This window comes from Lycorma delicatula, chromosome 6 (assembly GCF_047948215.1).
Source record: "Lycorma delicatula isolate Av1 chromosome 6, ASM4794821v1, whole genome shotgun sequence".
NCBI classification, from domain to species: domain Eukaryota; kingdom Metazoa; phylum Arthropoda; class Insecta; order Hemiptera; family Fulgoridae; genus Lycorma; species Lycorma delicatula.
In genome coordinates, this window is record NC_134460.1 from 92,929,916 (window position 1) to 93,173,708 (window position 243,793).

Consider the following 243,793-nt stretch of genomic DNA (forward strand, 5'->3'; position numbering starts at 1 on the left):
TAAGCGCCTACACACACATTCGGTCTCCGCAAGCAAACATAATCCATACCAAACCACTACACGCACATCACAAATACCAAAAGGAGGAAAACATCCAGGAACATAGCACACCTAACAGGCACTTTTTTTTAAAGACTTACCACACACATTTATATATTCATACAATCAAGTCAACACAAGACAATCACACAACAATCATGAAGACATGACCACAAGACATAAATTATCCACGAAAACACACTCAACAGTTAATTACGCGTCTCGGCCTTTCATCCGGAAGTCCCGGGTTCGAATCCAGGTCAGGCATGGCGTTTTCACACATGCTACAAATCATTCATCTCATCCGCTGGTGGATGCCTAACGGTGGATCCGGAGGTTAGAAAAACAAATTGGTAAACCGGAGGACGTGTCAAGATCTGAGAGAGTGAAGACGTCTTGTTTGAGCTCCGTTTTTGTCATAATTGTGCTTTCGTTTCCGTTTTTTGTTGTTTATTTACGTTGTTAGTTGTATTATTGGTTGTTTTTACTATTTGTTCGTGTTCTTGTCAGTTTTTTAGGGTTTTTTGTGTTGGATAGTAACGTTTTGGTTAGCTTTCATACGGGCTAATCCCGACGTTAATTACCAATTTATTGTTTGTGACTGTTTTTATTTAATATAATTTAAACGTTTTCCTTGTGTTTTCTGATTACTTGTTAATTTAATTATTTTCCGTGTTTTTGTCTAATTTTTGTGTAGCCTACGGTTGCTAAGGTATATTTATCTTAGTTATCCAGCTGATTTATATTTCTATTACTTGTTTATGTTTGACTTGAAGCAGTTCCTAAGTCGAACAACTCTGTTGATATTGACTTAGAAAAAATCGTTTATTTATTTTTCCGGTCAGCTGTTTGATACGGGGAATCATGGTAAAACATTCCCTTGAACGTGAACGATCTGGGGGTATGCCCTCTCCAACGGAAGAGGAATTTACTCCTGTGGAAAGGCGGTAGTCTAGTAGGACGCCAGGTGTTCGCGTCGTCCGTGAGATCCTTTCCGGGGACAGTGGTACTGATAGTGCGTCAAGCTGCGACTGTAAATCACATCGCCGGTCGGTAGCTCGGCAATTAGAGACTGCCAGACGGAACTCTGTACAGGTGGACGTATCCGAGCGTCGTCAGCAGCGGGCTGAGGCTCGGTATATGGAGTTGAGTGATATTGATTTTAGTGGAAGTAAAATTGACTCCACCTCCAACGCTGGCATATTTTTTTGAGAGAATTGGGTTTCATCAGCGGGAAAATCATCAAAACGCAGATTGCGACTCTCCCCTCCTGACGGTGGGGGAGCAGAAGAAGCCTCGTTCGGTTGGGAAGTCTGGTCAGGATGTTGGAGGTTCGGCTCAGACAGGGAAGCCGGGTTCGTTGGCGAGGAAGGAGGAATATTTCTCTTACAATCTACGTTGTCTTCTTAAACATGTCTGTGACCTGAGTGAGATAGTGCGTACTCTCATTAACACAAAGAAGGAAATCAAAGACTGTTCCTTCGAAATTGATAGTCTTGTGTTTATGGTTGAAAAGTTTTGGAACGTCCTTGAGGAACTACCCTTGCAGGGCACGCGGACGCCAGTGGAGGTTGTGACGGTTGCCACCCAAACGCCGGTGGTGATGGAATCGAAGGCCGTTCAGGCGGAGAACAGTGGCTCGACTTTGGGGTCACGACTTCGCATGGACGTACGGCAAGCACTGGACAAGGAGGTGGATGATGGAGATCTTCCTCTGTTGATTCTTCATCGATGGCCCAAGGGGCACTTGTAGCTACTGAAGTTCTTGAGAACGTTGCTGATGCTGATGGACTGGCCTGGGTAGTGAAGTTGGCCCAGGGTGCGAAATCTTGAGCTGATTCAAAGATATTCGAGGAGATGCTGCTGGACGGGGCCGACAATCCGGTCTGGCTCGCTGCGAGCGGCCAGGTAGTCGCTGGTAGTACTCGGGCCAAGTACCTGGCTTGTCGGGCGGTACCAGTGGGTGAAATGCACATCGTGATAGCATTTGATTCTTCCGACGGCGAGGAGCGGTTGTTTCACGTATCGTGGAGTCCGCCAAGTTTGCGTTGCCCGCAAATCCTACCATTTGTTTTTATAAGCCTCAAGGGAAGATGGGGCAATACATTCATAAGGTGGCTGAATACTTGGTCCGGCGGAGTTCCATTAACCTTAGTATGCATTATGATGGGTCTTCGTTGGGGGTTAAGGGGAGTCGACCACAGGTGAAGAAATCAGTGGAGCATCAACCGCGACTGTGGTGGTGAGGGCGGTGGCACAATCAGACGCGGATCTTCTCCGAACGGTTCGAGACACTGTATCGAGGATGAGGTGAACATCTTTTCGGCGCGCAAGGTCAGGAGAGGACCTTCACATATGAGTCCAAGACACAGCAAATGTGGCTACCATGTTCTGACAACAAATATTGGACAAGGTTGAAGGCACCATGGTCATATGGGGAAACAAAATGGCAACGGTGGCGGTCCCTCCTCTCCTGGCGACAGAATTACTGAAGGTTGGCCGAATTAGAGTCGGATGGGTGTCCTGTCGGGTGTCCAGGAGGTCCGACGAAGAACGTTGCTATCGATGTTTGGGTACAGGGCACCGGGCGAGGACCTGCGATGGTCCTGACGGAAGGGGTGGTCTCCGTAAGGACTGTCCAACAAGGCTAAATATTTGCACTGCAATACCCGTGGGCACGCTCTTGGAGGCCGTGGCTGCAGGGCCGGCGCTCGGAAATTAATCCTGTCGTCTTCACTCTTGAGATGAATTTAGGGTTGGAACAGCCTCGTCCAGGAGGGGTGGGCCGCTTAGGTATACCAGGCCGCTTAGGTGTCCCATCCTCTATGATTGGACGGGGACTCCACTGTGGCTTCGGAATGTGGTGGTAAAGTAAGACCGTAGACCCGATGGGGGATCCCTCCGGAGGTTCGTCACTAGAGGCAAGGCGTAAAGACCGGAGTCTTGGCGGGGGAAGGTCCCCCTTGGGGTCCCCTCATTAGAGACATGGCATATCACCAAAAGACCGAGTCCCGGCTGCCTGGGGGAAATAAGTCTCAACGAGGCAGTTTGAGGCGAAGGCGTCCCCTGGAGCTGTGTTAAGGCTTAATTTTGTGTCCAGCTCCGGGGGGGGGGGGGGATAAGAAATGACGCATTCAAAAAAAATAAACTTTGTAAACTAAAGTTACACTAACATTTTTGAAACTTAACGTTAAATTAAATAAGTGAAACACGGGCCAGAACTGGATCTCTAATAATTAATGAGAAGCTTTTTTAAAATAAAAAAAATATATATAGTGCCACAAATCTTTTTTTTTTTTTTATTTTGACGTACAATAACTTAAAAAAAAACAGTAAATAAATACAATTTTGGAAAAATTTGTAGAAAGTTTAATTATGAAAAAAACATTTATATAAATAACGTCAACTGAACATGGAAAAATTCAAGAAATTTTACTAAAAACTAAACAGACCTAAATGTGGCAGAAAAATATTGTAAATATTTTCCACTCTAAAACAAAGCGCTTCCGGACCCTTTTTTAAACGAACGGTTTATTTATTTTTATTTGCACTGAGATTATTTTCCTTATTTTATAAGATACTACAAAATCATAATTAGATTATTCATAATTAGCAAATTATAAATTTAATATTAATTTAAAAGGTAAACGAACAACTTCATTTCAAAAACCATCATAAAAGGTAGATGGTGTTAGAGAAACGATTGAAATTTGACGGACACATTAGTCTGTAAGCAAATAGGAGCAATTTTTTTTTTTCATCAGGGACCAAAACATTCGATTTTTTTTTTAAATCATAAATTCCATAAAAAATCTTGTATAATTTGTTTCAGGGCTTTACATAAATTCACCTTTTGACTATATTATTCTTCTAAACTCCAAATGTTTGTTTACAAGTTACACTTGTAAACAAAAATTAAAAAAACACTGACTTTTGTATAATTTAAAAAATATTATAATTAAATTCAAAAAGTCAGTGGTGTATGTAAACAAGTCATTCTTCATTTCCATCTTTTTCCCCTTCATTTATCATCTCCGTCTTCTATTTTATCTAAATTAATGTTTGAAATAATAATGCTAAGTGTATTTTTATTAATTGTATTAATTTATTTTTGTTTCATTTCATCTTAAACTGAATTAAAAAAGGTTTGTTCGGAATTCATTTCGAAGGTTACATTGAAAGTTAATATTTATCAAAATTAAAATATATAAAAAAGAATAAATTACCTGATTTTATGAATATAAAACTTTATGTGTTTTTACTTTCCGATTTTTTATTTTTTTATTTAATTTTATAGAAAAATTAGTAATAAAAATAATTTTATTCATCTCTTATTTCAAATTATTTTTTCTCGCTGAATTAAAAAATTAACGAGGGAACCTTTGAATAGATATTTTTTAAATCTGATCAAAAAGAAGGTAAATTTTCATGAAATAACAGTCTTAGTAGTATAAAGTAACCGAGCCAACAAATTTTCAAGAAATACAAAAGATCAACAGGTGTGTCAGAGAACAGATTATGTGTTTTGTAATGAAACCAACGATAAATATCAGTACACAGTCTGGTGATTAATATAGGAAACGTAAAACATTATCTCAAGCTAAACAAAAAATGTTACCCGATTGTCCAATGAAAAATTTAAGAATATATACAATTTCTCTTAAAAATAATTTATTTCTTTTAGGACTATAAAACCTAACACCTTTAAAAATTTGTATCGCTCCCATAAACTATAAATTTAAGGAAATAGTAATAACACAATAATCATATTATTTTTATTATTATTATTAATGTTATTGTTATTATTATTACTATTATAAATAAGTTAGAATTTATCCCTACTAAGCAGAAACTTTGTAAATAATCTATTGTTTTTCTACATATTTTAACTCGTGTGAGACTTCTAAACTACGAGAGGTCTAGTCGATGTCGCTTTCTTTTAAAGTAATGATGTTCACTGTACATCCAGTTCCAGTGGTGAAATGAATGGGTGATTTTTAAATATTTAAAAATCATTTTTAAATCATTACAAGATGTCGCTTGTTAAACTGCATTTCGGTCATCTCATATTTAATGTTAAATCTCGCTCTCAATGAATGATTACCTTTGACAGAGATTTTGCGTTCAATCAATACATTAGATTACTATCATTTGTACTCAAATAAAGTAAAATGAAGTTAAATTCTTCATTTAGCCCAAATTTTTTTCAAAAAATTGAAAAAAATTTGGGCTAAATGAAGAATTTAAGAAACTAATTCACTCCTCACTTTTCCTTGTAACTCTGATATTTGAAATTTTATAGAAAAGTGTGTAAAATTTTCTTTGAATTATATGTACGATTGTTATCACTTACCAGTATATCGTTGGAGAAATTAGAATTATATACTTCTATTTATCAGAAGAAATAAATTGAATATGGTTTTTCTCAGAAAATAGAAGTTACAACTAGATCATATTATATCACAGATGCTCACAATTCATAATAACTGGAACAGATATTATTGGTAACATCAATTTACCTCTTTATCAAAAAGCAACATGGTTGTAGTATAAACTATCTCCGTTGTAAGTTACTGTTGAGAGTTGCTATCATTTTTGAAAGTAATTGTGGCAGGTTGCCTAAAACCGCTATTGTTATGGCGGTTATACCTAACAACTTACAAACGAAATTAAATTATTTTATTTTAAAAAGCTTTTTTAAATAAATAACATGACTGTTGGTTTCAACTCACAGTAAATACATAATGAAGTTAACAAAAATGGACAACTAAATAGTACATGGGAAATAAATTAGAATATAAAAAAGGGTTGAATAATTAATTATAAAATACCATAACTGTACATCTTTTATATCTTGGAGTTAATTCACTTTGGATCAAGTATACTAAAACGAATTAACTATTTTTTTTTTTAATATTAAAGTCATAATGATACATATAAAAAGAATTTTTTTTTCTTTCGAGATCTCGTATTGTTTCTTTTTTTATACATTTCGTATTAAAAATATCATGTTTTTTCTAGGTTATAATGATTTTAATTAACTTGTAAATATGAGTTTTCAATTACAAAGATAATAATACAAAAGAATAGGGGTCACACAGACTTATTAGTTACGTTATGAATCGCGCAAAAAAAGTTACAGTTTTCTCCCATACCATATATAAAACAGGAAAACTGATTTTGTTTATATTTTTAAACTCAATACCTTTTTTTACTTTTTCAAATTCCTTTTCCATTTTTCATCTTTCGAAACACTTTTTTTATAAAACTTAAGGAGATTATTTATGCGTTATTATTTCTCAGTATCTTATTGACAATCAGTATATTTTTTTTTATCATGAAGTAAAACATATATTATAGTATAAAATTGAATTCAATTCTTATTTAATTCTTTCAGTTTGATTTTCTTCTCAATGTAGATTAATTAGCGTTGTTAGATATTGTGACTGTTGAATATTAGCATTCTTTAAAAATATCTATGATCGTATGTAGATATATTTTATCTTATTATAATCATGTTATTTAAGGTTGAATATTAGATTTATTTGGGAGGTGGATTACCCCGTATCAGATTCTCTAACTGCATTGGTTGTACTGTAATCAAAGCATCAAGCCGTCACCAATACCACTTCTAATGCAACATTATCAAACAATCAGTCATTGCCTTCTCATTCCCTAGAATCTACGAATTATTCTCACCATTTTAAAGTCCGTGCGTTTGATTTGTCATCACATTATGCTCAACTTAGCTGTTACGATTGGCCACGTATTAATAAAAGAATAATATTATTTTAAGATTTGAAATTTTTTAACGACATACTGAACAAAATTTTGGAATAAAACGTTTTTTTTCTTTAAAAAAAAGAAGACTTACAAAAAACGTTTTCAGTCGTTTTCAGTGATTGACACTGTTAATAATTGATATTATTGCTTGGGGTCTTTTTGAATTAGGCAAATATGTATTTAGAACTTGGTCGAAAAGGGTGTATGATATGAACTGCGTCTCTGTTCATTTATTATATCGCCATAGTGAAGAAAATTATAACAGGAATAATATATTACATCTTAGGTAAGTTTATAAACAAAGCCATTTATACGCGATTTATGTACACATATAAGCCATATATATATATATATATATAATCATATGAAAAATATAGAAGTAACCGAAAAGAATTCGGCTAACACAATTACTTAAATATTGGTAAAGCAAATTTAAAACCCTCTTGGAGTTTGAATCGGTTTTTAAAGATAATAATTTTCAGTTTGCAATTTAAATAATTAAATATGTAAACTGATTTTTATGAATTGCAATCAGTATTAAATTTTCTGGCTTCAAAAACGTTTATACAGACACGTCTGATCTTGACGTTGCTGCCAATTCCTCCGAGAAGTTAGTGGTACACATTATGAAATAAAAATTATTAACTTAACGGTATATAGCCGTTAAGAAGAAAATGGATAATGGTCCCTATTCAAAGAAAGGAGCTAAGTGATTGATATTTAATAATCAGCCATTATCAAGATTAAAGAAGAGCAAACATATGCAGTAGGCTGTATTATAAATTCCTACATATGATGTCTAGACTTATATCGAAGTTTACATTAATCTGACTATATAGCGTGCAAGATGTTAAATATTTGGTTTGATTCCCTTGTCCTTCACAAGATATATATTTCATTTTTTTAAATCGATTTTTTTAATTAAAAAATTTCAATTGAAAAAAGAGTTAAAGGTTTTCATGTTTACGCTTTTCACAAAATCGAATTCGCCTGTTATCAAATATTATCAACAAAGCGTTGTTATACCTTTAACTGGCTAAATTTAAGGGGAATCACTTATTTGAAATGATCCATAAATCTAGAATGAGATGAAAAAATTAAGAAATACGTACGTATATCATAATAAATATAACACTAATTTCTATTTTCATTCTATTATTTGTGCTTGTCTTAATATATATATATATATGTTTAAAATTATAGATTTTCTTTTTTTTGGCTGATGAATTAATTCACCATCGAATCTTATAAAGAAGCTTGTTTGAACATGGGAATGTGAAAATTCAAACTCTTTTAGAGTATGAAAGTTGCCATTCCTGACCGGAATTCGAACCTGGGACCTCCAGATGAAAGGCCGAGACGCTACCACTCTGCCGCGGAGATCGGAAGATTTACTGTTTACTTATTTACTATTTAAAATTGTTTCCTAATAATTTCATGAGTTTCTCACGGCATGAATCATGAATATCAGATAACGTAATAGGTTTAGGCGTAGAAATCACTGTAAAAGTACATTTTGAAGAAAACGGATGGTTAGATCTAAAAAGTAAGCATTTGATAGTGGAGAGGGATTTTTAAATGAAAAAGTAACAGTTGGTAGTAAATTATTTATTACTAGAAATATATTTGTAATAATCGATGAACGCAGAAAATATCAAAAGATCACAAAGGTGGAAAATTTTATCGATGTTTAAATGAAATTATTAAAATCGAAAAATATAGAAAAAAGAAAATTCATTGAAGGATAAATGTAGTAATACAGAAAATAAAATAATTAAAATCTATACAGATGTTGTATATAGGAAAATAAGTTAACATTCTGGAATAATGAAGTGATGACGTAATAATATCAGAAGTTTAGATAGAAGAATAATAATTAGAAGAAAAAAATTAAACTAATTAACGGTAGGAATATTCATACAAATTTATAGAAGAGACTATACATTTAATTAACTATAATTTCAGATGAAACTATACAGTATAATATGAATTAGATAGAGATACGAAAGATTCAAACAATAATAAAGCAGAACGAATTGATGATGAAGCATTAAGTTACTAAAAAAAAAAAAATAGTAACTTAAAAATCATCAAATTAAAAAAAATGTAATTTTACGTAACTATTGAAAGCAAGACCAGATGAATATGTGATTCCGCACTGTAAGTTTAATGTCTGATGTTTCCAAATTAATAACTAGAAAGATTTATAGAAGAGAATGAGAGGTATACCGATGGAGGACCAATTAAATTTTTAAAAATCATGATGTAAGCGAAGAAATTCTATTTCTCACATTAATTTAAAAAGCAGGTTGAAGATAAAGAAAGCAACATATGTAGCAATCGCGGATCTTGTAAAAGCTTTGAAGATTAGGATAACATTTTAAGAAAAAAATTATTAAAATATAGAAAAAAAAGAAGAAATTATTTATACTGTATACTAAAATCATATGGTTATAATGATAGAAAAAAAGGAAAGATAAATAGGAAGACTGCTGAAAGAGTTTTTCTGCAGAGAAAAAGAACTGTGACAAAATCCCATTCATTTTTAATTTGTGCTTGAAAGAAGTAATAAAAGAACTAAAGGAAAAGATTGAAACAGAAGAACAAAACATTTATTCTTTTTATTTTTTTTTTACAGTCGCAAAACATATTTTTAAAATTCGTTAATATTGTTATTTTCGTTAAAATTCGAAATGAGTTACATGAGATAATGAATGACATGAGAATGATATTATCCCATTTCTAGAGTAGAAGTTCAATAAGAAAGTAAGTGAGAGTAAAACGAGAATAATAAAATATGATGTAAAGAAGGAGAGAAATGCGTTAATATGGTGTTAAATATAAAGAAAAGAAATTAAAAGTCACCACGGAACTATTTGGTAATAAAATTACAAAAAATGATTGAATTAAAAGATATATCAAAAGAAGAAGCCTTAAGGAGATTGGTGGATTGTGCAGAAATATCAAAATTATCGATTTTCGGATTTTAGCCATTAAATGTGTTCTAATGGTGTATGAATCACATCTCTGTGACAACCAGAAAACGCTTCATGAATTTTTTTATAGAATTATGTTCGTGTTTTTTGAAAGATTATTTTTCTATGAAACTTGCTGTTTTGAATTTTGTTTTGTTTTTTAATTCTTAATTGATAATTTACGGTTCACACTTTCAAACTGAAAAATTAGAAGGTCTGGAGCATATAAAAAAAACGGATGGGAACAAGGCTCTAAAAAAAAAAATGAACCAAGATATGTGATGCTTGTGGTTGGTAAAGGCATTAGAGGACGCGGTCGTCTAACAACTGAGGCTATTGAAAAAATACAAACATATTATTATTATAGCCTTGCCATTAGACGAAATACTTCGTCTGGAAGATAAGAAAAAAGCAGTGTAGGCTACATACTTCCATCTTGGAAGCACCAACGAAAACCCAGCAAGCAGGGATGATTCATGATAAAATAACACCGTGAATCAGCTTGTTTGGCCCGTTACACTTTTTTGGTGTAAGAAAAAGCTGTAACGGGCAAAAATGTTTTGACCACAGTCAGTACTTTCATCTTCCTTCCGTTGCAATAACAGAAATAAAATTCATTTTTTGAGGATTTAGCTAACCCAGTTTTTCTTGAAAAATATTTACATGGTGGTTCCCAATTATGAGCGAATCTCTCAATAATTTTATATGGTCGTGAATACCCAGAAAAACATTTTTAATCCTTGGTACACTTGAACTTGGAATACATAAAGCTATATCTTGATTTCAATAAAGGGAATATAAACAAGATGCTAAATCATAAGAAAGATAGGTATTACTCCAGGAAATAATTGCACTGAAGCAATGCAAAAACTACATAAATTTCGAATCAGGAAACCGGAAAAAGCAGTCGGAGAAATTGAAAAAATCGCCGGCAGATGAAAAGATTAGCTCAAATAAGAGTGGAAATTATGAAGAAGATAACCCAGACAACCCCTCATATGGAACTGGGTTTTATTAATTTGTAAAGAAATCGCTAATTTTTATGATTTTCCAAAAATTATATTTTTTTGCACAAGTTTCATTTTTCAGGAACCGTAAAAGATAGCTGATGATTTTTTTTTAATTTTACATCTCGATGGATCAAATATTTTGATGAGTTCATATTTATGATATAGTGAATAACTTTTGAAATATTTCAATTTAAGTGTGAAAATGTTTGTCCGCTTAAGTTGAAAAAGAAAAAATGTAAATAAAACCAGGGATATATGTTTTTACAAACTGTAGCTAAAAGTACAGATAAAAATTAAAAAAAAAAAAAAAATTGGATCTGGCTGTGAGAACAATTCTTTGAGAACAATTTACCTTAATTAAAAAACATTATAAGTATAGGATAACCGATTCCCCTTAAAGAAAGTCAACAAATTTTTTATGCAGAGATGAAATTTATTGGTATCAAACAGAAATTAAATAGAAATCCTTTAAAATATTTATATGGAGCACTTTATAGCAGTAAAATATGATCAACGAAGAAAATTATTAAAATTATGTTATTACAGGAGACTGTTGAAAATTAGTTTGGTTTTTAATACAAATTGAAGAGATTTTAAGAAAACCAGACAAGAGAGAAAACTATAGCAGTAATTTTATAAAAATAAGGACAAATCTGGTGGACCAAATTTTAAGTCGTCCAAGGATTATAAGACAAAAAGTGTAAAATAAATAAAACAGAGATTTAAAAATTCGTAATAAAGGTTATATATTGAGGCTATCAATTCTGTTGGAACAAAATTGAAAAAATGATGAAATAAACCAATCAAAACTCTATAAGCCAATATAATAAAAAAAAAACAAAAAAAAAAACGTATTGTATATATGTGAGTTCACTACACTTAAACGTGTTTAATTAAGTTTAAAAATGTGTGAGAATACTATTTTGAAATCTAGTGTTTATTTTATTTGTTTGTCAAACGAACTACCGGTAATTATTCTATAAATAATGTTAGGTTAAAAAGTTGATATACTCATAGTAGGCAGAATTTTACATTTAAAAAAATGATAATAAAACAAGAAGGATTATATAAATTATAATCATTAATTTTCAATTTTTATTCTTTTCCTATTACATTTTTTCTTTTTTCTTTTGGATAGGAGAAGAAGAAGATTTGATGGGAGGCGTTAACAACAAAAATAAAAAGTAAAGTTTACGATGCCGTAGGGTTTGTACGTATCTATGTTAACCACCGACTGATCTTAAATAAAACAACTAATAAAACTTATATCATATGACTTCGTTAAAAATTCTACCACAATGAAAAAATGTTAGGATAGGTTAGTTAACAACGCTACACAACACTAGATAGTAGTAATACTATTATAAACGATAACTCCAATTAATTAATTTATCTTTACTTATTAATTTTATTATCAATTTTTATTTTTTATATTCTGTACACACTTTTTTTCCTTATTACTATTATTATCTACACCAGTTTTTAATTTATTCATTAAAATCGTTCCTTAACCGGAATTCTTTGATCATTTATTTAATCACGCTCTACTAGCAAAAAAAAGATTCTAATTAGATTTATTTAAAATATTACCTATTTCATGTGAAATTAATACAACGTTAAATAGTTAACTTCTTATTAAAAATATATATTTACATTTCTTAATTACCCGATTTTCTGACGTAATTAGTGAACGTAATAAGATAAATTATCGGAAACAACGTTCATTAATTGTAATTAAAAAAAAGGGGAAAAAATACATACCTATATGTGCCAAAACTTTATACATTACGTAAATACTACTTGTAGTTTCGTTATTACTTTATATATATACATATATATATATATATTTATATATATTATATATGATTCTTGCTTATTCGGCATCATTTAAAAATTGTTTGATCTTCTACTAGTCATTCAATTTTTTTATATTTCTGTAACATATAGCGATAATAATTCTTTTAAAAATGAAGTTCATCTCTGATACAATCTCCCCCTCCTTTCTGCCGATTCCCAGATAAACTTTTAAGATTCTGATGGGTCTCGTTTCCTTTTAAAACATTTATAATTGTTATTATTTTCCGGTCTCTTTTTTTACGTGAACTGATCCTTCAGCAATATTTTTAAATCGATCTTTCTCCTCCCTTCGGAGGTCGATGGCATATATCGTGATTATTATATCTTTCCAATTCTGAACTTTTCTGATAATTCTATTGTCTTTCACTCATCTCATTCCTTCTTCATTTTTTTACAATGTGTTCATTTAATTTTCTCCAATCTACCTTAAATGTCTACAGTTTTTCTTTTTCTTGATATCCATGTTTCTCATCCATCCAGTACACCTCACCAGACCCTTTTTTAGTTCGAACTCAATCTTTCTTCTTATAGTGATATCTGTTTATTTTTATTAAATACTTTCTTAGACGTTGCTGTATTAGGTACATTTCATAAGAAAGCTACCTATTGTAATTGGTAACATGATTCGACTTTCGGAAAATATCGACATACCTTCGCTTTTCACATCCCCCAGACTCCAAATTCTTTTTATAAGACAGAAAGCGTAAAATAAAACTAAGTTTTAAATAAATAAAACAGAGATTTAAAAATTTGTAATGAAGGTTATATATTGAGGCTATCAATTTTGTTGGAACAAAATTGAAAAAAATGAAGAAATAAACCAATCAAAACTCTATAAACCAGGATAATAATAAATAAAAAAAAAAAAAAACAAAAAACAACGTATTGTATGTATGTAAGTTCACTACACTTAAACGTATTTAATTGTGTTTTCAAATCGATTCAAACGTTTATACGTTCATTTATATATATATGTATGATATAATATTTCACTTTCTTGTGGACACGTTAACTGTCGTAATTTTGCGCCAATCACTTTCAAATAGTTCCCTAAAAATAACTCGAAAATCTCGATCAGTTCGTTAACGGAGAATATCGTACCATGGGGGTGGAAATGGGGTGGCTTTTTCGAAAAAAAAATATTGCTACACCTTTCAAGTACAATATCGAATTCGTTTAAAGTTTCTACTCTTCTTTGGATAAGGGTCTAAAACTTTTGTAAGTAAATTTTTTTGAATCACCAACCATTGGCCCAAGGGGTGGAAAAAATGGTGTTTCGAAGATAAAAAATTCATACCTCCCTTAATAGACATAGTATCGAATCGTTTTAAGATGGTCGTTAGTCCCTCTAAACATTACCTAAAACGTTTGTCTGAAACAATTTTTGATACAACCAGCCCTTACGGCAAGGGATGTTGCTGGAATTGTAAGAAGATGGGGCTTGTCGTATTCTAAACATGTGACAGTTTTTCACATGCAATCATTGTCGTAAATTTGAAGTTTTTCTTAACTTTAAGGTAGAAATTTTTTTTATCTCCTACTTAGCATCGGTGAAATCTACCTTCGCCTTCCGGCGTGCCGAAAGGGATTTTTTATTTCATTTTCAATTCTGTATTCTTCTATAATCGTGGTACCTAAGTAAGACTGTACTGTTTTATTTAAAAATTTCTACCTTTTTTGTGGAAAAATTTACTCCTTAATTTTCAATTTGTTCGCATTTCGTTTCTTTTCCAACATTCATTTTCATACTACAGATTTTATAGTAAATTCTAATTTTGAAATCATCAATTAAATATCCTGTGTTTCATTTCCTAAAAACACCCACGCCATCTGCGAATCTTATGTAATTAATTTATTCTATTTTCTTCTACAAATAATCTTTTTTCTTATTTTGGAGCATTTTTTATCATATTTTCAACTTTAAAAAAACACGTTTTTTTCAAAACGTTGGTGACAAGGAGCACCTAACTCACTACTCTTTCTAATTCAAGCACTTTAGGTTAACCATCCTTTATTTTCATAGCCATTTTTCTGATTCAGCTAGAATTCTTTAATTAATATCTTGTCCTTCCAAATTACTCTTCGGCTTCTTAATATTTCATTAATTTATCACATTTGACATGGTCAAATGTTTTTTCTATACTAAAAAGCTTTGTATCCACTATATAACAAAAACATATTTAAAAAAGATCATGCTGTACAACTTGTTTGTAGAAGTCGTTTTAAAAGTTTCTTTAAAACTACGACTTTACAAATTGTAAGTTGTTGTAATCTTGATCATTACTGAGTATAGCCTTGAATGGGCAAGACGTGATTCCAACAGCAGCCCTTTTCATGATCTTATCCAGGTGAAAATTCTGAGTTCGAATGTTACTAAAATCAAGAAAACAAAGATTGAAAAAATCCCGATTTCGATTTGTCTCAAGAGCCTCTGCTCTTGATTTGGTCATCCCTTTCTTCAACTTTCTTAGGAATTGAAAAATAATTTTCCTTACTTACTTCCACTTCTTAGCCATCTACTCGTATCCCTAACTCACCTCCAAATAACTTTTTATTTCGATCATTTGAAATTTTCTTGATTCCCAGAAAATTGTTTTTTTTCTGAACAGTTCAATAAGTCGCTCAGTTTTTCCTGTTATAAACTCCATGAAAATATACAAAACTGAGAAAGGTAAAAAGAAATAAAGAAACAAACTAAATGTAAATTTTTTTTTTCCATTTTCGAACTAGTTTTATAACTTTTTGTAAAACATATTTTGTTGAATAGTGTGGACATGGCTTAAAACATAAAAATCTCCCTTTACTTCTTTCTTTATGACTGTAATCAATAGTTCTTATTAGCCCAAACGCATACTCTATTTTTAAATTAAAAACTTCTTTTTAAACATTACATCTTTCTACATTTTCAACGAGTAACATTAAATTTTTTTCTTTCTACATTTTCAGTAAGTACTTACACGCCTCCTCATATATAAAATTTAAAAGTTATTACCCGCTGTAAAATATATAACAATTATTAAAAATACGGTTCAAAGCTAATCTTATTTTGGAAATCTTCAATTAGCTTACTGATATATACTGAATATAATTAACAGTGTATAATTCATTATAATCAGTAGAACTTTGTGTTGGATTGACTCAAAGAATTCACTTAAAAAGTGTGGTATTTAGAGGCCCGCCCGAATTAATTAATATATTTATTTGCGCACGATTTTATTTATTTATTTATTTTTATTTTTTTAAGAAACTTTCATTGAAAAATAGGATAACCACTTACATAATCAGAATAAGAATATACATATAAATAATGTGTGTTATTTCTTAAAGTAAAAAAAATTAAAAAAATAAACAATAAATTAGGATCAAATTGAGAACTTGTTTTTTAAAAATTATATTTAAAGTCATTTTTAATTTTTTTTTAACAAACAATACATTATCATTAAAATTACAATACTGTGTGTTTTTTTTTTTTTTTTTTTTGTTATGAAATGAAATAAATATAGTTATTTAAAAAGACATTTTATTATTAAATAAATAAAATAAGAAAATAAAGAATAAAAATGATGATGTAACTTAAATCAAATATTGTGGGATGTCTTATTTTTGTGAAACATTTTATAACTTAATTTAAATTCTTCAGCTTTTTATGTAAAATGATTACAGTTATTTTATTTTTCATCGAATAAATAAATAAGTCGCTCAGTTTATCCTGTTTAAACTCCATGAAAATATATAAAACTAAGAAATGTAAAAAAAAAGAAAAGAAACAAACTAGATGTAAACGTAGTAATTACGTTAATAATTTTGTGAAAATAAAATCTTTAAAAAAAAATAAAAAAGAAAGCAGATGAATATTACGGAATTCTTTTCGTTTTCGTTAATTTTGGATTGATTTTTATATAGATCCAGTAAAATAATTTGTAATCCAAAATTATTCTATTTTCGTCATTTATAAAATGATTATTGTGAATATATTAATCCACCATTTATTACTGTATTTATCTACAACGCAAAATAAAGTATAGTGCCAAGTTTTTTTTAGCATATTCCGTATAGAATCCCGTATAAATGTCAGTAAAGACATGGTAAGTTAGGTTAGTAAAATCTGTGGTAGTAGGAAAACCAGTTGGTGAATTTAATAACTGTTGCCTGTAATAATAATGACAAATTGCATTATTTTTAAACTAGATATTTTTAAATAAAAATTCACGTTTATTATTCGAATTGATTAGTCCGTATAATAAAATATAACTTTTCTTTTCATCTAGAAAATTTTCACTATTTTTTTGAAACCGATTCTCCATAAAACTCTTGGAAATTCAACTAAAAATATGTTTATAATTTATAAATAAAAATAAAAATAACAAAAAAATTCTTATGAGAACTCTACTAACTACGAAACAAGTAATTTAGTAGGTTTTTTTTTACTAGATTTACGAGGATTTTCATTAGATTTTTAAAAAATCTTCTTTTGGTCAAGCATAGCTTACTTCTCTACTTCTTCAGAATTTACATACTTTTTACTGCATAACAATAGTTGTCATACAGTTAAATAGATTTTTAGAGAAGTGTGTAGGATTTTTCTTTTAACGTTTGAAGCAAAGGCTTTTATTAGAACAGAAAATTGAGTTTTCTGCTACCATATTGGAAAACCATATATTACCAAAACTCATACCAGTACCATACATTAACAAACTCATTAAATTTTAGTTTTTTTGTCAATATTTCCATTCCTTTTTTTTTTCCTTTTTAGTAAAAATGAGGTTAAATGATGTCTTCTATAAGTAGTTCTTAAAATATTTTTTTGTAGAATATTTTGTATAATAAAAATTGTATAATAAACCAAAATGTCTATGCTGTAATTATATACACTCTATTCCAAGAAATTCCTTCTTAACCTTACAGGCTTATTTCTTGTTAAAATAATGTAAAAAAATATAAAAGCTATTTTTTGTTACTCTTTATTTACAATCGGTTTCCCAATTGATGATATGATTATTATTATAATATTTTGTTTTACTTTGGGATGAAACAGTAACAACCAAATATATTCCTCAAGATTAAACAACAAACAAATTTGACAATAGATAATACATAAGTAACTGATAACAAATTGAGTTGAAGTTACATAAGTAAGTTAAAAAGAGTCCAATTAGTGAATAACACAAATAAGGAATAATAACAGTAATAAATGAAAAACACATTAAGTATACTCATTCCGAGACACTCATTCCTTACTGTAAGGATCGATAACACCTCAAATAGTTGCCTCATAAGCAGCGCCTTTGTCTATTTCTCAAAGAATACGAACATCAATTCAGTCGATTAGTCGTGTTCGGTTAGAAAGATACGAGAAGTAAACACAATAGTTAAATGAAACGAACCACAGATAACCAGAAGAAAATAAGTTAAAATAAATAAAAATTCAATAAGACAAATAGGCATCTGATGACTAACTAGCCATCACTGAGACTAACCTTGCTAATAACAAAAAACTGTTCAAGCGAAATGTATCATTTCATCACCAATATCCGTCGCCTAGGTCCAACACAAGGAGCCTTTTGAGTCGTCTGATACCGCCGCCACTATCCAGTAAATTAAAGTAAGATGATTAGTCTACCAATTCAATCGGAATATATATTGCGATCTCAAACGCACAATCTCATCACGGACAAACGGACACCCAGATTCCCGTGAATTTCACTAGTCTTCACAAAGCCCAGCTCTTCGGGGGGGTGGGGGGGTGATCAGAACTCAGGTCACCCTGGAACTTAGAGGTCAAGGGGAAAATTGGCCATTCATATGCGGCGAGTTAATGTAGCGAGAGCCGCATTTTCGAACCGTGTGGGTGTACTTTGATTCCGTTGCTTTGTTCAACCGGCATCAGCAGCTTATGTAAGGGAAAAGACTCCTACCTCGTAGCTGTAGGAAGCTACCCGAGAGTTATGGGTGGCCACTAGCCAATTAAGGCTCCAAGCGCTTTAATATTGTTGGAAAAGTACTTGCTGGCATTCAGCGACCTGGGCGTGGCAGCAAATTGCTGTCTTGACGATGTAAATTAAATTTATTAAGTGTTATATATATTTTAGTAGTTGACGGAGTGCGCCTGCCCATTTTAGTATTATATGACAAGTGAGCTGTGGGACACGACGCTTAGAGGTGTGTGACACCACGCTGTGAGGTGTGTGACACCACGCTTAGTTCGCTCACGCAATTAGGTTAGCTCTAGGAGGTAGATAGGACACTGGTCGCTAAATTGATTCGAGGTTCAGTAGCCGTTTGTGGCACAGGCATTGGGTCTTATGCTTTAGAGCGACCGAATGGGGTAATGGCAGGAGAAATGCCATGCAAACCAACAGCTTTCACGAACCACAGCGCCTGCGCTATATTCCTTGCTGTGAAACCGCAAAATGGCAACGACATTACTGTAACTAGAAGTGCCCCATAATTTAATTCCTTAGGTCCAAACTGAGTTTAAGAACGCGTTGCACAGTAATATCTTGTGAACAGACAGAGCTGAACCCTTGCTTAGAAGCCAGAACATCCTCTTGATCTTAATGTTAGTTTGCTTTCGTTTCCCCCTTACATGACCTGTCTCCGTCAAACGGTGATCTAGATGTAAAACCAGTTACCAAACGCTATTAGAGTGTGGAATATCGATATTGTCGAGGTGAACACGTGGAATGTTCTCCCTCCTCATCGCAAACGTAAAGTGGATGGACTTAGCCGGATTACCTTTATTTTTCATCTACAGTCCTTTCATGCTGTTGACGTCCAACGCCGATTGAAGTTTTTCCGAGGCCACAGTAAGAACATTGTCAATCGCCAGTATGGCCGTATCGTCCGCAAAGGATGCAATGGTAACATACTCCGGGTTGGGAAGGTCCGATATGAACACCAGGTATAGAACTAGTCTCAAAACTAGCTCTGTGGAACATCCAAATTGGTGTCATAAAAACCAGAGTCTCCTGATTACACTTAACTTGCGAGAACCGACCATCCAAGAAGCTACATAGGACTAAATAAATAGTAAGGATGGGATAACCATGACTCTTGTACAAGAGACCGTATAAACGTGAACCGGAAATGGTTTATTTTAAACCTAGAGAAAATTTCGGGTATTTTATTATCGCACCGCCACTTTTTTTGATGCAGCTTTTTTTATGCAACAAAGTATTAAACATATTATTACAATATATTAGACAAAAAATACGTCTGTTAGCGAGCGTAGCTTATTTGTTTAGATTATGTTGACTCCGTGTTCTGACGAATAATCCATATATCAGCATAACCTAACCAAACATAACCTACGCTCGCTAACCTCGCCTAATTAACGTTAAATATGCACATTATACGATTTTAACATTAATTTGACGAGGTCAGCGAGGGAATCGAGCGTAGGTTATGTTGATATACGTATAATTCGTTAGTACGAGCTCAACATAATCTAAAGTGTTTTGTAATCTCTATTTGTTATTAAAAAATGAAAATAAAAAATTTATTTAAGGTTTTTCCGCCTTAAAAAATCGTTACTATTCATTTTCTCATGAAATCTGAAGAAGTTCCAACAGAAAAAGTGGCGGTGCGATAACAAAGAAGTAATAACAAAGTAGAAATTTTTGGGGCAAAAATTATGAAACAAAATTGGTAGTTTATGATCTGAAAAGCTCTATTTTTTCTGTTTAGCCTCCGTAACCATTATCTCATTTTTTTGGTCATAGAATGTATAATACAAATATTTATATTATTTAATTTTGTGTATCCTGGAAGAGTTTTATCAATATGTTAAATAAACCTGCAAAATCGATATGTGTTATTTATCGGTTCCTTGTTAAATGCAATATACCTAGAAACTCTAAACAATAGACTAAAACACAAGTCATTCTCGAAAACTGGATACATACTCTCAGAAATAAAATAAAACCAAGGATTAATAGAAAAATGAGGAATGGAATGAACGTATCCAATTGATTTCTTCACTGAGCCTAATACACAGTCCCACGTTAATATGCCACGCTCTCGAAAATGTAAATGATATTCAGTCCTATGTGTCGCTAACTCTGTTTTCCACGGGGACTGGCTGAGGAGTAAACATAACAATCAGGGAAATCGGTTGGTTCTAATTAGCATCTCTTTTACGTAAGGTACTAGAATGAGTAGAACAGGTAGTATAAAGCAATAAATTAATATAAATTTTTTACTCTGTAGGAAAGAACTTAACAAAGTCAATTACGACTTACATAAATGAAAATTCCCACCAGCCCTGAGCGCACTACAATTACGAACTGTAACTCCCTTTGCATTTACCATATTTTTAGCTATATACAATATTTATACTTTTTTTTTCTATCGTAAGCATTTTTTCGATATTCAATGAAGGAGGTAGACTATTTAAACAAAAAAAAATTGTTCTCTGTTATAATTATTATTGATCAAACGAAATAACTGATACTTAACTGAAAAATTTAACGTTTAAATGAGTTAATACAAATTACGACTAACATTATAAATTGTTTCTTTATGTCTATAAATACTATCCTTCTTTAAAGTATAACAAATACCGGCTAAGTAGAGTGGGTTTTATCAGTTGGCACACCTCTGCATACTACACAATAAACTTCTAAATTATGCGTATCCTACTTTTTTTTCTTTTTTTATATTTTTAATTATAACAGTTTTATTCGGGTTAAATATTTTTATAATTAGCAACAGAGGAACTTAATTTAAATGTTATGAAATTCGATTTTATTGTAAACGATGAATAAATTATATTAAAATTATTATTTAAATATTCTTCAGTCGACATAAAAGAAGAAAACGTATTAAAGGCTATTTTACACCTGTAATATAAATATGGAGTACCAAACGTAAGATTTAATTTATGATAGGTTTTTTATCTGTAAAAAGAAAGTCTCATTTACCCTGCTGTAGAATATAGATGAAATAACCTGTAGACCGCAGAGAACGTCTATAAATTTATAGTAATCAGATTACACAATTATGCTAAATAATTATTTTTATAGAATAATTTTTAATAGATTCTTTTGCAAATGTATAATGTATATAACAGTTAAAATGGTATTTCAGAACTAAATAATATTAAAGAAAGAAGGATTGATTTATATACCGAAAATTAAATTAAAATGTCCTAAGTCACTAAATTAACACAAATTTTAAATTTATCTATTAAATTGAGAGTGATCAGATTTTACCATTTTTTTATTTAAGCTTTTGATATTTATATAAATAATATTCTCTGGTAGATAACTTATATCTCCGATTTATTTAATCCTATTTAATGTAAGATGGTAGTTTTCAACGGGATAATTTTCAAAGCAAACCAAATTCTACTTATTATGGAATTTCAGCGCAGAGAAAATAATTTGATTAAGGTCTTACTATTAAGTCTTACTATAAAAATGCAAAAGTGTTTGGCATATAGAAAAAAATTGACCCAAATTTAAAAAAAAAAAAACAAAACAAAACAGCAAAACAACCGTACTTCAGAATAACGAAAATCCTGACCCGCCTTGTGACGATTTCAGCCGCCACACCCTCCTCCGACTCTCGTCATACCCTCCCCACCAATTACAAAAAAAAACAAGTGTTGCGCAATTTTTGTCCTACAATTCTTTACTCAAAGTTCTCTTGATTTACTCAAAAATCAAGAAACAGATTCACAAATTTAGTAAGCCCTTAATGAAAACATACTCTATCTCTCTCTGCTCTGGTCTACTTTTGGGAGCGACGTCAATGCCTATACTCTCCCACACTGTACCACCACCAAAGATTTCTCCACTCATCCAAACAGCGAATATCTCTGCTAACCGGGGCTAAACCAATGCCTTGGCGATGTAAGTACCCAGGCGAGTCCCTATCCATCCGCGTTGCTATTTTATCTATACATCTATAACAGCATCAGATCCCCTCAGCCATCCACCGCGAGCTGAGAATCTAAGGGAGCCAGCAACTATGTTTCATTTCCTTTCGGTTATCCAATTAACTTTCAGATCAAAACCACAGTTGATTCTAGCAAACTCTGAACCTTGGTACGTTCAGCTTCGTATCTGGGGCAAACATATAAGAAATGACGCATATCATCATCAGTGATCCTACACTCCGGACACAAGCCTGAATTAATCAAACTAAATCCGGCCAACCTATCTCGAAAAGCATCATGTCTAGAAAAAAACTGTGCAATATGCCGATTGGGGGAAATCCACCTAACTACCTGCATACTTCTCACATCAGGAAAAATACCAATCGTGTAACGACCATCGGAAATTCAGTCCACCTGACCTGTTATAAATGAAAACCTTAGTCGTCTATTTCTTTTATGACAGAGGTAAGTTGGCCTACCTTCTTAGCATCATAATGAAATTGGCGCTCAGTCGCAAGGATTTCAATGGGCTTAATACCAGAAAAAACAAGGACCGCCTCTCGAGAGACAGTCCCAACGCACAAAAAAATAGTATGAATCGTAGGAAAGATTACAAATTGTTCTTCGTGTACCAATAAGATGATTATTTTCTTAAAATTGTTATTATAGCATCATTCTATAATTTAAGCTACTTCAAACAAAATTAGACTGCGTTCCGGAGACTAAAGAAAAAACTAAACTCAACTATAATAGTGGATATAAAATAGTGGATGTCTGTACACTAATTTGTGAAGAGAATAATTATAATTTAGGATTTGTAGGACTCACTGCTGAACGAATAAGAGAATATAGAATTAGATTATAAAACTGTTCGTCATATTGAAAGTACAGAAATCATCAGTGGCCCAATATTGTTTGAAAATGGGTCAAAAAGGTAAAATTTGTTAGAAAGAAAAGTATTAACACTTTTTTCTAATAAAAGGTGGTTACATATAATTTGAACTCTATTTATGATAGAGAAAATTCATTGTTAATAACGATAGAGAACCACTATTTTACAAAATTTTAGAATTATAAATTAATTAAAAATTGTTTTATTAATTTTTTCCACTATAATTAACGAATTTTTTTAATATTTTTTTTTGTTACATTCTCCTGTATAAAAATGGATTTTTTGTTCTATACGTCATGACAAAATTAGTATGCCAATTCTATCTTTCTTGTTCTTTTAGTGATTCTTTCGGCAGGCCTGTTTTGGTGTTAATATTTCGCCTAATTAACGGAACTTCTTGACTCTATTTATCTTGTATTTGATGATTTAGCATCTACCAGGTCTTTCTTAAAAATATATCAATTCTTTTTTTCATCAGAAAACAGAATTGAGTAGTTTCATCAGAAGGTACTCATTGAAATCTACTCATCAGAAACTACAGATCTCTTATCCAGAAAACTGGATAAGAGATCTATAGTCCAGTTTTCTCTGCTATTTCATGTAGTGTTTCTATTTGTATTTATTTATTTATTTTGGCTGTTGTTCCTGCGTCCTTTGGTAAGAGTACATTTTTTTCTTAAATTTTTTAAATTAGAAGAACTTTTACCACTGAATATTGAACTTGTTTGTCCTTTTCAGGATAAATTTTTATCTTACCCTACCTTATTAAAAGAGTTGGATTAGAGCAAAGTAGCTAGTTAGGATGTCCACCGGGTTGGTCTAGTGGTTAACGCGTCTTTCCAAATCAGCTGATTTGGAAGTCGAGAGTTACAGCGTTCAAGTCTTAATAAAGCCAAATATTTTTACAGGGATTTGAATACTAGATCGTGGATACCGGTGTTCTTTGGTGGTTGGGTTTCGATTAACCACACATCTCAGGAATGGTCGAACTGAGAATGTACAAGACTACACTTCATTTACACTCATACATATCATCCTCATTCAACCTCTGAAGAATTATCTAAACGGTAGTTACCGGAGGCTAAACAGGAAAAAGAAAGAAAGCTAGTTAGGATGTAGAGTTGAAATAGCTTAAATTGTATTTAAGCTAAATTTTCAAATTCAGCTTGGAGGTAAAACCATGTTTTATAATTATTTAGTTAACAGCTGGGTTTTTTTAACGCAGTTAGAAATACAATTTTTTAGTTTGGTGAGCTTTATTAATTTTTTTATTTTTACCTTTATTATTGTGTTTTTCCCCGCTTCTGCTCAACTCCCCTGTACCTATTAGTAATGATTGTTTAATTTGTGAAATGAGCTTCTCGTTTCGGATTTTTATTTTTTATATTTTGTTCTTTAATCTTTTGGATTTCATAAGTTTATTTTATTAAAACACGAAATTTTCTTTTCAAATGATTAGGAAACCCCTTTAATCATAGTCGGGCAACTTACTTATTTGGTATTTGATGTATTTTTTTTTCTTTTTATCGATATATATATATTTTTTATAAAATTCAATATCTTTGCAAATTTAGCGTTGAGGTCGTGGATTAATTAGTAAAATTTTCAAGTCTTCAAGTTTGTTTATACGTCCTGTTCCTAAGAGCTGATTTTCAACGGTTAAGCCTGTTGTTATTGATGATCAACAAATAAATAAAATAAAAATTTAATTACAGCACTGCTATTAAAAAAATGTTAACGGTAATAACGATTATATACATTCTCAGGAATGCACTTTGTTCGCGTTTATAGTAAATGTGATGAGCTTGCTGCCACATTTCTGATGTAAATAATAATTTTATTTATCATTACAAGTATTGAAATAATTTAAACTTAGTTTATACAACGAATCTTTTTTGAAACATCCAAAACGCCCTTCAGTATGAATTTCAACTACATGTTTAATTTAGCCCACCGGATTGGTCTAGTAGTTAACTTGTCGTCGCAAATGAATTGCTTAACAGCTGATTGTCTAAGTCGAAAATTCTGTGGTTTAAATCCTAGTAAAAGTTAATTGCTTTTATACCGATTTGAGTACGACAGTGAATATCGATACTGTGATAAGTTAAATTGGTGGTTCGGGGTTCAATTAACCACACGTCTCAGCAATGGTCGGCCTGAATCTGTACAAGACTACTCCTCATTTACATATCATCCTCATCTCATTGGGCCGTGGGGGGTTATTTATTGTTCACTAGTTGAACAGATTGCAACGTACACATTAGGAATATACAATAATATTTAATTTGTGTTGCACATTATAAAATAATAATTTATTCATCGTCAAGTAACCAAAAATATTACCCCAATTATAATCACCAATAATAATGAGAGACGAATTTTTTTAGCGTGTGAAAAAGTCTTGCTGATCGATATCTAAACCCAGGATCTTTTAGGAGCTAGACAAAAAGTCTAAAATTGATTTAGAATTCACAAAATTTTCATTAAATGTCCCTTATATATACAAATTTTTTTTATTGGATACACTCATGTAAAACATCTGAGTTATCAGCGTCATTTTTCAGAGTTGCTCTCTCTGAGAGTAATAATGTGCATTCTGCAGCTAGTCCATGTGGTAAACAAAATAATGAAGGTATCGTACAACAGGCTAAAATATCATCTGCTACATTTCAGAGGGTTTAGATGTTGAGATGCATTATATTCAGCTCACTAAAGACAATGAGGAAAACCACTTCATTCTTCATTTTCCTTGGTAAGAGTTATTCTTCGGAATGACTGTGCCACCTTTGGAAGTGACTTGATTTCGTGTCAGATCGCCTATAACCAATACGTTACGGCTCTATCTTACTTACACAATGTTTTAAGAATATTCATTGAAATTATGAAATTCATGCTTATCCTACTATAACTTTTTAGTTACCGTTTTGAAGGGAAAACTAAAAAGTATTTTCATTGAAGGTTGAACTACTACCAGAGCTGAATTTCAAACTTTTATTATTACAAATTCAGAAGATGTAGGAATATCGTGGAATAGAACTTTAATCTCATTTAACCCTCTTACGGATGATTTTTATGGGAAATCCTAAACTTGGAATATTTTTGAAACAATTCAAAAATTTGAAATAATCTCTGCGAGTCTTTTCCGAAAAAAACGAACAATTAAATAAATTGAAATTCTGATTGCAAAAATTGAAAATTAAAAAACACAACTAAACCTCAAAATGTGATGTTTTCAGTGCGTAGAAAAGTTTGCCTTTATCGGTAAATTTTTGATCAATATTTACTTCAAAAAGAAGCGAAGAAAAATTTAGAAATACATATTATGAATAAACTTTTTCTTAGAGAATTCATCTTAGAACAGAAACGAATAAGTTATACTTTAAAAACAGGAAGGTGTGTAATTATTGAAAAGGCATTGTTATTAAATAAATTGGAATTACTATATAAAACAATTTTAAACCTGAATTATAGAATTCAGTGTTGGTTGTACGATATAATTGTTTATATAAGTGTCCAATGTAACATAGAATACATGTATGATGTATGCGATTTATTTGCGTTCTTTTTTTTTAGTTATTTATTATTGGTTTTTTTTTCCTGTTATTCTTCCTTTATTTAGTGTTCATTAATGTAAGCATCATTCCGAGCTCCAACTTCTAGTTCAATAATTTTAGCTGGAAACATATTAAAGCTTAGAGTAATGGTTTAATTCCTTTTTTGGGTTTTATTTATTATTTTTTAATTTACTTGTTTTTTTTTTTAATTTGTAATTATTTTGTTTAATTAGACAGATTTAAGGGTTCTTGTTTATTCTTCAGCATACTATGTGAGATTGGTTATTTTGGTTTGATGACTATGACTAATTTAGGTTTAAATGGTTCTGTTTCTTTTATGGTTTTCTTGGGTTTTTCTTCTGGTTATTTAATTTAATTGGTATTTTTTATGATCGTTTAAGTAGAAGAAAGATTTTTTTTTACTGTTAAGGATTTATTTAAAATTATGTAACTGTTATTATTATTATTTTTGTTTTTTACTTCGTTTATGAAAATATCTTATCCTTCCAGATTGAGTTTATTTTCTGACATTTGTTTAGTGATGCAAACAGAGATGTAGGGAAATTTTTTTTATGCTTATTACAGAATTGTAATATTTTCTTTTACTAAATGTGGTTTGTTTTCTGGTGATTTATTTTTCGGTGATAGTTTGTTCATATAATCGTAAAACAAATATTTGCCTCCCATTTCAAACTTTTTCCTTTTTGAGTTAAAACAATCTGTATAAGGCATCGTTTTATTACAATAAGAGGTAAATTAATTGTTTTGCTTTAAAACTATTTCTCTGTCTTTTTTATGGGTGTGACGCATGTAAAGAACCTGAGATACCAGGTTTTTCTTTTTGCTGATAATAATGATGTTCGCTATACAACAAGCCCCTTTGGTGATTGCGCATAAAGGTGTCACGTATAGGCCTGAATGTTATCAGTATTTCGATGGGTTTGATGTTCTGATATCTTTACATATTTTTAGATAAATCCAAAGGAAACCACTCAGTTTACTCCGAGCTTTTCTTAGTAAGGCTGGTATGGATTGCTTATTCTCCTTATGAATATGGGAGTCACTTATGAATCACATCACCATAACATTATGGAACTTCTTTCTTTTTCTGTTTAGCCCCCGGAACTACCGTAAGGTATTCCTTCAGAGGATGATATGTATCCAGTAAATGAAATGTATTCTGTACAATCTCAGGTCAACCATTCCTGAGATGTGTGATTAATTAAAACATTATTGAACGTAACACGCGCGTGCACGGGTATGTATTATTTCAAATCTATGTTTTACAACTACTGTAAATCGTTCGTTATACAGGAGTCATATATAGAAATAAGATTTAGTTTAAAAAGGTTATGGAGAATACAAATAAATGGATGATGAACAGCTGAATTAAAGAACAAAAACAAAGTTATATTACAACTTTTCTCAATTACTTTCATGATGTTTTTGTTATCAGTCTTTCTGATTGAAATTTTAATGTTTTCAACAAAAATTAGATTAAAATATTTCTGATCATCTAATTTTCCAAAATAAGTTTAGTCTAATAAATTATTCATAATTATGTCATATCCGCAATAAATGCGCTTGCGAAAAGAAAAAAAATTAAACATGAGATTGTATTAACGCCAATTGCTAGGAAACGAAATATTGGATTGAAAATCAGCTGAACTAAATTAAATTCGTTTGGAAAAATTAGTGAAGGATAGTTTCCGTATCAACTTAATAAAAAAAGCATGACTTGATTAACAGCTGGAAACTGTATTAAGTGACGATTCCTGGTGCGTTACGATAAATAATAGAACCATTATATTATATACGAGTATATCAACCGTCAAATCACAATATTATGAAGAAATTTATATTACATAACTGTCAAAAAATAATCTTGAAACAACTAATTTTAGAAAATTAGAGATTTTTTTTTTAGTTTTATTTTTGAATCGATTTTTGAAGCGTAGATAGAAATTCCAGATCTGACCAGTTTTTTTAAATTTATGTGGGATTTAAAAAGCAACAATCGACGGAAATTAGGATGACGCATTGCGATAAAATGAGAGTGATAATATATCTCGATAAATGAATAATAAATAGAACCAATAGTAAACTAATTGTTCAGTAAATGAAAACTTTGATTGTAACTTGAACATAGTTATTTAAAAGGTTCAACGAAACAATCCATTTACAATAACTGACTGAAATGTAACATTATTATTTTTCTGAGTACAATAAAGGTACAAATAAAGGTTACAAGTACAATAAAGGTTTACAAATAGTTGTCAGTTTTTATTTTTATCCATTTTTCGAAGAAAAGTACGGTATTAATTTTGGTCAAATGGTGGGAGTAGAGATAAAAATGAATTTTTTTCGTTTTGAGGAGTACGAAACTACCATTAACTGAAATTGGGAGTTTCCTTACATATATATATAGGTCTATGTATAAAAATTTGTGGTTCAAAAATCTCCAAAACTAATAGATCAGTTTCATTGAAATTTAGATATATTGTAATAATGTATCTGTAATTGTGCATGTGAAAATTTGATGAAGATTAGTTGAGTCGTTCTTAAGTTATGCTCAAATTAAATTCGAAAAAATTTGTGCGAAGAAAATTATAAGCGTGGTTCGTTATGATGTTGCAAGTTAAAACCCTGACGTTTCTTTATCTGTGGTATCTATTGTTAGCGATATTAAACCAAATTAAAGAGATATTAAAACCAAATTAAATTAACGAAAATTTAATTTGCGCAGAACTGGACGAGGTTTTTTAAAATTGTTATTGTATTATTGTTTTCCTTTTTGACCGTAGAAATCCAGTTAAATATTTTTAAACAGTTTTCCTCAATCTGCTTTAAAAATAGAGATACGTATATTATTTCGGAACGTCCACTACATGGGTATATGTGGAAGTTATTTACTTAGTGTAGTGTACAGTACTTACAAGAATTTTTCTTTGGAGTAACTTGAATTATTTGGAAGGAAATATTTTTCATTATTTTCCTTTTCCAGTTAAATTAATTTAATTAACTCATAAATTATACTATTAAATTATGATAAAAAAAACAAGCATAACTGTTTTTATTAAACCGAAATATTTGCGAGAATAACGGTACAGTATTAAAATTTTAATCGTACTTTCAGTAAATTTGTAATGTAAAAAATGTTATGTTATTCATACATTAATATATGAGAATATGTATTAAAAATAAATAGGTTTCTATTTAAATGTAGTTAATAAAATAAAAAAATATTAATTGTAATGAGATTTTGGTGAATATTTACTTGCAATTAACAAAATGATTAATGAAATGGGTATTGATTTGTAAACCGTAATCTGTATACTAGTATAAAATGAGGCACCCTAAGGACAGACCACAGATTGTCCTGTTCACAATGACCTTCACAGTCACAGCCGATGGACGTATTTGATCCCGGTCCGTACGTTATTTATGGCTGGAGTGAATACTTCAAGGTTGACCAGAGCTCGTGCTCGTGTACCCGCGTAGATACGTCGTTTGTAGCACACCTGGACTGGACTAGCAAGCCTCTTGTTTCTTTAACTTCCAAAATCACTGCTACTGTTGTATGTTTATAGCTACTAGTTAAATAGCAGTTTACAAATTATAAAATTCTTTAACGTACGTAATAAACCACTTTTCTCTTATATAGTTCAACTATAAAAATAAAAATAAAATAAGGAATAGAAAATAATAATTATTTTACGAATAAATTACAAACACATATAACAAGCATTCAATACAGAGACCGATAAAGTCCTCAGTGGAATTATTTTTAATATTATTTATTACTAATTTAAGATTTTCGAAACTAAATCTTTTACTATTTATCTGTATACTAGAAGTTTCTAAATAAAATACCGTTTATTAATTTCATAATTATTATAATATAATATACAGAAAATTATAAATCATTGCGGTAAAAAATATAATTTTACTTCTCGAGAGTAGAATATTTGAATAGTCATTATACATTATACCTTGGTCAAATTTTATGGAGAATAAAACCATATATTTTTCTACATTCGACTTACGACCCATTTTTTAAACTAAAATAAACAGAATATTAAAAATTGGATTCCAAAGAATTAATAAATAATAAAACAGACCACAAAAACCGAAAAAAAATTGATAAAAACGGCTATAAAAATTTCATTCGGCAAGATAAAGTGGAATATATTCATATACATATTTACACAGCACTAACTGTCTTTTAACTTTATATGTCGAGTAAAAAATTTCAATCGGATTAAATAATGGATCAGTAATTCCAAGTATGGTAGATAAACTTTTAATTTTATGATTTACGAACTTTCATTTCTCATTCTTGATTAACTTTTTCCATAGTGCAAAGAAAAATCCTGTAAAGTTTTCATTAGAATACTCATCATCATCTAAAGACATCCCGACCACGGAGCGTATGGGCAAAAATACTTAGTCGAAATCCTGATTTATGAACAAATTATCATAAAACTTCTACGTTAAATATTATGAACAAATCCATACTAATAAGGATGGATTTAATATCTTAAAAATTCTTCGATTTATAGAAAACGTCCTGTTTCTAAAGAACCTGAAAAATAATTTTTTGGATATGTCAAAATGGTCTTAAATACTCCAGCTCTAAATATATTATCTGCAATTTTCTGTTTAATATCATGTTTCCTAATCAAAGAAATTGGTAAGCTTATTCATCAACATTTTCGATAAATAATTTGATTAGAAGGTAAATCGAAACGTATGCTCAGAGTAAATTCACTAATCATTATTATAATTTATCTTGACATTTCCCATTGTTCTGTAACAGTTTAATTATATATAAATCGCCGATCTCTATTTATTTTTTTTCAGAATTTCCATCTTTTATTTTCCCTATTTATGAAAAAATCTGAAAAATTTTGAAACATATTATAACATTTTCCATTATTGTGAAAAAAATTATTTCTTAATTTGATACTAATTTACAGTACTAGAATTAACAATAAATAAAAACAATATTTAATCGAATTGAACGTGAAATGGAGGACATGAAAACTGACACAAAATTACATCATCAATTTTCTCCCATAATTGGGCTATTTGTTAACCGATTTAAAAAAATAAAATGTCATATTCTTCAAAATAAAAGGCTTAATATTTTAGCAAAAACATAAATTTTGCTAAAACTATTATTTACGGAGATATAACGGATTGAAAAATAAACATGGCATTTTGTAATTTAGGAAGGTATTTAATTCCTGATTTTTTTGCTAATTTTAAAACTTTATTACCATGACTCTTACCAAATATTAATGTAATTCGTCTACCCGAACTTGAGATATAAATTTTTATATAAAAATAACAAAATGGCGGACAGAGGGAGAACAAAGGAGAAATTGCCATTTTTCCTAAGGATATTTTTTGTTTAGAAATGTAGAATCCGAAAAAGTATAGCCAGCCCACCATTTTAGAAACACTCTGTATATTCGTGCCATCTCTCTTTGTTTTGGTAGAATCTTCTTAGTTCTCTTAATGCTTGTTTGTAGCTATTACACGATTCCATAATTTTTATTCTTCTTTTATTAGATGTGCTCTGCCGATGTCCAATATTCGATAAAACTTTATCCATTTCATAATTTAACTCAAAAAATTATCTATTCCTTTGTTTTAAAGAAATAATTTTAAGTATTTATTTATTTTTACTTTTTTTTTACAATACCAACCGTTGTTTTTCATAATCGCATTAAGATTCAACGTTTCTATTTGTAAGTTGCAAATGGTATTAGAATATATTAGTGTTTTCAAGTTAGTTATGGTAATATTTTGCAATTTCATTCCTCTTCTAACTTCAGTAGACACTCCTTCAAATTCAAATACAGAATCAGTAAGTACGAGTGTATACAGACATGAATGCAGTGATACGCATACGAAATTGTATTTTATATAACAAAAAAAACTCCTAAATTTTTTTTTATATAGTATTTAATTAATGCACACGTGCAAGAACGCTTACATATAGAAGATGCACACACGCACACACATATACACTAACACATAGATATGCACACATAGAGAGAGAGAGTGAGAGAGAAAGAATAAAGGGTTCTTACTAGAAGTAATTGATTCCACGTCTTAGCAGCGTGGCTCATTTGTCCCTGACCTTGAAATAAGTTCATTGTCAGATCTTCAATACAATAAATTCGAGAAACGTAAATACAATCGGTAGTTACTTGGTAATGATAGTAATAATATAAATAGTAACATTACCTGTGATTCCAATCCTGTTATTCAAGAAATAGCAAAATAAAAATCATTATTATTACTACATTATCATCTTTTATTCAGTGTAAGCTATTACAATACTCATTTATTATAATAAAAATCTTATTCACATTTCATTTTTTTAACATTTTAATTTAAATGTATTACTTAAAAATACTGCCGACACATAAATAAGAACAACACGTTTAATATATAAATAATTATTCGATCATATTAATAAATCAAAGTAATTCATGAGTTTACTAGTCATGAGTTAACATTATATAATAACTTACAATCCTACCACACACACCAGTATAAATTTCTCATTAAATAAATTTATATATTTATTTACATCATTAAGAAATAATAGTTTGTATTAATTTTATTACTTTTTTCTAATTTATTTTTATTTTTTTTAAACTATATAACTGTAATAACATATAAAATCTCAACATATTATATTTTCAAATTGTCGTTAAGATTTACAGATGCTTTTCTTATTTGTTATCCGTCAATAAATTTTGAATTTAATTTAGTGGTGGTCACAAAAGATAAAAATGATAAATAATTTTTCTTAAGATATATATATTTAAACGGTCAACTTCTTGGGTAAATTGTCCTTTCTCACTACTCATCCTTTTCCTCACCCACTGATCACTTTTTCCAATTTTGAATTGTGTGAGTATGGATTAGATTTATAGCCTTAGTGTGATTTTTGAAAATTGTTTTCGTTCAACTGTGAACGTTGGATGCTGCAATAAGCTTAACGGTTAATTGGATAAACCTGGAAATCGAATCTTTTCGGATGTGCTATTAAAGCAAAATTTTTCTTTGAAACTTCATTTAGATTGTTTTTTAAACCTAAATAAGAGAAACTTCATTCAGATTGAAAGTTTGGGTACGGAAATGAATTTCCAATATCAAGAATGGAGGTTCAGTCTTTCCACTAATTTCAATTTTTTGATTGCAACATTCATTCTTTTTCAATCGATTTGTAGGAAAAAAGTTGCATATTTTATAAGTAAAAATGGAAGATATAACAGAAAAATTATAGAAATATTTTCTTTTTTTTTCTTTTCGTTCCGACCACTACGGATCACGTTTGCATATTTTTGACATCTTTTTCTTTTCCTAAAAGGTTTTTATATACTTTTGCGCTCTGCTGTCGCCTTTCTTCGGCCCATCTATTCAGGTTTACATCCTTCTTTCCTTCTTTTTCTTTCTCTCTGGAAACTTAGATTCTCAAGTCACTTTTCTACCGTGGTTTCACATATGAACATTTATACAGTACATATATAAAACTAGTATGTTATCGTTGCTGTTAGCGTAACTCATCTATCTCTTGCATATTTCCAATCAAAAGCTTATTCTACTATTATTACTTTATTTCCATTAAACCATGACGTTCTTTTTTTTTTCCTGTTTAGCCTTCGTAATTACCTTCCAGATAATACTTCAGAGGATGATATGTATGAGTGTAAATGAAGTGTAGTCTTGTACAGTCTCAGTTCGACCATTCCTGAAATGTGTGATTAACTGAAACCCAACCATCACAGAACACCGGTATCCACGATCTAGTATTCAAATCCGTATAAAAATAACTGACTTTACTAGAACTTGAACGCTGGAACTCTCTACTTCCAAATCAGCTGATTTGGGAAGAAGCGTTCACCACTAGACCTACCCGGTGGGTATGAAACCATGACGTTAACCAATTTTAACTTTACATAGATATGCCTACAATTATCCCTAACCAAAAAATTACAAAAGACATATTTCAAAAAATAGAATCATTCAGAAAGAAAAAATAGAATAATCGATATCAGTTGAAGGCAACTAGTAAAAATTTTGTGTTTATTTAGGCCTGGAAACTTGAGGTGACCGAAAATGTCAGAGACAAAAATTCGAATTTTACATTTGGTACAGTAACATGTTGAAATACAATGAGTAAACGGTAAAAGGAAAATTTGAAAAGGATCTGAGAATTATGATGCCAGTTTGGAAGTAATGGAGTATCTGAGGAAGAAAGGTAATTCCTTTATTAGGCATAATTAAGAAATTCCTTTTCTTCCTCAGATATTCCATTACTTCCAAACTAGCATCATAATTCTCAGATCCTTTTCAAATTTTCATTTTACTGTTTACTCATTGTATTTCAACATGTTACCGTACCAACTGTAAAGTTCGAATCTTTTGTCTCTGATATTTTCGGTCAACTCAAGTTTCTAGGCCTAAATGAACACACAATATTTTTACCAGTTGCCTTCAACTGAATAGACTGTTAGAGTGAATCTGTTTTTTTTTTAATAGCTTTTTATAGTTTTTTATTCAGATTTAGATTCTGAATAGTAAAAAACAAAATTTTGAATCAAAAAATCACAAAATAAATTTTGATTATTATTTGAATCACTAGGTTTTTATTGGCACAAAAATTCATTGGCACCAAAAATAATGAAGATGGTGATGCTTCAAGTAGATTCTACTATATAGAGAGACATATCATGTCTGCCATACTAGTTTGGTTTGTATATAAATGGAGATTTTCGGTTTGAATATGCACACGGAAGAACGTATGCGACGGGAAGCAATTTTTAATAACAAATAAACATTCAAAATAAGGCGTCATTCCGTAAATCAAATGGTATAGTGGTGTGCATTATTTGAGAGCCTGAGTATCTAATAAGAAAGAAGTATAATTGTTGGAAAGTAATTGATTTTTTTGTTTTGTTTTCTATGTTACAGGTACAAGTTGGAAATCCCTTTGACGCCCTAACTGGATCGATTCCTTTTTTCCTATCTCAACTAATTTTATGTCTGTATCTGGTTATCGGGCAAGGTTTTATCTATGAACAATCTTATGTGGTTTTAATAATACGTAATAATTTAAAATATCTTTCACGGAAATAGGCACTTGCAACGGCCAGCAGATTGGATACAATAACAGTAACTGGAGTACAGCTGTAACTGCCCCATACTGTACGCATCTCCTCCCCAACGAATTCCTCCCCTCGAGAAATCTTTATTGATAAAAATTTTCTCATAATGTTCCGGTATGAATAAATGGTACATTGATTTTATTTTAATAGAATTGTCCCTTATTTGAAATTTAGTTGATCGTATTCTTTTACTTACATCTTTTGTAAGGCAGCTTGATTAAAAATGTGGATTTAGTAAAATCCTTACACAGTTTTAAAACTTTTATTATCTTGGATAACATTCCTTATTTGAATTTGAGCGGTAAAATTAAGATCTGAATTAAAAAAGCAACTGATCAAGACCAAACATTTTTAATTTTAAACGTATTTCTACGTTAAGGCTACTATTTTTCTGGAAATCATATTTTTTTCTAATATTTATTTCAAGATTCACCCATTATAGTACATTAGGCTCAGTTAGTACAATACAGTAACATATATATATATATATATATATACGAGGTCTGTAAATAAAGTAATGAGACTAGTTTTTTTTGGCAGCAAAAGTGGCAGCACTGTAAAGTTACCAGTAAACATATGGTTATATTAGGTGATTTATATTAGGTATTAATATTTTTAGTTTATTGTTGCCACGTGAGATGTAAACAAACTTTTCAAGAAACGATTTTTTGTTGTACGTTATAAATGAGCAACGTTGTGCAATCAAGTTTTGTGTTAAACTCGGTGAGAATGCTACTGAAACTTTTTCAAAATTGAAAAGGGCATATGGAGATGACGCTGTCATGAGCCAAGTTTTTAGATGGTTTAAAGTATTTTCAGATGGCCGTGAATCAGTTGCAGGCTATCCACGGTCTGGAATATCGTTAATGTCAAAAAGTGACGACAGTGTTCAGCGAATCGAAGATTTGATACAGTCAACCGGCGATTAACTATCAAAATAATTGCAGAACAACTGAATTTGAATCGTACCCAGTCCATCAAACGAATTGGACATGAAAAAAGTTTGTGCAAAATTGTTCCCAAAAAGCCCCACTGTTAACAGAAAAACAACAGGGTAGAAGTGTGCCGCGATCTTCTAAGGCGAATTTAAACTGATCCTGATTTTCTAAAAAATGTTGTTACTGGTGATGAATCTTCGATATTTGAGTACGACCCAGAAACAAAACGGCAGAACAAGGAGTGCCACACTTCAAACTCACCAAGTCCCCCTAAAAAAAAAAAAAATTAGCAAATTAAAGCCACGCTAATTTGTTTCTTGGGTAGTAATGGCATTGCCCATAAGGATTTTTTGCCTACTGGACAGACTGTAAATCAATATTTCTACCGAGAAATTCTTGAAAGACAGCGCAAAAGAGTTGCCCGCGTGAGACCAGCTATCAAAGACAAATGGATGCTGCATCATGATAATGCATCTTGTCACACTGCATTCTCAATTAATGAGTTTTTGGCAAAGAAAAACATTCCTGTAGTTCCTCAACCACCTTATTCACCTGACTTGAGTCCCTGAGACGTTTTCCTGTTCCCGACGTTAAAAAACCACCTCAAAGGACACCATTTTGGAACAGTAGAAAACATTTAAAAAAATTTAACCGTCCATCTGAAGGATATCCCGGTTTCTGAGTTCCAACACTGCTAGGAAGAGTGGGAAAACCGTTTTAAGCATTGCTTCCCAAGGGAACTGTTTTGAAGGTGATAGAGTCCATGTATAATTGCATTGTAAATAAAAAGTTTTTCTGAACCACACTCGATACTTTATTTACATACCTCGTATATATAGTATAATATAGTTAGTGAATTAAGTTAAAATCAATTTCAGGTTGACCATTCCTGGAGATTGCCGTTAACTTAATCCCCAGGGAAAATCAATAATAGTCATAACAGTGATCAAATCTAATTAGGGATAAAACTGGATCATAGATTTTTTACTACGATATGAGGCTTAAAAATGGAAACGAAGTTAGAGTGTAAACTTTTAGAATATTAAATACACTTAATTCATATTCTAAAACTTTGATTTCTGTAGCGGAATGGTATCGTCTTTCATCCGAAAGATTCTGGGCTCGAACCCCGGTTAGGATGATATTTTTTATCTGCTAGAAATTCATCTTTCTCCCTAAAATAAAAATACCGTAACTATATTTGGGTTCAGCCATTAGTTAATTGATATATTAATCAATACGTACGATAAATAAATTTAAATTTATACCCAGTACATGAATTTTTAATTCAAAAATATTTCTTTTAACAAAATATAAAGAATTTTTTAAAAATTATTTTCAATTTTGAATCCCTTTTTTCTTTTATAAGACAATATCATTTTATTCTACCATGCTTTAGCTTTCTGGAATGTCAGAAACTACTCATTCTGGAATAGATACCAAGGAATAAAATTTTTTATGTAAACTACATGATAAAATTCCGTACATGCATTTTTTCACAATATAGAAAATTTATGATGCCCTATATTTTGATTTATATAATAAAGGTTATTATTTTAAACATTCGATCCGGTACTGTTACAGTATTAGAAAACAAGACACACCTGATTGGCAACAGCAAAATACAGGCTAGTATAAGATTACATAATCAGTATACCTAATACATAAATAAATAGTAAATAACATGTCACGAAATTTTTTTATATAAATAATTATAAAAGAATCGATAAATATTGCAAAAATAAAGAAAAAGATTAAAAAGTAAACCGTATAAATGTCGCATTAAGACAGAAATTGTTTTCTTACTATATTATTACATCAATAAGATATACTATACTTTGCACGGGCTGTTAAATATTTAATTATTTTAAATAAGATAAATTAATCTAGTCGAAAGGGGGATTTTCTTTGAATTTGCATATATTTCCACTGTAATTATCCTTCTAGAAAGCTCTCTTATTCTAAAGAAGTCAACTTCAGATTGCCAAAAATCCAAGCCACAAAAATTTTTTTTTTAAAGACAAATGTCATGCAGGAAAGATGAGTTAGATTTGTATCAAAGATAATACAATGATGCAATGGTGAAGATAAACCGTAAGAAATTATACATTTATAAAATAAGGGAGAAGAAATATTTGTCAGAATCATGGATAGATAATCTTTTTAATACGGAGAAATGGATAATTACAGGAGGGTTGTTCTCTTTTAAGTATTTTCTACAAGACCCTTTATTTTAGGTAGATTTCATAAGAAAGCTACTAATTGTAATGGGTACCATGATTGGACTTCCGGAAAATTTCGACATATCTTCGCGTTTCACATCCCCCAGACCCCAAAGCCACCGTCAGTTCAAAAGTTTATATATATATATATATTACCTTCTTGTGGACACGATAACTGCCGTAATTTTTCGTCAATCAGTTTCAAATTGATACATATAATATAACGACCCAAAATCTCAATCGAGTTTGTTAATGGATAAAATTGGACCACGGGGGTGTAAATGGTAGGGTTTTTTGAAAAAACAAAATAAAAATATAGCTATAACTTTCCTATTAAGTAAAATAGCGGATTCGTTTAAAGTTTCTACTATTCTTTGGATAAGGGCCTAGAACTTATGTAAGTAAAGTTTTTTGATATCACCAACCATTGACCCAGGGGATGGAAAAAATATGACCTAGGGGGTTCGAAGACAAAATATATCATACTTGCCTTAATAGGCACAGTATCGAATCGGTTTAAAGTAGTCGTTAGTTCTCTAAACATTACATAAAACTTTGTCTGAAAAACCTTTTGATATGACCAGCTCTTACGGCAAAGAATGACCAAAATGTTGCTGAATTGTAAGAAAATGGGGCTTGTCACTTGATAAACATGCAAAACTTTTTTCATATGCAACCATTTTCGTATTGAATAAATTTGAATTTTTTCTTACCTTTAAGGTGTAAATCTTTTTTATCCCCTACTTAGCACCGGTGAAATCTACCTCCGCCTTCCGGCTGCCGAAAGGGGTTTTTTATATTAAATAGAAACAAAGAGTGATTCAAAAGAAAAATAGTGGAATATCAAAATGTATTTAGAACAAAGAGATCTACCAGTCAGATATTTGCTCTTAGACTATGGAAAAATTATGAAATTTTTTTATAAATTATCAAAAAGCATTCTGTAAAGTAGACTGAGAAATTCTAATCAAAATGAATCAGAAACTGGAAATAGAAAGAAAATAAAACATGCAAATTAATGTATGTGACTAGTACGCTATCAAAGAGTAATGAAAATGGAGAATTAACTTAAGAATTCTCAATCATGATGAGATTACAGTAGAAAATGGAAATTTCACCGATTTATTTTGGAAAGAAGGGAATTCAAAAATAAATAAAAATTTAAACAAATAATTATTATAATAGTAATAAACACACACTCTCCCTATTTCACACAAGCTATGCAGAAGACAAACACAATCAAAAAAAGAAACAATGAACACCTGGGTATAAAAAACACTCCATGGAAAACAGAGATACCAAGTCACACAAGACTACATCAACAAAAACCATTCATACACCTAGTTACAGGAATGTCAGCTCTTTCCCGAAATAGAGAGTTTCCTACTTGCCATCCAAGACCATCCTAAAAATTACAAAATAATCAGCGACCCGTCACAAATGACACATGCAGAAGATGCCATCAACAAAAGGAAACAATGAAACACATCGCAGGTGGATGAAGAGATCTAGCTTCAACGGAATACAAAGCCAGACATAACAGCGGCTAAAGTAATAAATACACCAAGCACTAGACACAACAGACAAATTCATCGAAAACACAGATCCCTACTACAAATCACACCGATATTCATACTCGAAAATGCTAAATACAAACTATACCGGGAATTCGACATTCATACAGATAAAACAATCCCCGCCAACAAACCAGACATCACCTTCCAACCAAAAAAAGAAAAAACACCTGCCTAATCGACATTCCCATCCCCAATGACACAAACATCCACACCAATTACAGTGAAAATATATCCAAATATAACGATCTATCGATAGAAATAAAAAAGCTCTGGAAACAAGAAAAAAACCATTATCATCTCCCTCATTATGTCAGTCACGGGCCTCACACCTTACATATTCATACCACTTCTAATACAGTTAGGACTCAATACATATATACAGAGAAACTTCCAGATATCAGTCGTACTCAAAAAATGCTACATTGACCGATCTTTCTTTAATACAGAATCATAATAGTATTTGTACTGACTTGTTGTCAGTCAGTGCAGATTAAAAAAAAATAAATAATAACAATAATAATGAATGTAAAATTTTAATACCAGATACTTGGATATGCTAGTTAGTAAAGCATAAAGGGGTCAATTTGCCAAGATTCAGGAATCTATAAGAAATAGTTCTGGAAAAGTTAGACTAAACACCAACCAGGAAAAGCGTGAGTATTCATTAATTACAAGAAGTAGTACCAAAAGAATTGGACAAAATCCATTAAGTTTAAATGTTAGAATTTTTAAAAAGAAAAAAATCAATATTTGGAATCTCTCTTTTCAGAAACAGAGTACTTAATTTTTTCTTCTGAGAAGAATAAATTAAACCGGAATCTTGGTAGCGATCAGAGCAAAGTCTGTCCAAAACTAAGGTCTTAGATGAAACTCTATCAAGAAATATTAAACTGAAAGTGCACAATATTCTTAAAAACATAAAAAGTAATTTTGAAAGAATGGCAATTCGAATTGACGTGAAATTTTGCCAATTTGAAATTGACCCAAAAATCTGGAGGAAATTTCTGAAAGAATATTTGCAATGAATGTCCGTATTATCGACCAGTACTTCTGTTTGGCTGTGATACAAGGATCTAAAGGAACCAGCACGGGTGACCCAAGATAGTGAAAGAATAGAGATAGTTGATATCAATAGAGATAGTTAAATAGTAATAGAGATAGTAATTATTTATATAAGATGAAATTATTATAATGGCTGGATATCTATGCGAATGAATCAACCAGACTGATCAAAATCTATCGTCTAGTTAGTTTCCAAAAACCAAAAGTCTAGTAGACTAAGATAAAATTGTCTATCAGAAAAGATCTGACCTAGAATTATTAGGAAACAAAGTTATTCTAAAAAGACAACATTGTTCTTTAAGAGAATAACATCGTTATTCTAGATAGAGTCAACTTCAGACTGCCAAAAATCCAAGTCATTTAATTTTTTTTTTAAAGCAAAAAAAAATAATTTTATACAGAAAATTTATCCGACTCAATTTAATTTTTTAAATACACAACTAGATATCAATGCAAAATACTAATTAATACTTCTCAAAAAAATTTATGTTTTTTCTTTAATTTTTTAATTTCAGTTGTTAAATTTATAACGAAAAGAAATGTTTTAGGAATAGAAACAATTACCATTATTCTAGATCGTAGAATAGATAGTAGCCGTGATTGGGTACGACTGGGGTTTTTCTCTAAGGTGGGCGTTTCCTCCTTCGGGATGATAAGTATGCAATAATCATTCTTTTAATAATACAATATAAAAATAAAAATACTTATGATACCGTGGCCATCGTTTTATGCTATGAATTTAAGCAGTTCTAGCATGAACAAATGAAAGAGAAGATAAAACAATCTTCACTCATTGCAAATGAGAAGTGTTCTCTAAGAGAAATTATCTTTAATCTCGTATTAAAATCGGGCAAAAATTATAATTAAATAATATTGAGTGGAAAACAATGCACCTATGTTAAAAAGACAACATTTAATCATGAACCACATTAAAAAACTTGAAGGACCTGTCAGTTAGATATAATTATCTTTTTTCAACAAAAATAATAGGCAGAAAAAGTTGAAAATTTAGTTTAATTAAAGATTATTATCTAGAATGTGATTTTAGATGTTATCCATTCAACACAGAATACCAAAATGAAATTTTTTTAGACTGTTTCGAAAAAATCTGACTGTTCTCAAAAATAGAAAGCACAAATTCACTGTACTTATGAACCTATAAATATTAAATGTTTTCTATACATTTTTATTGCAAAAGAGTAAAATAATTTATTAAACCTAAGCCAAATAAGCAAAAAGAAAGTAACAAATAAATATTTATTTTTAAATTTGTTATCTTTTTAAATTTGTTAAAAGAAAATTACTTTTATCGAAACAGATTTTATAAAACTAAAGAAAAAAAATGGAAGCGAAATACTGAGACAGTAGAATATTTCTAATGATATTTATTATGTATTGAAACTATTAGATAACAAAAAGAAGAAGAGACTTTGTGTAACTTTTGTGAACAAGAGAAAAGTTAAGGAAAGCGATTTATTAGGAGACACTACGATAAGAAACTTTACCTTAGGACTGACTGCACAAATATACACACACATGCGCATATACGCACGTTGACATACAAGCCATCTTACACATATAATTCTCATTTTATAGCGGTTTCGAATTGATAATTTAAATTTCAGGTTTAAATCGGCCAGTTTCATTCTTTTTTATAATGTTATACCGTATATGAAATTGTTCTAATTCATTTTAATTTACAAGAATAAAAAGATGAAAAAAATTCAACAACAAAATCTGATTTAGTTTTGAGAAAAACAAAAAAATATACTTCAGTTTAACATTTTAAAACAAAAAATATATATATTAAAAAAAAAAGTAACAACATGGAATGTCAGACAAGTTTAATTAATTAGGACATCGTACTGTGTTGGAGGAGGGTTGCTTGCCCGGGCGCTGCACATGCACCCCCCCGGATCCCCCTCAACGCCCGTAAAAATCGATCAACTTGCAAGTCTGACTGGGGGTACTTTCTGTCTGGCTCTGCCCTGTCCCAGCTTCCCAGACCTCGCTAGCTAGAAAAGAGAACAATAGAAAGAGAAAGAGACATTTATAAATAGAGATAGTAAAGATTGGATGATGTATTTGGCAAATATGAGAGCTATTTCAAAATTCATGGAAATTTTGTAAATTGAACTCTGTAAACTTGTAATTTATCCGAAAATTATAATTTAATTCGTATTATTAAAAAATATAAACGATAATTATAAAAATTCTTTATATTTAATTGGTATGAATACAATGTGATAAGATTAAAAAATTAAAATTAAAAAATAGAAATAGCTAGGATGAAAATTTTATACGTTTTCTAAAACGGCAAATTCACCGGAATCTGAAGCAAAACTTTTAAGCCTATTTGAAATCTCCCGCCAAACTCCGGCCTACGCAGGCCCGAATTAGTTGAAAAGAGGTGGTAGAACCCCTTTTATCAAATACAGTTTTACTATACCGTTTCTACCCACATTATTTAACTGTTTAATACAACATAATTCATTTTTAACACGTTTGATTCTTTTATTTTACGTTAGTAATGTATTTAAGTTCTTTAATACATTAATTTAAATATTCATTATTTTTATCGTCTGTATAAATATTTGAAGTCTAATATTATTTAGAGCATTAATAAAATTATATAATTAATTAATCAAATACTCTGACGTAATTTATTTGTTAGAAAGATTTCAAAAATTAATAATGTTATATAAACTAATAATTCTTCGATTTTAGTTATGAAAATAGTTTTTAACGTAAATTTGACATCTTACGGCAAAATCTTTTTTTTATGAGACAAGACCTTACTTTTTTCTCTGTGAAAAATATAAATTAAAAAAAAATCATATGTTATTATTCCCTGTTAATTTTTCTGCACATAATTAATTTATTCCCTTTGAGAGGTCACTGTATATAATACATTATTTCTAGACTAAAAGGGTATATATATATATATTTTATTATCTGCTTCAGTTTTTCTTATGACTCTCACGAACGTAAAATACCTGAAGTATAAGAAACAGAATTGTATTCTTTAAGAGTAATGATGTTCACTATACACCCGTCTGGTGAATTGTGAAGAATTCACTGGCAATGTTAATATTACTTGTATTTCACTGAACAGGCGTTGTAATAAGAGTGTTCAAAAAATGATGGAACCTTATGAAAAATGAATAAGTTACAATAGTGGTTGAAAGTGACCTTCATTATACGATTCACGTAATTGAATACGACGTTGCATGCTCTTAAACATATGTTGTAACGTTTTTTTGAGGAATTTCAGCGACACATCATTCATTTTCGCTCTTCAATTCGGGAATGTTGAGAGGATGAGCTTTGTAAGCATCAACTTTAAGGTATCCCCACAACAAAAGTCAAGAGGGAATAAATCAGGTGACCGAGGTAGTAATAATCCCTTCAAAATCACTTGTCCATGAAGACACTGATCTAAGAAAGTCATAGTGTTGACTGTATGAGCCGTAACATCGTCCTGCTGAAACCGCGTGTAATCTAGCTGGTCTGCAGGTATAGTGTTTTCAAATTTTTTCACCAACTGTATGTATTGCTCACTATTCACGATACCGTGAAAGAATGTCATGAAAATTAGCCTACGTAAAATTTCACACCAAACACCTACTTTTTGTCTGTGCAGAGGAGAGTCGTGCACCTGATGTGAATTTTCCGTGCACCAAATGCATTCACGTATCCATCAAGGTGGAACCACACCTCATCAGACCAAAACCAATCATCGAGTTCTTTCCCATCTGGTATTACAAATGAAATGAACCACTGACAGAAAGCCACACTTTTTCCAGTGTCTGCAAGTAACAACTCGTGAACAACACGAATTCTGTTCGGATGTATCTTTAAAAACTTGCGCAATGCCGCGCGGGCACTACCAACGGAAAGACCAGACTGGCTAGATAGGCGTCCCACAGACTTCTTGGGATTAACAGAACGTGCAGCTTGCTCGTCAATCAACCTTTTTGTGGTGTTAGCACATTCGATCCACCACTTTGGCTACATTTGCCACATTCCCTGTCGCTTGAAACTTGTCATACAGACGCTTAATAGAGGGCTTGTTTGGTGCATCCACACCATCCTTTTTTGTAAAAGCATTCTGGGTCTAGGCATAACTCGCACATCTAATGTATTGGAAGACAATGGAAGACAATTGGAAGACAATTCTCTGCTTCATTGTGTAACCCATTTTTTCAATTTTCCTCAATTAAACCTACAAAAAAAGAAGGAAAAATTCTTCCATAAGGTTGCGTCACTTTTTGAACACCCTATTATATTCGGTTAATTGATGAAGGCAATTCATTGTTTTCGCATAATCTTAGCATATGACCTTTGGTATTTTTAAGACCTTTTATTTTTATGACCTTTGATATCTTTAACCATTTGGTTATGGTACCATAGTGTTCAGTTTTTGGTTTCAAAATCAAAGCTATTAAATCTTTGTTTTCAGTGACTGGTGTCAGTTGATGTTTTTTGTTTAGAACTGTTAATGTTTGTTTTGTGTTGCATAGGTTACACGAATTGTTTTTTTTTATCCTTATAATAGTTTAATGTTGCGGAGTGTAGTATGACGTTTCATCATCTTAATAAATTATTTTTTTGTGTTGTATAATAATTATACTCACCTACATGATTTTGTGGTCTGATTTAGATAACTATTCAATATATATTCAATTTATATCAACTCTTTTAATGTTACAATCTTTACAACCTATTGTTGTAATTAATAAAGAAAATTATGTTAAAAAAAGGAGAAATTCTTGGATTGCAATTGCTATTTGTGTATCAACTGAATTTTTCGTACTTTTGTATTTTGGTCATAACTTTTCACTAAGAAGAAGTTATAAATGGATATTAACAAGCTTATTTGCTATTTGTTTACTGTATTTGTAATTGAACCTACAATACTTTTGTTTTCCAGTATGATTCTTGGATATGTGCTTGGGGTGTCTCAAAAGGCGTCAACTATTCTGTTGCATAATGAACATAAGGTCGCACAGTGATAAATTTTTTGAACAACTAGATAAAATTCGATCTCAGCACTGTTATGGGCTTTTAGCTGTAAAGAAAGAAAGATTAATACGTGCAATAATGTACCCTAAATAATGTCAGAAATGGTCAGCAGTTGATGTGATTTTAATATTGATTTATTTATCGTTTTATTATTTTTCTCTTCATAATCTCAACCCAGTTCCAGACCCTCAGATGTTTTCAAAACACAGACATACAACAGTTACTGAATTTCTTAACATTTTTTTTTTTTTTTGTGTAAAATATTCGATTATTTTCTTTAATATAATGTACTATTTTTAATAATAATTCCAACAAACTAATGTAGGACAAAAAAAATTAACATACCTCACCCAATAAGTAACAATTATTATCAAAATATGGGAGCAGAATGTGAGGAAAATATAGTAATTACAATAAAAATAATTCCATCTACATCCATTATTATTACGATAAAACAAAAATTGTTATGCTTCAGTTGATGAAACCTTCCTAATATCCAATTTAAAAACAAAATTCTTGTTCTTTCTTGGTTCATAATTAGCATTTGCTTCACAACATACTACATTAATTAAAATTAAATTTTCTTCCTTTTATTTTTTTGCAATTGTAACAGGTGGAGACCGGACCCGCTTTTTAAGCTTAACTCAGTTCCCATCTCTGTAAAAACGGCCACCCCGAATAATTTTTGGCCACACAGTTGCAAATAATTTTTCAGTACAATTTTAATGTACTGAATAATGTTATGCTCCACACTTTTTTCCCTTACGTGGGTTAACTACTTAACTTACTCCCGAAAGTGATTTCTTACATATAAAGACCGGTAATACCCTTTTACAGAATTGTACATTAATAGTACTGAAAACTACTATGGAAAACGCATAATACGCAACTATAAAACAATAAAATTCACAAAAACATAAGCCCCGACCCGAATACTCGCCTAGATAATACATGAAGACATGATTAATAAAATACACAAAATACATAAATGCCAACGATGCAACATCACCTATATACATAAAAATCAATACACGTAATACATACAAAAACTAATCTCGCTCAACTACATATCTACATATGTACAATACTATGAACAATAATAATGAAATGCCCAACAATAAAATAAAAGCCCCGACCAAAAAAGAGCATTTCATCAACTACGACCCGTGCGAGGTATTCTTACTTGCCGTTCTCTGCCTCTCTTCCACGAACAATAGTTTCAACCATGACAGTTATACCCCGGCACGCTGCTTCCGAGGCAAGCATCTTAGGGACTACATTCCCGACCCTTAATTCCCCAACTTATCCACTACTGGGCGCCTTACATCATGCCACAGTCCACACCATAGCACTACATGTTCTGGGAAGTCAACGACCCCACAATACTGGCATAGGGGAGAAGCCCTCTCCCAATCCTATGAAGATATGCCCCAAAGCAGCCATGGCCACTCAAATACTGTGTCAGCTCATAAGACAGGTTTCCAAACTTCCTCCTCATCCAGACATTAATTTCTGGGATGACCGATCTGGTCCATTCACCTGTCCTCGACTTTCTCCATCTCTCCTGCCACTGGTTGATAAGCCATGTACGCGCGTCACCGACCGCTGTATCCCGCTTTCTCATAGCCCGCTCCTCCGCCATGAAACTCAAGAGTGGCATTCCGGCAATGACAAACACCGTCTTACTGGATACATCCTGTACGCACAAGCAATCCGCAAGGCAAGCATTCTCTGCATTCCACCTAGGAGCTCCCTGGCCCGCTTGGTGCCAAGGGCTCTAATCCATACGAGAGCTCCTTACAAATAGACAGATTTTCTTTCTTAATATACGAAAGGTTTACATTGTTTTGTGATTCTGGAGTAGCGGAATGTTTACACTGAAACACTTTCCACAAGATCACAGTAAATTTCTTTCACCATCATAAAGAAAATACATAAATACATCAGTTTATTCGTAACGTTATTAAAAAAATAATACATATATAATAAAAAAATGGGGTTAATGTAATATCAATATAGCTCATTATTATAGCGCAATACTATTTTTATAATAAATTTTTAAAATAAACATTTTTAATTTTTTTTAAATATACAGAGTGAGAGAGAGAGAGAGTGATCTAAAGAAGGGGGAAAAATATATTAAAATGTTATAATATTACAGACTATCAATTTTTGTATTTGTTCTTTAGAGATAAGAAGAGAACCAGCTTTACTCAACAGAAATCTCAGGCTGGTTTTGCAGCCGTCACCCAAGAAATAATGTCCCTGATCGGCCCATAGGAAATTCCACCATCACAAGGATAGACTTAATACAGTAGGATACTACTTTTTCCAATATTCTCTGCATAGATAGCAAGATCCGAATTACAATCTCAAACCAAAATTGAGAAAAAGTATAAAGAAAACGGACGTTAATGAGAAAGGATGATTTACACACACAGGAAACGAAACGCGAGAAAAATAACTCCATCTATACCCGTTCAGGTGGAAGTATCCATCTCCCCAATTATCCCACAGAATTTGTTACCATGGATACTCGTTTATTAGCGCACTTAATGAATTTACGTTAACCGGGTTAAGTATATGATAAAACAAAAATCACTTTACCAAAAAAAGCCTCCTTAGAATAGATACTGGTCGAATCTAATCTCTAACTATTTAGAAGGAATTCAGTGTGTCCAGTACTGTAGTGGAGAAGTGCATTTGTATTAGTATTGTTTTTCTAAAGTTTTCTTATAGTAATACCTGCTACCAACTAGATTAACCTAGTCAGTTAATCTACTGAAGTGTATAGCGGAGCAATTAAAGCAAGGTGTTTGCGGAGGGGAGAAGATGTACGGCTGTAAGTAGAGGAAAAACGTCTTGCTCGAACGGCTCTGCTATACTGCTATAAATGTTCATACATTAACGTTGACTAATTTTTATATTATGAGTAATATTAGTGCGGGTAGAACGTTACGTCTCTCCGTCCTCATCATTTCAAACTACTCGGAACTTTTACTCGGTGGTACATTTCCAAAAACATCCTCACTCATCCACAGAATTCTGCGACGTATTAGAATAAATAACTGAATTATAAACTGTACAGCCATACATTCGACTTAATAGTGAGAGATTATTAATTGTCTCTCACTTAGCAACCTCTGTACTTAGTAAATACATCAGAAATATTCTTACAAAATTTTTCAAATTAATTGTCTATGGAAATGAGATGATATAATGTGAAAACAATTTTTTGTGAATATGAATACAACTGTTTTTGAGCTGGGAACTTATTTTGTTCGCCTTATACAGATAATGAAAAAAAATCATTCAGATTAACTTAACATCCGCATCCACCGTTAGGCATTCTTCAGAGGATGAAGATAAATGATTTTTAGCTTGTGTGAAAATGCCATGCCTGACCGGGATTCGAACACGGGACCTCCGGATGAAAGGCCGAGACGCTACCACTCGCGCCATGGAGGCCGGCATCCATATTAACTTAAAGGATTCTATCAACTCTACCTTGTTGCAACCAATCAGAATGTCACAAACAGTAGTTCTATCAAATGCTCATTTTCTAAAATTTATTACATATATTCATAATTGACCATAGGCCCATTTAAATTGAATAGGCAAAAAAATCAGAAAAACTACGACTTCATTCCGTTATATTTCAAAGATTTTCAAAAAAAGTTTTAAAAAATCTTATAATTATTTTAAAACCACAAGATTATTATTTTATTTTATTAAATATTAATAGTTGTTTATAACTGATCAACTAATATATTTTTTTTTTTTGAAAAAGACTGAATTTAAAAACGTGTTTAGTTATATTTTATGATTAATACAGAGTGGACCAAAAAGTTACTTTACAGTAATAAATAAAAAAGTACAACTTTTTTTTTGGTTTTTAATATAATAAATTTATTTATTTATGATATTCTAAATTTCGTAGAATTCCTTTTTACCTAGACATGAAAAATAATATCACTTAAACAGTCATCATTTTATTATTACCAAATATGAGCTCTTTCAATCACATTTTTTTACTGATTAAATATATTTATTCTTCCTTTTATCATGTACCATTGCGGCTTTCCTCGTAAGTATACTTAAGTAAAGTAAGGAAAAGTTTTTTATCAATAGTTTAAATAAACGTTCATTGATGAACAACAATAGAGGAACAATATCTAATAGCATTTTTTTATTTTAAATTACGTAAATAATTTTTTTGTGAAAGTTTTTAATCGCAAGAGTCCTTAAATTTGTTTATCCCTTAATAAATTTAAAGGAGGGGCATACTTCTTTGATTGGTTTAATTTCTTAATATCTTTATCTTTCTTGAGGTAATTTTTACCTAATTAATACACAAAAGACATGTAGAGCATGTTATTTTTGGGGGCCGTCTGATTTGCATATTTCAATGGTTTACATGTTTTTAAGCTAAATTTAGGTTTCTATTTCGATTGTCTTAAACAACAACCGATGTTTGTATTTTTACTTTTATTTATTTTTAAGATGTTAAAATAACTCGTTTTAACATATTTTGTAATTACTTTTTTATTTATTAATAAAATAAAGGGTATTTTTCAAAGAAAATAAGTAAATTAATTATTTATATTACTTTTCCCTTGCAATCTACTTGAAGCATCAAAATGGGTATCTAGTTTTAGTCTTTAAGTAAAATTCTGTGAACGGTTTTTAATTCAGTAGGCAATTTGAAATGAGTCATAATTACTCGGAAGTAATCAAATTGTTAATCATTAAAAGATAGCTTACAATAAAAGTATTATAAACCGAAACACTAGGAAAAAAATTCTGTTGTGGACGTCACATGACTTCCTTATACACTTATTAAATTACATATACAGATATTTTTTTTAATGAAAAGTACATAAAATTTTATTTCATTAATAATTTCTGATATTTTTTTATTTTTTATTATTATTATTGAATTATTATTTATCGTAAAGATTTTTTACAGTCGGAAGTTAATAATTATTAATAAATCAAAATTTTTAATTTTAAAAAATAAGTTAAAAAAAATAAATGAAGTCTGATTCGAACCGATGTGTCTTCCCTTGTAAGATCCAAATATTTCATTAATTAGAATTTCATTTGGGTATAATTCTGGAACCAGTGAAAATAAGTACCACTTATGATATCATTGAAAATCTTTCAATGAGGGCTAATTATTGCAATTAAGAAAAAGCCTAAAAACCAATTTTTTTGGATTTTGGGCTTTTTTGGACACTTTTGGTTCAGTCGACTGTAATCAAAAGGGAAGGTACACCACTAGATGTTACAACATCAAAATTTCAACAAAAAAATGTAAATTCAAAATTTCAACATCCTACAGCTAGTCGTTTTTGAGTTATACAGATAAATACGTACGTACAGACGTCACGACGAAACTAGTCAAAATGGATTCAGGGATGGTCAAAATGGATATTTCCGTTGAAACTGAGATTTTTCGCGATTACAATATTCCATTTACTTCGTACAAGGAAGTATTCTGATCGAAAAATTTCGGTTTTCAGATTTCAACAGAAATATCCATTTTGACCATCCCTGAATCCATTTTGACTAGTTACGGCGTGACGCCTGTACGTACGTATGTATCTCGCATAACTATAAAAGGATTAGCCGTAGGATGTTGAAATTTTGGATTTAGGACTGTTGTAACATCTAGTTGTGCACCTTCCCTTTTGAATGCAATCGACTGAACAAAAACTCTCCAAAAAAGTCAAAAATCCCCAAATATTTGGATTTCGGACTTTTTCTTAACCTCATTGAGAGCTTTTTAATGACATACGTAAGTAGTACTTATTTTCATTGGTTCCAGAATTATAGCCAAATAAAATTCTAATTAATGAACTATTTGGATCTTACAAGGGGATGGCACATTGGTTCAAAACCGACTCGATCTCCTATTTTTAAATATTTAATATGTTGATTTATTAATAATTATTAGCCTCTGATTGTAAAGAGATTTTTACAATAAATAGTAATTCAATAATAATTAAAAAAATATGAAAAAATCAGAAGTTATTAATGAAATAAAATTTTATGTAGTTTTTATTTTTTTTAAATGTGTATATGTAACTTAATAGGCTTACAAGGTAGTCATATGGTGTCCACATCAGATTTTTGTTTCATGCAACAAAAGAAATCTAAAATTTTAAACGATATTATATTTCCTAACAATCATACTTTTTTTTAAATTTTTTAATACATGTAACCAATCCAAAGCTCAAACCTCTTTTTGGGATGAACTGTATTATGATATTTTGCAACAATACAATTCTTAAGCAATACTTGATAAAAAAAAATTCAAAGTTATTTGACTTATTTCTTGATATTCTAAGCTACCTGCCACCTCAAAATTAATATATATAAATAAATACTACGATCTGTTCTTAGCCTATGCGGGGCTACTACACGATTATATAAATCTTTTATTTATGGCTCGGTTACAATGTTTTCAGAAAAAATCTGGCAAAGTACTGAATGACTTTCCCGGCTCCGCCGACCAAGTATTATTGCCAAAATAAAATCTAAACATCAAAATTCCCAAATTTCGAATAAAAAAAGTTTTATTTTTAAGGTTTCCTTACACTGTGGAGAAATCTGTGAATAGTTTATTTATAAAGAAATGATCCCTAACAAAAAAAGAAGTAATTTAAAAGAGAATTGTTTAAAAGTATTGAAAAAAAACTGGTATTGACTTTCCTAACTACTAATAATAAAAATTAAAAGAGTTACAGCCAAATGACAAAAAATAGAAAATATATTTTTTTAGAGATGGGGAATAAATTTTAAGAAAACGTTTTCTAAACATGTTCATACATGGATTAAGCTTAACAAATTTGCTTGTCATTTTTTTTTCAAGGTCTAATACCTCTTTCAATAGAGGCTAAAATAATAAAGGCAGTTTTTAAAATTTTTTTCTGCATTTAGGTCGGAGTCTATAAATTAAAATAATTTTAGATATTCCTGATATCTCTATATATGACAACCCACCGGGTTAGTCTAGTAGTGCACGCATCATCGCAAATCAGCTGATTTCGAAGTCGAGAGTTCTAAGGCCTAAACGTATAGTATTCAAGCTTTATTATTTTTTTTTATTCGTCTATCTTAGCCTCATGGTCGCAAAGTTAAAGTAGTTTGGATGCAATCATTTTTTATCATAAAATATAAGTGTATCCCTTTAATTTTTTGTACTAGTATAGTAGGTATTTAATTTTAGTTTGAAATATCAGGAAAACATAGTTTTTACCTTTTTTTTTAATCAGCCATCGCCTTCTTAGACCGTCTGAATGTACTCAATTTTCTGTGGACTTTCTACCGCCTCCCCCTGAAGGCTGCAGCGCCCACAAGGTGAGCATTATCGCCCACTTTGAGAACGATCTAGACAAAGAAAATATATATACCTTGTATGTATATTTTTTCGTTTGTATATAAGCACGTGTGTAGCACTGCTTTTGGCCTAACAACTCAGGACTGACCGGTGACTGACAGGACCGATTTGGCTCAAATATTTCTATATATTGATCATATCCATTTTTTAAAAATTCGTTAAAAAGGTGAGGGATATGAAGAAATGCGTTCCTCGTAGGTTATTTATCTTCGCAGATTACGGGATATGTTCCACTTTATGAAAAACGGTATTTCATAGACAGATCATAAAAAATTTCCTACATCATTCTATTCCCTGTAAAATGGAGGATTTGTTAGTCTTCAAGCAATACGTATATTACAAGATCAAATAACAGTTAGCTTTAAACTTTCTGAGAACTTAAAGTTACAGTTGGGATTATCATAAGTTTTCTACTTTTTTAATAATTACTTCCCGTAATTTTTTCACAAGTTATTGGTAAAGACCTTTTGATTTCTTGATCTTTTTTTTTAACAGGATTGGAAAGGATTAAGCCCGATTTCACTCAAGAGCATTAAAGTCCTAGGTACCGCTTTTTGTACAGCCACCAGATAGCAAATCCACAGGATCTGTAGAACAAATTCAACTTCAACGAACTGCAAAAACACACACACACATATATATATATATATATATATATATATATATATATATATATAAGTAGGACTAATTAACTTAAGCACATCCTTACCCATCATTAATAGGAATTCAATGGATATCTAAAGATAAACACACTATCAGAGAGGACCCAAATGAGTACATCGGGCTTCCTGGAAGAAATGGGCATGCATACATTCTGAAGAATCGCTCAGAAAATCGGATTATCTTTTCTCATGATGGAAGCACAATATTACTATTCAATGATGCGTTGAAGGTAAAATCTATTTATTATTATTATTATTATTGTAATTGTTATAATTATTATTCTTATCTTCTTATCTTAATGAACTGGTTATTAGGTAAGAAATTGCAACTATCCCTATCTAAGAAGCTACTTATCTAATAACACCCCGAAGGCAACCGGTCCTCGCCGTTAAGCAAAACACAGTCACCTCGAAGTGTCGTGACAGCAGTCTTTGTCCGCCCTAGCTAGCCGCCTTCTGTGGCTTTCCCACCGGGATCTCCCCAACTTCACTAGGACACACCGACATTCCTCTTAATGTTGTATCTTAATGACTTGCCGATTCATTTGAGAACTATAAATGGCTTTTCTAGATTGATAATTGAATTTAGACATAACTTTCTGGCATAAGTCTAACCTTTCACTAAAATTTTTGTTCCATCTGTCAGAATACAGAGTTTTGATTCGTGTGAAATTAGTTTATATTTATGTTCATTTTAGACATTAAAATTGGAATAATTTTCTACGTAAAGAAAATATTTTTATAACATAAGAGAAACTTTATTCCAATAAGAAAGTATGCAAAAACAAAAAAAAACAAAAAAATATTATTATTTTTTTTTTTTTGTTACAATCTCAGACATCATTTTACAAGTATTTTATCGAGGAAAATGAAATTTTGAAAAAAATTCTAGACCCTTGGCAAGTATAATCGAACTCAAGACTGTTTGATCTAGAAATCGGCATACTATCTATCAAACCGGTAGGCCGATCAATAAATATATCTTCAGTTATACTTTGTTCAAAATTCAAATGAATCCTTCGAAGTGAGGCTAAGACTACCTTATGGGAAATCCTTAACCGTTCCCAAAATTGTTTATCATGTGAACGTATCCGACTGAAATTCAAAACTATCAGCCAAATTCCTGGCGAACGGTATGATTATTTCATAGTGCTTTACATGTTATAGGCTTTTTAAGATATTAATTAAAAGACTAAGCTGGCTGGGAAGTAACAGCAGTTAAAATATTTTACGCTATTGAGAGAACGTTCACTAGTCCATACACTGTGACTCAAATACGTACAAACAGATAAATTAATATTAAAATAGAACCGTAAAATCAGTATAAATTTCTAAAGAAAGGAAAATATTTTGGTTCTATGTATCAAAAGAGCTTACTAGACTTAGCTTAAAACTCTCGGTATAAGAAAATTATAAATATATGTACTTTATTATGTGCAAAAACCTTGAACCATTCGACGAAAGTGCGGGGGAACTGAGAGGCTACATCGTTTATTAATAACTTAAGTATAGAAATATAGCCGTTAGAAATCTCATTAGTTCTTACTTAAAATACTCGTACTTCCAAATAAACGTTTTCATCAACTATTTGATTTATATATTTCATAAATACTTAATTCTACAATTTTTATTAATTAATATAATTCAACTTTAGTCTATTCTTAATATAATTTAATCTTTCTAACTGTACCTTAACTGCTATAATTTTATATAATGATATAAATCCTAAGATATTGAGACATAAATCACTCCCGAAAACGAAATAGTTATTTTTCTACAATAATCAACCAAAAAGTAAAAAGATTTTGTAAGGGAGATCAAGTACAATAAATCACTGATAACTATTAGTTAACTAAATTTAAATTAATTATATTTTTAACTAAAATTAATCATAGTAACTTTTTTTAAAAAATTAAATAAATTAACAACTATACGAGGAATACATTTTTTTTTTATTAATGAATATATTTTGAAAGATTACTACAATATTAAGGAATAGAACTATGACATGTATTTATTTCTGAACGAAAGAGCTTTAGCTATTAAACATGAATATTAATCTTTTTATTTCAGTAAATCTTTACATCGTCGTCGATTACCCATATTATAATATTAACAGGAGTAATATATATATATGAAAAATTTCTAAATCTTGAGTTAAATAATTTTTTAATTTGTCTTTACATTTTAAGTAAAGTTTAAAGTAAATATGATTATTTAAGATAAATTATTATAGTTAATTTTGTTTCAGATGTTCGTCATTATCTATCAGTATTATCACTTTCCCGGCAAATATAGGTAGAATATTTATTTATTTATGTCAAAAATAGTGTATCGGATTTTTTGAAAATATTTACACTTTAGGGTCCAACCAGTTCATCTAAAAAAAATCTGATGTGGACAACACATGACTTCCTTTTACGCTTATTTAATTAATTTTTTTTAAAATTAAAAGTACATAAAATTTTATTTCATTATAAACTTCTAGTATTTTTTCATATTTTTTTTTGTTATTATTGAATTATAATTCATCGTAAAACTTTTTTTACAATGACAGTTTAATAATTATTAATAAATCAATATATTTAAATTTAAAAAAAAATAAAGTTAAAAAAAGGAGATAAAGTATGATTCGAACCGATGTGTCTTCCCCTAAGATCCAAATATTTCATTAATTAAAATTTCATTTGGCTATAACTCTGGAACCAATGAAAATAAGTACCACTTATGATATATCGTAGGAAAGCTCTCAGTGAGGGCTTATTACTGTAGTTAAGAAAAGGTCCGAAATCCAAATTTTGGATTTTGGGCTTTTTGGACATTTTTGGTTGTCGATTGCAGTCAAAAGGGGAGGTACACAACTAGTTGTTACAACAGTCCTAAATCCAAAATTTCAACATCCTACGGCTAATCGTTTTAGAGTTATGCGAAATACATACGTACGTAGGTATAAACGTCACGCCGAAACTGGTCAAAATGGATTCAGGGATGGTCAAAATATATATTTTCGTTGAAGTTTGAAAACTGAAATTTTTCTCGATCACAATACTTATTTTACTTCATACAAGGATGTAAGAAAAGTATGTATATATATATATATATATATATATATATATATATATATATATATATATATATATGTGCGTACGTACATATATTTACGTAAGTGTGTTTCACTGCTTTTGGTCTTATACCACATGATTGATCAAACCGATTTTCTTCAAATTTGGTTCAAATATTTCGATATATGGGTACTAATATTAGTTTTTTCAAAATTGGCTATGAGGAGAAATTGCGAATAAAGTTATTTCGATTTGCTTTAGAGGCATTTTAGAGAAAACATTATTAAAGCAAATTTGTTATCTACAATGCTTATATAAATAATCCAACTTTTTTTTTTCAGTGTCAACCCCTACATCTTAAAATTATAAAATACTTTTTTTTGTTCTTTTAATCCATCTGTCTTCGGTTTAAATACTTTCAAAAATATTTGGAAATTATACTTCACATATAGAGTTTTTTTTTCTATTAGCTTTCGTAATCACTGTTAGGTTTTACTTCAGAGGAGTGTAGTGTAGTCTTGTACAGTCTCAAGTTGACCATTCTTATCACCGGGTTGGTCTAGTAGTGAACTCGTCATCGCAAATGAGCTCATTTCGAAGTCAAGAGTTCTAACGTTCAAATCCTAGCAAAGGCAATTACTTTTATGTGGATATGATTACTAGATCGTGGATGCCGGTGTTCTTTTGTGGTTGGGTTCCAATTAACCACACATCTAAGGATTGGTCGAACTGAGACTATACAAGACTACACTTCATTTACATTCATACATATCATCTTCAATATATACTACAGATTTCAAAAACCATCAAATTAAAAAAAAAAAATCAATGATAATAATAGTTTTAAAAATGTGAAAGTTTTTCTTTGTGTTTGGTCAAGCGCATGGGAGAAACGAAATTTTTTCAGTAAACAGCATTAAAATCGTTGAAAGCTTAAGACTTTAATTTCATCTTTTTTGTATGTCTCTACGATACTATTGTAATTTTTTTGAAAGCAGTTTTATTAAAAGTACTTACAGAAATGATTAAATATGCGTTTTAATTGCTTTCATTTAAAATGTAAGTTTCAACTCAGAAATAGGATATGCCAAGTTTAAAAATAATAATTGTAATTGCTGTTTTTAAAAGCGCATCTTAAAAATAGCAATTGCAATTATTATTTTTAACAGATGGTAAGTTTAAAAATTTTGGGGAACGCGAGAAAATTTTTGATTTTCAATGTGAGCGGTGGGCGAAAACGTTTAATAATCAATAGTCTAGGTAAAATACTTGGATCCTAAAGCGTAAAGATTTGCAAGAAACCCGATAACCCATTATTATCATGGTCATCAAACTTTTCCATTTACTATACTTTTACAAAAAATAACTAGATATTTCCTTTTCAGTATCAATTTTTAATTTTAACGTTAACAGTTTCTCTCTTGTTTATCCTAACCACCATTTGTTATTAGGTTAGTACCTTGTCATTTAAAGAAGGATGCAGCTGTCTAAGGAATCGGACTAAGTAGACCAGCAACATGTATCGTGGAGATTTGGGTTATATTACGAATGGCATACAGAATTGAGTTATATTTTTAAGAATACGTTATCAGAAAAAAACCACATCTGTCGGTGTGCCTTTCGGCACACCGGAAGGCGGAGATAGATTTCACCGGTGCAAAGTAGGGAATAAAAAAGATTTCCACCTTAAAGTTAAGAAAAAATACAAATTTACTTAATACGACAATGTTTGCATATGAAAACAAGTTTCATATATTAAGTATACGACAAGCCCAATCTTCTTACAATTCCAGTAACATCCCTTGCTGTAAGAGTTGGTCATATCAAAAATTGTTTCAGACAAAGGTTTTAGGTAATGTTTAGAGGACTAATGACCAGTTTAAACCGATTCGATACTGTGCCTATTAAGAGAGGTATAATTTTTTTGTCTTCGAAACCCCATTTTTTCCACCCCTTGGGTCAGTGGTTGGTGATATCAGAAAACTTTACTGATATAAGTTTTAGGTCCTTACCCTAAGAATAATAGGAACTTTAAACGAATTCGATATTTTACTTAATAAGAAAGTTACAGCAATATTTTGTTTTTTTTTCAAAAAACTCCTATTTCCACCCCCATGATCCGATTTTGCCCATTAACGAACTCGACCGAGATTTTGGGTCATTATATTTTATCAAAATATCAATTTTAAACTGATTGCCGCAAAATTACGGCAGTTATTGGATCCACAAGAAAGTGAAATATATATAAATGTATGTATAAACTTTTGAACTGACGGTGGTTTTGCGGTCTGAAGGATGTGAAACGCGAAGATATGTCGAAATTTTCCGGAAGTCGAATCATGGTACCCATTACAATAGGTAGCTTTCTTATGAAATCTACGTAATAAGCACGCATTGGTAAATCATTCATTTTTCTCTTATATTTTTACAATGAAAATATTAACAGATTATCAATTATACTTATCAGAAAATTTAAACGGATTTGTTTACGTTTATATAATTATGTAAAAGAATACTAATACACCATAAAAATAAACAAAGCAATAACACTGTATCTATTAAAACTTTAGTGACTGTTAAAAGAGAAGAACAGGCAATACATGCGTGACGTAAATAAAAACTTGATGAAACAAATCGAATGTTATTTCATGATTGGATGAAATCTCTTTACTCCTCAATCATTCATGAATTGTTTCGTAATTGGTTCATAGAAAATTGACGAAGGAAGGATAAGTAGATAAATAAATACAATCTAATAGTCTATTATTGGTAACTGATGATTGGTGGTTTCACTCTAATGGAGTTGTAACAAACCAATCAATGGTCAATTTAAGTTAATGTAATGGCAGGAAAACAAGTATTACTGTGCAATGAAAAGACCTAACATTTATAAGTTTGTCTTCATACATTAAATAAGTGAAATAAATAGATTATACATGTATATATATATATATATATATATATATATATATATATATATATATATATATATATAGAGAGAGAGAGAGAGAGAGAGAGAGAGAGAGAGAGAGAAAGATAATAATGTTTAAATAATCAAAATCTTTAAAATTATAAGTAGACCCGTATATTGAAATTAATTTGATTTACATTCAAGGAAATTAATGAATGAATAACAATCACGATTGAAATATAAAAAAATGCTGAAGAGTATCTAAGATATTAATAAATAAGTACTTTCACTACATTTAAAGAGAAACGAGGTTTTCTGTATTTAAAAATACTTTTCCATTAACCGAGTTGTGCATAAAAACATTTAAATCAAATCAGACGGTAAAACCTTCACTAAGACAATAGAGAAGCACTTTACAACAGTAAAATATAGGCTGTGTGTTACGTTCTTTTATCTTCTGGATTTGTTAGATGCACAATATACATAATAACGGTTTATTACTACGCGTTTCGAATTTTAAATTCATTTTATAAATATAGCAACTTTTATTTTATTTTCTTTCCTTAACATTCTGATATTAACACAAAATATTACGTTAGATTTGATTTTTAAAATAAAATTGAATTCAATTGAATTTCATGATGAAACGTGATAAAATTTTTAAATTATTAAAAATTAAAAATAATTCAATTTTAATTAAATATATAATCATAATTAAATAATTCTTCTAAAGAGTTTTCTTAGCTAATTGTCAGTACCTTCTACAACATAGCGCTATTATTAGTGACGTCGTCTTAAAAAAAATTAAAATTAGGAAATCTCTATGTATAATCTAATAATACACTCCGTCTATGCTTTTTTTTTTTTATTTAATATGTTTTTGTCAAATATGTCTGTAAGTTTCATTTGATATAAATGTATTTGAGATTATATGCTGGAAGTTTGTATTACTGTAAATAATTTTTTTAATGTGGGTTCTGCCTTTATTAGGTGATTTAAAAGAAATTGATTTTTATTTATTTTGTATAACACCTGTATGTGTTCCTTGTAATCGTTGGTAAATGTGCGTCCAGTCTGTCCAATATAGTAATTAGGACTGCTCTAGTTTAAACTGTACTCCTGAGGTAATGTATATTTTTAATTTAATATTTATCTAGTGTATTTTTTTTCTTCTTTCCTGAAAATATTGGCATAATTTGTATGACTGTTGTCATACAAGTGATACGTAATTTCTATCACTAAGAAAGTTTTTCAATTGTTTTGTAGTATTTTATAAAACATGTCTGCAAGTAAGGGGGTAGCGTGGCTACTCTACTGTAGAAGGTGCTGATGGTTAATTCGAAAAATTTCGGAATATTATAACATAATTTTTAGATGCGTAATTTGGTATTTTTATCACTTTAAAATTTTATTTTGATTATTCATCTCCCCGGCGTTAACCGGAAATTCATAATCTTTGTTTTCATAAAGAAATTAGTCAATTAACAATTTTAATACAGATGGATTTAACGATTTTTTTAAATAAAAATATTGATTTTTTTTTTTTTTGCTAAAGTAATTAATAATAAAAATTAAGTATTTGTTTCGTAAAATTTTAGCGATTTTAAATTTTTTCAGTCCATGATTACTAAAACAATTTATAGATATATAGAAAAAATTTTTTTCCATATTTTTTTTTGTAAGAATATCTAAAGGGAAGAAATAAGTGCTAATCGTAAAAAAAACCTAATTTTTTTACCGTTTGATAAAAAGGCTAGATATTAATCGTTAATTTTTTTAGAAATGTTTAAATTTTAAATGTAATGTTTTTTTTTTTTTTAGAAAGACTAAAAAAGAATAACTAACTAGTTCAATTCAGATCATTGAGAAGAAAACGAATTAAGAACATTTAAAAATTAAGTACTTCATTAGAAGTCATTAATTTGACTAATTAACATATTTGTTTTAACTGTTTTCTTAACAGAATCTGAAGAAACAAAATACACTTAAAAAAATAAAGCTTGTTTTTTAAATTTGCAAGAAAGATAAAGATTATATATTTTCAATTTGGTTTTAAATTTAGGCTTTATGAAATTAATTAAGGAAATCAAATCAACTTAGTAGCAACTTATTTACTTAAATTTGGTACGACGTCATAAATCGAAATTTAAGAAATTAAATTAGAAAAAAGTAATTTTATACCTTTTGAAGTAGAATTTATTTATTTATTTTTTTATTTAAAATAAGCAAAATTATGTAATAAAAAGCACCGATATGAAAAGATTTATCTATAAAAAAAAAGATAAAAGTCCTGCAGTTTGATAAAAAAATAAGTAAAAGGAATCCAGTGAAGTGATGTAAAGTGACCAGACACTACTGTGCGTGAACTAAGCTTCTCTGGAATATAAAAATAAAAAATATTTTTTTACCTTAGATTTTCATGTGAAACAACAAATTTTGATGTGAAAATATTTTTAGTCCTCAACAATAATCTAATGTGTTAAACAATCTCTATTCGATATTCCCATGCACAAGCATCAAATTTACATGATGATTAATCTTCTAAAATAAATATGTATATAATATTAATAACAACAGGAATAATTGTTTCATAAATGTTGTTCTTTCTGGAAATCCAACTAAGACACCGCAAAACAGTAATAAAACCACAAGCTTTGTACACAGAAAAAACACTAACTCTAAACCTAAAGGAAAAATTAAATAACTGGGAAAAAAAAGAAAGAAAAATCCTCTGGCCAAGATTCAAAAACGACAAAAACTGATACAAAAAAAATACTAAAATCGAAAAAACTCTTCGACTCTATGAGAAAAAAAGAATCAACTTCTACAGCCACATGTTCTACTGAAATTACCAAATCAGACTGTCAACAGATTTTTGACTTCTTCATGAACAGAATAACCAAGACAAACTGATTGAAAAACACATTCTGATTGACACTCAAAAGGACATGAAAAAACTAAAAACAGACTAAAGATCAGAACGGTGTTGAAAAACGAAGACTTTGAAGAAAAGGTCTCATCCAAAAAAGGGGATCCAAGATGTTGAAAGAAAGGAGGAAAGCCACTACAGAAAGAATGAAATATTGAAAGAAGAGAAGAGAACAATACACACAGAATAATTTAATCAAACGAACTCTTAGGGGATCAATTCGAAAAAATCTAACGTGAAACCACATGACTTCCTTCTACGCCTATTAAATTACTTTACATTTTTTTTAAATGAAAAGTATATAAAATTTTATTTAATTGATAACTTCTGATATTTTTGTTTATTTATTTATTTTTTTAATTGTTATTATTGAATTATTATTTATTGTAAAACTTTTTTTACAATCAGAGGTTAATAATTATTAATAAATAAACATATTTAAATTAAAAAAAAAGAAGATCGAGTCGGATTTGAACCGATGTCCTTTCTCCTTTTAAGATCCAAATAGTTCGTTATTTAAAATTTTATTTGACTATAATTCTGGAACCAATGAAAATACGTATCATTTATGATATATCGTTGAATATCTCACAATTGAGATTATTACTGCAGTTAAGAAAAAGTCCAATAGCCAAATTGTTTTTGATTTTAGGCTTTTTTAGACACTTTTGGTTCAGTTGATTGCAGTCAAAAAGGAAGGTGTACAACTAGGTGTTACAACAGTCCTAAATTCAAAATTTCAACATCCTACGGATAATCGTTTTTGAGTTATGGGAGATACATACGTACGTACACACAGATGCCACGCCGAAACTAGTCAAAATAGATTCAGGGATGATCAAAATGGATACTTCCGTTGAAGTCTGAAAATCGAAAGTTTTTGCGATTACAATACTTCCTTTACTTCGTACAAGGAATTAAAAAACCAAAAAAACATATACGGTACCATAAGAGAAACCTCTCTACAGAATGCTAAAAAAATTAATAATCATTATCGAAATTTGAAGTTGATAGGGAGTAAAGCTTAAATAGAAAAACTTGTGGGATTCGAATTGAAATTTCTTCCTTTATTGAGATCGGTTATTAATAAATGATTAAATCAATATTTTTTAATCATATGTAAAAATAGTAAAAATAAATCTCTTTAATTTATGAATCAGCTGTGGAATAATTACAATATTTAAATTTATTTCAAATAATGCATATGAGCATATAACTCTTTTAAGTTATACGTGAGAAATAACGTTTAGTACTGCAGCTGCTTTGAATTTCATTCATTTGAAATTTAAAGTCAGATAACAATTTTCCGAGAATATCTTTGTTAAGACAAATAAGATATTTAAATATGAATTAAATGTGAACTAGTAATTTAAATTACACAATAGTATCTTTTCTTTTTCCATTCCTATATAAGATTGGGAGAATTTTTTTTTTAATTTTCAGAATAATACTAATTACCTAGTGACACAAGTAGAAGAAGTAATAAAATTAAGATCAAGATAGTAGGCCAGATTGGTCAGTAAATTTAAATCATTTTTACCTTCCAATCTGTTGATCAGCTTCCAAAACGTCGATGGAAAATGGATATTAAGGGACAAATGATTTAACAATAGCAGAATAATCACAAAATATATTTTTAATTTGTTAAGACTACATTTAGTTTATTCGAAGTATATCAAAAAATAATAAATAAATATATATGATTTGACAGAAATTTCTTTACTTAAAAAATAACCATTTTTTTAATAAAACATCTATTTTTATTTAATTTTAGTTCATTTAAAATTAGATTAAATATCAGGAAATAAGTAAAGGAACAAAATGAGATCATGTATTTTTTCGGCGATGTTATAAGAAAACTCACAATCTTTATGAATTTAAAAAATTGAAGTTTTATTTTTAGTGTAATTTAAAATGTTAATAATAGGACAAAAATTAATTAGCACTTTTAAAACCATAAATCTCTAACTTCATAATTATCACATAATTTTTTTTTTTAAATAAATCGTATAAGTCTCTTTCTTGCACCTTATACAACTTAAAATTATTTTTAAACAAATAAAACGATTCTTTATAATATGTTGAATTTGAAACAACATCTTACAAACCATATAATTAAACAATTTTTGGAATATTTCATGAAATAAAATTTTTGAAAAAAAATGCTAACTGCAAAAATTTACTTATTAATTGATTTAAATACATCGGCGTAGTATAGCCATGCCTATTCTAAAAAAATATATAGTCGATATAAATATATACTGCAATATTAGTTTATTATAAATACATAGTCACTTCCTATTCTTCTGAATGTTTATAGATAAGTTAAAATTAGAATCTCAGTACCGATTACGAGGAACTCTAGAATACTGTTCCTTAAATTGCTGAAAGAAACTATTTGAAGAAAGTGTTCAGTTATCGTATTTGGAAATGGTAGAATTCCTTCACTGATTTTTATTTCATTTTATATTCTTACCTCCATTTCTTGTAAACGTAATTTATAAATTTTAAGAAGAAAATTAATACTTTTAAAGTCAATACCTAGTTAATTTCAAATATTATTTTTCATATATACAAATAATAACTCAAAAATTATAAATAGTAACAAAACAGTCTAAATATTTCAACTCTGAAATTCAGACTGACGATAATGGTTTAGTCTATTCTTGTGAACTTATCCTTAGGCTTTTGACTGGAATTGCCTCTAACGAGACTTCATATTTTTTTATCAAAAATCGTTTTTATTGTTTATATACTGATAAAATATTAATTTTATAATATTTTGTAATTATTACTTCCTTGTACGAAGTAAAGGAAGGTTTTCAGATTTCAACAGAAATATCCATTTCTAGTTTCGGCGTGACGTCTGTATGTACATATGTATGTATGTATCTCGCATAACTCAAAAATGATTAGGCGTAGGATGTTGAAATTTTGGATTTAGGACTCTTGTAATACCTAGTTGTGCACCTCCCCTTTTGATTGCAATCGACTGGACCAAAAGTGTCAGAGTAACCCGAAATCTAAAAATTTGAATTTGGACTTTTTCTTAACTGCAGTAATAAGCTCTTATTGAGAGCTTTTCAACAATATATCATAAGTGGTACTTATTATCATTGGTTCCAGAGTTATAGGTAAATAAAACTTTAATTAATGAAATATTTGTATCTTGCAAGGGGAAGGCACATTTGCTCGAATCAGACTTCATCTCCTTTTTTTACTTTTTTTTTTAATTTAAATATATTTTTTTTATTAACAATTATTAACCTCTGATTGTAAAAAAAAAAATTATGGTAAATAATAATTCAATAATGACAATGAAAAAATGCAAAATATCTTAAGTTATTAATGATACAAAATTTTATGAATTTTTCATTTTAATAAAATGTGTATATGTAATTTAATAGGCGTACAAGAAGTCATATGGTGTCCACATCAGATTTTTAGGGTTACATATACAGTTCCGTCAGTAATGTAAACGTTAGTTATGTTCTTAATGGCGCCCGTTTTTAAAATGAAAGACCGTTATTCTCGCCTTTAAGAAGAAAGAACTCCTTAAATAACTTCGAGATCCTTTAAAAGAGTGTAATTTCAATATAATAATTTAAAATAAAAATTTTTTTTCGTATAATTTTAAAGCATTATTCATACTTTTTATCATGCTGTTCAGGAAGAAGAATTCAAAATTTGGAAGCTGTTTTTAACTAATAAGCTGTGCTGAAATTAAAATAAATAAGTTTTTAACCGTGAAAATTAAAAATTTATTGCATAAAAATAGAGAATTATTCGCTTATTGAGGAATTGAAATCCTTTTTCCACGATTAAAAATAAAATTATGCGATGATTTTTATTTTTCCAGTGAATCAGTGGAAAATAAAACTTAATAATAACACTTTATTTCGAATCGGATAAAAACATCAATCTTCTTATTATTTTCGAAATCTCCATATCCTTCTTTGTTTACAGATCTTTTTTTATAATAAATGATAAATCATTTAAAAGAAAAAAAATATGTATATATTATTAATTTTATAATAAAATTTATTTTGAACAGGGTGGAGTAGCCCTCATTGGCAGGGTAAAATGAGAATGAGTGAGAATTGAGAGATATATTAGAGAGAAAAGATACGAGAAAAAGACAGGGATGCATATTTTTATAATTTAAATGTGTTGAAAAAATGGATAGTGAGCAGCAAGATGAAGTGGTGGGAGGGCTCGCCGGCCGATATAAACAAAAAGTGCGCAGTGTTGCCGCTGTATCAGCGCCGCGCCAGTCCTAGACGCGATCTACTCCTCCCGTCTTCTCTGTCAGTCTCTTTCATTCTTTCGTTATTTCTTAATTCTTCTTTCTCTTTCTCTTTACGTCTGGTTCAGTTGGTTACTGTGTTTGTGAGGCACCCCCTCCGATTCTCCTCTTCGTGGCGCTCGCTTATATGTTCTCGCTAGCTCGGTTATAAGTACTGTACACATGCACGTTCAAAATTTGAATCGGTACGCGCATCTTTAACAGAGTTTCGCTTGCTATCTATTCCTTGATTTTTATATTCGTTAATATAATAATAAAGCTTAACAATTACTTAAAACGTTTTGGGTATCGCGTCTTAGGTCCTGAAGTTACTTGAAACGAGTAGATGAATGAAAAGTATCAGAGAGATCGTTTTAAAATTATGAAATTCGTTCACCCACGGATACATACATGTTTATAAATACTTAAATATATGGGAGTTATTCTTTATTAACCCTCAAAACTCGAACGAATATCTTCAGTTCCTTTGTTTTAATCTTTGTATCATTGTAAAAGTAAATTTATGAGCATACCTTCTTATTTTAGGATATATATAAATTGTTTAGATATTTCATGGCAAATCTTTAAAAATTAATGAAAAATGAGTACAATTCTCGTTTTAACAATGCGCGTTTACAAATTAATATTAACAGCACTTCCTTTTCGTTAATAATTTTGAAATCGTAGTTTGTAACCAATACCATCTGTATTTCCTTTTCAATTTGCAAAATTTCTCATCAACATTATTAGCCTTTTGTTAATTTCAGATCATTCTGTGCGATGTCGCGATAAACTAGCGATTTAAAACGATTAATATAGTATTCTTAACAAATAATGATAATCTAATAATTCATTGAATAGCATGACGAGATATAACATTTTTTTAAATTATTAACCATACACTTTCAAATTAATAGTGCTTGTTCTTAAAATGACCTTTCATAGTTAACTTTCTTCGCTGGATTTACCGACAGGGTGTTTTTAACGGTATCTCTCTTAAAAAAGTAGATTAGAAAATTCTGTAATTAAACAATAAATTGGACAAAAAATGTTTGTCCGACTCCAATGAGGAGGAATATGCTACCAAATCATTCCAAAAGAATCTTCAGAAAAAAGTTCCGTTAATTTAGAAGCGATTCATTTATAATTTTTAATCATTTTGAAGTTCTTTATTAAATAATGACTTCGCAGCAAAAATAAATAGCTGCAAAATATCGCTACCTGTGATTTTAGACAATTTGTTTGTCTGCAGGATGTAACGAAAAAACTTAAATATATATCGAATACACATAGTTATTGATTGTGGAAATTTACGTTTAAATTTTAGTAAATGTTTTATTAAATTTAAATGGATTTAATTTTTTTATAAGACCAAATTATAGAATTACGCTAGGATGAAAAATTCTGTTAGTGTGATTCTACTAATAATTTTTAAAAAATCGAATATAAAAATCACCACAAATATTTTTATGAATCTAACATTTAAATAAAAAATTAATTAATTTACAACAACAAAATCGAGATATAAATTAGGTTATTTGTAGGAACTTAGTTTATTTATATTACTTTAGATCCTTAAATATTTCTAGGGATAGAATGAAGGCGCCTCCAAATTCCCGCCAATGTATACTTCAACTTTCCGCTTTACTAACGGGTTTTCGTAAAGGCCCGTGTTGAACATTATACACAGCCCGATAACTACACAACTAAATATTAATTTTAAGCAGATTTAAGGAGAGCTATTTATAGGAATAGATAATTCAATATACTGTTTATATAATAACATCAAAGATGAAGAAAAAATATACATTTATAAAAATAAAAATATATACGAGTACAATTCAGTCACAGTTATCTAAACTTACTTTTTATTTATTTCTTAATCATAACTTCTAAATATCATGCAACTTTTCCTTTCTTTAATATTCCTTACTTCCCTTACAAACTAGTTTATTTTCGGTTTTTTCGTTTATGTTACTAAGATATTTACAAAATTTAAAGCCACACAATTCGGCTGTATATTATTACAAATTTTATATTATAGCATCAAGTTACTTTAGTTATTTTACTGATGTAATATTAAATAAATCAGGACCAAAACTTTGAATTATTAAGCTAAACGAATTATTTTTCAATGTAAGGAGAAATCTCCATATTTTATTTTTGATATATATGTATATACTTATGTACTGATATTTGCTTAAAACTGAAAAATTGTTAACCGATCTGTATAATAATTAATTTTACTGTATTTACTTAATATTATTTTACTATAATGCAAGTAAAACTTACCTCAAAAGTCACTTTTGAAGTAGATTTTAGAAGCATTATTTAATCTACATAACTTCATAACTAGTTATGAAGTAGTAAAGCTTAAATTTCCAGTATATTGTTTTTATTTCCTTGTACGAAAAGGGAGTATTGTAATCGCGAAATATTTCGATTTTCAGATTTCAACGGAAATCCATTTTAACCATCCCTGAATCCATTTTGACTAGATTTGGCGTGACGTCTGTACATATGTACGTTTGTATCTTGCATGACTCAAAAACGATTAGTCGTAGGATGTTGAAATTTTTAATTTAGGACTGTTGTAACATCTAGTTCTGGACCTCCCTTTTTGATTGCAATCGAATTGACCAAAAAAGCCCAAAAATTCAAAATTTGGATTTTGGACTTTTTCTTAACTTCAGCAATAAGCCCTCATTGAGAGCTTTTCAACGATATATCATAAGTGGTGCTTATTTTCATTTGTTCCAGAGTTATAGCCAAATGAAATTTTAATTAATGAAATATTTAGATCTTACAAGGGGAAGGCACATCGGTTCGAATCTGACTTCATTTTCTTCTTTTTTAATTTTTTTTTTAATTTAAATATACCGATTCATTACTAATTATTAACCTCTGATTGTAAAAAAAAATTACAGTAAATTCAATAATAACAAAAAAATATATGAAAAAAAAAATGTAATAAAAATATATATAATTTAATAGGCGTACAAGGAAGTCATATGGTGGTGTCCATATCAGTTTTTTTTTATATTGCTGTTGCATCTTATACAAAACTGAAGAAAAATCTCATTGTTTCAATTTGTGCCCATTATTTTTATTTTACCTGCTTTCTATGTAGGTATGAGATTTCTCATAAAGGACACAAAAAACTTCTTTTAATGAATCTTGCAGAATGAATTTATTTTAATCAGATACAACAGCTTGCATGATTAAAAGTTTAGGGTATGTATTCACTTAAAATATTTAATATTGGATTGCCACCTTTTTAAGAAAAAACCGACTTTAACTAACTCAGGATATACCAAATAAGTCTGGTTTTTTTTTATTCTCTGAATGAATTTTAGGTTCTTTTTGCTGAGCTTGCCAAAATTTTCAAGATTTCAAGCGGTAAAAATTAAAAGTAACTGCTAAATGAATTTTAACTACTTTCATAAAAAAATTGTTCTTTTTTTAATTTCTTCCTTCCCTCATACCTTTTATTTTCAGAGGTGGAGGAAATCGGCCCCTAAGCAGTGTCGGGCTCGCTAACAGGTTTCGCAGGGTGTTATTAATTGCATATGTATACTTGCGCACTACCGACTAAACCTCCACCCCTGGCAACCTCCTCACTGGAAGAGCTAGTAGAGCATTACTTCAGGCGGGTATTAACACCCCCACACACACAATTGGTCACCACAAGGAAAAATCAAAGCCATACCATCACAAAACACAGCACATAACAAAAGGATATCAAATACAGTTCCAACCAAGGACAAACACTTCCACAGGTACACAAGACCTCTTCGAACACACTTCTCTCATACCTATGATAATAGGTCTTTGTGATTACTCCCTGGAGATGTATGTTAATAAAAGATATTATGTAATAATTAAGTGAAATATTATGTATAAACTGTAATTATAAATTACCCTTTTTATGTATATTGATAACCAAAATTACGCTCCAAAAACCATTTACATAAGATCTTTACTTAAAATATATTGATTATAATTATTTACTTAACTTTTTTCAATAACCGTTAAAGGAGCTTTTTATTTGCAACCCATTTACGTATTTTTTTGTGTTGAATAATTTCCTAGATGCTGATAAGAACAGATTTTTCGGGTATATCCAACAAATGTGACTTTTAACTCAGACTTATGATCCCAATGATCTATTAAACAAAATCAATAAAATATTTCTTCAAAAATTTTAAATGTTTCGGAAAATCTTTTAAATATGTGCAATAAATATTCCTGAATTAGTTCTAACCCAATTAAAAAAAAAAAAATTAATAATCCATTATTGCTTTCCTATAATCAGTTAAGTAGAATAAAATTTTAACTAAAAGAAAAAATTAACTGCAAAAATTAAAACAAAATTAAGGAGAGAATATAAAAAAACAAAGGTTCAAATTTTATTTTTACTCCAACTACTACATTAGCATGATGTTTAACTACATTATATTTTGTAATATAATATGTGTACATGAATATCTGTTATATACATATTAAAATGCATAATTTAATATTTCGGACGGTGTTTTAATAATTTTGATATGTTTTATGCAGTTATTACAAACAGTGAACTTAATATTACACTGTGCTAACTGAATCTAATAATACTTTCCCAGCTATTATAAAATATAGTGTGACACAAGGAAGTGTACTCATTTTTGAATGAAGATTACACAGGTAATTACACACAACTTTATTACTATGGTTTAAATAGGTGTGAGAAGGAAAGACATTAATGTTACGTAGAAAAAATCACATCTGGAAAGTGATGTCCATCTTCCATAATCCAACTTTCAAGTCGAGAAGCGAAGCTATCACACTTGCGTTCCAATGTATTCTAAGTGATCTGCTGCATCTCTCTTTAAGTATAAAAAGTGTCTTCATTTTGCCTAATAAACGGGCTTTGTCAAAGAAAACTCCCTCCTTTATATACCCCTACAGAAAGAAGTCGCATCTACTGAGATTGGGAGATCGAGAAGGACAAAGCACGTCTCCGAACCTGGAAAACAAATGACCAGGAAACGATCCCCGTAGGATTAATGGAATATCTGACGATGTGAGCTGTAGTCCCGTCTTGTTAAAACCACACACTTATCTCAAGTTCAATATATATAGTTCTGATAGAAAAAACGTTTTTCTCCGTGCGTGTAGGAATTGGAATTCACTCTTATAGCTACACAAAAAATCTGATATGGACAACACATGACTTCCTTGTAAGCCTATTAAATTACATATACACATTTTTTTTTTTTTTTTAATGAAAAGTACATAAAATTTTATTTCATTAATAACTTCTGATATTTTTTCATAATTTTTTTTTTATTGTTATTATTGAATTATTATTTATCGTAAAAACACTTTTACAATCAGAAGTTAATAATTTTATTAATAAATCAATGTATTTAAATAAAAACAAAAAAGAGATTAAGTCTGATTCGAACCGATGTGTCTTCCCCCTTCTAAGATCCAAATATTTCATTAGGTTATAACTCTGGAACCAATGAAAATAAGTACGACTTATGATATATTGTTGAAAATCCCTCAATGAGGGCATAATAAAATGTCCAAAGTCCAATTTTTTTTTATTTTGAGCTTTTTTGGACACTTTTTGTTCAGTCGATTGCAATCAAAAGGGAAGTTGCATAACTAGATGTTACAACAGTCCTAAATCCAAAATTTCAGCATCCTACGGCTAATAGTTTTTGATTTATCCGAGATACATATGTACATATGTACAGATGTCACGCCCAAACTAGTAAAAATAGATTCAGGGATAACCAAAATGAATATTTCCGTTGAAATCTGAAAACCTAATTTTTTCGCGATCACAATAAGCTTTACTTCGTACAAGGAAGTAAAAATAGGAACCGATAACACTACTTGGATATCGTACACCACATTGTTGCACGGAGTGAATGCATAGATTGAAATAAACGTAAAATAAATTACATATATTTTACAACAAAAATATAAAGTTTGATGTTAAATTAACTCTGTAAATTCATTCAAAAATGAGTACATTTCTCTGTGTCACTCTGTGCAACTGAGGAAAAATATTGCAATCTGCAAAAAAATAATCAAAATTAACTTTTGTAATATTTTTTTTTTTTTTTTTGTTTTGCATCAAAAACTTCTCAGAAAATACACGTTTATAAAATAATGAATTTATTATATGTGTATGCTGTCGTCTACTTTTTAACATCATTCGAAAAAAAGAAGTTTTTACTTCGACCCGCATGATATTTTTTATTTATGTTCAAGAACTTCTCAGCACCAAATTCATTGACTTCGATGATTATTTTTTTCTTTTTAAGAGGAAGATACTTTGGTGGCCCAATAGTAAATTTCTTTAAGATAACATTAGTGAAAGATGTTTTTTAATGACAAATGATCACACACAAGATTTTGACGTTTGTTTTTTTTTTACGTTATCATTGTTATATGACTATCATATATAGCCTGATGATGTCATTGCAATACTGAAAATATTTGTACGCGAAAAAAAATTAATTGGAAAACTTGCGATAAAAATGATACTATTCTTACACAGACATCCTTAGCTCACGCTTAGTAGTAGTTACTTGATATTCTTTAACTGCATTCCTTTTCTTATTTCTATCAAGACTTATGTTTCTTGTCTTTCGCCTTTTTTTTCACTGAAAAAAAGGTGAAGGCCTTTTTGTCACCTTTCTTTCCACACGGATGGTCTTTGTAGGTCTATTCATCTTTTTTAAATAGAATTTAAAAATTCGAAGTAAAATAAACTTTATGAAATAAATTAAAAAATTATAATAATTAAATCCATTAAAAATTTGAACTAATACAGTATAATGTTCTAAACATCGATTTTTTAAGTTTGTACCAAATTAAGTGTAAGTAGTTTACTTCCTATTTGGTATTGATTCAAAAATAAACATTTTAAAGAAAAATTAAATTGAAATGAATCGATAGTTAACTTCAAAAGTATCTTTAACATTGTAGTTTGATTATAGAAATCGCTTTAATTACTAATTTTTTTAAATAATATTTTTTGTTTTATGAAGAATGATATAACCTACTACAATGAAATTATATGTGGTAGCTTGTAGTACATGTTAAAAACTTAATAGAATAATTTTTTTTTTATTTGGATAAGGAGGGATGAATTACTGATATAGAAGGATGTTGATACATTGTTCTAAATTATCTATATTGCTAAAGAAATTTGATATATCTTAATGAGAATGAATTTGAATAAAAAATTTTACGTTTTTTTAGCTTATTAAAAAATAAATTACGGCCACCCTTAAAAAATTGCAGTATTTTTTTTTTAATTTACTTTTTTTAATAAATTTTAAAATATTCATTTATCAGTTTTTCTTAGGGCTACGGACCACTATACGAAAATTACTTATATAATTACTAAATGGTTATAATTTTTTTAGGTTTGAGATAATTTTTAAATCATATCACATGGTAAGGAAAGTATTTTTTTTAATTATGCTTTTGTTTATCTAATCAACATTATTTTCATTTAAAGTTTTTTCGAAAACATTTAATAAATAAATCTTTATTCTAATCGGAACATTGTATACATTACGTCAATGTAAGATAAATTATAAATAAAAAAAAAACAAATTTTAAGATTAAAAAAAAGATATGATTAAAATCCTATTAATTATTTAAATATAAACACGTGAAATAAGGTACCTTTGCAATAAAAAAGAATGGTGCGTGGATTTCTTTGTTAGTTCGTTTGTTGTATGTGCTCACATTTGTATTTTAGCTACTATTGGCGCAGGGCGGACCAATGGTGGTGCGCCGGGAGCTGCGCACAGTGCACGAATGATTCATTCGTTCGAACGATTTATACTTTTCGAACGATAACATTCAAACGAATGATTCATTCGTTTGAACGAGTTTGTACTTCTTTATACGAACGATTTATCTAAAATTATATTTCTGCTTGGAGATAAAAAATAAAAATATTGTTGGTAGGAGGGGGGGGGGGGGGTTAGAACTGTGTTAAAAAATTACACCTCAAGAAACAGCTAAAAATGTTCAGGATTTTGAAGCTTTTTGTTGTTGTTAGTACGCTAAATTCATGAACGACGTTATTTAGTTCCAATTAGTAAAATCTTTTAACATAATCATGTGGAAGATCACGCGGTGGGACATAGGCTCGCTTTTTTCCTAGTATACATTAAATTTAAAATCTTTAACAAAATAATTCACAAGCGTTATTAAAAACTATTTTGAACACATATTTATATAACGTTGAACGGGATGCAGATAAATTCGTTTATTTTTTTAATTAGTATTGTTTAAAAATTCATGAACAGAGTAATATTTTTTCGGTAAAAGAAACTCTTTTAATTGTATTTAAATAAATTGATGAGAAATTTTTCAAATCGTCCAGCTATTATTTATTAAAGGTGGCAACCGAAGCATAATAATGCTCTTTATTGTAAACGGAAGTAGTGAGTTACATGAAAGCAGTTCCGTTGTCTAGTTTGATAAAGGTGAACATTTCTATTTTTTTTAAATAAGTGACCATTCTTTTAGGCAAAGATTGTACATTCATAAATTTAAACACAAGGATAAGTTAACATACTTAATTTTATAAATATCGGTGTAGATGTTTCATACTTATGGATTCCAGATAATGATCTAATTAACCATTTTTCTATCTGAAAAACTCGTTCTGATTGTATGAGGGAACCCTAAAAGATGATGTTATACTTTAGACGGAATGTACCTCCATATAATGAATATTTAATGATGATTACAAGCTTAGCGTTATACTAAGGCGTTTTAAAACAAAACTAAACTTCTAAACCAAAACTTGTTTTAAAACAAACAACGATTGTTCATCCCATAAAAACTAGTTACCTAATGAAACACCCAGAAATTTCATTTTTTGAGCTTAGAAATTATTGTTATTATTAATGGGAATTATATCCATGTGATCAGTAATGGACATCTATCTGAGAAACATAATGCAATGGGTTTATCCATATATAAATTTAGATGATTACAATCCATCCAATCAATTCGTTTTTGAGCTAAAATCGTACAATTTTTAATTCCTTTTAAAAAATTATCTTCTAATATAGAAATAGTTGTTCTGAGAAAATCTTTGCAATGAATGGCCTAAGATTTTGAGGCAAAACAATAAAAGTAATAACAATAGACTTATTAATTACCTAAACGTACAGTTGAGTTTATACAATTTTTTTTTTAATTTCATAAATTAATCTACATCTTTTTTGCTTTAAATAAGAAGCCGTAATGGTAAAAATGTTTTCCATAGATATTTTTTTTTCTTTTTGAAGGTTTTAGGGACATCGACTACTTTGGTCATTAGCCCCTTTCCACGCCAAAAAAAAATTAAAAATATTTCTTTCCTATCCCAATAAAAACACCGGCGACGTATACAGAAGACTAGTCTTGTCTAAAGAGAACATCTAATAAAAAGACTTGTTAAAGCTTTTGGAAATCCCAAGAAAAACACAAGATGACAAGGGTGTAAAGGCCCTTGCCATTTAAAAACTAACGCATTAAAAATCCTGGAATTTCGTTAAAAACATTAAAAAGGTTCTTTTACAATTTCATCTTCAGCGTAGTTAAGCAAATCCCTGCGCACAACTACTCCTTTGGAGGTATTTAGTGTAACATGCGATACAAACTCAACGTCAGTGACTCTATCTTCTTCGTTTTGAGTAACCGAGATAACTGTATGTCATTGACGGTCTCAATAAATAATCCCATTGCAGTTTTCCTTGTTTCTTTGACAGGTGTTTCTGCAGTTTCTGTGACCCTCGAGTGATCACAAAAGGACTGATCTTGGAATAATCTCCTTCAGTTTTCTTAATCACCAATATTTTGGCATCGCTTCATTACCTTTTGGTTGAAACTTCGTTCAATTTTTCTTCTCTACGTCACTAAACTCAACGTTCTTCCTCCTCCTCGTTTGTTCTCCAAGATGAGAATTTTTTATGTTGACCCTTTGCCACGGAAGTTGTAGAAGTTTCCATAAACCTATACTTCATAAGTCAATACGTCGCAAGGAGCGAGCGGAGAGACGTTTGGGCACGCCCTGGAACATTAATCCTGCCTGGGTTCCCCTAGTCAGCCGTCTCCCACAAATTGAATCCGGGCCGGTATACTGCCTGATCCACGATACCGACATTCCAGGGCTCACACGTATCAGTAAGGGCTCCGATATCCTTACCCATGGGACAATCCCTGCTAAGGGCCGAATTTACTGACTCATATTGGACGGCAGAGCAAGCTCACAGCAGCCCACCCTCAACCCAGCTCCACAACTGGGAAGAGGGATGAACACTCTCCGGTCAGGTCCCGGTCAGGCAAGGCATTTTCACGCACGCTACAAATCATTCATATCATTCTCTGAAGCAAACCCTAACGGTGGATGAGGAGGTTAAAAAAATTTTTTTTTAAAAGTTGGACCCACCGAGTTAGTCAAGTGGTGAACGCATCTTCGCAAATCAGCTGATTTTGAAGTCGAGAGTTCCAACGTTCAAATCCTAGTAACGGCAGATACTTTTATACGAATTGGAATACTAAATCGTGGATACCGGTGTTCTTTGGTGGTTGGGTTTCAATTAACCACACATTTCAGGAACGGTCAACCTGAGACTGTACGAGACTACCCTTCATTTACATTCATACATATCATCCTTTGAAGTAATACCTTATGGTGGTTCTGGAGGCTAAACAGAAAAAGAAAAAGGTTAAACAGTTGGGTTACGAGTTAGACGATAGCCCGAAATGAGTTATTAAATAATAATTTTAGCGTCAAATGTTTTCTACTTTAATTAATTTTCAGTTAATTAAAGTTTAAACGGAAGTTTTATATGAAATTTTCCAGAAAAACAATTCAGGTTTTGTAATTTCATTCGGTTTAAGTAATTTAACTTACGGCATGATTTTATTTCAGTTTTTTTATTACATTTTCATATCAATTTTTTTTTTTTATAAAATGAATATTTTTCTCTAATCTGAAGAACATAGTGAGGAGGTGCCCGGTTTTGGATGCCAAATAAACGCACGGTCAGCATCAAACGAAAGACAAGAATAACGACAACTATCAAGATATGAATCACCTGTTAAGCTTCCGATTAGGAAATAAGATCCCACCACTCTTTTTTTCGAGATCGCATACCAAACAAGAACCCCAAGTATGATTAAGGACTTAATGTACCATTCCTTTTCCATAACTACGCGAGGATTTTCATCGGACCGATAAACTTGAGTATAAGAAACTACTAGACTATTCAATTTAAAGTATGCTTTCTCAGGCCGCATCACGAGGCTAGCAAAATGAGGATTTGCTTCAAAATAAATAAAAAATTCCATATAATTCTATCTATCTTCATAATAATCTTCAAGAAGATTGAACATTTAAACTTAATACTTAAATTTCAAATTTTTTTTTTTTAATTTTTTGTAAACTTTTTTTCAGTATTTCTGGCCTGATGCAAGCCTTTCCAGCTGGTGTTTGAGTTTTTTTACTAATATTTCACAAACGTAGTTTTATCCTCTAAATTGTAACTAGTTTTAGGCCTACCTGATCATGGAACTTCTTCAGTATCTTTAAATTCTTTATTCAACTTAACGAGTTGGCGTGGAAAATTATGAAATCCCGTAAGGAATATTTCATGGACGAAAGCAGTGACATTATTTTTTCACCAATATTAAAACATAAATTTCTTTTTTTTCTTTTTTTTTTGTAAACTAAAGGCAGAAAAATGAACTAAAGAAAAACTAATAGCTACTACTAAAAACTACTATTACACTGTTAGTTGGATAAGCCAACATAAAAAAGGATGTCAGTATGCAAAAACTCATTATGAAGGAACATAAAAGCAAGAAACCTGAGTGAAATATAAAAAGAAAAAATTATATAGACTCCTACCGAGTGTGACCTAAATCCCTCTGGAATTCAGTATATATATTATCTGCTTACCCTAAATTTTTCTATTAATTTTCTCAAATTTTTTTGCAAAAATACTCGGAATATAAAAATAATATCGAACTATATATCATTACGCTGGGACAATCCATTATTTAGCAATCTGGCGAACATTTTTTTTTTTAAATCGTCTATAAGGCCAATGTGATTTTCCGTTCATCATTTTTCACTTAAATTATTCGGTGAAACCTTACAATGAAACCCCTGAGAAGCTTCCTATAAAAATGATTCTTTTATATAAAAACAAATCATTGAAATTGATCCATTTGTTGTAAAATAAAACTTAAATGTACATAAACGGATTGAATTGAGAACTTCCACCATTTTGTTGAAATCGGTTAAAAGTAGAAAATGGTTACCTTACGTTGAATCTCGTTTTGATTCTTGATAACTGGTTTAAACCAGACTTCCTTTCTAGATCATCTAACCATAGACTTAGAATCTGTACCTAAAATCATTTTTAATATTAAAATTAGCATATAAACTAATTATTACTTAAAAAAAAACAAATCTTTCTTGAAAAAAATGTTAAAAAGGATATATCCTCTCTAAAACCAGTAAGCTCATACGACAGCCACCCACTTATCTTAAAACGGATAATTATCTCTAATAATATTTTAAAGAAAAATTAAACGGCAGTTTATACAAGAGAAGTTTTTCTTAATTGGGTTATACCTACCTAAAATATAAGTCGATCTGTTTGATACGTTTTGTCACTAATTGAACATCGTATTGTAACACAGTTTAGATCTTTATTGGGGATACCTTTACAAAGGAGCAGAGGCATCCGCAAAAATGATGATTATAGTCAAACATCTCAAAATATAATAGAGTCTCATACAATTCACCGATTTAATGAGACTTTCAACAGAGTCTCCCCGTTTAAAAATGGCCAATTTTTCCTCCTGACCTTGAACTTTTAGTGATGGGGTTTTAGTCCCGCATTATACAAGGATAATCGAAAATAAAGTAATACCTCAACCGGACCAACTTTCCCCGGCATAAGGTTAATCAGCCGCTACACAAAACATTTTTAAATATTGAATAAAATCTCAATGGTTTTGACAAAGGTTAAGTAAATACTCCACCATGAACTGCAGAGCTTACTATCCCTCTAAATTCGATATTAATTCATACACAGACTTCCCATTATATGGAACGTTCCACTAAAGCTGATATATTTCCAAGGCAAAGACTTGAACCACAGTATAGAACATTTCAATGAAATTTGGATTACACTTTAACCGGCCGGTATTCCAGCAATCCTTTATAGCTCACCGAATACTGTCACTTCTTGTCTTTCACAATTTTTAATAAAAGCCCTATCTTTCCCATTAAATTCTTAAGCCTTTTTTTTCACTATTTGCCATTTTTTTCTTTTCGTTATTAAGTCTTTTCTATAACGGTAGTACCCATTCAAGATATAAGTATCTTGAGTTGTTTGACAGTAGAAAGAAATATTAACGTAAGAAACTGTTAGGAAGGATAATTAATTAAAATTTATAAATAATCAACTAACCGTATTGGATTAAAGAAAATGTTTAGATCAAAATATTTGTAAAGATTAGAAAGGATATTATCACAAATGATAAAGAACAAAAAAATGGACAAAGCTACAAATTTTCAACATTTTTATAAAAATATCTAATAAAAGGTTTTACGAATATTTTTGTAAAAGTGTAATTTTTAATTTAAAAAGATTATTTCATTAAGGAAATTACAATGGAATACATAGAAAATTTACTTTGGGATTAATATATAAATATTTTTTTTAGCCAACAAAAATACAAAATTTTTAAAAATAACCATACCTCTATATTGACAACATTCTTTGTCATTAAGCTATAATGGAAATTCAATCAAAAATTCTTTATATTTTGTAGGAAAAGTTATTTTCTAAACCCCATTCAAATCATCCATTTTTCGAGCTAAATTTAGACGCATATACCCAAACTATATGTAAAAGTCTGATTGACTTGAATTTAGGAAGGAAAAAATGGAATAAATAATTTTAGAAAATCAACAAGAAAAAATTTCAGAAATATATAATTTTTTAAAAATAAATTTATAGGAGAAACGCGAAATTATATAAAATAAGGGAGGCAAAAATTACGATATTTAAGACAAATAAAGAATGCATTAAGTCTTTTATTGAAAAAAATTACATTTCACTGAACAGAAAAGAATGGAGAGGTACATAAAATCAATCACATGATAATTAACAAAAATAATATAAAATATATTTATATGTAATATAAATGAAATGTAATATAAATTGAAATGAATGTAATATAAATGATTTATGTGTAATACAAACCTTTAATTTAATTTAATTTCATTTAAAAAAATGTTTAAAAAATCGTATAGTCGAGATCGGATAAACGAGGCTTATATTAATTAATATTAGGTTTGTTATCTTGGTTATAAAAACGAAGTAAATAAAGGGAAGAAATTTAATCAGGCGTTCACATCACACGTGTAACGAGTGCACTCTACACGTGGTTTGAACTTCAGAATAATAATAACATGTAATTTGTATACAGTGGAGGAAAACCTTTAACACTGAAATAAAAAGCAATAAAACGCACTTTAAAAACATCATTATTATTTTTATTTACCTGAGAAATATTTTTATGTAATTTTTTTAATTATGTTTTTAATAAAATAAAATCTGTGATTATGTGATGAAATAACTTATAAAAATGTTTTTTCCAGATCTTATTTTTAAAAGCATTAGGCTTACTGGTTATTTTATCATTTTATTCTATTTGTGTGTGTCTTGTGCAAAGACTTTCATATAAAAGCAAATCGTTGCTTGACTTATTTTTATCTGCCACTTAAAAAAATAATTATTACTAATTTAATTATGTTTAATGTCTTTCAAAGAAGAGAGAAATTATTATTTCGATAAAATGGAATTTTCTAGTGATAAATATTTAATAAAGTATCTATAGTATTGCATAAAATGGAAAGATGTATTGTTCTTAGTTTGGGAATCTGTCCAGCCAAAAACAGATGCCAAACTAAACTGGTTTCAGATTTATTAAAAAGAATCGGTTGTTAGATCATTTAAGTATCTTTGTAATTGTAAAAGATCTGATGCAGTTTATATATGGTTAGTGCTAAGCGAGTGGACCTTTTGAAAGAATTATACTGAAAGTTTGTTGGTTGAAAGCTATAGAGAGCAGTTTAACCTAAACTGAATTAAGATCTAATAATTTGGATTTCTATAAAAAAAAGTATTGCAAACATTTCAAAATAGAGTTTCTCAATATCAATATGTTCTGTTTAAGTTCAAACCGTTTCATTAGATATTATTCCTGAAAAAAAAGCTAAGACTTGTTATTAAATTGCTCATTTATAGAGTTCTACTACACCAATTTTAACAATTTTTGTGTTTTATTGTGTTTTAAATCTTGTTTTGAGAATATTTTTTTAGAAATTTTGAAGCGGCATTATACTCGGTAAACCTCTCTGCCTTATTTCTTAGCTCTTGGTGATATCGAATCGTCGACTAAGAAAAATCAACGTATCAAAATAGATGAAATTTGTCGCAGACTTTCTTTAAAAATGAATCAGCAATGACCCACGCTTTTCAGTCCATACTTGTAAAATTAAATGCCCTTCGTAAATTACCCTCATTTACTCCCCAAACCAATCAATCCCCATCATTTTGAACACGGTTTATACATCGCTAAGTCAATGGTTTTTAGTTTCTGTATTTAAAATTCGGCGCCAAATCAAAAACCTCTGGTTTGGTGCGAAGTTCAAAAAAAAAATTATAGAAGTAATTTTTTAAATTTTTGTGCGAATTTTTTCTGTTTTGTCTGTTTTTTTAAATTTCATTTAATTATTTTTATTAAAGTTGTTGCTAGACCTACAAAAAATGTTTGGAAGTAATGCAAAGGCGCGAAATCCGCGTTATGAAAATAAGAAATTAAATGCAGAGAACAGTGTAAAGGAATTGCTATACACTGTGAGTTAATCGTAGAATGCGGAAATATCATTACGTTTTTTCTTAAGTTTTCGTCAGAATTACGAATAATTAAATTTAAATATAAATAATTAAATAGAATAAATTTTATTTTCAAAAATTCTTTCTTAATTAGGATGGATTAGGAGACCAACTTTATGATATCGGCAAAATTTTTCTTCCTGTCCAGTAGCTACTCTAGCAGATCCCAGATCACCAGCTTTCAATCAGATTTTACAAAATATATACTGATTCTACAGTCTCCGAAAACCTCAGATCTGATCCAAACCCAAAATGCTGAATAAAAAATTTAAGACGAGATAAAAAAGTTAATTATCAAGTGGGAGATCTACGGATGGTGGATCTCTTATATTTTATCCCATATAACTTAAGGTTCCGTCTATTTAATAAATGGCCACCTCACTTCCAATTCATCAGATGGTCGGGACATTTTTAATTAAAGATGAGAAAAGTATATTAATGATCAATGAATTTACACTGGCAGTTTAAATAAAATCAAAAAAAGTTTCTTTTCTTCTATAATATAAAGAGGCACCGAAAAAGAGGTACAAAGTTCCCGAAATAATAACCTCATTTATCAAAAGAATTGTACAGAAGCATCCAATTTAACAATGAAAATTTCAGTTTGATTCTCCACGAGGGATGTAGATACTACTTTGGAGTAATCGAAGAATTATACAGGTTTATAAATAATTAACCCGCGGGGTTGGTATAGTTGTGAACGCGTCTTCCCAAATCAGCTGAATTGGAAGTCGAGAGTTCCAGTGTTCAAGACCTAGTAAAGGCAGTTACTTTTATACGGATTTGAATACTAGATCGTTGATACCTTTGGTGGTCGGGTTTCAATTAACCACACATCTCAGGAATGGTCGAACTGAGACTGTACAAGACTACACTTCATTTACACTCATATATATCATCCTCTGAAGTAATACCTGAACGGTAATTCCCGGAGGCTAAACAGGAAAAAAAATGTATAAATAATTAACATCATTATTTATAAGTTTACTTTAACTTTATGAATGTAATAATATTTAGGTTAAATTTAAAAGGAAAATGCTTTATACGAAATAAATTAATGAAATATTTAATTACTAAAATAAATTAATATTGGAATAGAGGAGCAAAATACGATCTAGTCATCTGGTTTCGACCCAACGATCCAAACAATATAATTATTTGTTATTGGTCGCATTTTTCCAGTCCTTTGCAACAGATTTTTCCAAAGATCTTATTCCGTTTATATCTTACTCTCAACCCTTCTTTTCCTTTTTACCCTCAAAAAACTGGTGAAAGAAATAAAATTTCTTCTACGATCGAAATAAATTTTTACAAAAAAGATGCCTTTCATATTTGTCGTCTATCGAAAAAATGAAACAGATTATTATTATTATTATTATAAATGACATAAATTTAAAATTAATTTTCAATTTCATCAATTTTAAAATTAATAAATTGGAACGCACTTGTTTTAAATCTGAATGTTGGAAAAATTTTTGGAATGTTAAAAAGATTTACGTATTCATCTATTGTGTAACATGATAGGATGACAATCGATAAGAAGTAGCTCTTACTTCAGATCATTATTCAACAATCTTTTGTTTTCAAAAAAAAAAAAAACACAGGAAAATGATTTCTTCGGTTACTTTGAAAATTGGATAAACTGAGCGAAAAGTAAATTAAAAATAATATTAAGTAAATAATATAAAATAAATATTTAATAATATTAAAATTTATTGAGTCCAGGAATTAAATTATATATAAAGAGATATACTAAACGGTTATTGAAATTAAAAAAAAGAAGAAATATATATATATATAGGACCATTTATCTTGCTTATAAAAAAAAAATCTAGAATTAGATGCGGATTTCTGTTATTTAACAATCATCATAACTAGATATAAAATAATGAAAATAAAGTTATCTAAAGATATAAAATTTTTATTTTTTAAAAATCTAGTTTTAGATTTTTATGTTTTATTAATAATTCTTGTATCCATTCAGTTTTATCGTAAACTCAAAATTATAATTCATCTGATTACAGACCATTCAACCGACAAAATTAAAAAATATATGTACTTCATATATCCAACATATACAATATACACCAATTATCAGAATAAAAATTGATAAAATTATAATTGCGTAAACACTGATATTAATGACGTAAATAAAAAATATAAACCACAAATTAATTAATAATACAATCAGTTGATTATTCATGTAAATTTTATAAATAACTGACCTTACTTAATATATTATAAGTAGCCTTGCAACTGAAGCGATAATTTATTGATGTGTCCATTACTTCGTCGACCTTTATATGGTGTATCAATGTATAATTAGTATTTTAAATTACAGTCACACCAATTTTTTGGGACGATGTATTTTATAAGAAATAAATGGTTAATCTTGAGAATAATATATTATAACTTTAATAATATAAATTAATGAATCAACAAACTTTAAAAAAAAATTAATAAATTTCCTCTCGTGCAATATGACTGAACTGATTAAAATAATGTGTACTGTACAATCAATATCCAATTATTAATTTTATGACTTATATCGATTAATTAAATATTTATACAGAAAATTTATCTTGCTTATAAATAGAATATATAATATTCTAACAGCTAACTACAACCACTTTTTCGTTCAAATTTGCTGTTTTCTTTTGTTTTTTTTTTATACCCGTTTACCTCTTTCGCAGGAAACTCTGCTTCTTCAGAACTTTTTTTGTATATACTTTTTTGAACTTTTTTTGTTTAAAACGTTAAGGAAATATATAAATATATGTAATTATCACATTTTATTAATTATAATTTATTATCAAGTAAAATTAGAATATGATAGGAAATAATTAGTTTGATGAAAAAAATACATTCAATTTATATCACGTAAAATTAGTAATTTATAAATAAAAAAATATTTTTAGATATATACTATATTATTACAGCAACAAAATTGTTAATTTTCGTTCAGTGATTAAGACGGTTCAGTTTTTTTAAAATTATTTTTATATTAAAACAAATTCCTTCTGTAGAAGTTCTGGGAAAGGGGTTCGTGGGATAATGAAAAGTGTTATTCTTTAATGAAAAGCGTTAATATTTATTTATACCTCTCATTGTAAAACATACATCTTTGAAACTCATTACAATTTATATAATTTTTTGGGGTAATTTTACTAGTAACATCATATTTTAATCTTCAAAATTTGCTTTCTTATTTTATTAAAGAAGCAATATCCCTATTCAAAACTTGAATCACTTGATATATTAAAAAAATCTTTTTATAATTTAAAAAGATTTATTTACATAAAATTCTAATACTTAAGGTTAGATTTTTTAAATTTTCTTTTTAAAATTGAAAAACCACTTAAAAGAAGTTTTCGATTAGGGGTTGCTACATCTAGAAGGGGGCTGAAATTTAATTAAAACTTGACTTTTATACATTTTTTAGTTTATAAAATATTAAATATTTATAAATAGCACTGCATTTCTACGAAAAGAAACGAAATTTTATGAAATAATTTATCATTTTACTTTATTATCTTGTAGAACTACTTCTTTTTTCATTATTCTAAAGGAGGCTAACCATTATAATAAAGTTCTCAGACCTTATCCAAAAAAATTAATTTTTGTGTTAATAAAATAGAATTTTTGTTTGTTTTTTTCTTAAAAAAGTATGTTGTCAGAGTGAGAATTATTGTCTATTCCCGTCACTGAGGTAACGGATAAAATAAGACTTCTTAATTTTATTATTTATTGAAATTACTAGAAATATTGTTTAATTTTTTTTTTCTTAATACATCTTGTGCCAGAAAATCTTACATTTATTTTAGACAAAAGGTTAATCTAATAAGAATCACAAGTAAATATCAAAATTATTATAATAATTTTTAAGAATAAATAGCAAGGTTATTAGATAAATAGAGTGAAATGATTCCCTTTATCTTCTTAATGGGTCGAATATACTGTTGCATATCAGAATATCAAATCCACCATAATTCAGATGATATGAGATCATAAAACTTATTATTTCACTCTTTTCAGAACAGGGATTGACTAAAAAATAAATATCATGCTTCCACAAAAAGTAACTCTGGTTACATTGCAGCCGTAAGATATACAACAGCAACCAATAATATAAAGGAACAAATTGTTATATTATTTTCTAATGCGAAATAATACATTCATTAGAAGAATTACGTGTAATAAGAACTCAACATTTCATAAATTTAAATGTATCTAAAACCAGTACTTATAGAAATGTACAGACAACTACAGAAGTCCTTTGAAATAATTTTTTTTTTCAGCAATTTGTAAAATTGTCTTTATACAAAAAATATTTGCGATAAACATTATATTTTTATTAGTACTATAAGAGGTTTTTCTTTTTTTTTTCTTTGTTGAGAAAATTAGGATGTAATTTTGTAAACAGCTGGTATTTCATATCATTCCATAGTTATTGCGATCAGCTTAACGTGGTTATAGTTGCTTAATTTTAATAATTTTATAGATAACCTAATTAAAATATAAACACTTTAAGAAGCTACAAAATGTTTAATATCCTAAGTCGTTATCAAAGATCTCCAGCATTTAGTAGATATCAGTGGATGAGAAAATTAATTGACAAACCGTACAAAAACTTTATTTTTATTTTAAATTTTTTATATACCTAATGAGCACAATCTTTACGTTAAAAAGTTTTAACTTTATTATGGTGTGTAACAAGAATGAGGCACATTACGCTTTAGCTACCTCATATTTAAGCCACTTTAAAGGCCGTTCACCCCGGATAAAAAGTTCTCTTTCAGGGATTATATGAAAATATTGCCTTTTCTTGCTCATAAGAAGGAGGTTACATCAATACTTTCTTAAAGAAACCTTGATTTTTTTTAACACAGGTTATATTTTTAAATGTAGATATATTATTTTAATTTCCTTAGTGATATTTTAAGGCTTATATTATCTCGGAGTAATAGTTATTTCAATGTGTCGAATTTTTAAATAATGTATTTTATATAATTTCAAAATAAGTATTTCTTTTAATTAAATATTATTCCTTATTATTAATCACAATCCATAAATTTTTTTTTATATTCCTAATGTGTACGTTGCAATATGTTCAAATAGTGAACAACAACCAACTCCCTTCCCTTCGGCCCAATGAGATGATATGTATGACATGTAAATGAGGTTAGTCTTGTACAGGCTCAGCCAGACCAATCCTGAGAAGTTTGGTTAATTGAACCCCAACCATCATAGTACACCGGTATCCATTGTTTAGTACTCAAATCCGTATAAAAGCATCTAACATTTACTAGAATTTGAACCTCAGAACTTTCGACTTCGAAAATCAGCAGTTAAACAACTGATTTGTGACGACGACTTAACTACTACACCAACCCGGTCTGCTAATCTATTAAATATTAAATAAATTTGTTAAATAGACAACTATTTAAAATCTATTCACATCTTTTAGTTTTCTATAAAAATAAGCAGCTATATAATTGTATAAATTTGGAGATGACTGGGAAACTTTGTAGACTTCTTAGTACAGATTTAAGTAGATAGACAAGTAATGTAGATATCTTAATTCTAAGTAATTAAAGCGATCAAAAAACTACAATTTTGAATTACAAGTTAAAAATAATCTCAAAAACTGAAGAAATATGTGAAACTTTGGTATAATAACTTTTATATCACTTCAACAATTCTATTCTTTCGACTCTGAGAATAAGAATTGAAATTTCATTCAAATCAGTTTGTTACCCACAACCTGTTATTACGGATAAAAGATTTATCACATTAATTATATATATATATATATATATATATATATATATATATATATATAACACACATTTCCACTATATTAGATCGACTTATGTAAGAAAATTTGTTTTAATTTAATAAAATAGTATTTTAGAAAGATCACATTATCTTATTCCTTGGCTGGGATAAGTTTATATTACTGTAATCAGTATTGGGTTATTTTTATCTTAATGTGCCGTTTCAATTATTGAAGATTACTTGTTACAATCCTATAAATTTGCGCTCTATTTTGAATCACTCTTAGGACAATAGCTTGTTCATATTTCTCCAATTCTGTAAATTCTTCAATCAGGCTTTTTATTCGATCCTCGCCTTATCACAATATTCTTTCTAAAATGAGCCTAAGAGATTCATATTTATCTACTCTATGAACCTTACCAAGTTTGGTAGCTTTTCTTGATAGCTATCAATTTTTTGTATATACTCGTGCATCTGAATATCTCTTCATTTATAAAATTATTTTCTTATGGAATATCATGTCATTTTATTCATGAAATCTTGAGATACATATCTAAAGATTTCATGAATAAAATGACCTTTAAAGGCCTTTAAAATGTGGACATTGATATGCATCAATGTCCACATTTTAAAGGCCTTGAAGCAGTTCACGGGCTTTAATTCTAGAGTTCACATTCTACATTGTAGAATATATTAAATTTTTAAAAAAAAAAGAAAGATGCATCTTACATCAAACGGAAGATTAAGATTTACAACAAATACATTTTTCTATTGAGTAACATTGTTCGAGACATTTATACACAAATCTTTTGTTTCATCGTTTTTTTCTAAATCTTTGGTAATACAGTTACCAAGAAATTTTATTTATACTCTACGCAGTAACTTAAGTTTATTAAATTTTTTTTAATGAAGTATCTATAAAAGTGAAATGTAGTATATAAAAACTTCAAGGAATTAATTAGCTTATTTAAAAAAAGGAAGCAATAAATAAGATTCTTATGACTGAATGTACCAAAAAAGAAGTGGACCTGAACTAGTTGAAAATTTATGTTGGTAATATTTTAAATAAAAAATGAATGATAATTTTTATAATAGATCTTTATATATTTTTTAATTTTATTTATAGTCCATCTTAGTCCAAGATAGTCCATCTTTAAAGTCATTAACGATTCATCAATATCTGTATGATGTACCGGTAAACGTATAGTCTTGAACAGACTCAGACCTACCATTCCTAAAACGTGAGGAAACGTTATTGTATTTTGTTATACGCTTAGTACGAGTGAACATATATAATCATGAAATTTTAATATCGTGACTCCTATGTAAATTTAATTTGATTGAATATGGTTTAATCTTACGTAGATTTGACCGATGCTGAAACTGAATTTTTATGAAAATTGGACAAAAGTCTGGATTACTTCCTTTTTAATTATGACTATTATTTCGAAGTAGTAGCATTTTGAGGAAACGTCTGGAATTTTTTGAAGATTATTAGTAATAATTAAAATCTTAAAAAAAATCTTCCCTACCTCCAAAGCAAACAAAAGATCAATTCAAAAGAATCAGAAATTAGGATGGGGACCCATGAATATCCACTTTATCGACCCAGATAAAACTTGGGGAAAGGGTTTAGTGGAATACTATTACCGTATACACCCATTTTCCACGCGCATCCATTTAAGACACGCAACAAGGTTTGGAAAATTGAAAAAATAGGAAAGAAATGTTGTTACTTTTTGCATTTTATTAATAAAATCACCATAGAAGACTGAACGTACAGCAGTATTTGTTATTTGCATAACGTCGGTAAATCAATGAATACTGTAAATATTTAATTAAAAGCATAGAAATTATAATAGGTATTACTCGTAATTACTCATGTAATTACTGATTTCATCAGTGCTAGAATTTTCGTCATCTGTAGGACTGGAATTATCTTCGTTATCGATTAACCAAACAATTATCGTCCTGACTTCCATCGAGAGCATTCAAAATTTAACATTTCTTGAACGATTTTTTAATCAAATCATCCGATATTTCTGACCAAACCGCAATAATTCACTCAAAAATATGTATCACGGACGGTTTCTTAATTTTACTTGATGATACAGTCTCGTGCTGGCCATCAAGTTTGTAGACTGTTTTTTATTTTTATTTTTCTCAAATTCATCAACGCTTCCAGACGCATTTAATCCCAGTCCTCTAGTACTAATTTATTATTATTCATTTCCACCTTTTCTTGTGTTCTTACGACAATATAAAGTCGAGATTTTTCATCTTTCAATAAATGTTTTCTTTTAAAAATTACATATGGGGTTTAATCTCTTCTGTCCGAAAGTATAATAATATTACTGAGGAACGTTGTTTGTCGTAACCGGCAATTCGTATCTGAACACCCTTTGTACTTACATTTCTTGTAACGAATGGAATTTCGGAAGACATCAGATCAAATTCTCAATTTTATCTAGGGAATAATTGTTTTTCGTAAATTTATGACATAACTTTGTCTGTTTATCTTCTGTGCTTCTGGTAGCCGTTGTGCTACCGTCGTCCTTATTCGATACATAAAACTATGTCGGCAAAGAAATAGGTGTTCCCAGTTAAGATTAGCTTTAAATTTATCCCTACCTTTATTTAATCCATCGGTGATTTCCAGGACTCTGATTCGAAATTTTTTTACAGAAATCACATATCCAAACCGAAGTTAATTCCATTTGAAATTTTTTCTTCTATTTCCGGATATTTCGCGTTTCTCGTGTTTATTGATTACGAAAAAATCGTTTTCTTTATTTCGCCACTCATGAATGCAGGATTTTGCTATATCAAATTTTCTGCCAGTAGCATGATTTCCGTACTACTTTGCGTAAGTAATATCTCATAACTTTTCTGCAACAGCAAAAGAACTCAGTGTTTTTTTCTCTCTTATTCTTTAGTTCTACTGAACACAAACCTTTTATGTACTGAACAGTTGTTGTCACAAAGAAAACTATCACAAAATGACTATAAAATGATCGATAAAAATCTTCTCGTATGAAATAGAACCTGTAAGAAAAATACAAAAGGCAGCTTCCGATAAGTCTGGCGCCACGTCAAAGATAAAAATTTAATTTTCTAATAACGGTAATTACTCATAGCCAAGTTTTCTTTGTTTTAATTAAATAATTTTATTTCACTGAATGTAGGTTCGTAGTTAAAACCCACCGAGTTGGTCTAGTGGTGAACCGGTCATCACAGATTAGCTGATTTCGAAATCGAGAGTTCTAAGGTTCAAATTCTAGTAAAGGCAATTACTTTTATACGAATTTGACTAATAGGTCGTCTTCTCTGGTGGTTTTTTTTCCGTAGGAGGAGGAAAAAGCGTTACCAGCCACCGCCAGGCCCGCTCTGATGGCAAGTGCGGAACTCTCACCCGCTAAAAAACCTCCCCCTCTAGTCACGCTGGGGACAGACCTAATCCACACGGTATGTACACAGCCCCTGCGCAACCACCCGGACGCTCTTTTCACCCAATTAGAATAACCAGAGCGACGTCCCCAGGAGATCATCGGCGAACGACGACTCCGAGGAGCCTCCGGCGCCCACCCCCTAAGGCTGGCCGCCCATAGCCGTCCGGCATCGGTCTTTCCGCTTCAGGACAACTGCAGTCTTCCAGTCTGCCAGCCCCTCTCCTCCACTGCCTAATTTCTAATTATGGCTGACATCGCAGTCGTCACTCTCGTCCAAGCATCTCTGTCAGCCAACATCACACTTATTACATTGTCTACGTTTACTGCGCCGTGACTCATCATGCAGTCATCAAGTCTGTCCACCTCGTGCGTGAAAACACAACGTGTTCTTTGGTGGTTGGGTTTTAATTAACCACACATCTCAGGCGTGGTTAACCTGAGACTGTACAAGAAGACTACACTTCATTTACTTACATTTATACATATCATCCTCTGAAGTAATACCTTGCGGTGGTTCCGGAGGCTAAACAGAAAAAGATAGATTCGTAATCAAAACAAAGCAATCTGTATTACAATTCTGTATGAATTGATTAATTAATATGTGTAAGTTTAATGATTACATCATCAACAATGTGAAAACTTAAAATCCATGTACTACGCGTAGGCTATTTTTGCAAACGTCATTTCAGACAAAATGATGCGCATGGTACATGGATATATTTTCGTAATAGCAATAATCTAGAAAATTTTTTTTTTATTTCTTACCCATTCCCTACTCTCAAACCAAACATTTAATCTAAATTTTTCAGAGCTTTCAATTTTTCAAAATTTTAAAGTAAAAAACATATAAAGAGTTGAATATCCGGACAGGGATATTATTATTTAATTCTATGACTATTTTTTGAAGAAATAATCTAGAATATGCGTTTATTATTATTATTTTCCATTAGTTTACGGGAAATCTGTGTATAGATAAGTGCAAAATATAATAATTTTGAAATTTATCGCTATCAAAAAAGTATATTTCAATTTCTATTCATATGCCAGGAAAGTACAAAAATATCTAAGTTTTTTTTTTAACTTTTACTACTTTTTTTAATTGTTACTACGTATTTACTATTATGCTAGCTATCCATAAAATTTTAACTAAATATTGTTACTTCTCCACCACGTAAAATTATTTAATTTAGGGATTTGGACAAAGGAGAGGAATATTTTCCATTTATTTATGACAAATATTTCGATATAACTGCGTTTTGATGAAATCTTTTCTGGTAACTTTTGAAAATTATTAGTAATAATGTAATTTAAAATTTTTTATTTATTTAATTATTATTTATTGTAATACTTTTTTACAATCAGAGGTTAATAATTATTAATAAATCAAACATATTTGAATTTAAAAAAAAAATTAAAATAAAAGGAGATCGAGTCGTATTTGAACCAATGTGCCATCTCCTTGTAAGATCCAAATAGTTCATATTTAAAATTTTATTTGGCTATAATTCTGGAACCAGCGAAAATAAGTACCACTGATGAATTATCGTTGAAAAGCTCTCAATAAGGGCTTATTACTGCAGTTAATAAAAAGTAAAAAATACAAATCTTTTGGATTTTGGGCTTTTTTGGACACGTTTGCTCCAGTCGATTGCAATCAAAAGGGCAGGTGCACAACTAGACGTTACAGCAGTCCTAAACCCAAAATTGCAACATCCTACAGCTAATCGTTTTTGAGTTATGGGAGATACATACGTACGTACGTACAGACGTCACGCCGAAACTAGTCAAAATGAATTCAGTGATATCGTAATGGATATTTCCGTTTAAAACTGAAAATCGAAATTTTTTGCGATCACAATACTTCCTTCACTTGGTACAAGGAAGTAAAAATCAATATCAAAATGATGGGTTTTTAAATTTTTCTTCAGATAAAAATGGTGAGGGAGAAGCAAATTAAAACTTTTCATTTTTTACACAGAATTCAATATTAGATAGTCTTTAAATAGAGTATTTTTAAAAATATTTTATAATAGATTGGGTTAAATGCAACAGTGCAAATTTTGCAAGCGACTTACCTGATTTTTTTTATATAAGGAATAATGCTGGCACTGTTAGTTATTTTTTTAACTAAAGGCCGTAATCACTTCAAATGGTTAACTCATTTACTTTGAAGTCAAGTCTCACTTACGTTATAATTCTGTACTAGTTAATACAGTTAGCATAAACTATTCTTCCGTATACACAACTCGGTCTTAAATTATTTAATACTTAAAAATAAATAAATAAAAAATAGATTTACGCTGTAATAAAATTAATTAAGCAGTATTACATGTTTATTAATGTAGCATATGTAACTAATTAGAAACAAATTAAATTCTGAATTAAATTAATAAGTAAATGTGTTGTGTGTTAATGCATGTGTGTGAGTTACATAATCGTTACAGTTGTTGCGGCTAATAAAATTCCAATAAATAATGTTACAATAAAATTACAACCATTTTAAATTTAAAAATAATAACAAAATATAATTTAAATTATAAATGTCGAAAACCTTAAACTAATAAAACTAAAATAATTTTCTATCAAACATTTTTTTTTTTTGCAATTGCTCAATAAAATGTATAAATGTACTTCTGACATACCAAGTACTAAAAGATGTATTCTAAATATTATATAAATTAACGAAATAAGTTTTAGAAATATTTATTTTAATTCAAGAAAATTGATTTTCAACTTTTAGGTTCCGCACAATGAAGAATCTATAATTATAAATGTGAAATTACCCTCCCCTAGTATCTAGCAATGGATTCTTGATTAAAGAAGAATAACCCGTAAATACTGTAACGGTATTTGTACATTATAACGATATAATATAAAAACCTAAATCTCGACCGTTATTAGAAACAAATGCTATCACTTCATAATACTCTACAGCAAAATTGTGCACTTCCTTCACTGTATTACATACTTATATGAACAAATTGTGTAATCATTCCTTCTCGCCCATCCGATCGACATTGTCAGCAATTTTAATGTAAATTTTTCATTTTGTCACAACCTCATCTCATTTAATTAAAACTATGTACATACCGAAAAAAAGTTTTAAAAACACATAATTTAGTGTAAAAAAAGTCTAGCTTTTTGGACAGTCAAAGTAGCATCGTTTTAATTGACCGCCATATTGAATCTGACAATCCAAGATTTGTTTAGAATATCCTAAAGCTCTGTTTAAATAATATGTTTAAAAACTTCTTTATTTTCCTGACATCATAGCTCTAGAGTTATGCTGTAAGAAGGAAAGTGTGGTAATCAGTCAAAAAATGGGGTATGGGTTTTTTGAATTTATCGATTTTTTATGACCCAGAAATCCTAAAAAAACAAAAAAATGGGGTAATATTCTTACCTATGTATGTAAGAGTTTGAAGCTTAATAACTTTTGTCTGTATTAATCTATTTTGATGAAATTTAGCACAGAGACTCGTGTATATGGGGCAATTTGTTGGTAAAAGTTTTGGTTTAATATCTCCAGAGGGTGGGGTAGATAGTTTTTTTGGAGTTAATTTTCTCAAAATTTTGCAAACGTAACCCCAACTTACATTAAGCACAGTACATGCGTGCATGTTTATCTTATCTTTAAAAAAATATTTCCCCCATATTTTCCCTCTTCCCCAAAAATCGACAAAGCTATTCTTTTATTTCTTGAATATACTTTAATCAAATTTTTTAATATCTTCCTAATGAATAATAGTGCAAGTGGTTCAAAAATATATATGGGAAGATACTGGGGTGGGGGAGTGATCAATGATTAAAAATATAGATTTTTTTGAATTTTTACAACTTTTTTTACTTTTTAGTTTTTTTAGTATAAACTAAAATAATAATAATAATAAAATTTTGACATTATTTACCCTGACCTGCAAACAAGAAACCTTAGGTAACTTTTTAGTGGTTGTAAATTTTTCAGTGGTTTTTTTTTAATTTCTTCTACTTAAAATAGTGAACATAGACAAATCTCAAAAAAAAATCTTGGGAGGTGATTTTGGGGATCAGAGAGTAGAAAAAAGTAAAAAGATATTAATTTTTTTTATTTTTTTTAACTTTTTTCATGTATAATTATTTTTTTACCGTATAAGGATAAATAAATAACCAATGCCAGAAAAGTATAACTTTGTTGACAGAAAATATTTTTTTCCATTGATTTATAAAAAAATAGTGCAATAAAGTCTAAATTCAACTTTTTCCATCAAGCCGAATCGTAAGATGTTAATTTTTTCAATTCTCGTAAAAGATAACATTTTTCTTTTGTTACGCATACGTAGTGTGCAACATGAACGGGTCGTCAAAAAAGGTTGCAGCAATAAAAAAAAATCATATCTCCCTGTGTAATTGAGATAATGTATTAATTGAAACTGCAAAATAATCGGGATATTATCAAGTTTTTTTAATTGTGACCGGCTGTGACCTTGAGCCGATGCGCACAACGGAACAACGCCTCTGCGCCACTGTCAGTCAGTGCAATGGCGACAGTTCAATAGTGCGTTTTATGATTAGAGGAGTATAAATCTGTTATAACTGTTCAACGGACTTTCCGGCGTGTTTATGGTAAGACGGTAGGAACAGCAGTTTAAGAAATCTGGCAACGTGGAAGTGAAAAAGTCTCCCGGACGGTCCGAAAAGTGTGACAAAGCAGTTGAGCGTTTGCGCCACATTAAACAAGATAGACCAAATTGAACAAGAAAGTAACGTTGCTGTATAGTTTCAACAAAATGGTGCGCCCCCACACTTTAGCCTAGGCGTTCGACGCGCTCTAAATGAAATATTCATTAATCGTTGGATCCGTAGGGCTGGTCCTGTGCTTTGACATCCGAGAAGCCCAGATTTGACATCCGTTGACTTTTTTTTTATTGGGACACGTTAAAAAAAAACATTGTCTACAATGAAAAAATCAGGAATGTACATTTAAGACAATGGATCACCGCTACTGTTGCCAAAGTTATGCCTGCGATGATCCAGCGAACCTGGGCAGAAGTCGATTGTCGGCTGAATGTTTGCAGAGCGACCAACGGAGCTCATGTTGGAGCATTCTAAGCTATGTAAAAAACCTTTTTTTACATAGCTTACAGGATGATATGTATGGTATGTAAAAGAGGTGTACAGACTCAGGCCGACCGTTCCTGAGGCGTGAGGTTAATTCAAACCCAACCATCAAAGTACACCGATATCCACTGTATAGTATTCAAGTCCGTATAAAAGTAACTTACCTTTTTTTAGGATTTGAACCGCAAAACCTGTTACTTCGAAAGTCTGCTGTTTAACAACTGAGCTGCGTCGAAGATTTTATCGCTAGACCAACCCGCTGGGTTTTAATATAAGTTAATTTAAATTTAATGTAAATCTAATATTAATTAATACTTTAGAAGTAATAAAATATTTTCATTACAGTGCAAATTACTGTAATATGTGGATAAGAAATTGTTTCAATTATTTTTTTTTAATTTAAGTGTTTTTGTAACGTCTTATGAAGAATGCAACTTTTAAATGGGGAAAACACTTTATAGAGGGGATATTTCTTAATGTTTTGTCTTAATATGGAAAAATCATATAAATAAAATCTTATAAAATTGTTTTAATGATCATTAAAATGATTTTAAATATGACTTTCGATTGAGGAATTGAAAAATATTACGTGAAGGTGATGGATTTGTATAAAATAATGGAATTTTAAGCTCAGTGAATTGACGACCGAAAAAAAATCATCAGCTTTATTAAGGTTTATCAGGTTTATTAAGGGAATAGACCAGTGAATAGATGGGTGGATCAGACGATTAGATTTTAGAGAATGAGTGTTGATGGACGGAAAAGAATTAGAGCGGCAAAAGAGGAATGGTGAGATGTATTGAAAGAAGCTAAGTCTCACCATTGACAGCAGGACTGTAGAAGAGGATTCTAAAAAATCTTGAAAGATTTTCAGCTTTAGTGCAGTACTTGATTCTCTCCTATATGCCTTTCCGTATATGTTAATAGTTCCGAAGGAAATGAATTTCGTCGATAAACTTTGCCGTGAAAATGAAGTCGTCAGATTCATTAATTACAGCCGTACATCTTAAAAATTCTATTCTAGTTTGCGTCTTTGTATGTATCTTAATTTTAAGAATAATATTTTTTTTAATCCATTAAAGACGTTTGCTTGAACTGAGTAATTTTTTTAAAATTTTACCGAGATTATTTGCAGTTAATATATGGAAACAATATATTTTTTAAGTTTTTTCGTATCAACTCATTTCTTTCGTTTTAGATTGTTTTAAAGTTGAGAGATCATTGACTATTCCTTAACTGGCCATGGGAAATTCAATAATTGGTTAAAGAAGAAAATACTTTTTGATAATACTTTACTTAAGTTATATTGCGGTGGGGAAGATTATGCCTGCCATATTATTTCGGTTTGCCAACAAATGGAAGATTTTCGAGAAAGAATGCGTTTGAATATACTCAAATTAGAATGATTAACACTTAAGACATAGTACAATGGTTGTGAAAAATTTCAAAATTTGGCGTGATTTCATATATCAAGTTTTGAAACGGTGAGTTATATGATGGTTATTATAGAATTATTCTAGTCTGATTTAGGGAGTACCTAATTAGAAAGATGCTCTGGAAGTAATTTAATTGTTAAAAATTAATTATTTGCTTTTTTTCTATTACTGAAAGAATCGTCACCAAAATTGAAGCCCTTACTGGACGGGTACTTCTTCTTTCTGTCTTAAGGCAATGAATTTTATGTATATATCTGGTCATAGACCGTAGAATCTACGATAAACAGCCTATGTGCTTTAACATTATAAAGAAACAAGAGGTTGTCGAGAAGAAAGGTAAGGTGTTATGTGGCTAATCGGGTTGATACGATATGAGTAACTAGCGTACAGCTGAAGTTGTCCCGAATTCTAGAAGCTTCCTTTTTCTGGTTACAGATGTTTCGGTTCATAAAGAGATAGAAAAAAGTATAAGTTTAAAATAACTACACAAATTATCAGCTGCTTTTAATAATTGTTTTTTTTATCCAAAATCATTTATTCACAAATTCACCTCATATTTTATGCTTGTTTACTTACATAGTTGTTTTAGGTTGAAATAATTATTACACGTAAATTCTGAATGTGGAAATGACCTCCAGAGTACCTACACTAATTTTTTCAAGATAAAAACTGGATCTATTCCCGTTTATTGATATAAAATTAAATATTGTGATTTTACTGAAATATGTACTCCGAAAAATATAGAAAATTAGGTAATGGACAAAATTTTCAATTAAAAGGTTCTGAGATGTGGCCTATGTTCACCACAAAATAGAATGAGTTTGATAAAGCAAAGCATCCTATTTCTGGAAGAACCATTCCATTATAAGAACTATAATGGAAGATATTTTTTGATAAATAAAGCAAATGACCGGTAAAGTCGGTTGTAGCAAATATGTTAAGATTAAAAGAATAAGGCAATCTTAGGAATGGAAAAATATTTGAAACCAGTCAAATGACTGATGAGAAAAAAATGAATAAGATATCTTTTTAAAATCATTTTTCGAATCTATCTGCTTTATTACTTAAATGAAAAATAGTATTTAATTTATTTATGTTGCAAACATTGCGTCCATAATTTACTATATATTCGATGTGCTTTTAATAATTTTGAACTAAGCAACAAATAAGGTGCTGTTTTTGTAAGAAATAAAAAATTTTTAGTAATTAGATCTGAATAAATTGTTTGTATGAAATGTTAAATGAAATTACTTGAATGATTTATTTATTTTTTAAAAAACATTACATTTATTTTTTTTTAAATAAATGTAAAATAAAAATAGTAATTAAGTAGAGCCTTTCCCAACTCTTATAGATTCACTGTTTATAAACTGTTGCAAATTAATTAATCACGAAAATATTAATTCAAAATTTACTCCAAAATAACCGTCATACAAATACGCTAATAAATATATCACATATTCAGAAGATATATAAGATATTTAGTGCGAAAAAATTATCTTTCTTATACAAAAGGTTTTTTTTAACATTTCAAAAACAGGTTGCTTATGTCAGAAAAAAACATAGACGTCATATAACATAATTTTCATGAGTTAAATGTATCATAAAGGTCAAAGTGTTAACAATTTGATAGTTCTTTCTAAGCCAGACTTACTGCAGTTACACGTAATAATAAAGATATAAATCTTTTTTTAATATTTAACATGTTTATACAATTAGTAGTTTGTTACTAATGTTTAGATAAATAATTATAATACTACACATAAATATAATAAAAAAAAGAATTGTGTAATTTTTTTTGAACTTATGAACTTTAAAATTATCAAACGGGACAATGCAACTTTACAATAGAATTATGAATTTTAATGGAAAAAAAATCGTCGTATGTAATTGTTATATAATTGTATTTTGTAATCAGACGCATTATATTTCTTATAACCTAAAAGATCAGTTCTTTTTTCTACCCAAAATCAGAATAATTTAAAAAACAAATATACTCGTAAAATCAAGTTTTATAATATTTTTAGAACTTAACAAAAGACTTTCACTAGTTTTATAAATATTATTAATTTGCAGGGTATTTCTCTTTAGTAACTAAAAACGTAGTTTGTCATAAAAATACAAAGACGTAAATTAAAATAGTTATATTTTTATGTAAATATTGTAGGTAGAGCAAACGTCCATAAATAAAAATGTGGAAATTAAGCAACTGACTATTTTCAGGAATAGAAATTCGCAATACAAAAAAAAATAAGTTTTTTAGTGTTTTTTCAGTGGTATTTTGTTATAAATTTTCCTTTCTTTGTGTTTGTTTAATAAAATTTAAAAAAAAATTGTTAATCTTACTTTTTATTTAGAAAATTACAATAAAATATAACAGTGCATTAGCTATGAAAGTTGTGAATACTTCTAGGCGGTAATGAGAACCAATTTATAAAGTTGTTCTGAACGTACTTTTACTACGGTCAAGTATAAACTTTCAAAACAATCATTGACAGGTATTAAAATTAGTAAATAGAAATAAAGTTAGAGAAATATTTTTAAGATTTGTTTTTAAATATTTGCTAAAATGGGAACAAAAAATTACCATTTATTATTATTTTTAACACGTTATTTTTTATAAAATTAATAGTTTTAATTGTTTAACTAATAACTGAATTCATAAAATGAATTAATAATTGTTAGGGGTAAAGAAATAAGGTGTAGCAATGTTTTGAAGTGCATTCTTTCCACGATTTCGGTTTGATATTGATTGGGTTTTTTTCCAGCGGAGAAGCGCGACTGTCTGGCAGTTTGGCAACGCTGCTCGGGAGCGAGTCTTGGGGACATGAGGTCGGCAGCTAGTCTCGGGCTAGGGGGCTAGGGAGCAAGGTATCCGCGGCATCCCGCCCGTTCAAACGTATCCGCGAGTCTTGTGTTCACACTATAATAATGTTGCCGGCCGATGAATCGACTCTGGCATCAGCTCGCGATTCATGTGCAGTGCTACTTCAAAGTGTGCGTGCTGCTGAAATAAGATAGGTCTATCTGTGTGTAGTGATAATATATATCTCTCTGGTAAGTTATTTTCGTTTTTACTTTTTAAAGAAATGTCCCCTCCCCCGTTTTACGGAATAGTCCATAGTGATCAAACTAAAGATAAACTTACTGCTGGATATCGCTCAGTATTATTCAGATTTATTGTATTATTTAGTGTTAATTTGTTGATCAGTTTACAGCCTATTCAAACAGTCAAGTTTGGCGGAAAACCTTGCCGGCTGCGTAACCTTGAAATTGAACCTGCATAGAATTGTATAGAATCAACTGATCAAGTTCAAGATCGAATTATTGGATTGTGTAATTGCTATATGTTATTTACAATAATAATTAAACATAGATAATATAAAAATATTTTTAATTGTGATGCTATTAGAGCAACCCGACGTTCTGGCGGCACATACATAACCTAACTAACTATTACTAACTTCGTCCAATTGGCAGTGAATAAAATTAGTATTTTTAACTTCGTTCTGAAGTGAACACTTTACGATGTTACAAGAACGTAATTATTATAAATAACTTAAAATTTTTGTGTTTATAGAATCATGACAAGCTCTAATTTTGTGTAAACAAAATTTAAGAAAGTTTATTTAGTTTCAAACTTGACGTTCTATGTTAGTTGTCTGATGAAGTGGAATATTTATTTGAAAGTGACACCAGTATTATGTAGGCATTAGCTCATTTATTAAAAAACGTCGGTGTTCGTAAAAGGTACGATAGATAATCGAAAACGATAAGCCAACTATACGTATTGGATTAAAATACAATTATCTTTTTTGAAATATTAAAATAGAATATTGATAATATTACATGTAGGCTAAATAAACAGTTTATTCATGCTAGGATTGTTTATTTACATGAGCACGAATTCCCTAACAAAAAAGAAAGGATTTTGGGTTCATTTTATAACGTAGAAGCTACTTAAAATCCCGTTTTTATATTCAAACAAATTAGTTTTTTATGTAAAATTGCATTAATACTACAAGTAGTGTGATTTTGGTTACGAAGTAACATTCTAACCTCCACTGGTTTTTGTACGATACCACAAATTAATTTATTCAAAATTATCGGTGATAGATCATTTTTTTTGTTGATATTTATGAATGAGCGATTAAAACGCTTGACTGTCACTTAAAGTGATTGTTCTCTTATTCACTTTAAGTTAGTGTAAATTTTAAGAAAAAATTGAAAACATTTCATTAGAACTTATTTTTCTGATTTCATTTTACAGATGTCTTTTTTAACTGTATATTCTGTATCCTATTTTGTGTTTATATTTCTCTAATTTGGATGCTTATATGTATATATGGGAAATTCATTTAAAATTTGAATTGTTTTATCAAACAAACAAAACTTGAAGATTTATAAAAACCATTACCAACCGACTTTATTACTGTATTTTACTTTTTGTATGATTTTGTTTACAGACTGTTAAGTATTTTAACTCCCTAGAACTTTAGCTAACCTAATCTAGGAATTACTTGATAAACACTACTGTCGTGTAGAATTTACACCCTGTATTATAATACAACATATTTTATGAAAAAAAGGTTTTGTTTAAAAAAATTCCATTTTTAAATATAACTTTTATATGATTTTGCTGGTTTATTGATTAATATTTTTCAATAATACCATATAAAATAAATTTCTTAAATTGAGATTATTCAATTTTAGAGATAAATCATTTATAATTTAATCATTCTTTATTTAAAATTTGTTTGTAACTTGTGAAATTATTTTATCAGTGTCAGTCAGTCTGAAAAATACAAACAAATTTAGAGCAATGGTAGTGATTTATGTTTTAGTGAAATATTTTGATATCTGTTTCCTTAGGATTGACAACTATTATGTTTCAGTTTTACGGGTTCAATTTGACTTACATAAGTCTAGGTAATTGCCTAATAACCTCTATACACTTATGAACATTTTTACCCATAAAAAATGAACTACTAATAAAGGTAATAAATAAATAAACCTTTATTAGTTAAAGAAGTTTATTAAATGTTTATATGTATATTTTTTACATACATACATAAAAAAATATAAATATAATGCATATGTAAAAAAATATGTATATTTTTACACATATTTTGTAAAATCTTAACAAAGAATTTTAATGGTATACCTATCAGATTTTTCTGGTTTAAAGTTTTTTCCATTTATAAATAACATTAATTTAAATTTACTCAGGTATGTAAAAATATAGACATTATAAATGAACTTAATTTTGTTTCTTTTATCTGAAAAAGATAACTCTCAGTTTTTAGAGTGATTGTAAGAGGAATTGTTGCAGTTAATAATTGTTATTTTTGTTAAGAATTATTAGCACAGTTTTGGTTTCATATTTGATGCCTATGATTTTCAATATTATGCCACAAATGTTTGTGTTTTTTTAATTGTTATAATACTGTATTTTGAGTTTCTTTAATTGCTGCCAAATGATTGACATTATGGACAGTGCAGCCATGGATTTAATTGTAATAGAATTACATGTTGGCATAATATAATATATTTTAGTCAGAATCGCATGCCTTATGATGGTTACAGGCTAATTTACATTTTTTTTATTTACTGGAAACTAAATTTGTTTTAATAGATATAAAAAAAATGTAATGCCAGATTTGAATAAATTCTTATTAGTTATTTACTTCTTAAGATGCTCAGGTTTTTATTTATCTATGTTTCTTATTTTTACTGATTTCTCGTGTAAAAAAATATGTGAATTTTATTTGCTATTGTACTTTTCATGAATTTAATATATACAATTATTTATGTCTTTCTTTGTATCACAACTTGCTCATAGCCTACCAGTAGAAGTGATACATTAAGTTTCCACTATTTTACATTACATTCTTTCTATTACAATGGATTTAATTTTTAATATTTGACACATTGGTAAAGGTATTTTTTCATATAACTTATAAAACTTTTCAACTGCATATAATTTTTTTAAACAAAAAATGACTGAAGATCTAGACATATGTTTTTTATCATGTTTCTTTCTTACAGTTAGTGTTGGATTGTTCAATCTAAACTTAATTCCAAACCTACATAATATATATATATATATATATATATATATATATATGTGCATGTATATTCCAGAGATTTATTAAATAAAATATATTAATTGTAATATATATATATATAAATAAAATTCTAATATCCCAAGTATTTTGACATAAAAATTATTTGAAAAAACTTAGGCTATAAATAAACATATTCTGGTTTTACAGAGAATTTTTTCAGGCCTAACCATACCATATTTTAAATAAGATTAAACAAAAAATAAGAAAAATAGATAGGCTTCAAACAAACTGTCCTAAAAGTTTTAAAATAATATTATTCTAATTCCTTAAATTTTGAGTTTTTGAAATAAGTAAATTAAGGTTATATATATTTTTTAATTTTGCACTGACTTGTAAAAGTTTAAAATTAAAGGATTGGAAAATTATTTTTTATTTTTTGAGACAATTTTTTAGGTAACCTTTTTTGTGACTGAAGACTGAAGGGGGTATTTCATAGTGTTTGTATTTAATAGTGTTTAATAGTGTTTGTTTCTTTGTTTGTATTTTCAACCTGATAACAAAATTGAATGTCCAGTTTTAATAAGAATAATATTATATCCACTTCAAGTAACAAATGTCATGTTACGATACAGTTTTTGGATTGTCTCCAAAAACTGGAATTTATTTCACGTCAGAAGTTATTTTTTTTATTTTTGATCAAAAGCAAACTGAAAACCTGAAGTATGATTTGCAGTTATGTCACATATAAAGATTTATTTGATGAGAATTAAGTCTTAAAGAAAAAATCCCACATTTTGAATTTGTGATATTGTAAACATGTGTTAATTTGCATCTACATACAGAATTTGATACTGTCTTATAATATAAAAGAATGAAGTATTTCAGTGAAGTTCCCCCAATATAAGGAAACAGTATTTTCACAATTGTAATATCTTATCAAAATTTAAAAAATGGCTTTACTTAAAATGTTAATTTTATTATTTTTTTTTTTTATAAAATGTGAAAGAAGAAAGCTGATGAAGAAAATAATAAATGTTCATATTAGGAGGCTACTATTCTCTACCTAACGATTTTCATCTCAGGCTCATCTACTTCTTACACTGCTGAAATCAATTCTTTCAAATTTCATTCAAGTTTTTTTGCCATTAAAAAATTGTTGTTTTTTGTTTCATCTCATGCAATGTTACTTCTTGAAGTTATGCTTATATGTAGAACATTTTATTATTTAGCATTAAGTTTGGTATTAATTGATAAAAATACTTAAGGATGAGACTTTAATTAAATTACTGTAAACAAAAGTATGTATTATTACTGGTATGAATTTTTTTTCAATTTTTATCAATACAAAACTTTTAATTCATGATGAGTATGTTCATTCTTCATTGTAAATAAATTATCCATTCAGATAATCAGTTCCATAGAAAACTGATGAATTATTTTGTACCCCAACTGGAGAATTACTTATGTTCATTCATAGTATTTTAGAAAATCATTGGCTACATAACTCTCATTTGAATGTTAGACTGGAAAATGTATGGGTTTTTTTTTTGTTCTAATTGTTACTGATTCCCAAGTAATTGTTAATCGTTATATTATCAATGATCGAATAACCTCTAATTTTATAAAAATTTCATAGGAAATATTGCTTTGTAAAAGAAATCCAATTGAAAAGGATAAGTTTCTAAACACAAATTTATGAGTGTGAATAATACTAAAAAGAAACATTATCTTTGGTGAAGAGAAGAAAATCTTTTAATATGTAGTAAAACATTATTTTACACATTTCTACAAAAAATACATGATGATGTACTTTTACTTTTATGATAATGGTAGAATTTTATCAGCTTCTTTCAAGATGTATGACATATGTAATGTGATAATATTTTTAAAAAAATTATTAAAAATCTTCAATTTGCTTTAAAAAGTTATGAAATTTGTTCTTCCAAAGGCCTATCAGAGTTTATTATCAGTAGCATACTGAGTGGAGTTTCTGATTGCGGTATTGTAAGGGAAACTTAAAGGAAACTCATCCTAAAAGTGATTAATAGAATCAAAAATACACTTATCAATAGGAAACATATAACACTAATAATGAATATCAACTAGCAGTCAAAAAAAAAAAACATCAAAATTTTCAAGAAAGAAGGTTATATCGTGTCTTTCAAAAAATCAAACAAAATACACAAGATCATAAAATAGACTAACAAAACACTGTTGACAAACAATGATCTAGAAATATGCAAATTAAAATACATCTATTATACATAGTATCTGGACGGACAGATTAAACACATATTTATCAACAAATGTAAGGAAGTATACAGACTGAAACACATAAAAATTAAAAAAATCACCTCATAGAAACAACATACTTTCAAAGACAATAAATCACTACTAAAATCTTTATGCACAGCATGTAAATATATTTGTACAGAATGAAATACAGTCTCATTACATTTGACAAAAATGGCATATATATATGTACTTTTTTTCAAAAATTACAATATGTAATTTAAACCACCAGCTATTTTGTAACTGAGTGATGTAATCAGCAGTACTTACCTTACAAAGTAAACAACAAGATTATGTATTTAATTTCCTAAACTTTTAAATACAGACTTATTAACAGAAGTGCTGCTGGAAACTACTCTGAGAAAGGTTTTTGAAAGAAGAAGTTTCATTAATTTAATATAGTTTAAGTATTGTTTACAGCATTTAAAATTGCTTTTACAATAATAATATTAATTCCAACATTTTATCTGAAAATTAATCATTTAATTACTTTTCTTCAAAAATGTTTCACTTTGTTTTATAAAACATTGATCCTGATACCTGAAAACTAACTAATTCTCATTCACTTTAGTCTTATGAAGTTTAACTTTTTATTTGTTGGCTTTTGTGTTCTATTCTGAACTTCATTTATTATCTAGGTAATAGATTCCATTTAATATGTATATTCATTCAGTATCCTAGATTAAAAAAGGAATTTAACAAGCATACCCCCAATTGAACAAGTAAGTAATTTATCGTCGATCAGTTGAGTTTGTAGCAAAAAATGAAGAAGTAGAATAAAAAGAATTTCTTTTATTTAAGTTGTAGTTTTTGGTTTAATATAACTATTTAAGTAGCATCAACTGTTTTCATTAGTTGCTTAGGAAATGCCAACAGCATACAATAAAATGCATCCAGTGTTCGACTTTTAATTCCAGTGATCTGCAGGAACCATATTGTTAAATATGGCTTAGGTTGTTAAAAATTATCTGTATGTACATCTTTCAATTTCCAGAATGCTTTACTGATACATTGCAGTTACAAAATGATAATTTATATGTATTATTGTCATTGTAAACAACTGTACACACAGTTTTGTTTTTTTGACAGCATTCCAGGTTTTCTTTTATTGTCTTAGTGTTATGGCTTGTCTACAGGATTTTTTTTTAATGTAATCCTGTTTCATTTTTACTTTTCTGACGTTACAAGATATAACAGACTGAAAGTCTATTAGTAAAAAATATACCCACCCTCTCCCTGGTTTTTAACATTTCTCAATGTTTTGAGGATCCTGTCCTCAAGAAACATTAAAATTTTGGATACAAAGTTTTGTGTGTTGGTGTTTGTCTTGCTTTATACTTAATAACAGTTCAACCTAAAGTAGTAAAATTTGATGGATTTGGTAGCTTGCATATCTAGATGGATTGATTCCCATAAAATTTTGGAGAAAAAATTGATGTGGAATTGGGAAGATATTAATGAGATGCCATCAAAAAACATACCAGTGTCATATCTAAATGATTAGTATATTGAATGGTAAAGTTATGGAAACAACAAAAAAGTGCTACATAAAACTTTATTAAAAACAAAAAATCTGACTACTGATATTGCACATTAGAATAATTATGAGAAACAAACAAAAAATAGTTAAACAAATTTTTCTTTTTTTTCTTGCAGTTATTTTTTTTAGGATACAGTAAGTTAGTCAGTGATCCAAAATTTGATATTATGTCTACATTTTATGTAGTAGTCTGGTGCTTGTGTAGGCTATATTAGATGGTGACTTAATGGCCTTCACTTTGTTAAGACTAACAGGCACCCAAATACAACATAAAATGTAGAAGTAATATTAATTTTCACATTGCTGACTTACTTATTGTATCCTGAAAAATGGTCTGTAAGAAGAAATAAAGATTGTTTAACTATTTTTTGGTCATTTTTCATAATTATTCTCAGTAGATGTGTACAATTAGCATTCGGGTGTTTTTGTTTTTTATTAATTATTTTATTATTGTGTAATAATTTTAAAAAAATAATCTTATTATGTTTTTTTTTTTGTTTACTTTACAGTTTAACTAGGTAATTTTTGTTAAATTAATTTTTTGGTAAATAATTAGAATAGAAAGGCTAGGATTTAAATTAAAAAATAATTTTTAATTTTAGTGTGTGAGAAGGGTTAAATTTTAAACTTTATACAAAAGAGTAATTCTATAACATAGTAGTCAGCTTAAAAATACTTTTTCTGGGACTTTCCTCTGGCCTTAGGTCAGAAATATTTTTATACTGGAATATATTTTTTTATCTAAATCTTGGAATTAATCTTTTTTATAATAATTTTGTAACACAAATTCATTACTAAAAATAGTTTTTTCTTGCTTTTCATACTTTGTTTGATAATATTTAAAATTTATATAATTGTTTAACTCCTCTGGTCATAAACTTAACTGATTTTTGAATACTAGTAAAAACATGTTATAGGGTTAATTCTTAGCCATTGTCAGCTCTGTAGAGCTGTCTAGGATTTGTATGATCATAATTGTTTAGCTCTTTTTTGTAGTGATAAATATTGAATGAATAAGTCACATGATATTCTACATATCTCCAGAATGATTAGGGTGGTTTTACGTAGTTGGAATTTTAGATAGCTATATCCCATACTAGTACTGTGATTGCTAAGTTACATTGAAGGTAAATTAGGATAACCTTTTTGTTGTTACTAAAAACCAACAACCAATTAATTGTAAGTACAATTTTGTATTAGTATTAAAATCTGTTTGGTATGTTAGCCTAAATTTGACCTTTCACACAGAAATGCAGGTACTCATCCATAACATGCAACATTTACATTAAATGAGTTTTTTTCATTTAATTTCACTATTGTTATGTAATTCTAATAGACATTTTCATTTACTACAATATATCTGTTCCTTTTTTTTTTTTTGCTTGTATCAGAATGTGGTTCTGTATTGTGTTCTATAATATAAACTGAAAAACATGGTAATATCATACGATTATCCTTTTAGTACATTCTTAATTATTATGTTCATGTCAACTGGATACATTCAAACTTTTATAAGAAAGCATATCTGTTTTAGAACTTAATTATAATATTTTTTTAAATTTTATTGTTGATTATTTACTTGAAGTAGACATTGTTCATTAACTTACTCACTAAATCTGGGAAGATTAAGTCTTTTGTATTTTACTGTCTCGTATTTAAACCAATTTGTAGTTCTGTTGTCAAAAATTTCAATGTTCTTATACAGCTAGTAAGTTTTCAGCTACAGTTACTACAGTAAGCGTTCTTATACAGCCTTTAAGTTTTTCTGTTATAATATTTCTTTTATGTAAATTATTTTAATTTAAATGTAATAATTGTTGGTATTTTTTTTTTTTTTTATCATTGATGACTGGAATGAGTACTGTTTTGTGTTTTATATTACTAACATTTTTTTATTTATTTGTATGCAAGCTATCCAAAAATTAAAAACATTTTCAGCTTAGTGCTCATGCAAGGAACCTCCTACCATCTATAATTACTCAGTTCATTGTGTATTAGCTCAGACTAAACAAAGTTTCCTAATTGTAACTATATTATTACTATTTTCCTGAATGTTTAAAATATGCAAAAGTTAGAAAATTCTAAATTGTTACAGTGATCCAATTATAAGAAAAATTTTCCCTTTAGAAACTTATTATTAAATAAGTAAAGTGTACAATGTTGGAAGTTCTGTCAAGAGTGAGAAAATTGTGAATTATGTTTAATGAAGAATGACTGAATGTTGATGATGAAAATTGTACTGAATAACTAACTCTTAATAGAAGTGGAACTGAAACAAAAATTTGACAATGAAATCAATAAAGGCAAACGGTTTTTAATTGATAAGTTATATATCTCATTTTGTTACATTTCAAAAGCTTTTCTATTTAAAATTGTGGGGAATACCTTAGATACAATTTTTTTTTTTCAGAAGGGTTGCTTAATTACTATGTAGAAAATAACAAAAAGAAAAACACCTAAAAAGATATTAGCTAATTGTATAAGGACATTGAAATCTATGACAGAACTAAAAATTGGTTTCTATTGGGACAGTACAATATAGAAATCTCACTCTTCCCTACGTTAGCCTATGTGGTCGGTTAATGAACAGTGCAGTCTTCAAGTGTGGTATGCGAGTGATCTTGACATTTATATATCAAAAAGGCATTAAATTCCTTAATCATATTTTTTACTAATGATAATGCACAGATATGTCATAAAACTACTGAAAGTTAACACTGATCCTGAACAGCACCATCCAGGAACCCTTTCGAAACTGATTAAAGTCAAGTGAACTGAGCACACAGAAAATAATATAGTAGTCATCCTCTGAGACCAGGTCTCTTAGTTGATTTCATATCATGTGGAACATCAGTAAATTTACACTTAGCGGGCTCTTTTGCGCAGTACAAAGCAGCATGGCTTTCAAGCAGAGTGTTACGATACTGTTCATATTCACCCAGCTGCAATAACTGAAGTGGCACTTAAAAAATTTGGATAGCAATTATTTTATCATCTATCCTATAGCCCTGATGGGCTTCAGTAACTTTATTTGTTTTGTTTTTTTAACTAAAAAAAATTTTTTGCAGCTGCCAATTTGGAGTTGATGAAAAAAAAGTTGAATGACTGACAATACTAGTGGAGATTTGTATAATCATGAATGAAAAAAACTTGCATTACAATATAAATATTTAAATGTAAATAATTTTTATAGAAAAATAATGAATTTTGTAGATCCATTTAGCTATTTAATTATTATGTGCTTTAGTTTTATTTCAATTGTACACTTCATTCTTGAATGATCCTCATACTAATGTTATCTTACAGAGGTTATAGTCTGTTTAGCAAACAGTTGCCTTGTATGTTGTGTTGAAAAACAAAATTTGATGTTCGTTTCATGAATTCATTAAAATATACCGTAATTATTTAAAAAGTTTGTTACCCTTTTTTATTAATATACAGGGAATTTACAAGCTCTTGAAATGTTTTGTTTATATAATTTTATACAACTGTTAAAAGTGTAAAACATAAATATTGATCTACATTTGTAAATTCATAAAGCAAAAACTATGTCAAAAATTCAATTTAAGATGGAAATTTAGTCAAAATGAAATCTACATCTACCTACAAACCATTAAGATAAAAATTGAACTTTGGAGAGTTGACTTATTAAATTATTAAACTCGACTCAAATAATACGCCCCTGTTTTAAAAAAAAATAGTACAGATCTTTCAAAACCAAATACAAAATTTTAGAACTTTGGAAATAAGAACTATGTACTGGTTTTACTTATGTAGATCTAAATAAACTATGCTTCATTACTTGGATACTGATTTATTCCAACCTCTTGAGAATTTGGAAGTAATGAAGTGAATCATTTGTAGTGGTCAGTTGGATTTGTATTAGTAATGTTTTACTAGAGCTGTCTTTGTAGTTGTAACTGCTCTAACCAGACTGAATAAGCTAGGCAACTGACTGAAATGCACAACACTGTGTATTTACAGACAAGATTAAATTTACTTTCTTTTGAAGTTGTAAACTTTGTGTCGTTCAGAATTGAAAAAGTTAATTGTAAAAAAATCAAAACATTTGAAACATTTAAAATCTTTTTTTATTTTTATTTGTAATCTATTAAATTATTGAATTGTATTTTTCTTATTTTAATGAAAAAAAGTACAATATTTAAGGACACTCATTATTGCAACTTTATTGTATAAAAATTAATGTTATGTCACTAACCAATTTTTAAAGAAAAATATTTTTAAAATCTTAATAGCTATAAAAATGGATTTTCTTTCATTTTTCTTTTTTTCCATTAAAAATATATTAACAGCAAGCAAAGTTGTATTGTTTGATAACCACTCTTGGTGTATATTGTTTACTGTTAAACATACCTTATATTACCGTACTCTTAATTTAATATGTTCATCAAAAATAATCATATGAACATAAATCAAATCACATAACAGTATTATTTTGTATTTCACAACACACCTCTAAGAAAAATTGTGTTTCCATCTTTAATATATTACCAACGTATTTAAAAGATCTTCTTACTATATTATTTATAATAAATATTTATTTATTATGAAGTAAAAGAATTTTCTACTACAAAACCAATGTTATTCTGTTGATTAGTTAATAAATAATAATTTTTTTAAAAAAACTTCATTTTCTCTATCACAGTTAACATGTTAAGTAATTTTTCTTTCTTTTTTTTGCGTGCTTGTTGATATCGCCACATAAGCTTCAAGCTTGTATGGGATATGAAAATGGAATTTTGTAGTACTTGAAAAATGCCATGCCTGACTGGGATTCAAACCTGGGACCTCATGGGATGAAAAGCCAAGATGCTACCACTCCACCTCGGAGATCAGCAATTACTTGGATAGTTCTGGTTAAGATTCTATCTTGTACTGATTTTTGTTCTTTATTATTAACCAGTTAATATTATAAACTTTGACCATTTTTCTTTGTTATAATTAATTTTACATTCTTCAATGCTTCTGTAATCAAGGTTTTAACATAATTACCTTAACTTGATGCATTTTTTTTTATACATAAGATAACACTTTTGCCCAATTCTAAAGTGATAATAACGTGTAATTATATCCTGCATTAAATAAAATATTTATTTATAATCACTTTTTAATTAATGGTAGATTGTTAATATTTTTGTTATTCATAGTTATTTGACTGTTAGTTTTTTAAGATGTAGAATAATTTATAATCCTACTGTAAGTTTGATGTAAATAAGTAAGAAATTTTTAGTGCTTCATACAAAAATGTTTTGGAGAAACTCAAGCAATGGAAGTTTGAGTTGTCAAAGTTGGTTGTATTTATTTACATAGCCTCTTTTCATACTGTTTGAAGCATTTTAATACATATAAACATTCCAACAGTATTTGTTAATATTACAGCCCAGCTACAGCTTATTTATATGATTAACTTGTTCAAATCTGAATTACAAAATAAAAAAATTGTCACTTTGTATTTCCTCGGCTTATGTAATTGTTAGTCATCCTCACATCTGATTTCCAAAATCTATCCGACTGTATTTCCTTTACATTGTAGTTCTTTTGGTTTATCACTTTCTCTCACTGCCAAACTTGTACTCTGTTGATTAATTTTTCATAACCTTCTGTTCTTTTTATGTGCTGTGTTTATTTTACTTCTTATGTGGTTAAAAACTAATATTCTGTATTATTTTATTAGTCTTGATTTAAAAATATGGTACCAAATTTTGCTTCTGCGACATTTTCATGCAATCCATCTTTTGTTGTTATAAGAAAAGATTGATGATATTTGTTATATGAATGCTTTGTTAATGTGTGTTGTATTTTCTTTCACACATTTTCATGATAGTTGTATATTTTAAAATAACATACTCTTATAGTTCTATAGACATTAGACCTTACAAATGTTTGAGATAAAATGAATAAGAAATAGAGTTAAAAACAATGCTACATTTTATTGTCACTAATTAACTTACTACCATTAATGAGAAAAATGTAGAGGATTGTACAGGGTTTTATAATTATTTTTTACTTTGTAAGATTTCAAAACCAATTAAAAAACAGATTGAACTGGTGTAAGCGGCCAGATTTTCGTATTTCCCTCCATTGATTTAAAATATTGGTTTGATTTGTATACATCGTTATAATTTTTTTAAATGAGAATTGCTGATAATAAATCATTCATATCAATTCAGGTTCCTGTATAAAATAGTAAACTGCATTTCTTACAGTCTGATGATTCGACAAAATTTCAGAGCTATACAAAGTAGTAGCATCCTGAAAAATTAGAAGGATGTGAAGTGAAAGTTAAAATCCCAAGAACCATAATGGGTTTTAATAAGCTTTTCTGTTGATCACTCATTTTATGCAATGCTGAATGCAGTTATCTGCACACAGTTGGTATTTATTGCAGCTAATGATCATAGAAATAAATGATCCTAATAAGATCAATTTTTATTATACTAACGTGAAAATAAATTTTGATAATCTTCCAAACATAGTTGGATGCTACAACTTGTAGTATAATCCAGTAATTATAATGCTAGTTTGCCAATGCTTTTTCCTGATGGCTTTTTTTTATAATGCAAAAAACAATAATGTATAGTTTCATTAAACAGCATTCAGTTATTTGATACTAGTAAATGAATAAATTCAAGCAGAATGCTTGAAAAGTTATCAGAAATTTCTTTTTGATGCAAGCAAACATTTTAAAATCAATTTAATTTTTTAAATTTGAATTTAACTACTAGTGTCATTTTTAGTAGAATTACAATTAAAACACTAAATTCTTTTGAGTGTAGTTACTGAATTTGTAATTAATTACTACATAAAACATGCTGATACAACTATATCTATTTCAAGATATTCCCATTAATAATAATAATAATAATTTTTCCTTCTTTCAAGGTTATGTAACCTTACTTTCATAGATAAAAAAATAATCTAAAGTATTATTAATTGAGAACAGAATGTGTATTAGAACAGCTTTAAGCAATTGAAATAATAATAGTAGTTATATTTCCATTGTCATTGTATAAAATTGTTGTGTATTTAATTAGATGATCAGTTTTTATGGGATGGTTAAATTTAATTTTGCAACAAGGTCAAACAATGTTGTTTTGCTTTGTAAATATTAATATCCAAATTATTATATAATCTGGAATCTTTCAGGCTGCTGTATAAATTCAAAATAAGTTTTCATGTAACAAAAATTGTGTATCAGGTTATTGTGTCCTTCCATAAATATGTTAGTATAAAATGATATTTAGTAATTTAAAAATTCCAATATTTGCATGTATGTATGTGTATAAATATTACTTTTGCTAAAGAAAAAAAATCATTTTAATCCTGAATAATAACAACATTATCTGCCTAATCAAAATAGATGGTAGACCTGTTTTCATGAAATACTTTAGCATAATATTAAAATATTAGCCTTATGGTGCTCTTATTACTATTTTTAACAAATTACCAACCCATTTCAAAGATCTTCCCATAAAGTATATTATTTTAATAAACCTTCAATTTTCTGGTTTTTTTGTGTTAAATGTTCAAGTGGTGTACATTAAAATAGTTTCAATTAATGAATCACTTAAAAAATGTTTTTTTATTTTTTTATTAGACTTAAACCAAATTTTTTTAATAATAAATTTTGTCTCCTGAAGCGATCTGTTTAATGTTTAATTATGTACCCATTTGAATAAAATATTTATTTATTAGTTTAAGCTAAAAATCCCATAGAAAGTTAAATGATTTTTTAAAAAAATTTTAACAGTTTACAAAAAATTTTGTTTTTTATTTTATATATTTTAAAAATTGTTAGTGCAGGTTTGTTAGAAGATTCCTACACTAAACTATGCAGATGGGTGCTTAAAAAAGTTTTCTCTGCTTTTGTCTCATTCTTAGTGTATGTACATTCACCTTTACTGCAGACGTGCAGTTTGTTCTATAAAATACTAGTTGCACTAGCTCATTTAGTACTAGTGTAAGTGTACTGAATCCTGTTACTTTAAAGGAGTGCAAATGATCAATAATCTCTTAAACTCTCTACTTTATGATACTGTATGACGTGCATGCTGTTACTTACTATTAATGTATGAAACATATTTCATTATAATCATGTTTTGTATTAATTTGAAAATTTTCATAAATAATTTGGACAGTTGTCTGTATTTTATTTTTGTTAATAATTAATCTTTATTTTTGTTTTATAGTTTTGATTTTGCCCGGTTTAAATTTGAAAAGAATAAACTTTTTTATTTATTTAGTTTAGTAACACTTTCATCATCTATAAAAAAAATAAAAAACCATATTTTTTAAGGAAAACAGTATAACTCTGAAAAATATATTAGTAAAATTTATTTAACAGGTAGTTAAACATTAATTTGACACAAAAATACCCTACTTATGCTAATTTTTTTTATTGAAAGTATTTTCAATCTCCTGGCTACACTAGTATAATATAATCTAAATTGTCGTTAGGTCAAAATTTTGAGGTATTTATGACCACAAATTGAAAGAAAAACTACCAAAATTCTCAACATATCAGTGTATATTTTGCTTAATAGCTCGAATGGATGTAACTATGAAATAGGTAGGTAATATATAATTTGGTAATAATGAAATTTGGTACGGTAGTTTATGTTTTTTTGCGACATTGAAGCTATTAAATTTTTATGAAAATGAGGTAGTGGGTATAGTAGTTCCTCAAGTCATGGTCACATATATTTTAAAGCATAAAAGTAATTTTATGCAAATTAAATCGCATGATTTGGCCAGAAAAGTTTTACGGTCATATTGTGCTCTTTTCTGATTGTGCAAAAAATGTTATATTGACATTTTTCTGGTTGCTACAAAATATAAAAAGGTGTGAATAATTTGTTTGCACTTATTAATCAAAGAATGCAGGTATCTTTTATTTTTACTGGTAGTAAAATAATAATAGACAAACGTCTATTACTATTATTTCAGAAAAGGACCGAAATTGCTAATATAAGCCTGTAGAGAAACAACAGCTGAACTGAGAATATTTTGTTGTGAGGTATAATACTAACTTAAAACCTCAGAATTTAATGATCAACTTAATAAAACAAAACATATATTATAATTTTGGTAAAATGTTTATTATTGTATGCATTTATGTATCGCTGAATAGTTAGAACATTTGGCTTTACCCAATAAGTGTTTCTAATAGAATCTTTTGTAGCAGCTGTTTCTTTATTGGAACCCAGTGGGAAGGAAACTGCAGTGGGAATATCCAGGCAGAGCTTCTATCTGGAGATTGCGCAAAAAAATGAAAAGAAAAATTCAATTGCATATTTGAAATGCCTATAAGGTAAAGGTAAGGTAAAGGTAACTTTCTGTTACTCTTAAAATTGGAACCCTGATGCTAGGGGAAAAGGATTCCAAATTTCTTGAACTCCATTAAATTATTTACTTGTCCACAAATGTAAAAGACATCTTGAAAAAAATTCTGGAATATCACAGTACTTTATCTCTCAATTTGAATTATTGGGAGCTTCCTCACTAAATGTGACAGTGGTCCACTTCCTGGAGAGATAATCAGATCTGTGTGATGTCTAGTTTGATGGATATGATAAATATTCTTTTGCAGAAGTGATGGTTTATATATTATTTATTAAATTAATACAGAGGGGTTGAATCAACAGGTATAAATGAAGTCATGTGATAACATTTTTATAATCAATGTCTTTTGAAAACATTAAAAAAAAGCTTTCAAGTTTTAAAGTTATTAATTACTTTTCATTTTTGAGTCATTGACTGGTATGATCAATAACATAAATGCTTACAGTGTACAGTATGCATCAAAACTGTGCTGTGACAGCTGTTTTATTAAATGTGGCTCTAGGTCATTCGAATTTTATCATTGCTTCATACTCTTCAATTTAACAGTATCATAGCCTCCTAAGAAGTTCTTATTATTTTTAGAACAATCATATTTTGAGATATTGAGACAGTTAAAATGTAGAAAAGTACTAAATTACTTACAGCAGTCCAAAGTAGCAGTTATAGCTGTCACAAAGACTCTGTTTGTAATATTTTTTCTTCTTTGCATCAGTCAAAATGCATAGATTTTCTTCAGGATTCGTTGAGTTAATGGTTTATAATCTTTATATTATGAATCAACGCATTATATAAAATGCATTTTTCACTTCAGGAAGGGTATATTAGTTTGTTGCAGTTCGTCTGTCTTATGGCTATGATGCATATAAAGCATTTAAGGTGCAAGAGGTAGAGTCAGAATTAATTTCTCTGAGAGTAGTTATATTCTCTATATAGCAAGTTTCTGATGAACAGAAAGAAGGTGTCACTGGTAAGATTGAATATCATTAGCATTTTGTTGAGCTTGACATACAGTTATATAATAAACAAAAACAACACATTTGTCTTGAGTAAATAAGACACCAGAAACTATAACAACCTTCACTTTCCTAGTAAGCATTGTGTGGAATTCAGGTTATTAATCTGAGATTGGTGTGAGTAACTTGTAGTTGTATATGGTTATTTACAACTATTACAATTGACAATTGACAGTTAACAAATATGTCTCTTACAAATATGTTTTGCCTTTGTAAGATTCAATTTTTTTTTACTTATTCTTAAAACCTTATAATAATATTAACAAACTAAATCAAAAATTAATTTTTAAATTAAAAATGCATTTTAATTTTATTGAAATATCTATGTTGCTGGTGTTAAAATAATCAATTGAAGCTACATAATGCTGTATTAGAAAGTATATTTTAAAGATTAGATAGTTTCTGAAACATTAGATTAAAAGATGGAAATGATGTATAGATAGGTAATGAACAGGAGAGGATACAGTGAACTAGTATTTTGTTCATGGTGATGAAACATCATAAGGCTTTCTTACACTGATAAACTGATTTGTTCTTATTATAATTGCTAGAATGCTTTAAAATATCATTGTAAACTAAATTAATACTGTATATGCTTCCACTGATGAGCATTATATTAAAATCAAATTTTATTTCTGTTAATAATGTTAAGAATTAATTTCTGAACACTAAATAACTTTATAAATAATATAAAATGGAAATATTAATAAACTATACAAGTCATTGTAATGAGTAGCTTGATGATTTTAAAGCTTAATATTAACTTTCTTCATAATAAAAGTAAAAAAATTGAGGGTGATATTATTTTACTCCCTGAATAATCTCTTGTAAACCTGTAAAATTTAATTCATTACTAAAATTTTTCTTCTAAAAACGGAATAAAATCTAAAGAAGCACCTTTTTTGACTATTTTTCAACCTAACTTGAATTTACACTCTTTAAATTTCTTGAACATAGTACCGCTGGTATATTTTAATAAACTAATTAAAAGTAAATAATAGGATAAGTGATATATTCACTTTACCAGCAAATAAGTGTTAAGTCCTTGAGATGTGGTTTTTCAAACCTTCATGAGTTAAAATATAAATAATTAAGTTAAAAGTTAAAGTATGTATACAGTCATGACTGTTTGCATGTTAGTAGTATACTCAAGTTATACTAAAATTATACAAATACTGTACAGTATAATTTGAGTATGTTAACATGATATGATGGTTTGAAAAAACCGAAAAGTCTCGAAAATTTAACGCTTAGTTGCTGGTAAGGTGGATATCACTTATTAATTACTTTTAATTATTTTATACTTTGGTTGAACACACTAAAAAAATGCTAAAAATTATGCCCTATTCCCTAATAACTAGCCTTTTTTCTTTGTACTTTTGTAGTTTTGCCATTTTTTAATCATCCTATTTGGAATATCAGCCATTATTTTTATTTTGGTAATAGTTAAAAAAAAACTGAATTTTTTTTATTGATAATGTTTAAAAAACAAATGTTTGTGTTTCTTTTGTACAAAAGTTTGTTTAGCTAAGTAAAAATGTTTATAGTAAGAAATCAATCATTACTACATCGCAGATGATATTTTATAAATAAAAATATGATTAAATATTTTGTGCCAATGTGAATTATGTTCTGTAACTTTTCATAAAACTTATTAGCTTTCCCTTATATACTACAGTCCCAAATAACAGTTATTTGGTTACAAAGACTATTATAATGTGATTTTTTTTTATTTCTGCTACAGTTAATTTAAAAAAATTCTTATTTTGATTACCAATTTGTTCCCATCAAAATAATGATTACTTTTAATTAATGTATTGTTCTAAAATATTTTTTATTCAGCCTATCAAAATAAACGTAAGTTTTTTTTTAATTTTAAAAAATTATCATTTGTGAAAAATTACAGGAACTTGCAACAACTGGAAAGCCATTGGTCTAAAAACATCCAACTTGGAGAAGAACAATGAGAAAGATTTTAGTTATTTGGTAGTTAATAGTTAATAATTTCTGAACTTCTGTATTTATTTTGGATGTTCGTTAAAAGATTATTATAAAAAGAATTAAAAATTGGGTACTTTTTTTCATTTTTCCTCACTTTATTAAAAACACATTTCAGTAATGAAATAAAATTGTGTTTATTAATTTTGGAAAATAAAATAAGACTGCTCTCAGATTTGAACAGCTTTTATAAAGTGAGTCATTAAACTTTAAACTCATTGGCAAAAATGTTATATGCCTAGTAGGATTGCTCTTTAGATTTTTTTTTTCTGTCATATTTTATATTAGCAGTTTATTTAATCTTGTGTGTTTTTAAGAGTAATATTATTTTTTAAAGAGCATAAAGCATGTATTTTTAAAATGCCATATGTAATAACAAATATAAATAGTATTTAAAAGATGAATTAAGATTACTTTGTACAGATCAATAAATTTTTATTCTTACTGTCTGCAAAAATATTTTAGTATGTATTTAGATATAAAAATAGTTTGAAAATTCCATTAGTATTTTTAGCTTTATTTTCTTTTTTCAATTGATTTACTAATCTATATTTATTGTGCTATCATGTTCAAATAAAGTTGTTTGAAATATAATAACATTTAAATGGAATTTATAAAAATATACAATTAATTCATTAAATAATCCTTATTAATAATAGCAATATATTTTTTAATAAATCTTTTATTAGATAGTGCATTTTTTATTACTTTTTAACATAGAACAATAAAAAAAGCTGGCAAAGTATTGCATGACTTTCCCATCTATTAATAACCTACCGGATTGGTGTAGTAGTAAACTCATCATCGCAAATCAGCTGATTTTTGAACTCGAGAGTTCTAACATTCAAATCCTAGTAAAGGTAGTTACTTTTATACAGATTTGAATACTAGATCGTGGATACTGGTGTTCTTTAGTGGTTGGGTTTCAATTAACTGAACATCTCAAGAAGACTGTACAAGACTACACTTTGTATACATTCATACATATAATCGTAATTCATCCTCTGAAGTAATACCTTATGTTGGGGTTCCAGAGGCTAAACAGAAAAAGAGAGAGAGATAGCTATTAATAAAAAATAAATAAAAAATCATATAATTTTTAGAGTTGGGGATTTAGAAGCATTTTTCTAAAAATATTCATATATAGAAGGTTAACAAATTTGCTTAAGTAAAATTTTTTCTCAATTTAGTACCCCCTTTAATAAAGGCTAAAATAAGAAAAAAATAATTTTTAAAAAACTTTATGCATTTTAGGTCCAGGTTAGGGTCTATAATTTAACAAAATTGTAAACATTTTTCAATAGCTGCATTTGTAAAGTATAAATTTTCAAATTTTTTTTGGAAATATTTAAACTGAAGGGATGTAGAGCAAAAGAACAAAAACATTAATTTCAATTTTAAGAAGTGATTTTTTTGAAAACAGTTTTTTAGATTTTTTTTATATGCATTGTAGGTAACATATTTGCTTTAATAAAGTTTTCTCTAAAATGTCTCTGAAGAAAATCAAAATTGTTTTTTTTTTTTGCTTTATCTACCCCATTCTTTTAATGAATTTTGAAAAAATTAATATGATTAATTTGCGCAATTTGAAGAAAATTGGTTTGATTAATCCTGAGATATAAGTCAAAAGTAGTGTGACACATATATGCATTTGTTTTTTTGGTCTAGATGAACTAGATGGAAACTAAAATGTAAAGGATTGCAAAAAACTTGTACAATGAAACATTAAAAAATTGGGTTTTTCATGATAGGTTAACAAAATCTTAATCTTAACTAAATTAATTTTTAATAAGTAGCATTAGTTGATCCTTCATAGAAGTAAAGAATATTTTATTTATTTTTAATCAGTCAAATACCAGCAGTAGTCTGTTAAAAATACTTATAATATGAAGCATGTAGATGCACTAAAGATGTGCAGAGCATTCTCGTATAATCTTGGAGATGATAATGTTACTAGTTATATATGTGTTCATAAAAAATCATTAATCTCAACAATGTGTATACTACAAATAAAAAAGCAGTGCTGGCAAAATTAAAATTTTAATTCTGTAAAATATGAAGGACAATTTCATCCCCCTTTAATATCATCAAACTACAATCTATTTCTGGGTCTTCAATATTCTCAGAGAACTGGGAGCATCTACACTAAGATTAAACTGTAATTGTTTAATTATGATTGAATAATTAATGGAATAATCAGTTAATTAATAGAATAATTATTATTTTTGGTCAATTTTCTTTCAATTTTGGCCAGAAGTAATTTGTGATCAATCGGAATAAAGGGTTTAGAGAGATGAAAACACATCCCTGCTCTTTATATCTATATAGATATTATAGATTTTAAAAATTTAGATATTGAATATCCTGGTTAGAATTCGTACCATATGTAGGAGAATTAAAATAACTTTTTGAAATATATGAAGTAATTAATATAATATTTTTTGAAATGCATTGCAGATTGGTTTTTAGTTTTTCATATTAAATTTGTAGTCTCTTTTATGAAATAAAGTAATTATGCTTATTTTAAACTAGCTAGTAAAAGGCCTTGTAGGAAAAAAATCAAATGAAATCCCATCACAGCCAGAGTAGAGCTTGTTAATTAAAAAGTGTGTGGTTCATAATTTTTTCTATATAAAAAAAAATACAGATTATATTTAACTTCATTTCCAATTAGAGGTATAGTTACATTTAGCTGGATTAACTTTTTCTCCTAAACAAATCCTGGGGACTTCAAAGACACAGGAAAAACACAATTAATTTACAATTCCTCTACAAAAATATAATTTAAATATATATTGTATTAAGTTGTAATATATGTTATACACACACACACACACACACACATATATATATATATATATATATATATATATATTAATATTTTTAAGATTCATATTATTCCTCTACTATTAAATTATTATTTCAAATTTTATTAATATAAACTACCTGTACAGAATATTGAGATAAGTCACATCTTACCTTAATTTTATCATGAAAGTACTTTTACTTTTTTAAGATTCTAATAAGTATTTTAACTTTTTAATATGAATCTAATTAGATAATTCAATCATGACTGAGCATGTGGGGTCCTGCAAAAGTACTTGATAAAATTAAGGTAAGATATGTCTTATCTCAATATTTTGTACTAGGTGGTTTATATTAATAGAATTTGATATGTATATATATATATATATATATATATATATATATATATAAGATGTACTAAGTTGTTACTGCATCTTATTATAATACTAATATTATGTACTAAATAGTATAGTGAATCTAATTTGTTAGGAAGAAATCTATCATTTTAATGGAATAAAGTTATCAATTAAAAATTCTTAAATGTATCTTTTGAATTATTTTCCATTTCTAGAACCATTTACTTTATTTGGAAGGTTTATTAATTTACCCCAGCATGTATTATAGCAGCTTTTGAAGTAATTTTTCTTGTTGAGTGTTAACATTGTCTATAGTTTATATTTTGATCTCAGACATCTATGTTCTTTACATACAGACTTCAAAAAATTGTTCAACTTACTACCAAACACACTGATTCTTTATTTTGTTGAGAAATTCTACTCTGTCTTAAATAACGTAAGCGGAAGATTTTTTTTAGCAAAAAATCATATGATGTGTAAATTATTTTTTGTTATTGACAGTATTAACTTATGATGATACACAGCCTCCTTAGTTTTTTTATTTATCGGTGTGTTTCTCTACTCCAAGCATTTTCATGAAGTTTCCTTGAAACATTAATTCTTTTAATTTCAACTTTTTGAAATTGGCACCAAATTAAGAGTTAGTAATAAGTTTTGGTTATTTTAAAATATTAAAATTTGAAAAAGAATTGAATAGTTTTATTTTTTGGGATTTGTCAAATATTAAAATTTGAAGAAGAATTGAGTCGTTTTATTTTTCACTTTTTAATATATTATTTGAAATTGGTTTAACTTTTTTTATCTTTTTTTTTGCACCAAAAAACCATTTCTTTATGTAACGTTACATACAGAAAATAGTTTATATTCAAAAACCTTACAACCATCAGTAAAATTAATGATAAAAAACTTACATATGTGACTTTCATATTATTTAACAGAGATCTAACGGCACCCTAATGTATTTAAACATATTTTTTTGTAAATTAAAATTTTGTGAGGCGCCTTACAACATTGCTGTACAAATTTGTAACGATCAAACTTTAATAAATTGCTGTATTTAATTTTTTTATGATTCACTGAACAATTTTTCTTAAAAATGTTCTATTTTACCACATAAATCATACCTATTGTGTGACAAATAGTCACTTGATGATAGTAACCCATAAGAATTTACACCCTACATTTTCATTTAGTCTTATTGTTATTGATTTGTGTTCTTGTTCATTATATTATGACATTGTCTCAAAATAATGAGCCTGTTGTTAGACAGATAAACCACCAAACTGATTACAAACATTACAAGGAAATTGTGAGGTTATATGAATTCAAAATAAAATTAAACAATTTGTTTAGAAGTAGAATTTATATAATTAATGAAATATGATTTACTTCAGTATCATACACACTATACTGTTTCCATTATTTTACTTCCAGTTTCATTCTTTTTCCTCTTTTTTTTTCATGCGTGTCTTGTAGTATTTGTAGTAAATTGTAATGTCTGCAGTTACTCTTTATTGCTATTGGCATTTAAGGTTAAAATTACAATTGCCTAAATAAAAAATTCGTTCATATTTTTTTATTATTACTTTTCTTGCTATTATGAAAGAGATATTATAATTGGAGTAAATATTGTAGTGGGTAAACATTTTGAGTACTTTTTCATGCTTTGTGTCCCTGGATATAAAAGCTGTAGAAAAATACTATTCTGTATGTATGGATATGTTGGTGATTCGCATTTGTTTTGCTTAATATTTTTGGAACAGATTAACAGAGACCTATATCATGAAATTTAGTATAATAACTCATACCAATAGGTCTAACTCATGTGTGGGAATTGTGCTATTTTGTTTATGAAGACTGGACAAGAGATAGGGTAGTTTCCCTTTAAGCTGTAATTGTTATAATTCAGTAGGTACATTTTTGGTGAAACTAAACCAGGGAACTTTTGAAAAGCTTTTAATAGAAGTGTAAAAAACAAAATGTTAAATCTTTCCCATCCGTTCATTATTATGATATTCTTTTTGTAAATGTGTTTTAACCATTTGTCTTGGGAAAGATCCATAAACTACTCATTCAAAGGTAATCTCTGTAGATTTGTTATCCTCTAACACAAACCCTCTTTCATTATTTCTCATTCCTTCTGTGAATAGTATATCAGAACTAGCCTCTGTATGTGCAACCATGCTGCCACCTTCTACTAGCTGTTAGGTAATTACATCTGTTTTGGGCCTTAGTGAAGCAGTGATCCTAATTCTAACTAGGGAAATGTCTCAGAATTTGTTTTTTTATTAAAGGTTTATAAAAAAAAAAAAGTTAGTGGCTAAGGAGATTATGTGATAAAACTGTGTCTCGTACTCTACAATCTAAATATAAGCTAAGCCATTGTAGAAATTTTTTTTATTAATAAGTCCCTAACAATATATTAAAAATTGTTATTACTTTAACTGAATAAATTGCAAAAAGACAAATGTAATAATTTAAAAAGAAAGTCCTTCTTGATTCTCATTCATAAAGTTAAACATTATTTTTTCAGGTATTAAGAGATATATTTTATGAATCTTACATTACCCAAATTTTGTCATTTTTACAAAATAACAGTACATTATTTATATTTGAATCATGAAAGTAGAAGCAATGATACATAGCAGAAACAAAGCAAAATATTACGTTCATAGAACTTCATTGCAATGATATATATAATTGCATTCATTCTGTGAGTGAGTGTGATTCTGGATACCTCCTGTGTGAGAGTGTGTCTTTCCAGTCTGGATGTTGCCAGTTCAAATCTGGCTCTGAGCTGTTAAAATTTATAACTTACTGAATGAATTTCCAGCCCGCTTTGCAATGTGTTTCTTATCATCATTGATGAAGAATTTACATTTGGTCAGATGTATAGGTATATCTCTGTCTTGAGAACAAATGGATGTGAAATTAAGACACGTTAGGATGAGACCTTATCATAAAATGGATTAGAGTTAGATCCCTATTATGTCTTCACAAATAGATACATGTGTTCAGTGCTTTCAGTATATCAAAATGTATTATACATTTGCTGTATGTTTCTGGAATTATTTACTTTAAACATTATTGGTTTCCAGCAAAGCATGATAAACACAACTCATTATTTGACTGCAATATCATTCTTATTTTATATTCATATTGGTATGCCTGATTCATCCAATATTGATATTTAATTATAAATTTGAATTCCCTGGAGAAGCGAACTGTAATTAAACAATAGATAATGAATTTTTATATTTTCAATAAAAATGAATTTATTTCAATGTCATCTGTTCACTGCTGCTGTTAGATTTCAGGTGCAGCAATTTGTTGATATGAGATAGAATGCATAAAATTTAATAAACTACAGAATTATTTGTTTAATTCAGTCTTTATTATGATAGCCTGTTTCAGTTTTGGCAATTGTTGTTTGAAAGCACATGTAAATCATTCCCGAGATGAATGAACACATACATTCAAATCTACCTAGTTAAGTTGCCATGTGAATTTGAAATAGGGTCTTGCAGAAACAAAAAAGTTGTAATAAAAGCAGATCTGTGATGATGGATCAAGCTTAAATTACTTCCACCCTAAATCATGTTGTAAATCTTAAAACTTTTGTAGTCTTTTGTGAATAATATTACTTCTGATTTTTTTTCAGGCTGTGACCGATGCACTATCAGTTGAAACAGTGTGACTGCAATGGCCTTCAACTTCCCAGCTTCTGTTGCCGCCTGTTTGGCTGCAGCAGGAGGATTCAAAGTCCCCAGGCAACTTGCAATGTATTGCATCGCTCAAGGTTAGTTTTTATATTTTATTTTAATAGGTATTGATAGATGCATTTATTTGCGATTTGTATTTTTTTAATATAAATTTATGTCTTATTAAGATGATAAAATGTTTCAGTTACATCACTATATTAGCTATCATTCAGATTTCTATTTTGTTTTGTACCTAAATATATTATTAATATCCCCAGAACAATAGTGAGTAATTTCATTTATGTAATTTATATCATTTTGAATTTATTTTTCTTGGAGTTCAATATTTATTAATAACTAATTGTAGCAGTAAAATTACTCATATAATCAATTGTAATTGACCTTAAAAAAATTTAATTTGTGTATACGAGGGCTGTCCAGAAAGTAACTTATGTTGTGAAATAAAAAAAATAAATTTTATTATATACATTTTAAAGGGACATACTTAAACTATTTTTCTACATAGTCGCCATTTAAATTGAAGCATTTATCATAATGATGCACAAGCCTTTCATCAATTCCTTCTCTATAGAAATCTGCCGTCTTAGATTTTTGGCACCCATCTTGCACAAAACTTGTGATAACCAAGCTTCCTTGATACAATTTCATGTAGTAAACTTTGTGAAATTTGGGAAAATGAAGCAAGAGTTTTGTAACTATAATTCGGCGATTTTCATGAATTTTATCATTGATTTTCATCTTCAGTTTATCAGTCACAAGGTTAGGCTGACCAGTACGATCCTCATCATGAACATTGGTGTGGGCATTTTTAAACTAAATGCACCACTGCCTCATTCCACTTTCACTCATAAAGTTTCCTATGAATTTCAGTTGGTTGAGGTTTTATGCCAGTAAAAACCTAATCACTGAATCCACCTCACAACTCATGGGATTTTCTATTGAAGCACACATTTCAATAATTCACAACAAACAAAAAAAATCTCAGTTCACACACTATGACAGCTTGATGCGTACTGAGTGTAGAAATATTTTGACGCCAAGATGGTGGATCTATCCCCACCCACCTCCACGCTAGACACAAACCTAAGTTACTTTCTGGACCACCCTCATAGTAACCAGTTATATCAAAATGATTTTCACAATTTTTTATCGCAACCAGTAAGAGTTTATCTACAGAGTTAGATCTTCACTGCTGCAGGCCGCATATTGCATTAGAAAATATTCATTTTTTATATTTCTACAGTATATAATACAAAGTTAAATATGTATGGAGTTTGAGGTTGTTATAACAGAAAATGTGTTTAAGGAATTGGAACAAACAAAAATGAATAAATAAATACTTTATTCAGATGGTAACTTTTTAAAAATCACAATAGCAGATTTGAATTTGTTATTACACAGGTAACAAATAGAAAGTAATATTTGCCTTAAAGGATGAAGGAAAATCTTCAGAACTGTGTATTCTGCAAAATACAAATTAAATTAATAAAAATGATGTAGTTATGGTCTCTATTAATAAATAAAAATAATGATTTTATAAAATAAAATTATTTACTACTGTACAAATTATTTGTATAATGAATAATTCATTATACAATAGATAACAATTTTAAAATTAATTGCTAAATATTTGAGTATGAGCAAATAAGTACATGTTAAGTGAAGTATGAAAAATTCATGTTTTTCCAGTTGGTAGTTATTTAAAAACTCAAGAATAATATTGATTCTGTTCATGAAAAGCTTAATAGTTGTGATGATGTGGTTTGATAAAAGTGAATTTTTTTTAGCAGACATTACACGTAAATATAAGCCAACAGAAATGCTAGAGTTTTTAATTTACCAAAAACTGGCAGTCTTAAGCAAATCATATTTTCTGGCACCAAATGAAAATATTATGACCCAGCTTTTAATCCTGAAAACTTACTCTTGCTTTTTTAAGTAGTCCCAATGTGTCATGTTTAAAATTTTTTAAAGTACAAGTATATGTATGCATGGTAATTGTGTAACAATGATGCCTTGGATTTGTTCTTAAAATTTATCATCCAAAAAAAATAAAAAATTTTATGTTATATGTTAAAAATTACTATTTTGATTAATGAAAGTGCTATTAATTTGATTAGCTGCGTTACATTTATTTGAGAAGCACAATGCAATGGTTTTTATCCATAATTAATGTTAGTTTAAATCCACTCACTGAATGATTTTTTGAGCCAATAATATTCTTGCTTATTACTAATGAATATGAATGAACGTACTTATTACTTTACATATGTACCATATGAGAGTGTTTTGCTATTCTAAAAATATGTGTTGTTATATTACTAGTTGAGCTAGATTCAGACAGTATACCTTGTACTGGTGTCAGTTATTGTACATTGTACAATTGTCCCATTTTGCTACGTTGTTCAGATACCTCTCAAATTTATAATATAAAGGATTTGTAGTATCACTCAGTAATTCAATAAGAAAGAATCAGATATAATTATCTTTTTTATTTTTCCTTTTCTGTAAAGTCATATTAAGAACAACGCACCTGTTTGTAACTGAGTTTGTTTTATAATGCTAAAAAAAAAAAATACTAAGTGAAGCATTTAGAATGTTGTATCCTTTATGTAAGCTTGTCTATGAATGTTTCAATTAATAGTATAAGGAAGTTATAATAAAAAATTATACTTCTGAGTAATACCAATTATAATTTACAAGTCCTAATGACAACAAACTTTAAGTTAAAAAATTTTAATCATGATTATGTAGAAAAAACAAGAAAGTTTTGTTAGTACCAAATAAATATTTTTTGAAATTATTTGTTAAATTTATTATAGCCACATATCCTTTCCTGTATTTTCTGTATGATCATTATATTATATTTCAAAAAGTTGGCAACTATGTTTTAATACTTTGCTGGAATTTTTCATAGTGTTTAAGATTTTAACTCCTCCACAAAAAAATAAACTTAAAATATGATTATTAAAACATTAATATTCTTTATTTTCAATTATTGCATGATTATTTTTATTTAAAGAAGTATGTAATTACTGTTAAAATTTAGTGATCTTATTTATTTATTTACTTATCATAAGGAAAACAGTAAAACTTGATCAGGTTGCATTTGTTGCAACCTAATGGTTCTATAACACCTGGGATATCTCAGGAACAGCATTCTGGAAAGTGAAAGGTGTTAAGTTAGGTAAAATGTATTTGAATTGGTTTCTGCAGATTCCTAAAGTTAGGGATGGTGGTGCAGTTCTTGTCTGTTTGACATTTTCATTTAGTTAGAATCATATTGATTCTACAAGCAAAAAAAAAACTTCAAGTTGCAATATTTTGGGCTATTTGAACAAAAATTAATTTTTAAAGAATTTATTAGATTTGATTTTGTGATAAAGATGTGATAAATGTGATTAGATATGTGTTTTGTGATAAAGATTGGAAACTAATCCCATCCTGACAAAGTCTCATTTACAAAAAAATCTTAAAAAATTTAAAGTTGAAGTTACAAGTTAGAAAAATGTATAAATCATATGTTACATTTTCAGCAGTTGGGGGATTCCATTTTTAGAATTTTTTAAGAGAAAATTAACCATAACCTTATAATTTATTTTTTCATAAGTTAATTGTATCTGACTTTTTTTTAATTAATTCTCTAACATAAGTTACAACACCAGATGTCATGATTATTAAACCATTTCTGGAGTATAAAACCAAACAAATATAATTTCATATAATTTAAATACATTTTACATACACAGATACAGAAATGCATAGACATAGAATATTATACGTGAAATGTTAGTAATTTTTGGTTTAGATTATCAAGAAGTAATCCGTCTTTCATAATAGTTGATCAGTTCTTATTGAAGTAGTTTTCTAATTGAAGATCATACTTCATTTCAGTTGATTTGAATGCTTATGTATTCAATTTTTGTAATTCAGGTAGTAGAACTTTCTTGGGTTTTATGACCTGAAAATAGATAGAACTGAAATTGGTCAGAATTAGAATTAAAAATAATTAAAAAATAATCTCTGCTCTTAGTTGTGTATTGACTATTTTAAATATTCTAAGAAAGATTTTAATTAACCAATAGTTTTATCTGTTTTACTGTGCATTAAGCTTACTTCCACTTACAAGGTTCACTGAGACTTTTATGATGACTCATGTGTATATTCATCTATCTGTTCAACAAAAATTGTGTTGCTACACTGTTCAGTATGATTGAAGCAATTTTTAAACTATATTTTGCTGTGTTTGAAAGAAATATATTTTGATGTATTTTTTTAAAGTGATTTTTGAAAAAATATGTTTATATAATTCTGTCAGTCTGTACACTGGAGTTATTTCAAATTTACAAAATATAAAAGCAGTATGCTAAAAGAAATCATATTTCTGATAATTTTTTCTATCTTCAGTCCTAAATTTGAGAAATTTAAAATGTTTCTTATTATATCAGTAGAATTAGGATTAAAAGAGCTTAATAAGCAGCAGTAAATGGTATTTTTTTCTTATCCAAATAATATCTTTTTACATACCAATAAAGTTCATCAGTGCCTCCATGTGCATTTCCCTTTCTCCACTTTTCACTTTAATGATGTAATTTGCTATAAGAACACTATTTTACTTCATGTTTACTATAAGTGGTATTAATTTTTTTATATTTTAACATCTAATCTAAGCTGTGGGTAATTTAAGACTGATTTCTTTATGGGTTTTAGGCAGTTCACGGAAATTAAAACTTAGCACTTATTTACAATCTTTTTATAATAGCGGTGCTAATATACCTTCCATAAGATCCTGAAATAATATTTTCAGTTTCAAAATTGTTTTCATTAGTGGTATATTATTCCACAACTAATTATAATGTTGATCTATGTGCAAATAAAATGAAAACTAATCAGTCATGTGGAAGGCATTAATCCACATCCCGTATAGCATAATGGTTATATAAACAATCACAGGATAAGTATTTATTCATTGAAGTATAAAGTAAGATAAAATTCTAATGCCCAAATTTATATTAAACATGTTCCTATAGATAATTAGATGTCTTAAGAAACAGAGGGTGCAGTTAGATAGCATGATGCGCTGACATTGTTAGAGCTAATGACGAGAGTTTATATGCCAGATAAGAAATAAGTCCTTTCTTTGATTCACAACAATTAACTTTGTGTCAACATGTGTAAAAGTTTTAACTGAATGATATTAAACAGCTACATGCAAGAGATACATTGTAATGAAGGTTATTCAAATGGCTTGTAAACACAGCTTATTCTAAAGATCTTATTATTAAAAAATTCCAAATTTAAATTAGAGTAGTTGAATTTTAATAGATAATGAAATTTTATTGAACTGAACAGCTTTGTTTATTTGGCAACAATAAACCAGTTCTCAGCAAAAAAAAAAAATCTGTTTAATTTTTTTCACCTATTTCAAGTGACTAGTGGTTCCTAATGAATTAGTGGTTTTTCTAGGATATTTTTTTCCTGATGTTGCTTAATGGTATTAAAAAGTTATCTTTTTTTAATTGTAATTTTTTATTTGAAATATTGACAAATGTTTCCTCAAGTAGTAAGTCTTTTATGGTAACCAAGTTTGAAACCATACAGTCAGGACTATTTGTAAATAAAATACAAAATCTCATCCTGCCCACCATACAATATCTCTATCAGTTGTACATTAGTGATAATAATTTTGTGCTTTAAAGAGAGATTTGGGCCTCCAAATTGCCGTACCTTAGGCTTCTACTTTTGTTATAAGGTGTAGCCTGACTCCAGAAACTTTTTAACTACTGGTACTTTACTGTATGTTATTTTATTATAAAGAATGCATTCTTTCATTGAAATGTATGTATTGATCACTTATTAAACAATAGTATAGGATTAACCACTCAGGATAGGATAATGATTTCTATAGTCATGACTAATTTTTGTTTGTCATGTTTATTTTCTTGATTTTTTCATCTTCCTTCATAGTTATCTAAGCATTACAGTATTTTTTATACAGTAATCTGTCGTTAAAGACAAAGAAAAGTATAATTTTTTTTGTTTTTTATGTACAACATTCATAATTATGAATGTTGTATGATTTCATTGTTTTTATTGTGCAATTTGTATAATACAGCACTAAATAACATATGATTTCATTAATTCACTGATCCTGGCAAATTGTGAAGTACTATAGATGAAGAGCTGAACAAACTCCTCAAATGTTAAAGCAAGAAAGGAGTGTAAGATGAAGCTAATCGACCAGATACAAGTAAAAAAAATTCATTCTATACAGGCTAGACAAATACATTATCAGTAATTGTTTTGGGAGGAAAACATTGAAATAACAGCCTTGATCATTCAGCAACATTGTGTATAAAATATGTACCATATTTATATATCACTGTTCATTGAGAATTTTATGCAAAATGCAATAAAATATGAGTAATTGACAAAATTTATGTAAACAAACTATAAGAAAATTACATGTAACTCCCGTACTTTGTACTGTATCCTAGATAGATTTTACTTCTGCATTGAGGAAGATAAGATTTTACTTCTGTCCGAAGGTTTTAGCTCGCTTAAGTGATACATGTTGAAGAATATTGTGGCTTTTGTTATTGTTACATTAAAGATTTAACTAATTTAAAATATACTCATAAGATGTAATATATACGAGGTGTGGCTATTAAATAACAAGACTAATGTTGCTATAGTAGAACTGTGCATGCACCAAATTCATACGACCGACAGCTGTGTAGCGTGACGCCTTCTCTTTTGATTGTTGCCACTCCAGTTTCTGTAGACATTTTAGTCTGGCCGTGGCCTTCGTTTTTTCTTGTTTTTTAATTTGCTGAAACAATGATAAGTGTTTTATTAGAACAAAGAATTATTGTGAAATTTCATATAAAACTTGGAAAAGCCACTACTGAAACTTATCTTTTATTAAAAAAGTGTATGGCAATGAATGTTTATCACGTGCCTGGGTTTTTGAGTGATTAAGCGTTTCCAAGATGGCTAAGAAGACATTGAAGATGATGTTTGCCCAGGTTCCCCTTTCACATCAAAAACGGATAAAAGTATTGAAAAATTGGTAATCTGATCATCTGTTAACTATTCTTGTTTGTATTCAAAGTCCTTGCTCAACTCCATGAAAAAATAAAGAAAAAAAACGACCCAAATTGTGGAAGAACAAGTCATGGGTTCTTCATCAGGACAACGTACCAGCTGCCTTGTTCACCTGACTATTTGCCGTATTCGCCTGACCTGGCACCATGTGACTTTCATCTATTCCCCAAGGTCAAATCTGTGTTAAAATGAACATGATTTCAGACCCTTGAAGCTGTGAAAGAAAAAGCAGCATGCATCATGAAAATGCTCACAGAAGAAGACTTCCAGCATTGTTTCGAACAATGGATAATTCGCATGGAGTGTTGTAGGGGTGTATATTGGAAGGATAATAATTAAATATGTATAAATTAAAAAAAAAATATTTTCCAGCATTAATCTTGTTATTTAATAACTACACCTCGTTTATATATATATGTAAGATTGAAATGTATGTATATATATTTTCATTAATTTTCTTGATTAATTAAATATGTTGTTTTAATTTCAGTTTTTAAATGGAAATCTATATTGTTTCAGATACAGGGACACCTTACATGCTATACAAAGATGGCATGGAACGTGGCACCATGCAAGTACATGGTCAGGGGGGTAATGGACAAGTGGGATTGGTCGGAGGCCAATGGGGACCTGGGCCACCCCATCAACCAACAGAAAATGGTTATGTTACTCAATCAACAGCAGGATCAAATCCTGCTCCAGGACCTGGACCTGGACCTGGGCCAGGGCCAGGACCAGGACCCGGCAGCCCTGCTGATTCACTTGTCCAGCATCCAAATGCAGATACAGATACGGCTTCTGTACAACAACCACCTGATCAACATCCAAGTATTACCCCTCCTGTGCCATCTCCTTATGCAGATCAGACTCAACAGCAACAGCAGCAACCGCAACAGCAACAACCTCATCCTCCTCAAGGTAAGTAAATTTTCCTATCAGATTTTATGTATTGCAATTAATTTTTATAAGCTTTATGGAATGCGGTGTTTACTTTGCCAATACTTGACAATTACTAACAAATGTACGGTAATAAGTTTAATTCTCTGTGCTTTGCAGATAAATTAAAATTGGGTTTAAATATTTATGTGTAGTTTCATATATCAATAGTCCTTGCTTCACACCTTTCAGTTTTCAGGATACTACTCCCAGAGACATTCCTCCTTCCAAATGAAAGCAGAGTGCTTTCATTTCTAGGACCTTAACTTTCAATGGTTGATAGTTCAGTTAAATACTTCAACATACTGCACAATTCTGGAATCTGGTAAAGCTTTCTTTTAAGGAAGCCTATGCCTGCTGTCTACTGTTTCTTGAATGTCTGGAGGAAGAAGCAATTGATGCAGTGTTAAGCAGATAATTAAACTGGTGAACACAAAATTATTAACTACTAATGTGGTTCTTCCATCCTGAGTAAAGATACCCTTACTTTTCAAGGATTGTGGGGAAATGAATGTAATGGCTAGGGGAGAACATTAAAGTTTTTAAGATGGAATTTGTCAAATTTTATAGTTTCTCTGTGGATAGATTGTCCCTTTTACACTACTGTGTAGTTGTTGCTCTGTTTTCCTCCTTTGTGGTTTTATGTAGACCCCTTGCTGGACCATGCTAACAATGTGAGATTAAGTTCAAGTAATACTAGGATCCTAATACATAACCATGCCACAACCTCTCCTTTTATAAAAACTATAATTTTTTTCCATAAAACCATATTTTTTTCTTTAGCAGTGATTATCGATGTTTTGGTATTTTATACAACTATTACCAGTAATTTTTATTTTAATTAAATTTGTTTTATTTATTCTTGTTTTATAATCAAAAAAATATTAGAAAGCTCAGAACAACTACTAGTAGTAAACTTACCTTTACTATTACTTACTAATAAAGGTAGAAGTAATAAATATCTTTATTTCCTCAAACACTTACTTTAATTATATGGTTCTGAGCTAAGATAGTTACAGAGAGCTACAGATGAAATTGATGCCAGTCATCTGTAAATTGGTTCTTTACAGATGATGACATCATTTAGTCTTTAGACCAGCAGCTCGTTATACAGGCCATATTGTGGCTTCCTTTTTTTCAATTATTCCTGGACTTATATTTAATTAGTTTGTTTAAAATAAAAAACTCACCAGGTTGGTCTAGTGGTTAAACTCGTCGTCACAAATCAACTGATTTCAGAGTCTAGGGTTCTAAGGTTCAGATCTTAGTAAAGGCAGTTTTATTTTTTTACGGATTTGAATACTACATCATGGATACCCGGTGTTCTTTGGTGGTTGGGTTTCAATTAACCACACAACTCAGGAATGGTCGACCTGAGACTACAAGACTTCATTTACATTCATACATATCATCTTCTGAAGTAATACCGTATGGTGGTTCCGAAGGCTAAACAGAAAAAGAGAGTAAATTAAAAATGTGTTAAAATGCGTTAATTTTGGTAACTGACAAATTTAATCTATAAAGTAAATAATGAGATTTATTATAATTTCATTTGTTTCTTAAATTAGTTATAGAAATGTTGAAATTTTTTTCTTATTAAAATCAGAATTTTATTTGAAAAATTTTAAGTAAAGTACTTTTAATATTTTTAATATATATTATATATTTTGAAAAAAAATATATATATATTTGTAATAGTTATGGGTAATCAAATAATTAGTTTCCTATCTGTAGTTTTAATATCCTTTCAAAGTATTTTTTTAACTCCTAAATTCTTATTTTATACAACACAAGATACATAATTCCATTTTTTCAACATTGAATGTAGATTATGGTGTATGGTACTCCATTCCCATTTAAAGTATACTGCGTAGTGTCATATTACAAAGTTTAATATTTTTGGAACATTTTTTGGTAGTTTCTCCTATGCCTATAACCCTTAATTACATTACATTTATTTTTTATTACCTTCATTTTGTGTCATATACTTTATTTAAAAAGCTTTCATTCTATTAATAATAATCCTAATAATGCATGTTTCTTTATTTTATTAAGAAAACAATCTTTTTTTAATTCATATATAAACGTAATATTACATTTTTTAAATAAAATTTCACTTGCATTTGCATCATAGTATCAAAATTAGAATCATTTACTTATCATAACGCAATTATTACACTAATAAAACCTGTTGATTTGGCTCAAACTGTATTCACTATACTGTATTTTTTTTTTGTAATTTATAATTAAAAAAAAATATTTTTTTTAGTTTACCTCAAGTCATTGTTTAATGATTATTGGTTATAAATATACCTACTCATTAATGCATTGATCCTAGACCTTGGAAGCACTGCTGGATGGCATCTTCCATTAATCTCTTCACCATATCCTGCAATAGCATTTGAATTTCCTCTACATATTGAATCTCTCCTCCTTTGGCTTTATTTTTCTTTTGGAGAACAAAAAAGATTGCATGGCTCTATGTCAGTCAAATAAGTGGGATGGGAATGACTAATGTATTTGAACTCCTTGCATACACATAAAGTTTTCTCTTGCTTAATAAACATGCACAAAATTTGCAATAATGTAGAGTATTCCAGGTTCTTCTGACAAAAGTTATTGGCCACCTCATGTAACAACTATAAAACCTTACAAATATGCTGAATTTTTTCCTGAAATCTTCATGATTTTTTTACGTAAACTTTTTTTTTATTTGTTTCTTATCCTCAATATATTTTTCTCCTCAAAATTATTCAAGCATTAATTGCTTGAATATTTTCTCTTTTTGCTTTCATTTTAATAATGAAATCAAAAAGAGAAAATGCTCAAGAAAATTAAAAAAAAACTAAACCAGATTTATGTTCCGTTTGTTTATCAGCAAATAAAGGGGAATTAGCAAAAGTAAATATAAATACAAACAAACCCTTAAAGAAATATTAACAATTTTGTAACAATGATATTAACAAAGCTTAAAATACAAAGCTTTTTTACATTGTTAATATGAAAAATAAATCAATAAAAAAAATATATATATAAATATATGAAACACTAAAAAACAAGAGTACTTTTTTTATATTAAAAAAATAATCATCATAAGTAGATGCATGACACAGGATAAGGTAGAAGTATCTCAAAGAGAGATAGTATGAACATTTAATTATCACAGTTATAAATCCTATATTAATGTTTAATTATTAACATTCATGTTAATTCTTATAACAAAACTTTTATAAAAACATTTAAATAAAAATCTTTAATTGAAAAAGACTCAGAGTCCCCAAGTAATTCTCCCCTTTTTTTAAACATTTTCTAAAGTTGAGTTTCAAAAAAAAATTATTTTATCGCTAGTTTTCAAGAATATTGAGCCATTGTGGATTTCTCTGGTATTCTGTACTTATAATGAGTGATATGTTTTATATATTTTATTTTCTATCTTTTTTTAATTCATTAGATGCCCTAAATTCCTATAATCTCTTTAGGAATCATTTTAAAGCGCCCACTCTTTAAAGAGGTTTAGATTTATCTTGAGCGCTTCTTAGGAAAGTTTCCTAGACACTTTACAAAAAGCTGAAGTTAAGTTTTTTTTTTGTTTTTTACCTTGTTGCTATATGGAGAGCAGTTTTTATTATTTTTTATGCATTATCTGGGACTTTTTTGTTGTCTAATAAATTTTTTTCTGTTATTAATGTTATTTTTTGTTGTTGTTTTTAATGTTATGTTTTTTCTGCTATTTTTTCTGATATTAATGGTTTATTTAATAAACCACTGAACTCAACGGCAGTAGAGTTCATTTATTTGTGATAAAATTTCACACCAAACGGTACTTAATTTGCTTAGTTGCAGTTTTACGTTAGGTAGGATGACAAAAATTATTGGTAATATACATGTATAACTATCAGTGAAAATAATTTTTCTGTAAATGTTGAAAGAGATTTTATTTTATTTTTGAATTAATTTTAAAACCAAAATCAGTATTATTTCCATTTACTCTCATTTTCATGAGTATATTTTATGTTTTTGTTAACATCTAACCCAAATGCTCATGGGATATTCTTTCTGTTAAATAGTAATCTTTTATTAAGATTACTGCCATCACCAAGAGAGGCTCAGTTGACTTAAATATAAATAGCTATGAGTTGTATATTATATAAACAAAATTCATGCTTAAAGAAAAATTTTACTTCTGGTGTAAGTGATCATTGTATTTAGTAATAAAACATTCATAAATATTATAGGTTTAGAAGATCACTAGGTTACAAATACTAAATAATTCATGAAAATAAGATAAAGGATAAAAGTCATACATCTCTCTCTATTGTCTTATGATTAAATACATTGCAGTGTTCTGTATATAGACTTTAAAATTATTTTTATCACTAATAATAATTTGAACAATCTTCATTGATTATTCTTTTATGCCATCTAATTCTTTTTTCTTTTATACTTGTCTTTTTTTAACCTTTTAATTTTCTGATTGTCAACATAAGTTATACTGTGTTAGATCTATAGTAAGCCCATTCTCTATGTAATTTGGGAAGAATGGCTGCCTGTGAACCTGTCAGGAACTCCTTCCTCTTCAGTATGTGTACAACCCAATTCTTTGTAAAATACAATAACAGAAATTCTTTATACAACCTGTGTTAAATAATTTATTAAATAATATATAGTCTTTTTCAACATGGTGTTATAATGAAGTACTTAAAAATTAATTCATTACTATCAATATTTTGAAATTAATTGAATAGTAGTAGATAATTAATTTGGTTTTCAGAAGAAATAAATTTCTTAAATAAATAAATGTGAGAGGGTTTATTTATTTAATGATATGTTTCAAAGACTAAAACTAAACATTGTGTGCCAACTGCTTTTATTTTGATTATGTTTATAAACTTAACATTTTACAACTTTGCACTATTTTTGTCATAACACATTTGTCTGCAAATTAAACTTAAATTCAGTTTTAAAACAGTCTGTAATTCATTTCTATGTATTACCAAGATGTAAGAGAAGATGAGTATGCTTTCCCCCAAAAAACAAAGAAAGTATCTTAAACTATCACTTCTTCTGAAAGAATTTTGTTTAATGAAATCATAAAAATACACAGTTTTAAAGATATTTAGCATTCAAATATTTATATTCAATTTCTATATACTTTGGTTATATCCTTTATTTACAATAATAAAATTATTGGAATGTATATAAATTCTCATTTTAAAATGTCATCTTATTTATCATATTTCATAAAAGGAAAGAGCTACACTAATCAGTTATTGAAATTAGTTGCAAAAAGAGAAAATTCAAAAATTGTTAAAAAAGAAATCTTAAGCTTTGTTTGTTAAACAATCATTATCTGTTGATACTGAAGAACTGTTTCACTTATAAACTAAATGAAAATATGAAGAAATTACAAACATTAATTAACAAATAAATAATACTTGCACAACAGTTGTTTCCAACACTGTTATCGAATTTATAAACAACTGTTGACCAAGAAAGGAACAAGTATCATTTCAGGCGACTTGGATTGCTTAAATTGGTACACTTTCTTTTTGGTCAGAAATGATTGATAATTTTTATTGTTATTCTGTATTTTTGAAAAAATACTCTTTTGTGATTTTTAATTGCTATTTTTAAATGTTTTTTATTACTTTTACATTATTTTTTTAATTTATTATTAAACAAAATGGATCAGTTATGTTGAATTTTACTCCTCAGTTTTTATATTTTTTATTGTTTTTTTTCTGTGTTAATGCTGAGTTTATTTCTGTGCAAGAATTAATCAGTGAAGGATTATAGAAGTTGCAGGACAAAATTAAATTTTACATATCTTAATATTTACAGATAAAACAAAACATAGCTCGTTTTTAAATCTCAAAATATTTATTTGACATTTGACTTTTTTTACCAAAACTTATTTGTTTAAAAATAAAAGTTTTGTAATTTTTAAATGTCAAACATAAAACGCACGTAACTAAATAATAATCTGAAAACTGTGTGTTAAAAATACAAGAATTTCATTATATTACATTACATTGCTCCAATAATTGTTGGTCTCTGTGTTATTTACTCCATTAATTGTTAATACCTCTTTTGCCCTGTTTTTTTTTTAATTCTATAATTTATATCTTGTTTTCTTTCAAATCTTTTTCTCTGTAAGCCCCAATATGCCAGGCAGCTCTGATTCATGCCTCAGTTGTAATAAACCATTTTACGGAAAAACAAAAATAATTACCCGTGCGATTTGTGCCATTCATTATCATCTCTTAACCTGTCTCAACTTGACTAAGGATAAGTAAGATATTTGTTTATGGAATTCCTACAAATGTGACAGATGTGTTAAAGGCCACTAAATAATGAAAATACACCAGTCAGTACAACTTTCATACCACCAAATTTTTTTACATTGATGACTTTTCGACATTGCCAAGTGAAGCTATTAATCATTTGGATGAGATCTTTTTAACATTTTTGATTTCAACTGATGAACATTCTATTTTTCAGTCTGGTAAGTCAGATGTCTCATTGACATCTAAAAATTTGAATAAGCAAATTGACTTAATAAAATCTGAGTTAACTTCTGTCTTATCCACCATTCAGTCATCTGTTTGCAATGCAAGAAATGACATCTGCGTTTCAAAACGATGTAAGTTCACTTATAAAAATAATTTCAGTCTTCAGTCTGAGAACACTGAATTTAAGAATATGATTTCAAAGCACTGCAGTTTTAAGATTCGTATAGAAGAACTTCCTTTGTTGCAGTAGGAGAATACTGAATTAAGGAGTATATTAGTGGAAATTGGTGGACTTTATGGTGAGATCAGTAATTTGGGTCTTGTTAGGTTAAGGTCAAGGTTAGGTTCTGAATACCGATCTTAAAAACCTTTTATCTAAGTTTATCTGCCTTCAAAAGAAAGCATCGCCTAGCTCTTAATTTCGAGCTGCTTCCTTAATTCCTTCTGTTTTATCTAACCTAATTTTTCTACTAGTTTCCTTTTGAAACCTAATTCAAATAACAAGGGCACTAAGATAAAACACAAGAATTGTTAAGCAGTCCAAAATTAATTTTAATAATGGAATTGATGGTTCTAATAATTCCAAATTGTTATCTCTAAAAATAATATTAATTTTAATACCATTTCTGAACAAAATTACTCAAAAATTGTTAATTATGTTACATGGTCACACATGGGCTATTGTTAAGGGGAATCGCAGCAAGAACTTGGAGCCTGCTGCTGACTAAATTAAGTAGCCAAGTAACTGACCTAATCCTGAATTGGTTGCTCCTAACAGCCATAGAAAACATGCTTTGTTCGTGGCTGTTTTAAAACCTCAATTACAGAGTCCAACAATGAATATTTGCTTAGGGACACAGATTTAAAGTTCTTGAAATGTTCTAAATTAAAAATGAAATACTCATCTTACACTTTGTTTCATGTTGAAGTTTATAATTTTAAATTTAACGTGAAACATTTTTCATAATTTGTGTTATTTTAGTTGCCCTCTTCTATGGATCCCTAAAGAAGATTGAAGTGAATTCTTGTTTACCAATGGAGGATGGTTCCCCTTCAACAGAGCTCTGATGGACTTCTCAATATCTTCTATCAAAACATTTGTAGTCATTGGACTAAAAAGGATGAACTTTATGCTTCCCTGGTCACCTATGAATATATGTTCGCATTGTCTGAAACCTGGTTGTCATATGTTCACTGCAACATCATTAGGAGGGGTAACTTGAGTTAATCTTGGAGGTTGTTTGGATTGAGATTCCTAGGACTAGTAGAAGAAGGTTGGTGATTGGGAACCACTACTTTTCTCCCTTTGTTTAGCCTGCTATTTTGGAGTGTTATACTAATTCTCTAAAGGAATTGATTGATCCTCTTCATTTTGATATGTTGATCCTTGGAGATTTTAATGCCGCTGGTTTTGTCTGGTGCTCTCGTACTTTATCCCCAGTATAAACATTTTTGTCAAAAAGATAGCTAAATGTATTTTTGACCTCAATTTGTATAGTCCAGCTACGTAGTCTCAACTTGATCTAGTATTATCCAACATTCTTGTTGGTGTTTCTCATTTTGATGGCGTAGTTAGGCCTGACAAATTCTATCCTCCAATTACTTTTTATTAGAATTTTAAGTACATTCATTTTAAATGTGTTCCTACTTTTAACTTCAGTAAAGGTGATCTTTCATTGTTATATCGTAATATCAAAAGTGCTGACTGGTCTACTGTTCTCCTTTTGAATAGCCTAAATGATTCTGTATCAGCTTTTCAAGATTATAATGAATGCCATTGTGGAGAACTTGCCCCTCTTTAGGTGTAAGTCATCAAAATTTCCATCTTTGTTTTCCTGGCATCTCATTGGATTCATTAAAATCAAGCTGAACACCCACTGTCATTTTAAACTGTCTGAATTGCCTATTTAGTGTGAGATCATGATCAGGGTTGTTAGCATGATCTCTCAGTAAACTCTTCCCGGTTTTGGAATTATCTTTCCAAGCACAGGACTGACAGTCAGAGAACTATTTCTCCTTTAATTGATGACAATTGTATCACTGATCCAGTTGAACTTTGTTATTCAGTGTTCAGTTTCAGTCAGTGTACCAGGTTTTTGAGGAGGATTTGTACTTCCAGACCATACTGCTGGGCAAGTTAAACTGCACTGATGTCATTGTTTCTAATGTGGATGTTGAGGTAGATGGTTCTTGGCAAGATAAGATCCTTGAATCATAGGCCCGCTGTTGGTCCTAATGTTTTGTTATCAAAGGCATCACTGTTATAGCACCTGTTCTAACATCTTTATGCAATTGGTGTCTTTGAACCGGCATATTCTCTGATCTTTGGAATAAGGCTACTGTAACCCCATTCCTAAGCCTGGTATTCCATCTATCCAAAACTGTCGTTTGTTCCATATCCGTTCTTAGTTCCTTTTTAATGATTATAGAAAATAGTGTCTCCATATATTTAATCCTGTTCGTTTTGACTTTCAGAAGGCATTTGATAAGATGCCCCATCACCTTCTTGTTCATAAGCTGCAGAATTTTGGTTTCAGCCTCATAAAATTGATTTTTTCATACCTTTGCGATAAACATTTTGTTGTTTACTTTACTGTACATCTTTGCTACATTTAACCAAGTGTTTCTTGCAACATCTGGAGTTCCACAAGGATCCAATCTTGGCTCCTTGCTCTTCCTTCTATTCACATTGATGTTGCTGATGTCACTGCTGTTGATTTTGCCATGTACACAAACAATTTAAAGATCTTTCAAATTATATCTTCTGCTGCTGATCATCACCTGCAACAGAAAAATATAGACGCTGACCTCCAATAGTCTCAACAAAATGTTATACCTTAGAATTTTCTCAAAATTAAGTTTGTTTTGTTTTCAATAAAGACAAATATCTCGTTTTTTGGATACTCTTTGGGTGAATACATTATACATCCTGACCCCCCTGTAGGGAAAGACACCCTTGTGAAGCCAGCCTTTTAATGTTCCTAGTCACCACACAGAAAGAATGTACTATAATGGATTTGGGTGCCATTTTGGACTCAAGCTTTATTTATCCAATCATGTTGATCAAGTTGTTGGTAGACCAAGAAGTATATAATCTTGGTCTTATTAAATGGCTGGCAAAACCTTTTGTTAACCTTGAGCAGGTTTGGTTTTTTATTAGGCTTTAGTATGGAGCCTTCTTGAATTCAACACATTTGGAACAGAAAATGATGTTACACATCTGATAAAATAGAATAGGTTCAGAATAATTTTTTCTCCTGGCTACAGTTTAAATTCAGATTTTTTGATCTCTTGTTCAATTTCTTGAACAGAACTTCATTATCTGTTTGGTCTTCCTGTGTTAACAGCTAGCAGAGACTTTTTAATTTCCTTTTCTTTTATAAACATCATGAACAGTTAGTTTCCTTCACCTACAACTGTCTCTTGTGTGTTCCTCATTCGAATTCTCGTAACACTTGTCACTGCATGTTGCAAAACCACTCTATCTTGCCTAATGGATAGATGTGTCAATCCAGCATCTCATTTGTGAAATCAAATTGATTTCTTTCAGTCTTTTATAAAATATGCCAAAAATATAAAAGAAATTTGTTTTACGTATATGGACTATATGATTACATACAGACTGGAGTATGTGTTTGTTAATGAAGTAATAGTGAATTTTAGTATATACAAAGTGTTTATAAAAACCGTTTCATGAATTCAGGGGATGGTCCCCCACATTCAAATTAAAAAAAAAAACTTAAAATGATCATGTCCAGAAACGCTTAGTTTACCAGCCATCTGCCATTTTGTATTTTTAACAAAGATCTATTTCTCAGGATTGATTAATCATATCAAGCTGAAATTTCATATACTGCAATGATTCCTAGAGGTTTACTTGTATAAAAATATTGAACCTGATCTCTCAATCCATTTCAAAAAGGCAGCCATATAAACATTTTAATTAATAATTTTGGAACCACTGGTTTATTTAGATATTATGCTACTACAGAAAATATAGTATTTTATGACAAAGAATGTGACACCTTATTTATTCGAGTTCATTCATAACTCGACATGATCTCAACTGGAATAATTTTATTAATGCTATCATATAATAAATTATAATAATTTAACAATATTGAAGATATTACAATAAATTAAAATAATATTGAAATCATGACTTCTCTTTTTCTTTTAGCTTCCAGAACCACTGTAAGGTATCACTTCAGAGGATGAATGACGATATGTATGAATGTAGTCTACAGTCTCAGATTGACCACTCCTTAGAAGTGTGGTTAATTGAAACCCAACCATCAAAGTACACCTGTATCCATGATCTAGTATTCAAATCCATATAAAAGTAACTGCCTTTGTTAGGATTTGAGCCTTAGAACTCTCGACTTCGAAAACAACTGATTTGCGATGACGAGTTAACCACTAGACCAGCCTGGCAGGCTTGAAATCATGATCTGAATGCATGATCTGTGCAGTAGTAATTAGTTAATTTTTTTTTTACCATTGATGTTATTCACCATGGTAGATAATGTAAATCATATTTATACTAACTTAGAAATTGCTGTTATGTGTTTAATGTACTGTCTTGCATATTGCAACACCCTTGAGGCGAGACAGCTGTATCAGGAACACTTTCCCAATTGGGTAACATTCAATTGAATGTTACCGTCTCACACAGTGTTTTCAAACATTCATAGACAGCTCAGAGAGCTGAATACAGTTAGTATAATCTCAAGGTAAAATAGCTTGTACAGTCTGGTAGTGACGGGCATGGAGTTGCTGCTCATGCAAAACCTTCCAAACTGTTGCATTACTTACATTGAACTCCAAGGCTTCTTGTTTCTCTGAGCTGTCTATGAATATTTGAAAACATTTTGTGAAAAGTTAACACTCAATTGGGAAAGTGTTCCTGATACAGCTGTCTTATTTCAAGGGTGTTACAATGTGCAAGACTGTACATAAATAAAATGTCATAGATGGAATAACAGCCATTTATAAATTAATATGAATATTATTCACATTACCTGCTGTGGTGAATAACATTAATGGTAAAAAACAAAAAAATTAACTAGTACATCACGGATCAATGCATTCATATCATGATTTCAATAATATTTTATTTTATTGTAATATTTTCAATATTCTTAAATTATAATTTATTACATGATAGCATTAATAAAATTATTCCAGTTGAGATCATGTCAAGTTATTTAATTTTATTTGGGAGGAAATGAAAACTGGTTTTTTAATCTAGAGTGTCTCACCTTTTTTGGCAAAAGAATTTTTGCCATATCTTTGTTATTTATTAATGGATTTGAATAAATAAGTGTCATTTTCTTTGTCATAAAACACTTTACATTTTCTGTAATACATAACATTTAAATAAACCAGTGGTCGCAAAAATATTAATTAAAATATTTACATGGCCGCCATTTCAAAATGGACTGAGAGATCAGGTTCATTATTTTTATACAAATAAACCTCTAGGTATCCTAACAGTGTATGAAATTTCACCTGACTATAGTTAGCCATTCCTGAGAAATAAATTTTTGTGTTAAAAACACAAAGGTAAACTAAGCATTTCCGAATATATGTTGATAAATTTTATTCTTTATTTCAATGCACTTATCCATCCCCTGAATTCTTGAAACAATATTATTACTCCAGTAGAATATTTATTCTAGTTGACAGTTTTCTGAATCCACACTATATTAAAGCCTGTCACTGTTCTAGTGTAAAATAAAATAAAGATTAAAAAAAATTATTATTATTATTTTTATATATCAATTAATTCCTCAGTATCTGCTAATGATGATTTTACAACTGAAATGGCCATCTACTTTTAGATTTTTAAATAAATTCTTTTATTAATAATTTTTCAGTATTTTCTTGTTTTTCACTTTATTTGATTTTGTATAAAAATATATATTTTGAATATGTATATAACTTCTACCTAGTTTTAATAAATCTAGTTGAAGGTCTGAATTGAATGAGTTAATTCATTAATATTTAAGAAGGAAAAAGATTTTGAAGCAATTGCGTAAAAATTAATCCAAAAATAAATTATTCAGAAAACATTCCACAAAATTGAAATAATTCATAATAATGAAAATGAAAGAAATAACAAAATACAACTGTATTACATTTTCTACTTCATGAGTAATTTATCATTTCCTTCCTTTCTGTATCATTTGTTACCTAATTTTTACTCTATTTTAATTTCTTCCTTTAGAAAGATTCAATTCAATGATTTTTTTTAACTTTTTAAAGTGTCTTGACTGATATAGCACATGATCATTTAATTCTTAATACTAAAACTGTTCTTTTAAGCCAATAATGTATTTTGATTAAGATAAAAACAATAGGCAAGGAAATATGAGTACAGATATATCACAACTAATGATGCTATGACATCTACTACTGATATCTTGCAGAGTGGCACATTCATTGTACTACATGCATTATATTTGAAATAAGTTTAATAAATTTTATTTTGATTCATCATTACTACCATAAGGTTGTCTGCCCTGCAGCAAGTCCCTTGCACCATGCCTTTGTCCATTCTCCTGTATTCCTAAGTAAACTTTTAAGATCTTGATAGCTTTCATTTCCTTGTAGATCATTTATAATTTTTACTGTTTAATAGCCTCTTTTTTGTATCTTCTACTGATCCTTCCAGCACTGTTTCAATCAGTCCTTCATCTCCTACGAAAAGTTCCAGTTTTTCTACTCTGAATTTTTCTAATTAAGCTTCTATTCTTGTTTTCTCTTTGAATTACTTCATACTTCACTTTGTATGGTACCCAATCTCATCTTTGGGCATACTTCAATTGCCTTCAGCCTATCTTTTTCTCTCTTTTTTTAGTGTTCATATTTTAATGAAAAAAAATGTTCTCTAACTTAACACTTCTTAGGATGTTTTAAAAACTAAATAAATTTTATTTCACAATGTCTGTTTCTTTTTGGTAAATGTTTCCTTAGCAATTACTATTCTTGTTTTAATTTTGTTTCCACTTTTTCAGACAACAGAGCCTGAAGAAAACTCTTTACCATTTTACTAGTCCAACTTTGCATTTTTGTGGTGCAGTTCATTGGATTATTTTCTATTATCCTAATTACTTTCATTTTCCTAGAAATCATTTGCATTCCATAGTGTCTTCTAATTTTGAAATCATTTGTTGAGAAGCCTATGCTTCATCTAAAAAAAAAGCCGTGTATGTCATCTATGAACCTTAGACAATTTATCCTTCTTCCTCTTGCACTAATTCTTCATCTTGTACAGCATTTTTACCATATCTTTAACAAGATATGACAAAACAAGGTTAGTCATATTGGTGATAGGCAGCAATCCAGGCTTACTCCTTTTTCTAAGTCAAGTTATCTTATTATGACTATTATAGTTAAAAATGTGAATACATTTTCTTAATATGTAATCTTTTTGGTACTTTTGCATTAATCGGCACGCATATTTTTTTACATTTACAGCTATTATACATATATAAAGTTATTATTTTACATATGTAGCTGTTATATATTTATAATTATTTATATTATTATTATGCATTATTTGTGGTGTGCATGCTGTTATTGAAGTTATTTTATTTCTCATTATCTGCTTGTTATTGCAGTAATTTTGTTCATTTATTTAGTTTATTTAGCTGTTGTGTTTTCATCATTCAGTTTCCTTCCATTGTAACAAGAAGTAACAGTAATGAATCTGTGGCAGCTACCAAACATTGAAGAAGCAATGGTACAGTTATTACAGGAATATGGAGGAGTAGCATTATGTTCCTAAAAATGCAGTCAGGATCCTGACATGAGATTACACTTCAGTAATGATATGAAGTGGAAATCTAACAAAAGAACTTGTATCGAAACTAAGCGGTTTCATATTGGAAATTGACTGGAGGGTAGTAGACTTCCAATAGTTATCGTTATATGATTCATTTATTGTTGGTGCGAGGAACTGATTTCAGTAGACTTCTGCGATTGACAATTGAACATAAGTCAACATCCTGTGGTCAACTGATAAGGAAAAAGAATTGTGCTTTTATTGTATGTATATCAGTTTCCAATGGGCAAAGTAGATGAAAATGGTGCAGTCATTGAGATTGATGAAAGTCTATTTACAACACAAAAATAATGCAAACAGGGTTCTTGTACAACAGTGGATTTGTGGGGGAATTTGCAAAGAATTAAACCAAATGTTCATTGTCAAATTTCCTGATCGTTCTGTAAAAACACTGCTGGGAATTATTAAAGAAAAGGTTGACGTAGGATTGACTGTTGTATCACTGTTGCCATGGTTATCAGCATGATGAATTGGAGACAGTTGGTTATACACATCTACAATTTAACCATCATTACAATTTCACCAACCTGGAGACAGGATCACATACTCAGCTTATCGAAAGAATGTGGGCATCAATTACATGGAGGAACAAGAATTACCAAGGTACTGCTTGACAGCAATGGAATCCTACCTGGTTGGATTCATGTTTCGGAAAAAATTTCCAAAAAATGCAGTGTTTTGAGAAATACTGAAGGAAAGGAATATCTCCTTTCTGGCCCCCATGTAAGTGATACAGTATGAAATTTAGTTTATAAATTACTTTTAAGACTAACATTAAACAAAAAATACATAATAAGAAAATTATATAAAATAATATGCGTGCCGGTTAGTGCACAAGTACCATTTTTTAAATAAAATTTTCAGATATGCTAATAAATTTTCTTATGTACATTTGTATAACTTAAAATTTTCTGTTGAAACTTAACCGTGTAAATTAAAAAAATTATCACAAAAATTTTAACTACAAAACAGTATGTTTTTGGAAATGTTAGATTTTAATATTTTTATATGTGTATGTCTTAACTATTTTAACAACATATTTCTTTCTTTTTTATTAAATAAATTCTGTATTTTAGTTTTAATTTGATAATGCAAATCAGAAATCACAAAAGGCTATTTTTAATTTATTGAAATTTTTGTAAATATTTTTTGTTTGCATGATAAGTTTTTACAGTTTAATTTTAGATTAAATGATATTCTTGTTTTTATAATTGACATTTTTTAACGTGAAATTTTTCATTCATTGGTTTGAATACATTGAAATTAACAGGGTAAAACTGTAAAATCAGAATAACGTATAAAGACCATTGTAAGATAAATGTGTTTACAAGCATTTAATTCACAATCTTGGTAAAATGGAATGTCTTTATTCTGGATTGATCATGCTAAGTTACAATTAATTTTGTTGGCCTTATTGCAATGTAATATACATTAGAATAAAGCTGGCTGATTGAATTAAGATAAAAGTATGGGATTGGTTGCATTTCTTTCTTTCCTCTAAAATAAACACAGCACAAAGTATTTCCAGTATACTTCACCTCCCCCATGGAATAACAGGCAGTAGTTAACCATGATTATGGTCCTGGTAAAAGATAGTTGATGAACGCTAGGGAGAAATTTTTCCATTTGTTTGTTAAAATAATTTCTTCATTAACTAACTCTTAATGATTATAATAATAGTATTCACATTAATCTAAAACTGAAATTGCAAAATTTATTAATTACTTCACATAGTTATATTTATTATGGGTAATTACATTAGGATTTTAGTTGAAGGTTAATTTAGGATTAGAATTTATTTATGGAGTCACCCAAATCAATAATCATAATTGGCTTAGAAAGATTGCTTTCTTCTTTGTTGTGGATTCAAGTCTGACATAAATGGTTACAGCCATTATATCAGTTTCTCACAGTATAGCATTTTTATTGTGAGTTGTGGAGTAAAAATTCTCCAAGTAAGAAATTTCAGTTGAGGATTTAATAATTCTGTAGCGAAGTGTACATTTTTTGATAGTATCTACGAATAGAGGTAACATGAAAAATCAGATGTGTATGTATTAATAGTCATAAATTTTGTCATATTGGACCTCATGTACATGAATATCTTACAGTATTAAAAAGTGCCATCCTTTAAGATTGCTAAAATCCATTTTTTGTTACACAGCTTTTGAAAACAATTTTTTGGAGTGGTTTTTCTCTTTCCCATTTTTTTTTCTGTCAATGTTTATCCTTAAAGTAAAGCCCAGGTGTTACTGATCCTATTCATAATTGTGATCAGAATTTAATACAATTAATTTTCCATACTTGAAGAGAGAAATTTATTCTTATTAAACTGAAAAGCAATATTCTATTTTTTATTTTATTTATTTTTATTCACAAACTTTACATACATCTCACAGAATGTGGTTTCATTAGTCTTATAATGCCTCGTATGAGAAATGTAACCTAAAATTGTTTAAATCTAGATTAGTTGAATAATGTTTATTTGTAGTTACATGATTGTTTATCACTATCATTCAGTGTAAGAAATTAAGTATAAAACTAGAAAGGAATTAATAATTTTCAGTCTTCATCAGTTTGAAATGCCAAATTATCTTCCATGGTCCTAGTTCAGGAGTTGATAATGCCATGTTTCAGAAGAGCATTTTATTTTCCATTAGTCAACTCCTTAAGGTGAACATCTTTTTGTAAGTTAGAAACATTTCCTTTGTTTGTAAACCAAGTAAATTGTAACATACATAATGAGCTGTTTTACAACATTTATATCATTCACTTTTTTCTCTTTGTTTACCCCCACCCCCATAGCCAAACCCACAATTAAGCAGCATAAATACAGTTCTGGGGGCTGCCATCGCCTCAAACTGCCTCGGCAGAACTCAAGGTCCCACCCAGGTAGCTGGGACCCAGCAAATGAGGGGACCCTGAAGGGAACCCCCCCACCAGGACTACAATCTTATATACTCCCCCCATGGCTCCACCAGGAGTCCCTGTCCATCGGTGATGAGACACTGGAGCATCCCATCCCTCCTGGATGAGGCTTCTTTGAAATAATCTTCTTAATATTTCTTAATGAAATATTAAGAAGATTATCATTTGCCTTCTTTCAGTTTTATCAAATGAAATCACCACCTAACCCTCATTAAGAATCATGAATCAATTCCTATCTCCATTAACCAGTGATTGATTTTTCCAACATCTGTTGATGAATGATCAATCGGTGGCCATCAACCTGTTAGATAGTCTTTGAGAAATGAATGGTTTGAACCAATATACGAGGTCTGTAAATAAAGTAATGAGACTAGATTTTTTGGCAGCCAAAGTGCAACCTATAAAGTTACTAGTTAGTAAACATATGGTTATGTGAACACCTGATTTATATTAGGTATTAATATTTTTAGTCTATTGTTGCCATGTGAGATGTAAACAAAATTTTCATGAAACAAGTTTTTGTTGTGCATTACAAAAATGAGTGATACTAATTATGAGCAACATTGTGCGATCAAGTTTTGTGTTAAAATCGATGTGAATGCTACTGAAACATTTACAAAATTGAAAAAGGCATATTGATATGATGCTATATCACAAGTCCAAGTGTTTAGGTTGTTTAAATCATTTTCAGATGGCCAGGAATCAATTGCAGACTATCCAAGCTCTGGAAGACCGTTCACATCAAAAAGTGACGACGATGTTGGGTGAATCAGAGAGTTGATACGGTACGACCAGAATGATTGCTGAACAATTGAATTTGAACTGTATACAATTCATCAAATTTTGACAAATGAATTAGAGATGAAAAAAGTTTGTGCAAAATTGGTCTCAAAAAGCCTCACTGTTGAACAGAAAAACTACAGGGTGGAAATGTGCCATGATTTTCTAGGGCGAATTGAAACTGATTATGATTTTCTAAAGAATTTGATTACTGGCAGTGAATCATGGATATTTGAGTATGACCCAGAAACAAAGCAAGGAGTGAATGGCACACTTCAAAATCACCACGTCCCAAAAAAGTGAAAATGAGCAAATAAAAAATCAAAACCATGCTAATTTGTTTCTTCAATAGTAATGGCATTGTCCATAAGGAGTTTTTGCCTACAGGACAAACTGTAAATCAATATGTTTACCGAGAAATTCTTGAAAAAATGCAGGAAAGAGTTGCCCGTGTTGAGACCAGCCACCAAAGACAACTGGAAGCTGCAACATGACAATACACCTTGTCACACTGCACTCTCAATTAATGAGTTTTTGGCAAAGAAAAACATTTCTGTAATTCCTCAACTACCTTTATTCTCCTGACTCGAGTCCCTGCGACTTTTTCCTGTTTCCGACTTTAAAAAACACTTCAAAGGACACCATTTTGGAACAGTAGATAACATTAAAAAAATGTAACCAACCGTCTGAAGGATATCCAGTTTCTGAGTTCCAACACTGCTATGAAGAGTGGGAAAACATTTAAAGCGTTGTGTGGCTTCCCAAGGAAACTATTTCAAAGGTGATAGAGTCAATGTGTAATTGGATTGTAAATTTTTCTGAACCAGTCTCATTACTTTATTTACAGACGTCATGTATACATAAAACCTCCAAAAATTGCAGTGTTGTAATGCAGCTGTAAACTACTGCTGTATTGTATCTATTCTTTTTCTTTTCCACAAGTATGTACGTGAAACTTGTTACATCATCCATTAATAAATGAATTGAATCCTCAATTAATTCTAACAATTTTGCCAAATTTTTTTCCCTTTTGGGTAATATTCTTTTAATTCACCTGTCACTCATCTATTCTTTCAGTGTCTTCTGTACTCATCAACTTTTATCATTTAGAGAAAAAATATCTACATCTTAACTTGTATAGAAGACATTCTACTTTCTATCTAGACTAGAGTATCCTGCAATGAATCTGAAAGATCTTGTTTCTGTAGTTTGAAGACTTTATACACAATATCACAAAGTCTAATTTCCATATAAACAACTGACATAAAATTTTAGGAGCGTTTCTCATTTTCAGTCTAGTTTTGAAATATGTTTAAGTCTGCTGTCGAAATATCAAAAATCTACTTTTCATATTTAGACCTTTTCTTCATAAATATGCTTAGTGAAAGAACCTACAAATCGATTGTAGCTCATCATAATAAAATGCATCATACACTACCAGACATTATACAATAAGATTCATAAACTGGAGCTGTCATTAGCTTATAAGAATTATCAATATGTGTCATTAAGTATTATTATGAAAATTGAAGGGTGTGAAGTGAGAGTAAAAAAATGCTAATTACATTTCAAATTTTAATAAATTGGTTCTGTATTTTGTTGAAGTTAAACAATGCAGACAGTTAATCTATTTGTTATTAATTACCATTATACCCAGTGCTTCTTACAAAAATAAATAAATGAATTACTAAACTATTTTAGAATAATTAAGTTATTTAAAACGTTTTGTATCATTACAAGGCAAATATGACAATGGTAGCTATGGTCATTTTTGATAATAGTTTTTACAGAATATCTAACTTTCTTTTATCGTTGATATTTGAGTTCTAGTTGCCTGGTTTTATCAGCCTTTGCTGCGATGTGGTGAACAAATCTTTCTGTGATAATATTATCATCCTTAGTTTTTATTTTTATTTTTCTTAGTTATGCTTTTTATTTTTTTCATGTCACACCCTCTCTCTTACAATTTTCTGACTAGGATTGTGATCTAGCATGTGTAAAAGTAGCTTATCATTCTCCTCATTTTGTATTTCTTTATAATTATGCATGTTTGATTATATGTGATTTTTACCTTTCCATGTTTGATTAAATTTTAGGGAACAAAAAAAAACAGTTAATTTTGGTTTCTTTACATAAATATTTGTGCCGTTTCAATATCTTTCTTCAAACCAATGCCATCATTATTACAAATATAAAAAACTTAGAAAAATATGTTTGCCTTTAAAATTTTTTTATTTACATTTTTGAATAAATGTTATTATTTTTATTGTTAAACTAAGAAAAACACAATTGTTGAGGTTGTGGCTTTCCTCAGAAGATAAGACTCATTTAACATGTACATAAAACAAGTAATTAAAAATTTTCATCATTTTTTGTTAAATCTTTCACTTGATTGTAGTCCAAAGTGCATTGCTAATATGTGATTCATCGCAGTTATTCTTAAGTTTTTAAATTTATATCTATAATTTTCTAAACAATGCATAAATATATATTATGCTTATTCTATATGCACCACTACAGAAATTATTTAGAACATTTCTTCTCACTATGGAATTATATCATTATTATGAAAATCATTTGTTTTTATTTTGTTTTGGCTACAGGTATTGAGTAATAGTTGTAGGATTTAACCTGTGATTTGAATATTGTCTTATTGATTAAGTTATCAACCTAATGATGGCGGTTAGATCATCCCTATTTACCAAAGCCTAGGTAGTACTTGTGGAGCATGCTGAGATGTGAGGTTTGTCCCCTACAAACCTCAGTCAGAAAACCCACCGGGTTGGTCTAGTGGTTAACGCGTCTTCCCAAATCAGCTGATTTGGAAGTCGATAGTTACAGCGTTCAAGTCCTGGTAAAGCCAGTTATTTTTACACGGATTTGAACACTAGATCGTGGATACCGGTGTTCTTTGGTGGTTGGGTTTCAATTAACCACACATCTCAGGAATGGTCGAACTGAGAGTGTGCAAGACTTACACTTCATTTACACTCATACGTATCATCCTCATTCATCCTCTGAAGAATTATCTAAACGGTAGTTACCGGAGGCTAAACAGGAAAAAGAAAGAAGAAACCTCAGTCAGTAAGTTTTTTATGGCACTTTTCCCCCTTATAAGCAAGAAATAATCAAATAATGAATTGATTCATTAGCCAGAAACAAGTTTACATAACTACAAAATTGATGCACATTATTTTATATTGAATATTACTTATTGGTGTCATCCAAGGAACTTTTTGTTTTATAAAAAAATCAAAAAAATCATGATTTTATTTTATAAATAGCTGGAAATATAAGTCCAGAAAGTCTTCTGTAGGCTATGATTTCATCTCCGTTTTAGTGATGCTCAGATAAACTCATTTTCTAAATAAGCAAAAACTTCTGCAGTAGTATAGGTAGTAAATTTATAACTTTTTGTACTGATGGTGACGCGATAAAGGTTATGTAAAAATTTTAATTCTCATTACTACTTGAAATGAAATATAGTACATGCAAATCTCACTTCATAATATGTTCAGATTCCTTTTTGAACTATTACAGTGATATTTTTCACTTTGCTACCACCTGAAATTATTTCTGGCAGTTTTCTCAAGTTAGGAAGAAATAAATAGTCATTAGCATATTGTTTGGTTTTAACGTTTCATGATGTTCAGGTATGTTAAAATGGGGTCGTGTTTTATAAATATGTAGAATATCACTGTTGTTAGTGTTGTCCAATTTATAATTTCCATCTATGAGGTGGTAAGCAGATATTGACAGTATGTTATTATGGAATGCTTTTATGTCTGTTCACTATATCTTTGTATGACTTGAGAGACTTGAGAGATCAGTTTATATATTCCAGGGGTATTGTGTTTATTTGGTGATCCTATTGCATGTGGTTTGCAAATATCCAGTCCAATGGAAGGAATACTGCTGAGGAAGGGACTGTATTATAGTTGTAAAAATATATTTTGATAGCATATTTCCTGATATTCAGAAAATGAGTCATGATGTTCATTATTTTATGATAGGTAAACATTTTTTTATTGTACTGATGTATGGCCATTTTATATTACTCCTCTAGTTTATTAAATCCCCTCTTATCTATTGATTTTACATAATTTATTCTGAAAAATTTAATCTCAGTATTTTAAAATTATTAAGAGAAACATTTAAGTTATCTCTCAAATAAATATGAATTCTTTTAAAAATGTATAAATGATATTTTACAGATATGTTACTTTAAGTAATTGAGTTAGCCCATTCCATCTCACCTGTTGCTATCATATCTATTCTGCTTTGTTCCTGTTAAATTTATATTTCAAGAACTTTATTGAAAATTTGAGTCTAATTTCAGTTCATTGTTAAAAAAGATCTTACTTCTCTTCTCTTTCACTATTAATTTTTATTTTTTTTATCTCTTTTTTATGTTTATATTTAATTACATTAAATCAGTGAACTATGAATACAATATAAATAAAATAAAAAAATACATATATATTCAAAAAAATAATAATTATAGTAGCAGATAATTAATTACTAACTTCTTTTTTTGTCTTCAATCATTTGACTGATTTGATGCAGCTCTCCAAGAGTCCTTATCTAATGCTAATCTTTTCATTTCGGTATACCCCCTACATCCTACATCCCTAACAATTTGTTTTACATATTCCAAACATTGCCTGCCTGCACAATTTTTTCCTTCTAATGATCCTTCAATAGTAAAACCTCTATTCCAGGATGTCTTAATATGTGGCCTGTAAGTCTATCTCTTCTTTTAACTATATTTTTCCAAATGCTTCTCTCTTCATCAATTTGCCGCAACATCTCTTCATTTGTCACTTTATCCACCCATCTGATTTTTAACATTCTATAGCAATACATTTCAAAAGCTTCTAATCTTTTTTTTTTCAGGTACTCTTATCGTCCAAGTTTCACTTCCACATAAAGCTATGCTCCAAACATATACTTTCAAAAATATTTTCCGGACGTTTAAATTAAATTTTGATGTAAACAAATTATATTTCTGACTGAAGGCTCATTTCGCATTTTATATTGCTCCTGCTTCGTTCATCTTTAATAATTCTACTTCCCAAATAGCAAAATTCTTCTACCTCCATAATCTTTTCTCTTCTTATTTTTACATTCAGTGGTCTATCTTCATTATTTCTACTAAATTTCATTACTTTCGTTTTGTTTTTGTTTATTTTCATGAGGTAGTTCTTGCTAGGACTTCATCCATATTGTTCATAGTTCCTTCTAAATCTTTTTACTCTCGCCTAGAATTACTATATCATCAGCAAATCGTAACCTCTTATCTTTTCACCTTGTACTGTTACTCTGGATCTAAATTGTTCTTTAACATCATTAACTGCTAGTTCTATGTAAAGATTAAAAAGTAACGGGGATAGGGAACATCCTTGTCAGACTCCTTTTCTTATTACAGCTTCTTTCTTAGGTTCTTCAATTATTACTGTTGCTGTTTGGTTTCATTAAATGTTAGCAATTGTTCTTCTATCTCTGTATTTGAACCCTAATTTTTTAAAATGCTGAAAATTTTATTCCAGTCTACATTATCGAATGCCTTTTCTAGGTCTATAAATGCCAAGTATGTTGGTTTGTTTTTGTTTAATCTTTTTTGTACTATTAATCTGAACCCTAAAATTGCTTCCTTTGTTCCTATACTTTTCATGAAACCAAATTGATCTTCTCCTAACACTTCTTCCACTGTCCTCTCAATTCTTCTGTACAGAATTCTAGTTAAGATTTTTGATGCATGGCTAGTGAAGCTAATTGTTCTGTATTCTTTACATTTATCTGCTCCTGCTTTCTTTGGTGTCATGACTATAACACTCTTTGTGAAGTCTAACGGAACTTCCCCTTTTTCGTAAATATTACACACCAGTTGGTATAATCTATCAATTGCTTCCTCACCAGCACTACAGTAATTCTATAGATATTCCGTCTATTCCAGGAGCCTTTCTGCCATTCAGATATTTTACTGCTCTCTTAAATTCAGATCTCAGTATTGTTTCTCCCCTTTCATCCTCTTCTTCCTCTATAACACCATTTTCAAATTCATTTCTTCTGTATAACTCTTCAATATATTCCACCCACCTATCAACTGTGCCTTTCGTATTATAAATTGGTGTACCATCTTTGTTTAACACATTAAATTTTAATTTATGTACCCCAAAACTTTCCTTAACTTTCCTGTATGCTCCGTCTATTTTACCAATGTTCATTTCTCTTTCCACTTCTGAACACTTTTCTTTAATCCCTTCTTCTTTCACTAGTTTGCACTTCCTCTCTGTAGTATTTCTTAATTGTTGATAGTTCCTTTTACTTTCTTCATCACTAGCATTCTTATATTTTCTATGTTCATCCATCAGCTGCAATATAACATCTGAAATCCAAGGTTTTCTACCAGTTCTCTTTGTTCTGCCTAAGTTTGCTTTTGCTGATTTAAGAATTTCCTTTTTAACATTCGTCCATTCTTCTTCTACATTTTTTACCTTATCTTTTTTACTCAGACCTCTTGCGATGTCCTCCTCAAAAATCTTCTTTACCTCCCCTTCCTCAAGCTTCTCTAAATTCCACCAATTCATCTGGCACTTTTTCTTCAGGTTTTTAAACCCCAATCTACATTTCATTATCACTAAATTATGGTCGCTATCAATGTCTGCTCCAGGGTAAGCTTTGCAGTCAACGAGTTGATTTCTAAATCTTTGCTTAACCATGATATAATCTATCTGATACCTTGCAGTATCACCTGGCTTTTTCCATGTGTATATTCTTCTATTATGATTTTTAAACAGGGTGTGGCAATTACTAAATTATACTTCGTGTTAAACTCTATAAGTCGGTCCCCTCTTTCATTCCTTTTGCCCAGCCCGTATTCTCCTACTATATTTCCTTCCTTGCCTTTTCCAATGCTTGCATTCCAATCTCCAACTATCATTAAATTTTCATCCCCTTTTATATGTTTAGTTGCTTCGTCAATTTCTTTATATACACACACTACATCATCATCATCATGGGCGCGTGTAGGCATATAGACGTTAACAATCGTTGTCGGTTTAGGTTTTGATTTTATCCTTATTACGATGATTCTAACACTATGCATTTTGAAATACTCTACTCTCTTCCCTATCTTCTTGTTTATTACGAAACCTACTCCTGTCTACCCATTATTTAAAGCTGAGTTAATTATTCTAAAATCACCTGACCAAAAGTCGTTTTCCTCTTCCCACCAAACCTCGCTAATTCCTACTACATCTACATTTATCCTATCAATTTCCCTCTTTAAATTTTCTAACCTACCAACCTTTTTTAGACTTCTAACATCCCACACTTCGACTGGTAGAATGTTATTTTTTAATTTTCTGGTGACCCCTTCCATAGTAGTCCCTACCCAGAAATCTGAACGGCGGACTAGTTTACCTCCAGAATATTTTACAAAGGAAGGCGCCTCCATCTTTGTTATATGAAAATGCAGAGAGCTACATTTTCTCGGGAAAAAAGCAGCTGTAGTTTTCCATTGCTTTCAGCTGCGCAGTACTCAGAGGATTGAGTAATGTTGATATGGCTGTTTAAGTCGTCCTGACCTACGCCCTTAACAACTACTGAAAGAGCTGCTGCCCTCTTTCAGGAATCATTCCTTAGTCTGGCTCTCAACAGATATCTCTCTGATATGGTTACACCTTCAGTCCAGCTGCTCTGTATCATTGAGCACTCAAGCTTCCTCATCATCACCAATGTCTCATGATTCATAGAAGGAAAATTACTAATTAAATGTTTTTAAAAAAAAATTACTTGTGGTACAGGTTGTCTGTTATCTAAAAATGGCCTCTTTTGTTCAATTTTTTTATATATTGACCTCCATTCTGTGTTACATATTAATCAGATTTCACTCATAATCTGTTTAATTTATTTTGTTATTTAATTTTTGATAGTTATTGTTCATCATAAAAGTAAGTTTGTTTATGATGAATTCAGTTTCTTTTGTACTGATTAGAATTGTCAAAATCAAATATATTATCTGTTTAATGGTTTCTATATCTCTAAATTTGCAGTCTGTTAGCTATATATATATATATAACTGTTATTGGACACGGCTTTTATTTTCTTGCACTAGTTAGTTGTAGTAGTTCCTTATTTGTTAAACCCTTAAGTTCCCAACCAAAGCATTTTTAAATTAAATTGCCATGATATCATCCCCACTCCTATGCTAGATATTAGATTATCAATCATGATGGAAATACAGTCTGTACTATTACTTAGTTTCGCTGTTATCCGTGAAATGTAGGTATAGTAATCATTTTAGAGTAGAACATCTGCTGAAAACATGTTCCCTGCCACTTTTGTATTTATTAGCTCACTTCCAAGATTTTAATTTTTTTTTTCAGTATTTTGTTGTGTATAGTGGATTTTTTTAATACTGATTTGTAGCTAAGATAAAATATCAAAGTTAAAACAACAGTTATGGGTTGCTGTGATGATATCAAAAGTTCTGCACACAAGTTCTGTAGATTATTATAGAGAAATTATTAGCAGTCGGTGTGTTAATCATTTAATTGGCCAAAAGCATGAAAAATCTTAACAATAATGTTTTAAATTGATTAAGAATTATAAATGATTCATTTTTAAATTTGAGCGTACAAGTGGTTTAGAAATTTTAGAATGTCATTAAATAAAAGCAGTACCGTTTATTTTTATAGAATTTAATTCTATAACTGATAACCCCCTTTTCTATAACTGTAGTGCATTTATGATTTATCACTCCCTGTTACGGTATGGTATTTATACAAACTACCAATAAAAATGAAATTCCATTAAAATTGTTCTACTTTGATGTTCATATTATCAAATAATTCATCTGTCTATTATGAGAAAAGCTCATATGTGAAGAAAATTTTCCCAATATAATTAGAAACGGTTCAAAAGAATTATATTTCTGATAGTTTAGCTTCAAGAAAACTAATGAATTTTCTTCATTGAAAAAGTAATTATAAAGAACCTATTTTGTACTGTTAATTTGTTTAATAATAAATAAAATAAAATATATATGTATAAAAACCTGTGTCAATGAAAATAGACAATAAAATAGCTGAAATGAATATTATATTCTTACTTTTTTGTGGTAAAAGGTGTTACTGTATAAAAATCATAAAATTATTAGAAATAAATTGTTAAAAATGTATTTTAAACTCCATCTCTGTCTTTCTCTCGAAAGGTTCTGGGTTCAAATACTGATCAGGTTTAGAGATTTTTGCTACAAAATTCATTTCTTAATTATAAAATAATAATAAGTAGTTAACTGAAATTTGACAAGCCTGTAGTTACCAGATTGTAAAATAAATTAATTAAATGATACTCAAAGAACTTCATATTATCAAGGTAAACATTTTTAAGACTAAATTTTTATAAAATTAACAAGAAAAACAAGAAAATAATCTTATGTTTACATAAGCACTGTTTCTTTAGCATTATTTATTTATTTATTGTTCATTATTCATTTATCTATTTATTACTTTGTAAAACATTTACCAATGTTTGTAAAAAGTAAATTTGCCAAGTTAAATGATTTGCACAGAACAGGAAGGGGTGAAGAGTAGCAGTTAAATGACTGGCACCCTTCACACAAAAGAAATATAGAATTTTGAAGGACTAATTTTGGGCCAGCAATATTTCCACCAAATTCAGTTTTCTAGATCAGAAAGTGTTTTTTCTAACAGCCCCCAGAGGGATGGACAGTCATGAATTAAATAAATCAATGTTAAACTAATTTGGTTGAACTATTTTTTAAACAGCTTTTAAGGATATCATTCTAAAAATTAATTTTTTTACTTTTATTTATTTATATCTATTTTGTCCCAAAATAAATAATTTGCAACTTGGAAGACCACTTACGTATTTTTAGTTTTGTTTGTATAAATCTTGTTAAAAAATACTATATTTTCTAGTTTGCTATATCTTTTTTTTTGTAAAGAAAATCCTAGTGACTGTAAAGATATATAAAAATTAAATAACTGAAGAATGAAATGCAGTTAGTTGCAAGTCACACCCAAATCATGACTCATACCCAAATGTATGAATAGTAACCATGATCTGTAAAGAAAAGAATTCATCAATTGAATTGAATGCAGTAATAATTAAAAATCCCTTTTTTGTTTTTTGAGCATATTTTCAAATTGTAGTCATAAAAAAATTTATTACAGATTTCATATGACTATTCAGTATAATAATCTGGGGATCTTCAAATAACTGAAGCAGCTTTGTTGATTTGAGGCACGTAGACAGATGTATTTCTTTTTCTTGTAAAAAATGTTGTAGTTTGTTAAATCCTTAGATCAGCCAGTAAGGATCTATTGTTGTAATTATCTTTGATAACTTTGTACAATTATTACACAAGTTCACAAAAAAATTAACAAAATTCATCAAGTGTTGAGAGCATAAAGACACAATTTAAAAATTTGTCAGATTATTCTGAATTTATACAATTACAGTCAGCATCCATACATGAAAAAAAAAACACATTTAATTGGATATTTGGTATGCTCCTGTTTTCTCTCCATTAGGTTCAGCTTGACCAAAACTATGCAACTACTAAAAATTTGAATTAAACAGTATAAGATTAAGTTAAAATGTAATGGCTGTTAAATACGTTCTATTTTAAAGATATACATTAATTGATATCATATGTTACTGATGGAAAAACAATATTACTTCTGTCACTTTTTGTTTTGGGTATTCAATTATAATTTTAGGGTGGGGTAGATCTGGAACTTTCTCCTTTAGCCTAATATACAAGCGCTCCTAAAAATCCTTGAAGTAACTTTAATATTCTGCTTATTTAAAAAAAAAAACTCAGTTAAATTCAGTAATAATCCAAAATATCAAATAATAGAATTTATAGGTCCCTAGAAATACATTGTAAAATTTATGATAACGTCCAATTTCCTAATAAAAATTAATTTTTCATATACTAATGAAAATATAAATTCATTCCAAAAAGAAATATTTAATTTGTTACTGAAAGTTTAAATATTCAAACATCTTTTCTTGAAGAATTACATTTCTCTATTCTCAAACTACTGTTTATGGGACCACTTTAAATATTCAGTGCATTTATGGTCAAACATTACATTTTTTTTTGCTGTCCAGTTCATCCTCACTTTCTTCTCTTTCAATGGTTTCTTGTTTCTTGAGCTGTGTGCCAGCAACCAATTTCTTTTATGCGTGATCCAATTGGAGTTATTACATAATCATCCACACTAATAACATAGAAAATTGTATGGTAAAGAGTTAATCCCTTGTTACTTCCGTGTATGAATTAAAGGAACTATTGTAATTGCAAAAAATGTCAGTTGTCAGATTTCAACAGAAATATCCATTTTGACCATCCCTGAATCCATTTTGACTAGTTTCGACATAACGTCTGTATGTATACGTATGTATCTCGCATAACTCAAAAATGATTAGTCGTAGGATGTTGAAATGTTGGATTTAGGACTGTTGTAACATCTAGTTGTGCACCTCTCCCCCATTTGATTGCAATCGACTGAACCAAAAGTGTCAAAAAAAGCCCAAAATAAAAAAACTTTGGATTTTGGACTTTTTCTTAACTGCAGTAATAAGCTCTCATTGAGAGCTTTTCAATTATGTATCATAAGTAGTATATATTTTTAATGGTTCCAGAGTTTTAGCCTAATGAAATATTTGAATCTTATAAGGCGAAGGCACATTGGTTCAAATCAGACTCTATCTCCCTTTTTTTTTTTTAATTTAAATATATTGATTTATTAATAATTATTAACATCTGATTTTAAAAAAAAATTTACGATGAATAATAATTTATTCAATAAGAACAATAAAAAAAAATTATAAAAAAATATCAGAAGTTATTAATGAAATAAAATTTTATGTACTTTTCATTTTAAGAAAAATATGTATATGTAATTTAATAATAGGTGTACAAGGAAGTCATGTGGTGTCACAATCTGATTTTTTAAATTTAATTTCCATCTTTTATGTTTTTTTTGTGTGTTTTTTTTTCAATATTCAGTCTCCTCTTCATAGTCTGAAGCCAGATTTCTTAAAATAATTAATAAAAAATAATAAAATAATTTCATTTTTAAAATCATGCCATTGAATATTTATAAATAAATTGCTAACTGCTGAACTATCCTACAAGAATTTCTTGATTATATTTTGAATTCTATTTGATTATGATTTTAATTCATTATAATTACAGAGTTTCAATATTTAATGTTGCAAAAAGCATATTAAAAGAATAATGATATTTTAAAGCAATATTGCCTTTTTAGCAATTACTGAAATAATATAATTTTAATCTTCTTTTTTTTTTGTAAGTTTCAAATAAGAAATTTAGATTTACCTATTTTTTTTAATTTAGGAAAATGACCACTATAAACTATTTTTCAAATTACTAGTAGTACTAAGTCCACTCTAATTACAAAACTATTCTAAAAAAAGTTTTAAATTTGTTTTGCAAGTATTACAATGATCAAATACATCTTATTTTTCAGTTTAACTTCTTCTTACATGCAGTTTTGCCCTAGCTTGTTTTACTGTTATTTTCACATTATTACATAAGTCAGTTTTTTGTAAAATATTTTTGTGCTGGTGTTCAGTTATGATATAAATGGCTTAAGTTCTTTATAACTGGCTTCAGATAGGATATAACTTAGTTCATTGATAATCCATTTTAGTTTTGGTTCTAAATAATTAACAGAAAAAGAAAATAAATGATAACATGTACTTGTTTTTTAACTTATTATGTAATTAGCTAATAATAAGAAAATTGTAGAAAATAGAATTTGTACTTAGAAAAATTATTTTTATGGTGTTGGTGGGTTTTTGGTGTTGGTGATGGATTGTGATAAATTCTTTCTGGTATAACTAATGAATGACTGACAACTTACTATAATCTAAAATAGTGTTAAAATACTAATAATACTGGTATAAAATTTTTCTTTATTTAAATATGTTAAATTATTATATTGTTTTGATATTTTAAATAGCATGTATGTGACATTTATCAAATTTTGGTGCTTGTTATGTGCAGTGAACGGGGAAGATGATACATCGGTGACTGTGAACAGCCAACCACCCCAAGTAACAACAAACTCACCACCACTACAAGAATCTACTGTTGAACGACAGTGTTTCTCTACCCAAACGGATATGTCGCAGTCATATTATGTGCGCGGAACACATATGTTAAGTCCTGGTAGTTTCATGTCATATCTAAAACAACCTGGTGGTGTGATGTTGACACAACTGAATTCTTCCGAATCAAGCAGTGAGTTTGCAAGTGGAATGCCGGACCTTTTGTCGGCCCAACAAGGCAAATTAAAGCAGGGCTCTGATCTTAGGCTGTTCAAGTGTTTAACATGTGGTAAGGACTTCAAGCAAAAATCAACATTACTACAACACGAGCGAATTCATACAGATAGTCGACCATATGGCTGTTCAGAATGTGGCAAGCGGTTCCGACAGCAGTCGCATCTGACGCAGCACCTCCGGATTCATGCAAATGAGAAGCCATTCGCCTGTGTCTACTGTGAACGCACATTTCGGCAGCGGGCCATCCTCAACCAGCATCTCCGCATTCATTCTGGTGAGAAGCCGTTCTCGTGTTCTGAGTGCGGGAAGCGGTTCCGCCAGAAAGCCATCTTGAACCAGCACGTCCGAACACACCAAGGCGAGCACTTCTCTCCCATCTTACATCCCCCCCATCCACCTATCGCTGTCCCACACCGTGAAACCCAAACAAATGCAACAACACAAACTGAAAATTCTCAAGACTGAGCCTTTACTACCCTTGAAATCACATAATTACAGTTTCTTGTCTGAACATTTCTTATAAAACTTAACATTTCTTTTACCTTACATGTGTCTAAGTTTCTGTCTATATGAAAAAAACTACAAAAACAGTGTATCACTGGAAACTTTTTACATTATTTAAGAAATTGTAACTGGTCTGATATTTATGCCATGAAGTAGTATTCAATAGCAAAACTGGTTAATTATGATACTTTGATTATTGAGTTATAAGTTCGCTATATTAAAGACTACATTACTTAGTAGTATGCCTTATTCCTTACTGAATTAAGACAGTGTTTATAATGCAGTATTTCACCCCAGAAAAATTTATAATTATCTTTGACTTTGTAATAATCTTTCTTATTTTATTTTTTCAGACTGTCCATCCCAGTCTTTCTTATAACATATACAAACCAGTTAAGGGTTGCTTTTTTAGAAATCAGTGAAGTTCTGTGTACATTCTGCCCCTATGATGATCATAAATGTAGCATCACTTGCTGGACACAATGCCATCCAAATTTCTGTATACGTGACAGTTAAAAATGTTACAGTATATTAGATCCATTGAAGAATTCAAGTATCACGTCACCTCTCACTTTCCCTAGTACGCCAGATGTGGAATGCAAGTTGTTCTTCAACATAGTTGGGTTTACTAATGTCTTGAATCCAGTCACCACCTACAATCATCTTGTTTATGCTGCCAAGATATGTGTTAGCAAGAATATGTTACATTTTTTTGGCATTCACATAGATATTAAATGGTTTTACATTTTAAAGATTTCTTATTTTACAGAATCTATTACAATTAAATTTTGAAAATTTACTTGGGATTTTAAATTTAGCAGAATGCCTGTATGTTTAAGAAAGGCTATTAATATTTTAGTTGGAGTCAATATCAATAAATGGGCAATGGTTCATTTATCAGTTGACAGATTGATGAAGGAAACCCATCGGGTTGGTGTAGTGGTAAACACGTCTTTGCAGATCAGCTGATTTCGAAGTCGAGAGTTCCAACGTTCAAATCCTAGTAAAGGCAATTACTTTTATATGGATTTGAATACTATATTGTGGATACCAGTGTTCTTTGGTGGTTCGGTTTCAGTTAACCCACTCTCAGAAATGGTTGACCTGAGACTGTAAAGGACTACACTTTTCTTACAGTCATACATATCATCCTCATTCATCCTCTGAAGTAATACCTGGCGGTGTTCCTGGAGGCTAAACAGGAAAAAAAAGGTTGATGAAGAAGATTCTTTTATTTATCGACAAATTATTATTGAATGAAGCTAAGTTAAGTTTCTACCACTCATTTTCTATACTCTTCTGCAAAGTAGATCTTTCAAAAATATTTCACAGTATTTCTTCAGCCATGCCGGTTTTCTGCTAGGTCTGGTAAATGGCTAAAAATTGTAATTTATATACATTTGTTATTTATATAGATAGATTTGTAAATTTCATATCAGTACAGTGTGGTGAATTGGCAGTCTTTATATGTTGTCTTAAACTCAGCATACTAGAACTGTACAAAATATATAAACACACTAACAAAAACAATACATTAAACAGGCAAATACAGTACTTATTATATAAACTCTATCACATATTAAGCAGTATTTTCTAGCTCATCTTGATTTAGTATCAGCAATAACAGCAACATCTAGACCTTTGGCAGTTAGTGGTCTATTAAAATTGCTGTATAAGAAATTATATAAACCTTTTAAAACCTATCAATTGAAATGTGTAGAGTGTAAGGAATATTGATTATTATTTTCTTCTTTTTATTGCAGCTTATTCTACAAAAGAACAAACACTAAAACTGCCAAAATAAAGGTTTTCAATAAAAAAATTGCTACTAAATTCATTTGGAAGTTTGTTGTAACCCCTGTACATAGTAAAGCAAAGATACATGTTTGTATTACTATCTGAATAAGTTTTATTATTATTATTTTATTTTCTTATAGGATTGTGTACCAAACAATATAGTATTTTTAACCATCTGTGATGTATCTGGTGTTAACTTTACAATTATACTTTTTTTAATTATATTATTTAATTGTAAACAGTAATTTTTGTTGTATTTTATTTTTAATTCAGTTTAAATTCTACTACAATCAAAAGAAAATTGTTATAATTTTGCAAAATTAAAACCCTAGTTGATTTTTTATCTGCACTGTTATTAATAAAACCATGATACAACTTCTAGTTTTAAAAAATTAAGTCAATAAAAATTAACAGTCCTTTCAGTTTCCATTTTTATAACAAGTAGTTTTTATTAGCCTTTAATTCTAAATAGGGAAATAATAAAATACTGTAAAAAGTAGTATCATAATTTCTGATGAGGGTATTTCTATATTGACTAATATAAAATGTTTAGCGTTTGTCATTTAACAAGAAATTTAGTTGCATAAAATGAAAAGATTTTCAAATATTTTTAATAGATATGTCAAGTAATTTTCAGTTTGACTACTAAATTTTGGTTTGTTTGTTTATTTATTTAGTTTATTTTCTTTAACGATTACAATAATACTTTTTCAGTTTTATTGCAAGCTTCTTTTGAATGTTATAAATTTTAAGTAATTTAGATTCCAGTTCACCGATTTTCTCATGATTCATTTTAATTGAAGTACAACTTGACCAAAAATTCTAATTTATTTGGTTTGGAAGTTTATCCAGTTTTTTAAATCTTTCATTTTATACCCCTCTTTAAAATATTTTGGAAAGCACCTCCTTATTAGGTATCTATAAACTGAAAATAGTATACGTTTAAGTTTCATTGCTTTTTGTTTTATAGTCATAATATGATGATAAATCAATCATTTAGTCATATATAGTTATCCCTGGAGAGAAGATTCAAATGTGAATATAAAAGTTGATATGAACAACTTTTACATTTTTCATAACTATCTGTCTGCAGTTTTATTATATATATATTTTTTTTTTTTTAATAGAATATCCCAAAGTTGGATTAAAATATCTTTGTATTCTCTGTATATAGGTATTTTATAGCATTTCCTATGAAATAAAAAATTGTGATTTTACGCTTTGAAATTTTAAAATTGCAGTACTAATTATTTTTAAATCATAATCAACTTGGTGATAATTAGTTATATTAAATAAAACTTTAAACAGAAATAAAAATCAAAAATTACAATTCAAACTTTGGCAATATGGCATATTATGTATTATACAGGGAGGAGGACAGCTACCAACTCCTTGATAAGTAAGAATTATGAATGTTATTCTAGCAATAAATTGACAGCAGAAATTAATTTCTATAAAATTTTTAACGGTTTGGCTTAAACAGTTTTTCCCAGTTAAGCAGAAAACTAACTACTTTTACAAACTAGCTGTTATGACAGTTGTGAAGTAGTCTTCCATGTTATCTTTTTTATCATAATTCAGCCTGTAGATAATACGCAGCATTTCTAAAAATCATCATGTTTTAGTTACCTACCGTAGGTCCCTTGTAGATGTCCATTTCCATTGCCCTCTATTAAGATCCTAATAACAACCATTAAATTAAATTATAATTTTTACTATTTAATATCCTCTTTTTTGTATCTTCTATTGATCCTTCCTGCACTGTTTCAATTAGTCCTTCATCTCCCACGAAATGTCCCAGCCAGTTACTTTTCCTATTCTGAATTGTTTTAATTAGGCTTCTATACTTTTTCTCTTTTCTCATTATTTCATTTTTCGCTATTTAATCACCCAGTTTCATCTTTTAGCATATTTCAAATGCCTTCGGCCTTTTTCTTTTTCTCTTTTCTTAAGTGCTCATGTATTACATGTACTCATTCAACTCTGTCTCTAGTTTACTTTAGAATAACTGATTATTTCTGTTAAATGCTTCCATACCCATTGTTATTCTTATTTTTCTTCTTTTTTTTCACTTTTCTCCAAAATATCTTGAAGTTCAACTATTCAGTTTTGTTTGTTCTTCCAGCTGAATAGTTGTAGCTAAAACAAGCTTGTATGTGTAAAGAAATTGGCTTTAAATAGTATTAGGCATTTTATTTTAATATTATTAATTGTTAAAGACGTTTATATTAATTCCCTTTTAGTATACACTGGTATTGATTTTCCCCCCCTTTTTTGCTAAGTTAGTTCAATACTGCTTGCTCAGTTCCTTTTTATTAAATCAAACCATGTCAGATATTGTTTTGTAAAATAATATAGTTTCAATTCCCTTTCTTACTCAGTTTGTATCATATTGATATTTCTGATCTACAAATCCTTGGTTGTCCTTGGTTTGCACTACCAATGGACATTTCTGCAAATGAATCGTATCTCTATTTTTATATTCAGATTGTGATGCATAACTTCTTTTATAACAGCATGTTCTTTTTAAGCTGGTTTCTGCATTTAATTTTAAAAAGATTAAAATGGACCCTGTCAGAATGGAGAATAAATTGTAATGTTTGTGTATATTGATGATACAGTGTCATAAATACGTTAATTGTAAATAATATCTTAAGCGTGTCTTTCATACCAATTCATTTTTTCCAACTTAATTTTCAATACTTTTATCATTTGTAGGTAATTTTTTTGCCACAAATCTTTAAATGAAGAAGAATAAAACTTTGAATTACCATCTGGCAGAGGTGGTGGTAGTATCTTTTACTCAAAAAATTCCATCATTTCCACATGAAAGTGCTTTAAGTTAAGTAACGAATTAATCATCTCAAAAAAATTATGTATTTCTGAGAATTGATTTTCCTGGACGTTTTAAATTTATAATTTTTTTCATAACGTCCAAACAGTTATTCCTTTTGTTTTGCTTCAGTATTCATTTTACTTTTTGTATAAATCTATTGAAATTGTTGAATTTTAATATTTTCAATAGAAAATTCAACAATATTGTTAAATTCATAAAAATAAAAAAGTCATATTTTTCCCTTAATCGCTAGATCTAAGCTGTATAATTTTATGAATTATAAAAAAATATTTTTTTATATTTTATCTATATTAGATACATAATTTATTGGATTTTTTATGGCTTCGATTGCTGGTCAGCTGCTAATAAATGCTAACATCATCTGACAATGTTTAACATAGATGACCTGTGGAACCAGTTTATTTAAATATACTCCATTAATTTAATTTATTACTCTCTGAAAAAACTCCAAGTATTCTGGAACCATGTTTTATATATATATATATATATAAAATAGGATTTTTATTATTTTATTTAATTTCACATGAGAGCATAAATTGTGAAAATGATGAGTTTTTCTGAGATTATGGGCTTTTCAAAGTATGTTTCATATCGTGACACACAATAGTTATATAATTCATGAATAAATTACAGCTACAGTTTCATAAAATTTTGTTTATTTTTCGTATTATTCTTCATAGTACATAAGTTCCTCTAAAATTTAAGTACATATGCCTTTTTAACTCAGTTACAATACTGTTTACGTTAAAGTCCTGCTGTGGAGTTGATATATTTGATACCATCATTTGTTAATTTCTCATAGTTGTAACAAAATCCTTAATTTATTTTCTAAAGCACTAAAGTCCTCTTTTAAAATTGTGTAATTTATCTTTACTAATTTCATTACCTTATTATTCCTGTAAAGTATATATTAACTGCTGTTAACAATTAATCGTTCTTGTTTTCTTTTTCTTTATAATGTTCCTTCTATTTTGTTCTAAAGACAAGATACTGTATTATGTGAATAACAATACCTTGTAACAACTTGACTTACTGAATTTACTTCTGTCAGCTAAACATAAGTGGATTAATTTACAAATAAATATATATTTTATGATTATGTTATTTCATAAATATAAGTATAATAATTGTTAATCTTAATAATTTATTCTGCAGAGAATTTTTAAATCAGTATTTTAAATTTACAAGGTGCTTTAAAAATTATTGGCGTAGTTAAAAATATTTTATGCTAGAATTACATTACATTATATGTGATGTGATTTGTAATTGATGTTTCTGCATTAACAAATTTTTTAATATATTACCCTGTTGAAGATATTTATATTAGCATAACCTAAAAACAATTTTTTTTTTGTTTTATCCTTTTATTATTTGGACAAAAATTATTTTAATTTAAATATTAATTTATTAAATTTTATTTACATTTAAATTTATTGAAAATAAATATGCACTGTGAATGCTGTAAACTAATATTACATTGAACTGAAATGTAGGAAATATTTTCTGCTTCTGTGAAGCTACAAACATAATTTTTTTTTCATAAACTTTCTTACATATGTTTCCAGTAGAACTAAATTATTAACTTTTCAATGTATTAATCTACTTGTTATCTAAATAATTTTTTATTAATTTAAATAATTTATTGTTAAAGTATAATATGGAAAAAAAATTCATTTAACGTATATCATAAGGATTATCAGCTGCATGAACAAGTAAACAATATCAATAATAAAATGAAATTATGATGCTATGTTTATTTTATTAAAAGTAATATTTTAAAGTGTGAAATTCCAAAATTCAAATTCAAATTATTTATGAGAAATTAATAATATTAAATTCAGGTACGTATTGCTTAACAGCATGCCACATGTTGTTTTCTGTATTGTATATTGTATTCACGTAAACTAAATTTATTTATTAAGTTTATCATGTTTAAACGACTAATAGTGTTTATTTACCACTAGTATAGAGTTGCATACTTGTTCTCCAGTGTTCTTATATTACAAATACAATTAAATAATGGCCAATACATGTGATCTGAAAACAAATGTAAAGTAAGATGTAGTGTTTACAAAAGGTCATGCTAGACTTCAGGAAATAATTCTACATGTCTCATTTAAGAAAACATATCTGTAGAACATGGATCTGAAAGTGTCTCTTTTTCCATCTTTCATAAAGAGTAATAAATATTTGCCGGCCTCCGTGGTATGAGTGGTACCATCTTGGCCCTTCCTCCAGAGGTCCTGGGTTCGTATCCCAGTCAGGCTTGGCATTGTTCATACACTAAAAAGTTCCATTTCCATATCCCACACAAGCTTCAATTAAATTCAAGTTTATGAGGCAGCAATATCATCAAGCAAAAAAAAAAAATCTTTGCTTAGAGAAGGTTTTCGTAAGTTAAGATATTACAGCTAAATTCGATGCACACATTTTGTACATTATCTTTAAACAAGATAAAAAATAAAATTGATTTTAAAAATTTCAAAATAGTGGCCATTTAAAATATTTAATACCAAGTTTCTTGAAAACTAATTATATATGTATAAAAAAGAATTGTAATACCTAAGATACCTCATTTATCATTATAAATCACATAAGCTAAGATAATAATATTTTATAAAGTTATTATATCTTCTATTGTTTTACTTTTTATTACTAACATGACAACAGGTATTTATTTGGTAAAAAATTACTTGCTCTATTATTTGACTGATCAAAATAAATGAGGTATTATTTATTAATTAAACATTAAAAATTTTAAATGGCAGTAATTTTGATAATTTAGAAAAGTAGTATGCTGTTATTTAAAGATCACTTAAAAAATGTACATAAAAATTTTAACTCAATATCTTCCTAGATGGGAAGTTTATTAATTATTTTCAAAAAAAGGATGGAAATCAAGACATTTATTAATTCAGTAGTGATTATCAACTCATTGTGATCAATTGCTATGCTCACTGGATATTCTTTCTTCAGATTGATCTGTATAAGTATTTCCTGAAGATTACATGACCTTTTGTAAACATTATGTATGTAATATAAATATATAATTCAATGAAATGTTAGCTATAAAATACACTAAGCTGTTTACGTTCTAATTTCCGAAACAACTTTAAAAAATTCAGATTTTTATTTTGTTGAACATGTTTATTCTGATTTGGTAGTGTAAACTATGCCATCAAAAAATAGTAGCTTATCACCAGGTAGGTTAACAACACTGTGTACAATAATTTCATAATCCATGACCTAACAATATGCAAAAACATCAGTAATTAGCTTGTCTTCATGTAAAAATCAGTTAAGTTATAGGTTAATTTTTAGTCGGTTGGTATAATAGTATCTTTTTTAATGTCTTGTATACCAAAAGGATGAAAACTATTAATTAGCGAAACATTAAATTGTAACAATTTTTTACAGTGAATTTCTGTTAGGAGAATTGTTATTATTATATAAATTGATTCTGTTTTTTTATTATTATTTAGTCATAATTAAAGTTGTGAACTTTTAGTTTCTACTAAAACACAAGTATGTTTTTAATTTACTGCATATGATATTTAAAAACAAACAATCAGTCCTATTTTCAGTTAATACAGTTTTTATGATTCCTTCACAATTGTCTCGACTCAGTAAAAGAAAAGATTGAATGGTAAAATATATATTCCTATGATGAGTGTTTTCTTTAAATCTGATATTTTTAAGACTCTCTAATTTTGTAGTTACTGTATTTTGAAGTGTCATGTAACATTTGTTAAAATTAAAATATTAACTTAATTCTTTGTAAAAACAAAAATAATTTTTATTTTGTTCTGAAATATCTGAAAAATATTTTTAAATGGTTTAATATATATATTTTTATAGAATTTTTTCTTGTTTTATTTTGGAATATTTCCTTTTTTTATCATGCAGTCGTTAAACAACCAGACCAATCTAATATTTCAAAAATAAAATTTGTAATATTAATATTACAATCATATTAATTCAAATTCATATTTTTGAGTTAACAAGAAAAAAAATATTTTAGTAATAAATATTGTTGATAAAAAATGTATTAAACTATTATGACCAAATTAGAATCAAAAATTAATGTTCCAAAGATAATAACTCTATCCAATGGCTTAATTAAATGAGCTTTTGTATAATTTTTTTTATTAATTATGGATTACTTAATTTTCTTAATAAAATTTTAACAAGTGGATAATGTAAAGCTTCCTTCGATTTACTCAACATTATCTCATCTCCTTTGTAACACTAAAGTAATAAGCATGCAAACCATTTTATAACACAAGCATGACATGTTTTTGACATTAAAATTTTTTCTCATTGTCAAAATCAGAGTAGTTATTTTAGAAATTTAGGACACAGCAATTATCTTACTTTTTTCAGATCTTATTGCTTTGATTTGTAGATCGTTTGATTTATTATTACTAGTTTCATTCAGAACTTCATTAACAAAGTTCACTTTACTTTTCTCTGAAACATTTACGCTACTGAGTTGTGAGTTTATGAACAAACACACAATATGCAAAGCTTAATGTTATATTCTAGTCAGTGTAGTTTAAATAAATAAACAACTGAAAATGTAGTTATGATTTAGGGACCAGCATCGTTATTTTCTAATTTTATCCAGTATATATTTCTTTTCTGTTTATATAAAAAAATGAATAATTAAAACTTTCTTGATAAATTGTAGTGGATACAGTACAAAGTATTTACTATTTTTAAAAATTCTGTACAATTACTGGGTTATTTTTAAATCAAACATTTATTTATGTTTCATTTCATCACGATGTTATTTTGCCTTATGCGTTAGATTGATTTAAATTTCCCGCTTTTATATATATTAAAAAATAGTTTTTTTTCAAAAGAATTTCCGATAAAAATTAAAAATACTAGATAATACTTAAGTTTGTCTTCGTGTAATAAAAGATTGCGGTTATGTTGAGTACGGTTCACAAAAGATTTTTTAAATATCCCCATAACAGTAGTACTTTTTGTACGAATTTTTAGATAACGTGTTAAAATGCAAAAAAAAGTTAACTTTTACGTTACTTTTTTTTTTAAAGTGCTCCACCAGTGCCGCTATTAAAATGTCTTCATATAGAATTAAATCCCGAAATAATTTCCGACCATTAAAATTTTACGTTAAAATATTAAATTATGTGCTTGTTCTAGTTTAGCGATTTAAATCTTTGTTTTTTTTTTGTGTGAAAATAAATATAAATAAATTTATTTATTCATTTAGTGGGGTTTTCAAAATAAAATACATAGCAAAAATGGTATTTACTTTCTTAATGGGAGAATAAAAATGATATATTGTTAAGTGGTACTCGCATGGTTTTATGTACATGTATTAAACGCTCGATTTAACGGGACCTCTGTTTAGCAGTGGAACGTATAGGAATTCATGCGGAGTGATATTTGAGAAAGTAGTCCGTGTGTACGTGACGTAAAGAAATATTAACGAAAATATTTAAGAGTATTGTTTGATTTGTTTACATTCAGTTAAAAATACAAGTATGATTGTGCTGACACGTTATTTAGAACTATATTCGTGTGTGCGTTTATAACATTGCAGTATTATTATCGTCTCAGTACATGTGTTATTTTAGTTAAATTTGTAGGTTAGGAAGCTGGAACTTTTGTTTATGTCAAGTAAGTGAAATTTTGAATGGAAGTTATATTTATATATCTTGCTATATTTTGATTGAAATAGGTTGTGATTTGTTTCTTAACTAAGCTATCGGTTGTTTTTCATAGGCGTTAGATTGCGTTCGCCATGTTATTAATTAGGTGTACCGTAAACACAGTTCAAGTTGTACGTACTGGAAGCTGTTAGTAATTTATTTGTTTATGCTTATGTACTTATGAAAATTTCGAGGATTTCAGCCCTAGTAAATTTGAAGATGTAATTTAGAATAACTTTGTTTCGTATATTTTTTATTTGAGAAGCAAACTTGTTTTAGGGCTTAATGTAAACATTTATTTGGACTTTAGGTCGTTTGTATTTTAAATTTTAGAATTTTATTTTTTTAATTACGTGCTACGTACAGAGTATGTCATAAAGTTATCGAGCGTTTATTGTATGTGGTAATTTGATATTTAAGTTTTCGCCGAATGAATAATAGATTTGTGTAGTTGAGTAAGTTATATTATTTTTTTTTATAAAATACTGGTAGTTTTTAACAGGAGTTTTGAATTATTTTGTTTGTGTATCTAATATTATTGTACAAATATATGTATAAATTAAATTCAAAGTTATTAAATGTTCTTGTAAAATAATGTAACATATTGTGGATTTTGTAAATATTTAACATATTTTATATATATTTTTGTTTATGTACAGTTAACACTTTTGTTATCTAGTCTTTAATGTTAAACCTTTTGTTACCATTGTAAATATTGCAGTTAAAAATAGCATTGAAGATTATTTCTTAATTATATGCCTGATTCTTTGCTATGAACATGTTAAAAATTAAATTCTGCGAGTGAAAATGAAGTTGCAAAACGGTTTACTTTCTTATAATTGTGTAAAGTGCTTTATGAATCTATTTAAATTATATATATTTCAGGATGAAGAAGGAATTTAATCATAATAAACAGTGTTAAATAATATTAAGCAAAGATTATAACTATAGTTGGTTGGGTTTATTGTCTAATGTCATAATGAAATCAAAAGTTCTGTTATACATTATTGGATTTTGGTGAAAATGTTTTCTGTATTAACAAAATCTCTCAGTATTGTTATTGTTGTTATTTTTAAAAAAGAAGTTATTTGTATTTTCTTCTCACAAATAACATACATTTCTTATATTAAATGCACTTATTATGTTGAGAACATGTAAATACAGCAATCCCAGTTAATATTTATCTACTGTTTATTGCCATTACTAAAGAGATACATAAAGAGTTTTCTAATGTTAAAACTTTTGTTATTATATTAATTTTTTTAAGTGAATTTCGTAATACATTATATATATCAACTATATCATTGTCCAACCACTTGTTTCTTTCATTTCTATAATAGTATGTTAACAAGAACTGCAGGTAAATGGAGCAGATTTATATATATATTTTATAACTTAAATTTACATGTACTTATTTGCAATGCATGTTCGTTATGCAGATGCTACTAAATTTTTTTTGAAAACATTGTTTTGTATATTTCTTTTTTTATACTTGTTTACCCTGCTCCCCAGATCTGGACCTCCAATTAAGCATAACTACAGCCTGAGGGGTGCCATTGCCTCAAATTACCTCAGCAGGATTCAAGTCCCACCCACGTAGCCGGGACCCAGTCTTTTAATTATGTACCATGCCTCAAATGAGAGGACCCTGAAGGGATCCCCCACTGGGACTCTGGTCTTTACGCTTTGCCTCTAGTGAGGAACCCCCAGAGGGATCCTCCACCGGGACTACAGCCTGATTTACCTCCTATGGCTTTGCCAGGAGTCCCCGTCCTTTTTTTGTCTTTGTATATTTATATTTAACAAATGTTATTGATTTATAATAATTATTATTTACATCATATTATATCTTAATATTTATTACATTTGAAGCATATGTAGTGTCAGTTTACACATATTTATATGTGATGGGTTGTAACTTTACCAGTTGAGATATGGAAAGCTGGGGTTTTGTAAGAAATGAAAGTGAAAAATTGCATTTTTAAATGAAAATTTTACTATTGCTGTACTCCACTGAATAAATAATTAAAATTTTTACTAGAATATAAGAACTCGGACATAAAAAATTGCAGTTAATGTCTACTTATAAATTATTGGTATTTACAGCACCCTAGACACCAATTGTATAAAAATTATGTATAGTGAATTTTGTTCACTTCTAAATAATACATTTTTATTCTGTTTATTTTCTTTGATTGGCATAAAAAGAATGCTATATTTATTCAGGTATCATCCTTCCCAAAATTATATTGCCTCACAATAAGTTATAAACCTAACAACAGCATTGAAATGTTGTTTACCAGTTTCAGGCTACATTTCTTAAAATAACGCCATTTGTTACATCTGCATTATTAGTGGTGGTGATTATACTATATTATAATTTAATAGATACTAACTATTTAATTAGAGTTGAACTTATTAAGTTGTTTCATGAATTATGAAATCTCATCCAAAAATGCCCTGTAATTTTTTAGGTTGTGTGTTTGGGTGGGGACAATAAAAGGTCATTGACTTCCAGAAATGAATAATTATAAAAAAGTAATTTTAGTATGATCTTAAATTATTTCCTATATAATTTTCTATATCTTATTGAAAACATTTTTGATGACCCTGTGTTGCGAACTAGTAACAAAATTTTATTTACAAAAAGTAGCCACATATTTAATTTATTCTGTAAAAGGAATAAATTAAATTAAGCAAGTATGAATTTTTATTAATTATTACTTTCTGTATTTTCATTTCTTGTAATTAATTATTAACTGGTTTGCTGTATATTTAAAAAATAAGAGATTGTAATTTATAATAAATCCTCACTAATTCAGACTATTGGAAAGAAGTGTGCCCTGACAGATAAATTAGATTTACTTATTATTCTAAAATTAAGAATAGTTAGATTTTTAAATTACCAAATATAATATTACAATTTTTTTTCTAATATATTCTTGCTTTTTAATATTTCAGTTCATGATAATATTTTATTTTTATAGACTATTTATTCCTATATGCAAATTTTTTATTTCACTGCACATTTTCTGAATGAAGTCGCAAACAGTAAAAATTTTAAGTTTATCATACAATTTATTTTTGTGGTCTCTTTGGCAATTTCCCTTATCTATAACATTACTTGCTCGTTTTTTAATTTATAATAGAGTATATAATTAATTACTAGAATGGTATGTGTAGTTTTTGTTTTGAAAATCTTTTCCTATTTTTGCTGAATGATCTGCCTCATCATCATCGAATGCAGTATGGATGGTATTCATTTGAAAATTACTCATTTAATAGTGTATATCAGAATGATTAACATTGCAGTAGATTAAATCAGAACCTAATTTTTAATTATACTGGATTTTCTGATACTGTTTCTTTAGAGCAAACCTTAATTATGTAATGTAACAACTCATTGGAAGTTTTAGGTCCTAATTTACAATTTTTATAATGCAGTATGTATGGCTTTAATCCAATTATTTTTTACAACTTTTTTTGGGGAAAGAATGTTCAGATTTTATGTGGTCACCAAAATTATTTAGAACATTCTATTTGAAAACTCATATTGTCTTGTAAAATGCCATAGTAATGTAACTGCTATAATTATATTGAATACAAGCAGTTACATTGCAAGCCTAATACTGCAATTACATTGTAAACATTTAATAAATGCTTAGACGGTATTGTTCGCTCAACGCAGCAAATAAAGTATGCTAAAACACTTCTTTTTTTTTTAAATTCATAATGAACTATAGAATTTGCTGATGTCCCATTATTTTTACCATTTATTTTTTAGTTTAATCTAATAGTATATTAATATGAGGGGTGAAAGGTACAACATTGTTAATTACTTGTATTAGTAAACAAATTTGGTGATGAAGAGCATTTCTAAGTAACTGATCTTGATGTAAAATCGAAGTAGAGGAATTCATAGCCAAATGTAGTCTTTGTAGCTCGATTTCATTAGTTCAGGATATTTTGCAGTCTAGGATGCTAAAGTGCTCTGTTAACATATTGAAACATTCTCTATGATCTATGCACAATTTCTATTTATATCTAAGACAAGAGACCTTCCTCAAGCATTATCATTAGATTGTGGAAACCATTGGCATGACACCTGAAATATCCCATTAGATCACGGCATCCTTAACTCACAGAAAAATATTTAAAAAAGGTGTAATATTTACTATAGATATTAAAATAGATCGTTATTGATATTCTAGATAATATTGAAGATGTTATCCAAACTGAAGACAAAAAGGTATTGCAGTTATTGGAACCTGCATTGGAAAATCGTGAAACAACAAATAGTTTGTGAATAGGAAATTTTATAATTTGTTACTATATTAAGATAAATATTTCAATCTGTTGCATTGTTTATATTAATTTCTTATTCTCAAGCTTAAGTTTCTACATGTAAATTTCATTACACCACTACTTATTTCATTATATAAATTTTTATTTTATTATCACTGCTTTAATGACATTTAAAAAAAGATTATATGTTTAATATTAACTTCAGTTATAATTTAAAATCACCTCTAACAGTTTGTAATCTCTCTTTTGTTCATTTATTAATATAAACCCAGTCACCATGTACTGGAGAAATTTTTTTCGTAATTTTCTTAATGCATATTAAAAAGTTCTTCCCCCATTTAGTGGTTTCAACCATCTGTTTTCAGTTTTCAATTCATCATTTTCAGATCTCTACAATGTAAGCCAAAGTTGTAGAAAAAAATGGTAATCATTTGATGCAAGATCAGAGGTATAAGGAGGATAATCAAAGATTTCTTGAATTCTAGAATTGCTGCTATAGTTGAAGTGTTAAATTTTCTGTATGAATTGCTTTTTCACACAAAAGCACAATCCCATTAGAATGTGTTTTGTTTTAAATAGCTTGCCTATTTTTTTTTTTTCTCTTATTAATATTAAAGTATGTATCCACATTAATGGCATTCCATATCAGGAAGTCTGAATATCAATAGTCACTTTAAACCTCATTAAATGATCACCATAATTTTTTTTTTCTTCTTAAAACAATCTAAGGTGTCACTATCTTACTTTACTGTTATTTATAATATTTGGCCCACAAATCTCACAAGTTGGCTCTTTAATTAATATAGTTGATTTTTTTCTCAAAAACTAAATTATAACTCAACTTCACACCTAATAGAATTACTAATATTTTAGCATACATTGAAATTTACTATTTAGCACATCTTAACAATAATTAATACAAATACATTTGCACATCCAGCATCTGAATTTCTTTAGTCAAAAGAATAAATAAAGGGTAATAACTTTAAAACTGACTATAAAAAAATACTACTTGTTTTTCAAATGTTATTTTGCATATCTTTTTGTGAAACAAAATATCTCGGCAAGTCTGCTGTCTGCGTTTTATCTTTCTTGGTTTTTCTTACATTCAATTAGCTGTATGTTGTTGTATTCTTCATATTATTATATCTATTTGCTTAAGTAAGTAGCTGAATTCCTCATTTGCTGTGTTGGATATGAATCTGACTGAAAGATAATAGTCAAATGTTTTTACTAGTAACCATTGTAATATTTTAATGCTCAGTTTAGACTAATAAGTCCTATAAGTTTTCTGACACTGCTGTAAGGTGTGTTACAAAGAGCTGAAAGATTAAAAGAAAAATTGCCCATGAAAACTTACACTGTAATTAACTAACAAACAAAAATTTATTAAGCTAAACTAAAATAAATAACGTCTTTCTTCTGCCAGCATCAAGTCATGAGCCCAGCTCTTTTTTTTAACTACATTGGTATTAAAAATATTGTTTTCATGATTGTTACATGTAAGAGTCAGTACTTGAGTCTTTGATTTTGTGTGAAACTGTGATTAGGATTCATAAATAAATATGTTTAGCATTTGGCCCATTTCTCCTGGTTACACAAAATAACACACAACCAATTTTTTTTTACATATAATTGCTCCCCCTCCCCCCACCAAAAAAAAATTTTATGGGATTTGTTCAAAAGATTCACTTACCTGCAACCAAAATCATGATATTCAAACATTGCTTAAAATAACAGATTATGGACATTTTTCCAGTAGTATCATTCTCTCATTACTCACTATCGAGTATATTTTGAGTCAGAAAGTTAATTTGCATTCTTATTCTAATCTCAAACCTACAACTCCCTAAACTATTTTTAATAATATAGGGAAAGAGATTCTTTAATGGAATAAAAAAAAATGTTTTTACCCCATTAAGTAAAAAGCACGTAGAATTAATTCTACAGTAAGTAAAAAACAAGTTCCTATTTTTTATTTTCCATTCAGCTGTATTAAACACATTACCTGTATTTGAGATACAGTTAGTACTTGCTGAAAGATATGTAAATTCTGAGATTTTATACTTAGGAAAATGGGGAGCATGACTCTGCTTTACCTGGTGGTCACTTCAGTCATAATTTTTTTTTTCTTTTGCATTTTCTGATATGAAAAAATCTCTAGATAGTCCAACAGTAAAGAGTAGTCCCTTTCAGGGCAGTGCCGACTTTCCTATGTTATCTATCCAAAGAGGAAGGTATAATGAAAGAGGAGGATATAGTAAGTACACAATTGTTTGCAAAAGGGATCCCCATTCCTGCTGTTTATAGAATTATAATTTTATTGTACATTCCTAATTACATCTACTTTTTACATGACTACCCAAAAAGAAGTGTAATGTATTTAGGGTGTGTGTGTGTGTGTATATATATATATGTTTGTTCCGCAGTAGAAGCTCAACAGCTGAACCAATTTAGTTGTATGATCCTGCATTGGAATCCTTACCTTACCAGAGTGTCATAGACTACATAAACACATACATATATATATATATATATATGTGTTTAAATAAATTTAAAAACATTTTTTTAAATTATACTATATACAAAATTGTCGTTCATATGCTCTAAATTATCTTATTTTAAAGAGCAGTGTTTTTTTAATATTTATCTCATGTTTAAAATGTCTGACACACAAATGATTGAAGACAAATCATAAAAATGAAATGAAAAGTAATTTTAGGATTTTTATGTGATTTTACGTAGATTTAATAAATAATTTTGTTATATATTCATTTTTTTTCTGGCAGTTAAATTATAAGCAGTGTAAAAGCTTAGGTAATTTTTTTCCATTCAAAATTAAAATTCAATAGAATGTAGCATAAACTCATGTAACTTTTACAGTTTTATAGCAGAAAAGTTGATTTATTTACAACAAAAAAAATGTACAAACTATTATAAATGCTTGGCAGTGAAATGTCCAGTCTGCAAGATAATTTTGATTAGTCTGAAAAAGTGCTAAAAAGCGCTGTAAGTGTTCATCATGCATTCAGTTTTGAGAAGTTTTTTTTATTGTTTCTTATGTTACATATTTGCTTCTGGTCTGTTATTCTTTTAGATTTTTATTTTTTAACTAAATTATTTACATTCATTTGGAGTTATATTAACTAGTTTTTAAGTAATCAAATGCCCTTTAATGAATTAATTTTATTATCTGAATTAGTGGGGTTTTACTCAGATTTGGAAATGTTATCCAAAATTAAAGTACGCATAAACTTTTTGTAGTTTACATTCCTCATAAATTCCATTATTGTATCAAATAGTTTTTCAGTTTTCTTTGTACTTAGAGATTGCTATTAGTTATATTTACTTTTTTTAAATAAACTTTTTTTAAATAAAGCTTTATGTACAAATGTTTATATTTTGCACTATTTGTGTTGTATAAGTTTTATTTTAGTTCATCATGTAAAATTCTGTATGTTTAATTTTATTTTTAAGCTTATTGTCTAGTTATGTTAATTTATGTATTGCTACATATATTTTATATTTAGAGTGGATATTAACTAAAAAAGATATGTTGATAATAAACAAAAATGTGATTTTTCTATTTAATGAAAAAATGGAATATTTTTAAGTGTAAATAAAAAACCTTGATGGTAATTTTTATTGTCTTAAATTCTTTGACTTTTTTTATTGTCATTTAGTTTTTCTTTTTTTATGAATTATACTTGTTTGTAATCATAGTATTTTTTTTTAATTAGTAAAACAGAACTTTGTATATTATGATTGGAAGTGTTGCAGACAATTTAGCTGGCAATTTTTTTTTTTTTTATTTTGAAAATCTTAAAATTCAGAACATTAATAGGCTAAGTGCTAATGATAAATGATGGTACAAGTGATTCAGAAGTATATTTGTTTTAATTAATGAAGAAAGTATTGTACACCTCTGAGTGTATAAAACCTCATAAAGTGGTCTACATGTGTTGTATCAGAATTTGGCTGTTCAAGATATCGTTAATCTTTTTTAAAGGAATCTGTGTTAATTTTTTTTAGAAGTGAAATTGTGATTTCTCCTTTCAGGAATTTATACCATCATTTTAAGATTTTTTTCCAGTGCTCTTTACATTACTTTTAAAGACTAAGTATATATAAAACAAAACAAAATGGCACAATGCAGCTGTTAAATATTATTTATGATAAAAATATGTTCTATAAGCAATTGAATAATGAATTTGACTGTCATCTTACAAAAATTAATAACCTTTTAAAGATATGTTATTTATGGCAAAAAGGATATAATAATTTCCATAGAATTTAGGATAATAATGATTTAATTAAATTTAAAATCATTTTGCCTAAACTTGGTACAAGGAACTTTTGTATTTGAATTACTGTTTTGATAACAAAACAGCATAAAATTTGTCTGAGGAATTATTAAATTTTATTATTGATATTTTTAACTGCAATAATTTTGTTAAATATTTTTTTGTGATTAAGTTGCCCTATAAACAATAAAATGTAAATTTAGGTTTTTTTTTATTAAACAAAAAAAAACTTGTTTTGGGTTATGCAAAATAATTTTATTTTTCGGATAGATTTGTTAAAGTAAGTTATTTATTCATTTTAGTGAAAAGAAAAAGTTTTTTAATCCTCTTTAACAATCTGGTTATTTTTAATAATATATTTAAAATACTGTTCTGCAGAAATTTTATACTTACTTTATGGTAAAACTTCAATTAATTTAAAAATTATAGTAAAATAGTTATAATTTAGGATTTTAGTTATTTATATTATAGAGTAACATTTATAATAAATAATTTTCAATAGCACATTTTGCATCGCACAGCACCGGATGTACAATATTAAGAATTTTTTAATTAATAACTGATTTTTAACTAGACAATATTATTTAATTAATTCCTATAATTACAGTACTTTCGTAGAAGAGTTTAGAATTTGTGAAATTAGAATGCTATTATTAGTTTGAAAACAGAAATCAGCTGTTAAGTTGATAAAGAGTCAAGCAAGGATGTTAAAACCTATCTTTTCAGTGTTAATTTTTGTATGCTATGTTGCTCGCTCCAAGTAATAGATCATATTTCAGAATGTGACAATAATTTTTACCCTTCTTGGTCTTACATATTTTTTTATTCATTAAAAGTTGCTGTTATGTTGTGAGTTAGTAACTGTAACATAACTAATATAAAGCTTTCTCTTTAGTATCTTTTAAAATATCCTATTGCACATGCAGTAGTTCAAATATACTAATTTACAGTGAAATCAGATAAAACCATCTCTCTAAACAATCCATTACTTATATTAAACTCTGCATTTAAATATTTTCTTTTAGGTTGCAGTAATGGTATTCTTTTATTATAGTACTAAGCAATCATATTTGAAGCTCTTCATTGACAATTTCAATATGTGTAATCCATTATTATTACCTTGCGAACAATAAACCAGCCATAACTACATATAAGTTACAGGTGTAAGGGCAGAAATATCATCATATGCCAAGCCTAAAGAGTTGTATGGCATAGTAAGTATGACCCATTGAAAGAAAATCAGTTGTTTTTATATTTTTGAAACTTCTCTTCTCTTCTTACTCTTAGTAAATCATTTTCACTGAAAAGTTAATAGTTTATTGTATTTTTGTGAAGTTAAAAGTAACTACAAAAAAATTCTGATCAGTTGTGTCAGTTAAAATTTTGTTGTAACAAACTAACCACCTACAGTTTTTTTTTGTTAATTTTGTTGTAACCACCTACAGTTTTTTTTTTTTTTTAATTTTGCTGGACCCCATATTTGAAAATTTTAGGGAGAAAATTTGAGTTAAAGACAAACATATGTGTATTTAGCATCAGTACAATAATATATTTTTTTAAATACTTTTGAAATTTTGCCTGTAGTTCCTTTTGGTAAAAATAATGGGCATGTTGAAAACTAATTTCCATTTTTTGAAACATCTTTCTTGGTTTCTTTACAACCAATAGATTTTCAGTATATGTGTGTGCAAATAGTATTAGTGGTAACCCTAACTTTTCAGCCGAACCTATCAAATTAACAAATATTATGTTGTGCCTTAAATTGGTCAAGCAACTTTAATTGAAATTAAATTATTCCACGATAGATGTGAAATCGGGAGGCAAGATATATCAGTCATCTTGCAAAAATTCACTGATTATGATAAATTATTGAATAAAACTTTGATATATTTTTTACAGTAATACATGTAATGAGTATGTGAATAAAGCAATGCCCATTAACCTGCACAAAGACAACCAGACTTATGCTGCTTGAATTTTTTAGTTTTCATTTTTGTTAGTATACCTTAAAATTAAGATAACCATTATCAACTTGATTTTTATACAACTGAAGATAGTATATTTAATTCACCCTTACTTTGTTATTTGGTCATGCTTTGTTATAGAAATTTTTTTCAGAATTAAATTGTTTTTTAAGTATTGCTGATTGAATAAAAGGGTTTTAGCATTACACCAATAAATTATTTAACATATGTATTTATTTTTTATTACATTTGATTTTCATGTAATGAATTAAAATTTCTGTAGATAATCGAATAATATTGTACATCTTTTGTTTCAAAATTTAATCTCAGTTTTAAGTAATTTAGATTCGTGATAGTCTGTGCAATGCTTTTTTGTGCTATTTTATAGAATGTTTGTTAATAGACATTTTTTTGTTTTCCTCTTTTTGTCCAGATGTCAGCCCACATCTCGTCTATAAGAACGGTCAGCTATGGCCGCAGGATGTGCCATTCCCTGCTGATAAAGATCCTGTTTATGATAATGGGGACAGTTGTTTCTCTCCTGAAAGTACAACCCAATTTCCTGCTTACTTCAAGGATTCTAAAGGTATTGAAATTTGTTTCTAATGAAATTATTCATTTCTCATCGACAGATTTTAAACTTAACTATTCTGCTTAATTTTTCATCAGACATATTCTAAAAATATTTAACATGATTTCATTTCCTTGCCTGCTTTGCTATTATCAAAATAATTTTTATTTATGTATTTTTTTTAATATAATTTTAACTGCAAAGTATAGTTAATAGATTATAGATTTACATTTACAATAGGGAAAGCATGTCTACTCTTACATTTCGTATTTAATATTGTAGTAGGCTTGCATGTGCTACTGAAACTTGTCCCTTATTTCTAATCTTCACATATAACACTGTCCTTCATAAGGAAAATGTAATTTTAAGAGGAAAACTTACTGGCATTTCTTTCTAAAAAATCCACCTTTGCAGATCAGTTCAAAAATAATTTTAGCATTATCATTTATGAACTTTTTGCTTTTAGGATTTTCTTGAAATTTTTTTTATTTAACCATTAATCCATAATAGAAAGTGAAGTGTATTCTTTGCTTTTTCCATACAAAATCCTAACTAATAATTTTTTCTTCTTCCTTGTGTTTTAGTTAGACATTTTTAGAATAGAAAAGGACTAACTAATTTTATTTTTTTTTTTACTTTAGACTTAGAGAAAAAAGTTTAATTAAAAAAAATTTTTCAAGATTACATTTGAGATGTGATTAATCAATAGATCAATAATTAATGAATTGGAAACTGTTTACAATTAACCACAACATATCTTGGATTTAATAATAGATGACAGTTAATCAATCATCTGATCACTGTGCCAGTTATTTCTATTTACCGCAAGATTAATTATAGCATTGTTTGTTTAATTTTTTTGTGAAATATTGATATGTCTGCTTTTCTTATTAAATTTGAAAATGTTTTTGGTGATACAGATTTTCTATTTTGCATTTTAACTTATATAGCAATGTTGCTACATTGTTTTAATTTAAAGAATGTAATTTGTAGAAGATGTTATTTCAGATTTATAATTACAAGTAACTTTTTTCCTTAATTTTTATGTCTCATTCAATATTCAAACTTTCTGTTTCATAATTAAATTTCATCTATGATTACAAAGAAGTGCAAGATATTTTTTACTATACCATATTTTTATACACAGAAGTAGGAACATTAACCTCAACTGATAAATTAAAAGGATTAAGAATGATAACCTCCTCCTACTCCTCCTCCTAAGCTAGTGTCGCCCCCTCAAAGAGTTGATAGTAGATTGCTTGTAATCTAGATTAAACATAAGTTGTTTATAAAAGAGTAGTTTGTTGGTGTGCGCTAACACCAAACTAAGTTGTTGTCCACTACAATAAATCATGAGTAAATAAATCAATATCTCATCAGAAAAATTGTAATATATAAAAGATATAGATTTTGTAAATAGTGATATGATATTTTATTTTTTAAGCGATTTTATTTTAATAAAAATCAATTGAGCTTTTATTGCTGTTAATATTTCCACATGAGGCAATAAGTTTAGACCCTAGAATCATTATCATTACTTTATGTTTTTTTATCATTATTTTTATGATAATAATTTTGATTAAAATTGTGTTCAATTGTAGTTGCTGATAAATAAATTAAACCAATTTTTTTTGTAGAGAAAAGAAAGCTTCATGGAAAAAAACAGTCTGTACATTAATTATTGACCCATGGGATTAACAGCAGAAAAATGATTATTCAGAATTTTTTCAAAAGCTCTTCATTTCTATAATTTTTTTTTGTTTTTCATTATTTTGATCCTACACATATTTAATCTGGCAATTGTTTATAGATATGCTCAGTTTTATTTCACATGACCAGTTATACTCAAGATGGAGCCAGAAAATTCTGAAAAAGATTGAGGAGTTCAAAATTATGTTGAAAGAAAATGTTCTGCATGTTCAGCTCTGTAATACTTAGATTTTACTCTGAAATTTTATAGGAATATCATAGTTCAGGGCTATTTTATGGGGTATTAAAAGTTTCTACGTTATAGAAAACTCTAAGACAGATTGTCTTAATGTACTATTATAAGTTTACAAAATGATTTTAACAGTAGTACATTTCATGTGATAGCTATTGTATAAAATTTATCAATATTCAGATCAGAAGGTTTTATTTCTGCATAAAAATTATGTTTTAACATCCGGCTGCATAATTTGAACCTAAGTAATTATTGTAGCATTTAGTAATTTATGTCCTTATTATTAAAAATTAAGCATAAAATTTAAATTTTTTTTAACAGAACACTACAACTTTTATTTATTTTACACATCGCTGCCGCAGTACATAAGAAAACGCATTCCCTGGGGGCCACAAGAGATATCAGTAATAAACCCACATGCATCACAGAATTTGTTTAATAAGGTAACTTTTAAAAGAATCCTTGGTACAGCATGTTTGCTGGTTAGTAGTTTGTCATTTCTTTTGTAAGCTATATAAACCAATAAATCCATTACCAGCAAGCTTAAGTTTACTTAATATTTGCAGTAGAAGATGTGTAAATATCTAGTACTATTCCAGATATCCTATTATAAAAAATATCTGGAGGACATCTGATTTCCTCACAAACAAATTCTCATTTTGTTAAACAGATTTTAGCTATTTATTTGTGAAAGAAATGAATACAATTTATTGAGATGCAAGACTTTACAGGTTTACATAATAGAGTGAAAATATGACAAACAATCTACACACTTGTAATTTATTTTCTAAGCAATATTTATCCCTTTCACTTTTTACTCTTTCACAGTATTAAACTTTTTGATTTAAAATTTATGAATTAAGATGCTTCTTTAAAAATATTAAATGCTTTCTAATTACACGCAAGTATGTTTCTGTAAGGTTTATTTTTTCAGAACTATGATCAATCTCATTCATCAGTGATATTGCGGTTGATTTATTGAGTTTCTTGTCCTTTAGTGATTAGTAAACTCTTTTAGTATATGTCGAACATTATTTTATTTATCTATTTTTACTTCCTTCTATGAGTAAAGGAAGTATTGTGATTACAAAAAATTTCAGTTTTCAGAATTCAACGGAAATATCCATTTCAACCAACCCTGAATCCCTTTTGACTAGTTTCGGTGTGACATCTGTACGTATGTATTATCCCGCATAACTCAAAAATGATTAGCCGCAGGATGTTGAAATTTTAGATTTAGGACTTTTGAAACATCTAGTTATGCACCTTCAATCGATACAGTGATTGCAATCGATTGAACCAAAAGTGTCAAAAAAGCCCAACTTTTTCTTAACTACAGTAATAAGCCCTTATTGAGAGCTTATCAAAAATATATCATAAGTGGTACTTATTTTCATTGGTTCCAGAGTTGTGGCCAAATGAAATTTTAATTAATGAAATATTTGGATCTTAGAAGATAAGGCACATCGGTTCAAATCAGACCTCATCTCCTTTTTTTTAATTTTTTACTTTAATTTAAATTTATTGAATTATTTATAATTATTAACCTCTGATTATAAAAGTGTTTTACCATAAATAGCATTAAAAAAAAAAATCTGATGTGAACAACACATGACTTCCTTGTACACCTATTAAATTACATTTACACATTTTTTTAAAATGAAAAGTACGTAAAATTTTATTTCATTAAAAACTTTTTCTTTTTTTTTTGTTATTGAATTATTATTCATCGTAATTTTTTTTACAATGAGACATTAATTATTATTAATAAATCAATATATTTAAATTAAAAATAAAAAAATTAAAAAAACAGATTAAGTCTGATTCGAACCGATGTGCCTTCCCCTTGTAAGATCCAAATATTTCATTAATTAAAATTTTATTTGGTTATAACTCTGGAACCAATGAAAATAAGTACCACTTATGATGTATCGTTGAAAAATTCTCAGTGAAGGCTATTACTGCATTTAAGAAAAAATCCAAATTACTCATATTATTAGATAATTATTATTAGTATCTTCATAAGTTGCTGATTAACAAAAGTTTCAGATTTCTGGTGTGTCGTATAAATAAAAGTTAATAATTAAACTATTCCGTTTAGTGAACTCCTGTATACCGGTTACAAATATTAATTTTGACCTTACAGTGTAAAATATTCAGTTTTTATTATTGGGTTATTTGGTGAATAATAAAAAATGAAAAAGAAACAATCATACAGGAAAAAGAAAGATAACATGAAGAAATATAGCTCAAAAAACCACAAGATGAGTATGAAGAAGAAGAAAATGTTAAAACCAAAGAAAGAAGAAAAAGATTATTAAGAAGACAAGGAAAGAATAAAAAAATTAAAATAGGTTGATGAATATAAAGAGAGAGAGAATATTTGAAAATTAGAGAATGTTTACACAAATTAAGATCAGAAGAATTATATCAAACCAAAGAGCGATTAAATGATTAACAACAAATAAGCGAATTGATGATCAACTCCAACTTCAGGAGAATATTGTCAGACAATATCAGATGAGTAATGAACTAAAAGATAAGAATTTTTGGCAATTTATTAAAGATCAGACATGTATGCCTCAGTGTATATGTTGTTCTTGTGTGGATTTATTTTTCAGGCAATGTTAATGTAGATAAAATTAAACAGAAATTCCAGAATCATTAAATAAAATTAAACAGAAATTAAAGTAGAAAATCCAAAAATACAATTATAAATTATAATTTTCAATTAATGTTAAATAATCAGATGTTTCACCAAATCTATTACATATACAAATTTGTAATAATGCCTATTAAATTTCATATACACATTTTTAAAAGCATATAAAATTTTATTTCACTAATAACTTTTGATTTTTTTTTCACTTTTTTTGTTATTATTGAATAATTATTTATTGTAAAAACGTTTTTACAATCAGAGGTTAATAATTAATAATAAATCAATGCATTTAAATTTTTAAAAAAATGGAGATGAAGACTGATTCTAACCAATGTGCCTTCCCCTTCTAAGATCCAAATATATCATTAATTAAAATTTCATTTGGCTGTAACTCTGGAACCAATGAAAATAAGTACCACTTATCATATATCGTTGAAAGATTCTCAATGAGGGCGTATTACTGCAGTTAAGTCAAAAATCCAAATTTTTTGGACACTTTTAGTTCAGTCGATTGCAATCAAAAAGAGAGGTGCACAACTAGATATTACAAAAGTCTTAAATCCAAAATTTCAACATCCTACGGCTAATCGTTTTTGACTTATGCGAGACAGACGTCATGCTGAAACTAGTCAAAATGGTTATTTCCATTGAAATCTGAAAAACTAAAATTTTTCACTATCACAATACTACCTTTATTTTGTACAAGGAAGTAAAAATATCAGAAGTTATTAATGAAATAAAATTTTATGTACTTTTCGTTTTAAAAAAAATGTGTATATGTAATTTAATAGGCATACAAGGGAAACCATGTAATACAATATAAATATTGTATTTTAATAAATTTCCTAGTTAATAAATCAATACTAATTGATAATTTATTAGTTTTAATGTAAACAAATTTTTAGATAAATATTTTCTTGGAGAATAAATGTTAATAATAGACATTCAAGTATATCAAAGTAAATCCAATTTGCTCATTAATGTATTATTTTCCATGATTCTTAATATGGATTATAATAAAATTTAGTGAGACACACTAAGCAAACATTCTTTATATGATACAATACAAGGAAGAGGATGAAGTAAAATAGAAGTTGAATAGAATAATTATAAAGAAGAATGTAAACTAAAGTACATTAATGATTGCAGGAATGTGTTGAAAATGCCAAATCTTGAAAAATTATTTTCCGTAACTAGTAATCTATTTTTTATCATTAAGAATATTATTTCGTAATACTTTTTTTAACAAATTTTAAATACCCTATATGACAGAATACCCTCAAACTCATCACTATCATATCTTCATTTTTGGTTGGATGAGATTTAGCTTGATGAAATAGTATTAAATTGATAAATTTTATCATCTGAGGCTACTGTATGCTTAAATTTAATCGTTTATTTTAGATTATTTTTGAAAAGGTTTGTTGATAGGGATTTGAGATTGCCAAAAAAATGCTCAATACACACAAAACGTTCTTGATAAAATTTTGTTATTTTCTGTGTAGGGTAAAGTGTAAAAATAAAAATCATTTGACTGTTATATGGTAATTGATCTTCAGTTACTCCAAACTAAAGAAAAGAACGTATATGGTATTTTTCATGTGCTATTTATTAATTTTTTCCATTCTTAAGTATTAAAATGTTTTGGATTTTCAAAAATAATAACTAAAGCAGCTACAATTGATAAAATGTAGAAATTCTACACTGGATAAAAAATTCTGCAAATTTAGTCCTGTTTTAAATGACTATGTGAGCATATCTAATGTCTTAACGACTAACTTCATAGTCATTTTCTTATTTATTAAGTCTTAGCTTAAAATTTTCTGAACATATATTATTTTAATTTCAAACTAGAAGTTAACAGAAAGCTAACAAACAATAAGCCTAGATTATGAAAAAATGCCTCTTGAATTTGCCTTCATTTACTTCTGAAATACTTAGTAGTGAAAACCTTGGTTTCCTTTTTGTAATACATTGGATAATGTAAGACCTAAAGTTATAAATGTACAGATATTTTGCTAAATACTACTTAAAGAGTTCCTTTAATGTAGATATTGTGTGTCAACAATTTGCTGGCAGTCCATTTAATGTGGGTTCTTCCTCAGAACTCACAGTCACATTATTTTTGCAGCACTTGTGAATAGCTTATTTTCTTCATATTTATATCAAACTTGATTATCAGATAAAAAAAGGAAAGTTATCTTTGGTATGCCTTTCCCAAAATAGCTTTCAGAAATATTTTAAGCTATTTTTCCTTAAATTTATCATGATTTTGTTTTGTTTTCATATTTTGTAATTTTTATGTAATTTTTAACAGTTTTCAAGTGTAAAAATCCTATTATCATGTCCCTTTGATATCATAATTTCATCTAGATGATCTTTAATATAAATATCATACATAATTTTTATGTTAAGTCTTAATTGTAGGCTAGGCATTTAAGAAGAGACTAATTAAAAAAATAACAAGTACTGTAAATAATTACCATATAATAATTAATTTTTTGCAGTTCATTTATTAAGATTATAATCATCAAAATTTAATTATTAATTTATTAATTAGATAATTTGCAGTGCTGGTAATAATTTTGAATATAGACCTGTACATTTCATTAAAATTAAATATCACTTGAATATTTGTTTACGATTTGATTTTTAAATACACTTTTAATTTATGGACTATGCTTGTAAGTATTCTTATATGTGGATTACAATACTTATCCTTTTGATTTTTTAGTTTGAAAATTTGCAGATAATATTCTATTATTGTTGGCTATTAACTAATTTAATTGGAACTTAAGATAATGATTTAATAATAAGTTCTTATACTCTTATTTATAGTAATTAAAAGTGTATTGTTTAGTATTCTATATCATACTTGGAAATTTCCAGCTCCCATTTACATTATTAAATCAAGTTTTAGAAATTATGAAAACTTTCTCAAAGTTGAGATAAAATGATTTTTAATGGATTTAAAATTATTTACGTTAAAACTGTTGCTTTTAATATATTGACTGTATTGCACATAATAAAACAGCATTCCAAATTAGGTTTCTCAACATAAGAGTGTACAATATTCATTATAAAAATTGAGAACTTTGTAACTATTAATAAATTAAGAATAAGCCCAATTTTTAATCTCCTTATTACTATTTAGTTAATCTTTGAGAGACCATGTAACACATAATTTTTAACATGAAGTTACTCTTCCGAAGAGACTTCATATTGTTTTTTTTTTATTACATTTTCTGAAGCTTTTCAGCAGTTTAAGTTATGTTCATGCTGAAATTTGAATAGTTATGAAAGAAGATTTGGATGGATCACAAAGCTTTTTCATCATCTAACTTCAAAGGCTACTTGAAATTTTCAGTTAAACTAAAATGAAAACTCAGTAATAGCAAAGTACTGATTAGCGTGAATCTTTTCACAACTTTCGCTATCAGTTCGTCAGACAGAACACTAGGCCAGCCAGATCATTTTTTTATTGTGAACATTTGAGCGGCCACGTTTAACTCGATACACTACTGTCTTATTGCGCCCTTACTTATTACATCTTTCCCATATATATCATATAGTTCCCGATAAATCTCAGTGGGTTTGTAGTTTCTAATTGATCTTATTTCACAACTGGCACAGTTTTCTATAGCAGCACACATTTTAAACACTTGTAAAAAATCAACAAGATGAGTCACAATCCTTACATAGCGCAGTTCAGTTCATACTGAGGCTAGTAACGACCACCAATATGGTCTCTCTCTACCCTCACTCCTTGACAAACAGCAGTGAAATATGTTACTTTCTGGACAGCCCTCGTGTGTATATATATAATAAAAAAGAAGAGATTACAGTACTAGATTATTACTGAGGGAAGAAATTATAAATACAAAAAAACAAATTAAAATATTTATTATAATATTGTTTGTATAAGAATAAAAAATGAATGTCTTCTTGAGTTTTATTTATTATAATTTAAAAAATTAAACATATTAATAAAAATTATTAGATAGACAGTAAAAATGAAGTCAAGAAAATAATCACTCTTGAAAACACTGATATAGAGCAATTAAAAGCAGTTAAAATCAAGTTTTTGGAAAGATGAATCATATATCCCAGAAGTCAGTCATATTTTTAATCTGTCACTATATTTTGCATTTTTCACTTCCACTTTTACTCCCATGCCTCCATTAAGAAAAAAAATTTGCTATATAAATGTATCAAATTTCAGTGAATTACACAAGCTTCATATATTGTGGTACATTTAAATGAAAAATTATTTGAATGATCCCTCAAATGAACCTTCCCTTTCTGCCATTTGCTCATTCTTAAGAATTAAAATGCCTATCTTCTCATTACTGCTTTTGACAGTTATTTTTGTATTCTGTTAAAATAATAATAACTTTTTGAAATATTTTATTTTTAAAGATATTTTTATGAATCTTTTAATTCAGTACATAGTGACAAATCTACATAAATTTTTATGTACTAGTAAATTCTTAAGTACTAAGTTTATTTTCCCATTGTAGATGTCATGAGTCGTTACACATTCAAGTAAAGACTCCTTACAAGAGAGTACCCAAAAATAACTGGGAAAAAAAATGGCTAATGCCTTGAAAGGCATTAGCCATTTTTTGTTTCACCTCTTCTACTGAGCAAAATTTCTTTCCCTTGAGATTCATTTACATCCTTGGAAATAAAAAAAATCAGGTGAATACAGAGGATGGGGCAAGAAGGCTTTTCCATTTCTTGTCAAAAACTGCTGCACTCTGACTGTAGCAGTAGCTTTATCATGATGGAAAAACCAACTGCCTGTTCACCAAAATTCTGGTCTTTTTTCCATACAGAAACAACAATTTTTTAAAAACTCACAGGTCATTATTTTTGTTGTCAGTGTCTTTTTGATATTTTGTTTGGTTCGAATGTTTATAGGATGCCCAGACCAATGATGATTTACAGTTAACATTTCTGTCTGTTTGAAGCTTGAAACTCATTCACTAACACATGTTTTGCTCATCTCAGATTCTTTTATAGGCTTCTGAATCATTTCAAGGGTTTCTGTCTCATTTTTTCTAAAAGGAAACAAAACTTAACTTGCACTTTGCTCATAATTTTTAGGCATCATGTTTTTGCCGAAATTGGAAAATTTTGCGGTAAAAACTATGCTTCTGTAGTACTTCTCAGGATGGCATCACCTCATATACTTGAACTCAGAAGAGTTCCACCTAGACTCTTCCAGCAGCAGAACCATGTACTACAACCGTACCCCTTACCCCCCCTCCACACTCTATAATTCCTGTTTTTTTTTTATCTCCCATGTACATTGGCAAAAGGTTATGGCAAGCTCTGATCTCCCAGGATAATGTATTTTACTGATTTCAAATGCTGTCAGTTATGAGGGCAGGCATTGGTTACACATTCATTGCCTCCCTTTTCATAGTATTATATCCCTAGTGTCAACCTAATTTTATTTCATTTCTTAATTTTTACACTTATCTTATTTGGTTTTAAATATTCTCTATGTTTTAAGATTATGCTTATGGAAACCAAAAAATAATATATAGTAAGTAGTATATAAAGAGAATTTAGAATTGTACAGTGCAGTAAGTCCTTCATTTATTCTAACTGTAATTTTATATGGAATTATAAATAATATTTTAACTAAGCATTTAAAATTACAAATATTTAAATTTTCAAATACACAAGTACAGCAATTATAAATATATTTTCAAAATGTTCAAATCTTTGTAAATATAACTGCATAGGTCGGCAGAATTTACTGATAAACCAAATTGTAAATTTTTTCATCATCGCTGAAAGTAGTAATATAAAAATATTTCTAGAATGACATGTTTCCACATGAAAGTTTTGTTCATATGATGACATTTCAAAAAATTCAGGTATATCATTTCCATCGGTTTTCATTTGTAATGATTTAAAAGAATTCATTACATGCTATCAAAACAGAAAAAATGAAGCAGGATAGTTTTGTGAATTGTAATGTTCTTGGTGTTTGGGAAGGAAGGTTTTGGAAAGAATGAAAGATTGACATTGTTGTTGCTGGGAAGTGAAGGAAAAAAATGTTTGTACTTCAACAACTATAACATTAAAGACTGAAAGACTACCATTAACTAGGAAGAAATCCATTGAACATCGTCAGCTGTGATTAAAAATTTGTATTTGGTATAAATTTTCTCATGCAGATCCAAATCAATATTTTTGTGATTTTCTTCACAGACATTAAGCAAAAATAGCCAAATAATATATTTATGTATTGACGTAATTGTAAAATGCATCAAATTAAATAAACTTACATGAAAATCTTCAAATTTACTTCATTGGATGAATTTTTAAATTACTATGTACTATGATTAGAAAATATTAAATCTGACCAACTGTTCTACCAGTAAAGTTTAAACTTCATTTTTCTTTTGTAGATTTTGATTTATTTTCACCCCTTTTCATATAATGACTTAAATATAGTTATTAAAAAAAAAATTATAATTGAGCCAATATAGTGAGCATTACTTTACCAACTAGCTACTTTTTATAACCAGAGAACAGCAAGATGTTTTTCTAGTCCATGCTTTGTTTCTTTATTGCTACTTCATTGAGGATAGAGATATCTCATCGTAAGTCCAATTGTTCCTGAAATTCATTAACTTCAATCAGATAACTTTTTCAGTCCCCCTTAATATAAAAATTGGATTTGTGTATGGGGTACGTTGCCTTGTAGTACATTCTTAGCAGTGTTTAAAATTATTCTGTTTCTTATTATAAAATAAGACTTAAATTACACATTTTAGCAATTTATTTGATTTTTAACACCTCCCTCATTGATTTATCACTTCAAGATTATAGAGCTAGTTTAAACCTCATGAGGACACCCTATATGCTAGTCATCTGTTGTAGTTACTCATCGATATGCTTGTATTTTCACCATTTATTAATTTTTTACCACAGTGATTTAAGAATCATAAATTATATTTCTATGTTTTTATAATAGTTTGTGATTTTGGCATTACACATTTAACTTTGATAGTTCTTGAATTGAGAAATGTTTATCTTCGTAGTTAGTGAATGACATTTGTATTATATTCTTATGTAAAAATGATGTACCAGAATAAAATCTTGGTCAGACTTGGCATTTTTCACATCACAAACCACATTTAGTTATATGTATCAGACATCTATGGTGAATTTAAAGATACAGCAAAAAAAAATTAAATTTATTGAGTCCTGATTATGTTATTGTATTGTAACAGAAATTTGTGTATGTGGTTAAAGATAATTAATTAATCAAAATCATAGAAAGGTTATTTAACAACTTTTATTTGTAGTGCAAATTTTAAGCTGACCTCTTCTCTAATTTTTATGATTTCATTAACCTGTGTGTACAATTTGTATGTAGTAATTTTCTGTTTTTCCACAAGATATTGTCATCTGCTGATCATACCAGTAATATGATAGATGAGGTTCATTTAACATGCCAACTATTACTGTTCAGTTCATTAGCCAACAAAGAACCTTATTCTATGTGCAGTTAATTATGGGCTGATGTATTTAGCCTGGATTTTTGAAGACATTACTTTTTAATAGTTATAGTTTCTGATTTTCTTTTTCCTTCCTGCATTGTGAGCATAGATTTTGGTAAATTGAAGAAGTCTGCACTTAGGGAATTAAACAGAAATAGAAGAAATATTAAATCAAAATTTAATATTAGTTTATTCACAGGTATCTATCAAGTTTTTATGTTCTGTGAGTTGTTACCAAACTAACTCAATGAAAAAATTTTGCAAGTTAACTTACTGTATTCATATTAAAATTATTGCATTCTAGTCAGAAGTTGAATGATTCTCCAACTGCAAAGTACAAAAAATACTTAGGTTGAAGAAGAAATATTAATGTAATAAAAGAGTTACTATACTAATGAAAAGTAAATATGAAATATTTCAAGAGGTTCCTACTATAATTCATATGGTTTACTTGAAACGACCTGTATGCTTAAATAATAGTAGTTTTGGGATAAATGTTAATTATAATTATTGAAAAATCATCATTTAATCTACTCCAAAAGTAGAAAATGTGATTTTACATTGGTTCAAATGTGACTTCATCTCCTTTTTTAATTTAAATATATTGATTTATTAATAATTATTAACCTCTGATTATAAAAAATTTATACAATAAATAATAATTCAATAGTAACAATAAAAAAAGAAAAAAATATCAGAAGTTATTAATGAAATATCTACTTTTCATTTTAAAAAAGTGTGTATATGTAATTTAATAGAACAAGGAAGTCATGTCGTGTCCACATCAGATTATTTTTAACTGAGATAGAATAGTTTAAACAAGCATCATCTGTAATGGCGACCTCTATAGTACAGTTCTTTTTTAAAAAAACATAAATTTTTTGGCCAACCATAAAATGAATTTTGAGTTAAAATATTTAAGATTGAAATAATTTTGTAGAAATTTTTTTAACAGTTGAATTATTGAAAATTAGATTCCTCATTATCATTTTTGCCTTAGTAAGGTTTTGTCAGATTCTGCTTAGAAAAAGTCAGAGAATAATTTTTGTTCAATAGAGTGATAGGACACTGCCCTGAGATTTCCATATTATTTTAGATAAAAGTTGTAACAAATTGTATTTTATTTTTTCCCCAGTAACATTTTTACTACAGAAAGAAATCAAGAAAATCATTTTTCACTTAAGAGTCCTGTGATCCTCTAACAATAGGCGTGTTGAGGATTCCCAAAGCGTACTTTTTGAATTGTTATATAGTCTATCATTACATCTGTTAATCAAGCTTTCCGGTTTGAAGTTTTGATTCAAAATTCATCTTGATAAGAAATTACAGAAAAGTTAAAACTCAAAAATTTCTGAACACAGTCAGTCACTATAGTATTGATAATGTAGAATACATTTTCTGTAATTATAGTTATCATAAATACTGTTGTGATAACTAATACAACCTTTTTCTAAAAAAAATAAATAATTTACTACCCATTTATATTATCATATCATATTTGACTGAATCTGTTTTTTTACAAAAACAGTTTCGATTGCAAATTTTTACTGCTTTAAATTCTGACACCATGCTTGACATTGGGGCTGGATTCCTGTTCATTTTTAATAGTCTTTAAGTTTTTAACAGTGAAATGGTATTATTCTCTAATAAATTTGTTTCACTGTATGTGTTGATGAATCAGCATTTGTTAGTGATTGTAATTCTGATAACATTAAGGGAAATGTGACAGTTAAAAGATGAATTCAGGAATGACTGATAATCAACACTAGCTTTCTCAGCAATGTTTTCAAAGTTTTATTAGTGTAGTTATTATTTCTTTACTCATTAGCATTTTAAGTAGAAAGAGCTGCTACGGTTATTAGTCACTAAAATGCCAACAGCATGCAATGTACGAAACCTAAGACATTTTTAATTTTAGTGATACATGTAAACTAGTTCACTGAATGTATCTGTTGGCATTTTACATTACTTCATATCCTTCAACTTTCAGATTGCTTCTCCCTCCAGCACTCCATTGTTTGGAAACAGATTGTAAGAATGCAGTTTACAGTTTTAACTAGAATCTAACATAGTTGTTATTTTCTTTTTTATCAGATATGTCTTGGTTAACTGATTCATTTGCCTTGTTTAATAATAAATACCAAAAGATTGATATTCTGTTTTGATTACTATTCATGAAATTAAATAGTAATAAAGAAAATTTTTGGTGAAAAGTTTAAATTACATTATAGGTTTTTTTTGTTTCCTAATGTGTAAAATCAAAAAGAGTATTAGCCATGATTTGTATTACCTTTAGAAAATAGATAAATCATATTTTAAAACAAGCCCTTCTGAAGACACTTTTATAAAATCTTCACTCAAAAAAATAATTTTTGTTTTTACTTATTTTTTAATTGCCTTTTGTTGTGCATTATTGTTTTATTCTGTTTTCTGTTATGCATCTAGGGATGACCCATGGAGTGTTCGGGCAAGGAAAGGTGCTACCCGATGTCATCCAACATGGCCGAAGTGCAGGAATGCCTCTGTATGTTCGGTGTCCAATTTGTCAAAAAGAGTTCAAACAAAAGTCTACATTACTTCAACATGGTTGCATTCATATAGAATCACGGCCGTATCCGTGTGGTGAGTGCGGGAAGAGATTTCGGCAACAGTCGCATCTTACGCAGCATCTTAGAATACATACTAATGAGAAGCCATATGCTTGTATCTATTGTGGTCGTAATTTCCGTCAGCGTACAATTTTAAATCAGCATGTCAGAATTCATACGGGAGAAAAGCCATATAAGTGCCCACAGTGCGGTAAAGACTTTCGTCAGAAAGCAATTTTGGATCAACATACACGCACACATCAAGGTGACCGTCCTTACTGTTGCCCGATGCCAAATTGTAGGCGTCGTTTCGCTACTGAACAAGAAGTGAAACGGCATATTGATAATCATATGAATCCTCATGCTAGCAAGAGACGGACTGATTTGAAACATCGTGTTCCTTCACCCACCGGTATGGCCGTTGGCACAACTACTGTGGTAAAACCTGAACTATATTTCCCACAGTGCTATGCCCCATCCCCTGCCTTCACGCATCACCAATATACAACTGCTACTCCAACTGGTGTCCAGGACTTCAAATCGCCTCCACCTACTACTGTCGTCCAATGACTGTTTTAATCCCCAACATAAATGTTGGGAACAGTAATTTTTTAAAGCCTGACAACCTCATTGTTCACAGTATATTTGATATTTTCTGGTTCAGTCAACTCTTAATTATCTACAGGTGGATTATTAAATTTTTAGATTTTCAACAGCAGCAGGAAAATAAGATAAATATAAGATCAAAGAGAGTTAAAGTTAGAAATGCGTTATTTTTAAATGCTAATATTTTAAGACGGATTACACTTTCAGTTATGTATCCTGGAGTAATATTTTTGACCAGTGTTTATTTTTTAATTACATGCATTTTTTTTTTGTTTAGCACATTAATTGAAGTAAAGTTTGAGACAACTTTACCATCTCAGCATTTTATAAAAGTATAACATATCATACCATTCAAATGGCTTGGATTTCACCAGAACTGTAGGATTTTTTTTATTACTCTTGAAAAGGTAAGTTCACTGGATTAATTGACCTAGGAGATACTATAGTATTAAAAACCGGTGGCCCTGTCCCTTTGGATATTAATAATCACAAAATATAGTTGAATTTTCAGTTTTACTAACGTAATCTGAATACAATAGGCAACTATTCATAGAATTAGACAAATAATTATGATGTTTACCTTTTATTTTTTTTGAATTAATTGAATGCAAGTACAGATTTTTCTAATCATTAATTTCAGCTTGTTCATTCGTTACATTACATAAATAATGATGGTACCTGAAAGAGAAATTTGATTAGTTTCAAATAGACAAGAAAAATTCTAATATATTTTATTCTACCAATATGCATGCACTCATATGATATGTTAAAAAAAAAAAGTAATTAATGAATGTTCTTAAAAAGAAACTATATATCGTTTACATAGCTTATTTGATAACAGAAGAAATATGTTGGGACCTTTAAAAGGTTTTGTAAAATGTAAAAGAGGAAACATATTAATAGTAAATTTATTGGTGCATTTATCAGTGTTAGAAATGAATTGACCATGTCTTTGTTTCATTAAAGTATACATCAAAGGAACTAGGTTTGAATATTGTACAAAATAATTACTATAATTATAGATCTGAGATTTTTCAAAGTACAATATATTCAATAATTCTTTCTCTCTTGGAGTTGTTACTAATTTAAATGTAGTAGATAAAAATTTATCTCTTTGAAGAATATTACATTCATATACATGGAAAAATATATATATATATATATATATATATATATATATATATATATATATATATATTTCTTATGTTAATTTTCATTAATGTTTCTATAGTCTTGTCTTCCAAACATATTTTTATTATACTTTAAGTATGAATTAATAATAATAATAATATATATATATATATATCTGGCAACGCACTTTATTTTTCAGTTTCTCTTGGTAGTCTTAAATTATTGTAAGCTTACTTTAGCAAAAAATAGAATATTAAGGCTCTTTTTGGTTTTGAAAAAGAGATTTATGAAAAAAATTGTTTATGTAGTTTGACTACTTTGGACTGATACAATAAGTACAATTTGTTAACAAAACATTAATTTCAATATTTACCCTTTTCTATTCACTGCTACATCCATTTAGACTTTTTTTGTTAGTAATAATTATAGTGCCAAATCAGTTTATTACAACAGGTGCTTCAGAAAATGGGATTTGATTTACCTTGAATTGTTTAACCTGAATGGTGTTGTGTGCAACTTTGTAATGATATATTTTTTTCACATTTTCATTCAGATTTTTCTCATTTTTATATATTTTCATGCAAAATTGATGTTTATACTTAGTTACTTTTTACCGTACCTGCAATCATTCTGATGATAAGATTTGTATCATTTGTTGTGATTGCATTCATCTCAATATATACCATCAGTTTTTGTCATCTTATTTAGTTGGCAACATGGATGTTCATTATCTTCACATTTCTCAAATTTTATTAAACCTATTTTATAGTCAAAAACAATATGTTCTCAAATAGTTCTATAATCACAGCTGATTAAACTCCAGAGAGATATAAAAATTAGTGGAAATTTATCATTTATTCTACGACTAATAAAGCAGTATTTGTAAGCAGTAAACTCCAGTGGCAGGATATGATATAATTTCAGACTTATCAATAAGACAGACAGAATCACTAAAACAAAAAAGATGTTGTGACTGGATTTGTTCAGGAAATTAACCTAGTTAATCTGATATTGAATTGGGAAGAGTTAAGAGTAGTATTCCATGTACATCATAAACATTACAATGTATTAACATGTGCAGACTAATTTATAACAGTTAAATTTAAATATCTACTCATATGGTTAACATGCTAAGTTCATTGTTGAAATATATGTTTACCCAAGGTCATCATAAATAATAATAAAAATTGTTGTACCAGATTCTGTTTTTACACTGTGGATACATTCCATGGAACACTTATAAAATAACTATAGTGAAATAAAGAAAAATGGGAAATAGCTTTCTTTGTGTGAAAATCAATCTGGAATTTCAAAAAATAAAATTTATTGTTATTATATCTACATTTTATTTAAAACAACAAAAGTTTAAAAAATTTTAATAAAATTTCACTTTCACTCTATTGTACAATAAACATTTGCACATTTGGTACAAATCAGTTGTATCGCTTGAGGTATCCAGTGATACATTAATCTGATCTGTTAAGGATAACATTTACAGGTTCACTCTTTTTAAACAAAAATTCAGTTATTGATTGCTGCAATTGTGGTTTTTTTTTGTAATGATCCTTGCAAGCGGTCAAATCTTGAAACTGCACAGCTTGTTACGTAATGATCATTTGTTGTTAGAAAATGATTTCCAGGTTTATTAGACAAACCCACCGGGTTGGTCTAGTGGTTAATGCGTCTTCCCAAATCAGCTGATTTGGAAGTTGAGACTTACAACGTTCAAGTCCTAGTAAAGCCAGTTATTTTTACATGGATTTGAATACTAGATCGTGGATACCGGTGTTCTTTGGTGGTTGGATTTCAATTAACCACACATCTCAGGAATGGTCGAACTGAGGATGTACAAGACTACACTTCATTTACACTCATATATATCATCCTCATTCATCCTCTGAAGAATTATTTAAACGGTAGTTACCGGAGGATAAACAGGAAAAGAAAGAAGGTTTATTAGACAGTTGCAGACCTTCCTGGATTGTATTCACTGGACCTCTTGTTTGTCACTATTTTCCTTAGAATTAATTAACGTGGTCCTCTAAGATAATGTTGAGAACTTCCTCCTCATTAAGAGCTTTGTCAGCAGTCAGTTCGCCAATATTTTCAATCATAAGCTCTTCATACCTCAACTAACTACAAGTGCCACATTTGTAATATCTGAATGCAGTTCAGTTGTACGTGGGCTAACATGGTTAGTTTTAACACATTTTGACCAAATAACTTGTTTTTTCTTTATCAAATTTATCCAGGATGTGTTGGAACGTTCTTTTGATATGATAGGATTTCAGTTTTGCTATAATGTTCTGGGGGTTGAATCAAGGCTCTTGTATTATGTGGCAGGAATAAAACTTTAACATTTGGATATTCCAATGCAGGATGTCCAGGTTCATTATCTACAAGTAAAAGAATTTTAAGCAGAAGACCTTTGTGTTCCATATATTTCCGTGCTTCAGGACTAAATAAAAGGAACCAGTCTGTAAATATTCCTGCTGCCATCCATACTTTTTTTTTGTTAGCTCCTCAATGCACTGGCAGATTATCAAAGTTTACACCTTTCATTGCATGTGGATGATGTGCTCTATTAATGAGTAAAGGCTTTATAAACATCTCCCAAAGCGTTACTGTACATTAAAAAGTAACACGATCTTTATCAGCTTTTAAAACTCTTTGACAGTTTTTCTGTTTTCACCAGATGTGTTCTGCCCAACATTTTCTTCCAAGACCTGTTTTGTCAACATTAAATACTTGGTCTGAGGTGTATACTTCATTATTTTAACTAACTTCGAAAGAGACTCTTTAGCAGCTTTCATCTGCAGATGCAGCTCTTTATATTAATGTTATGCATTGCATGCCTTCAAGAAATCCAGATAGCCATCCTATACTCCCAGAAAATTCAACCTTCTTTTTTTGAACAGAAGTCACCACTATATCATTTGACTCCAATTTTTTAATCAGCCTGCTTATAAATTCATAAGGCCATTTGCTTGATAATGTTTCTGAATATGGGAATTCTTTGCATATTATCTTCTATCCGTATTACGTGAATTATATCTATTTTTTTTTAATAACAGTTTATATGTATGATAATAATGACTTAGCACTCACTTTCGTCCCAAAGGATGCAGATTGTCTTATAGCAGTTTAACTGTTTTTTTTTTTTAAATGGTTCTCATTTTTGTTTCATTCAAACCAATCTCTCCTTAGCCAAAGATGTTGAACTTGTCCATTTTTAAGATGGTCAAAAATCTGTATCTTTGTCTCCAATGAAATTGCATTGCCCAACATTTTAGAGTTAATTTATATTGCAGAATATATATCAAGAAAACACACAATCACACCACACAGATCACATTTAACACCTTTAATGTTGGACTGCACTGCATTCTACAGAATCACATCGTTCCCTGCACCACTTCAACTTCATGACAACCTTCCCCATCCAACATCCAGCACTTGAGACACAACTTTAACCAACATCCAAAATACCTCTCTGCGCATACTGAATAATATGTATGTATGTATGTGTAAGGGGATAGGAAATTCCAAGGATGAATATTACCATTACACATTGTTGAAATGTCAGAGCCTGAAAACAAAAACTTTGGTCTAATTTTTTGCACCAAGTTATTTCAAAATCATGTTAAAAAAGACAGTGTAAAGACAGTATCCAGTGTACTTTTGTGTATTAATTGCTGTATTTTTGGGTTTATTTAAAACGTCATCAGTTAATCATTAGCCATTGCTATAAACTGCATAAATGCATTTCCAAGAAACTGCACATGGTGTTACTTATCTTTAATAATAATTAAACTTGCGTCAGTGATTGTATTAATCCTTACTTCCATGTACTTTTATTTCAATACATTAGCTCCAGGTTATTGTAACAAAAGGGGTTGGTATATCCAGATGTACTGGGATCCCAGTGTGCAAAGAAATGCTGTTCATTGTCTTGTCCAAAACACATTTTATTCTTTTTATATCTTAAATTTTAACTTGGGATTCATTTAAACGTTATATTAATTATTACACCTTTTTTTAATTTTGTATATGACTAATTGTTAGACACACATACCTTTAAATAAAAACAATTCTTGGTATGTGTGTAATAATTTGGTGCTGTGTATTTTATAATTTTTTATTAAGTAATTAATGCATCAATTTTATTATCTATCAGAGAAATAATATTTGCCAGTTTTTTGTTTTCAAAAAACTTAGCAGGTATGTTTGTTTTAAGTTGTGTTAATTTTGTTAATGTTGAAGGCATTATTTATCACTATAACTTTTATTTATATAATGGAAAAAATTGTTAATAACATAAAATTAGCTATTTCTGTACCTCTCACCCCTTCGCCACTGTAAGGATTATTGTTATCTTTATTTTTTATAAATTGTTTTCGAATGACTCCAATCTGAAATACTTTCCCTTCAATTATTCCTAATTCATTGACGTTAATGTGACTATTGGGATTGTCTGGCTTTATCAAATGCAGTATTTTTACTATTCTTTTTAGTTGTTATTTTCTTATTGTATTTAATATTATTATTTCAACGTAGATTAAAAAAAAAGTTATTTAATTTAAGTTAATTTACAAGAGTTATATAATGGGCCAAGTGTAATGCGTTTGATTAAATCTTGTTTTCTCATTTTAATATTGTTAATTAATTCTTTGCGACTTTTTGGAATAATGATAAGTTATGTTTTTATTTTTTATGTATATATGTATATATTCATAAGGGTCTACATACATTGTTTTAGATTTTACATTATTTGCTGTTGAATTATTTTGTTAGCAATTCCATTTTACTTTAATGTGGGATTTGTAGGTTTAAAAATCAACAAACATAATTTTGTTTGGCCTAGAATAATTTCAAGTATATTTGAATATTTTTATGAGTCTTAATTTACACAGTTGGCTTCGGTTTTTTTAAAAATATTCTTCATGAACGACCACTACATTTGTGGGAAGTGATAGCTAGTATTGGACTTCATTAAAATGCTGGACACTCTAAATATGTCCTTTCAAGTCCAGTTGACTTTTTCTTTTGTAAAATTTCTGACAGATTTTTTTTAACATCCTATGTTACATGTACACATATGGATTAAATCATTAAGTCCCAGGACAAAATGGAATTAATTTGAAGAACAAGAAATAAATAAGACTGCTTATAAGTAATATTAAATAAGTATTTAAACTAAATAATTATTCTGTTTTTTTTTTATAAGGCCTAAGTATTATTTATTAAAAAAAAACTTTTGGACATGAATTATTCTTTTTTAATTGTACTTAAAAAAATTAATCTACTCTTGGTCCATTTTTTTCTTTTAGTACATTATAAATTACAGTACCTGGATTTAAGATTAAATTTTTTTACCGCTTAAATATATTGCAAGTAGAATTCTTTACATTAAAGAATTTTAATGCAATGAATGTGTATTACTATAACCACATTCTTATATTTACTTTTTTAATTTAGAATACAATAAATTTCATTTTCTTCGAGATTATTGTTTGTATGTATGTAAGGTAAAACTAGTTAATAAAAAATAATTTTTTTTTAAGAATATTTTTTAAGATAGTTTATGTATTATCTAGGTACTGTATTCAACATAGTACGTACATAATTTGTTGTTATTATTATAATAGTATTTTATCATCGGTATAAATAAGCAATACCATTTGCATCATTGTGATAAAGTAAATAAATAATTAATTAATTAAAAAAAAAAACAGTTTAATATTAAAAATCAATCGATTAAAGTAATATAAAATAAGTATTGTTAATTAATAATGTGGTAATGTTTGAAGGTCAGTGCCTGTGTCCTAAATAAAAGGATTTAATTGATAATGATATGTATTGTATGTATTATGTAAAACATTTATATAAAAAAAAGTAATGTCGTTATTAAAATAACTACAAACGCATTCGTTTAGGTTGTTATTATTACAGTAATAATAATAATAATAATGATATTAATGAACTATATGTATGATATATAATTGCAGCTCTGCTAAGCTAAACTGAATGAAGATTATGGTCTAGTATTATATTTTTACAAAAAATTAAAAAGTAATTAATTATTAATAAATAAATAAACTTTTTTAAAAGTGACTGAAGTACGGTGTGAAATTGATAATGATAATTATTATAGTGATATGTTTTTAAGTAATTGATTATTATTATTATTATTGATGATTAAAAGATATAGAACGAGTTGTTAGCTTTAAATAATGTATACTATTTAATTATGTCTATTTTAGACTAGGTAAGATATTGTGATGTACATTATATAATTATTAATTGAATTATTACAGTTATTTCTCTTGATAAGTAGATAACAATATACCATTATTTGCTAAGTTTTAATGATGATGATTATTATAATAATGGTATTAATGGTAATAATAAAAATGATACAATCAAATTGTAAAGGATGAAAGAGATTTCATAAATTTATAACTTCAGCAATTCTTGTGATTATTGTTCTAGCAGGAAGGAAATCTTTGTTTGTTAATCTTTTTATTATATGTTGTTTTGTTACCTAGAGAACCAGTAGTCATATAGACTTTAAAATAAAGAGCATGTCTCTTACCTAATGTATTTCGCTATTCAAATGATGGAGAAATTATGATGTTGATTCTCTCCAGATTTAGTTGTAATCTCCAGTTATTTCATTATTATCTTCAATTATTTTTTTTTTTATAACATCATGTGTAGTTACCAATTTTTCTGATTTTTTGAAAGATTTTCTAAATCAGTTTTATTTTTTCAAAAGATGCAGTTTTTTCAGTTTTTCTTCTTACTTTCCATTTAACTTGAAATAATGTAATAAAATTTCATGTCATTGAAAAACAGTTTTTAAATTTTTCATAAATTGAATTTTTAGCATTATTTGGAATTTCTTCATTTTCATTGATTTCTTTAAAAATTTAAATAACATCCCCTCAGTCATTTTTAAATGTTTTGCCTATTAATAAAAATGTTAACGTCAGATATACATTTTTGTTTTTTTTTTGCTTGATGATATCACCAGATAAGCTTGAAGCACTTGTGTGTGGAATATGGAGATGGAATTTTGTAGCATACGAAAAATGCCATGCCTGACCAGGATTTGAACCTGGGAGCTCCAGATGAAAGGTCGATACGCTAATTTTAGTAAGTTTATTATTAATCTCAAAAGGAATACAGCAGTTATAATAAACCATATAAAAAATAAAAGGAAAACAATCCTTTTTTTATAGAATGTAATAATGAATCCAGGAATCCCTTTAATAGGTTTTGCACATCTCTTTATTGTACTTTTGAAATTACATTAGAGAACATTGAAGCATATAATAGACACATCATCAAATAAATAAATTTAAACAAAAAGAAAATATTAAAACTGAATTAGCACAACCAATAAATCAACAGTGCAATAAATAATTAAAACATAGTTTCACTTTCCAGCTATATTACAATCACTTAAATCAGTTGCGCTTAAGTAACTTACTAAAACCAAAATAAAAATAAACTTGTTTTACACTAGACATAGTTATTAATAATATCAGTTCCTGGGATATCATTTCCCTTTCAATATAATATTTTTGCAATTAAATAAATTACAGTAATTAAAAAATTAAGCTTTTGCATTCTATCCAATATAAATTCTTGCAGAAGTTCAAAAAATAGAAGTAAATAATTTTTAAAAATGCACTTAATAAATTAATTGTTTTCTATAATTAAAAGTCTCTTAAATGTAGGCTACCCAGACACAATAATCAGTTATAGATTAAATAACTTAAGAGTTTTTCTGTGCGTTCCTCCAAACAGTGCACCTACTGACCAACAGCATGATATCTTCAACCTCTTTAATATTGCATAATAAGCAAATACTTGCTGGTTATTCTCTGGATAGGGCTGATTATGTAGTAAATGTATTTCAGCTGTACTTTAAATACAATGTTTGTAAATTGTCGGTTGTTGCTATAAACAGTGTACATTGTTCACAATGTAGCGTATGTACATTGACTGTGTAGCGTATGTAACTGTGAACTGTTTACTTTTTCGATCTGACAAGCCCTGCTGCGTATCCCTGATAAATCACAACCCACTTTATAAACTAATCCAATCCTTAAACTGTTCAATCCTTTTTCCTATTGCTTTTACATCATACACCAACCCAGAAGGGAGCCTATAATTTGGCAATTCTAAAACTTTTTAAGTGTTACTTAACGTGCAGTTTCTATGTATATTGACTCATTAAATCCAATCTGAACTCCAGATGAATAAATCAGAAGTATTCTTTATATATATATATATATAAGAAACTGAGAAAAGCTTTGAACTCATCTTGTACAGCCCCACTACTTGAACCCCATACACAACTATGAGATGAGACTAAAAATTTTGAGATGCTGATTCATGCAAAAATATTCCACTTCTCTCTGTTGTTTGGAACTGTGTTATATAAAAAAAAAGAGGGAGACAAAATTCACTTTTGTTAATGACCAATTCATTTTTTTTTTAAATCCTGGCTATTGCAGGTCCCATATTCCTTATTTATAGTGAATAGATTTAAGAAACTCTAGATTGCTACTGGAAATTGTTCTGCTGTTACTAAATTTACTCGTGAAAAGAATTCATCCATTTGTTTTATCATAAAACAAAATTTATGTAAAAATTTTAATTTCTTAAAGTTGAACTTCATCGCTTTAGATTTATGCTAGTGGTGAGCATAAACTTTGGTAAGCTTTTCATTATGTGGTTCCAGCATGTTTGGAAAATTTTCCATTCATATAAAAAAGTAATACTGATCAGGAATCGGTATGTAGCATTTAAAGGAAATAGTAAATAATAATTAAAATTTTGTTAGGCTGGTTTAAAAAAAAAAATATGACTTTGCTTCGCTTGGCTCTATGAATTTATGAAATCTTTTCCATATCTTTTTTGTGATTGAATATTATTATTTTAATTACTCTACCATAAAAGAAAAACAAGGAATATATTTATATATATTTCATTGTCACATCACACGCCATGTTTTTTCAATGCATCAAAATACTTGCCAACATTTTTACATATTATAATAGTTAATGTTTTAATCTTTTAAATAAATTATTAATTATAACAAATAATATTATATACTTAATATAAATATATATATATATATATTAAAAATAATTATTGTAAATATTATACTATGTTTTAATGATGTTTATATGTACGTAGATTTTTTCATACAGAGATGATGTTTTTTCAACTGATTTTTATTTTAAAATGTTTTTATATTGTAATATTTATAAATTTGTTATTTTGTAAATTAAATATTTTTATCGCTTGTTTTGTAATATTTTAAAAGTGAAATAGATACCAGTTTAAATGGCTGATATTTATGTATATGTATTTATAAAATAATTATTATCCAACAGTTTCTGTAAAATATTTTTTTTTATAATCATGCAAGTTTACAAGTAATAAATATTGAACTACATACAAAACTAAATTAGATAATTTATATTGATTTTTTGTTAATTCTTTTTTTTTATGTAACTGTACCATATTTTCACTGTTTTTATTATATTTTTTCATATAATTTAGTCTTAAAATATATTGGATGTATAGAAATATCTTTAATTTGTTTTCTAAAACAAAGTTTTATTCCAACATGAGCTACTGCTTCATAATTCTGTAGCATTGCATACTAGTAGAAAAACTGTGTCTAATGATTTCTTCTTCCTTAATTTAATGGAAGCAATTTATTAACCTGGCTTGGCTTATACATCCACCATTTTACTGTACCTGACAGATTTAATTTATGAATAAATTGAATAATTTCAGTTTTAAAAGATTTTAAGTAAGTTCGTTGTTTACAGGTTGTTCACATCCATCCTTAATTTGGATTATTGTTAATTATTATCCTTGCACACATTATAATTTTGTCTAAATTCAAGATCTTTTCCGTGGAGATTTACTATTAACAAGATTTTTCTCATTTAGCAGAATAGTTATGTTCTATTTTTCTTTTCAGCCCTTTGTATTACATTCAAGCATAGATATGTTTTGTTTGAAGTGTGGATTCCATAAATCTAAAAAATCAGCTTTTGAAAAAAGTTCCTGCATGTCTAATGTCTGTGTTAATCTCCATGGATGCTTGAGTTTATAGTTGTATCAGAAGTATCCAGTGTCTTATTGGCAATGATCTTCATGCTTTTTTCAAGTTAAAATACATTAGGTAAAATGTTGAAATTTAAAAGTGTAATTTTTTCCCCGGTCCCTTGTTGTTCTTTTGGCCTACACAGTTTTATATAAATTGCTAAAACTTAACTCTGCCATCACAGTTAAGAATTACGCAGTTTATTAGAAGGCACATTGTTCAGTAGGTTAGTGTATAAAGCTGTTAGGAATTCTGATCTCGGTAACATTATTCAAACCATATTGCATGGTTTTATTATATAAAAACTGTTGGTAGTACTTTTATGCAGAGTTTTCCTGTTGTATAGGTAATTTTATATTGCTTGTGGAGAGTGGGAGCAGTATAGTCATTGCACAACAGACATAGAATTGCTATTACTGGATGTTAATACTATAAATCAGTTCATTGATATAGTTTTTTTTTATACCATTACAATCAATAATGGTACACAACAAGTCATGGCCTATAATTATATTATAAAAAAAGCAATATAATTGTAATTTAACATTATAATTTACCGTTTATTTATGTATTATTTCATTAATGAATCTAACTGTGTATAATACTGTGACGTATACTCTTTACAAACAAATTAATAAAATAATTGTCTTTTTTTCCTATTTGATTCAATATTGAAATTATAAATACCCTTTGCTGTAGTTATATGAATAATTACATTTCTTACATGCTGCTCACAGTTTCTTTGCTGTTCCCACCTTCTATTCATCAGTGCTTTCAGTTTTTTGTAGAAGTCATGCTGTTGCTGGTATCATAGCTTAAGTTTATTATGAATGATTCGATAGCCTCCCCCAGGGACCTTACATATCCCAGTAATTTTTTTCTATTTTCAAACTGTGTTTGATTTTTTTCTCGCAGTGTTCTACACCCATTGATGCAATTTTATTTTTGCAAAGTCTGTCAACATCTTGCAGATAAATGTAATATTTCAGCAGCAACCTAATTTTTAACATCTGTCCATATCAGTTCTATCGGATTCAGCTCAGGATGGTACGGGAGAGTCATAAAATATTGTAACCAGCATTTTTAATGATTTTGTCTAATGAAAAAACTTCAAATGACACCTTATGTTCTTTAACTATTTCATAAAGTTCTACTTTAAGATCGGTTTCATTGAAAGGAATGCCAGCTCAATTACTGAATTAGGTGGAAAATTTGGAAGCAGTTTCTCTTTAAGCAACTTCATAAAATTTGAAAAATTCTTTTCGTGATGATAGACTCCCTTGGCTGTCGTGGATTTCTATATAGTAAAGCAGTATGGTATGAATCCCATATCTCCACCGGCATGCAAAATAATCATTCTTGATCCTTTGCCAACCGATTTTTTCAGAGATTCTTTAGGTGGTTTTTTCAGTCCATCCTTTGTTCTGTAAATGAATAATGTGTATGAACATTTCATCGAAAAACACAACTGTACAATTTGGTTCCCTGAATTCACTAATGTTTTTCAGATACTTATAGCATTTGCATTGGATGTCATCCCTTTCCACTAATTATAATCTATTTGTTGAAATTTTAGCCCATTTGAAGCCAGTCTTTTTCAAAATACATCTTAATGATGTAGTAGAACCTACTGATGTTAATGATATGATAATGTTAAAACATTATCATTTTTTTAATAACTTTTGTATGGTAGGAAGACATTTATTTTTCTCGAATGTAAAAATTGTTAACTGTACAGCAAACAATGCACAAATCAAAATCATCTAATCCAGAAATAGAAAGGCCTTTCCTTATTTGTTTTTGGGGGGTGAAGAAAATATCATTGGCGAATTTTCAGTCATCAATTTTGCTTCTGCTTTAATTTGAGTTATAGATCTTTTCAAAACTCCCATTACAGCACAAAAAGCTTTCTTTTTTCATTCAATTAAACATTTTTATTAGATATCTTTGATATTATAGTTATGTAATTGGATATGTGTGACATGTTGATGGAATGGGATAGATTAATGCAACTCTTAATTTGAATAGCCAAATTTCTACTAGGTTGAAAATCCTACCGTGGAATTAAGATTTTCAGTTCAAATTTTTCATGATTTATTTATTAATTGATTTATAAAGAATGTCTTTGTGTTAATAGTTTTTTTATCAAAATAAACTATAAACTAACTAATAAGCATAAGTTTGGTTAGTTTTCTCTTTGAAGAAAAGATTGTTATTAATCAATATTATAGAATTGCCTGTAAGATTGTCTTTTTTATGCTATTATAATAAATGATTATTTGCCAGCATAATAAAGCATTATTATGCTGTTGCAGATATTTTTGCAGTTGAGGAAATATGTAATGTAATATATTAATATGTATTTTGTGTAGATATTGAACTAAGTTTAATTCTGGATTAAAATAATGTTTAGTAATAATAATGATTATTTGAAGAATATTTTTTCTTTCATAAAATTTGATCAGTTTTTTACGACTTATTAAAAAAATATGTAGAATATAATTCTAAATCTAATTATAAATTAAGTTTTTATAATATTCATGTCATTAAAATTAAACTTCCAAAATGCGAACTCTAAGCATTATCAAATGTGATTGACATTGCACCAGTACCAGTATATCAACTGATCATATATTATAACATACTATTTTGATTTGATTTTATTATTACATTTAAATCGGATCCAAAAATTCTGTTTACATTTTCAAATGGGGAACTACAAATAAAAAATAACATTTTAATTTTAAATGTAACATCTTGCTTACATTTTTAGTTTACTTTATATGTGCTCATCCTTGATCATTTCTTGTCAAATTGCTGTCACCTGAGCTTTTTTCTTTTTGCTGTATTACTTTTAGTTCTATGAAATTATCACAATAATGGATACTTACAATAATCTTCAGCTTGTATTTCTTATCATATGTTTAATGGCTTTGGCCAAACTTTTGCTGTCACTTCATCCACAGTGTTATGTTTTAGTTTTTTAACATGTTATTTCAGTTCAGCATCTCGCTTTTAATTTTTACCTAACTTAGTTCAGTAGGAATGTATATGTCTAATCATTTATTTCATTAGCTAATTTATAAGTTCTTAAATTTTTGGAACACATCTAACTTCTTGATCTGTTAACTCATTTCATATGAAAACAGAATATTTCATTCTTGAAGCCAGGTTTTACTTTTTTCTTCCACCTTCATTTTTATATTTTTCTCCTAAGAAAAAGTGATAACAGCATACGTTATTTCATTAATATTATAAAATTCTTTTCTAATAAATTTCCCAGTCTACTTTCCTTATTCAGTATAATTCATTTCATCACAGTAACTATAGTGCTGTATAGGAAGAGTTTAAGTTAGAATTTATGACCATTTGGTCTTAAACTCATATTTAAATACTATTTATTATAGCAAAAATAATTCTTTAAATATTGACGTTTATTGAAACATATTTGATCAGAAGTTAAATATAATAAATTTTAATCCATATTATATTGCCAAAAATATTTATATAATATTCATAAAATATGTATTATCATTGATATTATATCAATATGAATCAGATATACATGATTTTTGTGGGGAAAAATATATAAAATTATACATTTAAATAAATAGGTATCATTATTTTAGTTACACATTCTAAAGTTATTTTAATCCAGTAAATGTTATGTAAGAAATAGAAAATACATCTTACAATTTATATAATTTAAAATTCATTTTATATATTTGGTGGTTGCATATACCTTGATAATGTATGCAAGCTTAAATCAGGAATTCAGCAAAAGAAAGATTTCATGTGTGTGCAGTTTTTCATTACTTTTAAGTTTTTAATATATTATTATTATTTTAATACAAAATATCTGCCATTACAACTGGTTTTTTTTTTAATAATTTAAAAAAAAATATTTTTTTTAGTGATACAGTTTTATTCATTTTGTTTTAATTTATGAATATATATTGCGGAATATTTAAGTTTCTATCAACTTAAGTCATGAAGTAGTAAAATTCACCATTGAAATTTTTTCCTATAAGTATTTATTAACATCACCTAAAACAAATCAACTATAATATTTTTTTTTTATTATTATTATTAATTGGTAAGTTTAATGAGTAATAATTTTTGTAAGTACACATAATAGAACTTGCAGTTAATTATATGATCGTGATTGCTGTTTTTCCTTATTAAATTACATACAACCCTGTTTGTCTGAAATAACTGAAACTAATTTTTTTTTCTGTCAAAAATTTTAATTATATATTGAAATAAGTAAATATTAAAAATATTGCTGTTAAGTTCCTATTCGTCAACTGTTCTATTCTCAGTTACCAGGTGATAGAATTTTTTCAGTTTAATTCCTGTTAAAATCATCCACCGGTATTGTTTGTCAGACTATTCAGTTTTAGCTGTAGTTCATTCTTCTCTTTTTATCTATACTTATAGATATAAAAAATAGTTGACAATGTTTTTTTTTTGTTATTAATTACACTGAATTCAAGTTTTGAATTGCTGACAAGATTCACAGTTCCTCTTTCTTTTCCTTTTAATAAATATGATAAGATTAATGAAATGATAGATTAAAAATAAAATGATTAAAATGATAGATTAAAATGATAAAATAAAATAATAAAATAAAAATAATAAATAAAAATAATAAAATAAAATGATAGATTAAAATGATTAATTAAAATGATAGATTAAAAATGGCAGATGGTTATCTAGGAATCAATTACAGACCTGCTGATGTAGAACACAGAATTCTAACCAAATTACCATCTGCCTTTTTTCAATCTCATTCCTTTCTCAAAAAGAGAAAGAATTTAACAAATTTGTAAAATATTTTGATTTAAGGAGACAATTGTAAGGTCTTTCGTATATTTGACATACTGAGTTTAAAATATAACAACAGTTTTATATAAAAATAATGAAACTGATTTGTTAGTTTCATTCTGAAGTCCTCTCTTAACTTTACAGCTCTTTCCTTTTTAGCTTTAAAGTCGTATCCAATTTTAAATATTAAGAATGAACTCTGGTTTTTAATCTGATTGTTTAAAAATATGTTGTTTGTGATTATTTATATTCTTTAATGCTCTTAACATTTTTAGACTTAAGAGGGTTGTACTGTATAAATGCAAATCTTATTTGTTTTTTTGCTGTTAAGTTTCTTACATTTCACTAAAATAATTTGTGAATTCTTTTTTTTGTATTTATAATGTAATAATTTTTATGATAAATTATTTATTTACTAATGATGTTTAATTTGGTTTTTTGATTATTTATTTTTAAGATTTAAACTTTTTTTAAGAATAATTTATTTAAAAGAGTTTATAATAATTTTATTTAAAAAAGTAAATAAAATCAGTTGTGCAATATTATTACATCTTAATTAATGTGTTTATTCAGATGTAAATATTACTTATGTACATATTTAGTAATCCCCAGACCTGTTTGGTTAATCCATCCTAAAACTATTTGAATGTAATTGGTTTAATAGAAATCTTGCTAAAATAAATAAATTCTTATTCTTTTTGGAATTGAAGGTTAACTCTTAAAAGTAAAAGCAAGAAAAAAACAGTATATCTAAATATATCTTTCTTATGTTTAAAAAGTGAGGTTTCATGTAAAAATTACTGATTAATTTTTTTTAACTGAACATAGTAAAACCCTGATAATTCTTCCTGGTCAGAACTGAGACTTATCCAAATAATTGAAAATTGTGAATTATACATTTTGGTGTAATAATAGGAAATAAAGAGCAAGTAGAAGTCATTCACATTTTGAAGCTATATGCACATTCTTAAACATGTTATAATTTTTGTTAAAAAAAGAATTTGTGTAGTTAATGCAGTAAAAAAATTTCTCTTTTAAACCTCTGATTTTTGTTCTTGCATCCTTTTTAATTAAGATCCATTCTAAAAAAAAGTAATATCTATAAATTAAAAATTATTAGCTTTTCCAGCAACTTAAAAAATAAATGTATTGATGAGAAATCAAATTTAGATACAATAGAGTGTCACTTATCGGATATAAATAGGCCGGCAGAATTCGGATAATAGAGAAGTGTTAAGAAAAAAAAACTATTAAATGTCAAACTATGTTATAATTTCACACATTACATTAAGAAAACAGGAAAAATTAACTTACAGTTACTGACTTGTCTGAAGTTTAATACAGTACTTTTTTTTTGTCTTCAGTCATTTGACTGGTATGATGCAGCTCTCCAGGATTCCCTATCTAGTGCCAGTCGTTTCATTTTGATATACTCCTTACATCCTACATCCCTAACAATTTGTTTTACATATAACAAACATCGCCTGTCTGCACAATTTGGCCTATAAGTCTCTCTTCTTTTAACTATATTTTTTCCAAATGCTTCTTTCTTCATCAATTTGCCGCAATACCTCTTCATTTGTCACTTTATCCACCCTTCTGATTTTTACATTCTCTCGTCCAAGTTTCACTTCCATATAAAGCTACACTCCAAATGTATACTTTCAAAAATGTTTTCCTGACATTTAAATTAATTTTTGATGTAAGCAAATTATATTTCTGACTGAAAGCTTGTTTAACCTGTGCTATTCGGCATTTTATATCGCTCTTGCTTCATCCATCTTAAGTAATTCTACCTCCCAAATAAAATTCTTCTACCTCCATAATTTTTTCTCTTCTTATTTTTATATTCAGTGGTTCATATACATTATTTCTACTACATTTCATTACTTTTGTTTTGTTCGTGTTTATTTTCATGCAGTAGTTCTTGTGTTCTTAATCCATGCCATTAATTGTTTCTTCTAAATCTTTTCACCCTGCACTGTTACTACAGATCTAAATTGTCCTTTAACATCATAACTGTTAGTCTACGTAAAGATTAAAAAGTAACAGGAATAGGGAACATCCTTGTCGGACTCTGTTTTTTATTACAGCTTCTTTCTTATGTTCTTCAATTATTACTGATGCAGTTTGGTTCCTGAAAATGTTAGCAATTATTCTTCTATCTCTATACTTGAACCCTAAATTTTTTAAAATGCTGAACATTTTATTCCAGTCTACATTATCAAATGTCTTTTCTGAGTCTATGAATCTCATATATGTTGGCCTGTTTTTCTTTAATCTTCCTTCTACTATTAATCTGAGCGCTAAAATTGCTTCTCTTGTCCCTAGACTTTTCCCAAAACCGAATTGGTCCTCTCCTAATACTTCTTCCACTCTCCTCTCAATTCTTCTGTACAAAAATTCGAGTTAAGATTTTTGAAGCATGAGTAGTTAAGCTAATTGTTCTGCACACTCTTTTTGAAGTTTGATGGAACTTCCCCTTTTTCATAAATATTGCACACCAGTATGTATAATCGATCTATCGTTTCCTCACCATCACTATGCAATAATTCTGTAGGTGTCCCATCTATTCCTGGAGCCTTTCTGTCATTAAAATCTTTTAACGCTCCTCTTCGACTTCCATTATAACACCAGTTTCTAATTCATTTCCTCCATATAACTCTCCAATATATTCCACCCACCTATCAACCTTTTGTTTCGTATTATAAATCAGTGTACCATCTTTATTTAACACTATTCAATTTTAATTTACATACCATAAAATTCTTCACAACTTTCCTGTATGCTCCATCTATTTTACCAATGATTATTTCCCTTTCCACTTTAAACACTTTAATCCACTCGTCTTTTGCTAATTTGCACTTCCTGTTTATAGTATTTCATAATTGTTGGTAGTTCCTTTTACCTTATTCAGCACTTGCATTCTTATACTTTCTATGTTCATCCATCAGCTGGAATATATCCTCTGTATCCAAGGTTTTCTATCAGTTCTCTTTGTTCCCCCTTAGTTCACTTCTGCTGATTTAAGAATTTCCTTTTTAACATTCTCCCATTCTTCTATATTTTCTACCTTAACGTTTTTATTTGGACCTCTTACGATGTCCTAAAAATCTTCGGTCCCCTCTTTCATTTATTCACCCATATTTCCTTTCTTGCCTTTTCCAATGTTTGCATTCCAATCTCCAACTATTATTACATTTTCTTGGTTTGTCAATTGCTTCGTCTACACACTCTACCTCACCATCATCATAGACACTTGTAGGCATATAGACGTTAACAATCGTTGTCGGCTTAGGTTTTGATTTTATCCTAATTACAATGAGTCTACCGCTAAGCTTTTTGAAATACTCCTCTTCCCTATCATCTTGTTCATTATGAAACCTACTCCTGCCTGCCCTTTATTTCATACTGAGTTAATTATTCTACATTTACCTTACCAAAAGTTGTTTTCCTCTTCCCACAGAACCTCACTAATTCCTACTACATCTACATTTAATCTATCCATTTCCCTCTTTAAATTTTCTAACCTACCAACCTTTTTTGGACTTCTAACATTCCACCGCCTGACTCATAGAATATTATTTTTTCATTTTCTGGTGACCCCTTCCTTAGCAGTCCCCATCCGGAGATCCAAACGGAGGACTAGTTTACCTCCAGAATATTTTACCAAGAAAGACACCATGTTTATTACATGAAAATGCAAAGAGCTGTATTTTCTTAGAAAAAAAACAGCTGTAGTTTTCCATTGTTTTCAGCTGTGCAGTACTCAGAAGATTGAGTGATGTTGATATGGCCATTTAAGTCCTTCTGATCTATGCTCTTAACGGCTACTGAAAGAGCTGCTGCATTCTTTCAGGAATCATTCCTCGTTCTAGTTCTCAACATGTACCTCTCCGATATGGTTGCACCTTTAGTCCAGCTACTCTGTATCACTGAGCATTCAAGCCCCTTCACCATCGGCAAGGCCTTATGATTCAAAGAGGGAAATATATTACTTCAAAAGTTCAGTCCTGTAATGATTGAAAGAAATTTTTGAGTGTAGCTGCTTTGCTGATAAGTGATGTTTCTTCGTCGCCGAGTCTTGCCATTTTTGCAGTATCATTATGTTGATTCCTGTAGCTTTCTCTTGCTCAGTGTATTTAATTGCAGTTTCTAGAGTCTTAACTTCATTATTACATGAAATTCTGTGAGGCTCAACAGTTTGTGCTTGATCTTGATCACTTTTGTTATCTTTGCAGTTGACAAGAGCAACAATTTCTTCATCAGTTATTTCATGCTGATCATCACCCTTCATCCAACTTTTGATTTATTGCAAGATGCATCCTCACATTCAGAGATATGTTGTACTAAAGGTAGAACGGTTTCATCTATGCTTTCCTCATCATCACCTAGCAGCTTCTTCCATGACTTGTTAATTGTTGTAGCCCATACATCAGCCCAGGCTCATACAACCCAATAAACCACATTCTTTACATTGATGCATCTCAATTTTTCAATCATGTCTTGACCTTCAGTTTCTTCTATCACTTGGACAGTAGCTTCCTGTAATAGTTCATTTTTTTATTTCTCCAAAACACCCTGAGGTTGGCATCCATAGGTTGGCATATGGCAGTTATGTTGTCGGAGAGGGGCAAAAAATTGCCTTATTGTCACCATCTTAAAGCTTCTCTGCATCAGGATGCACTGGAGCATTATCTAGCAATAAAAAAGCTTTTCTGGATAATTATTTTCTTTCAAAAACTTCTCTGTTGAAGAAATGAATTCCTTAAAGAATCACTCTGAAAATTTCACCACTCATCCATGCATTTTTCTGACTATAGTATTTTACTGGAAGAACGTTTTGTGAAACTATTTTAAAGGCTCTAGGATTTTCTCCAATCATTACAAGGTCCTTTTTGAGGTTTGTTATTAGCATTGCTGCATGCTAAAATTGTCAGCCTTTCCTTATTACACTTGTAGCCAGAGGTTGCACTTCATTTTTGGCTGCAAGACTTACTAGGTAACATTTTATAATTAAGGCTCTACTGATAACAGTTAAGTATATGATCACTTGTTAGGCTTTCAGTTTCACTTAATTCCTGAAATGTTTTCTTGGGTGCTTCCATTTCTTCAAAATTTGATAATAGTTTTTCACCATAGTGGAACCGTGGTGAAATAACTGATGGATATCGTACCGCTTCTTCCATCAGTTGAGCCAATCAACACTTGCTGTGAAATAGGTACACCTCTGTCCCTGAACTGTGTAAAGCAAACATACAAAGCTTCATTCACTTTTTCATAGTTTTGCTTTCTTTTAATTCACCCTCCTTAACTCTTGATGCACACCATTTTTCTATTTCTGTTCATTTCATTTTCCAGTTTTCTACTGTTACCATCCAACACAAAAGTTATCAGCTACCTTCTGCATTATTTCTTTCTTGTCCAGTCTCTTGATTGCCTCACATTTTTACAACTTTTCTTCCTTTCGTCACCATTCTTTCTGTGCTGGTGTAAATTTCAACTTTTAAACACCACAACAATGTATATTTGTCAAATTAGACTCGCACACTTATGCTTGAAAAGTAACAGATGATAAACTAATCTGCATACAGTGATAAAATACACTGCACTGAATGACAGACGTGTGAGTCATCTTGTAGACAGGCGCACCATGCAGTAGAGTCGGGAGCAACAAAAATAGATTACACTCTCAACTTGCAGTTCTTGTTGACAATTGATGCTTTTTGTGATGGTATGTCAGATAATACAGAATGTGGGATAAGCAAGACTTGTATTTATTAGCTCCATCATTATCAATTTTTTTTTTGTTTTCATCTAGTAATTTTACTACATCTTCATCCTTTTTTTCTTGTAAAATACTTTTATATGTTTATAATAAATTTGTTTTACCAGAGCTTAATCTTCAATTGCTTGAGTCAAATTAGACGTATGTCTATATTTTCCATCTCTGTTTTTTCTGATTGTTTGTTATTCAGACTTTTCCAGAATTCTTTGCACAGATGTAAGTATTGAGATATAAATATCTAACAATTAATGTTCTTGTTATTTAATTTTTAAAGCAGTAAAACACTTCACCAATATCATTAGAATTTAACAAACTTTTTTTGGACTCTTAATTTACTTTGGAAATTAATGTATTTGTTCCTGCAATTAACAAGGCATGTTCCTCTTAACATGTAGCTTTAAATAATTTTGTAAAAAAAATCTAGTGTTCTCCTGTTTGATAGCAACTAATTATTAGATTCTGTGAATTGGTTGTTTTTTTTTTACATTAAATACTACAGTAAAAAATTAATTACTAGTTGGTATATACCATCCCTGAAGATGACAGGGAACACGTAGGTGTTTCTTGACATCTCCTTTTTTATAATGTTGATCCATAAATTTTGCTTCATAGCACCTGTAATCATTGGCCTCTAGACTGTAACAGGAACATTACATTTGGATCTTGAATACGATGGCTAATTATCCAGCATGAGAATAGCTGGGATAAAAAGATTTTTTGAATCATATTTTTAAACCACCTTAAAATGATTAAATATTGAACAATTCCTTTTTAAGTACTGAAGATTTCTCTGTATTAATTTTAAACTTCATATGCTGTTTAACAAGTTATAAAATAATTCTTTTAAGATTGTTGCATGCATGGCTGTTACTATTTTTTATTATTATGGTAATAATACTCCCAAAAAATAATCCTTAGAAAATGGTAGAATCAAAGTTTTTCTTACAGAAGGTCCTGAGTTCAAGTCAGGTTTGAAAGTTTTTCATTTGCTGTAAGATTTGCTCACTGTATTCCTATGTTCAAGCTTTTGAGTTTACTTAGTGAATTATTCATCTAAACAATTTATCTTTTTTTAAGTACCAATATGCTTTTAAGAAAGAAGCAATATATATTAAATTTACAAATCATAAATTTTAAAAGATGATTTTAATATTTTTACATTTTATCATTTGCGCTTTTCCAATAAGTGTATAATTTATGATCTCCAGTAGAATTGGAACAAGCAATATTGTTTTTACAGTGTTAATAACTTGACGAAGTGTGTGCTTTTGTTTACACTGTTGACAATTACATTATTATACTGTAATAAAGAGGCATTTGGATGGTTGTTTATTAACTATAAAGAGTAGTAGTTCTATGTTACATATTTGATCTGGTTTTAGCTATTTATGCCAAATAAAAACAAACTTGCTATAAAGTTTCATTGTTTGAATGATCTTAAAATTTGTCACTTTCAAATTCCAGATTCAGATTAAAGTTTTGTACTTGTGGGTATACATAGCTCCAAAACTGAGAATACTTTGCATGTATCCTGTTATACAGATGCTGAATATATTCTCATTAAAATTCTTTTAAAAAGGCATTTACTGAACTTCCATTTTGAAGATAAAGTTTCAGTATGAATTGCGAAAATCCCTTATTTTTTGCCTTGTGTTGTTTAATTATAGAAAGGTTTAAATTAGCTGGTTAAAAATTAATATCGTTGTTACAACAATAAGATTGTGGTTATTGATATACTCCTATTTTAAGTGATGCATTTCTGCCATGTTAGTCTAATCTTACTTTTTTACATTGTTAATGTAAATGTTTTTACTTTGTTCTCACAAATTCTTCCACATACCACATGAATTATTATTGTTTCACTGTGTGGTAAATTGAATACAAGGTATTAAATTATTCAAATAACTGTTATGTACTTAATGGTAAATTTTTTTTAAATTGGTTTGTCATGTTTTTACATTGTTTATATTTTTATGTTTAAATCTCAAAAACTTGATTTTGCAATGGCATCTAACAAAAAGCAGTCAATAGGAAGATTAGATTGTTCCTAGATACTAATTCTTCCCTTTTTTATTTAAACAAAACTGAAACATCATTTTGTTTTAATGCCTTGCTACATGTCTAGCTGCTTGTTTTGTCTTCCCAAATTTAAACAAGGGTTGAATGATAGGTTTTCCAGACCGATGAAAACAATATTTTTTGGAGTTTTTTTTCTGTTTTATTTTTCAGTGTAATCTCCACAGACTATTATATTTTTCATACTGGTGCTCTAATTTATTTATACCATTTTTATAATGAAATTGTCAAGCTCTTCAAAATACCCATTTACAGCATCAGTAACTTCCTCGTTGCTCTTAAATTGGCATACACCAAGCCATTTTTTGATGTTAGGAAATTGGTGGAAGTCGCTGGGTGATAAATTTGGTAACTAAGGCAGATGAGCAAGCAGTTTGAACTTTAGCTATTGCAATGAATGGCAAATGTGCTGGTGCATTGTCACGGTGAAACAGGATTATTTTTTTCACTAGATGTGGTCATTTTTTTTTATCCTACACGTTCTTTTGATATTTTAACAGTCTCAGCTATCTTACATATTTTAAATTGCAGTCTTCCAGCACAATTTTATAGATATTTTTATCATTTCAGAAGTTGTCACCTCAGTGGGGCGTTCAGAGTGTGGCTTGTTCTCAGTGCTCTAATGACTTTTTTAAATTCAGAAACCTACTGTTTTATTGTTGAATATGATGGAGAAGAGTCTTTTAGTGTTGAGTTCAATTCTTGTTTGATTTGAAACTGCTTTAAACCTTTCAAATAGAAGTATTTTATCACCACACGTTTTTCCATTTTCATGAGACTATTAAAGGTGTCTCACTCCAAACACTGTCAAACATATACTGACCAAGATATTGACTTGATATATAAGCTATTGAAAGATAGTACTATAGAATGCCAGTAAGATATTAGACCTGCTGGAGCCATTCCTATGTCAGGTTGAAGACTTACCAACACACTCGTACACCATTGTATAAAAACTTCACAATTATTTTGGCATCAACTTTTTTTCTTAAGTGTTTTTTTTAATCTCTTACTATTTACTGAGATTTCCTAAACTCTTTTTTAAGAAGAATAAACAGTTAACTAAAAGGCTAAATTAAAAGTGTTAAAAATTAATTTAAAAAAAAATGAAAAACCTCAAATTACAGTTTATCTTTTTTTTAATTGTCAAAACTTCTACCAAATAATTTACATTGTCAGAAAATACAAGATTTGTGACATTATCTAGCCCAGAAGTCACCCACACTAGGAACTTCACAAATATTAATATGTTTTAAGTTTTTTTAAAATTTGTACGTATTCAGTTTCTTTCATATTTAACATTCAGAGTTTGTTATTATTCATGAGAATTCAGAATTTATTGCACATTGTATATTCAGCATTCAAGCCCATATTTTTTTTAATTTGCAATGTATGATATTTTTGTTTTGTTTTCAGTTTCAATTCAACCTATTTCTCTAATAATTTGCCGTGATTCAGTTTAAATTACCGAAAAGTTAATTTCTTACTTGACAAAAGATGGATTTAACACAATGGGCTATTATGTTTTTTTTCCCAAAGGGATATATTAATTTGTCATTTTACACTCTGTTTATTTATTACAGCTGTGATACATGTAAAGCATGTTTTGTACAAAAAGCACCAAAGTTTCTATCTGTAAAAGTAATAATGTTCATTAAACAGTCTGGTGAATAGAATGAAAGTTAGAGTAGTTTTATCATCTGCATTTTAGTGAGCTGCTTCATTTACAGTAGTGTGTCTGGCTTAATGAAGACGTTAACTGGAAACCACTTCCCTTTGCTACTTTTTCTACGAAGCCTGTGTTGGGTGTACTTGCTGTTCTTTTGGAAATGACTATTTTTATTTCATGTCAGATTGCCTACATGTTTTTTTGTGGTCTAGTACCTAACATATTAATTTACTAAACATAAATAGGCCTAAATTTATATATAAAATCATTATGGAACTTTAATTGATACTGCAATTGTTTAAATTGTTAAAAATTTACATTTAATTTACCTTTTCTCCCCTAGTAGAACCATAGTTTTGTTTTTTCTTCATATATCGTATGTCATTCAAACGATCAAGATAATTTGTTTATACCTAACTCTACCTTTCTTTTTACAGTTTCAGAGTTCCAACATACTATAATTTAGAAAACTAAACACAGCCCTATTTTGTGTGCTTTCATTGATAAATAGTAAGTCTTAAATAACATGAAATTTCAGCTTTGTAGCGACAAGAAATTCAGATAGAATTAAATTTTTTAAATTACTGTCTTACTAAACGTTTAATAAAAGCAATTTTTTTTTGGTGGAAGCAGTTGAAAATTGAACAAGAGAAAAACATGTTGGTAACTTAATCTAATTGGTTGAAAGGTATAAAATAAAATAACTGAAAGGGAGAAAAATGTATACTGAAAAATCTCATATGACTTTGTCACGTCAGACTATAAGTTCACAAAAACAAATTGTATTCACACCTTCATTACTATGAAAGTGTCATTACTATCTCTTTGTAAGACTACTATCTCACAATAGATTACTATCTCTAAGTGTCATTCATTACTATCTCTTTTTAGACAGTTACTGAATCTTATATTTCTGTCAAGTAAAAAATAAAAAATCAAGTTATTACTTACTCTCTAGACTGTAAGTACCAAGATGGTTAATTAAATTTACAATAAACAAATGATTAACTTTTTTCCTCTAAAATATAGTTAAAGAAGAAAAAAATTATATATATATATATATATGCACTTTTTAAAGATATCTTCTTTTATGAAATTTAAGAGCTGGTAAAATCTCTGTCATCCTTGTATTTAATTGCTGCCCACTATACAGTACATTAAAACAAAATACAGTATAAAAAATTTTGAAATGTTAGCTAGAGCAAGTCTGTAGTAACAGTTTTCTGTGCACAAGTTAATATTTTCCATGTCGTAATTATACATTATCATTTATTTTGTAATTTAATTTCTTATATTGAGTATTTATTTATTTATTTACTTTTTATTGTTGTAAAGAAAAATATTATTATGGCACCTTTCTATTCGACAATCATAATTAAAGCTGTACTAGTAAACAAAAAGAGCTTTAAAAATCAGGATTGTTAGTTATTTTTGCCTTCTCTGCTTCACAGAACACAAAATATAACCACTCTCTTAGTAGTTATATTTCATTTTTTTACTCTCAATTATTTTTCCTACCAAAAAGAGTAGTAATATTGATTATTAGATTGGCAGTCTTAATATGCAATAGTTTTACAACTGTGTATGTTATAAGCTGAATTTTAGTGTAGTGGTTGTAGATAAAAAATTATTAATTTATTTCTTTGACAGTTCATGAAAACATCCAAATTATAATTATACTTAAAAAAATTTTTAAAGATGCCTTTTAAGATTATTTCATTTCAGTGAAATCAATTCATACTAAAACCAAGAAAAAATGTAATGTTATTTGCCTCATATTTCAATTTTTTTATTAAGATTTTGAGTTCAAAGTTGTTGATTATGGATTTATAGTGATATATTTGTTAAATTTTTATGCAATAAATAATTAATTCTCTTGTGATATTTTTAAATTTGTTATTGCTGTTGAGTTAACACATTTTAGGGATTAGTACAACATGAAAGGTAAATCTTTTTTTTCTGGTTAAATCTTGAGCAGACATACTTAAAAATAAAACATGTGAATTAAGCGATCATCTTACTGTAATTATTATTGTTATTTCTTTTACATTTTTAATGTAATATTTTACACTTAAAAAATATATTTATGCACAAGTTCAGTGGAAGAGACCTTTGAGTAGACCATAAGTTTTTTCTAAAAATATTAATATCTTTTAGAGCAATCGGTGGTGTGACTGTCTCCTTAACGTCTTTACATGCTCTGGGTTGATCACAAACTCAATTCCTTGATTTTTCTGCTTTCTCTATCATTCCATTATTAAGATCATTGACAAATTGTCAACATCTGGGGGTAGAGCCATATGAATAGAAAATGTAAAAGAGATATTGGAATATCTAAGAATAGACAGGTTAATTTATAAATCATAGGAATATAATATATATATATATATATATATATACTGATTGATATTTAAAAAATATATATTTAAGCACATGAAAAATAGAAAGTTTATTCATTGCTATTTTAATAAGTGTTCCCAGTGTTGAAGATTATCTCTTTCCCATTTCAACGCATACAGATGGATTGCATAACTTATAATAATTTAGCCATACAATCACTTTTCATTTTCCTATATGTTTTTCTTATATAATCTAAAAGGTTTTGCTTGATCATAAATTGCATTTTGAATAAGACAGTTTTTAGTGGTTTATATTAACTGAATCTCACACTTTTTTCAGATATACAAACTGTTATTGAAATGAATAATCGATCATATTTTATGTTTAATACACCCCTTGTTAAAAATATGAGAACTAGCAATTTTAAAAATAAAATATAATAATCACCCAAAACACCCAATTGAATTTAATAAAATTAAATATCAGTTTACAAATTCAAATACAAGTGATTATTTATTATAACTAGAATTGTATATTGTGCATAGTTAATTATTAGAATTGTCACAGAAACAATTTAAACTTTACTTATTTACCAGATTTTATACTTAAAATGAGTTAGTTGAAAGAAATTTAGTGAAAAAAATATGAAAATGCATTCAAAACAGATAACATTGATCATTTTACATATCTAGTTATGGCTCTTAACATCTATGTTTTCTGGAACAGTAATTTTCAATATGCTAATCAAAGGAATTGGTTTTTTTGTAGTCTTAAGTGCAAAATGACCCATATATTCTGAACCATATCATTCATATGATGCCCTAGTTGGCTTAATGGAGCAGGTATAGATCCATCAGCATTGGCTAGCCAATACCAGCTTGTTCTTTTTACTATTTCCCCCCCCTCATTATGCAATCCTGTACACAGATGACCAACTGTAGTATATTTCTAGTCTATCCTGCCAGAATATCAAAAGAATTTTATGCCCAGCCAATTTTTAAAAAAAGTTAATATATAAAATAATTGATGTATTCTCATTTGTTATGACTTTCTTTTCATAAGTACAATAAAAACCATTTTGGTGATGCACCACATTTAGAAAATAAAAATGTATGATGAGTCAAGAAAAAATAAATTCCAGTTTGGATAAATTGAAAGTGGAAATAAAATATAATGTGATATAACATCATTAAAGTTTCTATGAATGAGGTACACAGTTGATTTGTGTATCTGCTCAAGCAGTAAATTTTTAAAATGAGAATGATGTAATTATACATATACATGTTGCTAATTATTTTAAATGTATATATTTTACTGTACATTTCTAAAAAAATAACTAATTATGACATTGGAATTTGAAATATTTTTTCTTTTATGTCCCTGTTTTACCTAATGAAATTATTGCATTTAATTCACTCTGTCCATGTTTTATTTGGTGTAACATGCTAACAGTGAGCTGCATTCTATATAATATAAAGTACAATTTAAAACAAACAAATATATTTAATGCCAATTGGTATAATTAAAATGGAAATTTTGTTAAATATTTAAAGAATTGTAAGTAGATTGCTATTAACTTGCGTTAGATTTAATTATATTAAATTTTAAATCCATGCAATAATTAAAATTCTATATTTTACAATTGATGATTTTTATTTCTTATTACATTATTATTTTGTATACACAAAATTGGAATCAAATCCACTGTAATTTATAAAAGTAATTCGATAATTTGTGTAGAAATGTATATTGTTTGTTACAGTTTATTTATTTATCTAAACCTTTAAATGTATTTTTTATATAAATATTAACTTCAGAATTTTGTTAATTTTTTTAATTTGTTAATTTTGTAGTACTAAATAAAATAATATCTGATATGAAATATACCGCAAATCAAATTTTGTTTCATTTTCTTAAACCATATTAAATTGTATGTGGATTGTTTTATAATAAAAGTATTTATTGGTACACTATATTTAAGAGAGAATCTACTGTAAATATAATTATAATGTAATTCCTTAAGTTATAATATCAGAATTTTTATTTAAGGACTAGTATGATATAAACAAATTCATTGTTTATAAAAATATGAAAATACTTGTTACCTATTTTCAAGCTAGCTGATAAATAAATATGTTTATGTTTTTTTTTATTACTTAGTATTTGGATTTTTTTAAATTGTACAACCATAATTTCATGATGAGCTACATTTTATATGGATGCAACATTTATATTACAGAAAAAAATATATTTATACTTTAGGAGAACAAATACTAAAACAATCAGGCTAACTATTGCCATTTATACTGGCTAGCATACTGCTTCCAGATCAGGTGATGTTAGTTTGATTAATGTTAATAGTCAACCATTTTTTCACGTATCACTTTGTCCCATTTCTCATTAATGTAGATGTCCAGCATGTCTGGTCATAATAAGTACAATAAATATTATGCAGTTATTGGATAGGAAATAGCTCACTGGCAGATCATACCTAAGCTGGAATGACTACTCTGGAATCTTCAGTTTAGTCTAGGCAAGGTCCAACCTACATGCAGAAAATTCAATTTGTGGAAAAGAAACTAAAGACAAAGGAGTAACAACTTGATTTTAATTTAGAAGGCTCTGTATGTAAATGTGGTTAGGCTTATGTTTTTCATGCATTACAAATATTATATATCAAAACTATTGAGCTTGTACAGTGTGTTCATTTTATCATGTACATCATTTGTTTTGAGCACACTGACATTGAGTAACCACATTGTAGCAGTTTTTGAAAGTTAGTTGATGTTTGTCTAGACAAATACCTAGGTGTTGGCTATGTATTTAATTAACCTACCAGTAGGTGCCATCAGCATGCAGTATGCAATAATTGTCTAATTGTTGGCAACATAGTTAACTAACTTACTGGTAGGTGGCTTCAGTATGCAATAATCATTTTTGTACATGTGGTCTTTGTGATTACAGAATATGTGGTGTAATGTGGCATGTTCCTTGTGAAAAATCATGCTGTTTTTAATAGCACAGCGGGTGTTTAATGTCAAGGTGTACTTCGAAAGCAAGTCATATGACTACCAAACAACTCGACAGTAACATGAATTATCAATTGCTTTCGAGAAACCAGGAGTGTTCTAACAAGAAGAATAGGTGTGCTTCAGTACTGACAGAAGGGAAAATGATAGAGATATGTGCATTGCTTGAACACTTTCTAAGAAAAAGTTTGCGTAAATTATTATTACAGACAAAAATATCATACAGGAGTGCACAAAAAGCCAGAAAGATATGTCTACATGCACCCCGAATACATTGTGTATAGAAACTGAAATCCCCAGACACTGATTAAAGAATAAGATTCAATCAGTGGTTTATCATCTAGGTGAAAAGTAATGGGATGGACATACTGATAATGTGTTAGTGGTAAGGCATATTTTCACCTTAGCGGTTACATCAATAGTCAAAACAACAAATATTGGTCAACACAAAATCCACATTTCTTACATGAATCACTGCTGCACTCACAGAAGGTTGGGGTTTGGTGTGCAATTTCTCGATGATGAATTGTGGGCCTGATTTTTTTATGAAACCCTTGACAGTCTGGCATACCAGGATATAATTATGCATTTTGTAACTTCTCCAATCTGATGAATGCTATTGATATCTGCTACTAGACAGAGCAATGTGCCATACATCCAAAAACATTATTGAAATTCTGGAAGAAATTTTTGGTGATCATGTGATTTCAAAAGGTCTGTGGTGGCCCCTCGTTCCCCTAACTTATCGTCAACAGACTTCTTTCTCTAGGATATTTTTAAAGGACGTGTATATCAAGCAAATCCATGTACTCTACAAGACCTGGAGCAAGCCATTTCTGCAGAGGTGAATTCCATCAGCCCTGATGTCCTACAAAAGGTGTCAAAAAATATGATGCGATGGGTAGAAAACCTGCCTTCAGGAAAATGGTGGACATTTATAGCACTTGCTGTAAGACATTACCAATTGAGCATAACTATATTCCATGAATCGAATCACTGTATTATATTCATAGTGAAATTAGTGTATGATGTGCACAATAAAATGATCATACTGTATACTTTAAAAAAATGGAGAAAAAGGAAAATCTACCCTGGGAGGACTGCAACTTACAATCCCATTTAGATAATAAGATAGGTAAGGATTATATTTTAAAAAAGGTAATCAGATAGCATAAATTTTGTTTTTGCAGATATTCACATTAGAATTTTTAGCAGGTATTCAACAATCGCTTCTTGTTTCCTGCCAGTGGCTGCACAAGCCACTTGCCCCCATTCAGCATTCGAGCAACATTGCAGTAGCTCTATTGTTGCCAGCATCTTCAGTATAGATATTCCAAGGTCTGATCTATACCCATTAAACCCAAAATATGGAAGAAGGAAATAAAAACAAAAAAAAGAGGTAAATGATTAAGGACAGTATCTATAGCAGAATTGCATACTAGAGAGAAACTCGGCTTTCTTTCAGGACAAAGTATCATCCATCCCACCCACAATACCTTGGAAGACCATTTTTATCTAAATAGGAACACCACATTACTGATTTATAATTTTCAATTGACTAGCTTAAATATATGCTGTAACCAAAATTTAATCTTCTCTAATTAAAGAACTGCTCAAGAGTATCAGGCTGTGTTTCTTAATGAACATTTTCAGGAATTAATAGGTAGCATTGTTACCACTTTAATGAAGATTTCATGGCATATTCCTGAAGATACAAGGAAAGGCTTTTTGGGTACACCATGAAATTTTAAAAGTCATTAAAATGTTAACGCTGTTATTAAATAGTTTTTGTAAAAAATGTGATTAAATACAGTAGTGCAGCTCACCACCTTTGTACATGTCTACCAGTCTTCACTTCCCTCCATATCTTATACCAAAATTTATTAGAATACTAGATTGCTATTCTAAGATTACAAGATTCTATGAGTATGTTTGTTTTATTTTAATTATTACCATTATTGTACCATAAATAAAGTTTCATTTAATTAGATAAAGGTATATTATTTTCACTCATTCTTCCTGAATGTATACAAAGGTTAAAAAATTGAGTAGTCTATAGGAATACATATTCCAAAAGAGTAGGTCATCCATTATTTACATTCACTACTAACCTTGTCTCAAATATTTTCACTAAAATAAATCTTTTTTTCTTAACTAAGAATATTCCATGAATGTGGTTGAACACTGTGCCTAAACGTTTTTGAAGTTACCAAGTGTGTACAATACTTTAACATCAAAGAAATGTTAACAGTTTTTTTTTAAATTAAATATAAACATTTTAAAATATTTTACATATAGAGACAATATGTTTCCTTAGATCTCTTCAACTTGGTATAGAATTAGTACAAGTTATAGAATATACACATGTGTATATTTAATAAAAATAACTGCTTAATTTTATTTTAATCTTCTGACTTATAAAATTTAATATATCATTGATAAATTAAAATCGTTATTTCTTAAAAATAAACAAAAAATTGTTTACATAAATTTGTATATATTTAATGTATTTAAAAACTAATACTATAATAACTTCAGTTAAAAATATGGACATAAAATATATATTCAAAAACCAAAAGTTATTCAGCTTGCTTATAGCCTATATATATATAACTAGCCCTCACAAAATATCAGTATTGAATTGTACAAATGAGAATTTGAAAAAGTGTGTTGTGTAATGAACATGAAAAAATTATATGAATATACAACATTCAAAAACTGATGTTATATTCATAACAAAAATTAATAATAAACCTTAAGTATTTTAAAAATAATTTAATCCTATAGGAACAAATTTTTATAAATTGTTATATTTTAGGGCAACACAAGTATCAAAATTAAATGAGTAGGAAATACGTATAAAGAAATTTTTTTAATTCTATCTGACATTTATTGAATAAAATGGTGATTTTTTGATTTTTTTTTAGAGAAATTAAGAAGATAAATTATAAACTGTGTAAAATAAATAAATCCTGTAATTTAATATTATTAAAAGAATAATAATTTTCAACAATTGTTGAAAATTTTGCAAAAACAAGAAACCAATCAAAGCAATGATTCATGTTAAACATTTTTCTATGAATTCATGATAAAATGTTGGTTTACTAGTGCTCATTCTTATGAAAAAGTTGTAAGATATTTGCCTTCATTCAATAATCGCTGTTGATTGCAGACTCAATCAACAGTATTTTACGAAAGTGTGGAAGTACAGTAATCAATGGACCTTAAGAAAACTTAGCTTAGAACATATTAACTGTAACCAATGATTTTCTTTTGGTCAAACACCTTTTTTTTTTCAAATTGTAAAGAGGATCCAATTTTGCAGTCATCATAACCTGGCAGAGAAGTAAACAATAAATTCATAATCTACTTATTATTTTATTTAATAATTACCACATAAGTTCAGATTTTGACTCAAATAATTTTGCAGCACATGTTTGATCTATATCCAAACATCTGTTACACAAAAAATGTAACACCAAATCTTGTGAATGTTTAATCTACATTCATCAAAATAAAGAAAAAATGTTATACGTGATTATACTGAGACTTACTGTTGATTCAAAATTAATATAGGAGTATTATCATTGTTTATTGTTAATTCATAAACAAGAAAAGCAAACATGTTTTTATGAATGAAAATTTACATGATTTTTTTACTCATATTAAAGAATTTATTGAATTTTATAGCAAACACTCGGCCAAAGAATATGACCTAGAACCTTCCATGAACATAGAAATTTCTTTTATTAAGGAATTCCTGAATAAATTCCTTTACATTACTGTCTATACCTTGCTCCTTCAAGGTATTTACCTATCATGAAATTAAGTTTTATGTCTTTTCTAAGTAAAAGAAGCCTACAACAAGCATTGGTGCAGTTACATTAGGTTGATTGATGGAAGATCCAACATGGATGGAACATCCATACTGTCCTTTTGCAATAAGAGAATTTTTCTCAATATAGCATACAATAAAATAATATAGGTTCGGTTAGTTTATACTGACTTCAATGGTTATTCTTCTCATTCTTCAAGATCTAGTCTGCAAGAATTATTTTTGATGATTCTTCTAAATAAAAACTCCTTCAAAGGTTCAAACTTATCAAGCTTTTTTTGTTATTTGGTCTCAAATTACCTTCTATTAATTTTTTGGATCACCACTAGATTTTTATTTCAAATTATTGTTCTCATAAACATTCAAACTATCAACATATACAAATTTAGAGAGAATATTTTTTTTTTAATATTGAAAGAATGAAAAGTAAAGAACTTAATCTATGGATTTTGTCGTGGGCAGAGTCTGCTCTCCAATAATAGCATAATCTGTTATGCTATTATTGGAATTTTCAGTGCCAGTCCATGTATAGACTTAGGTCTCATTCTTGTTATTTAAAATTCACTATTAATGAGAACCATTATATTTCATTTAAATTAGCACTTTTAAAATTTAATGATCTTCGGTATAACTCGGCTCTTTACATTTCACTCAGCCTATTTCAGATGCATTCGACTCCGTACAGTTCACACACCTCCTTATGGATGCATTTGATGGAGCCGAGTGCTCCATCAAATGTATCTATGTAATCTTCTTGTTTACAAGGCAAATATGACATCATTCAATCAAAACTTAAATTAGATTTTGACGTTGATGTTTTATAATTGGATCGTGAAAAAATCGAGGAAAATTTGTGTACTATAGAATGCAAATTGCAACATTTAAAAATAATACTAATCGAAAATGATCTAATCAAGAAGTTATTACAAATTCATTTAAACAAACTCAATTACAACCAGTTCATATCTCATATTATAAATAGCATATTAATATTTAATATATTTATTGATTTAATACATAATAGAGATGACATCTATTATCCAAAAAGTACATTATTCATCTCTTAAGGATGAAGCGTTAATGATCATTAAGAATCTGCTAATAATAAATGAAAATTATAGCTCTAGAATTGTTAAAATCACGATTTGACAACAAATATTTAATTGCATCTCATTAAATATGTGATTGCATCACAAGGTCAGATTCTATAAAGAGAGAATCAGTTAATTATTTATCAAAATTTATTAATGAGATTTCCTCATATATCAATTCGCTCAAATCAATGCAACTTCCTGTCAACACATATGAATTTATCGTAGTCCATTTTCTAACAACTAAATTAGATTATAACACTTTAAGACTATGAAATGAGAAACTGTCAAATCAAAGGTTCCCATCTTTAAAGACTTATAGAATTTCTCAACACGAGAGGATAACTTCTTGAAAACATTAACGTAGTAACTTCAAACTCGCAAGTGAATACAGAAAACGAACCAAAGGACAGCATTTTAACAATCCTACCAAATCTATTAACAACTGCTTTACTTTAAATCATAACAAACAATATAAAATCAGTAATGTCAGTTTTTATTCAAAATTTAACATTAATCAATATTTGGTAACTCAAATCATTATTTATACCAGAGTAAAGAATTTTTAAATTTGTCCATTGATGATCGTAAAGCCTTTTTGGGAGAAAATTGTTCTAATTGTCTGCGAAAAGGCCATTTCATTAATCAATGTTATTTAAAAAATCTATGTAAGATTTTTGCTATCCAAATGGCCAAAATTAATGATTTTAAATTAGAAAATAATAAGTCTGAAATTAATACTCATTGTTTATCTAAGAATCAGTTACAGAAAAAAAAATTGGTAGAGTTCAATCGTACATGTTGGCAATGTAATGAAGAAAAAAATAATCGAAGGAAAGTTAAAGTAACATTATTCATGCTATTCTGGGCACCAACGAATCCATATGAGACAACAAAGGTGGAACGTCAAAAAACATCTTGTTACTGAGAAACCACAACCTAAAAAATAAACAATATTCAAAGAATAAACTAGATCATTCAAATATCAATGATGATCATAACTATCTGTCGCAACGAGGTGACAGTATTTATCAAAATAGATCGCGTAAATTATCTGAAGAGAATCTTTCTCAATCGAAACATAAACATATACAGTATCTGAAAAGGGAAACCTCTTTTATAACTCTTAAAAGACAACCATTTGACTTTACAAAGGACCTACGGATACCACCGAAAACCTTCAATTCACAACAAAGAAAATCGCGTGTACCAAAAACGAATCTTAACATTAATATAATTTAAAAGCGTTACCTTATTCACAAGGACAACAGAATCCCGATTATCAAAATAGTATTAAAAATACAAACGATAATAATATTGATAGTAATTTTAAACGTAATCCTTATCAAGATGTAAACCCACAAAACATTCAAACTAAGAACAGAGCTACATCGAATTTAATGATGTACTACCACTATCGCAAACAAATTCTTTCAATCTCATCCAATTATGATTCGTCATGGCGGGCAAAGGTCTAAGACCTGCGTAAATTAAGCCTGTTAACAATCTCAAGTGGTTGATTTAAATAATATTTTTAAGCAATATTTTTTTATTGATGTAATCATTTTCATTCTATTGTAATTTGATTTGATTTATATTCTTATGATGTGATTGTCAACATACTCATAAACATTGTATTAACATTCATAATTTAATTTACATATTTGTAATTCACATTTATATTATACATTATATTTATGTATATAATTTATTTGTAATTTCTAATAATGTTATTATCTGTAATACATTGGCGGTAACTTCTATTCATAATTTTAAAAAAAAATTATTATAATTCATGCTTTTACAATTATAGCATTATTATCATTTTCATATTATTTTTGTAACATTTCATTTTAATATTATAAAAAAATCATCATATGATTTTTGGCGAGCAGGATGTATAGACTTAGGTCTCAT

General features: G+C 28.6%; 1 protein-coding gene and 1 long non-coding RNA gene across 4 annotated transcripts; one reads left to right on the top strand and one right to left on the bottom strand.

Annotated features, from left to right (window-relative positions):
- The first annotated feature begins 102,882 nt into the window (after positions 1-102,882).
- Positions 102,883-206,166, top strand: jim (zinc finger protein jim). Of its 3 annotated transcripts, none has more exons than XM_075368103.1 (6): positions 102,883-103,077; positions 129,117-129,254; positions 136,804-137,202; positions 168,362-168,916; positions 190,491-190,643; positions 205,204-206,166. In XM_075368103.1, the coding sequence occupies exons 2-6, from the start codon at positions 129,158-129,160 to the stop codon at positions 205,914-205,916; spliced, it is 1,917 nt and encodes a 638-aa protein (XP_075224218.1). In that variant the 5' UTR covers positions 102,883-103,077; positions 129,117-129,157; the 3' UTR covers positions 205,917-206,166. The 3 variants fall into 3 exon arrangements, with proteins under 3 accessions (XP_075224218.1, XP_075224219.1, XP_075224220.1); XM_075368104.1 differs by lacking the exon at positions 102,883-103,077 and adding an exon at positions 103,384-103,770; XM_075368105.1 differs by lacking the exon at positions 102,883-103,077 and adding an exon at positions 119,123-119,251.
- Positions 199,119-243,304, bottom strand: LOC142326027 (uncharacterized). Its single transcript, XR_012756655.1, has 3 exons — positions 243,128-243,304; positions 206,533-206,630; positions 199,119-201,871 (listed from the first exon to the last, which is right to left on the bottom strand). It is a non-coding gene; the product is annotated as an uncharacterized LOC142326027 (long non-coding RNA).
- Positions 243,305-243,793: the final 489 nt, after the last annotated feature.

What these genes read in the sequence shown, in the direction of transcription:
- jim (XM_075368103.1), top strand. Translation starts at nt 129,158, where the DNA reads ATGGCCTTCAACTTCCCAGCTTCTGTTGCCGCCTGTTTGGCTGCAGCA. An exon ending in ACAACCTCATCCTCCTCAAG is followed by an intron (nt 137,203 to 168,361) that starts GTAAGTAAATTT and finishes TGTTATGTGCAG; the next exon opens with TGAACGGGGAAGATGATACA. An exon ending in GCATCTCCGCATTCATTCTG is followed by an intron (nt 168,917 to 190,490) that starts GTGAGAAGCCGT and finishes CTTTTTGTCCAG; the next exon opens with ATGTCAGCCCACATCTCGTC.